The 288358-nt window shown below is 42.2% G+C and overlaps 1 protein-coding gene, 1 long non-coding RNA gene and 2 other non-coding genes across 4 annotated transcripts; 2 read left to right on the top strand and 2 right to left on the bottom strand.

Annotated features, from left to right (window-relative positions):
* Positions 1-71645: 71645 nt before the first annotated feature.
* LOC123331527 lies at positions 71646-209468 on the bottom strand. Its single transcript, XR_006548207.2, has 4 exons — positions 208287-209468; positions 187920-188028; positions 169795-169902; positions 71646-71963 (listed from the first exon to the last, which is right to left on the bottom strand). It is a non-coding gene; the product is annotated as an uncharacterized LOC123331527 (long non-coding RNA).
* TRNAE-UUC lies at positions 109459-109531 on the top strand. Its single transcript has one exon. It is a non-coding gene; the product is annotated as a tRNA-Glu (tRNA).
* On the top strand, positions 185496-186384 carry LOC102401265 (protein FAM72A-like). Its single transcript, XM_044935704.2, has one exon. The coding sequence runs from the start codon at positions 185723-185725 to the stop codon at positions 186170-186172; it is 450 nt and encodes a 149-aa protein (XP_044791639.1). The 5' UTR covers positions 185496-185722; the 3' UTR covers positions 186173-186384.
* A 4702-nt stretch (positions 209469-214170) lies between the features above and the next one.
* Positions 214171-214243, bottom strand: TRNAG-CCC. The gene has a single exon. It is a non-coding gene; the product is annotated as a tRNA-Gly (tRNA).
* Between the last annotated feature and the right edge of the window lie 74115 nt (positions 214244-288358).

The following is a 288358-nucleotide window of genomic DNA, read 5'->3' as shown; positions in this document are numbered from 1 at the left end:
CACTAAAGCCTTTGACTGTGTGGATCACAACAAACTGTGGAAAATCTTTAAAGAGATGGGAATACCAGACCACCTAACCTGCCTCTTGAGAAAACTGTATGCAGGTCAAGAAGCAACAGTTAGAACCAGACAGGGAACAGCAAACTGGATCCAAATTGGGAAAGGAGTACGTCAAGGCTGTATATTGTCATCTTGCTTATTTTACTTATATGCAGTGTACCTCATACAAAATGCTGGACTGGATGAAGCACAAGCTGGAATCAAGATTTCCAGGAGAAATATCAACAACCTCAGATATGCAGATGATACTACTCTAATGGCAGAAACTGAAGAGGAACTAAAGAGCCTCTTGATGAGGGTGAAAGAGGAGAGTGAAAAACCTGGTTTAAAAAACTCAGCATTAAAAAAAATGAAGATCATGGCATCCGGTCCCATCACTTCATGGCAAATAGATGGGGGAAAAGTGGAAACAGTGACTGATTTTATTGTCTTTGGCTCCAAAATCACTGTGGTTGGTGACTGCAGCCATGAAATTTTTAAAAGACTCTTGATCCTTGTAAGGAAAGCTTGCTTCCAAGCTTCTTTGGAAGGAAAGCTATGGCAAAGTTGCTGCTGCTAAGTCGCTTCAGTCGTGTCCGACTCTGTGTGACCCCATAGATGGTAGCCCATCAGGCTCCTCCATCCCTGGGATTCTCCAGACAAGAATACTGGAGTGGGTTGCCATTTCCTTCTCCATGGCAAACCTAGACAGCATGTTAAAAAGCAGAGATATCACTTTGCCAACAAAGGTCCATATAGTCAAAGCTATACACATGTGAGAGTTGGACTGTACAGAAGGTTGAGTGCCAAAGTATTGATGCTCTCAAATTGTGGCGCTGGAGAAGACTCTTAAGAGTCCCTTATACTGCAAGGAGATCAAACCAGTCCATCCTAAAGGAAATAAACCCTGAATATTCATTGGAAGGTCTGATGCTGAAGATGATGCTCCAAATTTTTGGCCACCTGATGCAAAAAGCTGACTTGTTGCAGAAGACTCTTATCCTGGGATATATGAAGGCAGGAGGAGAAGAGGGTGACAGGGAGTGAGATGGTTAGATAGTATCACCAACTCAACGGACCTAAGTTTGAGCAAACACTGTGAGATAGTGAAGGACAGGGAAACTGGTGTGCTGCAGTCCATGGGATCTCAAAGAGTCAGACATGACCCAGTGATTGAACAACAACAACAGATAGATATGTCTGACTTGGTTGAATTATTAAAATCTGCTCAATCACTTTGTAATTAGGAAAAAACATCCAAAGATCCAAACCACAGATTGTGAGAAGTAGAGATTCTTAGTTAGCCATTTGCCAACTCCAAAGTCATGACCATGAAATGCATCCAAATTAAACTGCCAGGAATAAACCCCAAACATTTCTAATACCATTTCTATATAACTTTGATTTTTAAGGCTTTTTCTTTTTTTAAATATGTAGTGGCAGATTTACCCTCTTAATAATATTCACTGTGAAAGTGAAAGTCACTCAGTCATGTCTTAGTCTCTGCAACGCCATGGACTATACTGTTCATGGAATTCTCCAGGCCAGAATACTGAAATGGGTAGCCATTCCCTTCTCCAAAGGATCTCCCCAACCCAGGGATTGGACCCAGGTCTCTCATGTTGCAGGTGGATTCTTTACCAGCTGAGCCACTAGGGAAGCCCAAGAACACTAGAGTGGGTAGCCTATCCTGTCTCCAGTGGATCTTCCTGACCCAGGAATCAGTCTGGGGGTCTCCTGTATTACAGGCAGATTCTTTACTAGCTGAGCTACCAGGAAAGCCAAACAGTCACTGTAATTGAATATTAAAATGAGTTTTTATTTCCTCAAGCATGTTTATGGGGCTTATGCTTATGCTGGGCTTTAGAAGGAAGCAGCCCCTGATAACCCTCCTCCTTGGAAATAAATCCAGAAATGATACATGGGGACTTCCCTGGTGGTCCAGTGATTAAGAATCTGCCTGCCAATACAGGGGACACAGGTTTGATCTCTGGTCAGGAAACTAAGATCCCACAGGCCATGGGGCAACTAAGCCTGCATGCCACAACTAGAGAAGCCCATGTGCCACAGTGAGGACCCAACACAACCAAAAAAAAGAAATGATACAGGACATTCATCTAATCACCAATAGTTTAAGTAATGGAGTCAGGTTGACCGAGGTTAAAATTCTGTTTCTGTTTCTTACGAGTTAGCAAATAATTTGGGGTAGTTACCTAAACTTTTTGAGTTCTGATCTCCTTTACTATGAGCTTCCCAGATATCTCAGCAGTAAAAAAAATCCACCTGCAATGCAGGAGCCTCTGGAGATGTGGGTTCGATCTCTGGGTTGGAAAGATCCCATAGTGGAGGGCATGATAATCTATTCCAGTATTCTTACCTGGAGAATCCTATGGACAGAGGAGCCTGGCGGGCGACAGTCTATGCGGTCACAAAGAGTCAGACACGACTGAAACGACTTAGCACACACGTACTCCTTCTCTATAATGGAGCCAAGGAGGATGATTGTATCCTTTCTAGTTTTTATGAGATTAAGAGGATAATAAACACTCAAAAAATGTCCTTTCTGTTTCCCTTTCCCTGCAACGTCCCAGGCTCTCTCTGGATATTCATATTCTGTTTGTTGATGAGACCCATTGGAGCAGAGACCATGTCTGCTTTTTCCATCTTTGTATCCCAGCCACAGTGTACAGCACCTGATAGTACTCAATACATATCTTTGGAATGAATGAATGTTTGAGTAAAGATCAGCTTCCTAAAGAACATGAGGAAACCTGGCTTTTCACCTGTTGCTTCTTCCGGCCCTCTTCCTGACTCCATTTCACTGAACTCCTGAATTTACAGCCATCTGAACAGTATCCTAACAGTAGGTATTTTGCAATGAAGATGCTGGCTAGTGAGCACTTTCTCTCTCCCCATCTGCCTCTATTCCTGTGCTACTGATAGCTTTATGGATTTTTGCCCCCATAGGATGAATGGCAGATCTTAACTGAGAACATCTTCTGCAGTGACCCTGGTGGCATAAAGTTATTTTAAACCTGGAATATCTCATCTGTTTAGCAGGCAAAGATGAACTCCTCAGGGCCTCCTAGAACAATATCATAGGCTGGCTGTTCAAGGAACACTGGGTAAATGAGTTTCTCCTCCATCCCAAAATGTGTCAGACAAGCTCAGCAAGAACAGGTGACATTGCCTAGGTGGAATGGGAAAGGTCAGTTCACACTTGGCACTGGAAGTCCATGTGAGTGAGTGAGTGAAGTTGCTCAGTCGTGTCCGACTCTTTGCGACCCCATGAACTGTAGCCATTTCCTTCTCCAGGAGATCTTCCCGACCCAGGGATTGAACTCAGGTCTCTCTCTGAGCCACCAGGTCTCTCTCTGAGCCACCAGGGAAGTGGATCCAAAGACTGCAGCAAAATTAGAAAGGAAGTAATTTGGCTTTATCAACTATCCTATTCCACCTTGTTTTCTGGCTTTGGCCTTCATCAATTCCTCAAATATCTAGAGCTCCCCAACACTGAAATTTCCTTTCATTGCCTTATATCTCATTCCCACAGTGTCCTAGCTTTCCTTTTTCTAATATGATTGTTTAAATCCACATTTACATGTTAGTTAATGAACTAAAGACCTAACTACCTTGAATAACAAATTGCTTTTTAAAAAAATATTTCCCAGTGGGCGTTCCAAAGAATTTGTGTTTATTATTCCTCATCATTCTATCCCCTGAAACTGGCATAGTGCCAGGTATCTAATATGTTCTTCATGAATATGCATCTATAAAATAATAGAATATTCTGTGACTAAACGGGCTTAAATTAGTTTTGACTTAAATTAGGTTTGACTGCGAAAGAGACTCAAAATATCAGTGGCATAAACTAAGCCATGTTTATTTCTCTCTCCTTTAAATGTCTAGAGGTTGACCAGTTCAAAGTTGACATGCAAGTTCTGATTCATAAGAAAACAGAGCCAATAAAGAAACTATGGCAAGCCCAACACTTTTGGAAGTTGTAAGCACTGTATAACTACACACTACAAGCAAAGGCTGCTACTAAGTCGCTTCAGTCATGTCCGACTGTGTGCAACCCCATGGACGGCAGCCCACCAGGCTCCTCCATCCCTGGGATTCTCCAGGCAAGAACACTGGAGTGAGTTGCCATTTCCTTCTCCAATGCATGAAAGTGAAAAGTGAAAGGGAAGTCGCTCAGTCGTGTCTGACTCTTCGCGACCCCATAGACTGCAGCCTACAAGGCTCCTCCGTCCATGGGATTTTCCAGGCAAGAGTACTGGAGTGGGGTGCCATCACCTTCTCCGACAAGCAAAGGACAGGTCCTTTAATCAGACAGGATCCAACCATGCCCTCAAATTTACTATATGTATGAAATTTGGCAAGTGATTATATTTTCTGGGTCTGTTTTCTTAGCTGGAAGAAGAAGGGGGAGAAGCAGAAGGATAAGAAAAAGAAGTGAAGGGAGAGGAGAAGAGAAAGAGGAACAGGGAAGGGGAGAAGAGAGAAGGGGAAGGAGAAGGGGAGGAGAAAGAAGGGGAGAAGGAGGAGGGGAAAAGGGAAGAAAGAGAAAGGGGAGGAAAAGAAGAACCACAACAGCTCCTGGGGAACACAGAAACATCATGGGTGAAGAAAAAGATCCACGTCCCACAACTTCCTAGGAAAAACTGAAACCTCTCTGGCTGGCCATCTCTCTGACTTGTACCTCCTCAACCACATACCTTCTCTCCACCATTGCCTCTTTCCTACCATGGTTCAGAATATCTAACAATCATTGAATCCATATCTCTAGAGCTGGGAAGTGAAACTCGCTCAGTTGTACCTGACTCTTTGCGACCTGAATTCTCCAGGCCAGAATACTGGAGTGGATAGCCATTCCCTTCTCCAGGGGATCTTCCTAACCAAGGGATCAAACCCAGGTGTCCTGCACTGTGGGCAGATTCTTTACAAGCTGAGCCACAAGGGAAGCCCAAGAATACTGGAGTGGGTAGCCTATCTCTGCTCCAGGGAATCTGCCTGACCCAGGAATCAGTCCGGGGTCTCCTGCATTGCAGGCAGATTCTTTACCAGCTGAGCTAAAAATCAACCAACCAAAGTAAGGGCTTAGGGAGGGGCTCTCCTTAATGTTTTCATCACTTCTAGAAAGGCATCCTTATAAGGTTTTTAGACTCTACATGCCAAGAATAAGACTTGGCACATAGTAGGTGACCAATATATTTGAGTTTTCCTCTCTTTCATTCCTCAATAGTAGTATTTATTAATTTTTTTTAACTCTGTTAAAGTTATATCTTCAGATTTAAATCCAGGATAATCCAAAATCTACTCATTTTATTCTCAAGAGTATGAATTCTTGATCTTCTATAATAGCTTTAAATGAATATAGGACATTTCTAATTCCTTTGCATTTAGCAGTGAAGTTATTTTAATATCATATTTTAATTATAGATCTCAGGAGTAGGCAGTTTGTCTGGAGCCCATGGATCCAGATGCTTGAAATAATAATATTTTTAGTTCCATATACCCAGGTTTTCTTCTGAGAAGGCAATGGCACCCCACTCCAGTACTCTTGCCTGGAAAATCCCGTGGATGGAGGAGCCTGGTGGGCTACAGTCCATGGGGTCGCTAAGGGTCAGACACGACTGAGCAACTTCACTTTCACTTTTCACTTTCATGCATTGGAGAAGGAAATGGCAACCCACCCCAGTGTTCTTCCCTGGAGAATCCCAAGGCAGGGGAGCCTGGTGGGCTGCCGTCTATGGGGTCGCACAGAGTCGGACACGACTGAAGCGACTTAGCAGCAGCAGCAGCAATGGGGGAGTGGAGAGGATGGGCAAAGGGGTAAATCAGAAACACTGAGAGTTTTCGTTCTATTATGTTTATTGACAACAACCCTCTAGGAGTTCTTTTCTCTGATTATAATCTGGAGATTATGATCTGCTCACAACTCTTCAGCATCCTGGAAATCCCTTTCATTAACCTGGAAATTCCTTTTGTCTCTTTCCTAAGTTGGAGACTTTGTTTCCTGAATTCTATATATTTTTTCTTTTTTTAAATTGGAAAATAGTTGACATTAAAAGCTATACATATTTAATGTACACAACTTGATGGTTTGGGGGTAGATATACACTATAGGGCTTCCTTGGTGGCTATAAGGGTAAAGAATCCACTTGCAATGCAGGAGACCCAGGTTTGATCCCTGGGTCAGAAAGATACCCTAGAGAAAGAAATCTACCTACTCCAGTATTCTTGCCTGGAGAATTCCATGGACAGAGGAGCCTGGCAGACTGCAGTACGTAGGGTCCCAAAGAGTCAGACTCAACTGAGCAACTAACACCTCACTTCACACACACTTATGAAACCATCACTATCATCAAGGCCATAAACATATTCATGACCTCCCAAAGTTTCCTCTCACCCTTTTATTATATTATTATCACAGTTCTTATTTGTGCAAAGAACACTGAACATAGATCTACTCTCATGGCAAATTTTAAGTGTACCACGCAGCATTGTTAGCTATCGTATAACACCTTGTCTGTAGACCTCCAGAACTTATCTTGCATAATCGAAAATGTGAACCCTTTCATATCCTCATTTTCCCTCTCCTCAGCCATAGGCAACTACCACTCTACTGTTTGTTTCTATGAGCTTGACTATTTTTGATCCCACATATAGGTGAGACCATACAGTATTTGTCTCAGTTCAGTTCAGTTCAGTCTCTCAGTCATATCCAACTATTTGTGACCCCATGGACTGCAGCACACCAGGCTTTCCTGTCCATCACCAACTCCCAGAGCTTACTCAAACTCATGTCCATCGAGTCAGTGATGCCATCCAACCATCTCATCCTCTGTCATCTCCTTCTCCTCCTGCCTTCAAACTTTCCCAGCATCAGAGTCTTTTCCAATGAATCAGTTCTTCACATCAGATGGCCAAAATATTGGAGTTTCAGCTTCAGCATCAGTTCTTCCAATGAATATTCAGGACTGATTTCCTTTAGGAGGGACTGGGTGGATCTCCTTGCAGTCCAAGGGACTCTCAAGAGTCTTCTCCAGCACCACAGTTCAAAAGCATCAATTCTTCGGCACTCAGATTTCTTTATAGTCCAACTCTTACATCGATACATGACTCCTGGAAAAGGAGTCATAGCTTTGACTAGACAGACCTTTGTTGGCAAAGTAACATCTCTGCTTTTTAATATGCTATCTAGGTTGGTCATAGCTTTTCTTCCAAGGAACAAACATCTTAATTTCATGGATGCAGCCACCATCTGCAGTGATTTTGGAGCCCCCAAAAATAAAGTGACTCACTGTTTCCATTGTTTCCCCATCTATTTGCCATGAAGTGATGGGACCAGATGCCATGATCTTCGTTTTCTGAATGTTGAGTTTTAAGCCAGCTTTTTCACTCTCCTCTTTCACTTTCTTCAAGAGGCTCTTTAATTCTTCTTTGCTTTCTGCTGTAAGGGTGGTGTAATCTGCATTTCTGAGGTTATTGATATTTCCCCCAGCAATCTTGATTCCTGCTTGTGCTTCATCCAGCCTGGCATTTTGCATTATGTACTCTGCATACAAGTTAAATAAGCAGGATGACAATATACAGCCTTGATGTACTCCTTTTCCTATTTGGAACCAGTCTGTTGTTCCATGCCAGTTCTAACTGTTGCTTCTTGACCTGCATACAGATTTCTCAGGAGGCAGGTCAGGTGGTCTGGTATTTCCATCTCTTTCAGAATTTTCTAGTTTGTTGTGATCCACACAAAGGCTTTGGCATAGTCATTAAAGCAAAAGTAGATGTTTCTCTGGGACTCTCTTGCTTTTCGATGATCCAGTGGATGTTGACAATTTGATCTCTGGTTCCTCTGCCTTTTCTAAATCCAGCTTGAACATCTGAAGTTCATGATTCACGTACTGTTGTAGCCTGGCTTGGAGAATTTTGAGCATTACTTTTCTAGCATGTGAGGTGAGTGCAATTGTGTGGTAGTTCTTTGGCATTGCCTTTCTTTGGGATTGGAATGAAAACTGACCTTTTCCAGTCCTGTGGACACTGCTGAGTTTTCCAAATTTGCTGGCATATTGAGTGCAGCACTTTAACCACATCATCTTTTAGCATTTGAAGTAGCTCAACTGGAATTCCATCGCCTACACTAGCTTTGTTCAGAGTGATGCTTCCTAAGGCCCACTTGACTTTGCATTCCAGGAAGTCTGGCTCTAGGTCAGTGATCACACCATTGTGATTATCTGGGTCATGAAGATCTTTTTTGTACAGTTCTTCTGTGTATTCTTGCCACCTCTTCTTAATATCTTCTGCTTCTGTTAGGTCCATACCATTTCTGTCCTTTATTGAGCCCATCTTCGCATGAAATGTTCCCTTGGTATCTCTCATTTTCTTGAAGAGATCTCTAGTCTTTCCATTCTATTATTTTCCTTTATTTCTTTGCACTGATCACTGAGGAAGGCTTTTTTATCTCTTCTAGCTATTCTTTGGAACTCTCCATTCTAATGTGTATACCTTTCTTTTTCTCCTTTGCCTTTAGCTTCTCTTCTTTTCTCAGCTATTTGTAAGGCCTCCTCAGACAACCATTTTGCCTTTCTTTTTCTTGGGGATGTTCTTGATCACTGCCTCCTGTACAATGTCACGAATCTTTGTCCATAGTTCCTCAGACACTCTGTCTGTCAGATCTAATCCCATGAATCTATTCATCACTTCCACTGTATAATTGTAAGGGATTTGATTTAGGTCATACCTGAATAGTCTAGTGGTTTTCCCTACTTTCTTCAATTTAAGTCTGAATTTTCCAATAAGGAGTTCATGATCTGTGCCACAATCATTATCTATGTTTGGCTTATTTCATTTAGCATAATATCCTCAAACTTCATCCATGCTGTTGCAAATGGCAGGAATTTCTTCTTTTTTAAGAGTTCAGTAATATTCCATTAAATTCATATGCCACATTTTCTTTATCCATCCAACAGTCAATGGACATTTAGATTGTTTCCATATTTGGGCTATTGTGAATAATAGTGCAATGAACATGACAGCACAGATATCTCTTCAAGGCACTGATTTCATTTCCTTTGGATAAATGTCCAGCAGTTGAATGGCACATCTTTTTATTTGGGTTCCTCCCTTGTTTTAGGAGAGCACATTTTCAGTACTTTTCAAGAAAGGAAACTTCAAAGATTAATTTAATGAGATCTTATCTGTCTGAAGTTTTCTTTTTTCCGTCATCCAACTTGATGGACCATTTGTCCAAGTGTGAAATTTTAGATTGGAAATAATTTTTCTCTCAAAATGCTGAATGCACCCTTTCTATTGTGTTCTAAATCCCAGTGTTTATTTAGACTGCAGTGTTACTCTTGAAAAGCTCAATGCCATTCCAAGTCCACATTCTTTAGGGCATTTTTAAAATCTTGGGAAAGTTTTATGTCCATCTTTTTTTTTTAATCACTGCTGCTCTAAAATTCACAGGGAGGTATTTTAGTATGTAGAATTTTTATTCACATTGTGTGGATGCCCAATAACACTTCTTTTAATTCATGTCATGGAGGTCTGATAGTTTAATCATTTCCTTCCTTCCATTTTCTGTTTTATTTTCTTGGCCAGCAATATTTCTGTCTTTGTCTTTTCTATCTTTTTGTTATTCCTAAAATTTTGAGTCATTAACTTAACATTATCTTTAAATTCTTATATTAAAATTTGGCAAATATCCCTCCATCTTTTAAATTCCAATATTTCTTTCTTGTTCTTTTCTGTACCTTTTCTAAAGCATCCTGTTCTTTCATAATGCAATGGTTATAGTCTACTATCTCTCTGAAGGTACTAATGGTTGGACAATATTTCCCCTGCATTCCTTTATTTAGGCCATTGTATTTCATAGTGGAGGCTTTCCTTAAGTGTCTAAAGATCAGAAGATTTTACTCATTCATTGTAAATCCAATATGGAATTGGATTTTGTGGTCTGGACACTATTTCCCCTGCATTCCTTTATTTAGGTCATTGCATTTCATAGTAGAGGCTTTCCTTAAGTGTCTAAAGATCAGAAGATTTTACTTATTCATTGTAAATCCAATATGGAATTGGATTTTATTTAATAACAAAACACTAAAATGCTGGTTGAGGACGATGGGTAGTTCTATCTTCATAGATAGAACTTGTCAATTTGTGGGCTTCACTCTAGGAGTAATGACCTAACTATTTTTCTGGGTGCACCTAAACACCAGTATGTCTATACAAGGCTGTATATTGTTACCCTGCTTATTTAACTTCTATGAATTTCATATATCATGTAAAATTCCAGGCTGGATAAATCACAAGCTGGAATCAAGGCTGCAAGGAGAAATATCAACAACCTCAGATATGCAGATGATACCACTTTAATGGCAAAAAGTGAAGAGGAGCTAAAGAGCCTCTTGAAGAGGGTCAAAGAAGAGATTTAAAACGCTGGTTGAAACTCATCATTCAAAAACCTAAGATCACAGCATCTGATCCCATCACTTCATGGGAAATAGATGGGGAAAGAATGGAAACAATAGCAGATTTTATTTTCTTGGGCTCCAATATCACTGCAGACGGTGACTGCAGCCATGAAATTAAAAGACACTTGCTCCTTGGAAGAAAAGCTATGGCAAACCTAGACAGAGTATTAAAAAGCAAAGACATCACTTTGTCCACAATGGTCTGTATAGGCATAGCTATGGTTTTTCCAGTAGTCATGTATGGATGTGAGAGTTGAACCATAAAGGAGGCTGAGAGGCAAAGAATTGATGCTTTCGAGCTATGGTGCTGGAGAAGATTTTTGAGAGTCCCTTGGACAGCAAGGAGATCAAACCAATCAATCCTAAATTTGAATATTCATTGGAAGGACTGATGCTGAAGCTGAAGCTCCAATACTTTGGCTACCTGATGCAAAGAGCCAACTTATTGGAAAAGACCCTGATGCTGGGAAAGATGGAAGGAAAAAGGAGAAGAGGGCAGAAGAGGATGAGATGGTTAGATAGCAATACTGACTCAATGGACATGAATCTGAGAGAACTCCAGGAGACAGAAGAGGACAGAGGAGCCTGGCGTGCTGCAGTCCATGGAGCCACAAAGACAACTTAGCAACAGAACAACAATAACAACAACAAATTTACTATCTTTTCAGGTAGCAAATATTCCCAGAGGTAACTTCATTGTCCTAGTTGGATGGTCTAGGTTTGGCTGACAACATTCTGGGATCTAAGAGGAAAAAGAGAACTCAGAGTCTCACCATTTAGTATGTAGATATTTTCTCAATGCCATATCTTTAGTAGAGTCAGTTCAGTTCAGTTCAGTCGCTCAGTCGTGTCTGACTCTTTGTGACCCCATGAATTGCAGCAATTTTGTTTGAATCTGGTATCCTAATCAAGCTGGAATCAAGATTGCTGGGAGAAATATCAATAACCTCAGATATGCAGATGACACCACCCTTATGGCAGAAAGTGAAGAAGAACTAAAGAGCTTCTTGATGAAAGTGAAAGAGGAGAATGAAAAAGTTGGCTTAAAGTTCAACATTCAGAAAACTAAGATCATGGCATCCAGTCCCATCACTTCATGGCAAATAGATGGGGAATCAGTGGAAACACTGACTTTATTTTTCTGGGCTCCAAGATCACTGCAGATTGTGACTGCAGCCATGAAATTAAAAGACGCTTACTCCTTGGAAGGAAAGTTATGACCAACCTAGACAGCATATTAAAAAGCAGAGACATTACTTTGCCAACAAAAGTCCATCTAGTCAAGGCTATGGTTTTTCCAGTGGTCATGTATGGATGTGAGAGTTGGACTGTAAAGAAAGCTGAGCACCAAAGAATTGATGCTTTTGAACTGTGGTGTTGGAGAAGACTCCTGAGAGTCCCTTGGACTGCAAGGAGATCCAACCAGTCCATCCTAAAGGAGATCAGTCCTGGGTGTTCATTGGAAGGACTGATGTTGAAGCTGAAACTCCAATACTTTGGCCACCTGATGCGAAGAGCTGATTCACTGGAAAAGACCCTGATGCTGGGAAAGATTGAGGGCAGGAGGAGAAGGGGATGACAGAGGATGAGATAGTCACCGACTCAATGGACATGGATTAGGGTGGGCTCTGGGAGTTGGTGATGGACAGGGAGGCCTGGCGTGCTGCAGTCCATGAAGTCACAAAGAGTCGGACACGACTGAGTGACTGAACTGAACTCAGCTAATTCTAGAGATCCTCTGGTTGTATCTTCCTGGAGTATAAACTTGCAATCTTCTGCCAAGGAAGAAGACATGTAGTAAAATGATTTCTAGGTTTGCAGTGAGGGAGCAGCTCCCATGGTTTCACTTCTCATTATAAAAACTTTCAACCAGTCTTTATGTTCTCAATCCTTCCTCATGCCTTTTTTGAATCTTTCTGGGCCTCAGCAAATATAGCTCCTCGTTTTTAGCCTTCTCCCTCTTCTCGCTGGTACCTAACTTTCAACTTTCTCAGTCTGCCAGGTAGGTATCCTTTGCTCATCTTTTATCAACAATCAAAAGTATACTGAAATTTCTTGCCTATTATTATGTCCTCTGTTTCATTGTGTAGCTTTTAAAAAATTTTTTACTTTTTATCATTTTGTTGGTGTTTTAGGGGATTTCAGGAGGGCCAGCATGAAGAGATGTGTTCAATCCACCACGCTGAACTCAAGTTTCCTGAGATTTACTTCAAAATAATAGACATCACTACTATCTACTGAGGATCCTGAACCAAAGTAACACTGCTGCTGCTGCTGCTGCTAAGTCACTTCAGTCATATCCGACTGTACGACCCCATAGACAGCAGCCCACCAGGCTCCCCCATCCCTGGGATTCCCCAGGCAAGAACACTGGAGTGGGTTGCCATTTCCTTCTCCAAAAATAAGACTGCTGCTAAGTTCTAAAGTACCATGACAAAAATACCAGAAAGAATGTATACAATAATAAAAACAAAGATTCTGCATAATAATTTATTACTCAAAATATGCATTTCTAGTAAATGATCTCATTTAATATTTACAGAATTTCTGAAAGACACATTTTAATTTTATTACCACTTTTACTGTTGTTCAGTTACTCATTTGTAACTCTGACTCTTTGCAACCTCATGAATTGCAGCACAGCAGGCTTCCCTTTCCTTGACTATCTCCCAGAGTTTGCTCAAACTCATATCCATTGAGTCAATGATTCCATCCAACCATCTCATCCTCTGTCACCCCCTTCTCCTCCTACCCTCAATTTTTCCCAGCATTAGGGTCACTTCCAATTTACAGGTAAATATAATGAAACTTCAGAAATGTTAAACAGCTGCTCAGGATATGACAGTCAGTAAAATGTGGAAGCTGATTTTGGACTTTCTACCTCCCAATGCTGTGCTGTTTCCACATCACCCAGTGGGAAATTTCCTAAAGTAAAAAACCTAAATTCCCCATCTTGAGGAAGGCATGGTGTGAGTTTTAGGATTAAGAATTCTTGGATGATTTACCAAAGCTAAAACCCCCCTGAGAGCTCTCATTGGTGTTCTCCATGGCTCTGACCCTTCATTCCTGACTAGTACCCTGTACTGTAGGATTCATCTCTGAAAATCCCTTCTTTTTATCTCTATACTTCTTCAACTCAGACTTTTTAAGTCAACCTGCGGTCCAGTTGCCTTTTGCCCTTATTTTTTATCCACTCTATTTTATACCCACGCTATTGGAGTCTAGAAGGTGTTGTAGGAAGAGAAAAGGGACCCTAATCCCAATTGCACCATTAACTAAATGACATCAAAGAGGTTTTTAGTTCTCAATCTCCTCATCTTTAACAGGGGGTGGAGATGAAAATGGGTTAAATAATTTCTAAGATTTCTTCCAGGAATAACTATGTGTGTTTCTACCACTTAAATAATTGAGTTGTCTTTACTATAATGAATTAAGGACCAAAGAAGTCATGCATACCTTTTTATATGCATAATGATTCCCTTTGAGGCCAACAGCTGTTTTTCTCAAATAAGTGAACAAATCCAGAGGCAAGAATTGTCTTTTTTTGTTGTTGTTCAAGAAATATTAGGAGTCAGATCCATCAAATAAATTGTGATAGTTCAAAATGCCCAAGACAAAGAATATACACTTCTTTCTTACTATTCCCATGCATGCAAAGCCACTTTCCCTCATAACTCATCTGGTAAAGAATCTGCCTAAAATGCAGGAGACCCCAGTTCAATTCCTGGGTCAGGAAGATCCCCTGGAGAAGGAAATGGCTACCCACTCCAGTATTCTGGCCTGGAGAATCCTATGGACTGTATAGTCAATGGGGTCACAAAGAGTCAGACCCAACTGGGTGACTTTCACTGGACTGTAGCCCACCAGGCTCCTCGCTCTATGGGATTCTCCAGGCAAGAATACTGGAGTGGATTGCCATGCCCTCCTTCAGGGAATCTTCCTGACCCAGGGATAAAACTCATGTCTCTTATGTCTCCTGCATTGGCAGACTGGTTCTTTACCACTAGCACCACCTGGGAAGCCCATTTTTACCATAGAACCCCGTAAGTTATATTATAAGTTTTATAGAGTCCTGTCTTGCTGTCCACTGCCTAACAGAGTTTCTGGTATATTGTTATGCCAAACTAATATAATAGCTCTTTGATGAACTCTATTAATACTTAATCTGTGCTGTAATTGTTTTCCAGGTCTACCTCTTACATTAGCTGTAAACTCTTGAAGAAGAGTCTGTATGGATATTTTCATAAATTGAATGTCTAACATAATAGCTGATAGATTAAAGGTTTTCAATAAATACTTGCTAAACTTGTATGGATCAATATCTGGATCAATTCATTGTCTTAGAGATAATCACCACTCTCCTGGAAGTTAACATTACACCCAAAGTGTGAAACACAAAATTCCCTGGACATGGCCTACTTTAGCTTGTGACTCTTTCTAGCTGGTTACAGTAAGAATGCTATTAATGCTTGGCAGAGTTTATGGGTCTCACTAAGAAATAGAGGAAAACAACAGAATGGGAAAGACTAGGGATCTCTTCAAGAAAATCAGAGATACCAAAGGTACATTTCATGCAAAGATGAGCTCGATAAAGGACAGAAATGGTATGGACCTAACAGAAGCAGAAAATATTAAGAAGAGATGGCAAGAATACACAGAAGAACTGTACAAAAAAGATCTTCATGACCCAGATAATCACAATGGTGTGATCACTGACCTAGAGCCAGACATCCTGGAATGTGAAGTCAAGTGGGCCTTAGAAAGCATCACTACGAACAAAGCTAGTGGAGGTGATGGAATTCCAGTTGAACTATTTCAAATCCTGAAAGATGATGCTGTGAAAGTGCTGCACTCAATATGCCAGCAAATTTGGGAAACTCAGCAGTGGCCACAGGACTGGAAAAGGTCAGTTTTCATTCCAATCCCAAAGAAAGGCAATGCCAAAGAATGCTCAAACTACTGCACAATTGCACTCATCTCACACGCTAGTAAAGTAATGCTCAAAATTCTCCAAACCGGGCTTCAGCAATATGTGAACCGTGAACTTCCTGATGTTCAAGCTGGTTTTAGAAAAGGCAGAGGAACCAGAGATCAAATTGTCAACATCCGTTGGATCATAGAAAAAGCAAGAGAGTTCCAGAAAAACATCTATTTCTGCTTTATTGGCTACGCCAAAGCCTTTGACTGTGTGGATCACAATAAACTGTGGAAAATTCTGAAACAGATTGGGAATACCAGACCACCTGATCTGACTCTTGAGAAATTTGTATGCAGGTCAAGAAGCAACAGTTAGAACTGGACATGGAACAACAGACTGGTTCCAAATAGGAAAAGGAGTTCGTCAAGGCTATATATTGTCACCCTGTTTATTTAACTTATATGCAGAGTACATCATGAGAAATGCTGGACGGGAAGAAACACAAACTGGAATCAAGATTGCTGGGAGAAATATCAATAACCTCAGATATGCAGATGACACCACCCTTATGGCAGAAAGTGAAGAGGAACTCAAAAGCCTCTTGATGAAAGTGAAAATGGAGAGTGAAAAAGTTGGCTTAAAGCTCAACATTCAGAAAACGAAGATCATGGCATCCGGTCCCACCACTTCATGGGAAATAGATGCAGAAACAGTGGAAACAGTGTCAGACTTTATTTTTCTGGGCTCCAAAATCACTACAGATAGTGACTGCAGCCATGAAATTAAAAGACACTTACTCCTTGGAAGGAAAGTTATGACCAACCTAGATAGCATATTCAAAAGCAGAGACATTACTTTGCCAACAAAGGTTCGTCTAGTCAAGGCTATGGTTTTTCCTGTGGTCATGTATGGCTGTGCGAGTTGGACTGTGAAGAAGGCTGAGCGCCAAAGAATTGATGCTTTTGAACTGTGGTGTTGGAGAAGACTCTTGAGAGTCCCTTGGACTGCAAGGAGATCCAACCAGTCCATTCTGAAGGAGATCAGCCCTGGGATTTCTTTGGAAGGAATGATGCTAAAGCTGAAACTCCAGTACTTTGGCCACCTCATGGGAAGAGTTGACTCATTGGAAAAGACTCTGATGCTGGGAGAGATTGGGGGCAGGAGGAGAAGGGGACGACAGAGGATGAGATGGCTGGATGGCATCACTGACTCGATGGATGTGAGTCTGAGTGAACTCCGGGAGTTGGTGATGGACAGGGAGGCCTGGCATGCTGCGATTCATGGGGTCGCAGAGTCGGACATGACTGAGCGACTGATCTGATCTGATCTGAAGAATCATTCAGCATCTGTCATGTATAACTTAGAACCCATTACTTCCCTAAGAACATGCAACAAATGGAGACTTGAAGCTCAGTAGGATACTGAGGTTGCAATTTCCATGCCCTTTTCAGAGTCACTATAGGAACAGTAGCTTGGCTTTAGCTCACTTATCCTGAAATCCAGGTTCACACCAGAGATCTGAGCAGGATATGAAAAGTACATTTTAGGCTTATCTGGTGGCTCAGTGATAAAGAATCTGCCTGCCAGTGCAGGAGACATGGGTCCAATCTAGGAAAATCCCACATGCCACAGAGCAACTAAGCTCACACACCACAACTATTGAGGCTGGCTCTAGAACCCAGGAGCTGCAACTCCTGAGGCCCACATGCCTTAAAGCCCATGCTCCACAACAAGAGAAGCCACCACAATGAGAAGCCCATACATTGCAACTAGAGAGTAGCTCCTGCTCACCACAACTAGAGAAAAAGCCTGTGCAGCAAAAAGACCCAGCACAGCCCAAAATAAGTAAATAAAATTATTTTAAGAAAAATAAAAATGTAGTTTGTGTTGGGCAGACCCTAATACTGATGTCAAGCATTTCTCTTTCAAATTTATCAACATGCATTTTCTCTCTCTCACTTATAAAGAAATGAACTGCAAAAGCACCATCCAAAGATGAAAAAATTACCTAAAGGATAGACTTGAGTTTTCCACTGCAAAAGAAAAATGATGCCATAAAAATCTAATATTTCTCATTATAAAATAGTCAGACATTACACATTTCATGAAAGTCCTTATTTCACCTTCCTGTTTTGAAAGACATTTTTACTAGGTATAGAATTCATAGCTGACAGGTTTTTTTTTTTTTTTTTTGATCCTTTGAAGTTGTTCCACTGTCTCCCTGCATTGTGTCTAAGAAATCGGCTGTCATGCTTACCATTGTTCCTCTGTATATGATGTGTGCTTTTTCTCTGACTGCTTTAAGATTTTCTTTTCATCCCTGGTTTTAAGCAATTTTATATGACATACTTTGGATAAGTTTTTGTCATCTTTCTTGTCCTTGCTGTTTGTTGAGCTCCTTGGAGCTACAAGGTTTAAACTTCACATCAAATTTTAAATTTTTTCAGCCACTATCTCCTAATTTTTTTTTTGCCACCCATTTTTCCACACTGCAATTATAAACATATTGAGCTCCTTAAAGTTTTCCCACATATCATTCATGCTGTTTATTTTTTTCCCCAGTATTTTTCCTATGTATTTTATTTCAAGTGCAGTGAAGTGAAGTGAAGTCACTCAGTGGTGTCTGACTCTTTGTGACCGCATGGACTATAGCCTGCCAGGCTCCTCCATCCATGGGATTTTCCAGGTAAGAATACTGGAGTGGGTTGCCATTTCCTTCTCATCATTATCTCTTCAAGTTCACTAATCTTTTCCTCTGAAACATCTAATCTGCTATTAATACCACCCAGTATATTACTTTTTAATCTCAGACATCATAGTATTAATTTTTAGAAGCTCAATTTTTTTTTAATATATCTTTCATTTCTCTAATAAACATGGGAGAGGGAGGAAGTACTAACTGTGTTACCTACAACAGATGTAACCACTGCAACTATTACAAAACAACCAACCAGGTGTCCAAATGGAAAGAAGGATACACAGCAACTTCAATGAAGAACTTGCATAAGGATACTTCATATTTATACTGAAATCTTTCTCTTTGTTGAAATCATGACATCTTAGGTAAAGAATGGTGTTTCCTCTCACACCACAGTATTTCTCAAACTTTCTCAGTGATTAGAATATCTTGGAGTATTTGTTAAAACAGATTCCTATGCTTCAAATGAGTCTTCAATTCAGTTCAGTTCAGTCGTTCAGTCATGTCCAACTCTTTGCGACCCCATGAATCACAGCACGCCAGGCCTCCCTGTCCATCACCAACTCCCGGAGTTCACTCAGACTCACGTCCATCGAGTCTGTGATGCCATCCAGCCATCTCATCCTCTGTCGTCCCCTTCTCCTCCTGCCCCCAATCTCTCCCAGCATCAGAGTCTTTTCCAGTGAGTCAACTCTTCGCATGAGGTGGCCAAAGTACTGGAGTTTCAGCTTTAGCATCATTCCTTCCAAAGAAATCCCAGGGCTGATCTTCAGAATGGACTGGTTGGATCTCCTTGCAGTCCAAGAGACTCTCAAGAGTCTTCTCCAACACCACAGTTCAAAAGCATCAATTCTTCGGTGCTCAGCTTTCTTCACAGTCCAACTCTCACACCCATACATTCAGTTCAGTTCAGTACTGAATCAGTATTTCCTGGGGAAGAAATTGGGTAATCTCTGGACTTAATAAGTACTCTCATCATCATGGAAGTTTGAGAAACAGTATGTATGGATATGCAAGACTAGACACCTCTAAATTGTTTCTTTCATAGAACCCGATCAGGAACTAGGATTTCTGAACAAAATAAACAGGAGTGTAAACTAGGTTACAACTACACACTCTAGAAAGGCTTCCTATGCCCATAATTACCTAAAGTTAAAGAAAAAATCTTTCTCTTTTCAATCATGGTTTTAACTTTGAAAGCTGTAGTTAATTAAGTACAAGTGCCGATTACTTTTGCTAGTACAGTGGACTGTTGACATTTATCTTTCTTGATTCTAACAATTTATGAGTGGCTCTGAACATCTATCATTTGAAATGACCCATTTGTGAGTTTAAGGGACAACTGTTAGAACATCATGCCTCTGTAAATTGTAAATAGTGAGTGGACTTAGTTGACCACCACACACTGTTTTCCATTGGTAATCAAGATACAATAATTCCTGTGAGTTAAACAAAAAAGTTATTCCCCCCACCCAGTCCCTTCTCCCAAGAAATGCAACTGTTAATGCTGGTTTAGAAGCAATTAGAAGAGATTAAGGGAATAATAACTTCTGGGCTTCTGTGGTGGCTCAGTGGTAAAGAATCCACCTGCCAGTGCAGGAGATGTGGGTTCAATCCCCAGTCAGGTAAGATCCCTAATGCCCATGGAGCAACTAAGCTTGAGCACCTGAACCATTGAGCTTGTGCTCTAGATCCTGGGAACCACAACTACTGAAGCCTGCGCACCCTAGAGCCTGTGCCCCACAACAAGAGAAGCCACCACTGAGCTACCAATGAGTAGCCCCTATACCACAATGAAGAGTAGCCCCTGCTCACTGAAACTAGAGAAAAGCCCAAGCAGCAGCAAAGACCCAGCACAGCCAAAAATAAACAAATAAATAGAAATTGTTTTTTAAAATTTAACAAAAAATAATATAAATAAGTTTTATGGGAAAAAACCAACATGGTGGAATTTGAAAATGTGGGTCATTTATAAATTAATGTCTAGGGTGATATTCCCTTGGATGGGAGACTTTATCATAATTATATTTTAAAATATTATAGAATGAGAAACTTCTAAGTGCAACTAGGCAATTAAAAAAATCATTTTTATGTACCACAGCTTTCTTATCCATTCATCTGCTGATGGACATCTAGGTTGCTTCCATGTCCTGGCTATTATAAACAGTGCTGCGATGAACATTGGGGTACACATGTCTCTTTCCCTTCTGGTTTCCTCAGTGTGTATGCCCAGCAGTGGGATTGCTGGATCATAGGGCATTGAAACATGTAAAATATCATGTATGAAACGAGTTGCCAGTCCAGGTTCGATGCACGATACTGGATGCTTGGGGCTGGTGCACTGGGACGACCCAGAGGGATGGAATGGGGAGGGAGGAGGGAGGAGGGTTCAGGATGGGGAACACATGTATACCTGTGGCAGATTCATTTTGATATTTGGCAAAACTAATACAATTAAGTAAAGTTTAAAAATAAAATAAAATTTTAAAAAAATCATTTTTTATTGATTTTAAATCACTGCTTTGTTTACCCTTTTTTCCCCTTAGAATTCATTAGAATAATTTGTTCAACTGAACCAGGACTTCTGCACATCAAGACTAAGGTATTCTCATAAACAAACATAGCTGCAGTCCTTCTCAGGTGTCATCATTCTCAGGTGTCCAGAAACTCTTTTTTCTGCCAGAGGCTTTCATTTTCCAACTGAGAACACTGCTAGAATACCAGTGACATTCAAAAACTCTTCCTAAGTGATGAAATCTCTCTTGGATTTCTCATTAAAAATTTACACAAGTAAATGACCTTGGGCAAGTCATTTCACTTCTCTAAGATACAGTGTTTTATCCATAAAAGAATGGGAAGAAGGGAGAAAAGAAATGGACTAGAACACAGTTACTAAAGTAGGGCACTTATTTTATATTTATATTTAAAAGCACTAAAGCCAGAGTGAAATACCTTGTATTTTAATACTAGATCTGCCATTCACTGTCTAAGAATCTTTAGGAAATTTCCTTAATCTTTCTAAGCCTCTCTTTCCTTTAAAAGAGATCATCCTAGTGTCTGCAAGACAAGATTGTTGTAAAGAATTAAATGAGTTAATTGGTGTAAAACAATTAGCATAATACCTAGACCATGATTAGTCTTCAATCACTGTTACCTCTTATATTAACATATGAGAATGAACTGCAGTACTAATAAAGGTAGTAACGGTGGAAGTAGCAAGCTGTTGAGAGTTTAGCTAAACTACTTCACAGTATGGCTGCCTTGGTATCCATTCTATCTGGTTAAGTGGTCTGAAGGGACCTTCAAGTGACACTAGCCATCTCAGGGAAGCACATGCCCTAGATAGCAATCTGCAGAGCCACAAGCAAATGTAAGTTGCTGATATGCCTTCTCCAATGTCCTAATGTTTACCCCTTTGATAACACCCCCATATGTGCATACTCAGTTGCTCAGTCATGTCTGACTCTTTGTGACTCCATGGATCTGTAGCCCACCAGGCTCCTCTGTCCATGAAATTTCCCAGGCAAGAATAATAGAGTGGGTTGCCATTTCCTTCTCCAGGGGATCTTTCCCACCGAGGGATCAAATCTGCATCTCTTCCATCTTCTACATTGGTAGGCAGGTTCTTTACCACTGCTTCACCTGGGAAACCCCAACACCCCATGGTGCTTACCAAAATCCTTCTCTTTTGGTTTATATTGACCAAATATGCCCTTACCCCAAAAGAGCAGTTCTTCTTTTTGTGTACCTCATTTTTTGAGGTGCATCTCATTGTTCTCCATTAGAGACCAAGAAGAGCTCCTGAGATATAAACTGTGGTACAGGTAGTCATTTAAGTTTGTTGATTTGGAGCTTTTGCTCCTTAATTTCTTACCAGCTCTGTCTGTTAATACAATTTACAGCCATTTAAAAAATGAAACTATAATCTCTAGCAGGTAGATTAATAGACAGCAAATCATTTAGTCTGGTGCTTATGCAAATGTTTTTGTCTTCCTCTGGACAGAGTGACAAGGAGGGCGGGTGGTGAGAGAAAGCTTGTTTTGATGATAATTCGACTGACTCTGTAGATCATCATAGTCCTCAAACCTGACTCACAAATTTAAAAATTGAAATCATAAATCACCCAAATCCAGGGCAATCATCCCCTCCTTGCTTTCTTCCTTTGCTCATTATACAAAGGTGTTTTTGCAGCATGACAATCACCATCCAGTATCCAGAAACCCTGTGATGGGTTCCTTTGGAAATCTTCCAGGAAAAGATTATCTCCTTGTGGTAAAAAGAAAAAAAAAATTCAACAATTCTACTCTGACTGTGACTTCCAGGACCATGCTACCCTGGTTTGCAATAAAGATATGGATGTGCTGACTTTGAGGCAGGAGAAATGTGGCTTCCAGGCTAAGCATTTAAAAGGGGCCTCCTGTTTATATTTCTTGAGGCAGGGGATAAATAAGCTCTAGGTTATTAGACATTTATAGCTAGTCTCTTGTTTATACTTTGAGATGGAAATAACAACAGAAACAGGGTAAATATCTGGACTTTGTCTCCTGTGGACACTTGGCGATGACACTAATGGCAAGGGCAGAGAGGGGATAACGTTGTTTGTGTAAAAGATCAAGAGGCCACATATTTCCCATCTTTGGGGCCAAGAAGACCTTCACTGCACATGCACAGAAACGCTTCTTAGAGGTCAAAAAGGGAGGGGATGCCAGGCCATAATAAAGTGTCCTAACTCCCCCAAAGGCCCTTGAACTGAAATCCATCTTTGCTGAAGGATGCGAACACATGTAGAAATGGTCTTGAAGCAAATCAGCCATGGGGTCAAAGCAAAACAATTGGCCAGAGGAAAGCAAAGACCTGGAAGACTGCTAGCTTATGAATGATTTAAACTTCCCCAAAGACATAAATGGCTCTCCAAGCTCACCCATGAGTCTGTCCACATGGACACCTTACTTTCATCTCTACCTTCCATCTCCTTGTCAGATTTTTTTTTTTTCAAGGCAGAAAAGAACTGGGTTCCAGATTCTAGCCACAGGACCTCATGGTTTAATGGTTAGGACTTGGTGCTCTCACCGCCTTTGCCATGGCTTTATACCCCATCAGGGAACTAAGGTTTTGCTTCAAGCTGCTGTTTATTGCAAGCTACTGCTCTCTGCTGTGTGTCTGGAATCAGCTTCACTGAGCAACTCTCTACTGCTTTTACCTGCATTTTTAAGAGGAAAAAATAAGCAGGTTTGTAGCATATTTTCCAAAGTGTCAGTTAATTATATCACCTGCCTGGTTCAAATTGTTCTTTCACTAAAGAATTAAAGGGATGGAGAGAGAATAGCAGATTTGGAGCTAGACTACCTGCATCCACAAACTGCCTGTAGATGCTTATTAACTGTGTGACCTTAAGCAAAGTGATTAACCTTTTAAAATGGAAATGCCCTTGCTAGGTGCCACATTTCATCCATCAGCAACTCCCATCCTTCTTAATTTCTCCAAAATACATCTCGACTCTATTTCCTTTTTCCTATCTTCACAACCACCACTCTGGTGCAGCCCTCCATCGCCTCTTTACTGGATTCTCTCAGCAGTTTCCACTCTGGTCTCCCACTTCCTCTCCTGAACTTATAAGATCCAATTTCTACACAAAGTGATCTTATAATCCTGCACCCAGTTCCAATGTGTAGGGGGTTTTCACCATCATACCACCAATCAGTTCTCCAACACCAGCTGAATATACTACAATTCAACTCAATTCTGACACTATCTACCTGAATACAGTGTCAGATCCCACAGGTTAAGGACTCACTCTTACAAGACTGACTCCCCACCCCGAGAGGTCAATCAGTAGTTCAGGTTGTTCCCTCACCTTCTGGTCAAATGATTATACAGACTGGCAGTTCCCACGACTTCCTCCTTGGGTTGATTAATTTTCTAAAGCAGCTCACAGAACTCTGAGAAGCATGTTACGGGATATAACTCAGGAACAGCCAGATGGAGGAGATGCCTAAGGCAAAGTATGTGGGAAGGAGCACAGTTTCCAAGCCCTCTCCAGGGGACACTCACCCCAAAATGCCAATGTGTCCTGTAAATTATAAGCTCTCTAAACCCGGTCTTTTTGGGTTTTTATGGAAGCTTCATTTCATAGACACAGTTGATTAAATCATTGGCTATTAGTAATTGAACTCCATCTCCAACTCCAGTTGAACTCCTCTCCATTCCCCAGAGGTCTGGGAGGGACTGAAAGCTCCAACTCTCTAATCCTCTGGTTGGTTTCAGTGAGGACTAGTCATCACCCTTAGGTTCAGTCCAAATGTCTTCTCACTAACATAACAAAAGATAGCTTGCTCTCTCTCACCCCTTAGTAAATTTCAATGGTTTTAGGAGTTCTGCTGCTGCTAAGTTGCTTCAGTCGTGTCCGACTCTGTGCGACCCCATAGACGGCAGCCCACCAGGCTCCCCCGTCCCTGGGATTCTCCAGGCAAGAACACTGGAGTGGGTTGCCATTTCCTTCTCCAATGCATGAAAGTGAAAAGTGAAAGTGAAGTCGCTCAGTTGTGTCCGACTCTTAGCGACCCCATGGACTGCAGCCTACCAGGCTCCTCCATCCATGGGATTTTCCAGGCAAGAGTACTGGAGTGGGGTGCCATTGCCTTCTCCTTAGGAGCTCTGTACCTCCCAAAATGGGATGAAGACTAAATACATATTTCTTATTATGTATCACAATATCACAGATCTTAAAACAAATCAGATCATATTTCTCCCCTGAATAAAATTACTTTTAGCTACTCATCTCCAAAACATCTTACCATGATTTCTGAGTCTCTGCTTCATCTGGCCCCTGCCTACCTCTCAGACTTCATTTTCTCCTTCCTTCTGCTTCCATCATACCAGTATCCTCTCTGTTCATCAAAAACAGAAGCACAAGTCTTTTTGACCTCCATGCCTTTGAACCAGTTGGTGGGTCTGCATGGAATGCTTTCTCTAGATCTTAGGTGACTGTTCCTTTCTATCCCCCACACTACTCAGGATAAATGTTGTTCTACACTATTTACAATAGCCAGGGCATGGAAACAACATAAGTGTCCATCAACAGGTGAATGATAAAGATGTGGCAAATATGTATAATGGAGTATTACTCAGCCATAAAAAGGAATGAAATTAGGTCATTTGTACAGAGATGTGGATGGAGCTAGGGTCTATTATGCAGAGTGAAGTAAGTCAGAAGGAGAAAAACAAATATTGTATATTAATGCATGTATGTGGAATCTAGAAGAATGAAGCTATTTGCAGAGAAGAAATGGTGATGCAGATGTAGAGAATGGATGTGTGGAGAACATGGGGGGCAAGTAGGGGAGGGTGGGATGAATTTGGAGATTCAGACTGACATATATACGCTACCATGTGTCAAATGGATAGCAAGTGGGAAGCCGCTGTATAGCACAAGGAGCTCAGTTTGGTGCTCTGTGATGTCCTAGATGGATGGGATAAGGAGGAGCCATGGAATGGTAGGGCGGTCCAAGAGGGAGGGGATATGTGTATACATATGGCTGATTCACTACTTCGTACAGCAGAAACTAACACAATATTGTAAAGCTTCAATAAATTCTAAATACTTCAATAAAAATAAACAATGTCACCTGTGCATAGTATTTTTTCATATCAATCTGTTGATTCCTCTCACGGAATTTATCACAAATTTTAAATATCTGTTTATTGTTGTCTGACTCTCCCACTAAACATACATGTCATAGGGGCAGGGATCAAGCACGTGTTAGTTACAGATGTATCTACTATGTAGCTTACTAGGCAGGGTCCTAAATTGCCCCCAAGATTCTTGTTCTCTGGGATGCAAGACCTGTATAATTCCTTCCCGTGAATCTAGGTAGGTCCTAAGACTATGATGAGCCATCACTCTCATAGGAAGGTTACATATATGGGAATGAGGATGACACTTTGTAGAGACAATAAAAATCCCTAATCAGTAGTTAATCAAAAGGGAGATCATCCCAGGTAGACTGACCTTCAATCAAGCAAGTCCTTAAATGATGTCAGAGAGATGAGAACCAGCAGTAGTTTCTTGTCTAGTGTCTAAGAGGTCAGCTTCCACCTGATAAGAGAAGAAGACCATGTAGCAAGGATTCGAGGTTGGCCTCTGGAGGCTGAAAGTGATCCCCAGGTAACAGCTAACAAAGAGGACTTCAGCCATACAACCATAAAAAAAAAAAAAAAAAAAAAAATGAGTTCTGTCATCAATTAGTAAACTTGGAAGAGCACAGCAAGCATCAGATGAGATTGAAACCCCGGGGGACACCTAGATTTCAGCTAGATGAGACTCTAAGCGGAGGATAGAGCTAAGCCCAGATCACTGATCCACAGAAAGTGTGAAATAACAAGCGTGTTTGTTTAAGCCACTAAGTTTGTGGTAACGTATGAAGTAGCTGCAGAAAGCTGATACCAATAGCAAAGTTTGCCTGGCACACAGCAGGCCTGCAGTCATTACTACTGAATGAATGAATATCCAATTTTGCTTTTAAATGCTTCATGAAATTAGAGGGTATATTTAGACATGGCAAAGAAAGAAAATATGAGGAAATGAGCATGGGGAGGGGAAGATGTAAAAGGAAAGGAAGAAATCAAACATGGACAAATGCTCCATTGTTATTCCAAGGATGAGTGCTGTCCTGACATCTGAGCATATATATAACCCATGATTTATCTGCCCCAATGTCCAGGATTGTTTGGAGAAGGAAATGATGGGGAAGTAGACATTGAAAGATGGATTTTTGCTCACTGTAAATTGAAGAGGATTGTATTCCAAAGAACTAAACAGAAGAGATTCAATAATTCTAATCAAGGGTAGAAAAAAGGCAAATCTCATTCCTGGGATTTCCAGAAAGTCAAACAAAACAGAAACCCTCAAGTCAATACACAAAGCAGAAGCATCTCAGAGGGTTTCTGTTTGTTTTGTTTTGTTTCTTCCTCTTTCCCAGAGGAAAGGAAACCTATTATCCACACCTTAATTACAGCAGCAAGCAGTACCTCCTAAGACGTACCAAGCTGCTCACAGAGGTCTCACAGTGTCCCAGACTGTGTGACTGGAAGGGGAACAGCAGCAAGGTTGGGAGACATTGATTTCTCTCCCAGGCTCTGTACTCCTGGGCTGTGAGACCAACAAGTCCCTGCACTTCTGGATCCCAGAAGTGGTAAAAGGGGAACAATAATTCATGCTATCCATCATCACTCAGGGATTAGCATGAGGGTCACATAAATACAGAGATGGTGTCTGGAGCTGTGCAAATGTGCAACTTATCAAAAGCCAGCCACATAGAGGAATCAGTAAACTGTTTACTGGCAGAGATCTTGTCTTCCTTTTTTTTTTTTTTTTTTTTTTTGTCTTCTGCTCAGCAGCCAATAAAGAGCTCTGGACCTGAGAAATCATCAATCTTCCAAGGCTATTGTTGAAGGACTGAATCCAGCAGTCCTCCCAGGGGTTTCACACATTAAGAAGATGCACAGCAGCTATTGTTTTACCAACAAGGCACTGGGATCCATAGGCCATTTTCTAGACTAGATTGGTTTCTATTTCTGATGCTAAATTTGACTTGTTATGTACACAACAAATATTGCTGAGCACTTTCTCAATGTCTGGCTGTACACATTAGGCAAAGCATAGCCAATGAAACAAATCCCTCACCTTCATGAAGGTTGCAGTGTCCTCTAAAGATAATCTTTGCCTACCACACTCCTCCTCAGCTTAAACCCACCTACACACACCTTTGAATCTTTTAATCATACCACTGTGTTGAGACACTTTTTTCATGAGGACTTCCCTCAGTCTCCCAGCTGGAAGTTGCCCTTAAAATATCCATGCACACAAATCAAGGCAGGAGCTCATCATGAGGTATCTTGCTATATGTACTTCTCTACTTCAAGCAGCTTTAAGGTAAAGATGGCACTTTGATCTTCTTGGTATCACACACACCTTTGTACATCTTACCCAAAGGTCATGACTGCCCATCAATGTTAGTGGTTCTCAATTCCATGTGTCTCATATAATTTGCGTTTGAGATAGATAGACAGATGTATCTACATAGAGATATTAAGTTTACAAATACTTTTACTTTTAAAAGTACCTACAAGAGTCAAATTCATAGAGTCAGAAAGTACACTCATAGATATCAGGGGCCAGGGATAAGGGAAGGGTAGGGGGTGAGGAAGGAAAGGGTAGAGTGTGGGGTGGGGGGATGGGGACTTAGTGAGTTTAACGGAGACAGAGTTTCAGCTTAGAGAAGTGAAACATTCATGAGATTATGGATGATGGTGAAAGTTGCACAAAATAGTGTGAATGTACTTAGTGCCCCTGAAATGTACACTGAAATATGGTTAAAATAGTATGCTTTATATATGTGACTTTAAAAAAAAAAAAAGTAAATTGCAACATATTTAGGGTTATTCTTATAATCGTAGTACCCTGACTCAAGTCTCTTTGAGTGCTTTCTTGAATGGGAGGGCAAGAGATGGAGTTATCACTTGGGAACTAGTAATCATGTGTGACTTGAAGACATCCATGGGAGTCTGTCACAGACATGATCGTTACCCAGGATTTGAATTGTATAATCAAACAAACAAAATAAACACATATGGAGAATTGATTTTCAAGACACTTTAAAAAGATTTTATAAGTAATACAAGGATATATGTATATGTGTGTGTGTTACATATATATATAGTAAAATAAGTAGAGAGTAAAAATCTCCTCCTTCTAAACTGACTGTCCATAGCTAACTACTACTAATAAGTTTGCACATGGCCTTCCGGATTTTCTACTATACAGTAAGTCCCCTACATATGAACAAGTTCTATTCCAAGAGCAAGTTCATTAGTCCAATTTGTTCGTAAGTCCAACAAAGTTAGCCTAGGTACCCAACTAACACAATCAGCTATACAGTGTTGTACTGTAATAGATTTATGATACTTTTTAAATAATATATTAAAAACAAACACACAAAAATAAAGAAAATATTTTTAATCTTACGATACAGTATCTTGAAAAGTACAGTACAACAGCTGGCATACAGCAGCTGGCATCGAGTGAAGAGGCAAGAAGAGTTACTGACTGTAGGAGGGAGAGGAAGTGCAAGATGGTAGAGGAGAAGGATCCTCATCCTTAGGAGATGGAGGGAGAGCTGCAGTCATTCCTGACATTGATAGAATGCATGTTTGCATCTTTGCAAGTTCACAACTTGATGGCTTGTACGTAGGAGATTTACTATACCCTTATATTCATTGTTATATTCCATTGCTGAGTCACACTTTAAAGTTCTGCCCAAGTCTATATAAGGCCAACAGTATTCCACTGTATGGATAAACTATCATTTATTCATCCAATCCTCTTTGGCTGGATACTTAGGCTGTTTCCAAGCTTTTATTAACACAAACAAGGCTGTAATGAACATTCTAATACGCAGGGTTTGTGAAACAATGTGACAATTTTTGGAGGGCAGATTCCTTAAGTTGTCACTTGACAATATCTAAATTTGAAGTGTACCTCCTTTTTGACCTGATAATACAACTTTGGGGCTAATTTTAAACAGATTGTCATCTCAGCATTGTGTAGTGCTCCCTCTCTGCAACCCCTATTCTTCTACAATAGCTTTAAAAGCATTGAAGACGCAGAAGAAAAGTGTTTAGGTGATGCTTTCAGGAGGCATAGTGATATCTATTGCATTCAGTGACCAGGAACAGGGGCAATCATTGGATCTACCAAAGACAGATAATCAAAGTTCAGTGATTAGACTTCCCTGGTGGTCCAGTGGTTAAGAATCCACCTGCCAATGCAGGGGACAGGGGTTTGATTCCTAGCCTGGAAAGATCCCATGTGCTGTTGGGCAACTAACCCAGTGCACCACAACTACTGAAACCCACACTCCATAGCCATGCTCCACAACAAGAGAAGCCACTGCAATGAGAAGCCTGTGCACCACAACTAGAGAGTGGCCTCTCTTTGCTGCTTGAAAGAGAAAGCCCATGTGTGGCAATGAAGACCCAGTGCAGCCAAAAATAAATAAGCCTCAATGATTATACATAGCAGCCCATCATACACAGGTTTTCTGAGAAGTCTGATGTAGGGACACTTCACTAGTTTGACAGATTTGGAGTCTGCTTGTCTGAAAGTCAGAAATTGATATATAAACAGTATGAGACTGGGCAGTCTCTTATTGGTCCTCTTCCACTGTCCACCATCTTCATCTCAGACCCAGCCAGTGACACATTTGGATCTGATCCACCATATTCTTCAAACCTTTTGGATTACGTTCTCCTTACAGGCTCCAAGTGGGCTATAAACATGGAAAGAGAATACAGGCAGACAAATCTTTCATTTCCTGTCATTCAAAGGCCTCCAAGTTGGGCAGAATTCAAAGAACTTCCCCAGTTTCTCCATCCCTGCTACAAGTGCAGGAAACAGTTCTTCCGAACAGATCTGTGTTCATTAAACCACTCACTAAAAGTGACTCTATAAAATACAATGGAAGGCTTCTGTTAAGCCAAGATATTCTTAGAACACTACTTGGTTGAGCTTAGAGAGGTAATGATCAACAAAATTGTCATCAGTTTTCAGCATGAGGCAATAGATAAAGGAGGCTCCTATTGCATCAGAATCTGCTGGCCTACCAAGAGAGTCAAGATAAGGAATTTGCAGAGTTGAAATTCCTGCTGCAATATAAAGCCACCCATGGGGTCTAGCTCAATGGTTATAGACTGAGTACTTTCAAATCTGCCATATGATGCTGAATCAGTTCAAGGAAGACTCTTTAATTCCCAAGCATGGATGCTCCAAATCAAAATAGAGAAATAGACAAATCCCACACTCAACTCCTAACTTCTCACTGGGGTTGACTCTGAGTGGCAGCTCATATGGGAAAATAAATTGACTCATCAAACTACTAGGGGAAAAACAACAGTCTACAATGTCAAACTGACCCATAACCATCTTTCCCACCACTTCCACCAAGATGGTAGTCTAGTCTAATGTGAGTACAAAATAGATAATATATTAACCTTCATCCACTGCAGCTAAGCAGTGAAGAGGGAGGTTTAATAGTGTTACACAGGAAGTGGCACAGTGGGGAATCCTTTTCAGCTGGGACACACTGAAAATTATCTTTCCTGCCTACAAAGAATAGAAATGAAAATCCCTCCTTCCACCAAAATTCAAAAAGAATACAGAGGCAGCAGTAGGTGAGACACAGAATATTCCATAGAAATAGAGAAGTTATTTCTGGATAATTGGCAGCAGACAAATTGCAGAGCACATGGGAGGAAGGATCTCCATAGCAACGCAGTTGATGATGGCTCCATATTTAAACTAAATGTTGAAGCTTTACACTTTCAGAGACTGAGGATTTCCTGTAATTTCTGGTAATAAGTTTTCTCTAACTCAGGGAAGCAAGCGTTCCAGCAGAGGACTGCATAAAGCAAGAAGAACATGAGATATGCAGAAAATAATTCATGGATCTTAGAGGTTCTATAGAAGAAAAAATCCGGACCAAATGAGAATGGAGTCACTGACTTAAGCTTTCAGGAATTCCTAGTTAGGACCAACTAAATATGAATTACAAGTTTTATTGTACAGTGTTTTTAATTTCTTATATATGATTATATTTGTGTTAAGTGTACAATAAAATTATACATATATTCTGTAGCACCGTTTATTTACTTTCAGTGAGTACTGCTTTTCCTTTATAGAGGTTTGTGCTATAGAGGGATAGGACCCATCTCATTCAAGATTTGGTGTCTGTGGTAGGCTCACATTGATAGCACCCCTGTTGGAATTCTTTATAAGACAAAGCTTAGACTATCTGTGAGTGGACAACATTCTCCTTCCATCACAAAAGTACATCAGGGACAACCTTATTCTTCATGTTTATTTTGACCTACTCTCCACTGTTTGAAAATATGATTGTGAAATTGAGGCATAATAGTCATCTTGACGCCCCATCGGTTCATCTCCCATTCGTTTCTCTTGAAAGACCGAAGAAATCGAAAGTTGGCTATTGTGACCTCCAGGAATCCATTCTAATGCCACGTGTGACACTGCCTGCTCCTTTGTCCCAATGGCCATGGCACTGCTACTAATCAATGCTTAGTTAAACAAGTTAGGTTAGTTAAGGATCCGATAAAACGAACTCTATCTTTTAGTGCACAGTCTTAAACTTTTACTATTCCCCCAAGTACTAACAGTTTTAACAAGAGAAGAAAGTCATTAGCCAAAGAAATTCAGACATCAGTAAACTGTTAGGGTCTTTTTGGTCAATATAAATGGATATTACAGGCATTCGGACAGTTAAATAGCAATGATTTCAAAAATCTTACCCTGTTCTTATGCTTAATTTTCTACCACCTGATAAAACAATGGAAACTACCCCTAACACAAGAAAGAAAATTCTTAAAGCATTTATTATTTTTTGTATCATTTGACCCAGAATTTCCACTACTGGTTATTCATACTAAGTCATCCAAAATATGAAAGGATTTTTAGCATTGTTAATCACAGTGCCATTTTAATAGCTAAAAATTGGAAATAATCTAAATGTCCAGTAATAGGAGAGTGATTAAGTAAATTATGATACATTCATTTATGATGAGATAATACTTTAAAATATTAATCTTTGTGCTTTCTTTTCTGTGCTCCATTATACATGACCCTTCTCCTAGTTAATCAGAGGCATTCAAAGGAAATTGGGATTGTTATCATGAGAATGGAGGGAAAGAAACAAGCCATATCCAGTCTAACTTCCAAAAAAAGCCTTGATAATCACATAGAATGGTCTTCGGGGAAAGTTGACTGATGAAGTTTATGCAACAATAATTGTCTGGAAGGAAAAGGGTAGGCAATCATGCCTCTCATCTTTGTTCCTGGTTGGGCAAAGGGATAAGACATGCTCTTGGAGGGTGGATGTTGCCTAAGACTAGGAAAGGAGGGATGGACACCAGGGGATCACATGAAGAGATGGCAGCATTATGAAACTGCCCCAATAACCCCATTAGAGGAAGCTCATATTAGGGCTGATGCTGAGAGTCCAGTGATCAGTCCTTGGTGTTCTCATAAGGGTCTTCCCACAGTAGCTACCTGCCAATCTCCAATAGTATTCTGGCAAAAGAATTACCACGTATGCCCTTGAGTCTTTGAAGATCTCCAAACTACACCATGTGGACTAACACCTTTCAGGACATTCATGAGCCCTGCAACTGTAGAATCCTCTATGTACAGAGACCAGTGGGAAGATACCAAGGAAAGCTCTAACACTAACAGAGTGGGCCTGGAGGATACTGAAATCCATCAACCCCTTTACATACACAATGATAATAGCAACAACTGCCAATGAATACCTGCTAAGCACAATTTATAAGTATCAAATTCCAACCATCCTTTCTGTGAGGTAGATACTCTTATTAGCCCATTTTACAGATGAGGAAACCAAAGGGAAGAAATGGTCAGTTTCTTGCTCATGACCACACAGCTAATAAGTGGTGGATTTGGGATTCAAACTTAAGATAGTGTGGCCCTGGAGCCTAGGATCCTAATGAAAATGGTGTACAACTTCCCATGGACTGCCATTAAAAATAATGTTTCTAGATGTATGCAAACCAAATTATTATACTATATATGTTAAACTTATACAGTGCTGTATGTCAATTATACCTCAATAAAACTGGGGGGAAAAGAAGCTAAAGAAAAAGAAAATAATGTTTCTACCAAGTTTATAACAACACAGAGGAAGTTTGTTCTTATCTTGAGTGAATTGACCAGAATTCAATAATATGCTACAATGTGATATACATAGAAAAAAGCAAACACCAAAACATTAATAAATGACTATGGACAGTAGGAGAATTATGAGCTATTTCTTGCTTATTTTTCTGTATTGCAAATTTTCTCTATAATGAGCATGCATTATATTCAAACTTGAAGAAGAGACTCACTTTTAGTACTTCTAGAACTTTTCTAGCATGCACATCCACACACACACACATTTTTGAGTTATAAACTCCAATTCTTTGAAGATATCATATATTTTGGCAATAGTCAGAGAAGCCACGGGGCACATTTCAAACCAGAGGAATACAAAAGTACTTTAACACTCTGCAGAAAAAGCAGAGAATAGCAATTATGCTAAATTTATCTTCTCCGTGACTTTGATAGGAAGGACAGGGTCACCAATAATGGAGATGAGGTCAGCAAGAGTTGTCACATCCAAGCAGCTGTAACATCTGTCTACATTCTTATAGCTTGGGATGGTCTTGATAAACCAACATTCACAAACAGAACAGACGGAATTCAGCCTCAAAGTTTCCATTTTCACTCTTTATGTGATGTCTTTGGATAAATGCATATGCATGGTTTTCACTTGGATAAACTTGTCAATCATGTCCTTTATGGATTGTGCTTTTTAGGCCTTGTTTAAGAAATCTTCCCATATCTTAAGTTCATGAAAATAACCACAAACATTCTCTTCTGAAAAGCTTTCTAGGGAATTCTGTGGTGGATCCAGTGGTTAGGACTCCACATTTTCACTGCCGAGGGTGCAGGTTCAGTCCTGGTCGGGGAACGAAGATCCTGCAGGCCATGCAGGATCAACAAAAGTAAATAAATAAATAAATAATTTTTCTAGTTTTCCCTTGTACATTTGGATGTTTAATAAATTTGTTATTCATATTTGTGTACAATGTGAGGTAGGGGTCCAATCACATGTGTTTCCATATAAATAACAAATGTCTCAGCAACATTAATGAAAACATCCTCTTTTTCTTCACTGATATGCAAAATCACTTCTATCCTGTGGGCTCTTCATTTTGTTCTATTGATCTCTTTGTCTATAGCTATGCCAATATCATGCTGATTTTGTTACTGTAGACTTACAATAAGTTTTGAGTTATGAAGGCAGCATTAAAACTTGAAAAGAAGTGTCATGCTGAGAACTGCATAGTGAATTCAATATGGAACTCCAGTATCCAAGAATTACACAAAAAAATACCCCCAAACAAAACTGGTGGATATTTGTGCCCCATTGTTAGAGATGGTTTGTCTTGTGTTTATTTGTAGTTTTTACCCCTATCCTCCCCCTACCATGCAAATGTGCAACTAATATGGATTCATGGATTTGCCATATACCAGATTCACTGGGATAAAAATAGAAAATGAGAGAACTGAAGATGAACAGCACTCTTGGGTGAAATAACAAAGTTGAGTTACTATCAGGGCTTCTAGCTGACATTGTCCAAGGCACGAGAGAATTCCTGGCAGTGTTAACATCTCGATGTTCAGAATTCTGATAGGTTTGATTAGACTAATTTAGGCATGTGGAGAAATTACTTTATCACCAGTATTATGGAGACTGCCAAGCCACTCTCAAGGCTGGCATGCTCTGAATTTGGCACCATAGCAGATAAAATATCTCCCTGGATCATCTTCTTGTTGCTATTCACCAAGCAACACGACATGCCCCTGCTTCTAATAGAGCCTAGAATGGTCTATTAATTTAAGAAATGGACAGCCCAAGTTATTTTTCAAACATGTACTTTCACGTCCAAGTTGTATTCAAATAAGGCTTGAGTGAACAATGAACAACCAACATCTTGTAGACCCTGCGGTTGGTGCTTTTCCCGGGTATACTTGACTTCCATATGGTAACACCACGTCACTCCTAATTCCATAGTCGAAACATTTTGACTATTTCCATGAATAGTCAAAACATTTTCTCTTATCAAAGTTCACCCCTACATGACCAAGAGGCAATGCACAACCACAGCAGCGGGTAAATTAAGCTCCTGGAGACTCACTAGGCAATGACCTAAGAACAAAGAGGTCATACATGAGCTCACTGTGCCTTCTTTACCTCTTTCGCTTTGAAATATTTGAGTATTTCCTTAGTTTTGTTCTGGGAAATTTTCTGGAAAGAGCTGGTTAGGCCTTAAAAACAATTGTTTATTTCTTTTTTTTTAAGGGTTTTTAAATTCTTATTTATTATTTTCATCTATTTATTTTATTTTTTTTAATTGAAGTATAGTTGATTCACAATATGGTTAATTTCAGATGTACAGCATAGTACTTCAGTATTTTGTAGATTATTTTGCATTATAGATAATTACAAAATATAGGGTAAAATTCCCTATGCTATACATTAAATTTTTGTTGCTCATCTTTTTTTTTTTAATTTTATTTTATTTTTAGACTTTACATAATTGTATTAGTTTTGCCAAATATCAAAATGAATCTACCACAGGTATACATGTGTTCCCCATCCTGAACCCTCCTCCCTCCTCCCTCCCCATTCCATCCCTCTGGGTCGTCCCAGTGCACCAGCCCCAAGAATCCAGTATCGTGCCTTTTTAATGTATAGTAGTAGTATGTATTGGAGAAGGCAATGGCACCCAACTCCAGTACTCTTGCCTGGAAAATCCCATGGATGGAAGGGCCTGGTAGGCTGTAGTCCATGGGGTTGCTAGGAGTCGGATACGACTGAGCGACTTCACTTTCACTTTTCACGTTCATGCATTGGAGAAGGAAATGGCAGCCCACTCCAGTGTTCTTGCCTGGAGAATCCCAGGGACAGGGGAGCCTGGTGGGCTGCCGTCTATGGGGTCGCACAGAGTCGGACACGACTGAAGTGACTTAACATAGCATAGCATAGTAGTATGTATTTGTTAATTCCATACTCCTAATTTGTCCCTCCTTCTCTCCTCTCCCACTTGATAAACATAAATTTGTTTTCCATATCTGTATCTTTCTGTTTTGTATATAGATCTATTTGTATTAATTTTCAGATTCCACACACAGGTGATACAGAATTTGGCTTTGTCTAACACTTTTTACTAAGCACAATATTCTCTAAGTCTACCTAAATAAAGAGGTTAAGAATTTGCGAACTCAAACATACTCATCACAACTTATCTCTCACAAAATATTCACATGGGGGAATTTAGTATGGATTATTCAATTATTCATACAAAATATAAATATGAAGCAGATTTATTCACTACCCTATAATGAACTGGTCTGGGCCTCTCTCCAGAAAACTTGCTCGTGGAGGTGATGTTCAGAGCCTCAGACCCATCCATCACACTTACTACTTATCCAGCTAGCCATCTGGTCTACAGAGAAAAGGATAAGAATGTTCTAACAAGCATCTAGGCGAATTGACCACTATTCTCATTTCCGTCATTACCTTCTGTTCAGTTCAGTGCAGTGCAGTCACTCAGTCGTGTCCAGCTCTTTGCGACCCCATGGACAGCAGCACACCAGGATTCCCTGTCCATCACCAACTCCCAGAACTTGCTCAAATTCATGTCAGTTATGCCATCCAACCATCTCATCCTCTGTCATCCCCCTATCCTCCTGCCTTCAATCTTTCCCAGCATCAGGGTCTTTTCCAATAAGTCAGTTCTTTGCATCAGGTGGCCAAAGTATTGGAGTTTCAGCTTCAGCATCAGTCTTTCCAATGAATATTCTGGATTGATTTCCTTTAGGATGGACTGCTTGGATCTCCTTGTTGTCCAAGGGACACTCAAGACTTCTCCAACACCACAGTTCAAAAGCATCAATTCTTTGGTGCTCAGTTTTCTTTATAGTCCAGCTCTCACATCCATACATGACTCCTGGAAAAACTGTCACTTTAACTAGATGGACCTTTGCTGGCAAAGTAATGTCTCTGCTTTTTAATATGCTGTCTAGGTTGGTCATAACTTTTCTTTCATAGAGCAAGCATCTTTTAATTTCATGGCTGCAATCACCATCTGCAGTGATTTTGGAGCCCCCCAAAAAAATAAAGTCTGACACTGTTTCCATTGTTTCCCCATCTATTTGCCATGAAGTGATGGGACTGGATGCCATGATCTTAGTTTTCTTTTTTTTTTTTTTTTTTTTTTTTATTTTTAAACTTTACATAATTGTATTAGTTTTGCCAAATGTTGAGTTTTAAGCCAACTTTTTCACTCTCCTCTTTCACTTTCAACAAGAGGCTCCTTAGTTCTTTTTTGCTTTCTGCCATAAGGGTGGTGCCATCTGCATAGCTGAGGTTATTGATATTTCTCCTGGCAATCTTGATGCCAGTTTGTGCTTCATCCAGCCTGGCATTTCGCATGATGTACTCTGCATAGATGTTAAATAAGCAGGGTGACAATATACAGCTTTGACGTGCTCCTCTCCCGATTTGGAACCAGTCTGTTGTTCTATATCTGGCTCTAATTGTTGCTTCTTGACCTGCATACAGATTTCTCAGGAGGCAGGTCAGGTGGTCTGGTATGCCCATCTCTTGAAGAACTTTCCACAGTTTGTTGTGATTCACACAGTCAAAGGCTTTGGTGTAGTCAATAAAGCAGAAGTAGATGTTTTTCTGGAACTCTCTTGCTCTTATGATGATCCAACAGATGGCTATTTGATCTCTCATTCCTTTGCCTTTTCTAAATCCAACTTGAACATCTGGAATTTCACGGTTCACATACTGTTAAGTTAGCAAGTCTCAAACTTTGGTCAAGGTTTAATTTTAAGTCAGTCTGAAACTTTGTTATAATAACAGTCAGAAAAGCAACAGCAGGAGCAGCATAAACAGCAACAATAATAATGGTTGATATATACCTATATTCTTTCTTCTGTTAATTTATCCAATGCATGGATTTGTGTTGTTGACTTCCATATCTATACTTCTAACCATGAGTTCTCCCTGGAGGTCCAGACATGATCAAAAGCTCCCAACATAACTATTTAGATGTCAACAAGCATCTCTAACATATTTAAAATCCAATATCTTCTCTCCCTCAAAAACCTGTGGCTCCTTTAGCTTTCTTCATCTGTGTAAATTATACCATCAACTTTAAGAGCAAAAGTCTAGAAGTCATACTTGATGCCTCTTTTTCCCTCATTCTTCTCATCAGTAGCTCTGTGGATGATTCTTCCAAAACATATTAGGAGTCAACCCACTTCTGTTTCCTTTTCTCCCACCCAAGCTCCAGTTCTCATAATTTCTAGCTTGGATCACCAGCAATAAGTACTTAACTGGTCTTTGTCCTAATCTTAGGACTTTACCATATTCTTACAGAGCAGCCAGGATGACCTATTTCAAACAAAACTTATATATTTTCAAACAAAACCTATTCTTATCTTAAAACACTGTGATTGTTTTCAAATACAATTAGAATAAACCCCCAAACCTTCACTTTGGCCTGCAAGATCTTCCAACAGGAGTCCCTGTGTTCCTCTCTGTACTTAGCACCTTCCCGCCCCCTCACCATGCTCCAACCACACTTGCTTTCTCTCTTTCTCAAATACTCTAATCTCAGCCTCATCTCGATGCTTTTGTCCTTGCTGTTCCCTCTTGCTGCAATGTTCTTCCTCCAGATCACACAACTATCTTCCTGTCCTTTCAGATTTCATTTCAAATAGTATCTTTTGAGAAAAACTCTAACTTTTTGTGCAAGTCAGGATCCAACAAAGAAAGCAGAAACCTTTCTTTGTATTTAACCCAGAAGGAAGTTTTTAAGTTAATTTGTACTGGCATATAGTTGATTTACAATGTTGTGTTAGTTTTTGCTGTGCAATAAAGTGAATCAGTTATATATATACATATATCCACTCTTTTTATAGATTCTGTTCCCACATAGGTAATTGCAGAATTATATAATAACTCTGTATATTATAAGAGTATATTAAGTAGAGTTCTCTGTGATATAACAGGTTATCAGTTACCTATTTTATGTATAGTTGTGTGTATATGTCAATTCCAATCTCCCAATTTATCCCTACCCTGCTTTCTCCCTTGGTAACCATAAGTTGGTTTTCTACATCTGTGACTCTATGTCTAATACAGAAGGAATTTAATATAGACAATTAATGATACATGGGATGGATAACCATTGAAGACAAACAAGGAATTACAAGACAAAGATCTGCAACAGCAGGAAAACTAAGTCCACCCAAGCCCAGAAAGCCAAAGGAAGAAACTGCATTACCAGAGCCCATGAGCCAAGATCACCAAGTGGAGGCTGGAAGAAGCTTCAGTAAGACCTGCCCAGCAGAAGCCAGAGTCACAAGAGAAATGCAACCACACAAGGTCATCATAGAGAGGTGGGGAGAAATACCATGGTTTCTCCCTTCTCCATCCCTCAAATCTCCTAACAGTGCCTCCATTGATGAAGTCCATCTGGAACCCCAAAGCCACAGGAGTTTGGGAAATATATCCGACAGCCCCATGACCATACAGATCACAACAGGGAAATGGAAAAGATGGATCTGAGGTCAAACAGCACAAAGTCAGTGCATGAGCCCATTTCATCTTCCAATCTCTCCCCTCCCATTCAGTTTTGATCACCGTGTCCTATATAGTTATATTCATAGTAGTCACTACTATCTACTGGTGGTTTATTCATAAGTCATGTCCAACTCGCATGATCCTACGGACTGGAGCCTGCCAGGCTCCTCTGTCCATGGAATCTAGACTTATCTTGATTATTTCTTTATTCATTTTTACAAATTAGGATGTAAGCATCATACTCCTTGGGCTTCCCTCGTAGCTCAATCGGTAAAGAATCCACCGGCAATGTAGGAGACATGGGTTCCATTCCTGGGTTGGGAAGATCCCCTGGAGAAGGAAATGGCAACCCACTCCAGTATTCTTACCTGGAGAACCCATGGACAGAGGAGCCTGGCTGGCTACAGTCCATGAAGTTCAAGAGTCAGACACAAATTAACAACTAAACCACCACCATCATACTCCTTGTTTCTGTATACATCTCTGGTACCTTGAGTAATTCCCAACTCATGAAAAGCACTCATTAAATATCTATTTGAAATATACTGAATGAGGGATTGCTATGTCCAATGCACTGTGCCAAGGGCTTTACATGAACTAACTCGCCAAATCCTTAAAACAACTTCACAATTCTTTTATTCATAAGGAATCTGAGGCTTAGGGGGAGCATTGTGAAGCATTACATCTTCACAATTACTGGATGGATTCCAGCAGCCGGTAGGCTGTCAACGGTACAAACTGCAAATTAGAAATGACTATCCATATATATAATCCATCAAGGTGTCATTGTGCCAACTTAAAAATGCAGTTTTGCTAATAATGAATAGTTTATTCAACACCTTCACTGAGCAGTGTTGGATAAAGTAGTTGGCATTGCTCATCACTTCTGTTTCTTCCAAAAAGAAAGTGAAAGAAAACAAACCTATGTCACTGTCAATTTCAAGGTACCAAACACCTGACCTTAACTTTCTGATCCTCAGAAAACAAAGAGTTTATACAAGACTTACAATAGTACTTTTATCTTAAGCTGGACACTTATAAAATATTGTGTCTGATTGCTGTCCTGTGCTGTGCTTTGTCACTCAGTCACATCTGACTCTTTGCAAGCCCCTGGACTGTAGCCTGCCAGGCTCCTCTGTCCATGGGATTCTACAGGCAAGAATACTGGAGTGGGTTGCCATGTCCTCTTCCAGGGGATCGAACCCAGGTTTCCTGCATTGCAGGCAGATTATTTAATATGAGACAACTTTAAATATAGCTCTGAGGGTTAGCTGTCTCTTGGTGAGATATGTTTATCTGAGCAACAAGCAGACATCTAAGCTCTATCTGCATGACTTCTTAAAGAATCAAACAGAAATCACAGAACTGCATTAAATTTGGGTCAAATGCTTTACATATGGCATTTGGCCATAGAGCATCAGTCCTTTGGAAAGAATGAGACAGAGATCCCAGGGAGGTTCCGCCTGGGGAAACACCAGCAGCTCTAGCCCACTCCGGCGCCATGTTAGAGACTGCAGTGTGTGAATCATGGCTAAACAGGCTGCCTCGGGGGAGAAGCCAAGATTCTGTCCTTAGCTTTCAAAGCAGCTCTTCATCTTGTACGAATGTCAGCTGTTCACTTTGCAAACACAACTGGGCAGGAATATTTCCAGATCTTTGACTCCATTAAGCAGTGACTTAGATATGATGATTAAATCTCTAAAGACAAAGATACAGGGGAAAAGCACCATCACCATTGCCTTTGAGCTATATCTAGATCAGGCTGGTTTATTTTTAAGCCATGGAATTTTATTAGGCTTTACATTAAATCAATAAAGAAAGTCTGGACCAAAGTTCAGAGGCCTTTGGATGTAGTCATAATGGATTCCTTGGAAACCTATGAAATAAGCTCTGAAATTGACTTGGGATTTCTGCCATTTTCAGATGAAATGACAAGAGTTTCAGCCAAGATCCTCTGGCCATAATGAACTGATTGAATATCCATCACTGATTAGACTTCACAGGATCATACAGGAAAAAACATGGTTCCGTCTCTGAATGTGGGTATTTCCAGGTCCTTTGATTGGTTTTTTGGATTATGTCTCTCACAGGACATGAGATCCCATGTATTAGTTTTAGTTACTTACCTTCTACTCTGTTCCAAGTATTTGAAGTGGCTTAGAGACATATACACAGTACAGTTAAATAGGAATATTTAGTGAAAAAATCAAGGTCAATATACTATGGTACAATACAATACTCTACAGCCATCAAAAATGATGATGCAGCTCTCTGTGTTTCAATATACAATACTCTGTAAGTTTCATTGCTAAAAGAAGAGAACAAGGTGCAGAAGACTAAGCATGCCATGCTGTAAATTGGTTTACAGAAAGTAAAAGAAAATGCATAAGACATAGAAAACAAACCTATGGTTACCAAAGGGAAGAGGATGGGGGAAGGATAAACTAGGCATTGGGGATTACTAGATACACTGTATATGGGGGCTTCCCTGTGGCTCAGACAGTAAAGAATCTGCTTTCAATGCAGGAGACCCATGTTCGATCCCTAGGTGGGGAAGATCCCCTGAAGAAGGCAATGGCTACCCACTGCAGTATTCTTGCCTGGAGGATTGCATGGACAGAGGGACCTAGAGGGCTACGGTCCATAGGGTCACAAAAATTCAGACACGACTGAGTGACTAACATGCACACATACTACTATATACAAAATAGATAACCAACAAGGATCTACTGCATACTAATGGGAAACTACAATGTAAAAGAATGTGAAATAAATATACATATATATATATATAATAAATATATATATGGGGGGGGGGTCCTCTGGTGAAAGGCACAGCAACCCACTCCAGTATTCTTGCCTGGAGAATCCCATGGACAGAAGACCCTGGCAGGTTGCAGTCCATAAGGTCACAGAGAGTCGGACACAACTGAAGCGACCTAGCACACACACATGCATACACGTAACTGAATCACTTTGCTGGACACCAGAAACTAATACAACATTGTAAATCAACTATACTTCAATAACTAAAAATACATGGAGACTACTTTTGAAAGCATATACAAGAAATTCATAACAGTGGCTGCCTCTGGGGAAGAAAATTGGAGACATTTTTAAAAGGAATGAAATAGTGCCATTTGCAGAGACATGGATAGACCTAGAGACTGTCATACGGAATGAAGTAAATCAGAAAGAGAAAAACAAATATCACATAATACCACTTGTATATGGAATCTAGAAAAATGGTATGGATGAACTTCTTTGCAACACAGAAATAAAGTTACAGATACAGAACACAAACTTATGGACACCAAAAGGGGGAAGGTGGGTGGTGGGATGAATTGAAAGACTGGGATTAACATATATACACTATTGACATTATGTTTAAAATAGATAAATCTAATGAGAATCTACTGCATAGCACAGAAAACTCTACGTAGAGCTCTGTGGTGACCTAAATGGGAAGGAAACCTTAAAAAGAGGGGATATATGTATACATATAACTGATTCACTTTGCTTTACAGTAGAAACTAATGCAACATTGTAAAACAACTATACTCCAATAAAACTTTTAAACAATAAAAAGTAAATAAAGCACTCGTGGTGGGCACTTTTGATGCCCCACGCAGACCTGTTTTCACAGGCCATGTCCCACAGCTGCTAGGAATGCTGATTGATGATGACACAGTCGATCCCTGCTGGCTCCCTGGCCTCAAGCAGGGATCAATTCTGATACAATGCTTGCTCCAGAGATTTCCTTGAGATTAGGCTGAAGCTAGACTCCATTTGGGACCCATCTTCGATAAACTCTTTTCCCTTCCCTTTTATTCTCTTTCTTCTGAAAGCACTCTTCGAATAAGTCATTTGCACAAGAATCTCTGAAATGGCTTTATTTCTGGAGAATTTAGCCAAAGACAGTATGATAGAAAAATCAGGCTGTACAAAATACCAAGAATATAAATTCATGTATATGTTGTGTTCACATTAGAGGCAACGATGAATTTTTTCTTTGAAAATAGATATGTCCCCACTCTTAAAAACCTTTCATGGGACTTTCCTGGTCCAGTGGTGAAGAATCTGCCTTTCAATGGAGAGGACGTGGGTTCAGTCCCTAGTCGGGGACCTAAGATACCACATGCCCCAGGGCAACCAAGCACAAGAGCCACAACTACTGAGCCTGCGTGCAGCAACTAGAGAGAAGCCTTGAGCTGCAGGAAGATCCCTTGTGCTGCAACTAAGACCTAAGACAGCCAAATAAATAAATAGATGTTTTTAATGTTAAAAAAAAAATAAAATGTAAGGTGTTAAGGTTAACTATTTAAAAAAAAAAAAAAAAAAACCGTTCATGATTTTCCTTTGTTCTCCAGATAAAGACTTAATTCCTTAGCAAGTTTGACAAGAGACCCTGCACAGCCTGGCTTCTGCACACCCCATCAACCTCAGCTTCACATGGCGCTCCTTGTTCTTTCCACTCCAGCCACACTGGACTAATTTTGAGTTTATTCTCCTCCCCACACCCCCTTCTGCAGTAGGACCTCTACTCATGCTTTTCCCTGGAATGTTCTTCCCCCATTCTTTGCCCAATTGACTTCTACTCCTTCTTCTGACATCCCCTCCAACATTACTTTGACCAGAACAAATACTGCTATACCAAGTCCTCATAATTCCAAGGTTTATTTTCCTTTTTTAAAAATTTCTTGTTCTGGCTGTGCGGGGTCTTCATGTTGATGTGGGCTGGCAGCAAGTGGGGGCTGCTCTTCCTTGAGTGCATGGGCTTCTCCTTGAGGGGGCTTCTCTTGCTATAGAGCACAAGTCCTAGTCTTCAGCAGTTGCAGTTAAAGGGCTCTAGAGCACAGGCTCAGCAGCCCTGTGCACAGGCATAGTTGCCCCACAACATGTGGGGTCTTCCCTAGTCAGGGATTGAATCCATGTAACCTGCATGGGCAGATGGACTCTTTACCACTGGACCACAGACTTATTTTCTATAGTATATCTGAAAATTGCAATTGTGAGAACTTTCTGGGAGGGATTGGGGGCAGGAGGAGAAGGGGACGATAGAGGATGAGATGGCTGAATGGCATCACTGACTCAATGGACGTGAGTCTGGGTGAACTCCGGGAGTTGGTGATGGACAGGGAGGCCTGGCGTGCTGCTATTCATGGGGTCACAAAGAGTCGGACACGACTGAGCGACTGAACTGAACTGAACTGATTTGTATAATTCTTTCATTAACTTCTGCCTAAATATTAGAAGTCCCTGTAGAAGCTAATAAGGCTTGATTTCACTCATTCCCCTCTATCTAGAGCCTGGGACAGTGTTTTCCACATTGCAAGTGCTTGATAAATGTATGCTGGATAAACAGATCTTGGTTAAAATGAACCTGACAAGCTGGAATTCAATGCTAAATTTCACTCTGGCCTGCTTAAAAATCCAAACAAAAAAGGAAAAACAAACAGTTCTTTAATTTTCACTATCTATAGACAAAATAAAGCACATCAGTTATTCATGAGACAGCTCATCTATGGTACTGAAACCAGAGAAAATGTTTCACACTATGTGCTCATTGAACAATGATTTGCACAGAAACATCTTCAAAACCATCCCACAATTGATGAAATAATTAATTTAAGCTGGTTGTTTTCTTCATTCACTCAGAACATATTTACTAAGCACCTATTATGTTCCAGGCACTGTATTATACCCTGGGGAGTAGAAACAATGGTAAATAAAAGAGATAAAAATTCCTGCTTTCATGGAGCTTAGCTTCTCATGAGAGATTCAGACGAAGTATCACAAAACACAGGAATAAATGCAAGTACTATGAAACAGTACTAAAATACAATGATACATGATTTAACCTTGACTTTAGATTGGAAGGTTGAATTGGTTTGCCCTGAGCAAAAAGACAAAGGTGTTGCCAGAATGTACAACCAATGAAACTGCCCCATGGAATAAAGTTGTTTTGGTAACTTAGAACCACTGTGGCTAAAATGAGGATGGGGAAGAGGTAGTCTAGTGGAAGAAGAGGCTGAGGAGATAGACAAGAGTCAGACAATGGACCAATTTCTCTTAAGATCAATGAGGAGACACTGAAGGACTCTCACCAAGTGGATGAGACAATGCAGAGAACATCATGTGAAATGCTGAGTTGGATGAAGCACAAGCTGGAATCAAGATTGCCGGGAGAAATATCAATAACCTCAGATACACAGATGATACCACCCTTATGGCAGAGAGTGAAGAAGAATGAAAGAGCCTCTTGATGAAAGTGAAAGAAGAGAGTGAAAAAGTTGGCTTAAAACTCATCATTCAAAAAACTAAGATTATGGCATTTGGTCCCATCACTTCATGGCAAATAGATGGGGAAACAATGGAAACAGTGACAGACTTTATATTTTGGGGGGCTCCAAAATCACTACAGATGGTGACTGCAGCCATAAAATTAAAAGATGCTTGCTCCTTGGAAGAAAAGCTATAACCAACCTAGACAGCATATTAAAAAGCAGAGACATTACTTTGTCAACAAAGGTCTGTCTAGTCAAGGCTATGATTTTTCCAGTGGTCATGTATGGATGTTGGAGTTGGACTATAAAGAAAGCTGAGGGCTGAAGAACTGATGCTTTTGAACTGCGGTTTTGGAGAAGACTCTTGAGGGTCCCTTGGACTGCAAGGAGATCAAACCAGTCAGTCCTAAGGAAATAAGTCCTGAATATTCTTTGGAAGGACTGATGCTGAAGCTGAAACTCCAATACTTTAGCCACCTGATGTGAAAAACTGACTCTTTGGAAAAGATCCTGATGCTGGGAAAGATTGAAGGTAGGAGAAGAAGGAGATGACAGAGGATGAGATGGCTGGATGGTATCACTGACTTGATGGACATGAGTTTGAGCAAGCTCTGGGAGTTGGTAATGGGCAGGCAAGCCTGTTGTGCTGCAGTTCATGGGGTTGCAAAGAGCTGGACACGACTGCGCAACTGAACTGAACTGAGACAATCAGACTTTTGTTTTGAAAAAATCACTTGGCATCCAAGGGAGAACAAATTATATGGAATCCCCTAGGTGGCTCAGTGGTAAAGAATCCATCTGCCAGTAGGGGAGAAACCAGTTCCATCCCTGGGGGGGGAAGATTTGCTGGAGTAGGAAATGACAACCCACTCTAGTATTTTTGTCTGGGAAATCCCATGAACATAAGAGCCTGGTGGGCTACAGTCCTTGGGGTGCAAAGGAATCCGACATGACTTAGCGACTAAACAGCAACAACAGAAAATACGGGAAGATCAATGGGCTGGAAGTTAAGGTTAGGTATTGTAATAACCCAGATGATAAATGAAGGCATTTTTTCCTATAGTATTGACAGGAATATGGAAAGAAAGGAACATATTAATATTTGATGAATTTGGATACCATAGAGCCAAAACAATTTTCCCCAAAGGCAAAAGAATGTGTACCAAGCACACATTTCTCTGATAAATTGGATTCAATACATTTTAGAGAATCTAAAAACTGGGTTGGTAATACTTTTAAAAAGTTCAGTTCAGGTCAGTTCAGTCGCTCAGTCATGTCCAACTCTATGACCCCATGAACTGCGCAGCATGCCAGGCCTCCCTGTCTACCACCAACTCCTGGAGTTCACCCAAACCCATGTCCATCGAGTCGGTGATGCCATCCAACCATCTCATCCTCTGTCGTCCCCTTCTCCTCCTGCCCTCAATCTTTCCCAGCAGCAGGGTCTTTTCAAATGAGTCAGCTCTTCGCATCAGGTGGCCAAAGTATTGGAGTTTTAGCTTCAACATCAGTCCTTTCAATGAACACCCAGGACTGATCTCCTTTAGGATGGGACTGGTTGGATCTCCTTGCAGTCCAAGGGACTCTCAAGAGTCTTCTCCAACACCACAATTCAAAAGCATCAATTCTTCAGTGTTCAGCTTTCTTTATAGTCCAACTCTCACATCCATACATGACCACTGGAAAAACCATAGCCTTGACTAGATGGATCTTTGTTGGCAAAGTAATGTCTCTGTTTTTTAATATGCTGTCTAGGTTGGTCATAACTTTCTTTCCAAGGAGTAAATGTCTTTTAATTTCATGGCTGCAATCATCATCTGCAGTGATTTGGGAGCCCAGAAAAATAAAGTCAGTCACTGTTCTCACTGTTTCCCCATCTATTTGCCATGAAGTGATGGGACTGGATGCATGATCTTAGTTTTCTGAATGTTGAGCTTTAAGCCAACTTTTTCACTCTCTTCTTTCACTTTCATCAAGACACTCTTTAGTTCTTCTTCACTTTCTGCCATAAGGATGGTGTCATCTGTATATCTGAGGTTATTGATATTTCTCCCAGCAATCTTGATTCCAGCTTGTGCTTCCTTCAGCCCAGCATTTCTCATGATGTACTCTGCATATAAGTTAAATAAGCAGGGTGACAATATACAGCCTTAATGTACTCCTTTTCCTGTTTGGAACCAGTCTGTTGTTCCATGTCCAGTTCTAACTGTTGCTTCCTGACCTGCATACAGGTTTCTCAAGAGGCAGGTCAGGTGGTCTGGTATTCCCATCTCTTTCAGAATTTTCCATAGCTTATTGTGATTCAGCCAGTCAAAGGCTTTGGTATAGTTAATAAAGCAGAAATAGATGTTTTTCTGGAACTCTCTTGCTTTTTCCATGATCCAGAGGATGTTGGCAACTTGATCTCTGGTTCCTCTGCCTTTTCTAAAACCAGCTTGAACATCTGGAAGTTCATGGTTCACGTATTGCTGAAGCCTGGCTTGGAGAATTTTGAGCATTACTTTACTAGCGTGTGAGATGAGTGCAATTGTGTGGTAGTTTGAGCATTCTTTGGCATTGCCTTTCTTTGGGATTGGAATGAAAACTGACCTTTTCCAGTCCTGTGGCCACTGCTGAGTTTTCCAAATTTGCTGGCATATTGAGTGCAGCACTTTCACAACGTCATCTTTCAGGATTTGAAATAGCTCAACTGGTATTCTATCACCTCCACTAGCTTTGTTCATAGTGATGCTTCCTAAAGCCCACTTGAAAGTGTCTCTTCAAAAAAATAAGTGCCTCATGATTGAGGAGGTCTAGGGTTCAATTTTAAACTATCCACCAAGAACTGAGATATTGACATTCACAGAGTCAATGGTGACATACAGAGGTTCTCACTGTACTGGAAATAAATGATTAACATCCTCCTACAAAAGTCAAAAATCTTGCTGTATATATTTCTTTTATTTATATAAAGTTAGGGCTGTATATGCAGGAGTAACTATATATTAGCTATTCCAAAAATATAAAGATATATCTCTGTTATTGTTGTTGTTGCTGTTGTTGTTTTGGTATCTTTGTAAATTGCTCAGATTAAAAGAACATCTTAAGGTGTCGTTCAATTCAGTTCTGTCACTCTTTCGTGTCTGACTCTGCGACCCCATGGACTGCAGCATGCCAGGCTACCCTGTGCATCACCAAAGGTGTTGTTACAGAGACATGCAAGTCAGGTAGAATCATTGACATCCACTGTCAAAGTGACCTTTTCATCTAAGTCTATTCTTTGCACCATATTATCCAAACTAGTATAATTCCTGTTAGAGTGTGCCTCACTTTACATGGCAGGAAGTTTTAAAGCTAGCTTTAAAAAAAAAAAAAGGAACATGGTATGTAAAATATTAGTCTGATCAATTGGTAAGATCAAGGGTTTAGAAGAGCAAGTTCATATATTCAATTCCTGTGTGGGCCAATTAGCTCCAATTCAGAAGATAGGATTTTCAGCTTGAAGGAATTTCAGAGGTAATTTTGTACAAACATAAAATTTTACAGATGAGAAAACTGAGACCCAAGGGGATAAATTCTCCAAATTCATCAAGGAGTGCAGTGACAGAGCTTCTTATAAAACCCAGCAAAACCAGGCCACTTGCCCCCCACAACCCCTTCAAAATAATCACATAACTTTGCTCTTACATGAATACAAATTAGTCCTCTTATGCTGAGTAGCCAACTGATAAATGTGCTTTATGTTTATGGTTTATTTGAAAATACAGATACTCAGACTAAGTTTAAGAAAAGGAGGATTTTTACTATAGTAGCAGGTGAGTAATATATTCAAACAAAGAGAAGAGAAATTGATCTCACGGAAATGCTACAACTAGGGCATCACAAGAGAGCTCAGCAGCAGAGGTCCCAGAATTGGTTCCCTAGGAATTACCACTGGATTTTTCCATTTCTGGTTCACAGACCAAAACTAAAATTTTAGCAGACAATGCTGCTTCCAAATGTAATGGTCCAGTTTGTATCAGACCAAAAGTTCCAAAAAGAATAACTTTAAATGAAATTTTTTTCCTTATAAAAAAACTTTATTTGGCATGATTAGTCATAATTACTTGCTCATAGTGGTTACATTCTCTGTGTAGATTTAGTTTTTATTTTGATTTAAGTATCACACCTGGTTTCCTAACTGTTAGAAGAAGAAACTGGAGCACGCAGTGAATATAGTCTGAGGCCTTTTGCTCTTCTCAGTGTTTGGTGATTATGTTTGTTTATTTCTTTATTTTTGTTACGATATTTGAAATCCGTGGTGACTGGGCATTTGTCTTGGTGATTTCTAGAAATTTCAGGAACTTTGATTATTTCATTGATTCTGCTTCGAAGGACTTATTTGCTAGCTGATCAATTGGATACTGGAATTCTCACAAATAAGTTAATATGACACACTCTTAATTTGTGACTCAGAAAGTATGTGAGCTCTGCCAATCTTGGTGGAGCCATATGATAGAGTTCTAGAAACTGTGTAAGAGTTCTCGGTTTACCCCCGTGTACTCTGAACCCTTCACTCACTTCTCTTATGTGCTGGAATTTTTCTGTGTGAAAAGGAATCTTACATTTTAATCTGCTCCATGAACTGTTTCTTACTTAGGAAATACTTTCCACATTGCTTATTTTTTTTGTTGTTGTTTTTGTTTTTGTTTTTGTTTAATTTTATTTTATTTTTAAACTTTACATAATTGTATTAGTTTTGCCAAATATCAAAATGAATCCGCCACAGGTATACATGTGTTCCCCATCCTGAACCCTCCTCCCTCCTCCCTCCCCATTCCATCCCTCTGGGTCATCCCAGTGCACCAGCCCCAAGCATCCAGTATCGTGCATCGAACCTAGACTGGCAACTCGTTTCATACATGATATTTTACATGTTTCAATGCCATTCTCCCAAATCTTCCCACCCTCTCCCTCTCTCTCAGAGTCCATAAGACTGTTCTATACATCAGTGTCTCTTTTGCTGTCTCGTACACAGGGTTATTGTTACCATCTTTCTAAATGAAATTTTTAAAAAGATGTTCAAAGTCACTGAAAATCCACCAAGGTGGCCAGGATCTGAGGAAAGCCTGGTATTCTGTACAAAGTTTCCCCTTGAAACCTTTGCCAATTTGGAAACAAAGGTGAGAAGCTAGGGAGAAAGTGGTGACTAAAGGGTTAAAAAGAATGAGCAGCTCCTTCAAAAGTCTCAAGTGGTTGGGTAAAAGTAAGATCCATGGCTACCAAAGTAGACATAACTTGAGGGGCCAAGGTCATGGAGAAGATGGAAGTAAGCTTTACATTTATCTTCTGCATTTCCCTTTTAGCAACATACAGATTTCTAACCAGGGACTGAGAAGCTGAGAAGCCAAAGACAAAATACAAACTAAAATCCCAAAAAGCAAAGCAGGGTTTATAGTAGTTTCACAATGATGGTGAGACAAAAATTGGAGTTCAGGACTAACCAAAAATAAGAGGTTTTGGTAAACATCACAAGGTTTTGATTTGGGGCCCTTAAAGTGTTCTGTCGTAAAGTTAAGGACAGAATGAATATATACCATCCCTTATAAACACTAATTCAGTTTTGTATTAGACAGAATTGCATATTAGATAAAGTTATCTGCCTTTACATTAACTGTCTTCCAAAATCTAAAGCATGTCCTTTCTAGAAGATGAAAAACATCATCCATAGTTTCTATACTGTTTCATTCATTTATCTGGCACATCAAGAGATGAGACAAAGTGAAAACCAGGCTTTTAGATCATCAGAGACCTTAAAGTGATTTTAATATACTCGAGAAAATAGCAAAATGGAGGATTTAACCAGAGAACTGTAATCTGCATAAATCAAATGGAAGCTCTAGAGCTGAAAAAATACAGAAAATGAAAGAGTTTTTGATATGTCAATAGGTATTCTAACATTAGATTAGACACAACAGAGAATTAGTCTATCTAAAGATACATCAGTGGAACATATTAAGAATGGAGCACACAGAAAAAGAAATTTATGGGAAATTCATTTTTTAAAAAACACAAAAGATACAAGAGACTTCTTGATATACTCTAATATTTATGTAATTGGATGCCCAATAGGGGAGGTGAGAGAGACTGGTTGGAGGTGGGAGAATGGGAGAAGTAACTTTTGAAAAGAATTTTCCAAAAATGCTTAAAACATCAAAACACAGTTTCAGGAAACTATGAATCTCAAGCAGGGATTTTATATATATATAGATAGATAGAGAAAGAGAGAGAGACACCTAAACACATCAAAATAAAACATCTAAAATCCAACAATAATGATAAAGTTTGAAAGCAGAAAAAGGAAAAAGAAGCATTTACCTTCAAAAGAGCAATAAGAATAATGGATGACTTCTCAGTAGTAAGAATGGTATCCAGAAAACAATGGAAAAATATCTTTAAGGTACTAAAAATAAGTTTCCATTGATAAGATTCTGTTTGGACTTTCTTTGACCAAATGCCCATCCCTGTGAAACATTCAGCATTATGGAATACGATTCCTCAAAGGAAACAGGACTGTAATGAATAGAAGGGATAGGGAAGAGATGAGCAAGGAAAGCTGAAACAAGAATTATCTATGCACTGCTTTAACCCTCATGACAGCTTTTTGTGGCAGACAGAGAAATAGTTTGCACAAGGTCATACAGTGAGCTGTCAAAAATGAAACTCAAGTCCAGTCTAACTTTCAGTCCCATGATTTTCACCTATATTCCTTGCAGAATGCCTTGTATAAGAAGGAAGTTGGCAGTCAGGTCATTAGAGTCAAACCTGGTAGTCCTGGGACGGTCAGTGCTGCAGTTTAATCACCCAGCTTTCCAAAGGGGAATCGTTTTAGCTCTCCAGGAAAAGAGCAATCATTCTTAGAGATAACAATCAACATTTCATAAAGAAGTAGAAGTTTCACACATATGTAAAATGCATAGTTTATCTATTTCCCAGCTAATGTGCAAAAATTATGCTTCTCATCAGGGATCTAACTCAAGGCAAGGGACTCATGACTATCCTGCTTATAAACAAAACAGAGGCAACACATACATCAGCTGAATAACCCAAGTAAATTAAATTCACTCCCATGAGAGAAAAATGATAATAAATAGTGCAGCTATAATGAGCTCATTCATCCAATTCAGTGGACAAACACACAAAGGAATGGATAGAGATGTGTAGCTGATGAAATTGCTTAAACTATCAGTATTTTTGGTGAATTACACCCATGGCGAGATGATATAAATACTCAGCTAAGGGCTTCTCCTGGAATTTTGCCAATGTTCACTCTTCTTCTTTAATGATTAACAAGTCACAGAGGGGTTATTTTCCCAACCTTCCAAATCAGATCTAATGAACATACATTAAAAGAGGATAGCACTTCAGAAATACTATACAGGTCCTTCAGCATAAACTTCAAGCCTACTTGTCTGGCAGAAGTGACTCATTTAGTTCCTGAGTGGTGTTTTCTTATTTTGAGCATCCATTTCACCATCCAAAAACACCCTGTCAGATCAGTCTTAGACACTGCCTATTAAAATGTTAAGCTTCACCTGATAAAATATAATTATAGCATTCCTGACATTTTTACATAGCACACACATACTTCAAGCCAATTTTGCTGGAGTTAAGATTTTTCCTCTAGATGTGAGAATGCACGATGAAGCTATAAGGAAATATCATTACATCAAGCTCTAACATAGTTGAGAACATGGGTCCAAAATAAATAAGAAAACCAAACCAGAAGACGTATAAAGGGAATAAATGGGCAAAAATGGTGGCAAAGGCCAATAAAAGACGGGGAGAGCTCATCAAATCATGCAATCAAAGATTTTAAATGGCATCCAAAAAAAGGTTTCTTAAAGATTTGTTAATTGGTAACTTCGAGTTTATCAGGCAATGATTTTTCACCTGAAAAGTTTTTTTTCATTACCAATATTCAGATCCCATTGTAGACCATTTGAGTCAGAATTTCTAGAGCTGGAATCCAGGTGTCAATATTTTTGGAAAGCTATACTCCCCTAGTTATTCTAGTATGTGACCATTATCAATAATCATTACATACTTAGTATTTGAGAGTGGTTAGATTATTCAGTCAGCATGCTTATACATCTCCCTTAAGTCTGCATCTGAACCTAGCTATATCACAGGCAACAAAGTCCTTTAGGGAAAGTGGGGTATAATATAAAGAGATGTCCATAAGTTCTTTGATACTCCTCCATTAAAATGATAGGGCCTGGGACTTGCATGATGGTCCACTGATTAAGAACCCATCTTGCAATGCAGGGTTCACAGGTTCGATCTCTAGTGGAGGAACTAAGATCCCACATGCCTCAGGGCAACTAAGCTTGTGCCCCACAACTATCAAAGCCTGCACTCTGGAGCCCACACACCACAACTAGAGAATCCATGCACCACAATAAAAGGTCCTGCATGATGCAACAAAGATCCTACATGCCGCAATTAAGACCCGACACAGCCAAATAAATAAATAAAGGATAGGACCTAATTCCCCTTCCTTTGTGTGTGGGCTAGACTTAGTGACTGATTTCTAAGGAACAGAATGTGGCAGAAATCACAGTATGTAACACCAAGATCAGGCCATAAAAGACATGGCAGCTTCCTCTTTGCTCTTGTAGATCACTCACTCTGGGGGAAGGCAGTTGCCATGCTGTAAGGACGCTCAAGCTAACCTGTAAAGAGGTCATGGGGCACGTGACCAAGGCCCCCTGCCAACAGCAGTGCACGAACCATCCCCCCCAACCCAGTCAAGCCTTCAGATCAGCACAGCCTCGGTCAATATCTTGACTTCAATCTCATAAAAGGCCCTGAGTCAGTGCCAGACAGCTAAGATGTTCCTGAATTCCTAGCCCATGTAAATTGTGAGATTATAAATGTTCAGTGTTTTAAGTCAAGTTTGGGGTTAATTTTCTACATAGAAACTGATATAGGAGGCCAGTCTTCAAATACAGACACCATATAATTAGAATTGCCCATCAGTCTGTCACTAAGGCATAGCTTTTTTTTTTTTTAAGGCATAGCTTTATACCTGACATTTAGTAAACATTCAATAAATATTTGTGGAATAAGTGAAAGACTGATAGATTCATCACCTCTCACTTTTGAAAAATAGAAATGTTTCCCCTTTTCTAATGCAGCACAGAGTACTAGAAGTCTTATCTATCTTGAAATAATCATGAAGATTTCAGTCTACATGGAGCCTAAAGTTTAAAAGAATTAGGCTCCAAGTGAACAGAAATGTGTCCCATTACTAGAAACAGCATATATTATGTCCTGCTTCAGCTCACCAGAAAATGCCTTCTTGTTATTTTTGCCCCTTTGGGAAATCTTCAATGCTGTGAATATCATTGCCTTGGTTTTTCACTTTGTAAATCAATGTGACTTTTCTTGACTCTAAAAAGTCTTAATCCAATATTAAACAATCCAATTTCCCTAAACCACTAATTATCCACATTTTGTCAGTAATGCTGCATTCTTCATTTCCCCCATTGTAATCAGCTTTTCTCTTCCCATCAAGTCTTTGGAGAATACTCCTCTCATCCACTGCTCCAGAGGCACATGTCTTCTTACTTGCCCCTTCCTTGGATGGAGCTGTTTTCCTCTTTCCCCAGAAGGAAGCAGCTAGGCATTCTAAAGCTGTAGTTCCTGAATCTTAAGAAATTCACTAAAAATGTAGTACCTGAGCCTTCCTTTCAGAGGTCCTAATGTTGCAGAATCAAGGAAGGGATCCAAATCCATATTTTTTAAAGATCCCAAATAATTGAAGAAACCATTGCATTTACCTGTCCTTGTGCTCTTGTTACCTTAAAAGGGATGCACTTGCCAAAAAATTAATCCCTATTTTTGGCTAATGTTAACATAACTTGCATGGATAGGGTTTATTCTCTCCTGGGCCTGGAACATTCCAAAGATAATTTAACAAATGGGGAACAGGGTGCATTTGCTAATGTAACTCAAGGTGAATAATAAAAAAAAAAAAAGAAAGAAATTCTTTTAACATAATGTCAAGTATGCGAGCCAGGAGGAAGGCTATTATGGCAGCTGAATTGTCTAGGACTGTCATTGCTCTACCCAACCTGGTCCAAAGTCACCATCAACCTTCAACCCAGAATCGCATCTCTGCACTTATTCGGTGGAACCAAATGTGACTGAGCAACTGACATCCTATTTTTAAATACAGAATAGAAGAGGCAGGATGGTGAGGTGAGGAGAGGGAGGAGTGTAAGATCCTGAAGAAGAAAGAGCTAAAAGCGAGGAGTTAGGTTCTATAGTAACCATGAAGATAAAGCACTTGAATGCATGTGAGATTTCATCCCTGTTGAGATTCTAGTGACAAACCGGGCAGAAAGGAGGATCTGCTTCCCACGCACACCTGTTGTCAGTGGCCTCTGTATAGTTGGAAATAGAACTTGACCTGAAAAAGGTTTTTGTGGGTTTGGTTTGTGTGTGTGTGTTTTACATTCTTCTGGACTATATATGTATAACTGGTAAATATGAAGACTATTTAATAACGCACCATCACTCCCTTCCACTCTTAAAGGCTTTGGTTATAGGGTTTTATGAACCTTATACTGCTAAGAGGGAATCCCTGGTGACTTAGTGGTAAAGAATCCACCTGCAATGCAGGAGACATGGGTTTGATCCCTGGGTTGGGAAGATCCCCCAGAGAAGGAAATGGTTACCCACTCCAGTATTCTTGCCTGGGGAATTCCATGAACAGAGGAGCCTGGCAGGTTATAGTCTGCAGGGTCACAAGAATCAGTCATGACTTAGCAACTAAATCACCACCATAGGACAAAGAGCAATGAATTATCTATCATTATTAAAGATAAGTAGCAATTTCGAAAAACTCAAAAGGGAAGAAGGATTGAAGATATTCATAACTTACTATTTTCAATCTGATAACTGTCTCCAGGAGCAACAACTTGCTCTAAACTGGCCAAGAGACATGAAATCAGCTACACATCTCAAAGATCGACCAGCCCACAAACATGTGTTCCCAACCTGCCCACGTCCAAGAAGTTGCCCCCATATAAAAATGAATAATGCCAAGAGCACGTCCTTCTAAATTCACATTTGTCCCGGGCAAGGGAGAGATGGGGATTGTTTTCTAGGAGAATTCAGGTTGTGTGCATCTTAGAGAGGAGACCATGATTTTCCCTTGTCATGACTGCAGATAGGGCGCCCTGGGCAGCCCATGTGGGTTGCATCCTCTACCGACTGCTGGCAGGAAATTGACTACTCTAATGTGACTGGCACACGGACTTGCAGCCTCCACTCCAGGAGGCAGATCAAGTTGACTTTTAAGAAATATGCTTGCTGTCTCTGACTGTGTTTGTTTTGCTGGCAGGCTCACAGAATGCCAAGGCTCCTGAGGAGTTGCAGTCTGGATGGCTGGCCAGCATGGTTCTGCCAGAGGCCAGGCTGGCCGAGCTAAAAGAAGCATGTTTCCTTCCATGGTGGGCTGTTCTCTTGACCTCTCACCCCCTCTGCTCCCCATCCAGAATCAACCTTGGTACTGCTTCATTTGGGAGCCCACCGGGCTCTTGGCTCCTCATGTGGAGTTGAAGAACTGGGGAATGGGAAGAGATTTTAGTCTCCTTCAAAAATCAACAGCAAAATGATCTTGGATTGGAAAAATGTGGTATAACTGACACGAAATGTGACAACAGGTAAAAAAGCTTAATATGGACTGAATATTATATCATTATTCTGTATCAGTATTAAATTTCCTGATTTCAATCATTTGCTGCAGTCATGTAAGAGAATGTCCTTATTAAGAAATACACATGATATCTTATGGGGCAGAGGGTTTTGAAGTCAGCAACTTACTTTCAAGTGTTCAGCAGAATTATAATAATTCAAAGAGAGAAAGAGGAGAGAAGAATAAAGCATTGGAATACTCTTTTTTAAAAAAATAAATAGTAAATATCATCATTTCCAGAAGTTTAAAAAATTTTTTATTCAGATTAGCAAGCATATGAAGGAATCATTCAAGGAAAGGAAAACGTCCCCTCTCGTGATCAGGATGATGTATATATGGGTATATATATATATATGTCACAATCCACTGAATGTATACTTATCATGTGTATATTTGATTGCAGAGGATGAGATGGCTGGATGGCATCGCTGATACATTGGACATGAATTTGGGCAGACTTCAGGAGATGGTGAGGGACAGGGAGGCCTGATGTGCTGCAGTCCATAGGGTCACAAAGAGTCAGACACGACTGGGCAACTGAACAACAACTTATATTGCAATAAAACTGACTTAAAAAAATGTAGAACTTAAGCCTAATAAATAAAATAGGTTTTTAAAAAAAGAATCATTCAGGGACTTCCCTGGTGGGCCAATGGTAAGAATCTGCTTGCCAAACAGGGCACACGGGTTCCATCCCTGGTTCGGAAAGATTGCACATGCCGAGGAGTAATTAAGCCACAGCTTAGTCAACCACAGTTTCTGAGCCCTTGGGCCACAACTCGAGAGTAATCCCCACTTGCTGCAACTAGAGAATGCCCGCACACAGCAACAAAGACTAAGCACAGCCAAAACTAAACAAATAAATATTTTTTTAAATGTACCATTCATCTTCCAGTCCTGGGAAAGATGAAGAAACATAGCCCACTCTATCTCTTCTTTGCCAAGAAGGCCTGGGACAGCATCTGAGGACTCGGAAAAGGAAACTAGCATGCTGACTGGAAAGAAGAAAAAGAGGAGGAAGGAGAAAAAGAAAGAAAAATTATAATTCAAAGCAAGACCACTCTAGCAGTGAATTTCTTGGATTTTTTTTTCCCACCACTATCTGCAGCCTGAACCCAGAGGCATGCAAAATTCAAAAAGTAGTCACTAGGCGCAGACACTAAGAGCTTCAAGGGAGTCCTCATTCTAATCTAAGAAGTGAGAAAGAGGGCACCTAGAAGGTCCCAGGAGAGAAGTAATTTCCCATTTTTATGCTCTTTCCCTTCTCTTCTGCCCCAGCCCCCAAGCCATCCGAGGAGAGCAGGGGCAACGGTGGAGGCGGCTGCCATTGGACAAGTACCTAAAACTCCGATGGAGGGAAGAGCATATCCATTGCTTTCTACTATCTTTCCCTTCCACCTCCTGGTCCCAGAGTCAGATACAGTCAAGGGAAGTGCATGGAAGACAGGAAATATTTCCGATATCCAGAACAGGAAGAGGAGACAGGGGCTGTGAGTGTTACAGAATCCACAGAGAGGAGAATCCATAAGACCGTTTCCCTCGCTTAGTCCCACAAAGCCAGGCAGGTGTTAAAAGCCTCCGTTTTGTTTCCCAAGGGCAATGCCCTGTGATCTTCAAGTTTGTGTGCTTTTCCCCAAACCCGCAGAGTCTGACAGGCTCTCTGCTCGTTCGTGCTCACTGTCTGCAAGGGTTCACGCGCACTGTCCATGCACACACACAGGGATCCGACCATGGAGAGGCGGGTCAGTTTAGGGGTCCATATATGACAGCCCTAGCAGCTTATGGACAACCTCCCTGCTGGAGTCCAGGGAAGAACTTAATAGGATCTTCCTCCCTTTGATGCTCGCTGAGTCCTGGTTGCTAAGCTCCCTGCCTCTCTCCATCCCTCAGTCCTGTAGCTCGCTTCACTGGGGAGACACAGAAGCCAGCCTCTTGAGCAACCATCCCACATGACTGGGGAAGCCATGCCCTCATTCACACGCTCTCGCTTTTCCCCGACTGAAGGGGGTCTCTCTGGCACTGAGCTGTGTCATCAGGGAGCAGAGGATGACATGGGTAAAGTGAAGCTGTTCTTATCCCTTCAACATGGTCTATTCTTCAGCTTTTTGCTCCAAGGATGTGCTGGACCCTTTCCACTGGACTTCCAATTCCTTACAAAGGCACCCTTGTCTGTGAGCAATTGTCAAAATCGATGTTCCATGGGAGGGGGGATGATGTGGGAAGCTCCTATCCAGCCATCTTGCAGATGTCACTTTTTTTCATCATACTTTCATTTACGTTTGGGACTTTCCATATTTAAAAGCTTTTGAAAGAAATTAAAGGGAGCCTTCAAGTTAAAATGGAGCTAGGACGGACTTCCCTGGTGGTCCAGTGGCCAAGTCTCCTTGCTCCCAATGCAGGGGGTGCCGGGTTCCATCCCTGCTCAGAGAAGTAGATCCCACATGCCACAACTAAGTAAATAAATAAATACTTGCAAAATATTTATTTGGCATGCACAGCCAAGTAAATAAATAATTTTATTTTAAATGGAGCTGCTGCTGCTGCTGCTAAGTCGCTTCAGTCGTGTCCGACTCTGTGCGACCCCATAGACAGCAGCCCACCAGGCTCCCCCGTCCCTGGGATTCTCCAGGCAAGAACACTGGAGTGAGTTGCCATTTCCTTCTCCGATGAGTGAAAGTGAAAAGTGAAAGTGAAGTCACTAGTCGTGCCCAACTCTTCGCGACCCCATGGACTGCAGCCTACCAGGCTCCTCTGTCCATGGATTTTCCAGGCAAGAGTACTGGAGTGGGGTGCCATTGTCTTCTCTGTAAACGGAGCTAGTAGTTACCAAAAAGATCTTCACAACCTATTTTGCTTGAAACATGAAACCCTGATCCAGAAAGACTGGTCCTGTTCTGCTAACCCCCTCGGTGACAACAAATTCATATTTTTTAAACACCCCCAGGCTGAGGATTTTACATCAAGTTATTCTCAGAGAGCAAGGAGCAGTCATCAAAACGCATGGCAGTCATAGTTCATCGTCCTGTCATTTTGGGAGATGGGGGTGGTTTTCCCCTTTGTTGTGCCTGCCATGGGGGAGAGGAGAACTTGTAGCCACGATCTTGTTCAGTTGCTCAGTTGTGTCTGACTCTTTGTGACCCCATGGACTGCAGTACACCAGGCACCCCTGTCCTTCACCATCTCCCCAGAATTTGCTCAAATTCATAACCATGATCTACAAGTGAATAATTTGACTCCTCCCATGGGGTCACAGGTCAAGTGATGGCCGTGGTGAAGGGATAGGATCTATTCACAGGGAACAGAGGGTTTTGCCAGGCCAAATCAGTGGTTTGAAAAACAGTAGAACAAGTTCAGCTTAGATATCTCCTTGGCCCTAGGAGAACCCTTTTAAGAAATGAAATCCATTTGCTACCCTGCTCCACTTCAATTAAATCCCATCGCACTAAAATATCTCAAAAGTCCACGTCAGAGGCCCTCGCTGAGAATCTCTGGAGTCTGCTGATTTTCCTCGGTGCTCATTTTAAGCATCTCTTTCATTAGCATCAGGCAGAGTGTCCTGTTGTGGTTGCTGACACTGACGCCCCCAGGGGAACTGGGCATGTCTTTCCTGATACTGCCCAATAATTCTCACTCTTGCACTTATGGTAGCTTTCTTCTTCAATTAGCAATGTAAATGTGATTGCCTGGGCTTGGTAATAAACTTTTCATGGAAACATGGGCAAAGCAACATCCCCTGGGAGGCAAATCTGTCTGCTTGAGTCCAGCTGGAGGAGGAGGGCATGGATTAGAACAATGTCACAGGGTGATTGGTACCAGCTTCAGAGAGGACTGTCAAGCTAGTGAAAGTGAAAGTGTTAGTCACTCAGTTGTGTCTGACTCTCTGCAACCCCATAGACTGTAGCCCCCCAGGCACCTCTGTCCTTGGAATTCTCCAGGCAAGAATACTGGAGTGGGATGCCGTTCCGTTCTCCAGGGGATAGTCCCAACCCAGGGATCAAACCTGGGTCTCCCACATTGCAGGCAGATTCTTTACCATCTGAGCCACCAGAGAAGCCCAAGGAATCTTATTAAATGAGTAGACTACTGCCCAGTGTTCTATGTCTCAGAGTTCTGTTTACGCACGTGGAGAGCTCAGTCCAACACTGATTGGAAATTATTTTTACCTTCTCCTGTCCTACCAACCTTCCCTCTGGAGTCAGAAGGGCAAGGAATAACTTGACTTCTAAGAAAGAGCCACTTACACATACACAAAGTCCTAAGTTGGTGATTGAAGAAACACTTTTTAACACTGACAATTTGGGAAACTGTGCATGTGGCGGGACAGAGAGTATATGGGAAATTTCTGTGCCTTCTGCTCATTTGCTGTGAACCTAAAATTGCTCTAAACAATAAAGTCTATTAGAAGAAGAAAAAAAAAAAACATCATTTGGAGAAAAGGTTGCCAGTGATGCAGGGGAAGCAGAACCAGACGGCTTCTCACTGTTGCTTTCTTTGCTTATGTGTTTTCTTCTGTTTTGGTTGTGTCATCATGGCCAGGACTGTATTACTGCAGCAGGAGCCTCCTCTGAAAACACACCCACTGCTCTAACAAAGTGACTTGCCTACCTGATTTCTCCGCTCGTGACTTTACCTCTCCTTTCACTTACTTTATTCCAGCTGTAGATCTTAGCACATGCTGTTCCACCTGCCTGGAACACTATTCCCTCCTTCCATCTGGTTAATTCCCAGACATCCTTCATGTCTCTGCATGGAAACCCCATCTGCACAGAGGGCTCCCTGGCCCTTCAGTGTGGTTTGGTCTCCCTACTATATGTTCTCTTAACTCCAGACACTTTCCCTTCCTGGAGGGTGGCATGGTGATCATCGCATAGGCATGTGAGTTTTTTCCAAGCTTCTCTTCCATTATTGGCTTCTGAGCTATTTACAGGGCTTCCCTGGTGACTCAGCAGGCAATGCAGGAGATGCAATGAAGGAAATGCAAGTTTGATCCTTGGGTTGGGAAGATGCCCTGGAGAAGGAAATGGCAACCCACTCCAGTATTCTTACCTGGAGAATTCCATGGACAGAGGAGCGTGGCAGGCTACAATCCATGGGGTCACAAAAGAGTCAGATGTGAGTTAGCGACTAAACAACAGCAACAAAAGCTACTTACGATTGGAAGCCACATCTGTCTTGTTCAGTGACTAGCACATCATGTTTATTATTATAAATTATTAAGTATTGCCGAATGAATTTGATGGAAATAGGCAAGGAGATAAAGGCATAGAGAGACAGACATAGGAGAAAAGGCATTTCAGCACAATGATACATGATGAGAAGGGTTTCAAACAAGCAGTGAGCCTGATGGTTTAAATACAGTAAGTCCCCTACATACGAATGAGTTCCATTCTGAGTGTGGGTTTGTAAGTCCAATTTGTTCGAAAGTCCAATAAAGTTAGCCTACATATCCAACTAACTCAGTTCTCTATATATTAGTACTGTACTGATATGGGTTTATAATACTTTTCCCACAAATAATACATAAACAAATAAACACAAAATTAAGGAAAACATTTTTAATCTTACAGTACAGTATCATGAAAAGTACAGTAGTACCAGCTACCACTGCTGATTTTCCACTTGCTTCCAGACATCCTGGGCTTGAAATAAAGATACTGTACTCTGTACTCTATACAGTACTGTAAAGGACACAAAAACTACCACTTGTAGAGGGTGCACGTACATGTTAGTGGACACCAGACGGATGAACTAGCTTATGTGATTGGACATGTGGACGCAAGTTTGCATCTTTGAAAGTTCGCAACTTGAAGGTTCTTATGTAACAGACTTCTTGTAATAGGATTACTACAGACTCCCCCACCTTTTGCTCCCTCTCACTGCCACTAAAAACATAAGAACTTTTTACCATTGATCTCCTTGGGTTCCTACAGTCCACTGGATCAGTTGACCAGCCATTAATCTCCCATCATCTTATTGACAAGGTGATTGAGGTTCAGCAAGTTTCCATGACCTGCTCAAGGTCATTCAATCCATAAAAGGCAGCACCCACATTTGAACCCAGAGGGTGGGAGACATCTACTGCCGCAGCACAAACGTTCCCTTCTCCTGGCCCAGTCTCCTCCATCCTATCCCCAGAGGAAAGAGCTCAGTAACCGTTCTTTATCACTTCTCCACCCGCTCCTTCAGAGGAGAGATTTTTGCCACTGAAGAAGCTGTTAAAATTAGGAGGAACAACATGATTTGCAGGTGCTGTAAATAAAGATGAGACTGCTCTGGTCCCAAAGGCAATTTGACTTTAATTGCAGCCAGAACAGATCAGCGACTGAGAGGTGACTCAGACATGATGCTAGGGTGCAGGGAGGGAGTGATAAAGTGTAATAAAGTTTATTTTTCCTTTCTTCTCTGCAAATAATGTCATTAAAAGCTGGTTTGCACCACTGACCTAAAATGATAGTACTTTGAAGTGCAAAGGGGCTTTCACACCATGGCACTCAAACTGGCCATCAAAAAAAAAAAAAAATGCAGACATTTACAAGATCAGCCACAACACACTTGAGCCTACACTGAGTCACCTGCAGCTGCAATGTTTCCAAGAACACAAGAGACAGAAGCCAACATATCATTCAAGTGAAACACTTTTAACAACACCTTCTCTGTGCCAGGGGGCTTCCCAGGTGGCTCAGTGGTAAAGAATCCACCTGCAATGCAGAAGATATGACTTCACCCCCTGGTTCAGGAAGATGCCCTGGAGAAGGGAATGGCAACACTTTCCCTTCTGGTATTCTTCCCTGGGAAATCCCATGGACAGAAGAGCCTGGAGGGCTATAGTCCATGAGGTGGCAAAAGAGTTGGACACGACTTAGTTACTAAACAGCAACAACATGTATATACATGTATGTATATATGGATATACACTCAGAAAATAAAGGCAGGTCCAAAGAAGCCCAACATCAAGGACTTCTGTCCTCAGAATTCATGGCTTGTCTTGTATTCTCTTCAGTTCCCAGCAGGCTTGGTCAAAGTCTCCACTTCAACCTCAGAAGCCCTCATCCTCTGCAGCACTTACTACACTTTTCTCCTAAACTAACGGGCCTGCAGGGTTTGCTGACCCTCTATCTGACCCTCCCAGTGGGCTCCTTATGAGGCTTCAGGGTTCAAGGCAATGAAGAAGCAGAGTCAACACTAGAAGCTACACCCACTGTCAACAGCCTCCAGGAGCTCCTCACATCAGACCAGCAAAGCCATCTTTACTGAGCAGTTACTCTCTGCCTGATACTCTGCTAGAAATTATCCGTTTTATAGATGAATGAATTGAGGCCCAGCAAGGTTCAGTCCTTGCCCCAGATAACACAGCATTTAGGGTCAGAGCTGAGACTCAGAGTCATGTCTGATTCCAAAGGCTCGAAACCTTTGCTGATCCAAGTGTGGTTCATGTGCCAGCAGCATCCTCATCACCTGGGAACCTATAAGAAATGCAGAATCTCAGGTCCATTCAGACCCATTGAATCAGAATCTGAATTTTCATGGGGTCCTCAGGTAACCAACTAGAAACCCAGTTTACAGTTTAAGAAACACTAGTCTCAACTGAGTTGAACACTGAAATCACTTGGAGAGCTTTAAAAAAATCTGGATATTCAAATTGCCCGCCAGACCCACCAAACCAGATGCTCTGGGGGTAGAATCCAGATAATAGTCATTTTTAAAGCACCCCAAGTGATTCTAATGCAAAAACTTGCTCTAAATTAATCTTTCAAAAATTCCTTTATAAAACAATCATACATCAGTCCCACAGCTACGAAAATCACCAGGCACTTAGGAACCTGCACTTTAACAAAAGTCCTGGCTCGATTTTAGCGTTTTGCAAGTTTGAGAAGCACTGGCCTAATGACTAGGATAAATGACAGCTCAATATCTATAGGATGAATTTTTTTAAATATATTTTATTGTAAAGTAAGGGGGTGGCAGAGGATGAGATGGTTAGATAGCATCAAGTCAATGGATATGAATTTGCGCTGCTGCTGCTAAGTCACTTCACACGACTCTGTGTGATCCCATAGATGGCAGCCCACCAGGCTCCCCAGTCCCTGGGATTCTCCAGGCAAGAATACTGGAGTGGGTTGCCATTTCCATCTCCAATGCATGAAAGTGAAAAGTGAAAGTAAAGTCGCTCAGTCATGTCTGACTCTTGGCGACCCCATGTATTGCAGCCCACCAGGCTCCTCCATCCATGGGATTTTCCAGGCAAGAGTACTGGAGTGGGGTGCCATTGCCTTCTCCGATGAATTTGAGCAAACTCTGGGAAATACTGAAGGACAGGGGAGGCTGATGCTGCAGTCCATGGGGTTGGAAAGAGTAGGACATAACTTAGCAACTGAACCACAATAATAACCTGTATACAGAAAATTGTACAAAGGCACAGCTTAGTAAATACTTATAAAGTGAGTATCTTTGTCACAACTGACACCAAAGTGAAGAACTAGAATAAGGATAACAACCCCAAAGCACCCCTGGGTCCCACTCTATCAATGCCTCTCCCTGCCCTCTATCTTAACTTTCAACACTACCTTAACTTTTATGATCATTTATTTCCTTGACCTTTTTTCCTTTGTATGTAGACCTAAACAATATATTCACTTTCCTCTGGGTTCGATTCTATATGAATGGGCTTATAGCATATGTTCTCTCTTGTGTATTGTTTCACTATTCTTGTAAAGAATCTTGTATGTCAGAATCATTCATTTTAATTTCTGTAGAATATTCTAATGTATAAATACACCACATTATAAAAACATACCATTACGTTGATGGCTATTTAATCTTGTTCATATCTGGGCTGTTACACACAATGCTGTTCTGAGCTTTCCTCAAGCACAAATGCAGGCAACTCTCCAGAGTAAATACTGAAGACTTCACTTGCTGGGTTATTGAATCTGCATATTACCAATTTTGTTGGATCACGCCAAATACTCCCACCAAAAGTGTTAAAAAGCTCTAGAGGCCCCAAATGCCTGTCCATCTGATGACACTCCCTCTTGTCCACGTCCTCACAGCAATGCTCAGATGACAAAAGAGCAATTAGGTGGCAGATTTGTCTGTCTTGACGTCAAAGACTCTGTTTCTTCCCCAGCCCTGCAAGGAAAAGCTGAATGCTGAGCAGTGGAAATTACAGGAGTTGTTTAATGGTGAACCTGCTCCAGGTTAAGCTGGATGGCAATCATTCCCTCTAGGCTTCCACTGATGACTCTGTAAATGGAGAACATTTATCACAGGCAGAGGCATGTGGAATGACAAGGCGCTTGTGCTATAATGATTTTCCTTCCTGTTTATCACAAAGAAGATGATCAATCCAGGCAGATGCACTGGAGGGGGGCCTCTGGCAGAGCGTTTGCCAACAGAGGGAGCAGATCAGACCAGCTGCACACAGGTCTGGCCAGTGGATGGCTCCCCCTTCAAGTAGGCCTGGTTATCTGCTCACATCCCAGTCTCAAACACAGAAAAGAAAAAACAACCTCTCTTTTGCCTCATTCATTCATTCATTCAACCTGGGGCTTGAGAGCCCACCAAGTATGAGAGATTCAACACTGAACAGGCAGACATGCTCCTGCTTTCCAAGACATTCCATTCTACTAAGAAAATAAGTGAAGCCACAGGGCACCCAAGGGCCCGTGTTTATTGAGCACCTATGCTGTGCCAGGTGCTCCAGATTCAGAGATCAGTATATGGTCACTGTCTACAAGAAGCTTACCATCTAATTGACTTCTCTGCACAATGCCTGGAATTGGTGACAGATCTAAGTGCAAAGTATCAAACAGAAACATCAAGATCAGACTCCGGACTCAGATATGCTACTCCATTCACAAGGATCAGTATCTAATTCTCTCTAGCAGGGGAGCAGAGGCTGAGAGGATGGGACACATTACCACAAGTTTCGATGGTAAATTTGGGGAACGTGTTAAATCAGGGGCATACGAGAAGTTTTCAAGCAGCAAAGCTTAATCAGCCAAGAAAAGGTTGTCCTGCTTGATTTCCAGTAGAGATAAAGCAAATGAAGGTGCTATACATTCTTGAACTTCTATCCAAAATAATCAAAACAATACAAAACATTCATTAAACCTATTCACACGTGTTGCCTCATTTAATCCCCATAACGACTCAGACAGGGAGGCATTAGAACCATGATTTCACAAATAAGGACACCTAGGCCATGAGTGGTTACTTTTCCAATGTCACACAGCCAGTAATTTGCAAAAATCACAATTTGGACCCAGTTCTACTTGTCTCTAAAATCCTATTAGCACTGTCTCAAATATCTCTGGCTGAATGATACATAATGTGGTAGTTTGTTTGAAATCCCTTTGACCATTTCCCCAAAGACTAAAGCTGTCCTTACTCTGGTCTTGCTTGGCTAACTTCCATCTCGTTCACCAAAAACTTCCCCTTCAATGACCCTGATATGCCATGTTCTTTATGTGATCTGGATGATCTGGACTCCAAGGATGAAGGATATATGCCCTTGCACACTCATGTGTCAGTGTCTGTGTGTGCTGGCAGGGGGTCAGCATGAAGCCGGGTATGGGACCCCCAGGAGGGGATCAACTTAGGACAGCCCCTAAGTTCCTCCCATATTATTTTCTTAACATTTTTTCTTTCAGATAATTCACTGTTTAGATGTAAACAATTTAGGAACAGATTAAATCACTACCATAAATACTACTAGTACCACTCACCATCCATTCTACTAACAGTAAAAATTTTTTAAATGAGACAAAAACAATATTGAATTATTTCTCGCTACTGTTGCCTTCTAAACACAAAGAGCCTGTGTCTTGTTCTCACTTTATTAAAAAGGAAGATTAGCAAGTGTTGGAGAGGTGTTAAATCAGATTAACACCATCCTGAGGTTCTTCATTTGACATAATTGGGATTAAAGAAAATTGGAATAGAAATAAAGTTTCACTGTGTGATTCAGTATTTCTTAATGCTGTTTCTGTTTAATACTTAGAGTAAAATATATGTCAAGTAGCACCACATTGTGGGCTTCCCAGGTAACTCAGCTGATGAAGAATCTGCCTGCAATGCAGGAGACCCTGGTTCAATTCCTGGGTCAGGAAGATCTACTGGAGAAAGAATAGGCTACCCACTCCAGTATTCTTGGGCTTCCCTGGTGGCTTAGCTGGTAAATAATCCGCCTAAAATGAGGGAGACCTGGGTTTGATCCCTAGGATGGGATGATCCCCTGGAGAAGGGAATGGTTACTCACTCCAGTATTCTGGCCTGGAGAATTCCATAGACTGTAGAGTTCACGGGGTTGCAAAGAGTTGGACTTTCACTAACTCACTCAGCACTACATTGCCCATCCTGGAAAATGTTGCCTTAAAGTAGATAGATAAGAAGAAAATATGGAGATGCTAATAATCATAATAACGGTTACCATATATTGGAATATTTTCTACTATATACTACATGTATGCATATAATACATACGTTGGAGTGTTGCCAACAAAGGTCCATATAGTCAGAGGTATGGTTTTTCCAGTAATTATATACAAATGTGAGAGCTGGACCATAAAGAAGGCTGAGTGCCAAAGAACTGATGCTTTCAAACTGTGGTGCTGGAGAAGACTCTTGGGAGTCCCTTGGACAGCAAGGAGAACAAACCAGTCAATCCCAAAAGAAATCAACCCTGGATATTCATTTAAAGGGCTAATGCTGAAGCTGAAGTTTCAATATTTTGGCCACCTGATGGGAAGAATTGACTCATTGGAAAAGACCCTGATTCTGGGAAAGATTGAAGGCAGGAGGAGAAGTGGATGACAGAGGATGAAATGGTTGGATGGCATAACTGACTGGATGGACATGAGATTGAGCAACCTCCAGGAGTTGGTGATATATGCATATGTATGTATATATATAATGTATATGTATATATAATGTCTATATACTGTATATTTAATTGAATACTGTACTTTGCTGTACAGTAGAAATTAATGCAACATTATAAATCGGCTATACCTTAATAAAATAATTTTTTCTATAAAAGCAAAAGAAAAAAAATACCCTCAATTAATCTCTGGTGATTGAAGTCACCAGAGATTAGGTCACTAGGACTTACCTCTTATTAGGTCACTTACCTCTGGGCAGTTACCTCTAAGGTTGATAGGAGTTACCTCTGGAGAGGGGAATTGACAGGAAAGGGGTGCAGAGGAAGTTTCTGCAGTGAAGGAAATAAACTCTATCTTGATCTGAAGATAAAGATTATATCTACTAATACAAGGTGCTCAGACACTTATGTGTATATATATACACATATATACAAAACTTAACCAAGCTATACACTTAAGATTTGTGCATTTTATTCTATCTAAATTATACCTCAATAAAGTATCAGGGGAAAAGTCTGTAGCTCTATACACAAGCCAACATGCCTCCAATTAGAACTCTTAAGCAAGTTGACAAGCTTTCTTAGAATTCCACTGCATACTGGAGTCGAAGAATGCCCCACTGTGCCTGGGTGGCTTTCATTGCTTCAAATCATAGTCTTGGGCCTCTTTCTTAATTACATCTTTCCTCCCAAGACATTCTAATACACTTGTGGTCAGAGGTTCTGTCTCATCTGTCCATCTTAAGTGTGTCTTCCACTGAGACTCACACACAGTGAGTGAAGTTAAAGTCGCTCAATCATGTTCGACTCTCTGCAACCCCATGAACTATACAGTCCATGGAATTCTCCAGGCCAGATTACTGGAGCAGGTAGCCTTTCCCTTCTCCAGGGGATCTTCCCAACCCAGCAATGGAACCCAGGTCTCCTGCATTGCAGGTGGATTCTTTACCAGCTGAGCCACAAGGGAAGCCCAAGAATATTGGAGTGGATAGCCTATCCCTTCTCCAGCAGATCTTCCCTACCCAGGAATCGAACCTGGGTCCCCTGCATTGCAGGTGGATTCTTTACCAGCTGAGCCACAAGGGAAGCCCAAGAATATTGGAGTAGATAGCCTATCCCTTCTCCAGCAGATCTTCCCTACCCAGGAATCGAACCTGGGTCCCCTGCATTGCAGGTGGATTCTTTACCAGCTGAGCTATGAGGCCCTAGTTCTCATAAACAGTGGCTGGATTGAATGTTCATGTTTTCATGTGCTAGTTAAATAAATATGTCATGATAGTTTAATAAAGAGTTAAAATCAGATTTAAAATTGACAAATGCAGCTTTATTCTCATTTATTTTCAAATACGACCTCCTACCCCTCATGACTGAAATTCAAGCCAACACAGTTGGAAGGAAAGAAAAGGAGGACAAGTCAAGCTTCATCTAAACAATCCTCTAATTTTGCATGAATAGCTCCTAATGGAAGAATTACTTAAAGTTCAGTTTGTAATTATTATACTTTGGAAGATGAAAACAGAAGAACAAAAGTCAAGCTTTATTATTAATTATAAGTCCAATGGCAATTAAAAAAGGGGGGAAGTTACAATGCTATATCGGCCACTGTCCGTAAAGCTTCAGTTCCAGATGCTAATGAACTTTGTCCCTAAAAAAGAAAAAAAAAACTGAGCCAATAAAATATTGGTCATTGAGCTTACAATGAGTGGTCTCAGGAGTGATTAAGCTTGTACAAAATAACTCCTAGTTCACAAGTAACGACCCTGGGGGCACAGGCAGATGAGAAGAATGGATTCTGATGGGCAGAGTCTTGTTCTTAGATGGAACCACAAGAATGCTGCTCTTTCTTTTACTGATAGTTCTTTAAAATCCAAATTGATTCAAAGTATTTTATTCTTTTCATTGCAATGGTGAATAGAGTTATTTCCTGAATTTCTCTTTTTTTATAATTATTTTATTTTTTTAAATTTTATTTTATTTAACTTTACAATATTGTATTGGTTTTGCCATATATCAAAATGAATCTGCCACAGATATACATGTGTTCCCCATCCTGGACCCTCCTCCCTCCTCCCTCCCCATACCATCCCTCTGGGTCATCCCAGTGCACCAGCCCCAAGCATCCTGTATCCTGCATCGAACCTGGACTGGTGACTCGTTTCATATATGATATTATATATATTTCAATGCCATTCTCCCAAATCATCCCACCCTCTCCCTCTCTCACAGAGTCCAAAAGACTGTTCTATACATCTGTGTCTCTTTTGCTGTCTCACATACAGGGTTATCGTTACCATCTTTCTAAATCCCATATATATGTGTTAGTATACTGTATTGGTGTTTTTCTTTCTGGCTTACTACTCTCTGTATAACAGGCTCCAGTTTCATCCACCTCATTAGAAATGATTCAAATCTATTCTTTTTAATGGCTGAGTAATACTCCATTGTGTATATGTACCACAGCTTTCTTATCCATTCATCTGCTGATGGACATCTAGGTTGCTTCCATGTCCTGGCTATTATAAACAGTGCTGTAATGAACATTGGGGTACACGTGGCTCTTTAAATTCTGGCTTCCTCAGTGTGTATGCCCAGCAGTGGGATTGCTGGATCATAAGGCAGTTCTATTTCCAGTTTTTTAAGGAATCTCCACACTGTTCTCCATAGTGGCTGTACTAGTTTGCATTCCCACCAACAGTGTAAGAGGGTTCCCTTTTCTCCACACCCTCTCCAGGATTTATTGCTTGCAGAATTTTGGATCACAGCCATTCTGACTGGCGTGAAATGGTACCTCATAGTGGTTTTGATTTGCATTTCTCTGATAATGAGTGATATTGAGCATCTTTTCATGTGTTTGTTAGCCATCTGTATGTCTTCTTTGGAGAAATGTCTATTTAGTTCTTTGGCCCATTTTTTGATTGGGTCATTTATTTTTCTGGAATTGAACTGTAGGAGTTGCTTGTATATTTTTGAGATTAGTTGTTTGTCAGTTGCTTCATTTGCTATTATTTTCTCCCATTCTGAAGGGTGTCTTTTCACCTTGCTTAGAGTTTCCTTTGTTGTGCAGAAGCTTTTAAGTTTAATTAGGTCCCATTTGTTTATTTTTGCTTTTTTTTTTTAATTTTTTTTTATTTTTAAACTTTACATAACTGTATTAGTTTTGCCAAATATCAAAATGAATCCGCCACAGGTATACATGTGTATTTCCAATATTCTGGGAGGTGGGTCATAGAGGATCCTGCTGTGATGTATGCCGGAGAGTGTTTTGCCTATGATCTCCTCTAGGAGTTTTATAGTTTCTGGTCTTACATTTAGATCTTTAATCCAGTTTGAGTTTATTTTTGTGTATGGTGTTAGAAAGTGTTCTAGTTTCATTCTTTTACAAGTGGTTGACCAGTTTTCCCAGCACCACTTGTTAAAGAGATTGTCTTTAATCCATTGTATATTCTTGCCTCCTTTGTCAAAGATAAGGTGTCCATAGGTGTGTGGATTTATCTCTGGGCTTTCTATTTTGTTCCATTGATCTATATTTCTGTCTTTGTGCCAGTACCATACTGTCTTGATGACTGTGGCTTTGTAGTAGAGCCTGAAGTCAGGCAGGTTGATTCCTCCAGTTCCATTCTTCTTTCTCAAGATAGCTTTGGCTATTTGAGGCTTTTTGTATTTCCATACAAATTGCGAAATTATTTGTTCTAGCTCTGTGAAGAATACTGTTGGTAGCTTGATAGGGATTGCATTGAATCTATAAATTGCTTTGGGTAGTATACTAATTTTCACTATATTGATTCTTCTGATCCATGAACATGGTATATTTCTCCATCTATTAGTGTCCTCTTTGATTTCTTTCACCAGTATTTTTATAGTTTTCTATATATAGGTCTTTAGTTTCTTTAGGTAGATATATTACTAAGTATTTTATTCTTTTCATTGCAATGGTGAATGGAATTGTTTCCTTAATTTCTCTTTCTATTTTCTCATTATTAGTGTATAGGAATGCAAGGGATTTCTGTGTGTTGATTTTATATCCTGAAACTTTTCTATATTCATTGATTAGTTCTAGTAATTTTCTTGTGGAGTCTTTAGGGTTTTCTATGTAGAGGATCATGTCATCTGCAAACAGTGAGAGTTTTACTTCTTCTTTTCCAATCTGGATTCCTTTTATTTCTTTTTCTGCTCTGATTGCTATGGCCAAAACTTCCAAAACTATGTTGAATAGTAGTGGTGAAAGTGGGCACCCTTGTCTTGTTCCTGACTTTAGAGGAAATCCTTTCAATTTTTCACCATTGAGGATAATGTTCACTGTGGGTATGTCATATATAGCTTTTATTATATTGAGGTATGTTCCTTTTATTCCTGCTTTCTGGAGAGTTTTTTTTCATAAATGGATGTTGAATTTTGTCAAAGGCGTCTATTGAGATAATCATATGGCTTTTATTCTTCAATTTGTTAATGTAGTGTATTATATTGATTGATTTGCAGATATTGAAGAATCCTTGCATCCCTGGGATAAAGCCCACATGGTCATGGTGTATGATCTTTTTAATGTGTTGTTGGATTCTGATTGCTAGAATTTTGTTAAGGATTTTTGCATCTAAGTTCATCAGTGATATTGGCCTGTAGTTTTCTTTTTTGTGTGGCATCTTTGTCAGGTTTTGGTGTTAGGGTGATGGTGGCCTCATAGAATGAGTTTGGAAGTTTACCTTCCTCTGCAATTTTCTGGAAGAGTTTGAGTAGGATAGATGTTAGCTCTTCTTTAAATTTTTGGTAGAATTCAGCTGTGAAGCTGTCTGGACCTGGGCTTTTGTTTGCTGGAAGATTTCTGATTACAGTTTCAATTTCTGTGCTTGTGATGGGTCTGTTAAGATTTTCTATTTCCTCCTGTTTCAGTTTTGGAAAGTTGTACTTTTCTAAGAAATACTTAGGAATATATCTACCTAAAGAAACTGAAGACCTATATATAGAAAACTATAAAACACTGGTGAAAAAAATCAAAGAGGATACTAAGAGATGGAGAAATATACCGTGTTCATGGATCAGAAGAATCAATATAGTGAAAATGAGTATACTACCCAAAGCAATCTATAGATTCTATGCAATCCCTGTCAAGCTACCAACGGTATTTTTCACAGAGCTAGAACAAATAATTTCACAATTTGTATGGAAATACAAAAAACCTCGAATAGCCAAAGCTATCTTGAGAAAGAAGAATGGAACTGGAGGAATCAACCTGCCTGACTTCAGGCTCTACTACAAAGCCACAGTCATCAAGACAGTATGGTACTGGCATAAAGACAAATATAGATCAATGGAACAAAATAGAAAGCCCAGAGATAAATCCACACACCTATGGACACCTTATCTTTGACAAAGGAGGCAAGAATATACAATAGATTAAAGACACTCTCTTTAACAAGTGGTGCTGGGAAATCTGGTCAACCACTTGTAAAAGAATGAAACTAGAACACTTTCTAACACCATACACAAAAATAAACTCAAACTGGATTAAAGATCTAAATGTAAGACCAGAAACTATAAAACTCCTAGAGGAGAACATAGGCAAAACACTCTCCGGCATACATCACAGCAGGATCCTCTATGACCCACCTCCCAGAATATTGGAAATAAAAGCAAAAATAAACAAATGGGACCTAATTAAACTTAAAAGCTTCTGCACAACAAAGGAAACTCTAAGCAAGGTGAAAAGACACCCTTCAGAATGGGAGAAAATAATAGCAAATGAAGCAACTGACAAACAACTAATCTCAAAAATATACAAGCAACTCCTACAGCTCAATTCCAGAAAAATAAATGACCCAATCAAAAAAAATAGGCCAAAGAATGAAACTGACATTTCTCCAAAGAAGACATACAGATGGCTAACAAACACATGAAAAGATGCTCAACATCACTCATTATCAGAGAAATGCAAATCAAAACCACTATGAGGTACCATTTCATGCCAGTCAAAATGGCTGTGATCCAAAATTCTGCAAGCAATAAATCCTGGAGAGGGTGTGGAGAAAAGGGAACCCTCTTACACTGTTGGTGGGAATGCAAACTAGTACAGCCACTATGGAGAACAGTGTGGAGATTCCTTAAAAAACTGGAAATAGAACTGCCTTATGATCCAGCAATCCCACTGCTGGGCATACACACTGAGGAAGCCAGAATTTAAAGAGCCACGTGTACCCCAATGTTCATTACAGCACTGTTTATAATAGCCAGGACATGGAAGCAACCTAGATGTCCATCAGCAGATGAATGGATAAGAAAGCTGTGGTACATATACACAATGGAGTATTACTCAGCCATTAAAAAGAATAGATTTGAATCATTTCTAATGAGGTGGATGAAACTGGAGCCTGTTATACAAAGAGTAGTAAGCCAGAAAGAAAAACACCAATACAGTATACTAACACATATATATGGAATTTAGAAAGATGGTAACGATAACCCTGTATGTGAGACAGCAAAAGAGACACAGATATATAGAACAGTCTTTTGGACTCTGTGAGAGAGGAAGAGGGTGGGATGATTTGGGAGAATGGCATTGAAACATGTATAATATCATATAAGAAACAAATCGCCAGTCCAGGTTCGATGCAGGATACAGGATGCTTGGGGCTGGTGCACTGGGATGACCCAGAGGGATGGTACAGGGAGGGCGGTGGGAGGGGGTTTCAGGATGGGGAACACGTGTACACCCGTGGCAGATTCATGTTGATGTATGGCAAAACCAATACAATATTGTAAAGAAATTAGCCTCCAATTAAAATAAATAAATTTAAATTAAAAAATAAAAATAAAAGTAATATTAAAAAAATTGTTTCTAGATGGCTTGGTTCTCCCTTTGGGGGAAGATATCGGAAAATGGGATCCTTGCAGTAGACAAAGCCATGGTCCTATATGATTCTCTTTCATCTCAAGGAAGGAAGAAAACTGAGGTGGCAGGGGAGACCAAGGGCAAAGAAGGAGGTACAATGGAAATTAAGTACCACATCATCCTTCTTTGACTATGCCTTCTTAACCCTTACACGCAACATATTTGTCTATTTTCCTTTTTAAAAGAGCACGGTGTCAGAGCCAAGTTATTAATTGGACTACCAAGGAAGCCCAAGTTAATAACAGCTATTGTTTACTGAGTATGGGCTTCGCAGGAGACACCAGGAGTAAAGAACCCACCTGCCAATGCAAGAGATGCAAGAGACATCACCTCAATCCCTGGGTCGGGAAGATCCCCTGGAGTGGGAAGTGGCAACCCACTCCAGTATTCTTGCCTAGAAAATTCCATGGACCAAGGAGCCTGGCAGGCCACAGTCTATGGAGTCACAAAGTGTCAGACACAACAAGCACACACTCACACACAATCACACATTAAGTACGGACTACGTGCCATGTCCTGTCATCATACCAAGCAATGTACAGAATCCTATGTAATCTTTATGAGATAGGTATTATCCCCATTTCATAGGTAAGAAAACCAATAGGCTCAAATAAGTTTATTGATAATGGCCAATAGGGCTTCCTCATGGCTCAGATGGTAAAGAATCTGCTTGCAATGTGAGAGACATGGTTTCAATCCCTTGGACAGGAAGATTCCCTAGAGAAGGGAATGGCAACCCACTCCAGTATTCTTGCCTGGAGAATTCCATAGACAAAGGAGCCTGGTGGGCTGTAGTCCATGGGTCACAAAGAGTCAGACACAGAGACTAACACTTTCACTTTTCGCATGGCCAGTAAATCATAGAGCTGAGATATAACCCAGTCCACCTGACTTCAAAGCACAAATAAGTTTGGAAAGACTGCAATCTCTCAGATTACTGTAGGAACCAATAAGGATTTCTATTATATAGAAAATTCATGGAAAGCCTATTCAAGACCAAACAATGACCTTTCCCTAACAACTTAAAAGAAATGATGACAATAATTCCTGGGGTGAGTGTTACTGTTGGAAAACACAACCAAAGGGAAACATCTCACAGGCTTATCAGACCAATTTCAAAAGTTAAGCTTCTCAGAATCCACTGGACAACCAAAGGAAGACAATGCTCACAACATCTTTAGAGCTCATCATTCAATTTTCAGAGCATTTATGGCAAATCACTGTAACATTTTCCCCTGGAATTGTTCAGATTTCCTGATTTGTAGTCTGAGCACCAGACTCTATGAGGCCAGAAAAAAAAATCACAAAGTGAATCTATATCATCTTCTCTTACTTGAAAACAAATGAAAACCTCTGTGCTACAAAGATTTTCCTTTTCCTCTTCCTGGGGAATCTGACAGTATCTACAATATTCATTTCATTACATACTTGCAAGTGTTCCATAGGGATAATCACTCAGGGCACCTTGGGTTAACACAATGTTATTATATAGAAATACATATAATTTTTTTCTAAGTGTTTTCTGGCCACCTGAGCTAGGGTGATGCTGCTCTTGTCATGGCCTCTTTGACTGCAACCTAATCTCTCCATCTTGCAAGAGACTAATAACTATTCGGTATGAATATCCCTAGTAAAAGGTGAAGTTCAAACACATGTCAAATGTGTTCACTGCATACCAGATAAGCATTTGTGCTTGTTCTTAGTCAAAGGTTCAGTGAAAGAGAAGACAAAACACGGGGCTAAAAAAAAAAAAAAAAAAAAAAAAAAGCCATCTGCTGTGGACTAAGTGTTTATGTCTCAAAATTCATATGTTAAGGCTTAATCCCCCAGTTCCCAAAGTGATAGAATTTGGAAGTGTGGCCTTTGAGAGGTAATTAAGTTTCAATGAGGTCATGGGGGTGGAGGCCCCAAGATGAGATTTATGGCATGATAGCACTTCATTGGGAGAAGGAAATGGCAACCCACTCCAGTATTCTTGTCTGGAAAATCCCCATGGACAGAGAAGTCTGGCAGGCTACAGTCCATGGGGTCACAAAGAGTCAGACACGACTGAGCAACTAAGCAGGGGGCTTCCCTGGTGGCTCAGACAATAAAGAATCTGCCAGCAGTTTGGAAGGCCAGGGTTCCATCCCTGGGTCAGGAAGATTCCCTGGAAAAGGGAATGGCTACCCACTCCAGTATTCTTGCCTGGAGAATTTCATGGACAGAGGAGCCTGGCAGGCTGTAGTCCATGTGGTCACAAAGAGTAAGACATGACTGAGCATGCACACACACACACACACACACACACACACACACACACACACAGGAATATTATTAAGAAGCCATAAAAAAGACTGAGCTACTAACTTTCACTTTCAGGAGGATGAAGAGCCCAGAAGTCTCCCAAGTTTGTAAGAACACAGTGAGAAGGTCGTCTATGAACGAGGAAGTGGACTCTCACCAGACACTGGTATTTGCTGGTACCTTGATCTTGGACTTTCAGCCTCCAGAATTGTGAGAAATAAATGTTTACTATTTCAGCCACCTAATTGATGGTATCTTTATTATAGCAGCCTGAGCTGCTAAAGACTCCATCATGTAAGCAGAGTAGTGAGTATTACATAACATAGAATTTCAGAGTCAGTGTGGTCAGGTTTCAGTCTCTGCCCACCTCCCTTTCTGAAGACCCACCATTAAGAATGTTATTTAACTTTAGAAGAGTAAAAATGAATACTAATCAAACTTCTACAACACACCAAATGTTCTTCCAGTTCTCAAAGCAACTCAGCAAAGGGTCAGTCAGTCAGTCAGTTCAGTCACTCAGTCGTGTCCGACTCTTTGTTACCCCGTGAATCGCAGCACACCAGGCCTCCCTGTCCATCACCAACTCCAGGAGTTCACTCAGACTCAAGTCCATCGAGTCAGTGATGCCATCCAGCCATCTCATCCTCTGTCGTCCCCTTCTCCTCCTGCCCCCAATCCCTCCCAGCATCAGAGTCTTTTCCAATGAGTCAACTCTTCACATCAGGTGGCCAAAGTACTGGAGTTTCAGCTTTAGCATCATTCCTCCCAAAGAAATCCCAGGGCTGATCTCCTTCAAAATGGACTGATTGGACCTCCTTGCAGTCCAAGGGACTCTCAAGAGTCTTCTCCAACACCACAGTTCAAAAGCATCAATTCTTCAGTGCTCAGCTTTCTTCACCGTCCAACTCTCACATCCATACATGACCACTGGAAAAACCATAGCCTTGACTAGACGGACCTTTGTTGGCAAAGTAATGTCTCTGCTTTTGAATATGCTATCTAAGTTGGTCATAACTTTCCTTCCAAGGAGTAAGCATCTTTTAATTTCATGGCTGCAGTCACCATCTACAGTGATTTTGGAGCCCCCCAAAATAAAGTCTGACACTATTTCCACTGTTTCCCCATCTATTTCCCATGAAGTGATGGGACCAGATGCTATGATCTTCGTTTTCTGAATGTTGAGCTTTAAGCCAACTTTTTCACTCTCCTCTTTCACTTTCATCAAGAGGCTCTTTAGTTCCTCTTCATTTTCTGCCATAAGGGTGGTGTCCTCTGCATATCTGAGGTTATTGTTATCTCTCCCGGCAATCTTGATTCCAGCTTGTGTTTCTTCCAGTCCAGCGTTTCTCATGATGTACTCTGCATATAAGTTAAATAAGCAGGGTGACAATATACAGCCTTGATGTACTCCTTTTCCTATTTGCAACCAGTCTGTTGTTCCATGTCCAGTTCTAACTGTTGCTTCCTGACCTGCATATAGGTTTCTCAAGAGGCAGGTCAGGTGGTCTGGTATTCCCATCTCTTTCAGAATTTTCCACAGTTTATTGTGATCCACACAGTCAAAGGCTTTGGCATAGTCAATAAAGCAGAAATAGATGTTTTTCTGGAACTCTCTTGCTTTTTCCATGATCCAGCAGATGTTGGCAATTTGGTCTCTGGTTCCTCTGCCTTTTCTAAAACCAGCTTGAACATCTGGAAGTTCACGGTTCACGTATTGCTGAAGCCTGGCTTGGGTACTTAACTTCTAATTCCCACTTTGCACATGAGGAAGTTAAAATGATCTGATTTGCTCAGAGTTACATGGCTAGTAAACAGCTGAACCAGGATTTGAACAAATAACCTAAATTCCTGCATGGTCCCTGTAAACATGCTGTTCTCGTTGGGTTGTGTACTATTAGAATGTTTTCAGTAATGTTCACACTAAAATAAATGAGTAAAAGTCCTTTTATTTTTCCAGAAAAAATAAATAAAATCCTTCATGGTGGCACAGAAAAACTGAAGATAGAAATAAAGACAACTCCTGTACATAATTTCCCAGGGACCCTGAATGAATGCCCTATAGTAGCACAGGGTGAAATTCAGACATCTAAAAGTTGGCCTCACCCACTAGCATGACTATGTAAAAATAAATAAATAAATAAATACAGGGACTTCCCTTGTGGTCCAGTGGTTAAGACTCCATGCTTTCAATGCAGGGGATACAGGTTCTATCCCTGGTCGAGGAACTAAGATCCCACATGCTAAGTGATGCAGCCAAAAGAGTTAAGGAAATTAAAATTAAAAAAAAAAAAAAAAAAAACAAGTGTAGGGACAGATGTAGAGAAATTGGAACTCTTGTGCACTGCTGTTTGAACTTTGGAAAACAGCACGGTGGTTCCTCAAAAATTAGAAAAAGAGATACCACTTAATTTAGCAAGTCTGCTTCTAACTATAAACCCAAAAGAATTAAAAGCAGAATCTCAAAGAAATACTTTGAGAGTATTTGAGAAATACTCTATACCACATTCATAGCAAAATGATTCACAATAGCTAAAACGTGGAAGCAAGCCAAGTGCTCATCTACCAATGAGTTAATAAGCAAAGTGTGGTCTATACAAGCAGTGGAATATTACTCAGCCTTTAAAAGGAAGGAAATTCTGACACATGCTACAACATGGATGAACCTTGAGGACATCATGCTAACTGAAACAAGTCACTTCCAAAAGGACAAATAATGTTAAGATTTGATTTATATGAGGTCCCTAGAGTGACTGAAATCATAGAGACAAGATATTTTTGTGTTGTGATAGCCAGAAGCTAGGGGAAGGGGAGGGTGGAGAGTTATTATTCAACAAGTACAGATATTCAGTTTCATAAGATGAAAAGAGTTCTGAATATGGAAGGTGGTGATGGTTGCACAACACTATGAATGTACTTAATACCATGGTACACTTAGAAGTGTTGTAATAAGTTTTGTGTTATGTACATTTTGCCATGGGCTTCCCAGGTGATACTACTGGTAAAGAACCTGCCTGCCAGTGCAGGAGACATAAGAGATGGGGCTCAATCCCTTGGTATGGAAGAATCCCTGGAGACAGGCATGACTACCCACTCCAGTATTCTTGCCTGGAGATCCCCATGGACAGAGGAGCCTGGCAGGCTACAATCCATAGGGTCACAGAGAGACAGACACAACTGAAGCGACTGAACATAAGCACGTATTTTGCCACAATTAAAGAAATTCATAAAAAGAATTGGTTTAAGAGACTTCCATGGTGGTCCAGTGGCTAAGATTTCAAACACACAGTGTGGCAGCCCAGGTTCAGTCCCTGGTCAGGGAACTAGATCCCACATGCCACAGCTAAGATGGAAAATCTCAAGTGCTGCAGACAAGATCTGGTACAGTAAACTAAATAATGAATAATTTTCAAAATGAATTGGTTCTGATTTCAACCAAGAACTCTAATTAGTAGAGACTGGCACCAGGTAGATAGTCTACTTTTGACTCCAGCCCTTCGCACTGAGGCTGCCACCTAATGAATAAATCATGAAGTCATCCAGGACTCTTTCCTTTCCCATCAGTCCTCTCATCCTGGCAGCCACCATGGCATCTGTTCTTCTTCTCACAGATTTTTCAGATCATTTTCTGCTCTAAGTTATCACATCTCCTTAGTTTACACCCCTATTGACTCTTGGGTGGCTCACCTCTCATGTCTCATTTCCTCCAAGCCATCTTCCCAACTGTAGCCAGAAAGACCTTTACAAAGACCTAGAGCAATCTTTTCTCTACTTATACATCTCTTGAGTGTATGCTCAGTCATGAATGGCTCTTTGCAGCCTTGGACCATAGCCCACCAGGTTCCTCTGTCCATGAATTTCCCAGGCAAGAATACTGGAGCGTGTTGCCATTTCCTACCCCAGGGGATCTTCCCGACCTGGGGATCAAACCCATGTCTCCTGCATTTCCTGCATTAGCAGGTGGATTCTTTACCACTAGCATCACTTGGGAAGCCCACACATCCCTTAAAAGGCTACTGTCAAGAATTTTAAAAATCCAAGTTTCTTGTCCTAGCATTAAAAGTACAATTTCACTCTTCTTCTGTTTTCAAATTCATTGCACACCACCTCTGTCCTCTAGATAATGTTTCAGAGACCCTGAGATGGGTATAGTTCTCTCCAGGCCTATGTCATTACACACACACACACACACACACACCACACCCTTTCACTTGTCCAGAATGTTCTTCATCTTTTTTGCATTTGGAGAATTCCTATTCCTTCTTACATTGCAGCATAAATGTCACCTCCAGAAATCCTGTCTTGCCAAAGTTGATCATTCCCTTTCCTATGCTACTTCCAGAACACGTGTGAACTTAACTTCTTGGCACAGTGCCCAATGCATCATAAGCACTCAGTAAGTTGTTGGCATTTTGTGATTATTATTATTACTATTTTCTAGAATGTTTAACTTGTTTACTGGATTACCTCTACTGCAAGCCTCTGAGTATTTTAAAAATAGCAACTGATTAGTATTACTTATCTCCAAGTCCATCATCTCAGGCTAAAACCCAGTGCAGAGGAGGTATAGCAAGAAAAGAAGGTTCCGAGCAGCTCTTATTTGGGACTTCCCTGGCCATCCAGTGGTTAAGAATCTGCCTTGCTATACAGGGGATGCAGGTTCAAGCCCTCATCAGGGACCTGAGATTCCCATATGCTGCAAGCCAACTATCCCCAGACACCACTGCTACTGAAGCCCATGCACAATTAGAGAGTCTGTGCACTGAAGCAAAAAATCTAACAGAAGGCAATGAATATCCTGTGCCACAGCTAAGACCTGATGCAGCCAAATAAATAAATAACATTTTTTTTAAAAAGAACAGCTCTTGATTCAATCTCTTCTTCATCCTCAAGAGAAGGAACTACTAATATCATTATATTCCAGGCTCCAGGACAATGATTGAGCCATGGGTCCAGTGGACAGCATCACTCTTTCTCTGCCTGGTCTATCCAAGCAGCCATATTGTACAGGTCAGCCAATGAGGCCATATTGAGCCCTTTCCTTTCATCCTTATGCACATCCTAGGACTTGCCCAGCATCTGTCCAATTGCTATAGTAGGATCTAGGGGGTTAGAAGTTAATAGAGGTCCCAATAGATTCTTATGTAAGGCCACATTCTTCAGGCCACTCTAGCAATGTATTTTGAAACAATGGCTCTCAATAGAATCTTAGCCAAGTAATAAAATGGTGCCTTGTTTCCTGTTGGCTATAATTTCATGTGAATATTCCACTCCAGAAGTCTTATGAAGAGTGACAGTTCTGCTGTAGGGAATAATTTCCCAGAATGTCTTTATTTTATATGTTCTAACAGTACCTTGGTTGTCCCTGGTGGCTCAGTAGTAAAGAATCTGCCTGCCAAGGCAGGAGACACAGGTTCAATCCCTGGGTCAGGAAGATCCCCTGGAGAAGGAAATGGCAACCTATTCTAGTATCCTTGCCTGGAAAATCCTATGGACAGAAGAAGCCTGGAGGGTTCCAGTCCATGAGGTCACAAGAGTCAGATATGACTTAGTGACTAAACAACAACAAACAGTACCTTGGTCCCATCCTTAATTCAAAGGCAAGAAACCCAATGAATGTCTATTAATTTGAATTTACTGAGAAGCAAAGTGTTAATGGACCCCAGGCAGTAGTAAAACACTCCCCCAGAACTGCACACTCTGAAGGCTTATCCTGTGTACCATTTGCACAGCAAGAGAACACATACCCAATTTCTGTCTGAGCAAAGTTTACTACCTAGACTTGAAGCTTTCTACTCTTAAGTCTACAGAAGATTTCAGAGGCTTAATCCTTAAGAGTAACACTATATCAGGAATATAAAGGCAACATGCGTATAAACTTAATGACAAACATATAATCAATGTTTCATAATGTTTTTAGAATAAGAGAATACATAACATTTACAATCTGTGATTTCTTTTCCAGGCTTCATAAATAAACAATGACTCTTTTTTCCCTTGTGTTCAACTGATTTATAGACAGATCTTTAAGTAAAGCATTCTCATTCATTACTAATGCACTGCTTAATGCACATGCATATGCTATAAGTGAATATAGCTCAAGAATGATCATTTAACATATTAATAAAGCATCAATGTAATTTAAAGCGACAACCTTCTCACTTAACACAAATAATCTCTGGATAAGAAACCAGGAGAAGTAAGCATGAAAGACCAATACCCAAAGGATGTGTATGTATAGTTGCTTCAGTCATATCCAACTGTTTGTGACCCTATGGACTGTAGCCAACCAGGCTCCTTCACCCAGGGGTTCTTGAGGCACAAACACTGGAGTGGGCTGCTGCCATGTACTTCTCCAGGGGATCTTCCTAACTCAGGGATAGAACCCATGTCTCTTACATCTCCTGCATTGGCAGGAAGGTTCTTTACCACTAGCTCCACCCCCAGAAACCCCCATTCGTCACAAGGGAACCAGCAAAAATTAACAAAGCACCAGTCACTAGAGGCAGATTGTCAGAGTCACTGCTGCACATCCTGGGAACAACCAAGCCCCTCATTCCTCCCAGTGGCAGGGAGAATAAGCTTTGTTTTCCCATCACAAAAGCCAGAATCATCAATACAGCCAGGGTACAGAACCTTCCCAGGGAAGGCTTTTGCAGGCTATGATTTCAAGCCTGACACGATGACCCATTGTACAATCTTATGGGAAATTAGATGGGAGCTCTTTGCTGAGAACAGAATTAACCCTTGTCATTTAATATTTCATGCCATCCTGGCAGCTCCCTAACAAGAACAAATGGCTATAGCCGAAATGAATCTTATTTATCCTGAGTGGGATTTCATGATAAGGATGGCAGAGCAGCGTGTATCCTGAAACATAACAGACCCGCAGTGGTTAGTGAGGTATCATTGTATTTGTCATGCAGTGGGAAAAAAAAAAATTAACGTCCACATTTTGGAAACACAGGAAAAAGAGCTATTGTCCCAGCTTAAAATGGAGAATTAAACTGGGGAAAATAACTCCCCCCTTTTTTTCCCTAGAGGGCAGGGTCTAGTAAGAGGGGGAAAGTGAATTACTTTAGGGAAGATGTGCTTTTTTAAGGTAGGATGGCTAGTTTCCTGGGTTTTTGATTTCTGTAACCCTGCTTCTTTTGCTGTTCTCCACCAAAAGAACATCTGTTTTATGAGCTGGGCTTTGCCAGCTCTTCCTCCTCATTTTTCAGATGATGAACTGCCTCTGCATTGTGATTTATGAACCTCAGAGATCCCATGGTGAGCTTGTCTGGCTAGAGAATGCAGCACTTCTGTTTTCTGTTTCAGTTGGCAAAAATTCTGGTCATGTAAGGCTCTAGATAAAGCAGAATGAAGTGAGCTCCAGTTGGATGGGAAATGGGGCAGAGAAGGGGATGCCTGCTGAAAGATGTGAATTGTGACATAAATGGCTAGCTGACAACCAAAGACTGGGTCTTCCCTTGCCAAGTGTGGAATTACTGCTGGGGACTTTCTGCCCAGCCAAAGAATACTTATCCCAGCATTCTTTGCAGCTAGGTGGGTGTCATGTGACTTGTTCTCACCAGTGGAATGTGAGTAGAAGTTACATCCATTCCCTCCAGTACAAAGTGAGTGAGAAGCCCATATGCTTTCTCCACCTACTTTTTCTCCATCAGCCAACAGAGAGAGGAGTCTGAGGCCCAAGAAGAGGGCAGAGCTATGAGATAGAAGGAGCCTGGGTCCCTGAGTGACTTCACGGAATGCTGTCCATTGACAAAGGTGATGAAAAATAAGCAAGAAATAAGAGAGTGAAACCACTGAGATTTCAGGGACTCTATGTGACAGATGCTAATATTATTTTGATTAATACACAAATCTAACCACTTTGGTAGAAAGGAGATGAAAACTGGAAGGCCAGATTATGATCCTGGCTTGGTTGTTTGGTAATTCAGAGCAAAACTTATGTGTTTCACACCTCTCATATCACCATCTTCTTTTCCCTCCTGTGACAAGCAAGAAAGATGGGAGAAAGGGAGAGACAAAGAAAGAAAGGAATGAGGAAGGAAAGGAGACATGAAGGAGGGAAGGGAGGAGATAAAGAAGGAAGGGTAATTGAGTAGGACCCATAGGGGAGCAGAACCCCCCATATCCTCTGCTTTAGCTCTTCTCTGGAGTCCCTAGATATAACAGTATCTTATGCATGTTTCCTGAATTGTTTTACAGATGCTAAAAAGCCCTCACCAAGTGGGAGATGCTATTTGATGGCCATGAACATATAGCCCCAGGCCTATTGAAGATTGATCATTGGCACCATCCTGACCTCACCATCAACCAATCAGAGAATTGTGCACAAACTGATCAAAGACCCTGGGATGCCCCTCCCTCATCTGGCCTTTAAAAATGCTTTGCTGAAACCCATCGAGGAGTTTGGGCTTTTTGAGTATTAGCTGTCCTGGACTCCTTATCTGGTGCCTTTAAATAAATGCTGCATTTACCTTCATGACAACCTGGTGTGAGTAGATTGATTGGCTTTACTGAGTACACCTGCGCATACCCTTTGATTTGGTAATGGAAGGAAGGAAGAAATGTAGGTTAGTTCTTTTAGCAAGCAACTCCACAAGAATCTCCAGTGACTTCCCACCAAACTGGGAAGTGGGTCAGATTCAAAATTCCAAGTTCTATGTTAAATCCTGATCCTACCAAGAAACTCCTTTTATGATGGACAAAAATAGAAAGCTCCCTAGGTCTAACTGAATGCCAGATGCTGTGGACTGATACAAAGGGCATGCTGGATAGACAAAGAGAATACCCCTACCACTGAAGCCAGAGCATGCCAATCAATGGAGACACACAAGCCAGAGGGAAGGAATATTACCCCATGAAGGAAATGATGATTTCCAAAGTAGGCCAAGACATCAGTACCTACATCCCAGGACAATGAATTCCAATATGATGTCCAGTAAGATATTGACAATCTCCACGTGGAAACTCCAGATTGAATAGCTCCTTCAATTTCTTAACTGCCATGCTCAGCCTGTACTGAAATGACACCATCATATAGTTAGAAAAGGACTCCTTAGCTGTCAGATGGTTTCACCTCTACCAGGAAACTCCAAAGTGCCACCTTTCCTAAAAGGAAGCAAATTGCGAATGCTTAGACATTTGAGGGCTCAGTTATCACGCTGGCCCCTGCAATTAGGAAATGACATCCACTAATTGGGTAATTGTGTACCTAAGTGCCTGATTTGTGGGCAAATTGAAGGCATGATATATGCAAATCTTCATGTAAAATTGTTGTCCCATTAAACCTAATAGTCACTAGATGTCAATCACAAGGGCGCCAATCATACCCACCTCTTCCTGAGTGAATCCTTTTAGTCAAAGTGTTTCTTGATAGTTGAATCTCACTAATGAAATTATATGAAATAATAATGTATAGTTTCTATGACATCTAGTCATATATATGAATCATGTCTTTTTCCTGGAGAAAATGAGAGTCATCTGAGCTATGTATTCTTCAGATCAGATCAGATCAGTCGCTCAGTCCAGTGGTTAATTCTGCCTTCCTCAGTTCTTCCTCCTTGGAAGAAAAGCTATGGCAAATCTAGACAGTGTATTAAAAAGCAGAGACATCATTTTGCTGACACAAGTCCATATAGTCAAAGCAACAGTTTTTCCAGTAGTCATGTAAGGATGTTAGAGTTAAGCCATAAAGAAGGCTGATAACCAAAGAACTGATGTTTTCCAACTATGGTGCTTGTGAAGACTCTTGAGAGTCCCTTGGACAGCAAGGAGATCAAATCAGTCAATCCTACCCAGTCAAGGAAATCAACCCTGAATATTCATTGGAAGGACTGATGCTGAAGCTGAAGTTGTAATACTTTAGCCACCTGATGTGAAGAGCCAACATATTGGAAAAGAACCTGATGCTGGGAAAGACTGAAAGCAGAAGGGGACAACAGAGGATGAGATGGTTGGATGGCATCACCAACCAATGGACATGAGTCTGAGCAAATTCTGGGAGATGGTGAAGAGCAGGGAAGCTTGGAGTGCTGCAGTCCATGGGTCGCAAAGAGTCAGACATGACAGTGACTGAACAACAACAGTTCTTATTGCTGAAGAAGGGGGAGATAGTCCCTGGAAAAAGAACACCTAGCAGGAGTTAAGCACATTTAAAATGTTCAAAGATTCTCTTGATGGTTCTCAATAGCTACCACAGGTCAGGTCCTATGCTAAGCATTTGATACACGTCATCTCATTCAATCCTAGAACACCCTTAAGGAGTAGATACCCCTGTTAGCCTCATTTTACAGATGAGGAAACTGAGGTGCTGGGATGTTAAGAGACTTGCTCAAGGTCACAGAGCAACCCAGTGGCAGAGTCAGGATCTGAACCCACCTCCTTTTCTCCTACCTCCCACCTCCAACCCATTCTCAAGCAGTATGGGTTCCATTTCCTCCATTTCTTTCAAATCAGTTTATAGTCTCCACCTCCACTGTAGCTGTCCTGGCCTCCATCATTCATCAGCTGTTTTCAAGTTCACCTCTCCTGTCCCACAGTACAGTCAGGGTGATCTTTTTATAATACAAATCTGACCATGTCACTCTTCTTCCTACAACATTATTGCCCTCATGATGAAATTCAGATTCCTTTACACAGCAAGCAAATCGTACCATGAGTCTTCTCACAGAACCTTGGGGTCATGCTACTCTATTCTTCAACAAGGCTGTCATCCCTGGCAAGAGACTGGAATGGTCTTGTCAACATCTCTGGGGACCCCATAATGCCAATGCAGAGATCATCATCACTGCACAGACCCTATCCACCCTTATGGGGCTTTTTTCCACTTTGATTCCTAGATACCACATCTTGTTTCCCCCTTCCTTATGGGCTGCTCCTTCTCGCTAACCCAGGATCCTGTTCTTGAATCTCTTCCTTTCTCTACTTACATATATCCCCACCCCATGACTCCATCCAGCACCATGGCTTTAAATCCCAGCTGGTGGCTCAATGGTAAAGAATCCACCTGAAATTTAGATGTGAGTTCAATCCCTGGGTCAGGAAGATCCCCTGGAGAAGGAGATGGCAACCCACTCACTATTCTTGTCTTGGAAATTCAATGGACAGAGAAGCCTAGTGGGCTATAGTCCATGAGGTCACAAAAGAGTTGGACATGACTTAATCACTAAACAACAAACAACACAATCAGGACTTTAAAATGCAATTCTCTGGCCCCAATTTCAATCCTAGCCTTTGGACTCAAATTTCCAGTTACCTAGTTAAGTCCCAAATAGGGTGTCTAACAGACCTCTCAGACTTGGCCAGAAGCTACTGATCCCCTCACTTGCCCCTAAACCTGTCCTTCCTTCAGTTGTCTATCACTCAGGAAATGTCAACTCCATCATTTCTGTTGTTCAAGAGACATCTTTGCCTCCCCTGTTTCTCTCAAGTCCCACCTAAAATACATCTGTTAGTCCTGTTGGTTCTACCTTCAAAGTGTATATACAAGGGACTTCCCTGGTAGTCTAGTGATTAGGACTCCACGCTTCCACTTCAGGGGCCCCAAGTTTAACCCTGGTTAGGGAACTAAGATCCCACAAGCCACAGGACACAGCCAATACATATATCTTTATATAGAGATATATGGGCTTCCCAGGTAGTGCTAGTGGTAAGGAACTGCCTGCCAATGAAGGAGACATGAGAAACTTGGGCTCAATCCCTGGGTCAGAAATATGCCCTGGAGGTGGGCATGGCAACCCACTCCAGTATTCTTGCCTGGACAATCACATAGACAGAGGAGCCTGGGAGGCTACAGTCCATGGGGTCACAAAGAGTCAGACACAACTGAAGCAACTTAGCACACACACAAATGCATATAGATATATACATCTGAAATCTGACCTCTCTTCACTTCTGCCACAAGCACTGAGGTCCAAGCCACCATGCTTTCTCACCTGCAGTAGTGACATAATCTCTGTCTCTCTGTTTCCACCCTTCCTCCCACCATCTAGTCTCAGATTTACAGAGAGAGCTCTCCAAAACATACATGTGGTCACTCCCCCTGCTAACACCCTTCTCCCCTCACCCTAGTGGTTTTTCTTCACACTTAGAGGAATGCTAAATCTGCTCCAACCTCAGCTCTTTCCTTCCACTCTCTATACTTGCACACAAAATTATAATTGTATGTTAGCCAACCTCCTCACCATGCATATTTTATATCTTAGTTACTCTAATGTAACTGTATCCTACAATGCATCAGATTTCTCTTTGGGTCAATATTATCCATTAAATGACAATCACCACAGTTACCATTTACTGAGCACTTCTTGTGTGCACACCATTTTTCTCACTTGGTCCACTGGATTCTAGTACTTAGAAAAATGAAGCCAGATCTGCAATGTCTCCACAGGACTCAGCATAACACTCAGGTTTATCATCCTTTGGCCAAATGTGATATCTCTGGTTAAATCCTGTGTTCACAGTGAATAAAAGCAGCCACAGCCACTGCTTTATTGATTTCTGTCTCACTTGGCACTGCTATCCCCCAGACTCCTGAGGATGTACTGGCCCTACCACATGACCTTTAGCAGAAACCAAAGCCCAGTTACCAGGTGGTGATGAACAGAAGCTGTGTCACTGAAGCTCCATGCTGCTCTACATCTGGATTTCAAGCCAAGTCATTCAGATGGGAATGGAGTTTCTACAATGACTTGAATTCACTACAAAGGACCAGGCAAGTCCATTCCCTTTAATTGTGGAATAAAGGATGTGTGCCAAGCTCCCCTTTACTTCTTTACAAACAGAGATCATATTTTGTCCATGGTAGCTGACAAATACCTTTCCCAGACTCCCTTGCAGCTATGAATGAGCATGTGACCTAGTTCCAGCCAATAAGATGGAAGAGGAAATTTAGTGGGTGGGACTTCTGGAAAAGCCATTCTTTTCCTGATAAAATGGAATAGACTCAACCACTCTTTCCTTTCCCTTTTCTTCTGGGCTGGAAGGAAGACATAGAACACATCTGGACATAAAACAGCCATCTTGTATCCATTTTGACAAAGATAAATGCAAAGATGGCTGGCAAAGAATAGAAACCAGAGAGAGTCCAGGTCCCTTGATAGCATCTCTGAGTCACCACATTAGCACTGGACTTCCTAACCATCTTCAAACTTTTCATTACATGAGTAAAATGCACTTTTCTCCTTATGTCAGCCCTTAGTTTTTAGGTATTGTTTCATGAAGCTGAATATAAATATTATCTGATATTTACTATTATTATCCCTCTTAACCATCTATTTCTCTGAAGCATCTTAACAGGCAAAGAATATGAAAGTTAATATCATCTTCTTCAATGAGCCTGCCACCCCCACAAATGAGTGGGTTTGCATGGAATTAGCACAGGATTTCCTTGGGTCCTGTGTTCAACAGATATTTACCAAGTTCCTACTATAGGCAAGTGCTGTTGAAGGATCAAGTCTTCTGTGATGAACAAAATTCTCCAGTAGATAGAAACCAAGCAGGGCCCTGAAGCACTCCTGGGAACAAAAGCCTTTCTGTGTCCCCCATTTCTGTCTCTTGCTTATAGGAAATAGGCTTAATTCAGCTTCCATAACCTTCCCTAAATTCTAAAGGACAGGTTTAAGCAGTTGGTAATCAGGGAAGGAGCTTCCCAGGTGGTTCAGAGGTAAAGACTCCACCTACCAATACAGGAGATGCCAGAGACGCTCAACCCCTAGGTCGGGAAGATCACCTAGAGGAGAAAATGGGAACCCACTCCAGTATTCTTGCTTGGGAATTCTCATGGACATAGGAGCCTGGTGGGATATAGTCCATGGGGTCGCAAAGAGTTGGATGACTGAGCAACTGAGCACACACACACACACAGTATGATCACGGAAGGGAGGGGACACAGAGACAAGGGAGGAGCAGTCAAAAGAAACCAAGGATACGTATTACTATATCACTGGGCTATGTTGCAGATACTGAAACCCCCACCAGGTGGGAGAAGTTGACTGTAGGCTTCCCACAAGCATATAGACCCCAGACCTTTTGGAAGCAGGTGGTTGATGATGTTGACTCCCAATTATCTCACCACCAACTAGTCAGAAGAATGCCCTCCTTGAACCATTCCTGTAAAACTCCTCACTACCACCTCTAGGTTGGCATGCAGTTTTGAGGGCACTAGCCCGCTGTGGGTTTGCCTGGCATAGCAATAATATTAGCTATTCTTTTCTACTTCACCCAAAACTCTATCGCTGGGATTTAATTTAGTGTCAGGGTACAGAGGCTGGATTCAGCTTCAGGACCCTTGCTGCTGCTGTGGCTTAGTTGTTCAGTCATGCCTGACTCTTTGCAGCGTTATGGACTGTAACCCACAAGGCATCTCTGTCCATGGGCTTTCTAAGGCAAGAATACTAGAGTGGATGCCATTTCCATCTCCAGGGGATCTTTCCAACCCAGGGATCAAACTGCATCTGCTGCTTGGCAGGTGAATTCTTTACCACTGAGCCACCTGGGAAGCCCCTCAGGCCCCTTATCTCCATGCTAAGATAGTCTATAATCCTCTGCTCTGCAGCCTCTTTTATGTCACATGTTCTTATTCCTCCTCCTTCCACAGTGAACACCTATCCACAGCTGGAAAGAGTGGAACTCTATACTGAGGTCATAGGACAATATCTCCAGCATTAGCCAAGCTCCATGGCAACTATTGTCAGGAGCCATCCTCTTTGTCATGAGCCATCATATTCCTAACCAGCCAGCTCCCATCTCTATATTAAGAAACATATGCATCATATAGAATCCTGAATAATGACCTAATGCCACCCCTCTCCATAGAAATTTTCTTTGTCATTAGGCTATAAAAATTGGCCACAAGCCCACAAAAGGGGTCCACTCTCTCTTGAGCCAGCCCAATGTTCTAACAGCCTCTCCCACTTTAATAAGCTCTATTCTCCTCTCATTCTGCCTCGTGTCTGGAAATTCTTTTCCAACCCATGCACAGACAATGAGAGAGAGTTCAGGCCAGTTTTCTTTATAACACTGTTCAAGTTTTTCATGCAATCTCTTATACTTCTCCAAAGTCAAAGAGGGAGAAAGATGAGGCTAATTGTGATATTCGTAAAGTCTCTGGCTGTACAGAGGTCAGATTAGATGTTTTCTAAAGTTCTTTAAGGATATAAAATTCTGAATTCTACATAATCCTGTCCCTTCTCCAACTGCCCTTCACCTTCCATCTACAGGCAAACTTCTGATTAAAGAAAAATTTTAGGCGTTATAGAAATGCCACATTGCCTTTGAATCTATATGTGAGGCCAAGATTAGTTTGGTCACCTTCAGGTGCTAAATCCTCTTCAACCTCTGTCAATCAATTCCCAAGAGAATAGAACATAAATGCCATTTTTTGAACAAGGGCAAGTGTTTGAGGACTTCTGAATAATTGAAATAAAATGCAACATTGGTGCAAAAGACCCTATCTCTCTCTCTCTTGCTGTCTCTTGCTCTCCCTCTCTCTCTCTCCAGAAAAAAATAAAAATACATATCCTAGTCGCAGAAATTTTTCTATGAATTGTATCTCTGATAGCCTGGAGATATGCCTAAGTGTGAAACATCAGTCAAGAAATCATTTCAATCAAGTCCCCATGTCTGGTTATAGATACTCCGAGAAAATGGAGACAGATAAACCCTCAGCATGGGAGGTTTCTCTCCTCCCCCAGGGAAGTCTTTGAGGAAGAAGCAAGAAAATCTCTACAAGCACTGCAACAGGATTTCTCCACATCAACACTATTGACATTTAGGGATGGACAGTTTGTTGCAGGGGCCATCCTGTGCTTTGGGGGATGTTTAGTAGTGCCTAGCCTCCTCCCACTAGGTGCCAGTAGCAACCTCACCATGACCAACACCCAGTCATAACAAATGAAAATGTATCTGTGTGTGTGGACTCAGTTGTGTCCAGCTCTTTTGGGACCCCATGGACTATAATCCGTCAGGCTCCTGTATCCATGGAATTCTCCAGGCAAGAATACTGGAGTGGGTTGCCATTTCCTACTCCAGGGGATCTTCCTGATTCAGGGATCGAATATGTGTCTCTTGTGTCTCCTGTATTGGCAGGTGGATTCTTTATCACTGAGCCACCAGGGAAGCCTAAAAATGTCTCCAAACATTGCCAAATATCCCCAAGTGACAAATTGGCCCACAAATTGGCAGTGAGAACCACTGCCCTACACCGGGACGACTTCAGCTCTACTGATCTCCTTTAGGGTGTTTCAACTTAAAGGAAAGCACACAACATAAGAATTGCAAGTGTAAGTTTTATTCAGAGTCTTACTGAGATAGCCACTCAAGTAGCTTTGAGGAAACTGCTCCAAAGAGGCAGAGGAGAAGCAGCTTCTGTACGATTTTTGGGTAGGGGACACATGGGGTCAAGTATACATCTTGGTAAGTATACTGCCAATGCCAAAGAACAGATAGTTCAAGTTAATGATTTTAGCACTTTCCCCATGTATGGGAAGATGCAAGAATTGGAGGTCCTTGAAATTCATCCTGAGGGCTGCATCTAACTGTCTAAGCACCTGTTTAGCCAAAGCATAGAGTGCCCCAATCTATTTTTCATCCTGAGTTCCTCTCAGGGTACACTCTAGGTGGGCAAGTGCAGTGGGTTTCCACTTAACCCCTGAAGAACTGGGCGATGAGCAATGCTCTGTCTTAGCCATCTTTAGCATCCACAACCATAAGGTACCATGTACTCCTGTATCACACCTCACTAACACCCACCACTGCTTTCCACTTGTGGAGCAAAATCAGCTCAGCCCTTGCCACTCACAGAAAAATAATGTACATGCAATTGCATCATTTTAGAGACAAAAATGCATGCACTTGCAGTTATTTTTTTAAATACATAAATTTATTTTTGGCTATGCTGGGTCTTTGTTGCTGTGAGCAGGCTTTCTCTAGTTGCCGTGAGCAGGGGCTCCTCTTCACTGCTGTGCACAGGCTTCTCATTGCCATGGCTTCTCCTGTTGCAGAGCACCAGCCCTAGGCACGAGGACTCCAGTAGTTGTGGGGCACGGGCTTTGTTGCTCCACAGCATGTGGAATCTGCCTGGACCAGGGACTGAACCCATATCCCCTGCATTAAACACTAGACCACCAGGGAAGCCCCTGCCTGCATTTATGTTTAAGAATAAACATATGTTATATTAAGAATAATTCCTTAGGATAAGGGACTGTTTTGACTGCTCCTCTCTTGTCTCTTAAGTCATCCATGCTCCTTCTAAGAAGCTGCACTTTTCTGATTTCTTCCTAGTTCACGGCAGCTCTCTCTCCATCTTCTTAGCCAACTCTTCCTCTTCCTCTTCTCCTTACCTATGAAGTTCCTCAGGTCACAGACTCAAGATCTCATCTTTTCTCTATATATACCCATGGCTTTAAATCTATCTTTATCCTGAAGAAACTCCAACATTTGGTACCTGGCCTAGACCTCCACTCTGAATTCCAGACCTGTGTATTCAACCACTTACTTGACATCTTCGCTCGGATGTCTTCCCATATATCACACTTAAATCTAAGAAAAGTTTCTTGCTGTTTCTCTCTCAAATTTTTTTACATCTGCTCTTTCTCCATTTAAGAAAATGCCACCAACATCCCCAAAGTTATCTAACTCAGAACCCTAGGAATCACCTCTAAGTGTCGTCTCTTCTTTCCCTCCATGCAATCTAATTATCAGTAATCCCAACTCCTTCTATCTCTCTGCTGATGCTATTGCCTCAGACTTGGGTCAGGCCCAGCACTGAACCCCAGAAAGCATTGTTTACATTATTGTGCAGGTGAAAGGTACCCCCTAGAGCTGTGCAAAAACCAACTTGCTGCTTCTGCTGCTGCTAAGTCACTTCAGTTGTGTCCGACTCTGTGCAACCCCATAGACAGCAGCCCACAAGGCTTGCCCATCCCTGGGATTCTCCAGGCAAGAACACTAGAGTAGGTTGCCATTGCCTTCTCCAAGAACCAACTTACAGGACCATAAACATGAGTCCTCTTTCCCTCATCCAAGCTACCATCATCTCTCACCAGAATAAATGCAACAACTTCCTAACACATATCCCTGCTTCCACTCTATACCTAACAGCCCTTTCTCCACCCAGTGAAAAAGAGTGAGCTCATAAAAACTGAACAGCAGATCATATCACTCTCCAACTTAAAAGCTCTCAAGAGTTTCCCATTGCTCTTCATAAAAAGTCCAAAGCCCTCTTTATGAACCCAAGACTTGCCCAGTCTGGATCTTCAAAATGTCTGCAGTTTTATTTCTTCACCCCTTTGTCCCATCCTAGCACATTTTCTTTCAGTTCCCCAAATACAGCAAATTATGTCCGACCCCAGGACCCTTGCCCATGCCGCCCTCATTAACTGCAATACTCCTCCAAATTCCCACCCTCAATATTCTTCACATGACTGAATCCTTCCCATTTCTCAGTCACAGTGTTAGGTTGAGCTGACCCACCATTATAAATTAAGTGCTTCCCTTTTTTATCCTTCATCAGAGCACAACATTCTCCCCAGAACACTGTATATTTTATCCATATAATATTGTCTGTTTTATTTGCTCATGACTGTATTCCCAGCACTTAGTACAGTCCCAGGGTCATATCGGCACTTCTTAAGTTAATGAATTCATGACACCCACTATCAGGAGATAACCATTGTTAATACTTCAATGCATGCCATTTCTAGACCTTAACCATATTTAACTTTAATAATCTTGTTTCTCCATTAACTCTAGGACTAAGGATCCAATAAAGTGATAATGATAATAATACATGGACACTTAAACAGTAGATGATTCAGGTGTCAGTTAAAATGTCATCTCCATAAAGAGAAGCTCTCAGTCACACCAATCAAAGGAAACCCTGTCCTCAATCACTACAACATCACCTTGTTTTAGTTGCTTGGCGGCATCATCACTGGCTGAATCATCTTTTGTTTATTTTTGCTTACCTGTCTTCCCTAACTAGGATGTCAGCTCCACAAAGGCAGGGAGCAAGTTTTTTTTTTTTATTTAATGCTGAATACTCAGTGCCTCAACCGACCCCAGCTAATAGCAGGAACACAATAAATGCTTGCTGAATAATGAATGAATGTCAGAAGTTTCTCTGCACAGAAAGTAATCTGAGACAGGTAAGGAGGAGATTATAATAATAATGAGGAGGAGCCTGTTAACGGCACTTGCATTTCAAGGCCATCACCAGCCACACAAAGGCACTGACATGCTCAAGATGGGCTCTGTCCAAAGCTGTCCTGTGCACTTGGCTCCAGCCTTGCAGAAAGCAGAGTGACATTTTTACTGACACAGGATGAAGGCTTGGCCGTTCCGGTCTGGAAATGGGGCTCCGTGTCTCATCTGTCGAGGACAGCAGCATCAACTTCCTACATTTGCTAATCAGAATGACAGAAAACTTCAGCCAGAGTCAGTGTGTTGACGCTGTGGGACCGGGACCACATGACTTACAAATGAAGGAGCTGCCGAGGGAAGCAGCAGGGCCAGAGAAAGAAGCCAAGATTGTCTGTCTTGAATCAGAGTTAGGGCAGAGAAGTGGAATAGAGGCCAGGAAACACAAATGTCCATAATACAGTAAGTTTGGGATTTTTCTTTTTCTTATTCTAATCCTTTGTGGTATGGCTCATTTCACCAGCCTAAGCAGAGGTTTAAAAAAAGTGATGCTTCATTGTCTCAGCTGATGATGCTGCAAACAAGACGTCAGAGAGTCCTGGGCTGAGTCCAGCACACAGCTATGTTCTGTTTGGTGTGCACAGGATCTTTGAAAAGGTTGAATAGTTTGTCAAAATTTCTAAATTGGAAAGCTTTATTTAAAACCCTCATTCTTGGCTTCTCTTGAAAATGTAGGAGGTCCAGCAGCTCCAAACGCATGTTCCCATATGCCAACATCTGCTGGACCTTGAATAGGCACTGTGAGCTTTGGATAGTTTATGTGTCTCCAGGTCCCTCATGTCCTACCTGGCTCCCTTCACTCCCTCATAACACCTTGCCTCCCACCCCTGAAGGCATTTTATCCCTGCTTCTCAAAAGGAAAGAATTCTGATTCTTCTGTCCTCAGATTCTCAAAGATGTTCATCCTATTGGCCCCCAAAGAAATGGCTTTGACCTCTAACTCTGACCTTCCTTTGCTTCTCCCTACAGGGTGAGACAATGGCACTCCACTCCAGTACTCTTGCCTGGAAAATCCCATGGACAGAGGAGCCTGGTAGGCTCCAGTCCATAGGGTTGCTAAGAGTCGGAAGCGACTAAACGACTTCACTTTGACTTTTCACTTTCATGCATTGGAGAAGGAAATGGCAACCCGCTCCAGTGTTCTTGCCTGGAGAATCCCAGGGACAGTGGAACCTGATGGGCTGCTGTCTATGGGGTCGCACAGAGTCGAACACGACTGAAGCGACTTAGCAGCAGCAGCACAGGGTGAGACTAACTAATCTGATTGGTGGGTGAGGTTCCGGAGGATTTGCTTTCCACTGGGAGACTCAGTTTGTCTCAAAAGCAAGGAAAGGTGGTCCACCCACTCTCTTGTTCAATAGATCTCAATCTCTGAGGTGAGAAAGCCAGGACTCCTCTCTGTTTCCTAGCAGTCAGCACTTCCCGGAGTCCTCTCTGGCCCTTTCCTGTAAAAACCTTGAGATGTTAAATCTATCAGTGACCCTCCATGGAGTGTGAATTTTAAAATTCCATTGAGTGAGAAATTGCAAAACTGGGTGAGATTTTTCAAAATCTATTTTGTTCCCTATTGCTAAAAGTAGATGGATGGTTTAAGACCTAGATATTGGGAAAGGTAGGGAGAGACATCAGATCCACTCTGTTCTCCAGTCTGCTTTTACCAGACTTCCATGCTTTGGAATTTAATGGATCTTAGTGATAAATAAGAGACTTTATTTTTCCACCAAACTCCTTATGAATGTTCCTTTCTCTTAGAACTAGGACTGCAGCAGAAGGCAATAATCAGAATCTCTATCCTCTAATATGTCTCAAGATAGAGTATTTAGTGAAGCTTGGAGGCTTCCCAAAGCCACTCATAAACATAGTGTATCTTCCTGAGCATTCACTTTACTCAAAGATCTGGAAAGTGTTTACTTTAATTTCTGGGCTTTTAGAAGATTTTATCACAGGCATATCCAAGCACAATTATCAAAATACCATTTTCCCAAGTTGACCAATCTCATGGAATTTTTCACATTTAAAATTATGAAGCATGTCACTTATATGTGGAACTTTTATATGGAAGCAACTGAATAATTATGTGCCTTCGGTTGTTGGGGTATAATCGAAAGATGCATTAAAGTCAACGGGGTCTATAGGGGAAGTAAAGATTATGATAACATCGCTGAGTTTCAACACGGCCAGTGGTGATATAAAGGAGTTGATGTGCTTGAGCAAGATTTCCTGAGTGAGTCTGAATATCCCTGCACACCTAGAATTTTAATGAGGATTTCACTATATGTACCAGTTTTTCTACCATTTGATTATATAGAAAATCCACAGCTCTTTTGCAATTCAAGTTCTTGACATAAATTTGCTTAATGTTTGATCTCCTCAACTGACATCTATTTCCCACAATAGTGATCAACTGATAACACAAATATACCAAAACGTATTCATTGTCTGTTTGATTGATTTTTAATGTCACTCTTCATGTACATTTTTCACAGAATAGTAACTTACAAATTATATTGTCAGATTGGAACATGGCTTAGGATTTAAAAACCAGAAGCTTGAAGACTAAGCATGAAATTAGGAACAAAAACACAATGATGAGGGAAATTTAAAATAACCTGGAATCATCTCTTTCCACAAGGGACTGACAGCAAAAACAAAGATAAGCCTCCCCAACAAAACTCCAGAACTGGTGGTAGTTTACAATTATAAACTTAATATGGACTGTAGGCAAATGCCTACTTAAAATGAGGGTTTTGATAAATATCCATGATGCCTAGATTTTGGTCTCTACATACCATCTCTGCTAAAAGGAACCCAGGATTTTTGCAGAAATAGCTGACTTGAGCATAAAACATACACGATAAGCCTGGAAAACTTTATGCCAGAAAGAAAGAAATCTACTAGAATTTCATGGAGTCAAGAGAATTCAGAGCCTAGCCCAGCCTGATGGGGCTCCTATGGACCCAAGATGCTTTATTCACAGAAAAGGATACTATATGCCAGTTATTTATCCTTTCTGTCCCAGCTCTTTGTCCACCCTTCTACACTTGTATGTTATCCTAGTTGGAACTCTGCACACTAAATTTCACAGACTCCTTTGAGGGACTGGCTTCCTGTTAGGAACTCCTGGTGGAAGATTCTAGAGGAGGAAGGAAAAACAGAATGTCTCTGTTTTACTTCTCCTATCAGTATTATTCCAGCTGCAGTGGTTAGCTCCAATCTCTAGCTTCTTTAAATGCTCACAATTCCAGCTTCTGGCTGACTTGAAACCCTTGTGGCTTCCCTGATAGCTCAGTTGGTAAAGAATCTGTCTGCAATGCAGGAGACCCTGGTTTGATTCCTGGGTTGGGAAGATCTGCTGGAGAAGGGACAGGCTATCCATCCCAGTTCTTGGGCTTCTCTTGTGGCTCAGCTGGTAAAGAATCCACCTGCAATGTGGGACACCTGTATTTGATTCCTGGGTTGGGAAAATCCCCTGGGGAAAGGAAAGGCTACCCACTCCACTATTCTGGTCATGGAAAATTCCATGGACTGTATAGTTAGTTCATTAGTTCAGCCGCTCAGTCATGCCCGACTCTTTGTGACCCCATGAACTGCTGCACGCCAGGCCTCCCTGCCCATCACCAACTCCCAGAGTTCACTCAAACTCACATCCATCGAGTCGGTGATGCCATCCAGCCATCTCATCCTCTGTTGGCCCCTTCTCCTCCTGCTCCCAATCCCTCCCAGCATCAGAGTCTTTTCCAATGAGTCAACTCTTCACATCAGGTGGCCAAAGTATTGGAGTTTCAGCTTTAGCATCATTCCTTCCTAAGAACACCCAGGGCTGATCTCCTTTAGAATGGACTGGTTGGATCTCCTTGCAGTCCAAGGGACTCTCAAGAGTCTTCTCCAACACCACAGTTCAAAAGCATCAGTTCTTCGGTGCACAGCTTTTTTCACAGTCCAACTCTCACATCCATACATGACCACAGGAAAAACCATAGCCTTGACTAGACGGACCTTTGTTGGCAAAGTAATGTCTCTGCTTTTGAATATGCTATCTAGGTTGGTCATAACTTTCCAATTTCATGGCTGCAATCACCATCTGCAGTGATTTAGGAGCCCAGAAAAATAAAGTCTGACACTGTTTCCACTGTTTCCCCATCTATTACCCATGAAGTGATGGGACCAGATGCCATGATCTTCGTTTTCTGAATGTTGAGCTTTAAGCCAACTTTTTCACTCTCCTCTTTCACTTTCATCAAGAGGCTTTTGAGTTCCTCCTCACTTACTGCCATGAGGGTGGTGTCCTCTGCATATCTGAGGTTATTGATATTTCTCCCGGCAATCTTGATTCCAGCTTGTGTTTCTTCCAGTCCAGCGTTTCTCATGATGTACTCTGCATATAAGTTAAATAAGCAGGGTGACAATATACAGCCTTGATGAACTCCTTTTCCTATTTGGAACCAGTCTGTTGTTCCATGTCCAGTTCTAACTGTTGCTTCCTGACCTGCATATAGGTTTCTCAAGAGGCAGATCAGGTGGTCTGGTATTCCCATCTCTTTCAGAATTTTCCACAGTTTATTGGGATTCACACAGTCAATAAAGCAGAAATAGATATTTTTCTGGAACTCTCTTGATTTTTCCATGATCCAGCAGATGTTAGCAATTTGATCTCTGGTTCCTCTGCCTTTTCTAAAACCAGCTTGAACATATGGAAGTTCACAGTTCATGTATTGCTGAAGCCTGGCTTGGAGAATTTTGAGCATTACTTTACTAGCGTGTGAGATGAGTGCAATTGTGTGGTAGTCTGAGCATTCTTTGGCATTGCCTTTCTTTGGGATTGGAATGAACACTGACCTTTTCCAGTCCTGTGGCCACTGCTGAGTTTTCCAAATTTGCTGGCATATTGAGTGCAGCACTTTCACAGCATCAGCTTTCAGGATTTAAAATAGCTCAACTGGAATTCCATCACCTCCACTAGCTTTCTTCATAGTGATACTTTCTAAGGCCCACTTGACTTCACATGCCAGGATGTCTGGCTCTAGGTCAGTGATCACACCATCGTGATTATCTGGGTCATGAAGATCTTTTTTGTACAGTTCTGTGTATTCTTGCCACCTCGTCTTAATATCTTCTGCTTCTGTTAGGTCCATACCATTTCTGTCCTTTATCGAGCCCATCTTTGCATGAAATGTCCCCTTGGTATCTTTAATTTTCTTGAAGAGATCTCTAGTCTTTCCCATTCTGTTGTTTTTCTCTATTTCTTTGCATTGATCGCTGAGGAAGGCTTTATTATCTCTTCTTGCTATTCTTTGCAACTCTGCATTCAGATGCTTATATCTTTCCTTTTCTTCTTTGTTTTTCACTTTTCTTCTTTTCACAGCTATTTGTAAGGCCTCCCCAGACAGCCATTTTGCTTTTTTTGCATTTCTTTTCCATGGGGATGGTCTTGATCCCTGTCTCCTGTACAATGTCAGGAACCTCTGTCCATAGTTCTTCAGGCACTCTATCAGATCTAGTCCCTCAAATCTATTTCTCACTTCCACTGTATAATCATAAGGGATTTGATTTAGGTCATACCTGAATAGTCTAGTGGTTTTCTCTACTTTATTCAATTTAAGTCTGAATTTGGCAATAAGGAGTTCATGATCTGAGCCACGGTCAGCTCCTGGTCTTGTTTTTGCGGGCTGTATAGAGCTTCTCCATCTTTGGCTTCAAAGGATATAATCAATCTGATTTTGGTGTTGAACATCTGGTGATGTCCATGTGTAGAGTCTTCTCTTGTGTTGTTGGAAGAGGGTGTTTGCTATGACCAGTGTGTTCTCTTAGCAAAACTCTATTAGCCTTTGCCCTGCTTCATTCCATATTCCAAGGCCAAATTTGCCTGTTACTCCAGGTGTTTCTTGACTTCCTACTTTTGCATTCCAGTCCCCTATAATGAAAAGGACATCTTTTTTGCGTGTTAGTTCTAAACGGTCTTGTAAGTCTTCATAGAACTGTTCAACTTCAGCTTCTTCAGCATTACTGGTTGGGGCATAGGCTTGGATCACTGTGATATTGAATGGTTTGCCTTGGAAACAAACAAAGATCATTCTGTTGTTTTTGAGATTGCATCCAAGTACTGCATTTCAGACTCTCTTGTTGACCATGATGGCTACTCCATTTCTTCTAAGGGATTCCTGCCCATAGTAGTAGATATAATGGTCATCTGACTTAAATTCACCCATTCCAGTCCATTTCAGTTTGCTGATTCCTAGAATGAATCGTAGAATGAACATAGAATTTTGACGTTCACTCTTGCCATCTCCTGTTTGGCCACTTCCAATTTGCCTTGATTCATGGACATAACATTCCAGGTTCCTATGCAATATTGCTCTTTACAGCATGGGACCTTGCTTCTATCACCAGTCACATCCACAACTGGGTATTGTTTTTGCTTTGGCTCCATCACTTCATTCTTTCTGGAGTTATTTCTCCACTGATCTCCAGTAGCATATTGGGCACCTTCAGTATCCTATCATTTTGCCTTTTCATACTGTTCATAGGGTTATCAAGGCAAGAATACTGAAGTGGTTTGCCATTCCCTTCTCCAGTGGATCACATTCTGTCAGACCTCTCCACCATGACCCGCCCGTCTTGGGTGGCCCCACAGGGCATGGCTTAGTTTCATTGAGTTAGACAAGGCTGCGGTCCGTGTGATTAGATTGTCTAGTTTTCTGTGATTATTATTTCAGTGTGTCTGCCCTCTGATGCCCTCTCGCAACACCTACCATCTTACTTGGGTTTTTCTTACCTTGGATGTGGGGTATCTCTTCACGGCTGCTCCAGCAAAGCTCAGCTGCTGCTCCTTACCTTGGACGAGGGGGTATCTCCTTACTGCCACCCCTCCTGACCTTGAATGTGGAGTAGCTCCTCTCAGCCCTCCTGTGCCTGTGCAGCCACTGCTCCTTGGACATGGGGTTGCTCCTCTGAGCCGCCACCCCCAAATATCAATAATCTCAGAAACGGAGATGATACCACCCTTATGGCAGAAGGCAAAGAAGAACTAAAGAGCTTCTTGATGAAAGTGAAAGAGTAGAGTGAAAAAGTTGGCTTAAAGCTCAACATTCAGAAAATGAAGATCATGGCATCCAGTCCCCTCACTTCATGGGAAACAGATGGGGAAACAATGGAAACAGACTTTATTTTTTGGGACTCTAAAATCACTGCAGATGGTGACTGCAGCCATGAAATTAAAGGATGCTTGCTCCTTGGAAGAAAAGCTATGACTAACCTAGATAGATTTTTAAAAAGCAGAGACATTACTTTGCCAACAAAGGTCCATCTAGTCAAAGCTATGGTTTTTCCAGTGGTCATGTATGGATGTGAGAATTGGACTGTGAAGAAAGCTGAGCGCTGAAGAATTTATGCTTTTGAACTGTGGTGTTGGAGAAGACTCTTGAGAGTCCCTTGGACTGCAAGGAGATCCAAGCAGTCAATCCTAAAGGAAATCAGTCCTGAATAATCATTTCTCATGATATACTCTGCATGTAAGTTTAATAAGCAGGGTGACAATATACAGCCTTGACGTATTCCTTTTCCTATTTGGAACCAGTCGTTGTTCCATGTCCAGTTCTAACTGTTGCTTCTTGACCTGCATACAGGTTTCTCAGGAGGCAGGTCAGGTGGTCTAGTATTCCCTTTAAGAATTTTCCACAGTTTATTGTGATCCACACAGTCAAAGGCTTTGGCGTAATCAATAAAGCAAAAGTAGATTTTTTCTAGAACTCTCTTGCTTTTTCAATGATCCAGTGGATGTTGGCAATTTGATCTCTGGTTCTTCTGCCTTTCCTAAGTCCAGCTTGAACATCTGGAAGTTCATGGTTCATGTACTGTTGAAACCTGGCTTGGAGAATTTTGAGCATTACTTTGCCAGCATGTAAGATGAGTGCAGTTGTGCAGTAGTTTGAACATTCTTTGGCATTGCCTTTCTTTGGGATTGGAATGAAAACTGTTAACTATTAGTTATTAACTATTAACTAATGGCCACCTCATGCAAAGAGTTGACTCATTGGAAAAGGCCTTGATGCTGGGAGGGATTGGGGGCAGGAGGAGAAGGGGACAGCAGAGGATGAGATGGCTGGATGGCATCACCAACTCGATGGACATGAGTTTGAGTGAACTCCAGGAGTTGTTGATGGACAGGGAGGCCTGGTGTGCTGCAATTCATGGGGTCGCAAAGAGTCAGACATGACTGAGCAACTGACCTGAACTGAACTGAATAGTTTTAATTAACAATTAATTAAAATAGTTAACTATATTAACTTTCAATTTACATCATTCTTGATTATAAAATAACCTAAAGGAAAATGTCCACATTTTTACATGTTACTATATATTTTTATTAAACATGATAGCCCATAAGAGAAAAAAAAGTTTGCATTTTGGCAAAAAAAAGCCTTCATTTTCTCTAATTGTTCACCTTGAAGACATCAGGTCCAGCTGCATCATTCACCAATAGCACTGTCCTAAGCAGCCTTCCTCTTGGTTTTCTCATTGTTTAGTGGGATGATAAAAAGCGACATCATTTGAAGCGGTTTTAGTACTAGCTTTTTAATAAAACTTTCAAGGAGACACCTTGAAAGCTTATTCGATTACACAGCTATCTACTCAGGGAAGATGTTGGTTAGCACTTCCAAGCTCATGACTAAATTGCTATGTTCCTTCTAGGAGATTAGAAAGACATTAAGATAAGGTAAAATCTGGAAAAGGTGAGCTAATTCCTTGTTCAATGTCAAGCAGGGACTTACGGAGTTGTTTTGCTTAGCTCTTTTGTTTTGTTTTCAAGCCTGAACACTTTTGGCAACAAGTGCAAAGCCAAACAAGGGAACATCTTCATCACTTGTGAGAAGGGACCACAGGGAAAGTGGTACTTAAGAGCTGGAGGAAGAGGGTTTGACGTGGAGACTATGAGTTGTCTGTGACTCTTGGTTCATTTATACTTGATAAAAATTACAACTTTAGTAGTCTAAAAAGGCATCAGTAATGCCATGTGTAAAACAACCAGCTAGTGGGAACCTACTTTATAGAGTAGGGAGCTCAGCTTGGTGCCCTATGGTGACCTCGAGCAGTGGGATGGGGGGCAGGTCCACGAAGAAGGGCATATATTTAATATGTATACATATACCTGATTCACTCCATTGTACAGCAGAAACTAACACAACATTGTAAAGCAATTATACTCCAATAAAAATAAATTTTAAAAAACTTTTTAAAGGCATCAGCAGGACTTCTCTGCTGGTCCAGGGGTAAAAGAATCTGCCTCCCAATGTAAGGGACATCAGTTCAATCCCTGCTCCAAGAAGATTCCACATGCCTCAGAGCAGCTAAGCCCATGTGCCACAACTACTGAGCCTGTGCTCCACAACAAGAGAAGCCACCGCAATGAGAAGCCCGTGCTCTGCAACAATGAGTAGCCCCAGCTCGCTGCAATAAAAGAAAGCCCATGCAGAGCAATGAAGACACAACAGACACTAATTATTAATCAAAAAAATTTAATACCTTATTTTAAAAAGGCATCAGCAGCCTTCTTTGCTGCAAAAGTCCTGTGATGAGTATTCCCTGGGACAGCACTGTGGTTCAGACCTTTCCATGGACTCTGTGACCCAAGAAGTAGGATATCTCTAGAGGATTCACTTTTCAAAATTGCCACCAGAGCCTGGCTGCGTTGCTCCACTTCTCTGGCAGCTTCCAAGGGCTTCTCACTTCTATGCCCAACCTGACAAGCCTCACTCCTCAGTGAATAAAACATTCTGTTTCTGTCCACACATCCTGAACTATTAAGTCAAGGCAAAAAAAGACACAGGGCCTGGGTACTAAATATTTTTCCAGTCTCTTCTCTCTTCAAATCAGCTAATTAAACAAGACAATGGTCTTAAAGATTCATCAAACTGATCATAAAAATTTCAAAGTCTTCATATTGTGCTTTAAAGAAAATCCAGGTCTGTGACCATTGACTGGGGGTCCCTGAAGATCTGATCCTGACTGAGTCTTGTCTCACCCTCCATGGTCCAGCTACTCTGCTGCCTCTTCATTCCTGGGAGAGATGAGCTCTTTCCCAGCATGGATTCCTGACACATCCTCTGCCCTCTGTTCCAAAATCTCTTCCCCCATTCTTTGCAAGCTGCTTTCTGCCTGCCTCCATCAAATCCCTGAAGAAAATCCACGTCCTCAGGAAGTACTCTCTGACCACGCTATCAAAAATTGTTCCATGCTGCATTCTGTCATGGCATCATGTACTTTCCAGAACACTACTCACAGTTTATAATTATACACCTAGGACATTATTGGATGAATGTCCATCTTTACAGTTAGATGGCAACCATGACTGTCAACCTAGGGACTGGCAGACTTTTTCTGTAAGAGGCAAATAGTAAATATTTTCAACTTTGTGGACCATACAGTCTCTGTCACAACTACTCAACTCTACCATCATAGTGTGAAAACATTCATGGATAATTTGTTAGTTAATGAGTGTGACTATGTGTGCTCAGTTGCTCAGTCATGTCTGACTCTTTGTGACCCTTTGGACTGTAGCCTGCCAGGTTCCTCTGTCCATGGGATTTTTTCAGGCAAGAATATTGGAGTGGGTGACCATTTCCTCCTCCAGGACATCTTCCTGACCCAAGAACTGAACCTGTGTCCTTTGTGTCTCCTGCATTGCAGGAGGATTCTTTACTGCTGAGCCATCCAGGAAGCCCATATGAGTGTAGTTGTGTTCTAATAAAATTTATTTATAAGACCTGGGAATTCCCTGGTGGTCCAGTGGTAAAGACTCGGTGTTTTCACTGCCATGGGCCCAGGTTTGATCCCTGGTCAGGGAACTAAGATTCCACAAGCCACACCACAAAGCCAAAAAAAAGAAAAAACGTATTTACAAGATTTAAAAGATCTGTCCACTGGCCAGTGTTCTGATCCCTAGTCTAGCCTATTGTTATAACCTCAGTGTCATGTACATGTGCTAACATGTAGAAAGTGAACCAAACAGTCATTGGATGGATGAATAAATGAATGTTTAGGCTAATGTTTGGATGAGCTTGGGCTTCAGAGTTAGAATTCACTCTCCATACTGGATTCAGAGTTCTTGCTCTAGTCAATTTTCTTCCCTTCTCTTCTTCAACACTTCCCAGCCAGACTTTCATTTATGGTTTGACAAGTCATTCTCCCTCCTTGAGCTTCACTAAATCTAATCTCAGAGTTATTCTTTTGCTGTACAGTAATGTCTATGATTCACCTTTCATTGACTTGGATGGAACATGATCGTTTGCTCATATCACTTCTACTCCACTGTTCCCAGCAGTTAGCCACAGAACATTTTTTCCAGGAAAAATAGAGAAGATAAGGAACGACTGTGAATTCTGTATATGACAACTGGTACATCCTTTTGGGGATGGCAAGTTGCCAGCATCCATTAAAACTGTAAATGTGCTTTTCAGCCTAGCCATTCTTAGGACTTTTCCCATAATGCCCTTGCACCTGTATCATGAGTCTGGGATCTGATATAGTATGAGACACAAGGTAGACCTCCTCTGTGATTGGCTAATTATTTATACAGACTCCCAGTGATACCCCTATTGTTTCACTCTCAGTTGACTTCTGTTCTCTGCTACATCTAAGGCAGGCTTATATAGAACTCTTGTAAGAACGGTTGTGGTAGTCCTTTGTGGTAGGCAGCTTCTGCCATGGACCCCAAGGTCCCCACTTCCTAGACGCTGATCTCCTGGTATTCATGCCCTTGTATAATTCCCTCCTCTCAAGTGTACACTAAAGAATAGAATATGGCTGATGTGACAGGATGTCACTTTCAAACTCCATTACAAAATACTTTTACTCCTCTCTCTCTGGCTCGTCTGATGAACCCTGATAAAGCCAGCTGCTATGTCGTGATGTATGCACTATGGAAGGGGCCATCCTGCAAGGAACTGAAGTGGCTTCTAGCCAACAGCCAGAACTAAAGCCCCCAGTCCAGCAGCACACAAGGAACTCAATGCTGCCAACAGCTAGAGGAGTGATCTGGGAACTGGATCATCTCCCACTTGAGTCCCAAGATGACACCTTCTCCACCCAACACCTTGACTGCAGCCTTGTCAGAGAATCCAAGCCAAACGACTCTGCTAAGCCATACTCAAATTTCTGACCTATAGAAATTGGGATATAATGAATGTCTTGTTGGTTTTTTTAAAAAGTCTTTTCAAGCTGTTTGTCTTCTGCTTTTGCACCAAACCTCCAGTCATTCATTTGTTCTTTGACTCATTCAGACAAATACTTACTGGGCCCACGGGGCTTCCCTGGTGGCTCAGTGATAAAGAATCTACTTGCCAATGTAGGAAACATGGGTTTGATGCCTGGATCTGGAAGATCCCCTGGAGAAGGAAATGGCAACCCACTCCAGTATTTTTGCCTGGGAAATCCCATGGACAGAGGAGCCTTGTGGGCAACAGACCATGGTGTCACAGAGTCGGACATGACTGAGTGACTAAACAACAAAAATTACAGGACCCATAATGTACAAAACGTATTAACCATCGTATCTCACTGAATCTGTGTACATTTGCTCTGATTTCCTTTCTAACTGATCTGAGCACTCCTCTTACATTCACACATTATGCTCAGTGTTTGCTCTTTGAAGTCATTGTGTTGGGAGAATTGTTTTGCAGGTAACGAATACATCCTTTCTACTGAGCTGCCAGCCAGGCATACTTGTCTGGGGTCTTGATGCCTCCAGTTGCATTGCAAGCAAGTAGACCTGGTTTCTACTTACTGACATTCAAGGAATTCTCTGGTCTAGAGGTAGAGAGAACCCCACTCTCTCTTTGCATGGCTAATACATTTTCCCTATGCCTATGTATCTCCTTCTCCCTTCCTTGAAACTCCTCCACAAGTCCTCTAAATGCTGTGAGGGTTAGAATTTGAAAACAAGAGCCCATGGTTGTATTTCTCATACTTCACTATGGCATATGCTGCTCCCTGCCTCACTTCACAGCCGAGAACCACATGGAGCTGGATTGTGCCTTGATCCATACCCCAGCCTCCAGCTCAGCCTCGCCACCATGCTGAGAATATTACTCAGCTGATTTCATTTGGTCCTCACAGCCAGCCTATGGGGCCCCACATCACCTCCATTCTATTTGAGAAACCTGAAGCCAGTAACTGGTGGAAAAGTGAAAGTGTTCGTCCCTCAGTCATGTCCAACTCTTTGCGACCCCATGGACTGTAGCCCTCCAGACTCCTCTGTCTAGGGAATTCTCTAGGTGAGAATACTGGAGTGAGTTGCCATTCCCTTCTTTAGGGGATCTTCTCAGCCCTGGGATCAAACCTGAGTCTCCTGCATTGCAGGCAGATTGTTTACCATCTGAACCACTAGGAGTGGGTCAGTAAGTGGTGGAGCTAAGATTCCAACCCAGTCTATTGATGGTCAAGGTCTCCATACCTATCCACCAAGCTACATTCAACCAGGGCTTGGGACAAAATCAAAACAAACAAACAAGCTATGACTGAAAACCAAAGGGACAGCTCTTGGAGGAAAAGCACCAAAGGCTTCAATGTTAGGACAGAGATGACCCCCTCCTTCCACTTTCAGGCCTGTAAGTTTGGAAATACATTTTTGACTTCTGAGTCCTTATAGCTGCTTCCTAGACATTTCCACCTTAAACCTAATCTCAAACAGACAAGGAACCTGCGTCATCGGTGCTGAATGTGCCCTCATGTGCATCCCAGAACGGAGACGGTCACGGCCCACAAAGCAGATCCCTCTAATGCTATGTGACTCGGGGCTGGGGGATTTGTCCGTCAGATCGGTCCCTCGTTGTCCCTCTTTGCCTCCCTTGTCAAAGCCATTTGACAGCCATGGCAGCCCAGAGATTCTCTTTCTCTTTGAATTTGTCTCCTTCATGCTTTGCATCCTGCAGCCCTGCCCTCATTGGCTGTCGGTTCCATTCGGCCCCTCAGCTGCACTCTGAAAGGGTTTTACTTCTTACGTTTGTCTTAGCTGAGGTTCTCGTTACTGGACTCTCTCTCATTGGCACTTAAGAGTTTATCATATTTCCCGTTCTGCCGCCTTTCCTCCTACCATCCATCTTACTCCAGCACTCCACATCCTCCGTCACCTTCCCCACTCCTGACTCTCTCAAGTTTACCCTTCATGGTTGTCTTCTTCCTAACACGTGTCATGTACTTTGGGTCTTTTCAGAAAGGCACAATTTTTCTTCTTTTATTTGGGATTTTTGACCGCCCTCAACAATGTGCTTCATTCTTTTCCTTTCTTCCCCATTTCCCCAAAGTTCTCATTCCCAGTGTTCTTGTGAAATGTCTTTTCTACTCCCTGCGTCTCTGCAGTTTTCCTTGAATCACAACATACGTGATGAGGCAAGCTAACCATGCCCTTGAAACTACAGGAAATCTCAAAAAGAAGACTGTGCCTTCAGTTCAGCTCCTAAAACCCCATGTGCTTCGGGAAAAAGGGTGGAAGCAGCCTCCCAGGAAGTGTCTTCATCTACAGTGGGGTCACCTCTCCCTAAACTCAGTGGGAACTGTGCTTCCAAACAGAAAAGAAAAGTACCCAAGATCTCTTTTGCCAAAAGTCCTCAGAATGTCTCCAATCCTGCTACTTGGTGAGGTTCCATTAGAACAGTGGTCCCTAACCCTTCTGGCTCCAGGGACCAGTTTCATGGAAGACAATTTTTCCATGGAAAAATTTTTGGGATGATTCTGATTTTGGGATGATTCAAGTACATTATGTTATTTATTGTGCATTTTATTTCTATTTGGTGGCAATCTCAGGTTGGAACCCGCCTACCAATGCAGGAGACACAAGAAATGAGGGTTCAATCCCTGGGTCAGAAGATCCCCTGGAGGAGGAAATGGCAGCCTACTCCAATATTCTTGCCTGGAGAATCCCATGGACAGAGGAGCCAGGTGGGCTACAGTCCATGGGGTCACAGAGAGTCAGACACAATGGACTGACTAAGCAGTAGCAGCAGAATATTCCACATTTCCTTTAGGGTTCGAGCTCTCACTCCTGTGATGACCTTACGCTGAACTGACAGGAGGCGGAGCTCAGGCAGTAATGTGAAAGATGGGGAGCAGCTGTAAATACAGATTAAGCTTTGCTCACTCACGGGCCTGCCACTCACCTCCTGCTGTGCAAGCCAGTTTCTGGTCCAGGGGTTGAGGACCCCTGCCTGCAGCTGATGAAGCATGAAGACTGCAGATTTGGGGCTATAAGAAACTAGAAGGCCAGCAGAAGGAGCACTCTCCCTGCCACATGTAAGAGCAGAGCTCTGCACCAAGAGATGTGAATGGGCTGGGGCAGAAAGGGACGTTCTCCTCCCTGCAGACCTGAACAGTGCTCAGTCATGCCCCACTCTTACGACCCCATGGAGTATAGTCTGCCAGGCTCCTCTGTTCATGGGATTCTCCAGGCAAGAATACTGGAGTAGGTGGCCATTTCCTTCTCCAGGGGATCTTCCCAGCCCAGGGATGGAACCTGGATCTCCTGCACTTCTTGCAGACTCTTTGCCATCTAAGCCACTGGTGGTACCAATCTCTTACCCTAGGGTTGATGGCCTCTTCTTGTGAGAGCAACTTGAGAGGATAGGGTCTCAGCATTCTGGCTGGAACGCTGGCTCTACCAGAAACTGCTGCTTTGTCTTGATGACCTCCAAGATTCTCACATGTACAACAGGAATGATGATAGATTATGGGAGGAAATGAGATCACTGTTATCAAGCAGAGTGCCTGGAACATCTAAGGTATGTATACATAAAAAACCAACTTGCTTCACCAGGAATGTGGCAAAAAATAAAGATAAAAATGTTGTCCATCATCAACATAATGATAGTATTGATAATAATAACATCTATTGAGTGTGTACTGCCAGTGTTCTAAGCACTTGACATGGATCAACTCATTTTATGTTTGCAACAGTGCTACTAGGTACATAGTTTCTATAGCTCCACTTTATAGGTGAGGAAACTGAAGCACAGAACAAGCATAATAACTTGCACATGGCAACACAGCTGCTATGTGAACGCGTCAGGAGGCAAGAAAGCTATCTGATCTGACAGCCATCACTCTTAGACACTGCTATGTGCCTTTGTCCTCTTCCAGCCAGAAGTGGCCCTCACTTTGGCAAGACCTCATGCAAACATTGGCAAGCTGCCATTTTTGTCTTTTCACATTACTTGATCCCAATGTTCTGCCAGTGTCAGAAGTTTTCTCCCTGTCAAAGGCACATTACCAACAATTATAAGCCTATTATCAGGAATGCCCTTTATACGTGGAATCAAAAAAGAAATGATACAAATGAACTTCTTTACAAAACAGAAACAGACTCACAGACTTTAGAGAACAAACTTATAGTTGTTGGGGATGGATGAATGGAATGAAGGGATGGTTAGGGAGTTTGGGATGGACATGTACACACTGCTATCTTTAAAAATGGATAAACAACAAGGACCTACTGTAGAGCACATGGAACTCTGCTCATTGTTATGTGGCAGCTTGGATGAGAGGGGAGCTTGGTGGAGAATGGATACATGTTTATGTATGGGTGAGTTCCATTGCTGCCCACCTGAAATTATCACAACATTATTAATTCAGTTCAGTTCAGTCACTCAGTTAAGTCCGATTCTTTGCGACCCCATGGACTGCAGCATGCAAGGATTCCCTGTCCTTCACCAATTCCCAGAGCTTACTTAAACTCATGTCCATTGAGTCAGTGATGCCATCCAACTATCTCATCCATGTCATACCCTTCTCCTCCGGCCTTCAATCTTTCCCAGCATCAGGGTCTTTTCCAATGAGTTGGTTCTTCACATCAGATGCCCAAAGTATTGGAGTTTCAGCTTCAGCATCAGTCTTTCCAATGAATATTCAGGACTGACTTCCTTTAGGATTGACTGCTTGGATCTCCTTTCAGTCCAAGGGACTCTCAAGAGTCCTCTCCAACACCACAGTTCAAAAGCATCAATTCTTCGGCACTCAGCTTTCTTTATAGTCCAACTCTCACATCCATACATGACCACTGGAAAAACCATAGCTTTGACTAGATGGACCTTTGTTGACAAAGTAATGTCTCTGCTTTTTAATAGGCTGTCTAGGTTGGTCATAGCTTTTCTTCCAAGGAGCAAGCATCTTTTCATTTCATAGCTGCAGTCACCATCTGCAGTGATTTTGGAGCCCAAAAACACAAAGTTTGTCACTGTTTCCATTGTTTCCCCATCTATTTGCCATGATGTGATGGAAATGGATGCCGTGATCTTAGTTTTCTGAATGTTGAGTTTTAAGCCAACTTTTTCACTTTCATCAAGAGGCTCTTTAGTTCTTCTTCATGTTCTGCCATAGGGTGGTATCATCTGCATATCTAAGGTTATTGATATTTCTCCCAGCAATCTTGATTCCAGCTTGTGCTTCATCCAGCCAGGCATTTCACATGATGTACTCTGCATAGAAGTTAAATAAGGAGGGTGACAAAGTACAGCCTTGATGTACTCTTCTCCTGATTTGGAATCAGTCTGTTGTTCCATATCCAGTTCTAACTGTTGCTTCTTGACCTGCATGCAGATTTCTCAAGAGTCATGTCAGGTGGTCTGGTATTCCCATCTCTTTAAGAATTTTCCACAGTTTCTTGTGATCCACACAATCAAAGGCTTTGGCATAGTCAATAAAGCAGAAGTAGATGTTTTTCTGGAACTCTCTTGTTTTTTTGATGATCCAACGGATGTTGGCAATTTGATCTCTGGTTCCTCTGCCTTTCTTAAATCCAGCTTGAACATCTGGAAGTTCACAGTTCACGTACTGTTGAAGCCTGGCTTGGAGAATTTTGAGCATTACTGTGTTATTTTTGTTATTGTTCATTGATGTAGTTAAGTGATATTGTTTTTTAAAAAAAATCCCATGAGTTAATAATAAAGTCTATTATCAAATTATTATTAACTCATGGGATTTTTAAAAAACAATATTGCTTAACCACATCAATGAATAATAACAATACTAATAGTAGTATTAGTATACTACTATACAGAGTGAAGTAAGCCAGAAAGAAAAATACCAATACAGTATACTAATGCATATATATGGAATTTAGAAAGATGGTAACAATAACCCTGTGTACAAGACAGCAAAAGAGACACTGATGTATAGAACAGTCTTATGGACTCTGTTGGAGAGGGAGAGGGTGGGAAGATTTGGGAGAATGGCATGGAAACATGTGTAATATCATGTATGAAACGAGTTGCCAGTCCAGGTTCAATGCACGACACTGGATGCTTGGGGCTGGTGCACTTGGGACGACCCAGAGGGATGGTGTGGGGAGGGAGGAGGGAGGAGGGTTCAGGATGGGGAACACATGTATACCTGTGGCGGATTCGTTTTGATGTTTGGCAAAACTAATACAGTGTTTCAGGTTTAAAAATAAAATAAAATAAAAAATAAATAAATAAAAAAATAAAAAATAGTCAATGGAAGTTTAAGAGCAAAAATAAATAAATAAACAGAATGGAAAAAACTTAAAAAAACAAACAAACAAACAAAAATAATAATAATAACAATACTAATAATCAGATCACTCCTTCCCACTGAAGCTGGACAAAGTCTCAGAGTCACTCGCAAGCAAATCCTTCAGGCATCCTTTGCCAATAAACCTAGTTGTAGTCTGTTTCATAAATAGCCTCTCAGTTTGCCTTCAGATAGAGCTGCCTTGGACTTCATTTCTCTTTGGAGAACCTTCCTCCTTCCTCAAGACCCCTTCCCATTTCCTGCATACCGCCAGTCATTCTTCAGCCTCCTGCCTAGTCAAGGGTCCCTGTGCATGCTCCCTCCTGGACATCAGCCCTAGCTATCAACTTTGCATTGGAGCTTGCCGTCTATCTCTGTGAGGATTAAATCATGTGCTGCAGCAGCTACTGACCTTCAACACCCTCTGAAAGGAGTTCAAGGTGGAGAGCAGAAATGAGGCACTCTGTGCTCTGAGGAAAACTGGCAAGGCAGGTCTTCAGACAGATATTTTCAGGAGCTTATTTTATGAGCCCAGCTCTTGTTTCTCCCCATATCTAGAAAAGCACTGAAATCCTTCATGATGATGACTGTTCCTCATGAATAGCAAAGCTTGGTGAGACTAGTAGAAACCCTTTGGAAAAATATATGCTTGATTGCATGTATCCCCTCTTCACCAAAATCACATACATGCTGACCATCCCCCTACCTCTTTGGAGCAGTTTCTCAGAGCTATCTGAGATGCTGTTTCCCAGGCTTTAGTCCTCATTTTGCCCCCAAATCAATCTTAACTAGAAACTCTCACATTGTGCTTTTTTTTTTAAAGGTTTTCCTTTAAAATGTATTTATTTTAACTGGAGGATAATTATTTTACAATATTTTGGTGGGTTTTGCCATACATCAACATGAGTCAGCCATGGGTGCACATCTGTCCCCCCATCCTGAACCCCCCTCCTACCTCTCTCCCCAACCCATCCCCCTGGGTTGTTCCAGAGACCAGCTTTGAATGCCCTGCTTCATGCATCAAACTTTCCCTGGTCATCTGGTCATCTAGTTTACATATGGTAATATACATATTTCAATGCTATTCTCTCATATCATCCCACCTTCACCTTCTCCCACAGAGTCCAAAAGTCTGTTCTTTTCATCTATGTCTCTTTTTCTGCCTTGCATATAGATAGGATCATTGCCATCATCTTTCTAAATTCCATATATATGTGTTAATATACTGTATTGTAAGTCATCATTGTGTGACTTTGAGCAAGTTAAATAAGCTTTCCGTGCCCCTATTTGTATACTGGAGATAGTCAAAGTACCTACCCCCGTAGAGTTAATAATGATGATTAAATAAGACATATATGTAGAGTATTCAATGTAACATCTGACACATAGTGAGTTTTCCATACATGCCTCTTAAATGCTATCTTTATGCTGGATTGCTCCTTGCCCTCCCTTTTGCCTTAATCAAAACTTACCTACCCTGAGTACTATTCTCTATACTGCCAACTATTGAGTTTATCAAATACTTAAATTAAGTTTAAAACAAATTGTCATTCTGGGGGCTTCCCTGGCAGTCCAGCTGTCAAAGAAGGGGGCCTGGGTTCAATCCCTGGTCAGGGAACTAAATCCTACATGTACCAATGAAGATCAAAGATCTTATATGTCACAAATAAGACCCAGCATAGCCAAAAAAAAAAAAAAAACAACAACAAACCCCACTAATGATACTGCCTCGGTCATATCTTTTCTTTTAAATACAACTTTGATAGCTTCAATTTTTGAGAGTCATGAGGATAGGCATTGTGGTTGCTCACACAGAGTGGAAATCTTTGTGAAAGTAAAAGATTTGAGATTGCCCCAAACACACTCCTTCAATAATCATTTACTCTACCTCAACTAGAATGTATTTTATTATATATATTTCCTATTGCTGTGTAACAAATTATCACAAACCTACCAACTAAAAGAGATACATTTACCATCTCACCATTTCTGTGGCTCAGACATTTAGGCACAGCTTGGTCTCTTCCTGTGGGTCTCACAAGGCGTCAATAAGGGTGTCAGGGGACAGCAGGGAGGGAGGGGCCTGTGTTCTCACCTTTTTTGTGGGGAGGGGGGCTGCACTGGGTCTTAGCTGCAGCACACAGGATCGTTCATTGTGGCATGCAGGCTTTTCTCTAGTTGTGTCCCACGGGCTCCAGAGCATATGAGCTCAGTAGTCATGACACATGGGCTTAGTTGCTCTATGGCATGTAGGATCTTAGTTTCCTGGCAAAAGATTGAACCTGCACCCCTGCATTGAAAGGTGGATTCTTAACCTCTGGACAATAAGGAAAGTCCTCGTGTTCTCATCTTGAATGTGGATTCAGGAAGGAACTTCTTCCAAACTCATTTTGATTGTTGGCAAATTCACCTTCATGTTGCTGATTGACTACAGGTCCTGGTTTCTTGTTGGCTATAGGGGCTGTCCTCAAATCCCAGACACCAGTACCATTCCCTGACACATGCCACTCTCAACAGACAGTTCCAACAAGGCTGTTTATTTCTGCAAGGCCAATGGGACAGCCTCTCTTGCACACATGTGGAGTTTTGTACAAGGTTACAAGACAAAAATCTCTGAATAAATAAATAACAATCGTTGCCATATGCCTCTGGATCTAAACTGGCCAGTTCCCTGACCCCATATTAGGTGAAATACCCACCCTATTATTTACCCTATAGCATCGTAACAAATCACCTAATGTCACCCTTCTAGTAGGAATTTTCTCTGTCTTGAGGCTATAAAAATTGGTCACTAGCCTGCAAAAGGGTTTGGCTCTCCCTTGAGCCAGTCCACTGTTCTAACAGAGTCTCGCACTCTAATAAACTTTATTCTTCTCTCATTCTGCCTCGTGTCTGGAAATTCTTTTCCAATCTGCACACAGACGAGGACATCTCTCTCTGGTCTAAGACCCAGACAACATCTCCTCTGCCAATTCGATTGGTTAGAAATAAGTCTCAAGTCTCACTAATGCCAGCAGATGGAGATTGTGGGGGTAGCTTAGAATTTGCCCTGGCACAGTGATGGATGGAAATGAAGAGCTGGGGAGGAACACAGACCTTCTGTATTTTCCCTCTCACCCCATTCAACTCTCCTCCATTTTTCCCCCTGTCTCTATTCCATTTCAGTGTTTCCATGTAACTGACCAAAATAAAAGTCTTTACTCTCTCTCTGGTACAAGACTTACTTTACATGTACACTCCTTGTTCTCCTTGGGATCCATGGGTTACTTATCAATGTAAGCAAAGGTATATTACTTTCCTACAGTTGTTGTCACAACAATTACCACAAAGGCAGTGGTTTAAAGTAACATGCATTTATGTTCTTACAGTTCTCAAAGTTGGAATTCCAAAAAGCAAGGGTTTGTTTTTTTGTTTGTTTGTTTGTTTTAGTATTTATTTGACTGTGCTGAGTCTTAGTTGCATCTCATGAAACCTTTAGTTATGGCATTGGGGATCCTTAGTTGCAGCATGCAAACTCTTAGTTGTGGAATGTGGGATCTAGTTCCCCAATCAGGGATTGAACCTGGGCCCCGTCCATCAGGAGCATGGACTATTAGCCACTGGACCACCAGGGAAGTCCCTCCAAAAGCAATTTGACCAGAGTGGAATTAAAATATCAACAGGGCTGTGCTCCCTGCACAGATTGGAAGTTTTTTTCAGCTGCCTTTTCTAGCTTCTAGACCTGCACTCTTTGCATTCTTCAACACTCATCCCCTTCCTCCATCTTCAAAGCCAGCAGCTTAGCATCTTTAAAACTCTCTCAGCTGAGGTTGCCCAAATAGTCTTCTCTGCAGTCAAATCTGCCTCCTGCCACAGAGGGATTTCTAAACCTTTCTCTGAATCTCTAGAGAAAGAAGAGTGGCTGTGATGCAGAATGGTATCACTTCACTCTAAAACACCTGTAGTGTAGAGAAGGGAAAGCCTGGTCCGTCATCACACCCAATTGAAAAGGTCTTCTGGACCAGTTCCCATAGAATCAGTTCAGTCACTCAGTCATGTCCTACTCTTTGTGACCCCATGAACCGCAGCAGGCCAGGCCTCCCTGTCCATCACCAACTCCCAAAGTCCACCCAAACCCATGTCCATTGAGTCGGTGATGCCATGCAACTATCTCATCCTCTGTCGTCCCCTTCTCTTCCTGCCCTCAATCTTTCCCAGCATCAGGATCTTTTCAAATGAGTCAGCTCTTTGCATCAGGTGGCCAAAGTATTGAAGTTTCAGCTTCAACATTGGTCCTTCCAATGAACACCCATGGGATAGAGCTGTGCTTTAAGAGCAACACAGGATGCCAGGGACAGAATCAGAACATTATAGAGCTAAAAGAGCCCTTGTGTGTGCATGCACACTAAGTCACTTCAGTCATGTCCAACTCTTTGTGAACATATGAACTGTAGCCCACCAGGCTCCTCTGTCCATGGGATTCTCCAGGCAAGAATACTGGAGTGGGTTGCCATGCCCTCCTCCAGGGAATCTTCCTGACCCAGGAATTGAACCCACATCTCCTGCATTGCAGGTGGATTTTTTATCGCTGAGCCATAGGGAAAGCCCCAAAAGAGACCACAGAGATCATCAAACTCTGCCTTTCCTCATAAAAAATGAGGAAACTGAGGCTCAGAGGAATGGGGGGGAAACCAGGTTACTTAAGATCAAATGTGTTGTTCAGGGAAGATTTGAGGAAAGAAACCAATCCCAGACTGTCTCCATAATATCACACTGTGCCTTTACTGGGAATATATGGGAGGAATTTAAAGTATCTTCCCCGACTAGGCTGGAAACCCCATGAGGACATAAATGAGGTTTATGGAACAAGTGTTACCAAATCCAAGCTCAGTCTGCTCACTGCCTAGCAGGCCTATAGTCGGGAGAGACTAGGTATTGAAACAAGGAATAACTTTCAGGTATCTGAAAAGATGGCAAACTAATGTCCTAGAGTACCATCTTATCAAGGTCTGGATGCCAATTTCTTTTATAGAATAGAGATGGGGAGGAGGTGAGGAAGGAAAGTAAGAAGGCCATAAGGCTTGCAGAATAGCTCTTGGCTTGGCCAGCTTCAGGGAGGGCATGTCTTAATTTTCTTCCTTTTCTGCAGCCATTCACAGGATCAAAATGTCTCCCTGTGAGCTGAACAAAGGCACTTTAGTTTAACATTCAGGCAGAGGGGCAGGGTTCCCTGAGGCAGGCCATTATGTATGCTGATAGCTATAGATGGGCTTCCCAGATGGCACTAGTGGTAAAGAACCCGCCTGCCAATACAGGAGACAGAAGAGACACAAGTTTAATCCCCAGGTCAGGAAGATCCCCTGGAGGAGGGCATGGCAACCCACTCTGGTATTCTTGCCTGGAGAATCCCATGGACAGAGGAGCTTCGAGGGATACAGCCCATGGGGTTGCAAAGAGTCAGACACGACTGAAGCCGCTTAGCATGCATGTGGGCATACCTATGTCAGCCTCCTTTTGGTGATTATAGTAACAAAGGCCATGGAAAACAAAGGTTAAAGGAAAAGAAACAGATCCAACATGGAATCAGAGTCTGTTCTTCCCCGTTACATGGGCTTATGTTATGCTAAGTTACAGTAAACTTTTCCTGTAAAGGTTCAGAGTAAATATTTCAGACTTTGTGTGCCATGTAATCTCTTATCACAACTGCTCAATTCTGCTGCGACCATCCCCATCTTATGGATGAGGAAACTGAACCTCAGGGAGGTGGTTACCTGCCAGAGGACACGTCATAGGTAAGGTGGGAATCCAGGCCCTGCAGTTCTGGTTCTCTGTTTTTAATCTCTAGGCAAGTGGTCCTCCATCTGGCTGCAATTAGAATGTCTTAGCAGTATCCTATCTCAGATTATTTAAGTCAGAGTCTTTAGGGCTGTACCCTGAGCATCTGTAGGTGTCTTTTAATTACCCCTGCAATCAGAAAATGTAGCCACAATCAAAGACCGCTGCTCTGAGTGGCAATCCTTAATTGTGAGTTTAATACAAAAATGATGAATAGGGTGAGGATGATGGGTAGGAAGAAAGGAAGAGGAACAAGAGGTCAGGACACCCGGTGGCATACTAGAACATCCACTTTTTAAAAAGTCGATAAACAGAAGCTTCAACATTTACAGAACTCATAAAATGGGGAAGATGTGTAATTTGCACTACACAAGGAATTTCCTTTGTGTGTAAAGATTCACTGCAGGGCTCTTTTCTTAAAATGAACAGTATCTCTAGACTCTGTATATGGCTTGGGAGAGGGTCTGGGAAGTAGGGGGCAGAGACTTTAACATTAAAATGTTTGCTGCCACTGCAAGTTGATGACGAGTGAAAACGAAAATCAAGAACATCTCAAATTACAGGGTGGAAATGAGAAAAGGTGTCTTAATCATCCAAATTTGGGACATGTCTCTCCTCTGCATTGCTACCTACACCTGTATGCTCATGACTATTAAAGAAATTAGCAGTGGGGTACAAGGAGAGTCGAATTAACACCCGTCCAAAGGGTCTCCAACATCTGCCTTTAGGCCTTAAATCCTCACCCTCTTCACAAGAAGGCATTTTCCCTCAAATATTCTAAGAATGGAATTAATTGCTCCTGATTCCACCCTGATTCTTGGTGGGGATGGAGTGCGGGTGGGAAATATGAAAATGTGTCATTTCAAATCCCTGAACCTAAATAGATTGGATATGTCTCCTGTTAAGGATGAATTAATGCCTCAGGCCATTAAAATTCTTGTCATTGTGTCAAGTCTTTTATGACTTCTGATTTCACATTTAAGCAGGCAGGGGGAAGAAAGAGGCTAATAGAAGGCCAGGAAGAGCCAGAGACAAAACAAAAGTCTTAGGATTGCAAAATTTAGCACATAAAAGTACAGGATGCCCAGTGAAATTGGAATTTCAAATAAACAATGAATAATATTTTAGAATAAGTATGTTGCAAATATTGCATGAGACATACTTATACTAAGAATTATTCCTTGTCTATCTAAAATTCAAATTTCACTGGAGATCTTGAATTTTAGTTGGCATCTTATATCTTAATACGTCTCCAGCGCAAACCTAATTAATTCCTTGGCCCCAGAGTAAAGGCACACGAATGAGTTCATGTTCATTTGATTACAGTGACCGCACCACTGTGGAGAAAGTCACCAGTGACTCCATTAGCACCATGTCATACATAACAAGAAAAACATGTTGCAGTTCCCCAAATCCCTTGTGTTAAGGACAATAACAGCTGGCATTCGAGAGACTTTGCTTTGTGGTGGTGTATTAGGGGCAGAAAGATGGTGTATCTCCATAGCCAAAAGTGAATCTCCTACTCCAAAAGCCAAGCATGGCTGCAGTGAAAGATTCTCTGTACAGGACTATTATAAGCAGTCTTGGAATCTTCTAGCACTTGCGCCCCACAATTGGCTCTCTCCTGTACATCTTATTTATTATTTCTTTATTTTTGGCTCTGCTGAGGCTTCATTACTGTGTGAGGGCTTTCTCTAGTTGTGGCCAGCAGGGGCTACTCTTTGTTGCAGGGTGTGGGCTTCTCACTGCAGTGGCTTCTCTTGTTGCAGAGCACAGTCTCTAGGACATGCAGGCTTCAGTAGTTGCAGCACTCGGGTTCAGTAGTTGAGGCTTGCAGACTCTAGATCACAGACAGCCCATTGGGCCAAACCTCTGTCAACACAGTCTCGTCAGGGCAATTGGGTGCTGGGTATGATGGGTGACTCTCAGGTAAGCACTTTCTTCTCTTATCCTTAGAAGACAGCTTGGCTTGGTGTTGCACCCAGGTACCTGTCCATGGTTCTGAAAGGGGGACCTTCCTTATGCAACTTCCATAGCTCACACAGATCTCAAGTGTGTCCCAACTTTTCAGCTGCAATATGGGGATAACAGTATGGTGGATTAAAGGATGTGGAAGGCTTGCAAGAGCTCCTGGCATGCAGTATATGCTCAATAAATGTGGGTCCTTAAGCATATGATCAGGATGAGGGAGCTGAAACAGATTAGTCTACAGTTTTCCCCACAGATCCACTGCTTGAATGCTCCATGTCCCGTGGTACTATTTTCCCAAATGGTCCTTCTTAGCAGAGGAACTAGACTCTCCCTTTATTCTCTGTATGAAGAGATGGACTTCACATGATTCTGCCATATTCCAAGATCTTTGCTGAGTCCTCTGTGACTCACTTTGTAGATAAACAGAGGCTGGTGGATAGTGCCTATAAGTGTTATCTTTACATAGAAGAAAATGTGAGGGGAAAATGTCACAGTGCAGTGTTTTTCTCTGCAGCACTTGAGTTTCTCATGGTCTTGTCTTGCTAAGCACAAAGAGCCAACTCCTAAAAGGGATTGTTCCTTTTATCAAGAATGAGAAATATTTCTTTTAAGGGATAGTCAGCCTTTGGAGCAGTCCAGCATCCAAACTGTCTCTCCCATTTCATTGATTCATTCATTCAACTTACATTTACTAAGTGCTACCTATGTGTCAGGCACTGTTCTAGGATTTAGCAATGAATGAGGGAGACCAAAATCCTGCTCCCATGGAACTTGGATCCTAGTGGGAGGTTGCAGAACATAAACATGAGAGATGAAAAAATTATATGCTGGGTGGGAAAGTGATAGGACAAATGAAAGGGAGAAACAGAAAGAGGGCGGAGGATGGGTGGGTGATGGAAAAGATTGCTCTTTCAAAGACTCTCCTTACAGTGGCAAAAAGGATGGGGTGCCTGTCCCTGGTACCTGGAAGTGAGGTTGTTGGCCATGATGAAAGCTCAGGTGGTAGGTACCCATCTCCAGGACCTGACACTGAATAGAGGATGTAAAGATAGCCATCTTCAGAGATATTCACATAGCCGACACTGTCTTTGGAGTACAGTTGCAAAATAAGTATCCAGGGCAACCAAGCTAAGCAGCGAAGAACTGATGCTCTTGAACTGTGGTGTTGGAGAAGACTCTTGAGAGTCCCTTGGACTGCAAGAAGATCCAGCCAGTCCATCCTAAAGGAAATCAGTCCTGAATATTCATTGGAACAACTGATGCTGAAGCTGAAACTCCAATACTTTGGCTACCTGATGCAAAGAACTGACTCATTGGAAAAGACCCTGATGCTGGGAATGATTGAAGGTGGGAGGAGAAGGGGATGACAGAGGATGAGATGGTTGAATGGCATCACCAACTCACTGGACATGAGTTTGAGTAAGCTCTGGGAGTTGGTAATGGACAGGGAGGGGCTGGCACGCTCCAGCCCATGGGGTCACAAAGAGTTGGACATGACTGAGAAACTGAACTGAACTGAACTGAAGGGCAACCACACCAACAGAAATACCCCAGGATGGCTGGTGTTAAGGCCAAGTCAGGCCAGGTCTTGCCTCTTTCGATTTCTATTTGTTTTCCAAACCATAGATCCCTTTTCCATTTCGTATCACCTACATCCATTCCAGGGCTTCCCAGTTGTCACAGTGGTAAAGAACCCATGTGCCAAAGCAGAAGGTGCAAGAGATGCGGGTTTGAACCCTGGGTCAGGAAGAAGCCCAGAAGAAGGAAATGGCAATCCACTGCAGTATTCTTGCCTGGAGAATCCCATGGACAGAGGAGCCTGGTGGGCTACAGTCCAGGGAGTCACAAAGACTCAAACATGACTGAGCTCACATGCGCCCATGCACACACACACACACACACACACACACACACACACCCCATCCATTCTGTCATTTTATTGGCAACCAGAAACTCAGATCAGTATACTTCTACTGGAGGGGAAAAAAAATCATCTAAATGATATGCTCTGGATTTTTAGGTCTATCTCTAGAGTAAAACTTTCAGATCTATGATGAAATAGTCCAGAGAAACATGATCAACCCATGTAACTTGTTTTTCCCAAGAGAATTCTCCAGGGAGGTGACATAGATAGTGAAACGCGTGTCATCACTTGTCATTTGTTTGGGGCAAGGGGTAGAGTGGAGTAAGGACAAGCATATTGCCAAACTGCAATGGTTCAGGCACAAAGAGAAACCAGACAGAAAACCAGGAGACCTGCTAGGATGTTTTAAGCTCCCACCCACAGCAATGGATTATCTTAGATAGACTGATGACAATGTAATGGTTTTGTGTAGTTTTTCCCCACTGAAGAACCAAGATTATGCATTTCCCCTCTGCCAAATACACAAAGAAAGCAGGACACCAACATGGGCTATACGCATTGGAGAACAGAGTCAATTTTCTTCCCATCATGGGACCTCTCAGCAGGTAAATATTGATTACATTTTCCTTGTGCCTGAAGCCATTATTTTTGATACCACAGCCTGCTTCCAGATAGGAATTGTCCCCCCTCGTCTCCATGGGAATATCAGACAGAGTGAGGAGGAAATTTTTCCCTAAAGAAGGCTGGCAGAGAGGCATCTTCCAATTATGAGTATTTAATTTACATCCTTAGTTCTGGCGTCTTTGGGAAATGACAGCCCAAGTTTATTCTTCATCTGATGACATACAGTTCAGGAAAACAGAGAACAAGGCTTGACCCAGAAGGTAGGAGAGGGCCAGAAACTAGTTGACTGTGAGGAGGTGTGCCAGAGTCGTGCTGCTCTTGGTTCTCCTATGAATTGTTGTTGGAGCCTTGGGGATCCATTGGGTAGCAGAGGAGTCAGGGGTGAAAAGATGGCAGGTGTGTTACCCTGGACTAGGCAGAGGCTGGTGATTAATACTTCAGCCCCAGGCATGGTGTCATTGCTATTGCTGGCATGCCAGCAGGTACCCACTGTCAAATCCTGCCTTAAGCAAAAATGCATCACAAATGCAACACCCACAAGATTTCCTCACACTGTCCACAGAGGTCCTTCCCTGACACCAGCTCTGTACTCATGAGTGGAAAAGAGGAACAAATATTGAGTGACTTGGCCCCATGCTCATTACTAAAACCTCCAGCCAGAGAGCCCGAGTGCTGGTGGCAGAACTGCACAGAAGCAAAATTGTCCTGGAAGGAGCGTCCCTGCCTTTGGCTGGGTTTCCCCCAAGAAGAAGGTCCTCAGAGAAGACTTACACGTAAATTGTTTGTTGGGGAAGTGATCTCAGAAAAGCCCAACAGGGTAGTAAAGAAGAGAGGAAGCATCCAGTACAGACTGTGTTGTGCAAAAGATTCTTGCTTCAGGCGATGGGAGTGCAGACCCACTGGGAGGCCCAGGAGAGAACTGGGGAGCAGGCACCTTGGGATGATTCCATAGCATGGGACTGTCAGGCTGCTGCATTTACCCACAAGCTCCCCAGCTGCCATTGGGTGGCTTCTAGGGACTTTAACTCCTTAGCAATTCCAAGCTAAAGTAAAGGGATGTGGTGAATTCGTGTACTGGGAGAATGCCTTGCAAAAATTATCTATATACATGTGAACCCTCAAGTAGTAGTCTACTATGGCCAAAAGAATGCTAATTTATACTGTGGAATGAGAAAGGGCCTCTGTGAGCTACTTAAAGGTTCTCGTCTAGTCTTTTCATCTGTCATATATGTCAGCAATGCCTTCCCCTCACACTTCATAGGGTTATCATGAATGTGACTATGTCACTGCACCTCCAGGCCTTGCTAAAACCACCCAGGTGGCACAGTGGTAAAGAATCCACCTACCAATGCAAAGACCCAAGTGATGCAGATTCAATCTTTGGGTCAGGAAGATCCCCGAGAGGAAACAGCAACCCACTCCAGTATTCTTGCCTGGAAAATCCCACATACAGGGGATCCTGGCAGGCTGCAGTCCATGAGGATACAGAATCAGATGTGACTGAGCAACTGAGCACAATGCAACAACACAGTTGCCAATATCTCTTATGATGAAAACCAAAATCCCTTATGTGGTCCACAAGGCCCTGTATGGTCCAGGTCTCCTTCCATCTACATTCCCTCCCCTATTGCCCACTTCTTGAACCTCCTTTCATGTTCTCCCTATAATGCTTAATTTTGGAGGTCAAACTGACTGGGCCACAGGATGCCCAGACATTTAGTCAAACATTATTCTGGATGTGTCTGTACAGATATTTGGGGACAAAATTAATTTTTCAATTAGTAGACTAAATAAAGCAGATTGCCCTCCCTGAGGTGAGTGGGCCTCATCTAATCAGTTGAAGGCCTCAAGAAAGCAAAAGGGCTGAAGAAAGTGAAAGTGTTAGACGCTCACTCCTGTCTGACTCTTTGTGACCCCATGGACTGTAGCCCAGCAGGCTCACCTGTCCAAGGAACTCTCTAGGCAAGAATACTGCAGTGGGTAGGCAATTCCTTCTCCAGGGGATATTCCTGATCCAGGAATCAAACTTGGATCTCCTGCATTGCAAGCAGATTCTTTATTGTCCAAACCACCAGGGAAGCCCCGAAAAGTGCTGACTCTCCCACAAATAAGATCAAACACTTCCTGCCTGAATGGCTTCAGCTAGGACATAGGTCTTACAATTTTTCTTTTCATTTTTTTCCTCTGCCTTTAGACTTAAAATGAAACATTGGCTCTCCTGGGTTTCTAGCTTCCTGACTACAATCTGGGGACTTTCCAGTTGCCATAATCGCATGAGCCACTTCCTTATAATAAACCTCAGAATCCTAAATGATATACCCTCCCCCTTTATTCTTTGTGCTCAAGCTGCCACTTTGAAGGTCCTTTACTCCCTACCAAGTGTTCCTTACACTTGAGAGTTCCTCCATCACAATGTTTGCCATCACCACCCCCTCTTTGCCTTGCTAACTTATATCCATCCTAGAGTCCTCAGTGCGAATACTACAGCTCCAGAGAAGCCTTACAGGATGATGTAATTGTAGGGTAAAAACTGCCATACTTCCTGTATGCATCAGTACATTCTTCTCAAAGGACAGAATAGTGAATGCATGGAACTATAGACTGTTTCCAAATTGGGAAAGAAGTACTTAAAGGCTGTATATTGTCACTCTGCTTACTTAACTTCTATGCAGAGTACATCATGCAAAATGCCAGGCTGGATGAAGCACAAGCTGGAATTAAGATTTCCGGGAGAAATAATAATCTCAGGTTCACAGATGACACCACCCTTATGCGAGAAAGTGAAGAAGAACTAAAGAGGCTCTTGATGAAAATTTAAGAGGAGAATGAAAAAGTTGGCTTAAAACTCAACATACAGAAAACTATCATGGCATCTGGTCCCATCACTTCATGGCAAATAGATGGGGAAATAACAGAAACAGTGAGAGACTTTATTTGGGGGTGCTCCAAAATCACTGCAGATGGTGACTGCAGCCATGAAATTAAAACATGCTTGCTCCTTGGAAGAAAAGCTATGGCCAGCCTAGACAGAATATTAAAAAAGCAGAGACATTACTTTGCCAACAAAGTACTTTGCCATCTAGTCAAAGCTATGGTTTTACCAGTAGTCATGTATGGATGTGAGAGTTGGACTATAAAGAAAGCTGAGCCCTGAAGAATTGATGCGTTTTTTTTTCCCCCAGATGTTCAAGCTGGATTTATTTATTTATTTTTAATATAAATTTATTTATTTTAATTGGAGGTTAATTACTTTACAATATTGTATTGGTTTTGCCATACATCAACATGAATCCGCTATGGGTGTACTTGTGTTCCCCATCCTGAAGCCCCCTCCCTCCTCCTTCCCCATACCATTCCTCTGGGTCGTCCCAGTGCACCAGCCCCAAGCATGCCGTATCATACATAGAACCTGGACTGGCGATTCGTTTCATATATGATATTATAGATGTTTCAATGCCATTCTCTCAAATCATCCCACCCTCTCCCTTTCCCACAGAGTCCAAAAGACTGTTCTATATATCTGTGTCTCTTTTGCTGTCTCGCATACAGGGTTATCATTACCATCTTTCTAAATTCCATATATATGCGTTAGTATACTGTATTGGTGGTGTTCTTTCTGGCTTACTTCACTCTGTATAATAGGCTCCAGTTTCATCCACCTCGTTAGAACTGATTCAAATGTATTCTTTTTAATGGCTGAGTAATACTCCATTGTGTATATGTACCACAGCTTTCTTATCCATTCATCTGCTGATGGACATCTAGGTTGCTTCCATGTCCTGGCTATTATAAACAGTGCTGTGATGAACACTGGGGTACACGTGTCTCTTTCAATTCTGGTTTCCTCAGTGTGAATGCCCAGCAGTGGGATTGCTGGATCATAAGGCAGTTCTATTTCCAGTTTTTTAAGGAATCTCCACACTGTTCTCCATAGTGGCTGTACTAGTTGCATTCCCACCAACAGTGTAAGAGGGTTCCCTTTTCTCCACACCCTCTCCAGCATTTATTGCTTGTAGACTTTTGGATCGCAGCCATACTGACTGGCGTGAAATGGTACCTCATTGTAATTTTGATTTGCATTTCTCTGATAATGAGTGATGTTGAGCATTTTTTCATGTGTTTGTTAGCCATCTGTATGTCTTCTTTGGAGAAATGTCTGTTTAGTTCTTTGGTCCATTTTATGATTGGGTCGTTTATTTTTCTGGAATTGACCTGTAGGAGTTGCTTGTATATTTTTGAGATTAGTTGTTTGTCAGTTGCTTCATTTGCTAGTATTTTCTCCCATTCTGAAGGCTGTCTTTTCACCTTGCTTAGAGTTTCCTTTGTTGTGCAGAAGCTTTTAAGTTTAATTAGGCCCCATTTGTTTATTTTTGCTTTTATTTCCAATATTCTGGGAGGTGGGTCATAGAGGATCCTGCTGTGATTTATGTCAAAGAGTGTTTTGCCTATGTTCTCCTCTAGGAATTTTATAGTTTCTGGTCTTACGTTTAGATCTTTAACCCATTTTGAGTTTATTTTTGTGTATGGTGTTAGAAAGTGTTCTAGTTTCATTCTTTTACAAGTGGTTGACCAGTTTTCCCAGCACCACTTGTTAAAGAGTTTGTCTTTAATCCATTGTATATTCTTGCCTCCTTTGTCAAAGATAAGGTGTCCATAGGTGCGTGGATTTATCTCTGGGCTTTCTATTTTTTTCCATTGATCTATATTTCTGTCTTTGTGCCAGTACCATACTGTCTTGATGACTGTGACTTTGTAGTAGAGCCTGAAGTCAGGTAGGTTGATTCCTCCAGTTCCATTCTTCTTTCTCAAGATTGCTTTGGCTATTCAAGGTTTTTTGTATTTCCATACAAATTGTGAAATTATTTGTTCTAGCTCTGTGAAGAATACCATTGGTAGCTTGATAGGGATTGCATTGAATCTATAGATTGCTTTGGGTAGTATACTAATTTTCACTATATTGATTCTTCCAATCCATGAACATGTTATATTTCTCCATCTATTAGTGTCCTCTTTGATTTTTTTCACCAGTGTTTTATAGTTTTCTATATATAGGTCTTTAGTTTCTTTAGGTAGATATATTCCTAAGTATTTTATTCTTTTCGTTGCAATGGTGAATGGAATTGTTTCCTTAATTTCTCTTTCTATTTTCTCATTATTAGTGTATAGGAATGCAAGGGATTTCTGTGTGTTGATTTTATATCCTGCAACTTTACTATATTCATTGATTAGCTCTAGTAATTTTCTGGTGGAGCCTTTAGGGTTTTCTATGTAGAGGATCATGTCATCTGCAAACAGTGAGAGTTTTACTTCTTCTTTTCCAATTTGGATTCCTTTTATTTCTTTTTATGCTCTGATTGCTGTGGCCAAAACTTCCAAAACTATGTTGAATAGTAGTGGTGAAACTGGGCACCCTTGTCTTGTTCCTGACTTTGGATTGATGCTTTTGAACTGTGGTGTTGGAGAAGACTCTTGAGAGTCCCTTGGACTGCAAGGAGATCCTAAAGGAAATCAGTCCTGAATATTCACTGGAAGGACTGATGCTAAAGCTGAAGCTCCAATACTTTGGCCACTTGATGCGAAGGACTGATTCATTGGAAAAGACTCTGATGCTGGGAAAGATTGAAGACAGGAGGAAAGGGGACAATAGAGAGGATGAGATGGTTGGATATCATCACCAACTCGATGGACATGAGTTTGAGCATGCTCTGGGAGTTGGTGATGGACAGAGAATCCTGGCTGCAGTCCATGGGGTCTCAAAGAGTTGGACAGGACTGAGTGACTGAACTGAACTGAACTGAAAGAGAGCCCAGCCTGGTGCTGTGTGATGACCTAGGGAGGTGGGATAGGAAGGCAGAGGGAGGCTCAGACAGAGAGGATATTCATATATAATTATGATTAATTCTCACTGTTGTACAGCACAAACCAGCATAACACTATGAAGCAATTATCCTCCAATTATTTTTTTTTAAAGGCACACTTTTTGACCCAACAATCTATACTTAAGAATCTGTTCTAAGCAAATGTTTCAGATTCATAATGAAAAATTAAGGTTGTTTCTTTCAGAATGGTTATACAGCAAAAATGGAGAGAGGAAGGGAGGGACGGAAGGAAATAAGGAAATAAAAGCAGCCAGGAAGGAAAATATTTACATTATATTTTATTATGTGCTTAGTCACTCAGTCATGTCCAACTCTTTGAGACCCCATGGACTATATCCCACCAGGCTCCTCTGTGCGTGGGGATTCTCCAGGCAAGAATACTGGAGTGGGTAGCCATGCCTTCCTCCAGGGGATCTTCCAAACCCAGGGATTGAACCCAGGTCTCCCACATTGCAGGCAGATTCTTTACCATCTGAGCCACCAGGGAACCCCCATATTATATTATAAATATCTATAATATACATTATATTGTTAAAGGCTGAATAGTATTCCATTGGAGAGAGATAGATGGATAGATGGACAGATAGATAGATAGACATGAGTTTGAACAAACTCTGGGAGACAGTGAAGGACAGGAAAGCCTGGCTTGCTGTAGTCCATGGGATCTCAAGAGTCAGACACAACTGAGTGACTGAAAAACAATAAATGGTGTACTATTAGGGCTTGAAAAATGATAACACCAAGCTATAATTCTAGACATGTAAAAGGGCTCATGATACATCACAAATTTGAAACACAGGTCACATGTTCAATATTCTTATGTCCTATAGGCACGTTCAGGGGCATCTCAAAGATTTCGGGTGCATGTGAGAGAGAGAGTTGGGGTAGGGGTGGAACATGACTGCATGAAGGACCACAAAATATTTGAAAATATGTAAAACTAGCTTCCTCCCCATCCCCTCCTCCTTTCCTTCTGTGTCATCTAAGTTTTCTACATTCAGCTTAATAAAAGAACTCAATTCTAGGGGAAAAGCAGTAACTTTGACATACCTAGCCATCAAACAAAGTGGCCTTTTAATACTCTATATTGAGGGGAAAGAATATGATCCCCAGGCTAGATCCCAGAGAAGCAGAGCCTCTTGAGTCAGGAGAACTTGGCACCTGGTTCTTTCTCTTCCATTTTCCTCCTCTTTGACTCCTATCTTCGCCTGGATGACTCCTCCCATCCCCCCGTCCTCTCCCTACACACAACTCCATGAAACTCCAAGTTCTCCTTATATCAGAAAGAAAGCACAGAGATCAAGCTCCAAATTAAGAGGTTCTCCCTCTTCCCCCACCCATTGTTAACCTTTCGAGGTTACAGTTCATTTGAGGTACCATAGCCCCGTTTCATCTGCCCCACTGTTGGAGCTGTCCTGAGGAACCAAAAGGAGGGCCCAGAACAGTCAGAACCAAAAAGAGATAAGCATATGTTTGTGTGAGCTGAAAAATTGTCCTATATGGAACAGAGTCAAAATAAATCAATAAAAGCAGTTTCAGACATGCGCTGCAGAGAAAAACTGTTAATTACTGGTATTACCATTGATATCTATTCATTTGAGACTTTTGTTCAGCAAAGGCAACTGCCTGGCCTGGTTACATAACCAAAATCAAGAGAATTTACAAAGAAAGAGGGGCGGGGGTGGGGGGGTGGGGGGGGGTAGTGTTTCCAACTTAAACTCAAACAAAAGGATTGAAGGGAAATGAGACGAGTGATATTTTCTGGGGATTTACTGAGACAAATCAGCTCAGAGAAGAATACAAACCTGCCCAGATTCATCCCAATATCACCCGTTCTCACACAGTTGTCTTCTCTGCTAAATTTCCAGTTTGAAAGAGCCCAGACAGAGACCCTTTCAAGAGCATTCTCCACAATCAAAAGGTTTCTTCCCGATCAAAAGGGATTTTTGTTCTTAGTTGAATCCTTTGGAAATATATATAAGACCACAGAGCTTCATGGTTAACAGTGAGAATTCCGGAGTCCCACAGACCTGTGTTCAAGACCCGCTTCTGCCCCATCATAGCTTCAGTGATACTGGCAGGTAACCAAAGGTTTCAGAGCATCTCTCCTCATACTTAAAATGGACATAATACTAATCCCTACCTCACAGAGACACGTAAGTCAAAATCAGTGTGAAGCAATCTATCAGTGTCTCACTGGGGAAGAGAAATCACTTGAGTATTTTAAACAGCAGGGATTTAAGGCTGGGAGTTAGGTGTTCAGGTGACAAAAACCAAGATTCCAAATGGAACAATGTGGAAATCCTACTTTAATACATATAGTCCTGACTATCAGAATCACTGCAGATGGTGACTGCAGCAATGAAATTAAGATGCTTACTCCTTGAATGGAAACCTATGACAAACCTAGACAGCATATTAAAAAGCAGAGACATCACTTTGCTGACAAAGGTCTGTCTACTTAAAGCAATGGTTTTTCCAGTAGTCATATGCAGATGTGAGAGTTGGACCATGGGTGCAACTATAGCTGATTCTTATTGATGTCTCACGGAAAACAATATTCTGTAAAACAATTATCCTTCAATTAAATATAAATAATTTTTTTCTAAAAGAAGGCTGAGCACTGAATGGTGGTGCTGAAGAAGACTCTTGAGAGTCCCTTGGACAGCAAGGAGATCAAAACAGCCAATCCTAAAGGAAATCAACCCTGAGCATTCATCAGAAGGACAAACACTGAAGCTGCAGTTCCAGTGTTTTGGCCACCTGATGCAAAAAGCCAACTTACTGGAAAAGACCCTGATGCTAGTAAAGACTGAAGGCAAAAGGAGAAGGGGCAGCAAAGGATGAGATGTCAGATAGCATCTAACCATCTAACCAACTCAATGAACATGAATTTAAGCACACTCTGGAAGATAGTGGAGGACAGAGAGGGCTGGTGTGCTACAGTCTGTGGTGTTGCAAAGAGTCAGACACGACTTAGCAAGTGAACAGGAGAAATACAAGTCCTGACTTAACAATAGCTTGACTTCAATTTTTTTACTTTATGATGGTGTGAAAAATGGGACCCATTCAGTAGAAATCATACATCACACTTTGGATTCTGATCTTTTCCCAGGCTAGCCCTAGGCAGTGTGGCCCTCTGATGGTGCTGGGCAGCTGCCAAGAGCATCTCTTAGTCATGTGGTCACCAGGTAAACCGCCAACACTCAACGTTCTGTACCCAGACAACCTTTCTGCTTTTCACTTTGTGTCATAGTCAATAAATGACAAGAGATATCCAACACTGTGTTATAAAATAGGCTTCGTGTTAAGTGATTTTGCCCCCCTGTAGGCTAATGGAAATGTCCTGAGCTCATTTAAGGTAGGCTAGGCTCAGCTAAGATGTTAAGCAGGTCAGGTGTATTAAATGCATTTTCAACTTACAGTGTTTTCAACTTATGATGGATTTATCTGGACGTAACTCCATCATAAGTCAAGGTTATTAACACATACATGTGGAATCTAGAAATATGGCACAGATGAACCTATTTCCAAGACAGAAATAGAGATGTGGACATAAAGAACAGATATGTGGCCCCAGGGGCGGGGACGGCGAGGGGGCAGTGAATTGGGAGATTAGAGTTGACGTATACAATACCATGTGTAACATAAATAGCTAGTGGGAAGCTGCTATAAAGCACAGGAAGCTGAGCTTGGGGTTCTGTGATGACCTAGAGGGGTGGGGTGAGGAGGTGGGGTGTGCTGGGCAGAAGGTCCAAGAGGGAGGGGATATCTGTATGAAAATGGCTTATTTGCTTTATTGTACAGCAGAAACTAACACAACCTTGTAATGCGATAATATTCTAATAATTTTTTTAATTTTTTAAAGGTCTAGATTGATACAGAAAAAAATCTATGATAAAGCAAATATCAAAATTTTACATAAAAAATAAAACTCCTAGAGGAGAACATAGGCAAAACACTCTCTGACATACATCACAGCAGGATCCTCTATGACCCACCTCCCAGAATATTGGAAATAAAAGCAAAAATAAACAAATGGGACCTAATTAACCTTAAAAGCTTCTGCACATCAAAGGAAACTATTAGCAAGGTGAAAAGACAGCCTTCAGAATGGGAGAAGATAATAGCAAATGAAGCAACTGACAAACAACTAATCTCAAGAATATACAAGCAACTCCTACAGCTCAACTCCAGAAAAATAAATGACCCAATCAAAAAATGGGCCAAAGAACTAAATAGACATTTCTCCAAAGAAGACATACAGATGGCTAACAAACACATGAAAAGATGCTCAACATCACTCATTATCAGAGAAATGCAAATCAAAACCACTATGAGGTACCATTTCACACCAGTCAGAATGGCTGCGATCCAAAAGTCTACAAGTAATAAATGCTGGAGAGGGTGTGGAGAAAAGGGAACCCTCTTACACTGTTGGTGGGAATGCAAACTAGTACAGCCACTATGGAGAACAGTGTGGAGATTCCTTAAAAAACTGGAAATAGAACTGCCTTATGATCCAGCAATCCCACTGCTGGGCATACACACTGAAGAAACCAGAAGGGAAAGAGACACGTGTACCCCAATGTTCATCGCAGCACTGTTTATAATAGCCAGGACATGGAAGCAACCTAGATGTCCATCAGCAGATGAATGGATAAGAAAGCTGTGGTACATATACACAATGGAGTATTACTCAGCCATTAAAAAGAATACATTTGAATCAGTTCTAATGAGGTGAATGAAACTGGAGCCTATTATACAGACTGAAGTAAGCCAGAAAGAAAAACACCAATACAGTATACTAACGCATATATATGGAATTTAGAAAGATAGTAACAATAACCCTGTCTACGAGACAGCAAAAGAGACACTAAAGTATAGAACAGTCTTATGGACTCTGTGGGAGAGGGAGAGGGTGGGAAGATTTGGGAGAATGGCATTGAAACATGTAAAATATCATGTATGAAACGAGTTGCCAGTCCAGGTTCAATGCACGATACTGGATGCTTGGGGCTGGTGCACTGGGATGACCCAGAGGGATGGAATGGGGAGGGAGGAGGGAGGAGGGTTCAGGATGGGGAACACATGTATACCTGTGGCAGATTCATTTTGATATTTGGCGAAACTAATACAATTATGTAAAGTTTAAAAATAAAATAAAATGAAAAAAAAAATTTTTACATAAAGACAGAATCTGATCCCATATCAGCCTCACTTGTTTCATCCTAGTCTTGGTCCTGCCAAAGATGAATACACAGCAAGAATCTACTACAACTCCGAGGATGAGGCACCAAGGAAGATCGGGTGTCACTGAAGTGCAGCACAAAAGGGCTCTCTCCCAAAGGATCTGGGCCCACAGAGGAGACACCGCTGCTGCAGAGATGCCATGCAAGGCAAAAGAAGTGAGAAATATTGAGTTTGCCAGTTTGTTCATTCCGGTTTTTCTGTACCACCTTATGGGAAATCCAAACAACAATTTTGGCCAACCCAAAACAAGGCTTATCCCTTCCTCTTGCCTGCCTGTCTCCCATCACCACCTCCCATTGGCCAAACTCAGCTGTAACTCTGCTGACATGGGAGTCTGGGAACCATGGTGTGCAGACGGAGGATAAAGGATGGATTTGAGGCCAAATAAGCCCAGGGTGGCCCAGGAGCCTCCTTTGGTTCTTCTCCCAGCAAAGGGCTCAGAAATGTTAGGACAGGGTCTCCCTGAACCTGATTTCTGGAAATTAGGAAGGAAAATGGGCTTATGTATTTGAAACTGCCATAAAGACAATGACAGACACTGGTGTCTGGCAACATATTCTGAAGATTTTGTGGTATCTATGTCATTTCCTATGTGATAATTCATATTATAATGCAGGCACATCTCTAGACATAATGGGTAATGACAGGGACAAAAACAAGACCACTCACACCCTCTGGGGTGTTCATGAAGTTACCAAATCAGAACTGCCCCCAAACTGAGCCCCTTCCAGGAAACTGGAGAGACACAAAAAGAGAGGGCGCACCAGCAGCATACAGACTTCTCAGATGCTGGTTCTTAGACCCTTCAGCTTTCAGAGGGAGGTGGTGACCAGCAGGAAGTGGGAGCGAAAGGGAATTGGCCAACTAGGGCAGAACTTCCCATTTGGCAGTTGTGCTAGTCAGGAAGGTGGGATTGGAGGTCAAACAGGTTGAAACCTCGATTCTTCCCTCAAATGCAATATGTGACCTTGGGCAAGTGGCTGAGCCTCCCTCAGCCTCCATGTATCAGTAGAATGAGGGTAATCACAGAACATGGCTCAAATAAATGACTGCTGTGTCGAGAGAATGAAATGATGTCGGTGACAGCAATACAAGCTCAAAGCAAATACTCACTAACTGGTAACTGTTACTGTCTTCATCGTTAGGGTTATCATTGAGTTAAAGACAGGGATGGAGGTCCCACCGCAGAAGGTAATACAATAGTTCAGTGACCTCTAGGATACGTAGAACAGTATGTTCAGTGATTTATGCCAAGTTCAATGATATCAGTTCAGTTCAGTCGCTTAGTCATGTCGGACTCTTTGCGACCCCATGGACTGCAGCACAACAGGCCTCCTTGTCCATCACCAACTCCCTGAGTTCACCCAAACTCATGTTCATTGAGTCGGTGATGCTATCCAATCATCTCATCCTCTGTCATCCCCTTCTCCTCCTGCCTTCAATCTTTCCCAGCATCAGGGTCTTTTCCAATAAAAGTCAGCTCTTCACATGAAGTGGCCAAAATATTGGAGCTTCAGCTTCAACATCAGTCCCTCCAAAGAACACCCAGGACTGATCTCCTTTAGCATGGACTGGTTGGATCTCCTTGCAGTCCAAGGGACTCTCAAGAGTCTTCTCCAACACCACACTTCAAAAGCATCAATTCTTCGGCACTCAGCTTTCTTTATAGTCCAACTCTCACATCCATACATGACCACTGGAAAAACCATAGCCTTGACTAGATGGACCTTTGTTGGCAAAGTAATGTTTCTGCTTTTTAATATGTTTCTAGGTTGGTCACAACTTTCCTTCCAAGGAATAAGCATCTTTTAATTTCATGGCTGCAGGCAACATCTGCAGTGATTTTTCAGCCCTCCAAAATAAAGTCACTCATTGTTTCCACTGTTTCCTCTATTTGCATGAAGTGATGGCACCAGATGCCATGATCTTAGTTTTCTGAATGTTGAGTTTTAAGCCAACTTTTTCACTCTCCTCTTTCACTTTCATCAGGAGGCTCTTTAGTTCTTCTTCACTTTCTGCCATAAAGGTGGTGTCATCTGCATATCTGAGGTTATCGGTATTTCTCCCGCCAATCTTGATTCCAGCTTGTGCTTCCTCCAGCCCAGCATTTCTCATGATGTACTCTGCATATAAGTTAAATAAGCAGGGTGACAACATATAGCCTTGAAGTACTCCTGTCCTGATTTGGAACCAGTCTTTTGTTCCATTTCCAGTTCTAACTGTTGCTTCCTGACCTCCATACAGGTTTCTCAAGAGTCAGGACAGGTGGTCTGGTATTCCCATCTCTTTCAGAATTTTCCACAGTTTATTGGGATCCACACAGTCAAAGGCTTTGGCATAGTCAATAAAGCAGAAATAGATGTTTTTCTGGAACTCTTTTGCTTTTTCCATGATCCAGCAGATGTTGGCAATTTGATCTCTGGTTCCTCTGCCTCTTCTAAAACCAGCTTGAACATCTGGAAGTTCACTGTTCACATATTGCTGAAGCCTGGCTTGGAGAATTGTGAGCATTACTTTACCAGTGTGTGAGATGAGTGCAATTGTGTGGCAGTTTGAGCATTCTTTGGTATTGCCTTTCTTTGGGACTGGAATGTAAACTGACCTTTTCCAGTCCTGTGGCCACTGCTGAGTTTTCCAAATGTGCTGGCATATTGAGTGCAGCACTTTCAGAGCATCGTCTTTTAGGATTTGAAAGAGCTGAACTGGAATCCCATCACTTCCACTAGCTTTGTTCGTAGTGATGCTTTCTAAGGCCCACTTGACTTCACATTCCAGGATGTCGGGCTCTAGGTGAGTGATCACATCATCGTGATTATCTGGGTCGTGAAGATCTTTTTTGTACAGTTCTTCTGTGTATTCTTGCCACCTCTTCTTAATATCTTCTGCTTCTCTTAGGTCCCTACAATTTCTGTCCTTTATCGACCCCATCTTTGCATGAAATGTTCCCTTAGTATCTCTAATTTTCTTGAAGAGATCTCTAGTCTTTCCCATTCTATTGTTTTCCTCTATTTCTTTGCACTGATCGCTGAGGAAGGCTGTCTTATCTCTCATTGCTATTCTTTGGAACTCTGCCTTCAAATGGGTATATCATTCCTTATCTCCTTTCCTTTTGCTTCTCTTCTTTTCATAGCTATTTGTAAGGCCTCCTCAGACAGTCATTTTGATTTTTTGCATTTCTTTTTCTTGGAGGATGGTTCAACGGTATAGTGGGTTTCATAAACAGGGAAGGGTTTCAGTTTCTCTCAGGTAGTATTACTCAGACATAGATGTAGACACAGGTATTGGTATAGATGTAGGTGAAGATATAGGTGTCAAGTAGATATAGGTGTAGGTTATAGGTAGATATACATATGGCTATAGTTTATATAATAAAATGCATACTTTAAGGAATCATGTTAAGTGTTCAACAAAACTAGATCTAAAATCAGTTATTTGTTACTCTCACACACAATTATGACCAATGTTCTCTTCAAATTCAGCATTCATTGAGAAAACACTAGTGTCGGGCACCATAATATGCATTACAGGTGAGGGATACAAACAAGAATAAGACATGGTTGCTACTCTCAATAGCCCCCTAATCTTTGTGGGAAACAGATATTTACAAAATATTTCACCCTATGACAGTGAGTGACTAAGTTCAACTTTGAATTTCTCCTGGAAGAAGCAGCATTTGAGCTGGTCTTATTCAATATGCTAATGAAAAGAGAAAAATGGAGCCTAGGATTCAAAGAGCATGTCACCTTCCTTTCTGTGGGGAGAATGGAGCTGTCTGGCCCTGAAAACACTCTCCTTCCACTTGTGTTAAGAGTGTTATCAGCCTTTTTCTCTCAGCAGGACGTAGGTGCCTACAAAGCTATCACTAACTAATGTTTTCAAGGTTTGACCATGGCGTAGCATGCCTTGGTCCTTCTTCCTTTATGTGGTCGAATAATATTCCATTATATGGAATTTTTATCCATTTTATTTATTCATTCTTCTGTTGATGGACATTTGAGTTGTTTTCCCCTTTGCGCTATTATGAATAAAGCTGCTATGAAATTCATATATAAGCTTTGGTTTGAACACCTGTTTTTAATTGTTTTTGGTATTTTTCTGGGAATAGAATTGATGAGTCATGTTGTCATTCTATGTATAACTTTTTGAGCAGCCATCTGATACATTCTTAACCACCAGAAGAATAGAGTTTCTCCTTCCAGAAAGATCCATAAAAGTACTGGAATCAAGTCTTATTGGCCCACATTGGGTCCCGTGTCCATCCCTGAAACAATCAGGGTGGGCAGGAACAAGGAAAACCATGACTGATGAAGGTATATCTACCTCTGCAGAAAAGAAAGCTCTCTACCCAAGCCACATGGACTGAGATGGGGGAATAGGTGGTTTTATTTCAAAGGAAAATCAGAAGAGTGTTAAGTAGTGAAGAGGAGGGGAAAGATACTGGAAGACGAAAAGAAGTGTCTACCACCTCACAAAGGAAGCAACAAAATAACTGCTTTTGATTGTAATGTGGGAATGTGTCATGGATATTTCTTAAGCACTTCATATACATCAGGCACTACCCCAAATGTTTCACCCAGAGAATAAGTAACCCCATGGCACAGATGAGGAAAATGAGGCTCAGAAAATTTAACTTGCCAAAGATCCACTGTTAGAAAGTGGGTGAGCTGGAATTTGAATCTCTCCCATGCCAAAGCTCCTGTCCTTCCCTATATACCTTGCTGGTACTTCACTGGGTAGAAGGCATCAGGCATGAAATAATCTGGATGACCTCTTGGTAAAGGATGAATATCTTAATATTCACCACACTAGGGGCCAAAGTCTGCATCTTCATGTGCACAAATATACTTACACACATTTCCCAGTGGTTTGAGAATGAACATGACCCTCTCTCTCCCATCACACAACACAGAAAGCCAAGTAAAACATGGTCTTCTTTTTCCTCCTTAAAATTAAAGACAATGTATCTTAACAACTAATGGATCTCTTAAAAATGGACACAATTCCACTTGGGAACACTCTTCACTGCACAATGGAGTTTCTGATCTCTTCAAAGAAAGTGGAAATTAAATTTCATCACCAAGCCTTTTCAGGTCCATCAGAAGAGAAACTTTAGCTGTTAAGCCATATTCTTTCTCTTATACATCAAAACATTTTTTTCCCTGAAGCATTTAATTTCACTCAATCCCAAAGAATTGTTTTTCTGAAATGGCAGGGATCTTTCTGTACTCTGGTTAAGATCTCTTTCCTCTTGTTAACATGGTACCCTGTCTCCCTCCTCTGTCTGAGCTGGGAACAGAAGAAACCTTTACAATGATAGCCTCATAATTGGATTGCATTTTTTCTGCACATTACATCTCAGGGGATCATTGTCATTTGTCTCCTGCAAATGACAATCCAGCTTCTCTGGGTCCCCTGGATGCTTGGGGAGAAATGCTACAGCACAGCTTGTCTCTAATGATGCTTTATAATTATAGCAGAAATCCAGGGCTAATAGAGCTGTCTGGCTAAAGAGGTGCATGAGCCCTTCTGTATCCACACCAGCACCCAGCAGCTTGAAAGCATATCTGATGCTTTTTCATTCTGCTCGTATTTTGTGTACATACATACAATTAAGACTCAAGTCTGGTCATTCACGAATATGAGTCTCCAGGGGGGAAAAAAAAGTCAGCCTGTTTATTCCCCACTAGACATTTTATAGCTCCCCACATCTGTACTTTTTTTTTTTTCTGTGCTCTTTACCTTTTTCTGAAATACCCCCTCCTTATCTACACTCAGACAAATACATCCCTCCATTGTCTCCTGAGATCACTGCAGCTTACAATGATTTCACCCTCCAGTGGCATTTGACTGTACCTTCCAGTCAGCAATTAATCATGAACTTCCTGGTGACATTGCCTGTATTCTGCAGCTCAACTCCTTTAAACTGTTCACATTTACTGTCAGGACCCTGGCTTTAGTTTTAATATTATCCTGAATTAAAGGAAAATGGATGGTTAGAGGACACACCAATGGATTAAGAGGGCTGAGAATTCTCCCATTCCCGTACACTCATCACACCTCCTCCTCCTCCTCCTCTATGTTCTATACATCAATGGACATCAATATAGACATCAAGAGTTCTTGAGGATGTTGAGAATGAATCTATGAATTCTGAGGTGCTGAGCCAAGCAACAAGTGAGTGAAGATCAATTAATAATAAAAATAGTGGATAGGAGACATCAACCTTGTTTGAAGATAAAGGCTTTACCTGACTTAGACAAACTATAACCTCCTTTCTAGGTGGCTGTCCATGGTTCTGAAATGTCTATTGCCATGGACAACTTACCCCTATCATCATCTTGACCCCTCAGCTCCCTAACTGCAGTTACTGTTGAACCCTCACTTAGCCTGACTTTAGGCTGAGTCAGGCTGACTTCAGGCTAAATTGTCTTCTGAACTATCTGTGTCCCAGATCAACAGTCCTGGGGAGCGATGGTAGTTTAAAGAATAGACTCTAGAGTCAGATTGCTTGTCTTTGAAGCTCAGATCCAATCCACCATATAAAGGAAGCTATTTGCCATCACTTGTCAATTTGGAACAGTAGTACATGTACTTCATGGGGTTGCTGAGATAATTAAATGAGAAATTCTCTACAGAAAGTTGAGCAGAATCCCTGACACAAAATAAGTTCTCAACCTTTTATTGTGATGGTTATGTCTTAGCTCTTTAGCTACATGTAAGGTATTAAAAGAAAAGAACTGAATCTTTTCCTTCATGATACCCTCTAGTGGCTACAAAGTAATAGAATGGGTAGAAGCCTTGAAATAATTCAGACTAAGTCTGAATCTGGTTCCACAAAATACTAGCTACATGATATTAAGCAATTTACTTAACCCTCCTTACTTTAGCCTCCTTTTCCTAATTTACAAAGTGGAGTAAATTATATCTATTTTTTCAGAGATGCAAATATTCTAGAGGATGTACATAGATAGCTAGATTAAATGTATGTGAAATAAATAGTGATCATTGTGTTTATGGCTACACACTTGAGAAGACTACAAATGATTTTATTGTTTCTGCTCAACTATCAACAATAGTCTGTGGTAGTCAGGAGTGTATACTGAGGAAAAACAGTAAGGGTTTAATGCTTTCTCCTGGGAGGCCCATTTCTCTGAGAAGCTTCTATGACATTTTTTTGTATGGTGGATCAATTATTTAAGTCAGTTAAAGCTTTGGTCATCAACTCAGTTTTTTTTTTTTTTAACAAAGAAAGGACTGCCATGTAGAGAACTTCTGATGTTACCTCTGCATCATTAACCTGGCTGTGTAACATGGGTAACATAGGTCTAAATGGGACTTAAGAAAGACTATAAATGATTTTGTATCAGAAAAGACTACTTTTCTAATTGTGGATCAGGTGCCATCACTGTATTCAATGCCCAGCATATTGAAATGAAGTACTCTAGTTCATTAACATAGTTTTGGAGAAAATCTGGAGACCCTCAAAAATGCCTTCATAAATTACAACTCCTAGAATCATTCCTGTACAGAGAAACCATTCTCAAGATACCTTCCTTAGGAGACAGTCCTTTGGAGGGTGAAGGAACCTCCAAGGGAGGTTAATTTGTCACTGCACTTCACAGCACCAGCTGTGTTTTAACTGGAACCTGATGGAAAATGATAAGAAAAATCAAGACAAAATGTCATCTCTCCTTTGTAGACTATCTGCCAAGTGCAGAAACTTCTGATTCAATACACAATGTTATTTTACCAACTAGGGAACACCCCCTCCATTTAACAAGATTGATCTAAAGAAAAATAGACTTCAGAAATGTTTTTAAAGAGGTAAGGTTTCAGACAGAGTTGCTTCTGGTCATTCTGCTCTCCTAAAAAAATCACTCTTTCCCTTGGCCTGTGGGAAGCATGACACTGTTGTCTGCCCAGTCTGTTTAGCCCTCAGAGTCTTTGCCCTGCCCATAAGTAGAACTTACCAACCTAAGGCTTCAAATGCCTGATAGACCAGGGAATTAAAGCTTACCATATCAGGAGGTTGTCCCCCGAAATATCTTCTGCTACTTTCACTACTCTGAGAGTAGCTGCAATGCTCTAAAAGCTCTTTTCAGAAGGCAATATTAGGCATGCCATCTACTAATATGTCACCAAATATCAGAACTTATTTCTAAATTCCACAGTGGTTTGGGGAGAAGCAGAAGCCAAAGAACATGGAAGGGAGCACAGTAATGGGGTTAAGAGTACAGACGCGGGTTCACAGCCCATCACCACCACATCTTGACTGAGTAACTTACCTCAGCCTCCTCCTCTGTAAAATAGGAATACTAATATCACCTGCCTTACAGAGTTTAATGGGCACTAAACTATATAATCCACATATAAAGTGACAGGCTCCTCTGTCCATGAGATTTTCCAGGCAAGAATACTGGAGTCGGTAGCCATTCCCTTCTCCAAGGGATCTTCCTGACCCAGGGACTGAACTGGGTCTCCCGCATTGCAGGCACATTCTTTACCATCTGAGCCACCAGGGAAACCCCATAAAGTGCTTAACCCACTGCTAAGCATGGTAAATGGTAAACAGGCAATAAATTGTTTATAGAACATTTGTGAGTGCATGATATGCCTGACCTCATTGATTATGTCAACCTATGAAGCAGACATTGCATCCCTCTCCCAGTTTGTCACCAAGAACATTAAGACTTAGAAAGGAATAGGAATTTGCTTTGGATTCTGCTGCTAAGAATTGGCAAAGCCATGATTCAAACCTAGATCAGTCTGACCCAGACAGTCTTAGCTAATTTAATCAACTTTGATGCAGAAGACCCAAGCCCTTGGCAATCTCTGACCCCAGTTATACACACCTCACCAAGGCATAGATTCAGTCCAACAGTGAGCCAAAGGGACAATTGCTCTGATTTCCAAATTGTAGAATGAAAACAATTATTAATATTTTATATAATGGCACCCATACAACTAAGTCACCAAAGGGCACAAGTGCAAAGCTCAACCCATTCAGCAAAGATGCCTCCAGGTTCCTAAAGGTACAAATGTAAAATTGTGTATTTTGTAAAATCAAGATCCCAGGGGACAGGGCTTGTCAGAGGACAAGTTCACGTCCCCTTCTTTGTACAGCTCCCAAAAAGGGGACAAGGAGAGGTGAATTTATACTTACTGAGCATTTCCTTAGTGTCAGGCCTTGTGGCAGATGTGATACAGATTTTATCACATCATCCACCAAGTAACACTAAGACATAAGGATTATCAGCTCCTTGTCACCAATGAGTAAACTGAGAATCAGAGAGGTGAAGTGATTTTACCCAAGGTCACTCAGAAGAAAAACCAGCATTAAAATATAGGTTTGATTAGTTATCTGCCCCAAGGACTGTAGCCCACCAGGCTCCTCTGTCCAATATCCAGGCCAGAATACTGGAGTGGATAGCCATTCCCTTTTCCAGGGGAATCTTCCCAACCCAAGGATCAAACCCAGGTCTTATGCATTGCAGGCAGATTCTTTACTATCTGAACCACCAGGGAAGTCCAAGAATACTAGAGTGGGTAGTCTGTCCCTTCTCCAGCATATCTTCCTGACCCAGGAATTGAACCGGGTCTCCTGCATTGCAGGCAGATTCTTTACCAGCTGAGCTACCAAGGAAGCCCTATCTGTTATATATATAGTATCAATAGTGTAAACTTACTGTACAGAATAGGGAACTCAACAATGCACTGAGGTGACCTGAATGGGAAAGAAGTCCTAAAGGGAGGGGATTTATGTATATATATGGGTGATTCATTTTACTCTACAGCAGAAACTAACACAGGCTTCCCTGGTGGCTCAGATGGCAAAGAATCTGCCTGCAGTGCAGGAGACCTGGGTTCTGTCCCAGGTCAGGAAGATCCCCTGGAGAAGGGAATGGCAATCCACTCCAGTATTCTTACCTGGAGAATTCCATGGACAGAGGAGCCTGGCGGGCTATAGTCCATGGGGTCACAAAGAGTCAGACATGACTGAGTGACTAAGCACAGCACAGCACACAGAAACTAATACAACATCGTAAAGCAACTATACTTCAATAAAAATTAATTGAAAATTAAATTTTTAAAAATCCAAAAAAAATATACATGTGTCTAAACCAAGTATCATCTCAGGGACACCATTCACAGCCTGTGATGTGACTGCACCCCTGCAGACTTCCTGAATACTCCCTCTATTGTACCCCACTGGACTTTCCCAGAGCCAGCATTCTTTAAAATTAAATTCACTAGTCAATGGCATTGGTGCCATCACGGAGACCTGGATGGATCTGAAGTCTCAGAAACAAAAACCCTTTCCTAGAAACACTGCCTTTGCTTCATGTGTCCTGACTCGAGTTAACAATTCTGAATAAAGTAAAAGCTTTCTTTTTAAATCCTTATTAAGCAATCCATTTCTCTCTGTAACTCCTGTGTTCTCCCTCTTTCTGAGTCTTGCCTAAGTATTAATCCTCTTTCCCTGTGATCTCTATACCCTTCGAAAGTACAGCACTCTGAACATGAGGTTCAATTATTGAAAGGGGGTGGACTATGTAAAAATTTATACCTGAGGATTTGCCATCTAAAGGACAGAAAGATACCACCTAGTAGAACAATGCCTTTTGCAAGAGCTATAGGATTATAGCAAAATTGCATGCCAGGGGAAGATATCAGCACTTTTTGAAAAAGTCTGCTTTATGGATTATTAAGTTACCTCTAAAATTTTGCCCTGGGATAAAACCTGGCTTTCAAAATACTGTTTTTAAGTTGTACAGCATTTAAGGGCACCAATCCGTCCTTCCTAGCATTCATCACCACACTAAAATCCTTTCCTTTTTTAATTAAAGTAACTATACTTCTCATATAATGCTGAGGTGACCTCTTCTACATTGGGAGTTTGCAAGCACACCTGTAGAAAAAAAAATTTAAATTAGCAACCATATGGACTTTTGTAGGATGTAGAAAGCTGGAAGGAGCTTCACTCCCATCCTAACAACAAGAAAAAGACAGGAAAAACTTCAAAACCATGATGTTTCTTCAACGCATCTAAAAGTTGGGGTCACTGGGAAGCAAGTAGCTTGAACTTTACAGAAAGGCACCTCCAAGGATCATCTGTGCAAAGTATGGAATGCAGAGACACCAGGCATGTGAGTAAGATTAACTCAGATACTTTTTTTTTAATTTTCTGGAGGCCAAGTGTGGGCTCAGTTTAGTTCAGTCACTAAATCATGTCCAACTGTTCGCAGTCCCATGGACTGCAGCACACCAGGCTTCCCTGTCCATCACCAATACCCAGAGCTTGCTCAAACTCATGTCCATCGAGTCGGTGATGCCATCCAACCATCTCGTCCTCTGTCATCCCCTTCTCCTTCCACCTTCAATCTTTCCCAGCATCAGAGTCTTTTCCAATGAGTCGGCTGTTCCCATCAGGTGGCCAAAGTATTGGAGGTTCAGCTTCAGCATCAGTCCTTCCAGTGAATATTCAGGACTGATTTCCTTTAGGATTGACTGGTTGGATCTCCTTGCAGTCCAAGGGACTCTCAAGAATCTTCACCAACACCACAGTTCAAAAGCATCAATTCTTTGGCACTCAGCCCAACTCTCACATTCATACATGACTACTGGAAAAACCATAGCTTTGACTAGATGGACCTTTGTTGGCAAAGTAATGTCTCTGCTTTTCACTATACTGTCTAGGTTGGTCACAGCTTTTTTACCAAGGAGCAAGCATCTTTTCATTTCATAGCTGCACTCACTATCTGCAGTGATTTTGGAGCCCAAGAAAATAAAGTCTCTCACTGTTTCCATTGTTTCCCTATCTATCTGCCATGAAGTGATGGGATCAGATGCCATGATCTTTGTTTTCTGAATGTTGAGTTTTAAGCCAGCCTTTTTACTCTTTAACTTTTATCAAAAGGCTCTTCAATTCCTCTTCTGCTTTCTGCCATAAGGGTGGTGTCATCTGCATATCTGAGATTATTGGTATTTCCCCCTGCAATCTTGATTCTACTGTGTGCTTCATCCAGCCTGACACTTCGCATGATGTACTCTGCATAGAAGTTAAATAAGTAGGGAGACAATATACAGCCTTGATGTACTCCTTTCCCAATTTGGAACCAGTCTGTTGTTCCATGTTCGGTTCTAACTGTTGCTTCTTGACCTGCATACAGATTTTTCAGGAGGCAGGTCAGGTGGTCTGGTATTCCCATCTCTTTTAGAATTTTCCACAGTTTGTTGTGATCCATACTGTCAAAGGCTTTGGCGAGGTCAATAAAGCAGAAGTAGATGTTTTTCTGGAGCTCGCTTGTTTTTTCAATGATCCAATGGATGTTGGCCATTTGATCTCTGGTTCCTCTGCCTTTTCTAAATCCAGCTTGAACATCTGGAAGTTCTTGGTTCATGTACTGTTGAAGTCTTGCTTGAAGAATTTTGAGCATTACTTTGCTAGTGTGTGAGACGAGTGCAATTGTGCAGTAGTTTGAACATTCTTTGGCATTGCGTTTCCTTGGGATTGGAATGAAAATTGACCTTTTCCAGTCCTATGGGGCTAGCATATGATTAGTGAATCCCTGAGAGTCACAGGCACGAGGGAAGCTTGTACACATCCGCAAGCTCTTCTCCACTGACCATTAGAGGGTGCTTGAGAGAAAGACCAAATAAAGGGTGAGATACTGAAAAGGTCTTCCTTGATGGTATAGCTCTATTGTGCTGCTAGAGTAAATGCAAAAGCCTTCACTGAGATCCTTCTGCCCAACAGAATGTAAACCTCAAGATGAAGACTTCTCTTGTGAGCCACTGGTTAAGAATCTGCCTTCCAATGCAGAGGATATGGGTTTGATCCCTGGTAGGGGAACTAAGATCCTACCAGTCTCCAGGCAACTAAGCTTGCACCACTCCTATTGAACTGGAGTGCCACAACTACAGAGAAGCCCATGTGCCACAAAGAAATATCCTGGGTGCTGCAACTAAGACCCAATGCAGCCAAACAAATATTTAAGAAAAAAATCCTCAAGATGATGGAAAGTGAAAGCGAAGTCGCTCAGTTGTGTCCGACTCTTTGCAACCCCAAGGACTGTAGCCCACCGGGCTCCTCCATCCATGGAATTTTATAGGCAAGAGTACTGGAGTGGGTTGCCATTTCCTTTTCCACAAGATGATGGAAGCAGAGCAGCAAATCCAAGGCCACAGGTAGAGACCTGCTGCAGCAGGAGAAAAGGCAAAAGTATCTTCTGCCCCTGAGGCAGGGGCATGAAACAAGTCATGTGACACTAGAGGGATCTGTTTACCATGGTCACAAGGATCCTGAATGTATACACAAATAACAAAAGAGTTTCTAAATATCTGAAGGAAAAACTGATAAGTCTGAAAGGAGAAATGGATAAATGCAAAAATACACGTGGTGCTTCACGTTGCTGCTGTTCAGTCACTAAGTCGTGTCCCACTCTTTGAGACCCTATGGACTGTAGCACGCGAGGCTGTCTGTCCTCCACTGCTCCCAGAGTTTTCAAATTCATGTCTCAGAGCTACTTGATAGGAAAAGCAGGAAGAAATCAAGTATGGATGTAGTAGTTTTGGACAAGACTATCAACAACCCGATCTAATTTGACATTCATAAAACATTCTACCCAACAACAGAATATGCATTTTTAAGTACACATGGAACATTCCCCAGAATAGACCACAGTTTTTCTACAAACAGGTCTACACAGGTTCTTCTGGGAAATAGGAAAGAAGGAAAGACTTTTCAACTCATGCATTGGGCAGCCATCATACTATACCAAATCAGACAAAGAAATTAGAAAAAAAGAAAGAAAAAAACTCTAAAAACTGCACTGTCCAATAGGGCTTTCTGCTTTGGTAGCAATATCTGCACTATCCAATATGATAGCCCTGAGCCGCACAGGGCTATTGAACACATGAAATAGAACTAGTGTAACTTAGGAAATAAATGTTTGGCTTTATGTAAGAATTTAATCTATTTATATTTAAATTTATATAGCCCAGTGTCTAGGAATCACTGCACTGTGTAGTGCGGCTCTGGACCAATGTCCACAGTGAATACAGATGCAAATATCCTCAAAAAATAGCAAACAAGATCTAGCAGTGGTAGAATGATAAAAATAAAAAAAATTGGGAATGAATGGATGAATGAGGTATCCCAGGAATATGATCTTGGGAATGCAAAGTTAGTTCAACCTTCAAAAATCAATCTGTGGGACTTCCCTGGTGGCACAGTGGATACGAGTCCACCTGCCAATGCAGGGGACATGAGTTCAATCCCTGGTCCAGGCAGACTCACATGCTGCAGAGCAACTAAACCTGGGCACCACAACTCCTGAGCCCCTGTGCCCTAGAGAAACGGTCAAAGGTTTCAACAGTACCCTCCCCCAAAGAAGTTACACAGGTAGCAAATAAGCTTATAAAGATACTCAACTTCATTTTCATTACATAAATTCAAATTAAAGACACAATGAAATCATAAAATGAACCCATTAGAATGGCTTTATTAAAAAAAAAAAAAACCTAATGTGTTTGCTTTTGTTAGAAATGCTAAATGGTACAGACATAGGAAAACAACTTTGCAATTTCTTGTAAAGTTAAGTATATACCTACAAAACCCAAAGGTCCCACTCCTAGATATTATCCAAGAGAAATAAAAGGTTATGTTCACACAAAACCTATACATAAGATTTTCTAGTGGCTTTACTTATGATTGCTGAAAATTGAAAGCAACCAAATTAAAGGAGACTCAAAAGGCTATAACCATTTTAATGGTACACTGGAAAGGGCAAAACTATAGGCACGGAAAATAGACCAGAGTTTGCTAGGGATTGAGTGTGTGGCAGGTGGGGGCATGGTAAGCGAAGACTTGATTATAAATGAGCATGAAGGAAGTTTGGGGAGTGGGGAAATCTGTATCTTGTTTGAGTGTGGTTTATGTGTCAAATGTGTTCATCAGTACATATAGAACTAGTCACCAAAAATTAAGCTCCAATAATCCTGACAATAATAACAGCAATAAACAAAAACACTCTATGCTCAAGTGCCTAGGTTATACCCCAGATCCATATCATCAGAATCTCTAAGATGGTACTTGGACATCAATATTTTTTAAACTTCCCAGGTACAGCCAAGTTTGACAACCACTGACCTAAAAAGGACTGAGATTTAAGATACTGAACAGGTTAAATGGCTGTTCTGTGCTTATTTGCTTATAAACATCTCTTCAGTAAATGTCCCCAGGTGTGGAAGAGAAAAAAATTAACCAATCATGTAGATAGCACCTAAATATATGGTTGTTCTGATTTTCCTTTCCCATGGAAAATTTCTGCAACTGAGACCATGCATAGCCTTAACTGATAAAGTGAACTGGCCCCCAAAAGAATAAAATGTACCATCCAGGAAGGCAGCACGGCCATTCTCTCAAACATCCCATCTTTCCAAGTAGTAAACAAAGACCATCGCCCTTTGGAATGACATAAACCTTTGAACTGAAACCTCAAATTAGGACTTCCTTTGTGGTACAGTGGGTAAGAGTCCACCTGCCAATGCAGGGGAGACAGGTTCGATCCCTGGTTCGGGAAGATTTCACATGCCACTGAGCAAATAAACCCATGTACCACACAGGTTTACTGCACATGCATGCTACAACTACTGAAGCCTGTGTACCAAGAGTCCGTGCTTCACAAAAGAAGCCACTGCAATGAGAAGCCCCTGCACCTCAACTAGAGATACCCCCCATTCACCACAACTAGAGAAGGCCGGTGCAGCAACGAATACCCACCACGGCCAAAAACTAAATACATCTTTAAAATAAAAGCCAAATGGAACTTTGATCCCTTCTCTCCCCCAAATGACTTCTGTGACATTTCTTTTATCTTGCATTAAAGACCTTAGCTATAGTACATTTGTCTTTGTAGCTCAGTCGGTAAAGAATCTGCCTGCAACACAGGAGACCCAGGTTCAATCCCTGGATTGGGAAGATCCCCTGGAGAAGGAAGTGGCAACCTACTCCAGTATCCTTGCCTGGAAAATCTCAAGGACACAGGAGCCTCGTGGGCTGCGGTCCATGGGGTTGCAAAGAGTCGGGCACGACTGAGCGACTAACACTTACTTACAGCACATTTGTCTTTATCTCTTATGCAAAAAAGGAATTCAGTATGGTTTTCCTGTTTGTTGGCTTGGTGATTTTCAGAGGCCCCAAACTCAGACTAGAATATAACAGGACAGGGGTTGTAGTTCTTAGATTGAGGTCTCCAGACACAGGGTTTAATGAATACAAGGGATTCATTAAAGAGATGTTCCCAGAAGAAAAAAAAAAAGAGAGAGAGAGAGAGGAAGGGCAGGGAAAGGCAGGAGAGAGACTTCAGTAAGTGCGGAAACCCAGGCAGAGGCCCACAGAGGGGGCTTAGGCCTGGTGTCACTGGGCCTCCAGTCTTTGGTGTAAGGCTGCCTTCTGGACTCATAGATAGCCCTGTACCTCCCTTTCCAGGCTCCCTAAGCCAAGAGCATGGGTCCCTCCAAGGGATCAGCAGATGTGAGCTGCAGGAAGTGAGAGCAAACTAAAGCTGGGGTCATGCAAAAATGGGATCCTAGTTGGCAGAGCACCAACCTCATTTCTCACCCCCATTTACTGAGCACCCACTCTGAACCCAGGGTCCTGCTAGGCTCTCTACATCCCCAAAAGAGCTGTATTATTACTCCCATGTTCTTGTTTAACACTGACAACTACTCTATAAGGTAACTACTGCTAATTCCATTTAGAAATATTAGAAAGCTAAGGCTCAGAGAGGTTCAGCATCTTTCTCAAGATCACACAGCTGCTAGCTGGAGGGCTGAGATTCGAACCAGGGTCTGCTGGCCTCTGCCAAGTTTGCTGCTGCTGTTCTCCCTTTATGTGCCTGTCTGTCTCTTCTCTGGCACATTCCCTGCATTAGGTACTGAGGACCTTCCTGCCGCCGATGCCTATAGCCATAATTCCATAAGTAATATCCCCTATTTTTACTCGTTATTGTCCACACTCTGGACCCCTATCAAAACTTACCATCCTGGGGACTTCCTTCAATGGCTAAGACTCCACACTCGTAATGCAGGAGGCCCGGGTTCAAATCGCTGGTCAGGGAACTAGATCTCATGTGCTGCAACTAAGACCCATGCAGCCAAATTATATTTAAAAAAAGAAGAAAGAAAAACTCCTACCATCCTGGATCCCAGAACAGGTTCTATCAATGCCTTGCTCCCTGCTGGTTGCCAGTTGAAAAAGACTTCATTGAGAAAATTCCAGCCAGGAATGCATAAAGGGGATAGGAAGGTAGAACTTTGTCTTAGCCCAAATGAATGGATTTCCTCCAGTCTCAAGAATACAAATTGGAACCTCGGTAGAAATCAGCATATAAGAGGACCCTGCTGCTGCTGCTGCTGCTGCTAAGTTGCTTCAGTCATGTCCAACTCTGTGTGACCCCATAGACGGCAGCCCACCAGGCTCCCCCATCCCTGGGATTCTCCAGGCAAGAACGCTAGAGTGGGTTGCCATTTCCTTCTCCAATGCAGGAAAGTGAAAAGTGAAAGTGAAGTCGCTCAGTCATGTCCGACTCTTCGCGACCCCATGGGCTGCAGCCTACCAGGCTGCTCCGTCCATGGGAGTTTCCAGGCAAGAGTACTGGAGTGGGGTGCCATTGCCTTCTCCCTGATTGGACCACAAACAACAGACAAGGAGGGCTTCCCTGGAGGCTCAGTAGTAAAGAATCTGCCTGCCAATGCAGGAGACATGGGTACAATCCCTGGGCAGGAAGATCCCCTGGAGAAGGAAATGGCAACTCACTCCAGTATTCTTGCCTGGGAAATCCCATGGAGAGAGGGAGCTGGCAGGCCATGGTCCATAGCATCGCAAAGAGTCAAACACAACTTAGCAACCAAAAACAACAGACAAGGGAGTGAAGGTGCTCTCTGAAAGATCTTTTACAGACCATCCAAGGGGTCTCCCTCTAAATGTGGCATCTCCTTGCCCCACTCCTCAGAGTTTCCTCTCACTCTCTCAGGCCCCTGGACACAGCCAGAAGGAAGTTCTCTAAATTCTCCATCTAAGTCCCTCACGTCCTCCCTGGATGATAAACCCTAAACAATAAACGGAGCAGATCAAATGAGCAAGCAGTTTTCACCACACCTCACTTGCAAGCAGCAGAGAATCTTCCACTAGATGTGGCCACGGGTTAGAAACTTCAGGAGTTTCCTATGAAAGCTGCCATGTACATAGAGGGCATGGAGAGATGGAAGAAGGAGGCAGCTACTCCAGACTGGCAGCGGGCAGGTTTACTAACAAGCCAGGGAACCTAGGAAGTGTGTCTTGGGTCCTGCAAGACAAGTAGATCTCAGCATCCAGGCACCAGAATCTCAACAGTTTATAGAGGACTTTACAGGGCTTAGTCTTATATCCAGTATATCCCATCCAGATGGTCAGAACAACACGCTACTCTCTCAAAGCCATATCCTTGAACCAACTCCCGGTGTGAGAATAGTGGGCAGAATGTACATTTCAAGGACGGGGACGGGTGAGCAGCCTCTGATTACCCTCCTGCTAGAGAATCGACCAGCAGTAACGTCTTCTCCATGACCTTCTCCAACAAGAGCATCGGGAACCGAAAAAGCTAATACAATTACTTAAGATGAGGTCATTAGGGTAGGTCCTTAGCCAGTGCAGCTGGTGATCTTGTGCATATAAGGATACCTGTGTATATAAGTAGACCTTGTGTATATAAGGTGACATGTGCTGGGGAAGAGCCTCCAAGAGCCTGTCTTCAGAGTGGCTACAAAATAGCCATTGTAAGAACAAAACGGCCTCTTGTGAGATTGTGTTCATTGGTGTCCAACTCTTTGAGACCCTTTGGACTGTAGCCTGCCAGGCTTCTGTTCCTGGAATTTTCCAAGCAAGAATACTGGAGTGGGTTGCCATTTCCTACTCAGGGGGATCTTCTCAACCCAGGGATCTAACCCATGTCACTTGGGTCGCCTGCATTGGCAGGCAGATTCTTTACCTCTGTGCCCCCTGGGAAGCTCCTGTTGTGAGATTACAAACACTAATAAAAAGTCTGAGGATAGATTACTCAGCCATTAAAAAGAATACATTTGAATCAGTTCTAATGAGGTGGATGAAACTGGAGCCTATTATACAGAGTGAAGTAAGCCAGAAGGAAAAACACCAATACAGTATACTAATGCATATATATGGAATTTAGAAAGATGGTAACAATAACCCTGTGTACGAGACAGCAAAAGAGACACTGATGTATAGAACGGTCTTATGGACTCTGTGGGAGAGGGAGAGGGTGGGAAGATTTGGGAGAATGGCATTGAAACATGTAAAATATCATGTATGAAACGAGTTGCCAGTCCAGGTTCGATGCACGATACTGGATGCTTGGGGCTAGTGCACTGGGACGACCCAGAGGGATGGAATGGGGAGGGAGGAGGGAGGAGGGTTCAGGATGGGGAACACATGTATACCTGTGGCGGATTCATTTTGATAGTTGGCAAAACTAATACAATTATGTAAAGTTTAAAAATAAAATAAAATTAAAAAAAAAAAGTTAGAAACAATTAAATGCCCATCAGTGGGAGTCTGGGTTAAATAAATCATTGCCTATCTGCACAATGGTAAACTTCACAGTCATTATAAATTATGCTTATCAATATGAAAAGATACACATAATTACTAAATGAAAATAAGAATCATCAAAAATAAAAAGGTTAAAATCAAAAAAAAAAAAAAGTCTGAGGATACGTAAGCAGATAAAAATGACCAGCAGCCATTGAACATTTCCTGTGTGCCATGGGCTTCTTTGTTTCTTATATTATGGATCCTCTTTTATTTGTTTTGGCTTCCCTGGTGGCTCAGAGGTTAAAGCATCTGCCTGCAATGCGGGAGACCTGGGTTCAATCCCTGGGTCGGGAAGATCCCCTGGAGAAGGAAATGGCAACCGACTCCAATATTCTTGTCTGAAGAATCCCATGGACGGAGGAGCATGGGGGCTACAGTCCACGGGGTCGCAAAGAGTCGGACATGACTGAGAGACTTCACTTTCACTTTCACTTTTATTTGTATATCATCTTCAACGTCTCACATCCTTATAAAATGGCTATCTTGTAATCCATACTCTATACAAGTGGGAAGCAAAGTTCAGAAAAGTCGAGGAACTTGCCCCAAAACACACAGCATACAGAAATTTTAGTCAGAAATTGTATCTGGTTCTGTCAGGCTCTAGACACTCTTAACTTTTATTATAAAGTTAAGTTCAGAATGAATGGCACAATGGTTAAGCACCCAGCCTCTGAAATCAAACTGTCTTTCAACCTCTGCTATGCCGTTTACTGGCTATGTAACTGCATTTGTTTGCCGGGGCAGCTACAACAAAGTACACAAATAAGGTTGATTAAACAGAAATTGGGATTCCCAGGTGGCACTAGTGGTAAAGAACCCACCTGCCAATGCAGGAGATACAAGAGATGTGAGTTCAATCCCTGGGTCGGGAAGATCCCCTGGCATAGGGAATGGCAACCCACTCTAGGATTCTTGCCTGGAAAATTCCGAGGACAGAGGAGCCTGGTGGGCTACAGTCCACAAAGAGTAGGGCACAACTGAGTGACAGAAATTATCATGTCACAGTTCTGAAGTTTTAAAATCAACATGTGACGGACAAATTGGTCTCTTCTAGGGGCTGTATCGGAGAAGGCAATGGCACCCCACTCCAGTACTCTTGCCTGGAAACTCCCATGGACGGAGGAGCCTGGTAGGCTGCAGTCCATGGGGTCGCGAAGAGTCAGACAAGACTGAGCGACTTTACTTCTACTTTTCACTTTCCTGCATTGGAGAAGGAAATGGCAACCCACTCCAGTGTTCTTGCTTGGAGAATCCCAGGGACGGGGGAGCCTGGTGGGCTGCCGTCTATGGGGTTGCACGGAGTCGGACACGACTGAAGCAACTTAGCAGCAGCAGCAGCAGCAGCAGCAGCAGGGGCTGTATCAGAGAAATCTGTTCCACATGTTCTGCAGTTTCTCATGATATCCTGGCAATCTTTGGCATTCCTTGGCTAACTGAAACATCACGTTGATCTCTGCTTTCATCTTCACATGGAGATCTCCCTGCATGTATCTCGAGGTCTAAATTTCTTCCTCTTATAAGAATACCAGTCATATTGAATCAGGATCCACTCTAATAACCTCATAATAATTGTATCTGCAAAATCCCTATTTCTGAATAGCATCACATTCTGTGGTCCTGGATTCTAAGACTTCAACATATGAATTGGGTGGAGGCACAATTCAACCCATAAGAGCGACTATTGACAATGAATTTTTCTCTCTGCTTTTGCTCCTATGTCAAAGTTACTGTTACAGGGTTTGGAGGATAAAAGAGCTGACACATACGAAATATCTATAATAGGGGCCAGGAAACAATCACCCAAGGGCCAAAGACAGCCTGCCACCTGTTCTTGCATTGCCAGCAAGCTAAGAATATGTTCTATATTTTTAAAGACTTAGGGGAAATGAGAAGATTTCATGACACACGAAAAATGAAATTTGAATTTCAGTGTCCAGAAATAAAGTTTTATTGGCACTCAGCCACACCCATTCATTTACATACTGTCCTTGGTTATTTTTACCCTACCAGAACCCAGTTAAGTAGTTGCAGTTCCTACAGAGACCATATGGGCACAAAGCCTAAAATATCTACTGCTTGGCCCTTTATAGAAAACATTTGCCAACTACCAATCTAGAAGATTACCTAGGATGTGGTAAGAACTATATTAATATTACTTATTACTATGTTTTCCCTTCTCTTTTGCCTTGGTAAGTCATCTGCCTCTGCCATCTTTTTGGTAGCAATGAGAATTCTCAGCCCACATGATGAAAGGGGGCTCCCGATCCACAGCCCCCCCACCCCCACCCACCCTCCGAGGGCTCACTTCTCATGGAATCTTCTCCTGCACTGGCTGATTTCAACCACCAGGGCTCATCAGCTGCTCCCCTGGCTGAATCAATCAAGTCCAGGCTAGTAAGCTCACTTCTCTCCCTCCTGTCTCAGCAATTTTCTTTCCCCCCCACTGCACAAGTTCCCAACAGCTTCACTGGGTCCAAAGGTGAGCACTTCCAAACCTTAAATTATTTACATCTGAGCAACACAGGGCTTTCTCTCCCTCTCAATCATGTCAGCCATTGGCACCTCCTCCTTCCTCACTGCCTTCCTCCTTCTGACACATTGTGCGAAATATGCATCTTTAAAAAAGAAGTGTGAGCACTTTTCCCCACCATTTCTTCAGTGGCCAAAAAACAAGTAAAATAAAGCCTCATTTTAGTTCCATGGCTCATCTAGGTTACCTGGGAGGAAGAGGGCAGAGGAAGACACAGGTAGACCAGCCAGAGGTCTGAGTGGTGTGTGTGTGTGGGGGGAGGGGGAGAGAAGGAATGTATTTCCTGCTGAGTCAGCACAACTGGAGAGCTTGGAGAAAAATGTGCAGCTCAGACCGGGAGAAAAAAAACATTTTTTCTTGCCAGATCTGAAAAGTGGAGAGTTTAATTGCCCTGGAGACCACAATTGTTTTGGCTTAACACGTTCACGGCTTTGTATTAGATGGCATTTTTGTTCTCTCAATTGCTTTTTCTTTTCAGAATTGTAGGATTTAGGAATAAAACCGAGTTAGAGGCAGATTAAAGTCTTTAACTCTTAATTAAAGGTTTTTATTCAGCCATTCACATCCAGCCTCGGGATTTTTCATTTCAGTTGCCGTTGAGGAGAAATGAGGAATTCTAAAAATAAGTCAGTGGCATGCACAGTCCCTCTGGGGTCAGAGCAATTGTTCCCGAGGACACAGCTGCTGTTGGTGTAACTGTTCTGCTAGTCAGGCTAAAGTCATTCTGGGATGGGGCCATGGCCCTGCTGGAAATCTGAGGGGAGAAAACTCTCTCCAAAGAGGACCCTGGAATCGTTCACAATAGTTCACATGTCCTAGAAAATTCTCTCTGCAACTCCTACTTTCTCTTAATCCCAACAATCCTGCAGTTGCCCCCTCTCACTCAACATCAACTCCAGCTTCAATTGCTGAGACCAAGACCTTCACATTATCTCTGACACCTCTCCTTCTCTCAAACCACACATCCAATCTGTTGACAAATCCTACCAGTTCTATCCAGGACTAGGTCCATAATTTGTGGGGCTCGGGATCAAATGAAAATGGAGGGCCCCATCCAAAGATTAAGAATTCCAAGATGATGAGACAGAGCATGAAACCAAGCAGGGATCCTTCTGAATAAAGGATCCTGTGTGACACCACAGATCACATGGCCATGATGCTGGCCCTGGTTCTAACTGCAAACACATCTCAAATCTGACTACTCATATACTATAAAATTGAATGGAAGTGAAAGTTAGTTGCAGAGTTGTGTCTATATCTTTGTTACCCTGTGGACTATTGCCCGCCAGGCTCCTCAGTCCATGGAATTTTCCAGGCAAGAGTACTGGAGTGAGTTGCCATTTCCTTCACCAGGGGATCTTCCCCACCGAGGGATTGAACCTGGGTCTCCTGCATGGCAGGCAGATTCTTTACCAACTGACACTAGAAAAGCCCAGAAAATTGAATACAATGATACATATAAAAAAAAAAAAAAAAAAAAAGAATACCCTAGGACAAAGTGGAGTTTATTCCAGGAATCCCAGACTTGTTCAATACTTAAAAGTCATTCAAGGAACTTCCTTGGTGGTACAGTGGCTAAGACTGTGTTCTAATGCAGGAGGCCTGGGTTCGATCCCCAGTCAGGGAACTAGATCACATGTGCTGCAACCAAGAATTCATATGCCACAACTAAAGATTTCGCATGCCGCAACGAATGTCAAAGATCCTACATGCCACAACTAAGACCTGGTACAGCCAAATAAATAAAAGGTCAAGTAAATATTCTTTAAAAAATCATTCAGTGTAAGCCATCATATTAACAGACCAAAGAAGAAAATCCATGTGATCATTTCAAAGTGAGATAATAAATGTATGTGAGCTTGTGCGTGCCACTTGTTAAGTCGTGTCCAACTCTGCAATCCCATGGACTGTAGCCCACCAGGTTCCTCTGTCCATGAAATTTTCTAGGCAAGAATACTGGAGTGGGTTGCCATTTCCTCCTCCAGGGGATCTTTCTAACACAGGGATTGAACCCATGTCTCCTGCATCTCCCGCACTGGCAAGCAGATTCTTTACCACTGAGCCACCTGGGAAACCCAATAAATGTATGCTGTTTTAAAAAAAGTCTGACCATCTCCACTGCTGATCACCTGGCCTGAGTTCTCCATTTGGCCCATCAGGCAATTCAGAGGACAGCAGCCAGAACACATTGGAAGATGTCCCTTCTCTGCTCAAAACCCACCCACCACTAGCTCTTCACTTGGCCAGAGTAAAAGCCAAAGTCTTCACAATGGCTGACGAGTCTGTTCACATCCCCCAGGGCTACCCAGGCTCCCCTTGTTCATTTTGTTTCAACTACACAGCATTTCTGACTGTCCTCAAAACAAGTCAGGCCTGTTCCTTCCTTGTGACATTGACCTAGCCCTCCCCGCTGCCTGGCATCTTTGACCGCAGCTGCACACTCTCTACACTCTTCCTTCCATCTTCCAGGTCTTATTCATTCAGGGAATATTTATTGAGTATTAATGATGTGCCAGATACTGTTCTAAGCACAAGTAGTTGGACTTAACATTTCTCTGCTCTTCACTGAAGTAACGCATCTTTTCATAAACTAACTGGCTATTTTATAATTATTTTGCTGAGTATTTGTGGGTTGTTTTTTTTTCAGTGGGTCAATTCAATCTCTTTTAAACAACTTTATTGAGATATCTTTTTAAATTGTATATATTTAAAATGTACTTGATTTTTTTTTCAAACTGATGTTTTGACATATACAACTGACCCTTGAACAACAGGGGTTTGAACTGCACAGGTCCACTTCTACTTGAGTTTTTTTCAATAAAAATATTGGAAAATTTTTTGGAGATTTGTGGCAGATTTTTTTAAACTTGCAGACAAACTGTGTAGCCTAGAAATATTGAAAAATTTTAAGAAAAAGTTAGGTATGTTATGAATGCATGCTAGTCTATTTATCACTACCACAAAATATATACAAAGCTATTATAAAAAGTCAAAATTTATTTAAAAACTTAGGCACACAAACATATACCATACATGGCACCATCAATTACACTAGGCTTACACTGCCGCTTCTTTGTTATCAATGCATGAATTATTATACCTGTAAATAAACATGAATTTCTTCTTCATATTACCTTTTTATGTTTGAAGTTTATCGTTAGTGTTGCAGTGAAAAGGATAAAGTGTTTCAGTGAAAAGGAAAAAAGAGGAATGAGTTTTTGTTTTCTTTCTTGGGAACAAAGAAGATAACAGTGAGCAGGCCTGATCACTCCTAGTTTTTACTTTAACTATTCCTCTTTGGAGGGAATGATGCTGAAGCTGAAACTCCAGTACTTTGGCCACCTCATGCGAAGAGTTGACTCATTGGAAAAGACTCTGGTGCTGGGAGGGATTGGGGGCAGGAGGAGAAGGGGACGACAGAGGAGGAGATGGCTGGATGGCATCACTGACTCGATGGACGTGAATCTGAGTGAACTCTGGGAGTTGGTGATGGACAGGGAGGCCTGGCGTGCTGCGATTCATGGGGTCACAAAGAGTCGGACACGACTGAGCGACTGATCTGATCTGATCTGAATCTATAGTCTGTAACAACATTTGCTTTTCTTCCCCCTAACTCTGCATGAACTACATTTTGCCCCTATTATCTTTTCCCTCTCTCTCTCTGAATCCTAGAGGCTCAGTCATGTCTGACTCTTTGCTTGTCTGACTGTAGCTTGCCAGGCTCCTCTGTCCATGGAATTCTCCAGGCAAGAATACTGAAGTAGGGAGACATTCCCTTCTCAAGGGGATCTCCAGGGATCTTCCCCAACCCAGGGATTGAACTCAGGTCTCTCACATTGCAGGCAGATGCTTTACCATTTGAGCCACAGAGAAGCCCCTATTATCCTTTGACTCTATACCAATTGCATTCTTTGTCTGGGGCTCACCTTTACAGCACTGGCGTCGCAGACCAGCCCTTGTAGCTCTTCTCTTTTTGCATTACAGAAACAAGGCCTCAGTAAAATACACGAAAGACAATGGATCCAACTATTGGGCTATGGGACTACGAGACCCAATTACCAGGCTACCTGATGGCAACCTATGACTGTTTTTGAAACAATGCAAGAGGAAGAATACAAGATGCTTCCATCTTTGTTTTTCATCATCTGCCCTTGACTGTGAGCCTTCCTGTTAGTTAAACCCATAGACTCACCATGGAAGTGGGGCACAGTTCTTGTGGCATGAGTCTACAGTGTTCTTCCACTCCACCAGCTAAGGATCAAAGCCAGTTCTCTATTTTCTCCAAACTCTGTCTCTGTACTTTTTTATTTGGCTTCGGTGGACACAGAAAGCCAAGATTTTGGTCATAATATTAGTAGTACATATAACATATACCATGTTTTGTATCATATAAGACTGTGTTGTACATTGTTGTCATTCAGTCGCCCAGTCATGTCCTACTCTTCGTGACCCCATGGACTGCAGCATGTCAGGCCTCCCTGTCCCTCACCATCACCTGGAGTTTGCCCAAATTCATGTCCATTGCATTGGTGATGCCATTCAGCTATCTCATCCTCTGTCATACTCTTCTTCTCCTCCCTTCAATCTTTCCCAGCATCAGGGTCCTATCTGATGAGTCCGTTGTTCGTATAAAGAGACCAAAGTATTGGAGCTTCAGCTTCAGCATCAGTCTTTCCAATGAGTATTCAATGTTGATTTCTTTTAAGACTGACTGGTTTAATCCCCTTGCTGTCCAAGAGACTCTCAAGAGTCTTCTCCAGCACCACCATTTGAAAGCATCAATTCTTCAGTGCTCTGCCTTCTTTGTGGTCCAGCTCTCACAACTGTACATAACTAGTGGAAAGACCATAGCCTTGACAATTCATTTTGTAAACAGATGGTGTAAACTTACAGTATCAACAAATATACTATAGTACTGTGCATATATTTTCTATTCCTTATGATTTTCTTAATATTTTATTTTCTCTAGCTTGTGTTATTGTAGGAATACAGTATATAATGGGCTTCCCTGGTGGCTCAGATGGTAAAGAACCTGTCTGCAATGCAGAAGACCCAGGTTCGATCCCTGGGTCAGGAAGATCCCCTGGAGAAGGAAATGGCAACCCACTCCAGTATTCTTGCCTGGAGAATTCCATGGACAGAGGAGCCCACTGGGTTGCAAACAGTCAGACACAACTGAGCAACTAACATTAACACACACACAGAGTATATAATATATAAATCATATAAAATATGTGTTAATCAACAATTTATGTTATTAGTAAAGCTTCCAGTCAATAATAGGCTGTTAGTAGGTAAGTTTTGGGACGGTCTAAAGTTAAATGTAGATTTTCTACTGGGCAGGGATTGGGTGCCCCTAACCCTTTCCAGGTGGCTCAGATGGTAAACAATCTGCCTGCAATGTGGGAGACCTGGGTTTCATCCGTGGGTTGGGAAGATACCCTGGAGAAGGGCATGGCAATCCACTTCAGTGTTCTTGCCTGGAGAATCCCCATGGACAGAGGAGCCTGGCAGGCTACAGTCCATGTGGTCACAAAAAGTCAGACACAACTGAGAGATTATGCATGGCACACAGCGGCCCTCAGTTCAGTTCAGTTCAGTCGCTCAGTCGTGTCCGACTCTTTGCGTCCCCATGAATCGCAGCATGCCAGGCCTCCCTGTCCATCACCAACTCCCGGAGTTCACCCAGACTCACGTCCATCGAGTCAGTGATGCCATCCAGCCATCTCACCCTCTGTCGTCCCCTTCTCCTCCTGCCCCCAATCCCTCCCAGCATCAGAGTCTTTTCCAATGAGTTAACTCTTCGCATCAGGTGGCCAAAGTACTGGAGTTTCAGCTTTAGCATCATTCCCTCCAAAGAAATCCCAGGGCTGATCTCCTTCAGAATGGACTGGTTGGATCTCCTTGCAGTCCAAGGGACTCTCAAGAGTCTTCTCCAACACCACAGTTCAAAAGCATCAATTCTTCGGCGCTCAGCCTTCTTCACAGTCCAACTCTCACATCCATACATGACCACAGGAAAAACCATAGCCTTGACTAGACGAACCTTTGTTGGCAAAGTAATGTCTCTGCTTTTGAATATGCTATCTAGGTTGGTCATAACTTTCCTTCCAAGGAGTAAGCGTCTTTTAATTTCATGGCTGCAGTCACCACCTGCAGTGATTTTGGAGCCCAAAAAAATAAAGTCTGACACTGTTTCCACTGTTTCCCCATCTATTTCCCATGAACTGATGGGACCGGATGCCATGATCTTCGTTTTCTGAATGTTGAGCTTTAAGCCAACTTTTTCACTCTCCACTTTCACTTTTAGTTCCTCTTCACTTTCTGCCATAAGGGTGGTGTCATCTGCATATTGAGGTTTTGATATTTCTCCTGGCAATCTTGATTCCAGCTTGTGCTTCTTCCAGTCCAGCGTTTCTCATGATGTACTCTGCATATAAGTTAAATAAGCAGAGTGACAATATACAGCCTTGATGTACTCCTTTTCCTATTTGGAACCAGTCTGTTGTTCCATGTCCAGTTGTAACTGTTGCTTCCTGATCTGCATACAAATTTATCAAGAGGCAGATCAGGTGGTCTGGTATTCCCATCTTTTTCAGAATTTTCCACAGTTTATTGTGATCCACACAGTAACAAACACCCTCTTCCAACAACACAAGAGAAGACTCTATACATGGACATCACCAGATGGTCAACACCAAAATCAGATTGATTATATTCTTTGCAGCCAAAGATGGAGAAGCTCTATACAGTCAGCAAAAACAAGACCAGGAGCTGACTGTGGCTCAGATCATGAACTCCTTATCGCCAAATTCAGACTTAAATTGAAGAAAGTAGGGAAAACCACTAGACCATTCAGGTATGACCTAAATCAAATCCCTTATGATTATACAGTGGAAGTGAGAAATAGATTTAAGGGCCTAGATCTGATAGATAGAGTGCCTGATGAACTATGGAATGAGGTTTGTGACATTGTACAGGAGACAGGAATCAAGACCATCCTCATGGAAAAGAAATGCAAAAAAGCAAAAAAGGCTGTCTGGGGAGGCCTGACAAATAGCTGTGAAAAGAAGAGAAGCGAAAAGCAAAGGAGAAAAGGAAAGATATAAGCATCTGAATGCAGAGTTCCAAAGAATAGCAAGAAGAGATAAGAAAGCCTTCTTCAGTGATCAATGCAGAGAAATAGAGGAAAAAAACAGAATGGGAAAGACTAGAGATCTCTTCAAGAAAATTAGAGATACTAAGGGAACATTTCATGCAAAGATGGGCTAAAGGACAGAAATGGTATGGACCTAACAGAAGCAGAAGATATTAAGACGAGGTGGCAAGAATATACAGAAGAACTGTACAAAAAAGATCTTCACGACCCAGATAATCACGATGGTGTGATCACTGACCTAGAGCCAGACATCCTGGAATGTGAAGTCAAGTGGGCCTTAGAAAGCATCACTACGAACAAAGCTAGTGGAGGTGATGGAATTCTAGTTCAGCTCTTTCAAATCCTGAAATATGATGCTGTGAAAGTGCTGCACTCAATATGCCAGCAAATTTGGAAAACTCAGCAGTGGCCACAGGACTGGAAAAGGTCAGTGTTCATTACAATCCCAAAGAAAGGCAATGCCAAAGAATGCTCAAACTACTGCACAATTGCACTCATCTCACATGCTAGTAAAGTAATGCTCAAAATTCTCCAAGCCATGCTTCAGCAATTTGTGAACCGTGAACTTCCAGATGTTCAAGCTGGTTTTAGAAAAGGCAGAGGAACCAGAGATCAAATTGCCAACATCTGCTGGATCATGGAAAAAGCAAGAGAGTTCCAGAAAAACATCTATTTCTGCTTTATTGACTATGCCAAAGCCTTTGACTGTGCGGATCACACAGCAGCCCTAAAGGGTACATTAGCTACACTGTGGATACATACATACACTTCTTGTAATATATACATCGCAATCAAGCTAATTAACATACTCTTTACTTCTAATAGTTACCAAGAGTGTGTGCCTCACGTTCAGGCTTGAGCTCAAGCAAAAGTTTTAATATTTATTCTCTTTGCAAAGCTCAAGAATTCAATATGGTATTGTTAACCATGGTCACCATGCTGTGAGATTATATCTCTTTTTCATTTTTTTCTTCACTTTCCTGTAAGGCTTTGGAGATCTTCCTGACCAGGAATCAAACTCTTGCCCTCTGCAGAAGAAGCATGCAGTCCTAACCACTGGATCACCAGGGAAGTCCCTGAGATTACATCTCTAGAATATATCCATCCTACATAACTGAAAATGTGTACCCTTTAACCAAAATCTCTCCATTTACTTCACATCCTCCACCCCCACACTGATAACCCCCATTCTACTTTACTTCTGAGCTTGCCTATTTTCTGATCCTACATATAAGTGAGACCATGCCATATTTCTCTATGGAAATTTATCTGTTTTAGGTAAACTTACTTATTACCTACTCCATGCCAGGCATGACTTCAACCAATCTGTAAAAGAGGCACTTGACTGTCAAAGTTTTGTAAGTTGGGAAACTGATTACATGATTTACCCATGGTCACACACTCATTTTTCTACTGGGTAATTGATCTTTATCACAATGATTAATAGAATCTCTTTACATATGATGGCTATTATCCATTTGTGTGTTACATATTCTACTAGCTGCATAATACAGGAGAGACTCACCATGTTGCCTTAGTCCTTGTCACATGCTTTCTATCCACTGAGCTACATATACTAAGTAGCAAGAGCATTTTATTTAATTTTGTGTCTTAGTTATCTATTACTGGGAAACAAACTGTCTCTCCCTTCAAAAAAGTCTGACAGATTAAAATCACAAACATGCTATCTCACACATATTCTAAGGGTCTGGGGTTTAGGAGCAGCTTAGCTGGGTGGTTCTGCCGCAGGGTTTCTTACTAGATTGCAGTAAAGCTGTCAGCCAAGGCTACAATCATCAGAAAACTCGATTTGGGTGGAAAATCCACTTCTAAGCTCACTCACATATTCATTGGCAGGCCGCAGTGTTTCACTGACTTTTGGCCAGAGGCATTGTAGTCTTGTTTCAGTGAAAAGGAAAAAAAGAGGAATGAGTTTTTCTCTTCCCCTTTCCTGCGAATGAAGAAGATAAACAACAGTGAGTGGGTCTGAACATTCCTAGTTTTTTACTTTAACTGCTCCTACTCTATGTGTCTGTAACTTTGCTCTTCTGCCCCCTAACTCTGCAGGAGCTATAATTCACATTTTTTTCTTTGACTCAATGCTAAATACATCCCCTATCTGATGTTTACGCCTACAACACCCTTCCCCTTGTAGTTACACATCAGAAAGAAGGCTGCAGAGCCACAGAACTGCCAGACTCAATCACTGGGTTACTGGTGCCATTTTATGACTGTCTTTGAAACAACCCAAGAAAAAGAAATCAAGATCCTACCACCTTCGTTTCCCACCACCGACTCCTGACTGCAAGCCCGTGCTTTATATAAGCCCCTAGACTCCTCAAGTGTGGCGGGGGTGGGGAGCGCACAGTTCCTGAGGCGCGAGCCTACTGTCTTCCCCTCTCCGCCAGCTGAGGATTAAAGCACCTATTTCCCCCGAACTCTGTCTTCATATTTTTCATTTGGCTTCGGTGGGCAGAGAAGGCCAAGATTTTGGCTGGCAACAGTCTCACCATGTGGGCTGCTCCAGAAGACTGCTCACAGCATGGAAACTGGCTTTCCTGCCAGCGGATGATCCAAGAGCAAGTGAAAGAACGTCAAGATGGAAGCCACAACCTTTCACAATCTAGTATCAGAAATGCCATCCTTCACTTTCGCTATACAGGGGCCTCCCACACGGCTCAGTGGTAAAGAATCTGCCCGCCAATACAGGAGCTGCAGGAGTCATGAGTTCAATCCCCGGGTCAGGAAGAGCCCCTGGAGGAGGAAATGGCAGCCCACTGTAGTATTCTTGCCTGGAGAATCCATGGACAAAGAAGCCTGGCGGGCTATGGTCCATGGGGTCACAGAGAGTTGGACGTGACTGAAGCGACTTAGCATGCATGCATGCACACAAAGAGTGGGTCTGTGTCCCAGTTGCATGGAAACCTAGAGAACAGGTGCCTACCATTTTCAGTCTCTGTACAAGGAGGCAGGTTATGCCTCATCATTTGGAAGGGCCCCCCAAATATTAGGACCTCAGATACTGAGCAGCCGAAAAGTATGGCAAATACTAACTACACAGAAAGAGCTTGGTCAGAAAACCCAAGGGGGCTCTTAATCTCCTTAGTGGTATGAATCACTTCAGCAATTTGGTGAAGCATATAGACCTTCTCAGTGTAATAATTTTAAGTGAATAAAACAGAATACATTGGATTCCAAAAGAAACAAATTACATTGAAATATAGTTATCGAAATATTAAAACAAACTTGTGATATAGCAATATATATGCAATGAGCATTGTTCTTTATTAGCATATTAAGGAAAAAAAGTCTAACAGTAGGCTTAACAACTATTGTAATTTCAAAGAAGCAATGAGCCTAAAGAATATTTGAAGATTCTGCAACAATTATAATGAGATATGAAAATACCTATGGCTCCCAATGGCGACCAAGTCACAGGAAGTGTTAATTCCACTGTGGTTTGTGGTTTGTGGCCTACAATCATAACCAAAGAAATACTAAATATTAGTGAGAGATCAGCGAAAAAAACCTTTTTTCCATTCCAGACTGACTAATTGTTTATATTCTATCCACAGACCTGTAGGGAATAGGGTTGCCATCTCTGGCTAAGAACTCCTGAAATGTATGACAAATATTCCAACCTGCCAAGCCCTCTAGTTACAGGATAAAAAAGCAGGAGTGCTCAAAATGACCAATAAAGTAAGTTGAAATTGATCATGATGGTGAGTTTCCATACAGTCCTCTGGTTTGTAAATAGGTATTGTGTGTTTCGGAGAAGGCAATGGCAAGCCACTCCAGTACTCTTGCCTAGAAAAATCCCATGGATGGAGGAGCCTGGTAGGCTGCAGTCCATTGGGTCGCTACGAGTCCTACGCGACTGAGCGACTTCACTTTCACTTTTCACTTTCACGCAATAGAGAAGGAAATGGCAACCCACTCCAGTGTTCTTGCCTGGAGAATCCCAGGGATGGGGGAGCCTGGTGGGCTGCTGTCTATGGGGTCACACAGAGTCAGACACGACTGAAGCAACAGCAGCACCAGCAGCAGCATTGTGTGTTTGTGTGTGCATGTACATGTGTACATACATGTGTGTGTTTTCATGTTATAATACAGTCCTATATTTACAGACAGAGTTTCCCTTGTGGCTCAAAGGTAAAGAACTTGCATGCCAATGCAGGAGATGCAAGTTTATAGTCCCTGGGTCTGGAAGACCTCCTGGAGAGGGAAATGGCAACCCACTCCAGTATTCTTGCCTGGAGAATCCCACGGACAGAGAAACCTGGCTGGCTACAGTCCATAGGGTTGCAAAGAGTTGGCCGTGACTTAGCAACCGAGCACACATATTTACAGACGTAGAAAGATGGCATGATAAATTATTAAAAGGAAAAAGCACATTACAGAACGACATGTAATGATAATAGCTAGCATTTATTGAAGCACTTGCTACAGGCCAGAAAGTACAATAAGCACTTTACATATATCATCTTATTGAATCCTTTCACCAACACTTGGCCACAGCTATTTTTATTAACACATTTTATAGATGAGTAAAATAAAATGTGGGGAAATGAAATATCTTGCCTAAAGTCACAGAGCTGGCATTCAACTCCTGAGCTTGGGCTCATATCTGCTCTGAGGATCCAATGTTTGTAAGTAACTGTTTAAAATTCTGCATGGGGTTTCCCTGCTGGCTCAGTGGTAAAGAACCCACCTTTCAATGCAGCAGACACAGGTTCAATCCCTTGGTCAGGAAGATCCCCTGGAGAAGGGAAAGGCTACCCACTCCAGTATTCTTGCCTGAAGTATTCCATGGACAGAGGAGCCTGGTGGGCTACAGTCCATAGGAACACAAAGAGTCAGACATGACTGAGCAAGTAACACTTTCACTTTCACGTAAGTATGTGCCCATGGATATATACTTTGGAAGAGATAGCTGAGGGTATTATAAATACCAAACCCCGATCTGTCTTTACCTCTGAGGTCAGGGAATGGGGAGAAGGCAGAGATGGGCTAGACCTTCTTATTCTTTTTGAAAAATCTAAACAGACTGAAGACAAAATGGATAAACAAGAACTCCATGTATTAGCCTGGGTGTCCCTAGTCTCTCAGTCGTGTCTGACTCTTTGCGGCCCAAGGACTGTAGCCCACCAGGCTCCTCTGTTCATGGAATTCTCCAGGCAAGAATATTGGGGTGGGTTGCCATTTCCTCTTCCAGTGGATCTTCCCAACCCAGGGATCAAACCTGTGCCTCTTACATCTCGTGGATTGGCAGATGGATTCTTGACTACTAGGGCCACCTGGGATGAACCATCAACCTGAGTGAATCTCACAAATAGCATTGAGCAAAAGAGAGTGTGCAGAGTCTGATATGGTGTGAAAATGTGAAAAACAAAATGATATATTATTTAGTTACACATATATAGTTAGAAAAAATATGGCAAAGTGCATGGAGTTAATAAATATATACCACATTTGGGGCAGGGGAGGGATGGATCAGGGAAAGGAACACATGGTTTTGAGCATATTGATGATGCTTTATTTTTTAGGCAGTGTGTTGGGCACCAGCTATTCCTTATATTATTATGCACACTATTATGTTTTACTTCATAATAATTTTAATTGAGAATCATTACTAATAAGAAGTGCTTATTGTGATCAACCATTCATCTTTAGCTTTGATACTGTTTGAATTTTTACAATGTCATTTTTAAATTTAAAACAAGCTAATTTGCTTCATTACTGGAGTATAATGCTTTACAATGTTGTGTTAGTTTCTGCTGTATGAAGAAGTGAATCAGTTATACGTATACATATATCCCTTCCCTCTTCCACCTCCCAACCCAACCCCATCCCACCCATCTAGGTCACCTCAGAGTAATGAACTGAGCCGCCTGTGCTTTATAGCAGGTTCCCACTTGTTCAGTCGCTCAATCATGTCCTACTCTTTTCAGCCCCATGGACTGCAGCACACCAGGCTTCCTTGTCCTTCAGCATCTCCTGGAGTCTGCTCAAACTCATGTCCATTGAGTCGGTGATGCCATCCAACCACCTCATCCTCTGTCATCCTCCTCCTCCTGCCTCCAATCTTTCTCAGCATCAGGGTCTTTGCCAGTCAGTTGGCTCTTCGCATCAGGGGGGCAAAGTATTGGAGCTTCAGCTTCAGCATCAGTCCTTTCAATGACTATTCCAGGTTGATTTCCTTTAGGATTGACTGGTTTGATCTCCTTGCTGTCCAAGAAACTCTCAAGAGTCTTCTCCAGCAGCACAGTTCGAAAGTACCCATTCTTCAGCACTCAGCCTTCTTTATGGTTCCCACTGTCTATCTCTTTTACACAAGGTAGTGTATGTGTGTTATATTTGAAATGTATAAAAGAAAAAGAAGATATGAGAGGGCACGATAGTTGGTTATGCTTGAGAAGAAGGAAGTAGTTTATTGGGAAGGGACACACAAGGGCTTCTGGACGTCAGAAATGTTCTTTTTCACTAGCCAGGTAATGGTTTAACAAATGTTTGCTTTGTGATATTTCATTAAGCTGTGCGTGTGGTTTTTTTTTTTACCCTTATCTGAATGTGTGTTATATATCATAATATAAATGTATTAAGGTCTTAATAAATAAACAAAAAGCAGAAGGGACAGCTAAGTCATTTGAAAAAGAATTTCAGTCTCTTGCTTTCAGCTGGGACCACACCATCACCAGTCCACTCAGCAGGTTACACACCCACTCCATAGGCTACAGGCACCAGGTTAAACTATGGGTCATTCAGGACATTTTAAATCAGATCTCTGAGCACACCCCAGCCTCCAGCATCCTCAGTGGGGTGACTTTTGTCAAATGGCTGTCTGCATCACAGGAGCCCAGAAAAACACTGCCATATGGCAAAGCTCTTAAGTGGGGAAGCCTGAGGCACTGAGAGAGAAAATGAGAATCCAAGAACCACTTAAGAGCTATCCATTTTTTGTTTTGGGAGGGATTTGGGGTGGGGGTGTTCTGGAAGCCACAGCAAGGTTGGCTCCCTGTTTCCTTTAGTGATGTATACACCAGCCTCTCAACAGGAAAGGAGAGGACTTCTCAAGACCCCAGGACACTTGCTCTTATAAGTGAAAAAAGAAAGAGAAAACTGAAATGAAGAAGAAGGAGACATGATCTGTATTAATTTCCTATGGCCGCTGCAACAAATCACCCATACTCAGTGGCTTCAGTTCAGTTCAGTTCAGTCGCTCAGTCGTGTCCGACTCTTTGCGACCCCATGGACTGCAGCACCCCAGGCCTCCCTGTCCTTCAGTATCCTATCATTTTGCCTTTTCACACTGTTCATGGGGTTCTCAAGGCAAGAATACTGAAGTGGTTTGCCATTCCCGTCTCCAGTGGACCACATTCTGTCAGACCTCTCCACCATGACCCGCCCGTCTTGGGTAGCCCCACAGGGCATGACTTAGTTTCATTGAGTTAGACAAAGCTGTGGTCCTGGTGTGATTAGATTGACTAGTTTTCTGTGATTATGGTTTCAGTGTATGTTACCATTCTGAAGGTCAGAAATCCAAAATGTATCTCACTGGGCTAAAACCAAGGTGTCAGCAGGCCCTATTCTTTTCTGGGGGCTCTAAAATAAAATCTGTTTTCTTGCTTTTTTGAACTTGAAGAAAATTCCTATATTCTTTGGCCAACGATCCTCTTCCATCTTCCAAGTTAGTAATGGCTGGTCAGTAATTTCTCATTACATCTGCTCTCTCTCTGAGTGTGAATTTCAGCTTCCCTCTTTTTGGGGCTTCCTTGGTGGCTCAGATGTCTGGTCAGGAGTCTGCCTGCAATGCAGGATACACAGGTTGGATCCCTGGGTCGGGAAGATCCCCTGGAGAAGGAAATGGCAACCCACTCCAGTATTCTTGCCTGGAGAATTCCATGGACAGAGGAGCCTGGCGGGCTACAGTCCATGGGGTCACCAAGAGTCGGACACGACTGAGCAACTAACACACACCTTCCACATGTCAAGGTCCTTATGATTACATCGGGCCCACTTGCATAATCTAGGGTCATCTCTCTGTTTTATTAATAAATCAGTTAGTCAGGGGCTCCCCTGGTGGTCCAGTGGTTAAGAATCCACTTTCCAATATAGAGGACACAGGTTTGATCCTTGGTCAAGGAACTAAGATTACCACATGCAGTGGGGCAACTAAGCCCACGTGCTACACCTACAGAGAAGCCCGCATGCTGCAAGTAAGACTCCCAGCTAAGACTTGACATAGCCAAAAAATAGATATATTTTTTAAATAAAAATAAATCTGTTAATTAGTCACCTTTATGCCATCTGCTACCTTAATTCTCAGTTGCCATGTACTGTAACATAATCACAGGTTCTGGTAATTGGGATGTGGAGATCTTTGGGGGGGGGGACATTATTCTGTCAACCATCCCACTCCTGATCCATGTCTGTGCTGTCTGCCTCCCCATTGGCTCCGTAAGTGCTGGAAGCTTTTACCCCACACTGTTGTCTTCCCAGCATCTAGAACAGCACTAGTCTCAGAGCAAGTTCCCAACAAGTGTTTATTTGAAGATGTTAAACATCTTCTGAGTATCCATGCAGTGACTAAGAGCAATTAATCTCACGAAAACTTTCTCATATAACATGAAGTGTTAGTCACTCAGTCGAGTCTGACTCTGCGTCCCCTGGAATTCTCCAGGCAAGAATACTAGAGTGGGTAGCCATTCCCTTCTCCAGGGGATCCTCCTGACCCAGGGATAGATCTCAGGTCTCTGTCATTGCAAGCAGATTCTTTACCATCTGAGCCTTCAAGGAAGCCCATAATATAACATAAATGTGCTTGTATGTGAATGCACATGGATCTGATAAAAGTCAGAGGAACAACCAGTGGACGGGAGGAAAGAGAAATTTCCTGTGGAAACTTTAGAGCCTTCAACAACCAACTTTCAAGTTGATTTAGCACTTATGGGGGCATTAGCCTAGGGTAGAAGAAGAAGAAGGCAATGGCATCCCACTCCAGTACTCTTGCCTGGAAAATGCCATGGACGGAGGAGCCTGGTGGGCTGCAGTCCATGGGGTCGCTAAGAGTAGGACACGACTGAGCAACTTCACTTTCACTTTTCACTTTCATGCATTGGAGAAGGAAATGGCAACCCACTCCAGTGTTCTTGCCTGGAGAATCCCAGGGACGGGGGAGCCTGGTGGGCTACCGTCTATGGGGTTGCACAGAGTCGGACACGACTGAAGCAACTTAGCAGTAGCAGTAGCCTAGGATAGACACTGTACCTAGGAAAATAAGGGAGACTTTTTCTTTTTTGGCTGTGCTGGGTCTTCGTCACTCTGCAGGATTTTCATTGCGATGGCTTCTCCTGTAGCAGAGCCCGGGCTCTCTTCGGGCTTCAGTAGCTGCAGCTCCCAGGCTCTAGAGCACAGGCTCAACAGTTGTGTGCACAGGCTTATTTGCCCCTCAGCTTGTGGAATCTTCCTAGACCAGGGATTGAACTCGTGTCCCCTGCATTGGCAGGCAGATTCTCTACCACTGAACTGCCAGGGAAGCCCAATAAGGGAGACTTACGTAACTTGGAAGAAGTAAGGAGTCCAGACATTAAATAATTAGAAAGTTTAGAACTCAAATATGTTTTATAGGGTTGGTCCTCCTAGGTCCCTATAATGCTAATCTTTGGGACACAAGCAAGATATCACAAAATAGAAAATTTACCTCTCCTTCACATCTTCTGTAATCATTTTTCTTTTTTTTTTTAACTTGGTAGCAATTGTTTTATTTTTTTAGATTTATTTAATTGAAATATAGTTGATTTATAATTTCTGCTGTACAGCAAATTGACTCCGTTATACATATATATACATTCTTTTTTATATTCTTTTCCACTGTGGTTTATCTCAGGACACTGAACGTAGTTCCCTGTGCTATACAGTCGGGCCTTGTTGTTTGTTTATCCTATATAATATAGTTTGTATTTCTGCAGTCCTTCTTAATAGAGAAAACAAAATCTGCTTGGGATTGCTCTGTCTTTAACAGCCCAACACTTGCTGATCTTTTTTTTTAATTGAAGTGTAGTTGATTTTCAGTACTGTGATAGTTTCCGGTGTTCGGCATAGTGATTCGGCATTCCTGCATACTCCTGTTCAGCAAAGACAGAGCAGGCTCCACCTCGCTGTGCTGTTTGTGGCCAAACAGCACAGGTGGCTCCAGATGGCTGGTTTGAGGAGCCTTGGGGCCAAGTCCCTCTTTTCACACTGGAAGAAACACAGAACTGGTCTCCTGAACCTCATGTCCTGAATCCTCCTCCCGCGTCCACCTCTTATGTGAAAGGGTCTCCAAGAAGTAACAGGAGAAAAAAACAGGCCATCACTCAAAGGATGAGAGAAGAGGGAGGGTAAAGAGGCCAGATGGTAGCTGTTTCCTCTCTGGCCAGGTTGCTGAGCACCAGGTCTTGGAGGGAAGATGGAAGAATGTGAAGGAGCAGAAGGGAAAATGAAGCAGTCAAACGCCCCCCGCTGTCAGGGAAGCCTGCTCGGTTCTGGATGCACCCAACGGCAGTGGGAATATTCTTGATGCCAGGAGGGAGGTGGAGCTGAGCCAGGAAGCAGCTTGGGGTGAGCCAGGAGCTGGGGCACAGGACTTGAACTTGAGGAGGGGGTCCTGGAGCAACTGTGAGCCAATCACATCCATCAGAAGTTTTCTCCTGCACTCCCCACCCCACCCAAGCTCCAAGAAAGCCAGCCCTTGCCCCTCCTCCAGCCAAGCCAGCCTCCTGGCACACATGCAGAGAGCTCTGCCAAAATTACCTTTCCAGGAAAACGCTTCCACCTTCTGAAAAGGATTCTGAGAAAATACTGTACACAACAGTGTATTTCAAACTTGTTTTGTAGCAGACGAATCTTTCTGTCAGTGAACAAACAGGTTCACCAGTTAATGGTCTGGCAAGCAGAGTTTCTAAAAAATATTTGACTAGAATACAACAAGTACTCAAAAATGTATTACCAAAATAAATGCATATATAGACAAATAAAATTAGAATTTCTCTGATTAAAGTTGGGGGCGGGGTAAGGCTGGTAGGTGGCAGAACTCCAGCTCCTTGCCCCACCCCAACTCTGTCATCTCTTGTAAGCAGCTAATTATAGATTAAAAAATGCTGAAACCATGCATCCTGCTCCCTTCCCTGCCATGCTGGAAGAGGTGCAGTTCCTCAGGTTTTGAGGGGGGCCTAAAGACTCTCATATTTGAAGAATTAATGACAACAAATGATAGGAAAATAGAATTAAAGTGTTCCTTACACAGGAAAATCCTGACTAGATGTCAGACATGCAAAATCAAAATTGGCTGGCTGTTTTGTCTGGTTGAGCTTTGGCATCCACCCATACTTGATCCATGTAGTGGTTGTCTTCTGCTGTGTAACAAGCCACTCCAAAACTTAGAGATTCAAAACAGTGATTATGTATTTCTTTCACCATTCCAGGGGTCAGCAGTTTGAACTGGGTTCAGCTGGGAGGTTCTTCTGACCTCGGTTGCCTTAGCTAAGGTTCCTGTGAATATCTGTGATCAGCTGATGGTTAGGTGGGGCTGCCTGGGGATGGCTTCACTCATATGACTGGTGGGTGGCTGGCTGTCACAGAGGCAACAGGGGTCTCTGACCATGTGTTCCTCATCCTCCACTAAGCTGTCCTGGGTTTGTCCCATGGTGGTGGATGGTTCTCAAAACATTGAGAAGAAGCTGCAAGGAGGTGACTTTCTATTGGTCAAGACAAAGCACATGGATGTCTCTGATTCAAAGGATAGATTAGTAGGTTCCACTGCTTGATGACAGAAGCATACGGCCAGTTTTGCAATCTACTACAGAGACATAGAGGAACTTGCCAGAAGTGCTGGGAAGGAGGAGAGTTTATTTTGAAAGACCCAGTTGCTCAGTGGGTGAATGATTCAACTGTTATCCATGGATTTGCAGCCACAAGGTCCAAGAGACTATGAAACAGGGTTCCCAAGCGTCCCTGCCCACCCAGCACACCACACCCCACATGAAGCACAGGGCACTCTGTCTCATTTGCTTCCTGCCACCACCATCCCCAAGAATAAGAAGCAACCCCATTCTTTCACCAAAGCCTGGACCAGGCCCGCAGGACTCTAGTCTTCCCTCAACTTCCCCCACTCACAACACAGGCCCTCATCCAACTCTATATTCTGGCTTTTCTGGCAATGCCCTTTGTCCCTACCTTCTACTCGTCAGCCCTACACATATAGACCAAAGGAAAGGCTAAGAAAACTGACTACAGTGGGAAGGCATTCATGACGCAGTCTATGATGTGGAGTAGATTGTGCATACAGTGATGCCCACAGTCCTAAATTCAATTCCCCAGCTATACCACTTCTTACCTGAATGACTTGGGCAAGTTACTCAACTTCCCTGATCCTCACTCTCTTTAACATGGAGCTACCTTACTCAATTATAAATAATATAAAACATAAATAATGTAGAGAGTGCTTAGCATATGCCAGCAACAGTTCTAAGAGCTTTGCACATATTTTAACCGACATAACAACTCTATGATGTGGGGATCTATTTTTATCCTTACTTTATAGAAGAGAGTGAGATTCCCTAGAAGCTCAGTGCCCTGGTCATGGCCACACAGCCATTAAGGTCAAAGCCAGGATTTAAACCTAGATAGTCTGGCTTCCGGAGAAGGCAATGGCAACCCACTCCAGTACTCTTGCCTAGAAAATCCCATGGACGGAGGAGCAAAGGAAATGGCAATCCACTCCAGTATTCTTGCCTGGAGAATCCCAGGGACGGGGGAGCCTGGTGGGCTGCAGTCTATGGGGTCACAGAGTCGGACACAACTGAAGCGACTTAGCAGCAGCAACAGTCTGGCTTCCAAGTGTGTGTTCTAGCCACTAGATTTAATTCTTTCATGCATGTAGGTTTTGTTGCAATGTGAGTTCCATTTACCCATTAGTAGTGATGGTTATGTTGGGGAAAATTGTGAGATGAAGCCCATGATCAGCGTGAAGAAAGTGTGCTGAGATAGCCCAGCAATGCCTCCCAAGGCACAAGGCTAAGGAGGAGTAGTATGGTTCCAGCACAAAGTTTGTATCTGCCTTATCTTCACTGTGCTGCCTCCAGATACTATCTGACTCTAAAAAGAACCCCCACTCCAGGTTGCATAAAACAAACACCTACACAGAATCTCTACCCAGGAATTCACAGTGCATATTTTCACAGTGAACTCACTCCCCCGTCCTCTCTGCCCCCTTGACTTCTATGTTACTCACATTTGGGTTCCCATGCCAACACCCCTGGTTTCCGTAGTCTGCTCTCACGGTGGATTAACAACCCACAATACCAATTGGGAGAATGGACATGTGACCAAACACACCTCACTGGTTTTCAGAAGGTGGTCCCATGCAGCTCTCTGACAACTGTCGATCGCAAAGAACCAATGCTTAGAGGTTGTGAGGAAAGTATTTTGAAACCAACAAGGAATTTCTCTGACATCTTAAATGTTATCTTTAAAATGCCTATGACATTTGCATGTCACTTTACATTACATCTGTGTTACTTTAATATAAGCCTAACAGTTTTTTAATTACTTTTCATCAGGAACAAATGATGCTCCAAGGTGACAGGTCTTATTATCTTATGGCTTGCTGTTCTGCCAGGAAGCTGGCCTCATTCCTTCTGCTCTAGACAAACCTTAACCTGCAAATCATGATGTAGTGAAAAGATCATAAAATGAATGAGCCCTACAGACCTTACATCCCGCTCACTGGCTGGATGACCTTGGGCAAATTCCTCTACTATGTGAGCCTCAGTTTCCTTATATGAAAAATGGGGATATTGTAAGAATTAAGGAAAATACTTTTGCAAAGGTCCTAAACCTAAAAAGTATTTAATAAATACTGCTTCCATTCCCCTCTTTTCATACCTTTAGGTTATTTCAAGTTTTGTCTACAAATTTTTGCTTATGTCAGGGTACCCCACTGACAATCTAAAGTGGCAAAGGAGTCAGAAATCTCTCACTGCCCCGCCCCTTTTCCTCTCTTCCTGCCATTTTTTTGGTTCCTCCAGGATAACACATTTTGGATTCAACCAGTTAGGGGAGGAGGAAGCCTCTCTTTGTATCTACCAGTTTAGAAAAGCTGAAAATCTTCAAGCTGCAATCTAGTAAAAACTAGATTCTACTTGTTAATTTAACTAACCTTCAACCCTAGGTACTGTGTATTTATGTGTGGTTGGCTTTTTTTCCCCAATAATGAAAACATGTGTTTTAATCCAATCATTTCTAATTTTTTGGAAAAACAAGTAATATGTGAAAATATTTATTTTTAAACCTAATAGAATTAAAGAATTTCAAATGAAGAATAATTCTTCTCTATGTCTGCTTCCCCACCTATCCTATCCCTTAGTCTTCTCCTCAAGGCAACCAAGAGTATTAAATTCCTACACAGCTTACCAGAAATATTCTGTTTATATAAAAGCAGCAAAATAGAAATTAACATTGTTTTAGATAGGTGTAGATATAGATATAGGTAAGAATATATATATATACATATGGATTTATAGATTCATTTTATATGAATGGAAGTATATATAAATGCAGAGCTCTTCATAATATATCACAAAGGTTACTTCATTTCAGTATGTGTAGATCTGTTTCCTTCTTTTAACAATTGCATTATTATCATATGTATTATTATTCCATTATTTGGATGAACCATAGTTTTTTTCCCACTAGTTTTCTACTGATGGACAGTTTGTATTTAATATTTGCCTGTTATGTTATATCAGTATACCCGCGTATGGATGTTTATGCAAAGATTTTTTTTTTACAGTTTATATTTACAATGTAGGATGATTTGGTATAGCCCCCTGTGTTAACATATACAATAAGAATTTAGTAGAGCAAAAACACTCTCCTAACTAGACAGTTCTTATGAATTGTATTTTCCTGGCAATGGTCCAGATTCAAAGAGCACAGAATGTTGGTACATTCCAGAAGGCTACTGACTGCAAATATTACCTAAAGAAACACCTCTGTCAGTAGTAGATGAAAAGAAAATGACCTTCCCCAATCCTCTCCCCACCATCCCTCAAGGAGCCAAACTTCATTGCCACAGCCCTAGAATGTCCATTACTATTTATGACAAGCAAAATATTTGCTTGCAAGGCGCTTGGAGCATCTTAATTTTTTTGAAGTCATATACCTATTAGAGAAAGGACTTCGCAGGTGACACAGTGGTAAAGAATGCACCTGGCAATGCAGGAGATGTAGGCTCGATTCCTGGGCCGGGAAAATTCCCTGGAGTAAGAAATGGCAACCTGCTCCAGTATTCTTGCTTGGGAAATTCCATGGACAGAGGAGGGGTGGGCTACAGACAATGGAATCTCAAAGCGTCAGACACAACTGAATGACTGAGCACATGCACCCACACACCTGTTAGAGAAACTTATAATAAGAGTTCAGGACTCTTGCTGTTCCCCAGCCCCTCCAAAAAAAAGGAACATACAACTGATTTGGGTTCTCCAGTTTACACACATTACCTCTCAGACATGCAAATAAAGTGCAGTTTATTACTGATACGGTACTTCTCATCACTGACTATGGAGCAGCCCCACTGACTATGGAGCGGGAATAAAAGAAAAAAAAATAAAGTTCAGTCCAGTGACTTCCCTGGTGGTCCAGTGGCTAAGACTTGCACTCTCAGGGCAAGGGGCCCAGGTTCGATCCCTGGTCAGGGAACTAGATCCCACATGCTGCAACTTAAATCCAGTGCAGCCAAATAAATAATTATTTTAAAAATTTAGTAAAAACTAAATTTTAGTCCAGTTGGATGCAACAATTTAAATCATTTCTTCAAGTAATGTGCAGCCTCTCAAGTTGCTCATCTTGCACCCACAGGAGACCTCTGAGGCTCTGCCTGGGCTCTGTCTGCTACTCCTCTTACCTCCTCTAGAATACAAATCCCACAAAAGAAGAAAAAAATTCTTTTAACTGTTTTAATCACTGTTCAATCCACAGTACCTAAAATGATACCTAAAACATACACATAAATATGCCTCAAACACTAAATGTATTTCTTGAACTGATCAGTGAATGGCTTTTGTCTTGTGGATCCATGCTAGATCATTACTTCTCTTTCTAGTTACTTAAAAATTGTGTTTCCAAACCCAATCTGAAATTTACCTAGAAACTTACCAGTAAGTTCTACAGTCACTAGTTCTAAGAACAGAGAAGGAAATGGCAACCCACTCCAGTGTTCTTGCCTGGAGAATCCTGTGGACAGAGGAGCCTGGTGGGCTGCCGTCTATGGGGTCACACAAAGTCAGACATGACTGAAGCGACTTAGCAGCAGCAGCAGCAGCCATTCTAAGAATGCATCTCTTTTTTTATCTTAAAAAATAAAGGCCAGAGAGAGGATACTAAGTGAAGAAAATCAGACAAAGACAAATATCATATGATATCACTTATAACTGTAATCTAAAAAAAAAAAGATACAAATGAACTTATATAAAAACACACACAGAAAGAAATAGTCTCAGACTATTGTTACCAAAGGGAAATGTAGCGGGGGTGGTGGGGTGGGCAGGGGATGTTCGGGGGAGGGCAATAAATGATGAGTTTGGAACTATCACCTATACACCACTATATATATAACATAGATAATCAACAGGAACCCACTGTATAGCACAGGGGGATGTACTCAATATTCTGTAATAATTCATATGGAAAAGGAAAGTGAAAAAGAATAGACAGATGTGCCTGTGAAAAAGAATGGATAATTAGTCACTTAGGGTACACCTGAAACTAACACAACCCTGTAAATCAACTATATTCCAATATAAAACAAAAATTAAAATCCTAAAAAAAATTTAAAAAAAAACAGACCAGAGAATTCACCTCAAGCAGAATTGCACGAAGCTTTTTATTTAATTAAGAAACCAAGGAGAGCGGAAGAGCGAGCAAAAAGCGACGTGTGCGGTGGCAGAGACCCCCCCAACGCCGACCGAACCCGCAAAGAGACCTCTGCCCCGCCCTGCCGACAGCCCCCCGCACTCTGGAGCGGCCGCTCGGGAAAGACGAGGGATCGGCGGGAGCCGTCAGGGAAAGCTGAGGGGAGGGAGACGCAGGAGGAACGACGCGAGACCCCGCACGCTGAAGCCTGGGGGCTGTGCCAGGAAAGAAGTGAAGCCGGGGTCTCGCGAACTGGCAGAGAGGAGGAGGGTGGCGGGAGGGTTAAGGGATACCCACACTCGCCTGTGGGGAAAACTGAGGGGGTTTCTGAATCCTGAGGAGAGGAGAAAGATTTCCACAGAGGAGACGTGGGTAGGGAACCTTAGCCCCGTATCCGAGAGAGAGAGGAATCGGAGCGCTCCGAGCGAGGGGGCTTGAGTAGGAACCTGTAGGTAAAATCCTGTCGGCGAGAAGCTAAGGGAATTGCAAAAGGAACTAAAGAACAGAAGATCCTTCAAATAGGACAGGAAAACTGTAGAGAAGTTCCCCGAGGCACCTTGCAGTTTGCCTGCCCCTCACTTCAAACTCCTCTCCCTTCCCCCCGAAAGTTAAAGAGAAAGGCAAGATTGTTGCTTCACTGTTCCTACTCAATAAATATTACTTTTACCCTTGAACGGGGAAACAAAAAAGAACTCATATCCTTCTCAATTTTCGGGCTTAGAAAAGCTCGAGGCCTCACAATTTGCTTTGTAGCCTGGGGGAATCAAACTAGGGAGGGTATTGATACTCCAAAACCCCACACCTCATCCTTCCGAGACGCCATGTCTACCAGCAGCTGTAGTTTCAAGGACCGGCGCGTGTCCATCCTGTGTTGCAAATTCTGTAAACAAGTGCTCAGCTCTAGGGGAATGAAGGCTGTTTTGCTGGCTGACACTGAAATAGACCTTTTCTCTACAGACATCCCTCCTACCAATGCAGTGGACTTCATTGGAAGATGCTATTTCACTGAAATCTGCAAATGTAAACTGAAGGACATCGCATGTTTAAAATGTGGGAACATTGTTGGTTATCACGTGATTGTTCCATGTTGTTCCTGCCTTCTTTCCTGCAACAACGGACACTTCTGGATGTTTCACAGCCAGGCAGTTTATGGTATTAACAGACTAGACTCTACTGGTGTAAATTTCCTAGTTTGGGGCAACTTGCCAGAGGTAGAAGAGAATACAGATGAAGACGTGTTAGATATCTCAGCGGAGGAGTGTATTAGATGACTACAATTATGATATGTTCAATATGTAATATTATAACTTTTTCTTTTGTAAAAAATATATTAATGGACCAATTTAAAAATTGTTAGTAAGGATTTGTCAATGATTTCTTTTTTCAGAAGACAAAAATGGAGCATTTGTTGATTTATTTATTTGTTGTCTCAAATTAATTACCTGAGTTTATTGAACCAATGTAGTTCTTTTCTTCTACATCTGCTTCTACTTCTACCCTTTGTCTCTCCACCCCTCTTCCCAGGACAGATGTATTCTTAAATTCAAGTAGAAGAAGCTTTTACATGTTGTTCCGCTATCTTCCAATCTGGGCGAGTTTTTCTTACAGTTAGATGCAAGATGCCATTAATTTTACATTCCTGAATAAGGGACATTAAATACCCACACGTTTACCACCATGCTTATATCCATGCATAGTCCATGCATATAAGCATGTATACGTATTTGAAGCACAGCTGGGAAGTAAAGCTTAGCAGAGAATTTTTAAAAATAAAAATTTGGTTTCCATGGGTACTGGTTATCGCGTGTTATATTGGCGATAACTATGTTAATATGGAGCAAGACTGTGAATCAGCAGATAAAACTCTAAAATGTATGGAGAAATCCTCTTGATTCCTCAGCATGATGCTGGATAAATGAATTTGTCAGAAGATTTTCAATATGTACTGTTTACTAATATTATTTATTTACATTCTTATAAAGGCATGTGGATATTGTATTGTGAAAGCCTTTTAACCTCCATCTTTAAGTTATCCCATTCTCTAGAGCTTTCTCTGTAAATAGAAAATTTTAGATTAGTTGTCTGGGTCCCAACACTTAAATAGAAAACAAAATTAAAGAAGTGGTTTGCTGAAGCCATTGTACATTATAAAGGTTTTTTAAATTTTGTTTTGTTTAACTGTATTCAGAGGCACACAGGAATAGGAAAATGGGATAGTGCTGGTATCTTGTTTTATGAACTGCTAAAATCAGTCTGTCACCTTAACTTATATTTCAACCAAAGGCATTTTGTCAGTAGTGATACCGAAACAGACCAAGTTATGATTTTGTAAATAAAGTTTTGTTCTAAAAAAAAAAAGAAACCAAGCCAATTTCCATCGAAGTTCAAGTTCACAGCTGACTTCATAAACTAAGATTCTACTGAATCTTGTTCCTGGAAGATTTCCCTGTCTGCATTAGCATGGACTGTCTTGATCCAATCATGCAGCCCTATTTGGGCTTCCTTTGCTAACCTTGCAATATCACTGTAAATACCCTACTGGTACTGGAAATACCCCACCAGTCACCTGGCTGAATCCTGTCGATTTGTGGACATGAAAACCAAGGCTCAGAGATAAGAAGCCCAAAGCTAAACAGCCAACAACTACAAAAGCCTTGACTCGATTCCCCCAAAGACAACAAACTCTCCGAGAACAAGCAATGTGTCTTATTTATCTTTCCACTTCCATTACCCAGAAGACTGCCCAGCACACGGTGGTACTCAACAATGCTCACTAAATGAGTAAATGCCTCTGCAGTCTATTTCTAGATGACTAACCATCACAGTTTGTTTCCACCAGTTTTCTACTGATGTACAAAAACACATTGTATTTCATATTTTCCTATTATGTTATATCAATATACTTGCATAAGGATCTTTATGCAAAGATTTTTTTACAGCTTATATTTACAGTGTAGAATGGTTTGGTATGGCCCCTGTGTTAACATACACAATAAGAATGTAGTAGAGCAAAATCACCTTCATAACTGGAACAATTCTTGTGTGTTGCATTTTCCTGGCAGTGGTCCTGGTTCAAACAGCACAGAATGTTGGTACATTCCGCAAGTCTGATGAGTGCAAATATTACCTAAAGAAACACCTCTGTCAGTAGTGAATGAAAAATATATAATCTCTCCCAGTCTTCTCCCCACCACCCCCAAAGGAGCCAAACTTGATTGCCACAGCCCCAGCACACCTATTACCTTCCCTCAGATGAAATTGCAGAATGATTTAACAAATTTTTTTTCCTTCCAGTTTTATTGAGATATAATTGACATAGAACATTTTATAAGTTTAAAGCACATAGCATGGTGATTTGTTTTACATACATCCTGAAATGATTATCACAATAAGTTTAGTGAACATCATCTCCTATAGATGCAAAATGAAAGAAACAGAAAAAAATTGTGTGTGATGAGAACTCTGAGGATTTACTCTCTTAACTTTTATATCGCTTCTCCACCTTTTGGCTAAGATCAAGTATAGTATATAATATACAGCTGTATTAATTACAGTGTATTCATCATGTTACATGTTCCATTCCTAGGACTTTTTTACCTTATAATTGGACATATACAGTATCTTCTGACTGCCTTCATCCAATTCCCCTACCCCAATATCCCTGTCTTGGGTAACCACAAATTTGAACTTTTTTTCGGTGTGTTTGCTTGTATGTTTTCATCAGCCTGTGATTTAACAGATTTCTTATCTCACCTGCTGGAAGCCAGTAGCTCCCAGACATATCTGTGCTCACACAGTTCCGGGACCGTTTCTGGGAGAGAAACTCAGCTCTGGTTTTCGGTAGAAGCCAATCAAGGGTTCAGGAATTTTCCAAAATTGAACAGCAGTCCAAACAGCACTCACTGATAATAAGTCTGTTCATCTCCAAGCTGAATTTGCTCCCAAGTTTCTGATTAGAACCTGGATGTTCCAGACTGACCTAGAGTCTAGCGCTGTTTGGCAACCCATAATTAACAGGTTGCTGTTCAATAGAGAGGAAACGCACAGATGAGAAGCTGGGGGAACTTTGGCCAGAAAAATCATTTAAGAAATGTACTTGCTGTTCCCTCCGTCCTCATGTCCCAAACCCTTCCCTGGCTGGCTGCCTGTCATCACTCTCCACTCAGAAGGCATCACTCATAGACCTCTTTCCTGGTTACTTTGGTTACTTCAAATGCACAGACTTTGATCCAGAAATTCCATTTAAGTATATTTATACTAAGGAATTAACAGTATGAGTATCAGAAAGAATAATTGTACAAAAACATAAACTCTAGCTTCTTAAAAAGTTTAAAAATTTTGCAAATAGCCTAAAATTTCTACGGTTGATTAAATAAAGTATGATACTATGGAATACCATATACATTTTTATGTAGTTTGTGTGGAAATATATTTATTGATACAGAAGATGTCAATTTAGTTAAGTTGACAAAAAAAAAAAAAAAAACAGTTAAAAAACCAACAAGCAAGAAAGCAAAGAGATCATTTTAGATAGAAATCAGCATAGAATGTTGCCCTCCTTTGCCTGCCTCTATCAGTCATACCACTCCACTTTATTTTCTTCATAATGCTAATTTCACTTGCTTCCCAAGTGGCCCTAGTGATAAAGATGGTAAAGAACCCACCTGCCAATGCAGGAGATATAAGAACTTGAGTTTGACCCCTGGGTCGGGAATATCCCCTGGAGGAGGAAATGGCAACTCACTGCAGTATTCTTGCCTGGGAAATTCCACGAACAGAGGAGCCTGGTGGGCTACAGTCCATGGGTTTGCAAAGAGTCGAACGTGACTGAGCACACACGCAGGGCAGATCAAACACTCTCGAAGATGCACGCAGGGATGTCGTGTGTGTGTGTGTGTGTGTGTGTGTGTGTGTGTGTGTCCCAGGAGAGGGGAACTGGAAAGTCCTGCTCTCTATGACATAGAAATAAAAAATTCCTGATGGCTCGCTCTCACACCAAGTTATTAACACCTATGGCTCAACCATTCATCACAGACCTCCTTTCCCATTTTAGGCAAGACATCCTCAAAATGTCCTGGCCTCTGCCAACAGCACCCCAGACACTTCCAAGCACTCAGAACTAGAGAAGAAATGCCAGGTTTTGGTTAAATGAGTTACACCACATACAAGCAATAAAGCATTCAGTGCTGAAAACCTACTGAGATGTTTAAGTAAATCTTTTGCAATCCAAAAGGCAGTTTAGGATTTTTTAGAACCTAAAATCATGGGAAGAAATCTGATTTTGGATCTGAAGAGATACAGGCAATCAGGCGGACTCGAAGGAGGTCTCTTCATTGAACAGAAGAGTTGCTCCTTGCGATAGTCTCAAGCTGGATTCAACTGCCACCTTCCAGAAAAACAGAGCAAATGCGTAGTATATTTTAAATTCTAGTTGTTTACCAAGTTTTTTAAAAGGCATGCATAGGAAAATTACTAAAAGGAAACAATTATTCACCACATTTTTAACTGGGCCTATCTTTTGGTCAGGATTTCTACTTTCTCCCTAATGTACTTTTTTATATTTTCCAAATTTTCTACAATAGGCATGTATTTACTGTCATAAACTTTTTACAAAGATTGGCTTTGCATTTATGTACTCATCGTTTATTTGTTGGCTGCACTGGCTGTTCACTGCTACACATGGGCTTCCTCTAGTCATGGCAAGCGGAGGCTACCTTCTAGCTGTGGAGCGTGGGCTTCTCATCGCAGTGGCTTCTCTCATTGCGGAGCCTGGGCTCTAGAGTGCGCAAGCTCCGTAGTTGTGGCACATAGAGTTAGTTGCCCTGTGGCATGTGGGATCTTCTTGGACCAGAGATCAACCCTATGTCCCATGCATTGGCAGAGGAATTTTTAACCGCTGGACCACAAGGGAAGTTCTGGTTTTCTGTTTTAAATTTCATTTGTTTGAACTTTCTCCTTATTTTTCATCAACATTTCTGAATTTACTATACACTGAACCTACTATGTACTGTCTCTGAGTCAGCAAGCTGTAGTCCTGGAGCCACTGCCACCTTTCACAAATAAAGTTTTATTGAAACACATCCATGTCCCTTTGTCTACTCATTGCATATGGCTGCTTTTGCTCTACAAGAGTAGGGTTGAATAACTGCAACTGTCAACAACAACAAAAAGCAGAAGGCTGCAAATAACAAAAGACTTTATTTGGGGTCTCAAGAATAGCAATTCTGGAGATAGAATTGAGTAAAACTGAAAGAGTACTCTGAAGAAGAGGAAGAGTCAAGGGCTTCTATAAAAGCAACAGTCATGAGGTTACCTCTGACACAAGAAGGAAATATTGATCCTTAAGGGATGGCTGTCACTGGTCATTTTCAGTTCAGTTCAGTTCAGCTCAGTCGCTCAGTCGAGTCTGACTCTTTGCGACCAGGGTCTGATAAATATCTTCAGTTTCTAGAACATTATGCAAATATTCTGGATGCCTGTATTAAGATGATAAGTGTTCAGGATTTCACTGCTGGTCCAGTGGTTAAGTATTCACCCGCCAATACAGGGGACACATGTTTGATTTCTGCTCTGGAAAGATTCCACATGCTGTGGGGCAACAAAGCCCATGCACCATAACCACTGAGCCTGCACTCTAGAGCCTGTGCTCGGCAACAAGAGGAACCACTGCAATGAGAAGCCTGCACACTGCTACTAGACAGCAGCCCCCACTCACCACACCTAGAGAAAGCCCTCACACAGCAACAAAGACCCAATGCAGCCAATTATAAGTAAATACGTTTTTTTTTTAAAAGATAACTGGTCAAAAGGTCAGATTTCATCCATAAGCCCCACTTCCTCAATGGCCTCCTAGCTCCATTTTAGCAATACTGACTCCATTTTTATTTTCCTTTCACACGACAGAGGCCACATGGCCCACAAAGTCTGTAACACTTGATATCTGCTTCCTTCCAGAAAAAGTGTGCTGACTTCTATGCTACAGGAGAAGTGCTATAAGTTAAGGTAACAGAAATCAACAGTGAGTAAAACCAAAAAAGATACATCCCCAGGGTCATGGAATTGGTCATTTTTTTTTGCCTATGACTGCAAGGATACTCATATTCTTAAAAACAGTTGCCCTGTGGCTACAGGAATTAACCCAGGTTATGGTTTTTACAGCTTTATTCTTCGTGGTTAGAGCAGATTCTTGATGGTTCTGAGATGAAGAGAGCCAAAGTTTTGTTTTCCCTGTTAACAATGGAAATGAGAATGTTAACCTGGGCTCCCCCACCCCTCAAGAGTACCTGGCATATGGTTAAGGTCTCGAGAAACTTTAGCTATTATTATCAGTATCATCCAAGGGCTCCCAAACATACCCCCCATCCTGTGCCTGGGACTCAGACTGCATCCCAGCTTTAACAAACCAGTGTCTCCTATGTCAAGCCAGCAGAAGTCGTAGGTCCAGAGAATCTAATGCACTTCTCTTTCTATACCTAAAATGGCTTATTGGAGGGAATTTAGATGTACGGTGCATGGAAGGCACACAATTGGCTCCTAAATGCAAGCATCACCTTCTTGGGATACTAAATATATCCCATAATGCATAATAAAGTAATGAGTTTCCAAACACAGTTGGGTAAACAAGCTCCTGAGGGGATGCAACGACCACCATTTGCCTTCTGTGGTCCCCATCTCCTTGGAAACATCCTAATAGGCTTAACAAAAGCACAGAAGATTCTTAGAAAATCTGCTGTTCACCCTGCAACAGGGATGCACTTAACTATTCAATTAAAGAGGCACACACTGGATTGGCCATGTTAACCTGCCAGGCAGGCAGAAACACATCAGAAACAGGTGAGGAGAGAAGCAGGGCTTGGCGCCCCCTCTGCAAAGGGAACTCTGCAGGAAAATGCTCTAATTAGATGCTTGGAGTCTGTTCAGTATTCAATAGGATCTCTCCCAGTCTGTCTCCTTTATTCAATTAAGAAAGTGATAGGAACTTTCCATTTTCCTTATGATTTAAAAGAATGATAAATGATCAGGTAGAGGTGGGGGATTTTTTAGGCACATTTCTAAAAGAAACTTCTGCAGAATTGAATCATGTCTGCTTCTGGGAAACTCATCAATTCAATTTGGCAATTCAAATTGTCTCCCCCACACAGCACACCTTCTGTCGGCACTAATATCCATCACAAAATAAATCATTCAGAGCTGGGAGGGATGCGCTGAGTTTTCAAACTAAACAAAACACTAATTATTATTATTATAAAGCTCATTTAGTCAAGAAAGAGAGAGTAGACATGATTCAAGTAAATGTTCAGAGGAGTGACAAAAAAAAAAAGAAAAAAAATGCAGGCAGCAACTTATGGGGATATATATAGTGAGCATCTCCACTTGCACACGGGGCTCTGAGGACCATTTTTTCTACCATTTTCTGATTCAAGCAGGTCTAATATGCCTGAGTCTAGTATGACTGAATTTATTTTTCATATGAAGTATTCTCTACTATTCAGGGTCTAACTACCCAAGATTTTTGCTTTACCTTTTAATTTTGAATCATTCTGAGATGTGGAATGAAGAAGAGGAGGTGAAATCCTATGAGCTTTGGGGGCTGGAGTGAGATGTTTCACCTCAAACTAGAGCATCGTTCGTAGGACCCCAGAGTCTGAGTTTAAAATCTGGCTCATCGAATGAATGACCTTGTGTGAGTTACCTAACTTCTGATGGCTCAGCTTCCTCATTTTGCCATACAGTTATAGTAACAATATTTCCTCATGGAGTTATTGTGAGGATGAACAATGTATGTTAAATACTTATCATGGTAAAACAGTAAGTGCACAAAACTCTTAGCTGCCATGACCACCACCATCATCATTGTCATCGTCATTTGGCAGCCCAATTTTGAAGTAAATGCTTCAATTCTCTGATAACATCATATCTAACTGGTTGGCCAGACTTTGTCTGAAAGCCTCCGAGGACAGCAAGCTCACTAGCTGAGTCTCTGCATATCTGTCTGTGGTCCTTAGAACGTTCCTTCACATGTGCAACTGAAATTTCTCCCGCCATGGCTTCTGATCCTTGGTTTTAAGTCTATCCCATGGGAGTCTTAAAGGACAGGGATAATCCCTCTTGTAGTTTGTATTAGTGAAGTTCTGGTGTCACTGTACATAACAAAAACCACTCTAGGTAGCTTTAGCCTTAAAGGAAATTGACTGGAAAGATGTTGGGTATCTGATCAGATCAAGAAGGAGAAGGGGAAGGAGCTGAAAGAACAAGAGGAGGAAGAAGATGGGATGGTGGGGAAGAGAATCAGGCTTAGGGAAAGGAGAAATTGGGACAGGTTCAGGACTAATCTCATCAGGAAAAATCACAAAACCATCAATAAAGGACAGAAATGGTATGGACCAAGAAGCAGCAGAAGATATTAAAAAGAGGTGGCAAGAATACACAGAAGAACTATACAAAAAAAATCTTCACAACCCAGATAATCACGATGGTGGGATCACTCACCTAGAGCCAGACATCCTGGAATGTGAAGTCAAGTGGGCCTTAGGAAGCATCACTACAAACAAAGCTACTGGAGGTAATGGAATTCCAGCTGAGCTATTTCAGATCCTGAAAGATGATGCTGTGAAAGTACTCCACTCAATATGCCAGCAAATTCAGAAAACTCAGCAGTGGCCACAGGAGTGTAAAACGTCAGTTTTCATTTCAATTGCCAAGAAAGGCAATACCAAAAAATGTGCAAACTACTGCACAATTGCACTCATCTCACATGCTTGCCAAGTAATGCTCAAAATTCTCCAAGCAAGACTTCAACAATACATGAACCATGAACTTCCAGATGTTCAAGCTGGATTTAGAAAAGCCAGAGGAACCAGAGATCAAATTGCCAACATCCCTTGGATCATCGAAAAAGCAAGAGAGTTCCAGAAAAACATCTACTTCTGCTTTATTGATTATGCCAAAGTCTTTGACTGTGTGGATCACAATAAACTGTGGAAAATTCTGAAACAGATGGGAATACCAGACCACCTGACCTGCCTCCTGAGAAATCTGTATGCAGGTCAGGAAGCAACAGTTAGAACTGGACATGGAACAGACTGGTTCCCAATCAACAAAGAAGTATGTCAAGGCTGTCTTGTCATCCTGCTTATTTAACTTATATGCAGAGTACATCATGAGAAATGCTGGGCTGGATGAAGCGCAAGTTGGAATCAAGATTGCCGGGAGAAATATCAATAACCTCAGATATGCAGATGACACCACCCTTATGGAATAAAGCAAAGAACTAAAAAGCCTCTTGATGAAAGTGAAAGAGGAGACTGAAAAAGTTGGCTTAAAACTCAACATTCAAAAAACTAAGATCATCTGGTCCCATCACTTCATGGCAAATAGATGGGGAAACAATGGAAAAAGTGACAGACTTTATTTCTTGGGACTCCAAAATCACTGCAGATGGTGACTGCAACCATGCTTGCTCCTTGGAAGAAAAGTTATGACCAACCTAGATAGCATATTAAAAAGCAGACACATTACTTTGCCAACAAAGGTCCACCTAGTCAAGGCTATGGTTATTTCCAGTAGTCATGTATGGATGTGAGAGTTGAACTATAAAGAAAGTTGAGCACCGAAAAATTGATGCTTTTGAATTGTGGTGTTGGAAAAGACTCTTTTGAGAGTCCCTTGGACTTCAAGGAGATCCAACCAGTCCATCCTAAAAGAAATCAGTCCTGAATATTCATTGAAAGGACTGATGCTGAAGCTGAAGTTGAAACTCCAATACTTTAGCCATCTTATGTGAAGAACTGACTCATTTGAAAAGACTCTGATGCTGGGAAAGACTGAAGGTGGGTGGAGATGGGGATGACAGAGGATGAGATGGCTGGATGGCATCACCGACTCAATGGACATGGGTTTGAGTAAACTCCAGGAGTTGGTGATGGACAGGGTAGCCTAGCGTGCTGCAGTCCATGGGGTCGCAAAGAGTCGGACACGACTGAGTAACTGAACTGAACTGATCATCTCCAGCACCACCATTAACAAGCCTTACCCACAGCTCCAAGAATGTGACTGGCTCAGCCTGAGTCAGGGTTCGCTCCTCCCAGATTAATCAACTCTGGTGAGAGGAGTGGAGTCACCTAGGGAGATCTTGATGCTGAGAGCCCACCTGTGTATTGGGGAGTGGAAAAGCATCCCACAGAAGGACACTGTCATCAACTGAGCAGCCTCCCAGCCACCATACTATGAGGAAGCCCTCACCATGAGAATCAATCATGGCACAGTCCTTAGATATTTGAAGAAGCTACTTTCTAGGATAGATATCCTTCAGTTCTTTCCACTACTGAGATGGAATTAATTATAAATCTAAACTGATTGTGTAACTGTTTATTTACTTTTCTCACTAGAACTCTAAACTTCATTAAGACAGAGCACCATGTTTAAGTTACTTGCTGACAGGTACCACCCCTTAGCCAGGGACTTGGACCACGATGGGTATGCAAATGATTGCTGAATTAGCTAATTGATTTATAAATGCATTAATTAAATTAGAATTTTGAGATCCTTGTGGTTACTCACTTCCAAATGTGGCTATATCGCTCTCAGTCAATTCACACTTACGGTGAAAAAAAATACCAGCATCAGAAGGCTTTTTGCATGAAATAGGAAGGAAAGTAAAATAACTCACAAGTCTTATTTTCAATCAGTTGGGATTTTATTTTCCCATATGCTCTGGTTATTCTTGCCTAACACACTCCAAAACATGGTGGCTTGAAACAACAGTAGTTATTGACTTGGCTCATGAAATTGGACAGGGTGTGATGAGCTAGCTGGTCTCTGTTCCACACACCAGCAGCTGGAGTAGCTTGTCTGGGGGCTGAAGAATCCCCTTCCAAGATGGCTGGCAAGTTGACACTGGCTCTCAGCTGGAAGCTCAGCTAAGGACGTGGACCAGGACTTCAGTTCCTCTCAAAGCATATCTCTCTATATCCATGCTTGGGCATGCTCACAGCATGGGGGCTGGATTCCAAGAGTGAGCATCCCAAGAGAGAAAGCCAGAGAACTCTATGGAGTTTTTATGATGCAACCTCCAAACTTACATGGTACCACTTCTGCCATATGCTATTGGTCAACGCATTCCAAAAGGTCGACTCGTTTCAGGAGGAAAGGACATAGACTTCACCATACTGTGAGAGAAGGGTGAAGGCCACACTGAAAAAACAGAATATGGAATGGGAGATATTGCTGTGGCCAACTTTGGAGAATGCAATCTCTCCCACCACCTCTTCTCTTTGGCATAGGCAATCAAAATGAGTTTCAGCTTTGCAAGTTTAAACACCGCTGCCCAGTCCTCTACTCAGTCATCAATTTTTTTGTCATCTATGCTGGGCTTAAGATTAAGTTCTGGAAGTACAGAGATAAATGAGAAGACTCTCTTCCCCTGGGGAGTTCACAGATGGGTAAAGATGAATAATGAAGATCCAATGTGATGTGTGATTCAGCCGAAGTATATAACAAGGCAATGTTGACAGAGAAAGAAATGATTGATTTTTCCTGGAATGAAAGCTAGTTTACCAAACACTTTTCTTTAGTGGACATGGGTCCTGTCATGCTGCTAGGTTACCATTTCCAGAATTAATATGTATTCCCCTGGAAGAGCCAGGAAGGCAGCTATATGCTCACCATTCTACCACCAAAGAAAGCCTGTAGAGCTTTCTAGAAGAGCATGTAGACAGCCAGATCACCCAAGCTGATTGGGAACCACACCAACCAGAACCAAAAAGAACTAGTCTCCTTGCTATCAAAAGCAGTAGTAACTGGGACTGTTTTCTTAGACTTAGTAGGAGCCTTGAAATTTTTCACAGGAGCAAGAACTCCAGAAAACAAATAGTGATAATGATCATGATAATAATAATAATAATTTTTAAAAATAGACTGTTTTTCAATACATTTTTAGATTTATAGAAAATTTTAGAATACAACACAAAGAATTCCCCTACACCGAGCCCAGGGTCCTGTATTATCAATACCTTAGATTACTTTGGTGAAAAGTGAAGTGAAAGTGTCAGTCTGTCAGTCATGTATGACCCTTTGCACCCCATGGACTGTAGCCCACCAGGCTCCTCTGTCCATGGAATTTTCCAGGCAAGAATACTAGAGCGGGTAGCCATTCCCTTTTCCAGGGCATCTTCCCAACCCAGGGACCAAATCCACATTTCCTGCAGCAGGCAGATTCTTTACCATATGAGCCACCAAGGAAGCCCGAGATTACTCATTAACTCATAATAGATTACTGGTAATCTATTATAGTTAATGAGCCAATGGATGCAAAGTTATTAACTAATGCCCATGGTTTGTTCATATTTTCTTTATTTTTACCTAGTGTTCTTTTTGTGTTCCAGAATCCATTCAGGATCACATCACAGTTAGCTGACATCCCTGTAGGATCCGCTTGGCTACAACAGTTTATCAGACATTCCTTGTTCCTGATAACCTTGACATTTTTGAGAAATACTGGTCACGTATCTTGTAGGATTCCCTGCCCTGGGATTTGTCTGATGTTTTTCTCATGATTATGCTGAGGTTATGGGGTTTGGAGAAGGAGACCACAGAGATAAATCGCCATTTTTATCACACCATATCAAGGGCACCTAGTATCAACATGATTCATGGCTGTTGATTTTAACCTTGATCACTGGCTGAGATCATTTGACATTTGTCAAAATGTCTGCACTGTGAATTACTCTTTTATTCTCCCCCTCCCCTTTATACTGTCCTATTTGGAAGGAAGCCCCCACTTAAGGGAGTGGCCAGCTATGAGACTCATCCTTGAACATGACGTGCTGTGTGCATGCTAAGTCGCTTCAGTTGTGTCTGACTCTTTGCAACCACATGGACCATATTCCATCAGGCTCCTCTGTCCATGGGATTCTCCAGGCAAGAACACTAGAGTGGGTTGCCATTCCCTTCTCCAGGGGATCTTCCCAACTCAGGGACCCAGGGATCAAACAAGAGTCTCTTACATCTCCTGCACTTGCAGATGGGTTCTTTACCACTGGCACCACCTGGGAAGACCCTTGAGGATGATATGTCTACATAAATTATTTGGAATTCTTCTGTTCAAGAAATCTATCTCTTTTCCCCACTTGTGTATGTGTTTAAATATTTCTTTGATAGTATGGACTCATGGATATTTATTTGTATTAATGTTTCTGTTGCTTGAAATGTTCCAGCTTTGCCATCGTGAGCTCTTTCTGTCAGCCCTCTTGTCCTTTTGACATACACCCCGTCATAGCAGTGTAATAACAACTTTTCTTAATTGAAGTATAGTTGATTTACAATATTGTGTTGGTTTCAGATGCACAGCAAAGTGATTCAGTTTTACATATTTTATCCAGATTATTTTCCATTATAAGTTAATCAAGATACTAAATATAATTCCCTGTGTTATACAGCAAATTCTTGCTGCTTATCTTTTTTTTTTATCTGTACTGGATCTTTGTTACAGTGTGAGAGTTCTCTTTATGGCGTAGAGGCTTAGTTGCCCCATGGTATGTGGGATATTAGCTCCCCAAGGAGTTAGTCGCTCAGTCATGTCTGACTCTCCAACCCCATGGACTATAGCCTGCCAGGCTTCTCTGTCCATGGGATTCTCCAGGCAAGAATATTGGAGTGGGTTGCCATTCTCTTCTCCAGGGGATCTTCCCAACCTGAGCGATCGAACCCAAGTCTTCCACATTATAGGCAGATTCTGTCTGAGCCACCAGGGAAGCTCTAGTTCCACAACCAGGGTTCAAACTCAAGTGCCCGACACTGGAAAGTGGATTCTCTACCTCTGGCCCACGAGGCAAGTCCTAAGAAGGACTTTTTTGTGTATGTGTACAAGCACTAGGACAGACAGCGTATGTTATTCTAACTTAATCATTCAAATAAGCCTATGTTGTAAGTGTTCCCATTTACAGGTAAGGAAACATATGCGGAGGGGTTGAGTAGATTATCCAAGACCACAAAGCTCATAAATGGTAGAGCGAGGATGAGAATCTATGCTGGCCAGCTCCAGATCCTCCACTTCTTAAAAAAGTTGAGTGTTAAAAGGAGTACACCCTCATGTTATTCCCCAACTTGTTGAAACACAGGCACTGGTGTTATATATCAGTATGTTAAAAAGAAACAGAGACAGCTGAAAGAACTTCTGGTGACCGCAATCAGTGGCAGCCACTTTTCTGTGTCTTTTGGCTTCATGCCTCACCCCACCACCTTCCATCTGCAATCAGGAGGGAAAGCTGGCTAGAGAAAACCACCCACATTGGAAGTGTTACCAACCAAATGTGCTGCCCCCTTGCAGGAAGCTGTGGAAAGACGTGATGGACATCTCAGCAGTGATGGATGCTCTAGCTGACATTTCCGACATCTGAAGGGGTGGTATTTGCAGGTGTGAGTGAGTCTTCTCGGAGTCCCTTAAATTAGATTTCAGGAGCCCACTCCACCCACTGAGGAGCAAGCCCTCAGCTCCACACCCACTTCCTAAGCATGGAGCTAAACTCCCTTCATCTTCCCCTCCAACCCCATGAGATGCCAAAACAGCTTCATGAGAGTCTGCTGGGAACTGCTAGTCATTTTTACATTGGGTTGGATAAAGCCTAGAGCAGAAGAAAAACATAGACCCAGGTCCCCTTTCAAAAGCCCCACGGTCACCTGAGACCCAGATCCAAAGGCAGAATTCAGTGTCACAGTGCCTTGTGCCCAGAACACGTGACTCTCAGGCAGGCTGGCTCCTGCTTCCCCATAATGGAATTATAATGTGAAACATTGACTCCTTTCTCTCTGGGGTTCGGCACCAGTCGCCTTGCCTCCCCAAATCACAGGCTCCATTCTTTCAGAGCTAACAGCTTACTTTTTGTTGGTTAGAAGACAGCAGTACCTTGCACACTAAAACTCAATTTTAGCAATTTCTCTGCTTCCTCTGAGAAAGGGGGGGAAATTCTCAGTATGAGGGCAGCCTTTATCAGTTTCTGTTTTGGAAGATGACAACACTATCCTTTAGATTTCTTGAGGAAATAGAGCAGAGCCAAAGTCATCGGTGGCACTCAGCTGGAGTCAGAGACCTTGTTCATAAAGCCTAAAGAACTTCAAAAACTTTCAAGGACAATACCTAGTGTAATACGCTCATTGACATCCAAAGAGCCCAAGAAAACTAGGCCACGGGTATAATGAGAGGCAAAAATACTGATAAATGGAAGGGGAGACGAGGCAGAGTGTCCCTGTGAGCTTTGGCTTCCTACTTTAAGAAATAAAATTGGATGGGAGAAGAGGCTTTCAGAAGACGTCAAAACTGCCTCACAGCTCTGGCGGGAGCTAACTTTGTTTTCTAAATTTAAAGACATTGCAGCTTCTATAATTTGTCTCCAATGAAGCTATGCCTTTTTTTTTTTTTTTTTTTTGAGTCCTGGTTTGGTTGCTAACTCACTATAGGACACGTTACCCTCTTTGAGAATATTCAGTTTATTCATTTGTAAAATAGGGACACTGCATATTATTATGGAAAGACTTTTACCAGAAAGGTTTTCTTTATCAGGCACTTTGACAGGATATACATTAAGATGCCTGGGGCTGTTTCTGTCCTCCAGAAGCTTAATTATATAGCAAAGAATGTGAAATTCAGTGGCACACACAATAACAAATAGTCTGGAATACGAACTTCCCAGGTGGCGCTGGTGGTAAAGAACCCACCTGCCAATGCAGGAGATGCAATAGATGTGGGTTCCATCCCTGGGTTGGGAAGATCCCCTGGAGAAGGAAGTGGCAACCCACTCCAGTATTCTTGCCTGGAGAATCACATGGACAGAGGAGTCTGGCAGGCTACATACCCCATGGGGTCACAAAGAGTTGGATACAACTGAGCACACACACATACACACACACACACACACAAGTCCCAGAGCTACCAGCAACTCACTAAGTTCTCACCTCTCCCTGACTATTCTGTTTTCCAGAAAATAGCAGTTAATTCACTCTAAGGTGGCTATTCTCATCCAAGGACATTTCCCTCTGGATTATGTCAAGGCCACAGGTCAAAGTTAAAAAGGATCTTGACCCTCTGCTAGGCTCTTCTCAGCAACCTTCCCGCTTTGGACTGTCACCCATTAGCATGATCATAACAGTGACCCAAGGAGAAAGAAGGGAGACAAATCAAGATGAGCTATTTTCTCCTGGAAACAGCTATACTCAAGGATCTCATTAATTCATCTATTCATTAATTCGCTCAACAAATGTTTACTGAGCTGTGCTAGCTTGTCAAGTACACCTTCAGTACCCTGAAGCAATAAGGGAAGACTTTCTGGAGGAGGTGATATGGAGGCTAAGGCCACCAAGAACAAGTAGGAACTGACTAGGTGAAACGGCAAGGAGTGTGATGGAAGGATTCAGGAAAGAAAAGAGTGAGTACAAAGCTGTGGAGGTGGGGGAGAGTATATTCCATTGCATTCCTGATCGTGGTGTGGGGGGCGGGGGTGTAGAAGGGAGAAGGGCACCACTGAAAATCAAGGCTGTAAAGATCAGTTTGGATGTACTATAGGAGCTGATGGAAAGCCACATATAGGCTTTCAGGAGAGAAACAGCAGAGTCAGATTTGCATTTAGGAAGCGTTCTGTGGCTATGGTAGTTTGTTTGTTGTTTAGTCCCTAAATTGTGTCTGACTCTTTTGTGTCTCCATGGACTGCAGCCCACCAGGCTCCTCTGTCCATGGGATTTCCCAGACAAGAACACTGGAGTGGGTTGCCTGTTTCCATCTCCAGGGGATCTTCTTAATCCAGGGATTAAATCCAAGTCTCCTGCATTGCAGGAGGATTGAGCCAGTGGGGAAACATGGTGGAGTTTAGATAGAGAAATAAAATTGAAGAATGCCTTAGAAATCTCTATTATCATGAAGTCAACCATCACTTGTGGAACGCATTCTCCTGCATCCTTAGAACAAGCAGGTGGAAGAGGTGTAGCAGGTACTCTCACTTTATAGATGAAGGAATAGAGCTCCGATACGGAGTTTCCCAACCTTTATTATTATTTTGGACCAGGTGAGTCTTTGTTATGGGGGCAGCCCTGTGCCTCACAGGATGCTTCACAACATCCCTACCCTTTACTCATGAGGTGCCAGCAGAACCCTCCTGCCAAAAGTGACCCAAAAAATGTCTTCAAACGTTGCCAGATGTCTCCTGGGAGGCACAGTCACCACTGGTTGAAAACCACTCTTCTAAAAAGCTCAAACCAGACTCCCCTGGTGGATCAGTGGAAAAGAATCTGCGTGCCAATGCAAGAGACATGGGTTTGAACCCTGATCCAGGAAGATTCCACGTGCTACGGAGCAAGAAAGCCTGTGCACAATATTGAGCCTGTGCTCTAGAACCTGGGAGCTCAACTACTGAACCCACATGCCCTGTAGTCCAAGCTCCGCAACAAGAGAAGCCACGGCAATGAGAAGCCCGCGCACGGCAATAGAGTAGCTCCTGCTCGCCGCAACAAGAGAAACGCCCGCACAGCAACGCTCAGCACAGCCAAAGATACATAAATAAAATTTTTTTTTTAAGTCTTGAAGACGTTTTTAAAATTAAATAAATAAAAGCCACACAAGCAAGGATACTTCTGTCGCCATGATCTCTCTTCTTTCGACTCCAGCACGCACAGCCTCATCCCTCACAGCCTTGGCCAACCGTATCACATGCATCAGTTTGCCTCTAAATGACGTTTGCACTGGGAATCTTAAGAACAGATGTCACTTTCCCCCGTCATTTCGGTTTTCTTTTACATTAAAACGAGGATTTTTTTTTTCCTTCTGAGCTAAAAATTGTTAGCACGCTGGAAGCGAAGAGATTTCTCTCATCACATGTGCATTTTCTATTTCCTTCCAAACAGCACCGACACCAAAAGTGAGGATGATTCTCACAATATTAGAGTCCATTTCTGCCCAGTTCCAAGAGTATTTGCCCCTGTCTGGGGTTGCCACCATTTCATATGGTGATTTGAAGTTTCCCTTATAAATGTGCATTTAAAGTAAAACCCATTGTTCTCATGGATCTGCATCAGAAGGTTTGCCTTGTGATTAAATCTGCAGATTTTTTACAAATTGGAATTTCACAGAGTGGTACTGGCAGCAATAGCATGATGGAGCCAATTTCCTCTGTTCCTCTTTATGTGGAAGCGTGGTGGCTGGGAAGACTGTCTTTCCCACACTCAAATTGCCCTGCCAGACAAAGGAAGTTTTCAGAAGAATCCTGAGCATGTAATTTTATTACCTTAGCACCATCTTAATGTAATTCATGTAATTTCTTCTGCAGGAGAAAAGTTATTTTCCTAAATGCCTGGTAAAATGAGAACTGATGGATTTTTGACTTCCACCAACTCCCTATGTAGAATTTTCTGCTCAAAGAAGAAACAAGGAGAGGTGCTCGGCTCATAAAGCCTCACCTGGGACCAGAGTGGGTCTGCAAGGCTGTTCAAGCTTGCTGATTTCTAATAACTCTGTAGGTGCTTCCCAAGTGGCTCAGTGGTAAAGAATCTGCATGCCAATGCAGGAGACTTGGGTTCAACCCCTGGGTCAGGATGATCCCCTAGAGAAGGGAATGACTAGCTACTCCAGTATTCTTGTCTGGAGAATCCCATGGACAGAGGAGCCTGGCGGGCTACAATCCATGGAGTCACAAAGAGTTGGACGTGACTTAGCGACTAAACAACTACAAATGACTCTATAACTCAGTATCTCAAAAACTGCCACCTTAACAAAGGCCCACCAAGGTTCTCAACCTCTGCACTCTTGCTCTTTGGGGTCAGATAATGCTTTGTTTGGGGGCTGGTCCTTCCATTGTCGGATGTTTGGCAGAATCCCTAGTCTCCACTCATTTGACGCCAGCTTCACACCAGTTGTGACAACTGGAAATATTTTCGATTCATTGTCACAGGTGAGAGTCAGTGAATTTTGCCTTTTTGTTCTAGGACCTCTCTGGCCTATTCCTGAGACCCACCTAAGTGGTAGAGAGGAGGAAGCTGCATTCCTCCTCTGTGCTGAAAATTAATTCATGAGCAATCAAGAGTTGCCAGTGGATGACCCAAGAGAGATACAAAAGTAGATATACTGGGTGTCCAACACAATTACATCCTGTGACTTCTCCCCAATACCTAAGGGCCCATCTGCACAGTAGGATGCTAGAGTTGGACATTCCTTTCTGCTATTATTTAACACTCTATTAAATAAATATTTTATTATTTATTTAATACTCTATCATGTGCCAGGCACTGTTCTAAGTGCTTCAGAAAAGCAACCCATTTGATCTTTACAACAATCTTATCCTTTCATACTGTTCATGGGGTTCTCAAGGCAAGAATACTGAAGTGGTTTGCCATTCCCTTCTCCAGTGGACTATGTTTTGTCCACTAGTCAATCCCAAAGGAAATAAATCCTGAATATTCATTTGAAGGGCTGATGCTAAAGCTGAAGCTCCAATACTTAGGCCACCTGATGCGAAGAGCTGACTCATTGCAAAAGACCCTGATGCTGGGAAAGACTGAAGGCAGAAGAGGATGACAAAGGATGGGATGATTGGATGGCATCACCAACTCAATGGACATGAGTTTGAGCAAACTCCAGTAGATGGTGAAGGACAAGGAAGCCTGGCACGCTGCAGTCCATGGGGTCAAAAGAGTCAGACACAGCTTATCGACTGAACAACAACAACAACAACCTTACCAGGGAGGTACATATTAGAGGCACAGGGACAGTCAGTGTAGGTTAGCAGGTAGCAAATGAGACTTCCCTGGTGGCTCAGATGGTAAAGAAACTGCCTGCAATGCAGAAGACCTGGGTTCAATCCATGGGTCAGGAAGATCCACCTAGAGAAGGGAATGGCAGCCCACTCCAGTATTCTTGCCTGGAGAATCCCATGGACAGAGGAGCCTGGCGAGCTACAGTCCATGGGGTCAAAAAGAGTCGGACATGACAACTGAGCTATTAAGCACACAGTACACAAACCAGACTTGAGACTAAGGCATCTGATCCCTTGTCTGGGGTCTGATCTGTAGATTCTGATGAGTATACTATGCATGAGAGAAAGGGACTTAAATTGGGACTCAGACTTCTCCCAAGCTCGTTTCTGGCTCTGTCACTTACTGGCTGGTGAACTCAGTCACGTTCCATGGTGTGTCTAAACCAAATGACCTCCCATCTGTAATACCATCACATGGGATTAGGGCTTCAACACACAAATGGAGGCGGGGGGGATACAATTCAGGTCACAGCAAATTCCTTATCCAAACAGTTGCCAGCAGGATCATTTAAAAACCTAAGTCAGACAACATCCCTCCCCTGATTATAATTCTTTAGTGGGGACTCATTACACTTCGGCTTCCTGGTGGCTCAGTTCGTAAAGAACCTGACAATGCAAGAGACCATCTGCAGTGCAGGAGACAAAGGTTTGATCCCTGGGTTGGAAAGATCCCCTGGAGAAGGGAATGGCAACCCACTCTAGTATCTGTCCATGGACAGAGGAGCCTGGAGGGCTACAGTCCATGGGGTTGCAAAGAGTTGGACATGACTTAGCGACTAAACCACCTCCACATCACACTTAGAGAATAGCAGCTGGATCCCAAACCATGACCTACAACATTCCAAATGATCTAGCCCCTGCCCATCCCTTAGACCTCAGTGCCCACTGCTCTCCCCATTATCCAGCCACTCTGGAATTTCATCTGTTTCTGGCACATACCAACTTTTTTCTGGCCTCCGGCATTTTGCACTTAACTTTTCTCTCTGCCTGGGACACCCTTCCCAAAACTGTTCAAATGGCTGGCTCCTCCTTGCTACTGAGGTCTAAGTTCTGATATCAACTCTGTAGAAGGGCCTTCTAGGCCACTCAAAAGTCACCCTTGATAGACCTATGGACATGGGGGGAGAGGATGAGGGAGAAGGGGAGATGTATGGAGAGAGTAACACGGAAATTTACAATACCATATGTAAAACATAAAGCCAATGGGAATTTGCTGTATGACTCAGGGAACTCAAACAGGGGCTCTGTGACAGGCTGAAGGGTGGGATGGGGAGGGAGATGGGAGGGAGGTTTGGGAGGGAGGGGATATATGTATACCTGTGGCTGATTCATGTTGATGTTTGACAGAAAACAACAAAATTCTGTAAAGCAATTATCCTTCAATCAAAAAATTTAAAAATAATAATAAATGTAATTGGAAGAATGAAAAAAAACGTCACCCTTGATACTTCCCTGTGGTTAAAACTCTGCACTTCCACAGCAGGGGTCACAGGTTTGAGCCCACTTGCTGCATGGCTCAGTCAAAAACAAACAAACAAACAACTCACCCCTGCTCACAGTCAGTCTTTGCATTCTAGCTGCTTTATTGTCCCAAAAACTCTTTTGGGTTTCTGAAATGATGCCTCCTCCTCCTACCGGAGAAGGAGCCCTCTGAGAGCAGAGCCCCTGCCTGTCACATCTGTCATCAGATCCCCAGCACCTGCCACCAAGTCCTGCACATCACAGGAGCTCCTTGAACAACCAACACACGAGAAAAGGAAGACAAGGAGGCCCTTTATTTCAGGCACAGACCTCTCCCTTGACACCATCTCTCTTTAACAGCTCCCTCTAAGGGAAGCAGCTCATGAAAAATATATAGAGAATTATGTCCTGCTGTCACCTGATGTGCAGCTCAGGAATGAAGTGGAATCAGACTAGAAAATTGCATCACAGGCAAACCCATGCTGCAAGGTCCTATTAAAACCTAGGAGAACTGACTGCTTCTCTTGTCTCCCAGCACCAGATCATGAAGGAAAAGAGAAAAGCAAGACACTTTATAATGGCTTATCATGGGGATGGGGAATGGGTGTCGATTCTCTCCCTTACTGTGTAAATCTCTTCCATCTTTCTATCATGCTTGTTACTTCTCACTGGTTGCTCACATGGTTAAGAATCTGCTTACAATGCAGGAAAGCAGGGTTCAATTCCTGGGTCGGGAAGATCCCCTGGAGAAGGAAATGGCAACCCACTCTAGCATTCTTGCCTGGAGAATTCCATGGACAGAGGAGCCTGGCAGGCTACAGCCCATGGGGTCGCAAAGAGTCAGACATGACTGAGCAACTAACACTTTCACTTTTCACTTTGAATAACAAGAAATAACAAGAAGTTATTTAAAAGTTCACTTTAAATAACATAAATAAAAGATAACACAAAATAGCATAAATAAAAGTTCACTTTAAATAACAAGAAGAAATAGATAAAAGAGGAGAAATTCAAATTGTATCTATTCTAAGGGGCTCAGACACATGCAGTGATGAACTCCTTGCTGCTCAGGTGCCCACAGTGATTCCTTTGCTATATCCCAACCTCGACAGAGAAAAAAGTGAATTTTCCTCACCTTCATCCAGCTGCAGGGCTCATCCTAACAGCTTCGAGCCAGCTGGACAAATAAGAACTTGGTGTTCCCTCTTCTCACGTCGTGTACGTCAGAGGTCCATAACTGCCAGCTCCTAAGCCTGCACAGAGCTCACAGATGTGTCTTGTTTGACCTGTAGTATTATTTTTATTAGGATTAGTTGCCAACATTTAAAAGTAAGGAGATTTTCATCTTATTTTTTTAAAATCTGCATTTCCAACATCTCTAGAAAATCAGTCTGATATTAGGCTCACATTTCCACCATGCAAAAACTCTGCTGAAAAATGACTGCCCACTGTGTCATTCTAGAACTTTCTGTCTCATCATAGTATGCATTCAGGCTATTTCCCTCATTATATTACCTGGACCTCATAATTTTATTGTCCATTATATTGTCCATTATTTTGTGCATTATATTGTCTGGACCTCGTAGGTATTGAGTTTGCAACTGCTGTTGTACACACACACACACACACACACACACACACACACACACTCTCACTCACTCACTCACTAACTCAGTAGTGAAGTTATTAGAACTTTTTTGGCTATTCAATGACATTTCACTGCCTTGAGTGGAGATGATCTTAAAAGATAGCTCTCTTGAGTCAAATGGGATGACCCAGAATTCTAAATTCCTCCTTTGCCATTATCTCTGAGCTTCCATGCAGAGAATAAATCCTAAATGGTCTCCTCTCCCACAGGAGCAGCATTTGCTGTGATGAATATGAAAATAGTGTTCTCATGTAAATAGAGACAAAGGAGGGCAGTAATCTGATGTTGAAGACACTCAGTGTGGAAGAGATTGCTAACTGTTCACCAAAATTCATTTCTTCTTCCCTGTCTCTCCTGTGGTTTCATGTGATCATGTGATTGGTTCTTGAGAACAAGTGCAGTTGGACACTGATGATGACAGAGATAACAGAAAGGCACAAGCGGGGATCTTGGGTCCTTATATCAACACATGGAAACTAGCCATCCAATAGGAAGAAACGTCCAACTTGGACTAGTCTATGAGAAGAAATCACCTTGTGTTGGAGCCAATCGTTTTGAGGGCTGTTTGATGCATTAGCTCTGTCTATCCCAATACACCCTATAAGCTTCCAAGAAAAATGTAATTAAAAATTAAAACTAAATGCTCATACAGAGACACTTTCAGTTCAGTTCAGTTCAGTTCAGTTCAGTCGCTCAGTCGTGTCCAACTCTTTGCGACCCCATGAATCGCAGCACGCCAGGCCTCCCTGTCCATCACCAACTCCCAGAGTTCACTGAGACTCATGTCCATCGAGTCAGTGATGCCATCCAGCCATCTCATCCTCTGTTGTCCCCTTCTCCTCCTGCCCCCAATCCTTCCCAGCATCAGAGTCTTTTCCAATGAGTCAACTCTTTGCATGAGGTGGCCAAAGTACTGGAGTTTCAGCTGTAACATCATTCCTTCCAAAGAAATCACAGGGCTGATCTCCTTCAGAATGGACTGGTTGGATCTCCTTGCAGTCCAAGGGACTCTCAAGAGTCTGCTCCAATACCACAGTTCAAAAGCATCAATTCTTCGGCACTCAGCTTTCTTCACAGTCCAACTCTCACATCCATACATGACCACTGGAAAAACCATAGCCTTGACTAGATGGACCTTTGTTGGCAAAGTAATGTCTCTGCTTTTCAATATGCTATCTAGGTTGGTCATAACTTTTCTTCCAAGGAGTAAGCATCTTTTAATTTCATGGCTGCAGTCACCATCTGCAGTGATTTTGGAGCCACAAAAAATAAAGTCTGACACTGTTTCCACTGTTTCCCCATCTATTTCCCATGAGGTGATGGGACCAGATGCCATGATCTTCGTTTTCTGAATGTTGAGCTTTAAGCCAACTTTTTCACTCTCCTCTTTCACCTTCATCAAGAGGCTTTTTAGTAGCTATTATTTTTTTGCTAATTCATTTTTATTTTTTTTTAATTCTCATTGATGTATAGTTGCTTTACAATGTTGTGTTAGTTTCTACGGTACAGCAAAGTAAAGTACAGCCATATGTATACATATGGTACAGCAAAGTACAGCCATATGTATACATGTGAAAATGAAAGTGTTTGTCACTAAGTCGTGTCCAACTCTTTGCAACCCCTTGAACTATAGCCTGCCAGGCTCCTCTGTCTATGGAATTCCCTAGGCAAGAATACCAGAGCGGGTTCCCATTCCCTTCTCTAGGGAATCTTCTCGACACAGAGATCAAACCCATGTCTCCTGCATTGCAGGCAGATTCTTTACTGTCTGAGCCACCAGGGAAGCCAAAGACAGTGCAGCATAAAGAGGCAGCCGAAGCAAATGAAAAGGAATCTCATTCTTTACTTGGGTCTCCCTAAGAACATTAAACAGGAATCAACTCATAAACCTCAGCCAGACTTCTCGAAACACCATTTCCTCTTCTCAGACTTCTCTCAGATCAAAACATCTCCAGGTCCTCTCTCTCACCAGCCTCCAAGAAAACCCTCCCCAACCTCCATATTATAAAAATTATCTCTTCCTCCCACCTCTCCCCGTTGTCTTCCTACTCTTTATATCGCCTCTGTGATTTCCTTTCCCCCTGACAACTTGCTGCTTCAAGCAAGAAGCCTCTCCTGCCACCAACAATCCTGTCTGTCTCTTTACCCAACCTTTTCACCCTGAAGAGCCTGGAGGTAACCAGACTAAGAAACACTCAACTCTGTTTAACATGAGGATGGAAGGAGGCAGGTGAGAAAAACTGGGAGCATTAACACATTTTAAAAAGTTCTTGTCAGACTTCCCTGGCAGTGCAGTGGTTGAGACTCCGAGTTTCCAGTGCAAGGAGCATAGGTTCCATCCCCGGTTGGGGAACTAAGATTCCACATGCCATACAGCCAATTAAAAAAAAAAAAGTTCTTGTCCCCATCACATACACGCTCTTTTCCCTCTAGCTGGAATTCCTGATTTTATTTTGCCCACTCATCATTTCATCCTTCAAAATTTACCTCAATGTCCCTTTTCCCTCTCCTCTTTACTCATACCAATGTTGGTCATCAGCTCCCAGCTTTGCTTCCATAGCACTCTGATGGTTCTGCCATTAAAGCATTTTTCACAGAGTGCATGAGAGTGTACATACCTGTCTCCTCTACCTTGGGAGCTCCTCAAGGAATGGGGCCACATCCTCTGCACCTTGGTACACTCAGAGCCCTGTGCAGTGCCTGGGACAGGGTAAGCCCTCAGTGGACATTTGTGGAATGAATTAATGGGAAATGCTTGAAAGCCCACATTCAGAGCTTTGCCTCTTTAACTGAGGTTTTGAATTTGGTAAAATGTGGATACTCCTGTAAAGCAATATATTAAAGCTTCATTCATTTTTACCCTAGTATCAGGAAAAAGAAAGGGAAAGTGTTAGTCTCTCAGTCGTGTCCAACTCCTTGTGACACCATGGACTGTATCCCACCAGGCTCTTCTGTCCATAGAATTGTCCAGGCAAGAATACTGAAGTGGATTGCCATTCCTTTCTCCAGGGGATCTTCCCGACCCAGGGATCAAACCCAGGTCTCCTGCACTGCAAGCGGATTCTTTACCATCCAAGCCACCAAAGCCGATATGGAAGTTTTTGAGAGTCCCTTGGACTGCAAGGAGATCAAACCAGTCAATCCCAAAGGAAATCAACCCTGAATATCCATTAGAAGGACTGATGCTGAAGCTCCAATACATTGGCCACCTGATGCGAAGAGCCGACTCATTGGAAAAGACCCTGATGCCGGGAGATTGAAGACAAGAGGAGAAGGGGACAACAGAGGATGAGATGGGTGGATGGCATTACTGACTCAGGGACATGAATTTGAACAAACTCAAGGAGATAGTGAAGGACAGAGAAACCTTGCACACTGCAGTCCACAGGGTCGCAGAGAGTTGGACATGACTTGGCGACTGAACAACAATGAGGAAAAGGAGAGACCAGGAGGCCACTGAACATCTAAAGAAAAAGTTGAATAAATTAGAGGAAGATGAAGACCCCGCAGACAAATTTTTTTCCTTACAGTTTTGTCCAGAGTCCAAAATGTGGGACTTCTTTACTGATGACTCAGGAATTCTGGAATTTCCAGGACTTTATTAGATGAAGAAAGACACAAATGAATCACAGACACAAAAGTAGCTAAGGACTACACATAAACCATTAACTAGTCAACGTGGTAAATACCATCTTTGAATCAGACAGGTATGGGTCCATATTCTGGCCTCACTATCTTTGTGGTCTTTAGAAAGTCTCTTGGTCTTGGTTTCCTCATCTGTATAATGGGAATAGTAATTTACATACCTGAAATGGTTTGGGGACAGAATACATTAGTTAATGAATGGAAGATGCTTAGCACAATATCTGGCACATAATAAGACTCAATAAATCTTATCTTTTTTTGTTGTTTAGTTGCTAAGTTGTGTCTGACTCTAGTGCAACCCTGTGGACTGCAGCCTCCCAGGCTCCTCTGCTCACAGGATTCTCCAGGCAAGAATAATGGAATGAGTTGCCATTTCCTTCTCCAGGGCATCTTCCTGACCCAGGGATCAAATCAGGAGTCTCCTACATTGGCAGATAAATTCTTAACCACTGAGTCACCTACCATATCATCTTTTTAAAATGACCTCCAGACTTTTCTAATGGTGCAGTTGATAGGAATCCACCTGCTAATACAGGGGACACAGGTTTGATCCCTGGTCCAGGAAGACTCCATAGGCTATGGAGCAACCAAGCCCATGTGCCATGACTACTGAGGCCACTTGGTACAACTACTGAAACTCAGGCACTCCAGCTGCAACTACGGAAACTCAGATGCCCTAGAGTTGCACACCACAACTTCTGAGCCTGTGTGCTCCAGCTACTGAATCCTGGGTGCCTAGAGCCTTTGGTTCTCACCAAGAGAGAAGTCTCCACAATAAGAAGTTCACACACCAAAACGAAAAGTAGCCCCTGCTCACCACAACTAGAGAAAGCCTGCACATAGCAATGAAAACCCAGTGCAACCAAATAGAAATAAAATAAATACATACATAAAAATAAAATAGAAAAACTTTAAAAAATAAATAAATAAATATGACCTCTACTCCCCCAAGAGCCCAAATGTCTTTGTCATAGGCAGGCTAATATAGAGTTCTTCGAATAGATGTCAAAGCAACAGGTAGTGCTAGTACATGTAAGAGATGGACTGAAAGAATAGTAAACACGAGAAGGCAATAGATACGGAGGGGAAGTCAAAGACTACAGACACGGAAATCAAAGATCCACAGGCACACACATCTGCTTGCTTTCTCCATAACATATCAGCCTCTGCCATTACCAGTCACTGAACTAAGCCACCTGCTATGAATCATCGGGAGAAAAATACCACATCATACTTCCAGAATTTGAGTGGAAAGTACTACAGACTCAAAGGAAAAACATATGGTACCATGGAGGGAAAAAAATGTTTTGAATGACTCTAAGAAGCAGGACTAATCAGATAAAGGAGACGCAGTCACAAACACAAAGTAGTTTCAGAAAGAGCAATCTCCCCTAAATAAAGAAACATTAAATAGACAACTCCCTGGGTTCCAGGAGCCCTGAAAAACCCTCATGCACAGACAGCATCTTGTACCAAGCTTCCATGGGGAGGGGCTGCCTAGCTGATTTCTGTTCTCCCTCCAACCTGTTTTTGGGTGGGCTTGACCATCCTCAGAGGAAGCAGTAGGCAGGAAAAACAATCAAAGTACCAAGTCATCAAAAGAGGTAACAGCCTATATTAACCATGCATTCTTTTTCAAATGGTGGCCTCTTCAGTTTTTTAATATTTATTTTTTTTCTTATTTATTTGGCTATATCGGGTCTTAGTTGCCACACTTGGCATCTAGTTCCCTGACCAGGGATTGAACCTGGGCCTCCTCCATTGGGAGTGTGGAGTCTTAGCCACTGGACTACCAGGGAAGTCTTTAAACATGTATTTTTATTTTCTGTTTTTTGATGATTAATATAGGAGGCCATGCTCACCTGAAAGGATTACCTCTCCCAAAGTTATCCAGGTCTCAGAGGATGCAAACAATGGTGAGTGCCTCTTTCATGTGCAAACCCTCCAATCAAGATCCCATACCATGAAACACCATTTTTATGGAGCTCTCAGGTTCCAGGCTACCATCGCCCTGCCCTCATTACACCTAACCGAGATACCAAATAACTAGGGACAGCCTTCACACCCCAGAACCTGCTGGAATTATTCAAACTAGCCATTCCCAAGCCTGCTCACCTTGCCTGACCCTTTCCTTCTTGCAGAAGTCCCAGTGAAGGATCTACCCATGCTTCCCCCTCAATCCTTCTGCCTCCTGACCAACTCTGGTGGTTGCCTGTGTGGCCTGTCATATCATGTTCCCTTCCATCGGGATCTCTGAGTACAACAAGCTGTCTCTTCAATGGCAGTGTCTCCTGATGTGTTGATCTTGCCATATGCAAATAATAATAAAACCTACATTTTAAAATGCAACCTAAGCTGGCACAGAGTTCCTTCCATGCAAGAGTAGCCAGTGGTAAAGAATCCACCTTCCAATGCTGAGAATGTGGGTTCGATCCATGATCAGGGAAATAAAGATCCCACATGCCAAAGGGCAACTAAGCCTGAGAGCTGCAACTACTGAACCCACACATTCTGGAGCCCAACTAAAGAGCCCACGTGATGCAACTAGAGAGAACCCTGTGCATCACAATGGAAGACCCCACATGCTGCAACTAAGACTAGATGTACCAAATAAATAAATTTAAAAAAGAGAGTAGCCACCATATGAAACAAGCTGAGTCATAAAACATCAGTTCATTTACACTGACAATGACCATGGGGAATTCTCTTTATTTTCTGCCCAAGCCTATCTTCTCAAAGTCCTCTCAACTTGGTCTTCTTTGTCCTCTCAGCTTATCCCCAATCCCACTAGTGAAGTATCCCTCTGAGGAGGTGACACTTGAGTGGAGAAGTGAAATAAAGCAAGAGGGTCAGCCATGTGTGCATATGAGGAAAAAGCATTCCAGGCAAAAGGCTCAGCAAGGGTGAGCTCCTTGAGACTGGAACATACGTATGAAAGTGAAAGTGAAGTCACTCAGTCATGTCCGACTCTTTGCAAACCCATGGACTGTACCCTGCCAGGCTCCTGCATCCATGGGATTTTCCAGGCAAGAATACTGGAGTGGGTTGCCATTTCCTTCTCCAGGGGATCTTCCTTTCCCAGGGATGGAATGCTCATCTTGTGCATTGCAGCAGACTCTACCATCGGAGCCACCAGGGAATCCTGGAATATATATATAACTGACTCCTTATCACAGACATGACCCAGCAAAATGGCTTTGAGGTTCATTATGCTCAGTGAGAGAAGCCAGACACAGTCACATATTGAATGATTCTGTTTATGGGAAACGTCCAGAATAGGCAAATCCATAGAGACAGAATGGAGTAGGAAATGGCAACTTACTCCAGTGTTCTTGCTTGGAGAATACCATAGACAGAGGAGCCTGGCGGGGTGCAGTCCATAGGGTCTCAAAAGTTGGACATGACTGATTTCCTCAGTGTGTATGCCCAGCAGTGGGATTGCTGGATCATAAGGCAGTTCTATTTCCAGTTTTTTAAGGAATCTCCACACTGTTCTCCATAGTGGCTGTACTAGTTTGCATTCCCACCAACAGTGTAAGAGGGTTCCCTTTTCTCCACACCCTCTCCAGCATTTATTGCTTGTAGACTTTTGGATCGCAGCCATTCTGACTGGTGTGAAATGGTACCTCATAGTGGTTTTGATTTGCATTTCTCTGATAATGAGTGAGGTTGAGCATCTTTTCATGTGTTTGTTAGCCATCTGTATGTCTTCTTTGGAGAAATGTCTATTTAGTTCTTTGGCCCATTTTTTGATTGGGTCATTTATTTTTCTGGAGTTGAGCTGTAGGACTTGCTTGTATATTTTTGAGATTAGTTGTTTGTCGGTTGCTTCATTTGCTATTAATTTCTCCCATTCTGAAGGCTGTCTTTTCACCTTGCTAATAGTTTCCTTTGATGTGCAGAAGCTTTTAAGGTTAATTAGGTCCCATTTGTTTATTTTTGCTTTTATTTCCAACATTCTGGGAGGTGGGTCATAGAGGATCCTGCTGTGATGTATGTCAGAGAGTGTTTTGAAGCACACACACATAAAGACAGAAAGCAGATCAGTGGTTGCCAGGGCCTGGTTGGGGAGGAGGGTGTCTGCTTAGTGGGCACAGGGTTTCCTTTTGGGGTGATGAAAATATCTAAGAACTAGATAAAAGTGGTGGCTTCAATAGCATCGCAGATGAACTAAATGCCACTGAATTGCAAACTTTAAAATGGTTAATAGCAATGTTATGTTGTATGAATTTTACCTCATTTTTTTTAAGAAGCTACCTCTCTATTTTCTCTCACCCTTCTTTCCATATCAGACTCCCCACCCGTCAAAGGTGTCTACCTTTTCTTAGCCTTAGTGCTTTTTTTCTTTGTTTTCCCCTTCCATCACCCCTCTTGGACCCATGTTCAAGCATGAATAACTCTCATAAGCACCAACTCACTCAGAAGACCAAGCCAAGGGGGCGGTCCTAAGATGGCGGAGGAATAGGACAGAGAGACCACTTTCTCCCCCACAAATTCATCAAAAGAACATTTAAATGCTGAGTAAATTCCACAAAACAACTTCTGAATGCTGGCAGAGGACATCAGGCACCCAGAAAAGCAGCCCATTGTCTTCGAAAGGAGGTAGGAAAAAATATAAAAGACAAAAAGAGAGACAAAAGAGGGAGGGACGGAGCTCCAGCCCAGGAAGGGAGTCTTAAAAAGAGAGAAGTTTCCAAACACCAGGAAACACTCTCACTACCGAGTCTGTGGCGAGCTTTGGAAGCACAGAGGGCAACATAACTGGGAGGAAAAATAAATAAATAATTAAAACCCACAGATTACGTGTGGTAACTCCCCCAGCGGAGAAGCAGCGCAGATGCCTGCACCCACCACTAGCAAGCGGGGGCTGGGCAGGGAGGTGCAGGCTGCATTGCTTAGAGTAAGGATCGGACCTGAATGCCCCGAGGGTAATCAGAGCAAACTGATTTGGGCTAGCAAACCAGACTGTGGGATAGCTACCACGTGAAAAGCCCTAAGATACCGCCAGGCCCGCACACAGAACAAAGGACTGACTAGAGCTACGCAAAAAGCCGTAACCTAGACACCGTCAGGCCCACTCACAGAACAAAGGACTGAGCAGAGCTAGCTGGCTACAGACCATCCCCCTCCGGTGACAGGCAGCCAGAGCCGGAAGGGGGCAATCGCGGCCCCAGAGAGACATTATCTACCACACTGCAAGCAGGCTTCTTTGCTAACTAAGACTTCTTGGGATTCTGGACGGTCAATATCCTCCTGAGAAGGTGCGCTGGTTGTACACCCAGAAAACTGAGCAGCAGGGATGGGGGAGGTGATAAGTCGCAGCAACCACGCTCGCCAAACACCTCATCACCTGAGCTGCTCGGACCTGGGAAGGGCACAATACACAGGCCCAACCGAGTCTGCGCCTCTGAGGACTACCCGAGTGCCTGAACCTGAGCGGCTTAGACCTGGGAGGTGCATGCAGCCCAGGGCCGGCCTCGGATTGTTCCCGGTGGAGCAACCTAGAGCCTGAGCAGTGTGGACAGGGAGGGCACACGCACCGTGAGCGGGGGCAGGCCCACTGTGGCTGAGACACTGCGAGCACACGCCAGTGTTATTTGTTTGCAGTGTCCCTCCCTCCCCACAGCGCGACTGAACAAGTGAGCCTAAAAATATGTCCACCACCGCCCTCTTGTGTCAGGGCGGAAATCAGACACTGAAGAGACCAGCAAACAGAAGAAGCTAAAACAGAGGGAACCGCCTTGGAAGTGACAGGTGCAATAGATTAAAACCCTGTAGTTAGTACCGACTACATAGGAAGGGGCCTATAGATCTTGAGAAATATAAGCCAGACCAAGGAACTATCTGAAAATGAACTGACCCCACACTGCCCACAACAACACCAGAGCAAGTCCTAGATATATTTTTACTATTTTTACTATCATTCTTTACTTTTTTTAATTTTTTTTAATTTTTAAGTCCTCTATTACTCCTTTAATTTTCATTTTTATAACCTACTATTACTTTGCAAAAAAAGAGAGAGAGAGAGAGAGACCTTATTTTTTAAAGTAAACTTCATATGTATTTTTTTTAAATAATTTTTGTGACTTTTTTTTCTTTTCTTTAATATTGTATTTTTGAAAATCCAACCTCTAATCTAAGTTTTAATCTTTGCTTTTTGGTATTTGTTATCAATTTTGTACCTTTAAGAACATAATCTTCAGTACCCATTTTTACTTGGGAGCGAGATTACTCGCTTGACTGCTCTCTCCCCCTTTGGACTCTCCTTTTTCTCCAACATGTCGCCTGTATCTCCTCCCTCCCCCTTCTCTTCTCTACCCAACTCAGTGAATCTCTTTGTGTGTTCCAGATGGTGGAGAACACTTAGGGAACTGTTTACTGGCTGGATTTGTCTCTCTCCTTTTGATTCCCTCCTTTATTCTCCTGGCCACCTCTGTCTCCTTCCTCCCTCTTCTCTTCTCTTTATAACTCCATGAATATCTCTGAGCGGTCCAGACTGTGGAGCCCACATAAGGAAGTGATTACTGGCTAGCTTGCTCTCTCCTCTTTTGATTCCACCTCATCTCATTAGGCTCACTTCTAACTCCCTCCTCCCTCTTCCCTTCTCCATGTAACTCTGTGAACCTCTCTGGGTGTCCCTCACTGTGGAGAAACTTTTCATCTTTAACCTAGATGTTTTATCAATGGTGCTGTATAGATGGAGAAGTCTTGAGGCTACTTTAAAAATAAGACTGAAAACCAGAAGCAGGAGGCTTAAGTCCAAATCCTGAGAACACCAGAGAACTCCTGACTCCAGGGAACATTAATCGACAGGAGCTCATCAAATGCCTCCATATCTACACTGAAACCAAGCACCACCCAAGGGCCAACAAGCTCCAGAGCAAGACATACCATGCAAATTCTCCAGCAACACAGGAACATAACCCTGAGCCTCAATACACAGGCTGCCCAGAGTCACTCCAAACCCACTGACATCTCATAACTCATTACTGGACACTTCACTGCACTCCAGAGAGAAGAAGTCCAGCTCCACCAGAACACCGACACAAGCTTCCCTAAGGAAACCTTGACAAGCCACCCGTACAACCCAACCCACAGCGAGGAATCTCCACAATAAAGAGAACTCCACAAACTGCCAGAATACAGAAAGGTCACCCCAAACACAGAAATATAAACAAGATGAAGAGACAGAGGAATACCCAGCAGGTAAAGGAACAGGATAAATGCCCACCAAAACAAACAAGAGATTCCCTATCTCTTCCTGATAAAGAATTCCGAATAATGATAGTGAAAATGATCCAAAATCTTGAAAACAAAATGGAATAACAGATTGAGAAGATGCAAGAAAGGTTTAGCAAGGACATAGAAGAAGAAAAAAAGAGTCAATATATAATGAATAATGCAATAAATGAGATTAAAAAAAAAAACACTCTGGAGGGAACATATAGTAGAATAACAGAGGCAGAAGATAGGATTACTGAATTAGAAGATAGAATGGTAGAAATAAATGAATCAGAGAGGAAAAAAGAAAAATGGATTAAAAGAAATGAGGACAATCTCAGAGACCTCCGGGACAATGTTAAACACCCCAACATTCGAATTATAGGTGTCCCAGAAGAAGACAAAAAGAAAGACCATGAGAAAATACCTGAGGAGATAATAGTTGAAATCTTCCCTACAATGTGGAAGGAAATAATCACCCAAGTCCAAGAAACCCAGAGAGTCCCAAACAGGATAAACCCAAGGAAAAACACCCTAAGACACATATTAATCAAATTAACAAAGATCAAACACAAAGAACAAATATTAAAAGCAGCAAGGGAAAAACAGCAAATAACACACAAGGGGATTCCCATAAGGATAACAGCTAATCTTTCAACAGAAACTCTTCAGGCCAGGAGGGAATGGCAGGACATACTTAAAGTGATGAAAGAAAATAATCTACAGCCCAGATTACTGTACCCAGCAAGGATCTCATTCAAATATTAAGGAGAAATCAAAAGCTTTACAGACAAGCAAAAGCTGAGAGAATTCAGCACCACCAAACCAGCTCTCCAACAAATGCTAAAGGATCTTCTCTAGACAGGGAACACAAAAAGCATTTATAAACTCGAACCCAAAACAATAAAGTAAATGGCAATGGGATCATACTTATCAATAATTACCTTAAACGTAAATGGGTCGAATGCCCCAACCAAAAGACAAAGACTGGCTGAATGGATACAAAAACAAAACCTCTATATATGTTCTCTACATATATAGAGATCCACCTCGAAACAAGGGACACATACAGACTGAAAGTGAAGGACTGGAAAAAGATATTCCATGCAAATAGAGACCAAAAGAAAGCAGGAGTAGGAATACTCATATCAGATAAAATAGACTTTAAAACAAAGGCTGTGAAAAGAGACAAAGAAGGACACTACATAATGATCAAAGGATCAATCCAAGAAGAAGACATAACAATTATAAATATATATGCACCCAACATAGGAGCACTGCAATATGTAAGACAAATGCTAACAAGTATGAAAGGGGAAATTAACAATAACACAATAATAGTGGGAGACTTTAATATCCCACTCACACCTATGGATAGATCAACTAAACAGAAAATTAACAAGGAAACACAAACTTTAAATGATACAGTAGACCAGTTAGACCTAATTGATATCTATAGGACATTTCACCCCAAAACAATTAATTTCACCTTTTTCTCAAGCACACATGGAACCTTCTCCAGGATAGATCACATCCTGGGCCATAAATCTAGCCTTGGTAAATTCAAAAAAAAAAAATTGAAATCATTCCAAGCATCTTTTCTGACAACAATGCAGTAAGATTAGATCTCAATTACAGGAGAAAAACTATTAAAAATTCCAACATATAAAGGCTGAACAACATGCTGCTGAATAACCAACAAATCACAGAAGAAATAAAAAAAGAAATTGAAATATGCATAGAAATGAATGAAAATGAAAACACAACAACCCAAAACCTGTGGGACACTGTAAAAGCAGTGCTAAGGGGAAGGTTCGTAGCAATACAGGCATACCTCAAGAAACAAGAGAAAAGTCAAATAAATAACCTAACTCTACACCTAAAGCAACTAGAAAAGGAAGAAATGAAGAACCCCAGGGTTAGTAGAAGGAAAGAAATCTTAAAAATTAGGGCGGAAATAAATGCAAAAGAAACAAAAGATACCATAGTAAAAATCAACAAAGCCAAAAGCTGGTTCTTTGAGAGGATAAATAAAATTGACAAACCATTAGCCAGACTCATCAAGAAACAAAGGGAGAAAAATCAAATCAATAAAATTAGAAATGAAAATGGAGAGCTCACAACAGACAATGCAGAAATACAAAGGATCATAAGAGACTACTATAAACTATTATAGGTCAATAAAATGGACAACTTGGAAGAAATGGACAAATTCTTAGAAAAGTACAACTTTCCAAAACTGAGCCAGGAAGAAATAGAAAATCTTAACAGACCTATCACAAGCACGGAAATTGAAACTGAATCAGAAATCTTCCAGCAAACAAAAGCCCAGGTCCAGACAGCTTGACAGATGAATTCTACCAAAAATTTAGAGAAGAGCTAACACCTATCCTACTCAAACTTTTCAAAAAAATTGCAGAAGAAGGTAAACTTCCAAACTCATTCTATGAGGCCACCATCATCCTAATACCAAAACCTAACAAAGATGCCACAAAAAAAAGAAAACTACAGGCCAATATCACTGATGAACATACATGCAAAAATCCTTAACAAAATTCTAGCAATCAGAATCCAACAACACATTAAAAAGATCATACACCATGACCAAGTGGGCTTTATCCCAGGGATGCAAGGATTCTTCAATATCCATAAATCAATGTAATACACCACATAAACAAATTGAAAAATAAAAGCCATATGATTATCTCAATAGATGCAGAGAAAGCCTTTCACAAAATACAACATCCATTTATGATTAAAAAAAAAAAAAAAAACTCTCCAGAAAGCAGGAATAGAAGGAACATACCTCAACATAATAAAAGCTATATATGACAAACCCACAGCAAACATTATCCTCAATGGTGAAAAATTGAAAGTATTTTCCCTAAAGTCAGGAACAAGACAAGGGTGCCCACTTTCACCACTATTATTCAACATAGTTTTGGAAGTTTTGGCCACACCAATCAGAGCAGAAAAAGAAATAAAAGGAATCCAAATTGGAAAAGAAGAAGTAAAACTCTCACTGTTTGCAGATGACATGATCTTCTACATAGAAAACCCTAAAGACTCCATCAGAAAATTACTAGAGCTAATCAATGAATATAATACAGTTGCAGGATATAAAATCAACACACAGAAATCCCTTGCATTCCTATACACTAATAATGAGAAAATAGAAAGAGAAATTAAGGAAACAATTCCATTCACCATTGCAATGAAAAGAATAAAATACTTAGGAATATATCTACCTAAAGAAACAAAAAACCTATATATAGAAAACTATAAAACACTGGTGAAAGAAATCAAAGAGGACACTAATGGAGAAATATACCATGTTCATGGATCAGAAGAATTAATATAGTGAAAATGAGTATACTACCCAAAGCAATCTATGGATTCAATGCAGTCCCTATCAAGCTACCAACGGTATTTTTCACAGAGCTAGAACAAATAAATTCACAATTTGTATGAAAATACAAAAAACCTCGAATAGCAAAAACAATCTTGAGAAAGAAGAACGGAACTGGAGGAATCAACCTGCCTAACTTTAGGCTCTACTACAAAGCCACAGTCATCAAGACAGTATGGTACTGGGACAAAGACAGAAATATAGATCAATGGAACAAAATAGAAAGCCCAGAGATAAATCCACGCACCTATGGACACCTCATGCGAAGAGTTGACTCATTGGAAAAGACTCTGATGATGGGAGGGATTGGGGGCAGATGGAGAAGGGGACAACAGAGGATGAGAGGGCTGGATGGCATCACTGACTCAATGGATCTGAGTCTGAGTGAACTCTGGGAGTTGGTGATGGACAGGGAGGCCTGGAGTGCTGCGATTCATGGGGTTGCAAAGAATCGGACACGACTGAGCAACTGAACTGAACTGAAGTGAACTGATGGACACCTTATCTTTGACAAAGGAGGCAAGAATATACAATGGAGAAAAGACAATCTCTTTAACAAGTGGTGCTGGGAAAACTGGTCAAGCACTTGTAAAACAATGAAACTAGACCACTTTCTAACACCATACACAAAAATAAACTCAAAATGGATTAAAAATCTAAATGTAAGACCAGAAACTATAATACTCCTAGAGGAGAACATAGGCAAAACACTCTCTTACATAAATCACAGCATGGGCCAGCATGGGCCAAAGAAACAGACATTTCTCCAAAGAAGACATACAGATGGCTAACAAACACATGATAAGATGCTCAACAACACTCATTATCAGAGAAATGCAAATCAAAACCACTATGAGGTACCATTTCACCCCAGTCAGAATGGCTGTGATCCAAAAGTCTACAAGCAATAAATGCTGGAGAGGGTGTGGAGAAAAGGGAACCCTCTTACACTGTTGGTGGGAATGCAACTAGTACAGCCACTATGGAGAACAGTGTGGAGATTCCTTTAAAAACTAGAAATAGAACTGCCTTATGATCCAGCAATCCCACTGCTGGGCATATGCACCGAGGAAACCAGAATTGAAAGACACGTGTACCCCAATGTTCATCGCAGCATTGTTTATAATAGCCAGGACATGGAAGCAACCTAGATGTCCATCAGCAGACGAATGGATAAGAAAGCAGTGGTACATATACACAATGGAGTATTACTCAGCCATTAAAAGAATACATTTGAATCAGTTCTAATGAGGTGGATGAAACTGGAGCCAATTATACAGAGTGGAGTAAGCCAGAAAGAAAAACACCAATACAGTATACTAACGCATATATATGGAATTTAGAAAGATGGTAATGATAACCCTGTATGCGAGACAGCAAAACAGACACAGATGTATAGAACAGTCTTTTGGACTCTGTAGGAGACGGAGAGGGTGGGATGATTTGGGAGAATGGCATTGAAATATATATAATATCATATATGAAATGAATCGCCAGTCTAGGTTCGATGCATGACACAGGATGCTTGGGGTTGGTGCACTGGGATGACCCAGAGGGATGGTATGGGGAGGGAGGTGGGATGGGGGTTCAGGATGGGAACCACGTGTACACCCATGGTGGATTCATGTTGATGTATGGCAAAACCAAACAATATTGTAAAGTAATTAGCCTCCAATTAAAAAAAAATAAATTTATATTAAAAAAAAAAAAAAAGACCAAGCCAAGACCTTCCACAAAGAAGAACCAGTGTTTAGAGCTTCCCAGGCAGGCAAACAGAATGGTCATCTTGAGCATCTCAGTAGCCATATCTAAAAGCACAGCAAATACACCATTTGTCCTTTACCCTTTCTGTTTCTCCTTTCTGCTCCTTGAGGAAAGTTCGTTATTAAGAGGCTCATATCACCTCATGCCCACTTTTCTGTTTCTTCCAGCACTTATCTAATTTCATCCTCTTATCTGAACCTTTTATTGGAAGTCTCTTTCCTATTTCCCTCTCTTCTGCACTTAGATCCTTCATGCTTGGGTCAAAAGAATTTTTAACAGAACCATTTATCATGTTAATGCTCTGCTCTGAAACATTAGATGGCTCCCCACTGCTAATGCAATAAAGTTCAAATTCAAATAGGAAGTTTCATTGCCAAGATGGAAGATGCCAAAATCCATTCTTCTGGCTCTAGCCCCATTCATAATGGAACACCCTCTGTCAGGAAGCATTCTTTCAAGTTTCTGTTTCATTGCTTATGCATCCTCTTCCAGAAATACCTGTTCATTCTTCCCTTTCCAGCTATAAAATCTGCCTTATCTTTCCAGGCCCACGCCTGCCACCTATTTGGGGACATCTTTTCTCTTTTTATTTGGCCATGCCATGCTGCATGTGGGATCTTAAGTAAAGGATCCCTGACCAGGGATCAAATTCACACTCCTTGCATTGGGAGCACAGAGTCTTAACTACTAGACAATCAGAAAAGTCCCTTTGGGAACATCTTTGCTGACTCTCATGCTCAGAGTTAGCCTCCCCCTTCGATCAGTATTTTCAGTAGTATTAGTTGGGCTGATGTGCCCATGGTAAGAACATCTCAGGCAGACTAGGAATGCCTTGAAAATGGAGACTTTGCCTTTGGTTAGTAACCCAATGACTGGCATACATGTGCCAAGACATTGGTTTGTTGAAATAAACTGGTTTAAAAATTCTCAAGGACACCAAAAGGATTTTGAGCAATGTGTCCTGGACTTCCTGAGCCTCCTAACTTCCACAAAAATGAGATCTGCAGCACAGTCCTTGGGAACTAATTAAGTATTGGGACACTTCTATGCTCAGGCACAGGCATCCATGCACTTCAGAAACATTCCCACAGAACAGTGCCATCAGCCCAAGTTCTCCTTTCTTAACTCATTAATATTTGACTTCTCTGGATCTCAGATGTCTCCAATATTTTAATAACAGAATCTTATTACATGCTCAGGGGTTTTTAAAAGAAACAGACACAATTTTCATAAAAGTTTCATGAATCTGACTCAATATATGAATATATTTCAATCCATAAGTATTAATAGTAGTTAAAATTTATGGCACACTTACTTAGTGCCAAACATAATCTCATTTAATCCTGACCACAGACGTAAGGAGGTTCAGAGAAGTTAAGTGTTTGCCCAAAGTCACCAGAGTCTGACTCAGCCAACACATTTTGCCAGTTTCCAAAGTTGACTGTCTCATCATTTTTTTATTAACAGCTACTTACCTATGGAGCCTTTACTACATTTAAGATAGCTTGCTTATTCTCATAAATGCCAGGAAATCAAGGCTTCCCTCCTTCCCCAGAGCAACCTTCAAATAGTGACTAATTCTACTCCTTGGATAGAATATCTCAAAGGCTGTAGTATACACTGATTCCCAAAGCTACCCAATGGGATTAAGCTCTAATGATCCATCTGAACAATACACCCTTTACTGGCTACTCTACTTTCCTTTTACTTTCTATTTTTACATGGGAAGTGAAGTGAAAAGTAAAAGTGTTAGTTGCATCCAAACTCTTTGCAATCCCTTAGACTGTAGCCCTCCAGGCTCCTCTGTCCATGGAATTCTCCAGGCAAGAATACTGGAGTGGATAGCTATCCCCTTTCTCCAGAAGATCTTCCTAATCCAGGGATCAAACCCAGGTCACCTATATTGCAGGCAAATTCTTTACTGTCTCAGCCACCAGGGAAGCCCTGTTATATGGGATCACCTCCCAAATAAAGTTGTTGTTGTTCAGTCACTAAGTAGTGTCCGACTCTTCGTGATCCCATGGACTGCAGCATGCCAGGCATCCCTGTCCTTCACTATCTCCCGGAGTTTGCTCCAACTCCTGTCCATTGAGTCAGTGATGTCATTCAACCATCTCATCCTCTGTCACCCCCTTCTCCTCTTGCCCTCAGTCTTTCCCAGCATCAGAGTCTCAAATCCTTGTCTTGAGGCCTGCCTCTGGGAGAACGCAAACCAATATATTGTTCTGCATCAGGGTTAGCAAACTCTTCATGTAAGGGGTCAGACAGTAAATATTGCTAACCAAGCTGTTCTATCACAACTACTCAACTCTGCCATGGTCGTGCAGTATTGCAGAGACAATATGTAAAGGAATAAGTGCGGTTGTGTTTCCATAAAACTTTATTCATAGACATTGAAATTTGAGTTTCACATAACTTTCACATATTGTGAAATATTGACTATAACCAGAAGGGATTTTCCTGGTGGCCCAGGGGTTAAGACTCTGTGTTCCCAATGCAGGAGGTCACCCAGAACATGACTTAACAACTAAACAATAACAACATCCCTTTAGTGATTAACTTGTAGCAAAAGCTACAAGTTAGTTTTTTAGAATACAAAGGTTAAAGTAAAAATAACGGGTCCAATATGAAGTCAGATTTGTTCTTCCCTATTATACCATCATTGCTGCCATTTTCCAGATGAGGAAAACAGAAGTTTAGGAAGGTTAAGTGGCTTTAAGACAACACACAAATTCCAACGAATAAGCATGGTGCACAGTGCCCAGAATGGTCCTTTGGAATCTCTATTCAAAAGTTGTCAGCACCCCTATCATTTTGGAAAATCAAGTGACACCTTCTCCAGGGCTTCCTGAGTCAGTACCTTCCTGTCTGCACACCTAGGCTTTGGCAGAGCAGCATGGTGACTCAGTGTGAAGTAGTGGTGGCAGCTGCCCCCAGATGCCAGCCAAAAACAGCTCGCTGAAACACTTCTTGGAAACAGCTGCTCCTCCTCCTTTGCTAAGAAACCATGCAGTGTCACAGCAGGACAAGGGAACCTGAGAAGATCCAAGGGTCGGCTGAGTGACACCTTGGAGACAGGACAGCTGGAGCCAGTCTCCACTTACCTGCCGTTCTGTGGGCATGAGATCGACCATTTCTCTATAGTGTTTGTATATGTATCTAGATACACCTGTAAGTGTGATTAAGAACATAGTACATCACACACCTGGGGCTAAACAGAACTCGGCTTAGACAAACTTAAAAGCTCAAAGCATGCATGCCAAGCCCTAAGCTTACTCGATATAATACAACAGAAGCTCTTCCTCATTCCGTCCAGTCTGCCCAATGTCCCCAGGGAGTAATACTATTAGATGGGCTTACACAGCCCTTACCTCGTGCCAGGCGCTGGACTAAGACTTTACATACGATACTCTGTTTAATCCTCACAGAAATCCTCTGAGGTAGATGCTATTGGAAACCCCATTTTACAGATGAAGAATCTGAGGGTTCACGTAATTTTCTCAAGTCACACAGCCCATGAGTGGCAGTTCAAACAGACTGATTCTGGCATCCACACTCTAAACCACAGGTTGGTCAACTTTTTCTGAAAAGGACCAGATAGTGAATATTTTAGGTTTTGCAGGACACATATGGCCTCTGTCACAAATTATTATTACTTTTTTTACAGTTCTTTTACAATGTAAAACTCATTCTTAGCTTTAAAATTATTCAAAAACAGCTGTCTCTGAGCCATTACTCCATGGTGCAGAGGTTTGAAAAACTGACCCCAATTCTCCACACCCACCCAATCCACCTGCACCCTTTGCCAATGACTGTAGAGCCCACCCACTCTCACCTTGGGCTTGACCATGTGACTTGCTTTAGCCAATGGGATGTAGACAAGTATGACACATGCACACAGAGGGTTAAGAAGCATTTGCACATCTGTCACTCTTGCATCTTTCCTGCCATCACCACAAGAACATGCCCATGTTGCCCTGCAGGTGGGTGAGTCAAATGGAGCAGAACATGGTTGACAATCCCCTCAGGAGCAGCCAGTCTAAACTAGCCAATCCCTAGGCAACCCCCAGCTTCCTTGTGAAAGATCTCAGCCAAGTTCAGTAGAGCTGCTTACCCCACTTGCAGCTGAGCACAGAGCATGAGCAAGCCAGCTGAGATCAGTCAACCCTGAACCTTAGGAGCTAAATAAATGTGTATTATTGTATGTCATTGAGTTTTGTGATTGTTTCTTGGGCAGCATTGTACTTCCAATAAATAACTGACACATACAATATTAATAAAGCCTTTGGGTTGCTGTCAACTGAATCCCAAATGAGGTAAAAGAAGAAAGACACAGCATTCTTGCAAGTTTCCTAGAATGACCAGTGGAAATCAAAGGCTAAAACAATCCCTCTTCTTCCATACTATCTCCAGTCACATAGCCACCAGCAGTATTGAGTTTTGTATTTTGGGTAAGAGAAACTAACAGACTCCCCTCCTTCTGGTTCAAGTAAAGATTCTCAGGGGAAGGCAGTCATTGGTTCTGGAAGGTGGGGTACCATGATTTGCTGAACTGGAGTCAAGAGACTACATGGGCTCATATTGAAACATGGATTCTCCTGCTATTGTACCATCCACAATGTACAAGACAGAACGGGTGATTTGTAGCAAATTATGTTGTGTGTCCTCCCCACAGTGGACACTCTACTGCACTACAGAGGTGCCTACAGTAAGGTTGAGACTGTGAACTCTGGAGCCATACAGTTTTGCTTCAAATCTGGCTCTATCATTTACTCACCAACAAGTACTTTAATGTCTCTGAACCTCAGTTTTCCCACCTGAAAAGTGATGCTAATAATACCATCTACATTACAGAGTACTTTTCTAATGCTTATGAAGATAAAAATGAGTTTTATTTGTAAAATGCTTAGAACAATGCCTGCTATGGAGCAATGATCATCCTTTCTGAGGGGCAATTGCACACCAAGGAAATATGTATAAGAACCCACTAACGGGGACTTCCCTGAGGTCCAGGGGTTAAGACTTTGCCTTCTAAGGCAAGGAGCCCTGGTTCAATCCCTGGTTGGGGAGCTAAGACACCACATGCCTCAGGACCAAAATACCAAAACATAAAACAGAAATATTTTGTAACAAATTTAATAAAGACTTTAAGAATGGTCCACATCACCCCCCCCCAAAAAAAAAAATCCTAAGAGAAGGAAACCACTGCTCTCCTGTCCGAAGATGGCAGAAACCCACAAATTCACCTAAAGATCATTTGAATGCTGAGCAGCTTCCACAAAACAGCTTCTGAATGCTGGAAGAGGATACCAGGCACCCAGAAAGGCAGCCCATTCTCTTCAAAAGGAGGTAGGACAAAATATAAAAGACAAAAAATGAGACAAAAGAGTTAGGGACGGAGACCTGTCCTGGGGAGGGAGTCATGAAGGAGAAGTTTCCAAATAGTAGGAAACCCTCTCACAGGTGGGTCTGTGGGAAGTTCTGGAATCTCAGAGGGCAACATAACCGGGAGGAATAAACACACACACACACACACACACACACACCAAATAGGCGCCTAACCACAACTGCCAGTGCAGAAGTAGCCCAGATGCTCACAACCGCCACCAGTGAGCAGCAGCTGGACAAGGAGGCATGGGTGGCATAATCGGTGCTTAGAGTAAGGACCAGGAATGCCCTGGGGACAATTTGACGGAGCTAAAGTGAGATAGCAACCCAAATTGTGGGATTACCAGAGAGAAAAAAAAAAGAGAACTTTCCCGCAAAAGTCTCTAATGCGCAGCCTGGCCTGCTCATAGAACAAAGGATTGAAACACCAAAGGAGAGCTAGCACACAGGGCCCTCCTGCCGCTGGAGCCAGAGAGGCAGGTGGGCAACAGCCAGAGGGAAGGCAAGGGGCTGCTGCAATCTCTACCCGAAAGACTGGCATCCTCCACCAAACTGTGAGCAGGCTCCCAGTTGCTAACCACGTCTTCCTGGGATCCTGGACGGTTGACATCTGCCAGGAAGGCTGCAGCCTGAGATCAGCTCCCTAGAGGAGACACACGACACACCTGCGCTCTCGCGGTGCACCCAGGGAAACCGAGCTGCCGGACTGGGGAGGTGATTAAGACACACGGCCGACATGGGACAGTGCGCTTGCCAAACACCTGGTTGTCTGAGCTGCTCGGACCTGGGAAGGGCACAGAACACATGCCCAACTGATTGTGTGTGCCCTTGCAGAATACCTGAGAACCTGAACCTGAGCAGCTTAGACCTGGGAAGTCCACGAAACGCAGGGTCTGCTTTGGACAGTGCCCTGCAGAGTACCCTGGAGCCTGAGCAGTGTAGACCCAGGAAGCACACACTGCCTTGAACTGGGGCAAACCCAGTGTGGTCCATACACTGCGAGCACTCCCCACACACGCCACGATATTTGTTTGCAGTGTCCCTCCCTCCCCACAACACAACTGAACAAGTGAGCCTAAATAACTGATCATCTTTGCCCCCTTGTGTCAGGGCAGAAATTAGACACTGAAGAGCCTTGCAAAAAGAGGAAGCCAAAATAAACAAAGAGGGAACCGCTCTGGAAGTGACAGGTGCAACAGATTAAAACCCTGTAGTTAACATTGACTGAGCATTGGTGGGGCCTATAGACCTTGAGAACAAGTACAAGCTGGAACAAGGAACTATCTGAAACTGAACTGATGCCACACTGCCCACAACAGATCCAATGAAATTCCTAGATATATTTTTACTATTATCACTTTTTAATTTCTTTTTTAAATTTAAGTTCTTTATTATTCCTTTAATTTTCATTTTTATAACCTACTGCTGCCGCTGCTGCTGCTAAGTCGCTTCAGTCGTGTCCGACTCTGTGCGACCCCAGAGACGGCAGCCCACCAGGCTCCCCCGTCCCTGGGATTCTCCAGGCAAGAACACTGGAGTGGGTTGCCATTTCCTTCTCCAATGTATGAAAGTGAAAAGTGAAAGTGAAGTTGCTCAGTCATGTCCGACTCTTAGCGACCCCATGGACTGCAGCCAACCAGGCTCCTCCGTCCATGGGATTTTCCAGGCAAGAGTACTGGAGTGGATTGCCATTGCCTTCTCCGTTTATAATCTACTATTACCTTGCAAAAAAAAAAAAAAAAAAAGACCCTATTTTTAAGGCAAACTTCATATATATATTTTTATAATTTTTGTGATTGATTTTGCTTTTTATTTTTAATATTGTTTTTTGAGAGTCTAAACTCTACTCTAGATTTCTAATATTTGCTTTTTGATATTTGTTATCAATTTTGTACCTTTGAGAATCTAATCTTCAGTATCCATTTTCACTTAGGGGTGTGATTACTGGCTTGATTGCTCTCTCCCCTTTTGACTCTCCCTTTTCTCCCCCTAGTCACCTCTATCTCCTCCCTCCCCCTTCTCTTCTCTCCTTAACTCTGTGAATCTCTCTCCTCCCTCCCCCTTCTCTTCTCTCCTTAACTCTGTGAATCTCTCTGGGTGTTCCAGGCTGTGGAGAACACTCAGGGAACTGATTACTAGCTAGATTGCTCTTTCCCCTTTTGACTCCCCCTCTTCTCCTCCTGGTCACCTCTATCTCCCTCCTCCCTCTTCTCTTCTCCATGTAACTCTGTGAACCTCTCTGGGTGTCCCTCGCTGTGGAGAATTGTTTCACCATTAACCTAGATGTTTTATCATCTTTGCTGTATGGATGGAGAAGTCTTGAGGCTATTGTAAGAATAAGACAGAAAGCCAGAGACAGGAGACTTAACTCTAGAACTTGAGAACATGAGAGAACTCCTGAGTCCAGGGAACATTAATAGAAAAGAGCTCACCCAAAAGCCTCCATACCTACACTGAAACCAAGCTCCACCCAAGAGCCAACAAGTTCCAGAGCAAGACATACCATGTTAATTCTCCAGCAAAGCAGGAACACAGCCGTGAGCATTAAAAGACAGGCTGTCCAAAGCCATGCCAAACCCACAGACACCCCAGAACTCACCACTGGACACATCATTGCACTTCAGAGAGAAGAGATCCACCAGAACACAGACACAAGCTCCCCTAACCAGGAAACCTTGACAAGCCACTAGTCCAACCCCACTCACAGGGAGCAGGCTCCACAATAAAAAGGAACCATGAACTTTCAGCCTACAGAAAGGCCACCCCAAACACAGCAATCTAAACAAAATTAAAAGGCAGAGAAATATTATCAGGTAAAGGAACATGATAAATGCCCACCAAACCAAACCAAAGAGGAAGAGATAGGGAGTCTACCTGAAAAAGAAATCAGAATAATGATAGTACAGATGATCCAAAATCTTGAAAACAAAATGGAGTTACAGATAAATAGACTAGAGACAAGGATTGAGAAGATGCAAGAATGTTTAATAAGGACCTAGAAGAAATAAAGAAGAGTCCATCAATAATAAATAATGCAATAAATGAGATCAAAAGCACTCTGGAGGGAACCAACAGTAGAATAACTGAGGAATAAGATAGGATAAGTGAGGTGGAAGATAGAAAATGGTGGAAATAAATGAAGCAGAATGGAAAAAAGAATTAAAAGAAATGAGGACAACCTCAGAGACTCTGGCACAATGTTAAATACCTCAACATTCAAATCATAGGAGCCCCAGAAGAATGAGACAAAAAGAAAGGGCATGAGAGGAGATAATAGTTGAAAGCTTTCCTAAAATGTGGAAGGAAACAGCTACCGAAGTCCAAGAAACCTAGAGAGCCTCAGACAGGATAAACCCAAGGCAAAACACCCCAAGACACATATTAATCAAACTAATGAAGATCAAACACAAAGAACAAATATTAAAAGCAGCAAGGTAAAAGGAACAAATAACACACAAGGGGATCCCCATAAGGATAGGATAACAGCTGACCTTTCAATAGAAACTCTTCAGGACAGAAGGGAATGGCAAGACATACTTAAAGTCATGAAAGAGAAAAACCTACAACCCAGATTACTGTACCCAGCAAGGATCTCATTCAAATATGAAGGAGAAATCAAAAGCTTTACAGACAAGCAAAAGCTGAGCGAATTCAGCACCACCAAACCAGCTCTGGAGAAGGCAGTGGCACCCCACTCCAGTACTCTTGCCTGGAAAATCCCATGGACGGAGGAGCCTGGTAGACTGCAGTCCATAGGGTTGCTAAGAGTCAGACATGACTGAGCGACTTCACTTTCACTTTTCACTTTCATGCATTGGAGAAGGAAATGGTAACCCACTCTAGTATTCTTGCCTGGAGAATCCCAGGGATGGGGGAGCCTGGTGGGCTGCCATCTCTGGGGTCGCACAGAGTCGGACACGACTGAAGCAACTTAGCAGAAGCAGCAGCAGCAGCAAACCAGCTCTTCAACAAATGCTTAAGGATCTCCTCTAGACAGGAAACACAGAAAAGGTTTATAAACTTGAACCCAAAACAACAAAGTAAATGGCAATGGGATCATACTCATCAATAATTACCTTAAATGTAAATTGGTTGAATGCCCCAACCAAAAAGCAAAGACTGGCCAAATGGATACAAAAACAAGACCCCTATATATGCTGTCTACAAGAGATCCACCTCAAACCAAGGGACACATACATACTGAAAGTGATGGGCAGGAAAAAGATATTTCATGCAAATGGAGACCAAAAGAAAGCAGGAGTAGCAATACTCATGGCAGATAAAATAGACTTTGAAATAAAGACTGTGAAAAGAGACAAAGAAGGACACTACATAATAATCAAAGGATCAATCCAAGAAGAAGATATAACAATTATAAATATATATGCACCCAACAGTTATAAATATATATGCAACTCAATCCCTTACCTCAATACGTAAGGCAATGCTAACAAGTATGAAAGGGGAAATTAACTGTAACACAATAATAGTGGGAGACTTGAACACCCCCACTCAAACCTATGGATAGATCAACCAAACAGAAAATTAGCAAGGAAACACAAACTTTAAATGATACAATGGACCAGTAACACCTATCTATAGGATATCTATAGGACATATCACCCCAAAACAATGAATTTCACCTTTTTCTCAAGTGTACATGGAACATTCTCCAGGATAGATCACATCCTGGGCCATAAATCTAGCCTTGGCAAGTTCAAAAAATTCAAATCATTTAAAGCATCTTTTCTGATCACAATGCAGTAATATTAAATGTCAACAACAGGGAAAAAAACTATTAAAAATACAAACATATGGAGGCTAAACAACACGCTTCTGAATAACCAACAAATTACAGAAGAAATCAAAAAGGAAGTCAAAATATGCCTGGAAACAAAAGAAAATGAAAACACAACAACCAAAAACCTGTGCAATTTAGTAAAAGCAGTGCTAAGGGGAAGGTTCATAGCAATACAAGCTTACCTCAAGAAACAAGAGAAAAATCAAATAAATAACCTAACTTTACACCTAAAGAAACTAGAAAAAGAAGAAATGAAGAACTCCAGGGTTAGTAGAAGGAAAGAAATCTTAAAAATTAGAGCAGAAATAAATGAAAAAGAAACAAAGGAGAATATAGCAAAAATCAACAAAACTAAAAGCTGGTTCTTTGAGAAGAAAAATAAAATAGACAAACCATTAGCCAGACTCATCAAGAAAAAAAGGGAGAAGAATCAAATCAACAAAATTAAAAATGAAAATGGAGAAATCACAACAGACAACACAGAAATACAAAGGATCATAAAGAGACTACTATCAGCAACTATATGCCCATACAATGGACAACTAGGAAGAAATGGAGGAATTCTTAGAAAGATATAACCTTCCAAAACTGAACCAGGAAGAAATAGAAAATCTTAACAGACCCATCACAAACACAGAAATCGAAACAGTAATCAAAAATCTGCCAACAAACAAAAGCCCATGACCAGATGGTTTCACAGGTAAATTCTATCCAAAATTTAGAGAAGAGCTAACACTTATCCTACTCAAACTCTTTCAGAAAACTGCTGAGGAAGATAAACTTCCAAACTCATTCTATGAGGCCACCATCACCCCAACACAAAAGCCAGACAAAGATGCCACACAAAAAAGAAAACTACAGGACAATATCACTGACGAAAACAGATGCAAAAATCCTCAACAAAATTCTAGCAAACAGAATCCAACAACATATTAAAAATATCATACATCATGACCAAGTGGGGTTTATCCCAGGGATACAAGTATTCTTCAATATTCACAAATTGATCAATGTAATATACCACATTAACAAATTGAAAGATAAAAACCATATGATTATCTCAATAGATGCAGAGAAAGCCTTTCACAAAATTCAATATCCATTTATGATAAAAAAAAAAAACCTCCAGAAAGTAGGCATAGAAGGAACATACCTGAACATAATAAAAGCCATATATGATAAACCCACAGCAAACATTATCCTCAATGGTGAAAAATTAAAAGCATTTCCCCTAAAGTCAGGAACAAGACAAGGGTGCCCACTCTCACCACTACTATTCAACACAGTTTTGGAAGTTTTAGCCACAGCAATCAGAGAAGAAAAAGAAATAAAAAGAATCCAGATTGGAAAATAAGTAAAACTCTCACTGTTTGCAGATGACATGATCCTCTACATAGAAAACCCTAAAGACACCACCAGAAAATTACTAGAGCTAATCAATGAATATAGTAAAGATATAAAATTAATACACAGAAATCCCATGCATTCCTATACACTAACAATGAGAAAACAGAAAGAGAAATTAAGGAAACAATCTCATTCACCATTGCGATGAAAAGAATAAAATACTTAGGAATAAATCTATCTAAAGAAACAAAAGACCTATATATAGAAAACTATAAAACACTGATGAAAGAAATCAAAGATGATACAAATAGATGGAGAAATATACCATGTTCGTGGATTAGAAGAATCAATATAGTGAAAATGAGTATACTACCCAAAAGCTGCTAAGTCACTTCAGTTGTGTCCGACTCTGTGTGACCCCATAGATGGCAGCCCACCAGGCTCCCCCATCACTGGGATTCTCCCGGCAAGAACACTGGAGTGGGTTGCCATTTCCTTCTCCACCCAAAGCAATCTATAGATTCAATGCAATCCCTGTCAAGCTACCAGCGGTACTTTTCACAGAACTAGAACAAATAATTTTATACTTTGTGTGGAAATACAGAAAACCTCAAATCGCCAAAGCAATCTTGAGAAAGAAGAATGGAACTGGAGGAATCAACCTGCCTGACTTCAGGCTCTACTACAAAGCCACAGTCATCAAGATAGTATGGTACTGGCACAAAGACAGAAATATAGATCAATGGAACAAAATAGAAAGCCCAGAGATAAATCCATGGCCCTATGGACACCTTATCTTTGACAAAGGAGGCAAAAATATACAATGGAGAAAAGACAATCTCTTTAACAAGTGGTGGGCAGAAAACTGGTCAACTACCTGTAAAAGAATGAACCTAGAACACTTTCTAACACCATATACAAAAATAAACTCAAAGTGGATTAAAGATCTAAATATAAGACCAGAAACTATAAAACTCCTAGAGGAAAACATAGGCAAAACACTCTCTCCCTGACCCAGAGGGATGGTACGGGGAGGGAGCTGGGAGGAGGGTTCAAGATGGGGAACACGTGTATACCCATGGTGGATTCATGTTGATGTACGGCAAAACCAATACAATATTGTAAAGTAATTAACCTCCAATTAAAATAAATAAATTTAAATTAAAAAAAAACACTCTCTGACATAAATCACAGCAAGATCCTCTATCACCCACCTCCCAGAGTAATGGAAATAAAAGCAAAAATTAAAAAATGGGACCTAATCAAACTTAAAAGCTTTTGCACAATGTAAGAAACTATAAGCAAGGTGAAAAGACAGCCCTCAGAATGGGAGAAAATAATAGCAAATGAAACAACTGACAAAGAATCAATCTCAAAAATATACAAGCAGCTCATGCAGCTCAATACCAGAAAAATAAATGACTCAATCAAAAAATGGGCCAAAGAACTAAACAGACATTTCTCCAAAGAAGACATACAGATGGCTAACAAACACATGAAAAGATGCTCAACATCACTCATTTTCAGAGAAATGCAAACCAAAACCACAATGAGGTACCATCTCACACCGCCGGTCAGAAGAGCTGCAATCAAAAAGTCTACAAACAATAAATTCTGGGGAGGGTATGGAGAAAAGGGAACACTCTTACACTGTTGGTGGAAATGCAAACTAGTACAGCCACTATGGAGAACAGTGTGGAGATTTCTTAAAAAACTGGAAATAGAACTGCTCTACAACCCAGCAATTCCACTTCTGGGCATATACACCAAGGAAACCAGAATTAAAACAGACACATGTACCCCAATATTCATCATAGCACTGTTTACAATAGCTAGGACATGGAAGCAACCTAGATGTCCATAGGCAGGCAAATGGATAAGAAAGTCATGGTACATATACACAATGGAATATTACTCAGCTATTGAACTCATTTGAATCAGTTCTAATGAGGTGGATGAAACTGGAGCTTATTATACATAATGAAGTAAGTCAGAAAGAAAAACACCAATACAGTATATTAACATATATATATGGAATTTAGAAAGATGGTAATGATGAGCCGATACACGAGACAGAAATAAACAACAAACTTTTGGACTCTGTGGAAGAAGGCAAGGGTAGGATGATTTGAGAGAATAGCATTGAAACATGTATATTACCATATGTGAAACAGATGACCAGTCCAAGTTCAACGTATGAAACAGCACACTCAAAGCAGGTGCACTGGGACAACCCAAAGGGATGGGATGGGGAAGTGGGAGGGGGGTTTAGGATGGGGGATACATGTACACCCATGGCTGGTTTATGTCAATGTATGGCAAAAACCACCACAATATTGTAAAGTAATTCGCCTCCAATTAAAATAAATTAATTAATTAAAAAAATTTTAAAGGAATCCACTAACCAATATAGATAGATAGATACTAAGTGGCAACAGAGAAGAATGGTGAAATCATTTAAAGTCAAGTTAGGGTATTAATCAAGTTAGAGTATTAATCAAGAGGAAAAATGATCAGCTGCCTTAAATGCTTATATTCTGCCTAGGGCTATAATTCTTATATCTCACACATTTGCTTTAGGAGAGAAACTGGCATCTTCAAGGCTCCCCAACAGAAAAGTTGTTGGCTTATTGACACTTGAATAGTTCTCTGAGCCCCAGGAAGCTTCCAGAAGGCTCATAAGTGTCCACCTAAGTACAGAGGTGCTGCAGGCAAAGCAAACTCTGTAATTTGACTTCTCATTACTCATTCCTTCCTTTTTCCATGAAAACAGAACCTCAATTTAGATTAACCTCTGTGTCCAGCCTCAATCAATGGATTGGGATTGACTTAAACCAATCACAACAATTCTATTTCCAAACTTCCCAGCCTCCTTAGCACATGAGGAATCCCATGAAACACAATTTTGGTTGTTGAGACATAAGAAAGCTCTGCTGTAAGGATTTCTAGAATCTGAGCAAGCTTTAACTTTATTGGTGAAAAGTTGAAAATGCAGTTGACATGACCTTTTCTTCCATTACCTGGCTTTGGATTAAAAAAAAAAAAAAAGGATGGCTGGAGAAGCAGCAGCTGCTTTGTGACCATAAGGAAAAGACCAAGAGGAATATAGAGATATCTGCCACACAATGCTGCAACCACTGAAACAACACCAGCAATTACCTACCTGAATTTTCATTACAGGAGAAAAATACAGTCTGAAAAAATATTCTGAAACTCATGAGAATGCAGTCCAGGTGGAAACAGTGGAGCACAAACTTAAACGATGCTGTTCCTCAAAAGGCTAATACAGATACATTTGGGATAAAAAGCTGCTTCCTCAGTTCCCATCTTGGAACATATCATATACTAAGTACTTAGTACAATGTACTGAAAACTCCTGCATTTTACATGTTATGGGGAGAGACTGCCTCTCCTTGCTCTGGGGTCCAAATACAGACTCAAGGAGAAGGAACTCACTAGTTCAAGGGGATATCATATTGTGATTGTCCCATATGATTTGGACAATCACTCTCTGAAGCCACTGAAGCAGGTGGCTTAGTTACACAGCTGCTCCTACTACCATCATATGGCTAAGGAGGAGGGGTGGTTCTTAGCAAAAGATGCTGGTGTGTCTTAGACTGAAGTGTGTCCCAGTGTGAGTCCCCTACAGCGAGGAAATCCCTGTGCTGGAGGTTAATATAATTAAATTAAAATTAAAGTTGTTCAGTCGTGTCCGACTCTTTGAGACCCCATGGACTGTAAACCACCAGGCTCCTCTTTCCCTGGAATTCTCCAGGCAAGAATACTGGAGTGAGTAGTCATTCCCTTTTCCAGGGCATCTTCCTGACCCAGGGATTGAACCCTGGGTCTCCTGCATTGCAGGCAGATCCATTATTGTCTAAGCCACCAGGGAAGCCTCATGCTAGAGATTATAGGACATTAAAGACTCTGAAAAGTCCTGCAGTAAACGTATAAACAGTTTTTGCTTAAACTTAATGTCTCCCAAATTCACAGTATCATAACCCTCTTTTCCTTTTTCCCCCGTTGTCTTAAAAATTAGCTTAACATTCCATATCAAACCATGAATTTCATGATTTTCAAAATCCACTTTGGGAAACTAACCTAAAACAAAGCCATTTTCTTTACTGTCTCATTAAAGCGGTATCTTCATACTGGAATTGATGCTAATTTCTTAAAGCACAGTCTTCTCCAGGAAGCAGGATAGAGATAAAAATAGTCAAAGGTGGCCCAAGATGAGACTTCAAAAATGGGTCAGTTCGAACTTTCACTGTATACATAAGGAAATAGATGATCCAGCCAGGGAAGAGCTGACTCAATGGCCAATGGCTCTAGCTATTGGTAGAACACAGAGCAACCTCTCTATGGCATGAACATCAATGCTTGGAGGGCTTCCCTGTTACAGAAGACAATCCTAAAGCATCAGCTTTCACATACAGAGGTGGCCCCACCATGGAGGAGGACCCCAACTGAACACATGGCAAGGAAAGTTCCAGAATGTGATTCAGGATAATCCAAGTTCTCACATTTCCTCACTGCTAGTCAGTAAACGTTAAAAATGTTTTCAAGGGACTTCCCTGGTGGTCCAGTGGTTAAGAATCTGCCTTCCAGTGCAGGGGACACAGGTTCAATTCCTGGTCTGGGAAGATCCCACATGCAACTAAGCCCATGCACTGCAACTACTGAAGCCTACACACTCAAGAGCCTATGCTCTGCAACAAGAGAAGCCACTGCAAAGAGAACCCCACATGTCACAACCTGAGACTAGCCCCTGCTCACTGCAACTAGAGAAAACCCATGGGCAGCAACAAAGACCCAGTGCAGTCAAAAATAAAATAAATAAATAAATAATTTTAAAAAATATATCAGGGCAGATTGCTGCTGCTAAGTCGCTTCAGTCGTGTTCAACTCTGTGCGACCCCATGGACTGCAGCTACCAGGCTTCTCCATCCATGGGATTCTCCAGGCAAGAATACTGGAGTGGGTTGCCATTTCCTTCTCCAATGCATGAAAGTGAAAAGTGAAAGTGAAGTCGCTCAGTCGTGTCTGACTCTTAGCGACCCCATGGACTGCAGCTCACCAGGCTCCTCCATCCATGGGATTTTCCAGGCAAGAGTACTGGAGTGGGGTGCCATTGCCTTCTCCCATCAGGGCAGATAACCTGGCAATAAATTCATGTTTCTGCCACTTACTAGCTGTGTGACCTTGCAGAAGCCACTTAATCTCTCTTTGCTTCAGTCTTCTCATCAGATACGTGGGTATGGAAGGTGTGGAGTGTCTCCACTTGGTAGACCAGTTGTGAAGGATTAATTTACATAAAACTAATCAACTGCTTACAACTATGCCTCGTACATGAAGTAAATGATGAAAAATGTTTAATTATATGATTCCATGTATAAAAAATGTCCAGAACAGGCAAATCTTTAGAGATAGAATATAGATGAGTGGTAGCCAGGAGGTGGGGTGAGGAGAGACTGGGGAGATTGTTAAAGGGTAAGAAAATGTCCTAAAATTCACAGTGGTGATGGCTGCACATCTCCGTGAATAGACTAAAAAGCCACTGAATTGTGAACTTTAAAGGACTGAATTGTATGGCTGATGAATTATATATCAATAAAAATGTTAAATAAGAAATAAGTATGTACTTTTTTAATGGAGGAGCCACATCAGAGTTTAGAACTTTGTACTTAGTAGGTAGTCAGTATTATGAAACTGAATATACTCTGTTATCTTGTCTCTAAGATGTATATTTTTCCTTCACGTTCTAACTCTTCTGAAATTGGGATGTGTCATGTAGTTGATATGCATATTTAATGTCATTTACTGTGCCCTCCAAAAAAGCTGCTCCTAAATTAATAGCTTGTCTTTCCATCAGTGGCATCCTGGAATCAAGAAATACAGTAATACAAGATCAAGCAACATTGTATCTTAATAAGCTGGGGGAAGGCATGTGGTAGCAGGTGCAGTCATCCAAACATTCAGTTCAGTTCAGTCGCTCAGCTGTGTCTGACTCTTTTCGACCTTATGGACTGCAGCACGTCATGACTCCTTGTCCATCACCAACTCCCAGAGCTTACTCAGACTCATGTCCATCGAGTCAGTGATGCCATCCAACCATCTCATCCTCTGTCATCCCCTTCTCCTCCCACCTTCAATCTTTCCCAGCATCAGAGTCTTTTCCAGTGAGTCAGTTCTTCACATAAGGTGGCCAGGGTATTGGAGTTTCAGCTTCAGCATCAGTCCTTTCAATGAATATTCAGGACTGATTTCCTTTACAATGGACTGGCTGGATATCCTTGCAGTCCAAGGGACTCTCAAGAGGCTTCTCCAACACCACAGTTCAAAAGCATCAATTCTTCAGCACTCAGTTGTCTTTTTTTTTAATTAAATTTATTTATTTTAATTACAGGCTAATTACTTTATAATATTGTATGGGTTTTGCCATACATCAACATGAATCCGCCACAGGTGTACACGTGTTCCCAATCCTGAACCCCCCTCCCACCTCCCTCGCCATACCATCCCTCTGGGTCATCCCTGTGTACCAGCCCCAAGCTTCCTGTATCCTGCATCAAACCTGGACTGGCGATTCATTTCTTATATGATATTATATATGTTTCAATGCCATTCTCCCAAATCATCCTCCCCCTCCCTCTCCCACAGAGTCAGTTGTCTTTATAGTCCAACTCTCACATCCATACATGACCACTGGAAAAACCATAGCTTTGACTAGACAGACCTTTGTTGGCAAAGTAATATCTCTGCTTTTTAATATGCTGTCTCAGTTGGTCATAGCTTTTCTTCCAAGGAGCAAGCATATTTTAATTTCATGGCTGCGGTCACCATCTGCAGTGATTTTGCAGCCCCCAAAAATAAAGTCTCTCACTGTTTCCATTGTTTCCCCATCTATTTGCTGTGAAGTGATGGGACCAGATGCCATGATCCAAACATTAACTGACCATTATTATATGCCAGACTTCAGAAAGCATTACCATTTACACTTTCCTCATCTGAGAAGTCTTGTTCAAAATGTTTATCCACAAGCTTTTGATAAAGAAGAGTGGCAACTGACTCAGCTTTCATGGCCTTTCAGATTCTTGTTGAGGACTTTCCAGGTGGCTCAGGGGTTAAAAATCCACCTGCCAAGGCAGGAGACATGGGTTTGATTGCTGGTCCAGGAAGATCCCACATGCCGCAGGGCAACTAAGCCCATGTACCACAACTATTGATCCTGTGCTCTGGAGCCCACAAGCCTCAACTACTGTACTCAGAGTTGAGCCTGTACTCAGCAACAAAAGAAGCACTGCAACATGAGAGTAGCCCCTGCTCACTGCAACTAGAGAAAGCCCACACACAGCAATGAAGACTTGGTGCAGCCAAAAATAAAGATTTTTTTTTTTTAATCCTTGTTGAGTACTGTCCGCAGGCCATGTTTCATACCTGGGTTGTAGTAGTTGCTACCTGTCCAACCCCAGGTATTCTTGGTCTACCTCTGAGTTTGCCCATAGCCCCTGCCTGTGGCTGGCTTCCCACTTCAGGTACCTGCCTCTTTCTGGTTTTTTGCCTCAGAGCTTCTTCAGGGAGCTTGCCCAGCACACACAGGGAAGGGAGAAGGGCCAGGGATCCAATGGCCTGGGAGAAATCTTCAGTCAATGAAGCTACATCCCAGCCTCTCAGCCCAGATAACTCAGGAGGTGTGTTGCACATGTTTTCTCAGAGGATCCCCAAGGGGATGGAGCACCAGTTGCCCAAGAACCTGCTCATGAATGAAACTTTACTGGATTATCTCCTTTCCCTCTCTTTCCACCCTCCCCTCCTTCAATGTGATTCATGGGGTCTATTTCCCCAGGTAAGCTGCCTGCTTGGGTCCTTGTCTTGGGGTTGGCTTTTGAGGAAATACAAGCTGAGGTTGGGGGCTTCCCAGGTGGCACCAGTAGTAAAGAACTCACCTGCCAATGCAAGAGATGTAAGAGATGTGGGTTCAATCCCTGGGTCGGGAAGATCCCCTGGAGGAGGGCATGGCAACCCACTCCAGTATTCTTGCCTGGAGAATCCCATAGACAGAGGAGCCTGGTGGGCTACATCCCATCTTAGGGTCGCAAAGAGTTGGACAAGTGACTTAGCACACACGCATGCAAGCTAAGGCTGATGCTTTGAAGACCACTGAAAACTTCAAACAGATCTTTTTACATGTATTTATTTGTATTTCACCTCACCTTCCAGGGGATTCATGGTGACCGAGCACTGAATTGCAATCAGTAGAAATGATGAATTCATAAATAATAAGGAACTGAGACCATGAAATTAAGAAATAAGTAGTATATTATTCAGACCAGGCTGCCATGACAAAAGAGCACAGAGTAGATGGCTTAGACTATAGGAATGCATTTCTCATCGTCCTGGAGGCTGGAAGTCCCAGATCGGGGTCTGGTGGTGTTCCATTTCTGATGAGAGCTCTCCTCCTGGCTGGCAAATGACTGTCTTCTCACCATGTACTCACATGGCCTTTCCTCTGCAGCTACACAGACAGTGAGTGACCTCTGGTGTCTCTTCCTCCTCTGATGAGGACACCACTCCTTTTAGATGGGGTCCTGCCCTACCATATGTGGTGTGTGCTAAGTCGCTTCAGTCGTGCATAATTTAAGCTTATTTGCATCCCTTAGACCCCACCTCAAGATACACTCACACTGAGGGTTAAGGCTTCAACATACTTCAGTTCAGTTCAGTTTAGTCACTCAGTCGTGTCCAACTCTTTGCAACCCCGTGAATTGCAGCACGTCAGGCCTCCCTGTCCATCACCAACTCCCGGAGTTCACTCAAATGCATGTCCATCGAGTCAGTGATGCCATCCAGCCATCTCATCCTCTGTCGTCCCCTTCTCCTCCTGCCCCCAATCCCTCCCAGCATCAGTCTTTTCCAATGAGTCAGCTCTTTGCATGAGGTAGCCAAGAGTTTCAGCTTTAGCATCAGTCCTTCCAATGAACACCCAGGACTGATCTCCTTTAGAATGGTCTGGTTGGATCTCCTTGCAGTCCAAGGGACTCTCAAGAGTCTTCTCCAACACCACCATTCAAAAGCATCAATTCTTCGGCACTCAGCCTTCTTCACAGTCCAACTCTCACATCCATACATGACCACAGGAAAAACCATAACCTTGACTAGATGGATCTTTGTTGGCAAACTAATGTCTCTGCTTTTGAATATGCTATCTAGGTTGGTCATAACTTTCCTTCCAAGGAGTAAGCGTCTTTTAATTTCATGGCTGCAATCACCATCTGCAGTGATTTGGGAGCCCCAAAAAATAAAGTCTGACACTGTTTCCACTGTTTCCCCATCTGTTTGCAATGAAGTGATGGGACCAGATGCCATGATCTTAATTTTCTGAATGTTGAGCTTTAAGCCAACTTTTTCACTCTCCTCTTTCACTTTCATCAAGAGGCTCTTTAGTTCCTCTTCACTTTCTGCCATAAGGGTGGTGTCATCTGCATATCTGAGGTTATTGATAGTTCTCCCAGCAATCTTGATTCCAGCTTGTGCTTCCTCCAGTCCAGAGTTTCTCATGATCTACTCTGCATAGAAGTTAAATAAGCAGGGTGACAATATACAGCCTTGACCGACTCCTTTTCCTATTTGGAACCAGTCTGTTCCATGTCCCGTTCTAACTGTTGCTTCCTGACCTGCATATAGGTTTCTCAAGAGGCAGGTCATGTGGTCTGGTATTCCCATCTCTTTCAGAACTTTCCACAGTTTATTGTGATCCACACAGTCAAAGGCTTTGGCATAGTCAATAAAGCAGAAATAGATGTTTTTCTGGAACTCTCTTGCTTTTTCCATGATCCAGCGGATGTTGGCAATTTGATCTCTGGTTCCTCTGCCTTTTCTAAAACCAGTTTGAACATCTGGAAGTTCACAGTTCATGTATTGCTGAAGCCTGGCTTGGAGAATTTTGAGCATTACTTTACTAGCGTGTGAGATGAGTGGATTTGTGCAGCAGTGTGAGCATTCTTTGGCATTGCCTTTCTTTGGGATTGGAATGAAAACTGACCTTTTCCAGTCCTGTGGCCACTGCTGAGTTTTCCAAATTTGCTGGCATATTGAGTGCAGCACTTTCACAGCATCCTCTTTCAGGATTTGAAATAGCTCAACTGGAATTCCGTCACCTCCACTAGCTTTGTTCATAGTGATGCTTTCTAAGGTCCACTTGACTTCACATTCCAGGATGTCTGACTTTACGTGAGTGATCACACCATCGTGATTATCTGGGTCATAAAGATCTTTTTTGTACAGTTCTTCTGTATATTCTTGGCACCTCGACTTAATATCTTCTGCTTCTGTTAGGTCCATACCATTTCTGTCCTTTATCGAGCCCATCTTTGCATGAAATTGTTCCCTTGGTATCTCTAATTTTCTTGACGAGATCTCTAGTTTTTCCCGTTCTGTTGTTTTCCTCTATTTCTTTGCATTGATCGCTGAGGAAGGCTTTCTTATCTCTCCTTGCTATTCTTTGGAACTCTGCATTCAGATGTTTATATCTTTCCTTTTCTCCTTTGCCTTTAGCTTCTCTTCTTTTCATAGCTATTTGTAAGGCCTCTTCAGACAACCATTTTGCTTTTTTGCATTTCTTTTCCATGGGGATGGTATTGATTTCATTCTCCTATACAATGTCACGAAATTCCGTCCATAGTTCATCAGGTACTCTATCAGATCTAGTCCCTTAAATCCATTTCTCACTTCCACTGTACAATCATAAGGGATTTGATTTAGGTCATACTTGAATGGTCTAGTGGTTTTCCCTACTTTCTTCAATTTAAGTCTGAATTTGACAATAAGGAGCTCATGATCTGAGCCACAGTCAGCTCCCAGTCTTGTTTTTGCTGACTGTATAGAGCTTCTCCATCTTTGGCTGCAAAGAATATAATCAATCTGATTTTGGTGTTGACCATCTGGTGATGTCTATGTGTAAAATCTTCTCTTGTGTTGTTGGAAGAGGGTGTTTGCTATGACCAGCGTGTTCTCTTGGCAAAACTCTATTAGCCTTAGCCCTGCTTCTTTCCGTATTCCAAGGCCAAATTAATAGTGCAAAATTCAGTCCACAGCAGGTGGCAACTAATAGATTGTATTTAATTCTTTGTGTATTTTCCTCCACAGACACATCTAAGTGTTCCCATAGCCTCCGGTCTGGCATGAGTGAGTGCAGGAGTGTATGTTCATCAAGCTGAGCTGAATGGGGACAACACATATGTACTAGCCACCAAGAGTATATGTGGCTTTCTGAATACAAGAAAGCTTGGCAGTCAAAACTAAAAAGGGAAGCACAGGGACTTCCTTGGTTGTCCAGTGGCTAAGACTCTGCACTCCTGATGCAGGGGTCCTGAGTTTGATCCCTGGTCAGGGAATTAGATCCCACAGGCCGCAACTAAGAGTTCTCATGCTACAGCTAAAGATCCCACATGCTGAAACTAATGATCTTGCATGCCACAACTAAAACCTGTCATAGTCAAATAAATAAATAAAAAGGGAGACATAGGGAGGAGCTCAAACAATGCCATTGGAACCGTGCATCCCTCCATATTTCATGTCTGCATCCCCCTTGTGCTGGTTCCATTTACAGACAGGTAGCTCCCTCCAGCAACAAGATGGCTTCTGGAAATACTAGTCTTAAATTCTCAGAGCTCCAGTTTCAACAGGAAAGAGAAAGCGTGCCTCTTCTCTGGCTGCACAAGCCAAAAAGTCTTAATTGGATCATAGTGACCTCACTGGCTTCACTTGGGTCATGTGACAATACCCAGTGTTTCAAAGGATAAGAGTCTGATTGGCCAGGCTTGGGCCACATGCTCATCTCTGAAGGAAGTGAGGGGGAATAGGGAGGGACATGGAGATGATCATGGTGAAGTCATATCCACCAGAAACACATGGACTAAAAGTGGGGGAGACATGGTAACTGAGAGGAAATTGAGGATACAATTATCAGAGAAACTGTGTATACTGGATTCTGGGCAGGAAATGACCAGTACTTCATAACTTCCAGTTAATATCAACTATTCCTTCATATTCTGTCTAATGTTAGGGATGAGGAAGGTCATAAATCCAATCATTCAAATAAATTCATTTTATATTTTAAAAATAAAAGTTCTTTTCATGACTCCAAAATCACAGCTATGAATCAAGCATCAAGAAATGGATTTTTCATGGAGACATTGAAGAAGGCAATGGCAACCCACTCCAGTGCTCTTGCCTGGAAAATCCCATGGACAGAGGAGCCTGGTAGGCTGCAGTCCATGGGGTCGTTAAGAATCGGACATGACTGAGTGACTTCACTTTCACTTTTCACTTTCATGCATTGGAGAAGGAAATGGCAACCCACTCCAGTGTTCTTGCCTTGAGAATCCCAGGGACAGGGGAGCCTGCTGGGCTGCCATCTCTGGGGTTGCACAGAGTCAGACACGACTGAAGCAACTTAGCAGCAGCAGCACGGAGACATAGATTATATTCCTTCTGCAAAAAAAAAAAAAAAAAAAAACAAGTGTATCTAAAAAAGATAATCTATTTTAAAAGATTTAGATATTTCAAAGCTTGACTGGGCAGTAAACCTCAAATACCAGTGAGTTTCATTACTGCATACAGCCTCCAAAGACTCATAAAAAGATTCATCATTGTTTTGAAGACTGGAACCAGCTTATTAGGTTTACTAACCATACAAGCAATAGGCAGGCAGTGAGTGTACTAACATTCAGAGACATCCATTGTCACTCAATCAGACTCTCACCCACCAATAGAACAAAGGGTAAAAAAAAAAAAAAGCTGAAACCAAGGAAGAACTCCCTCAGCTTCTCAGCTTCCAAGAGCTAAATTTTTGAGCTTTCTTGGTTCAAAGTTTTCACAATCTCTTCTAAAGAAACCAGCCCAGCTGATATGCTATACTGTGCTCAGTCACGTCCAACTCTTTGAGACCCCATAGACTATAGCCCACTAGGCTCCTCTGTCCATGGGATTTCCCAGGCAGAAATACTGGAGTGGGTTGCCATCTCCTCCTCCAGGGGATCCCCCCGACCCAGGGATCGAACTCGCATCTCCTGTGTCTCCTGCATCGCAGAGAGATTCTTTACCTCCTGAGCCATCAGGGAAGCCCAGCCCAGCTGATACACTACTGTCAGTGCAGCCATGGATTTCTCCCAATACACTCAGCAATTTAATCTATATTCCCTGCAATAGGGAGGAATTTGCAGAACCATTCATAGCTGCATTCTCAGGATATAGTAGCTATCTGTTGCTAAAATAATGCTGTGTAACAAACTCCCCCCAGACTCAGTGTCTTCACAGGATACTTATTTCAGCTCATGATTCTACTTGGCTCAGTGGTTCTCCCTTCTGGTCTTGGCTAGATGTCAGCTAGGAAGACTGTGAGATTCAGTTCTACTCCATGCATCTCTCATCCTCACCCTGAGACCAGTTGGCAAGCCTGGGAATGTCCTTGTCATAGCAGTGGCAGAGGGCAAGAACAGACAGCACCAATCAGGAAGGATTTGCTTGCCTCTACTAGTCACATTTTCTGACACTGTATTCCCCAGTGAAGTCACGTGGTGGTCCAGAGCCAAAGCGGGAGGGCTCTATAAAGTCACATGACATGGCTCTTGGGCAGGGTACCGTTTTGACAAACTACCAAAGGAGACAACCATGAAGATGATAACAAAGGTGGTCTTGGGTCTAATTAGCTGGTATTTAGGCAAGAAAAAGTAGCAGAATTTATTTTCCAGTGTCACTATTTTTTTTTTTACTTTTCATTAAATAGCTTCTATTTAGAGGGAGGATGGAAACAGAAGCCTCCTGTATTCTTATCAAATAAGAAAGATCCAGATACCCAAAGAAATAAAGGAAAAAGGGAAGACTTCAATATTAAATAAGGAAAATCATAGCTTCTGCCACCACCCCAGGAGATAAGAGGTGCCAGGAGGTGTCACCTGCATAAATAACCAACAATAAGGATTTACTTCCCTGGTGGCTCAGACGGTAAAGCATCTGCCTGCAATGTGGGAGACCTGGGTTCGATCCCTGGGTCAGGAAGATACAGTGGAGAAGGAAATGGCAACCCACTCCAGTATTCTTGCCTGGAAAATCCCATGGATGGAGCCTGGTAGGCTACAGTCCATGGGATCGCAAAGAGTCGGACACAACTGAGCCACTTCACTTCACTTCACTTCACACTTTTTGCCAAGATATCTTCAAGGTGACCCCAGGCAGGGACTTCAGGCTCCAGGGAGGAAGAGGGAGTGTTCCAGTGAGGCGTTCAAAAGGAGAGGTTGCCATTTACTTTCACAAGTGGTTGAAACCCCCAGAGCCAAACCTAAAATTAGAAAATTAAAACTAAGAGAATTCAAGCAGGACCATTTTCATCAAAAGCACCAAGCATATGGGCCATGCTGTCAAGTGGAGACCGTCAAACTGAAAAGTGTATATGAATCTGGGAGATTAGACAGATCAGCTGGAAAAGGAGGCAAGTGCCTTTTGAAGGCCCAGATCGGAGATTCGATTTTGTCCCTGGCAGGAAGGCTGCCCTCCACTTCTGTCCGGCCCTTTGAGACAGCCATTTGCCTTAGAACATTTGGTGTCGCCCCTGGAAAACTTTCTACAGAGAAAAAAATAATAATAAAAGTCCCCCAGGATATTACTCAATAGAAGGCTCTTTTTGAAAGTGTCTGTAACAGCCTGTTGTGTGTTTTAATGAGTTGAAACGTGTGCCTCCATTGGCTGGGATGTTAAAGAAAGCCTCTGTCTGCCTGTTCCCTCTGGCCCCTATTAGTTCCTGTTTGATTCTGCATATTCATAAAATGCTCGGCAGGACACATCACAGTTCAAACAAGGCTTTAAGCTTTGCTGACTTGAATAAGCCTCTCCCTCTCCACTCGGCAGCTAATCCACTGAGTTCATAAGACACACTGGGCATTTTAAGCTGTGGGTTGGCAGAACAAGGTACAGATTTCACAGGCTAGTAACATCCTTTCTTGGAGAACCAGTGGGGAAAGGGGGTCCCAAGATGGGCTCTGCCCACTTCTGTTTAGCATGGTGACTAGGAGTCTTCACCCATCTCAGTTTGTAAAATAGTTTACATTTTCATAAAAGTCTGAAAGTGTTCATCACTCAGTCATGTCCAACTCTTTGTGACCCCATGGACTGAAGTCCTCCAGGCTCCTCTGTGGAATTCTCTAGGAAAGAATACTGGAGTGGGTAGACATTCCCTTCTCCAGGGGATCTTCCTGACCGAGGGATCAAAGCTGGGTCTCCCACACTGTAGGCAGATTCTTTACTGTTTGAGCCACCAGGTTTACTTTGCCTCTTCTTCTTATCCTTTGGAAATTCTATTAAGCAAGAAGCCAGTTGTAATGTCCAAAAAAAGAAAGGAATAATGAAGAAAAATGTCTGCCGGTAATCTATTAATACAAAGTTTCCTTTCCTGGTTCTTGACATCACCTATTTCCCTCTAAGCTCATTGTCACCATCTAAGTTCAAGGCCACCTTGACGTTTCATTTGGTTTGGAGGACCAGCCTCCTCCCTGATATCTCTGCTTCCCTCATGGCTTCTGTGTCCTCTCTTCCATGTGGTCAGAGTGACTTTTCTAGAGCACAATACTGTCTCTTCACTTATTCAGTATTTGACGCATTAATACTTATTGGGCATCTGCTGGGTATCAGGCAACCTGTGAGGCTCTAGGGAGATAACATAGCTGAGAGACTAGTGGGGGCTTCCCAGGTGGCGCTAGTGGTAAAGAACGCACCTGCCAACGCAGGAGACGTAAGAGGCACGGGTACAGTCTCTGGGTTGGGGAGATCCCCTGGAGGAGAGCATGATGATTCACTCCAGTATTCTTGCCTGGAGAATCCCATGGACAAAGGAGTGTGCCTGGCTACAGTCCATGGGGTCACACAGAGTCAGACATGACTGAAGCGATTTAGCACACATGCAGTCAGTTTTGTCATAGAGCTACACAAATAAAGGTGAAACTACAAGTGTGGAGCTGCCATGAGGTTAACGGTGTGGGTCCTGGGAGCACATAAGACAAGGCAGTAAGAGATCAGGGAAGGCTTCTCTGAGGAGGTGACCGTTGACAGCCATCTGGAAGACTTTCGAAAGTTAACTAGATGCAAGATTGGCTTGAGACAGGAGACAAGAAAACAGCTTTCTAGCAAAGAGGACAAGCTTGAACAAAAGATAGGAGGGAGCATGGCAAACTCTTGAGAAGCCAAACCTGTTCATCTCCTGCTCAATTTGATTTTTAAGAAAAAGACAAAGGTCCCAACCCTGAACTCAAGGCCCTGCAAGATCTATTCCCTGATTGCTCCATCTTCTTCCAATTCTACCTTCTAACCAATGCCTACACCCAACCCCCAAATCCACCTGTGGGACTTTTTAGAGGGAAAAGGAAAGAATCTCATTTGTAGAGCAACTAGCCAGACATAGGGCTAGATACTTGCTGTCTATCCACACACACATGTACACACACACACACATACCACCACTACCACCATTCTTATGAGGTTGATGCTGGTGCTGCTCCCATTTCACAGGACAGGAAGTTGGCGTTAGGTATGAAAAAGCCAAGACAAAGACCATAGTGACCAGGAGGTGGAGCTGGGACTCCAAGCCCAGTGATCTGACACCAGAGCCCAACTAATGGGTTATACTACTTCTGTCCAATGTGCTAGAGGTTGGGAAGAGATGGCTGAGGTCTTGGGAAGGGCAACAGGGAAGCCCAATATGGCTCCTCTCTCAAACCACATCCATTTGATTGCTAGTGACCATATAGAACATACTGTTGAATGGGCCATGAAGCCACAGCCAGGCTCCCAGGACAGCCCCTTGTGACTGATTAGCAACGTCTGCCAGGAGCATAGGACAGGGAATTTTTCATCACTGGACCAGCTGAATAAATACTCTGGGTTCTGCCCTCTAATCCATGTTTGGGAAGTGTGGACCAAGGTTCCTTCTCCATAAGACATTTGTGGGCCTTCTCCACCAGGCTGCTCTGTCCATGGAAATCTCCAGGCAAGAATACTGGAGTGGGTTGCCATTCCTTCCCCCAGAGGAATTTCCCCACCCAGGGATCGAAACCAGGTTTCCTGCATTGCAGGCAGATTCTTTACCATCCAAGCCACCAGGAAAGTAGGCCTTCTCCAGGTCTCTTTTTGAGATCCCAACTCAACTGCAAGTAGAATTAGAATTGCAGCTGAAATCAAGTTAGCTTATTCTCCCCCTAACTTCTTCCCACCAGGCTTTTCTTCCCAGTGAAACTGAGCAGGACACGGTGGGACTCCTGGGCATATGCCTTTCTGAGTCTCCCATTTGTTGATTACAGGAAAGGAGGCCTCACTCAGCCTCCATGACCTTCCCTGATTTCCAATGGACAGGTTCAAACAAATGCTAATTACGAAAGAGCGGGGATGCAGCGGCTTCCCAGAGGCTCAGGGGTAAAGAATCCACCTGCCAATGCAGGAGACTCAAAACATGAGGGTTCCATCCCTGGGAAAAGAAAAACCCCTGGAGAAGGAAATGGCAACCCACTCCAGTATTCTTGCCTGGGAAATCCCATGGACAGAGGAGCCTGGCAGGCTACAGTCCATGAGGTCACAAAAGACTCAGACATGACTTAACAACTCAAAAAACAAGAGGTTGCAAAGACAAGGAAGGAACGGTCAACAAACAATAGTGTAGCCTTGGGGCAGGGTCCTGGTTCCCCCTCAAGGGATACACACACAATGTCTTTGAGCTGTTTTGCAGATACTGAAACCCCTACCAGATGGGAGAAGTTAACTACATGCTGCCCAAAAGCACACAGAGCCCAGACCGGTTGGAAGCAGATGGTTGATGATGCTGACTCCCAATCAACGACCAACCAATCAGAAGAATGTTTATGACCCGAAGACATCCTCTTGTCTGTAAAACTCCTCACTGCCCACTCAGAGTAAAGACACAGTTTTGAGGGCATGAAGCTGCTGTGCCCTCCTTTGCCTGGCAAAGCAATAAAGCTATTCTTTTCTACTTAACTCCAAACTCTGTCTCCAAGAACTAACTTGGTATCAGGGTACAGAGGCCAGATTTGGCTTCACCAGGACTCCCAAAGCCCTAAATTTCAGTTCAGTTCAGTTGCTCAGTCTTGTCCAATTCTTTGTGATCCCATGAACTGCAACATGCCAGGCTTCCCTGTTGTCCATCACCAACTCCCAAAGCTTGCTTAAACTCAAGTCCATTGAGTTGGTGATGCCATCCAACCATCTCATCCTCTGTCGTCCCCTTCTCCTCCTGCCTTCAATCTTTCCCAGCATCAGGGTCTTTTCCAATGAGTCAGTTCTTCACATCAGATGGCCACAGTATTGGAGTTTCAGCTTCAGCATCAGTCCTTCCAATGAATATTCAGGGCTGATTTCCTTTAGAATGGACTGGTTGGACCTCCTTGCAGTCCAAGGGACTCTCAAGAGTCTTCTCCAACCACAGTTCAAAAGCATCAATTTGTCAGTGCTCAGCTTTCTTTATAGTCCAACTCTCATATCCATACATGACTCCTGGAAAAACCGTAGCTTTGACTAGACAGACTTTTGTCAGCAAAGTAATGTCTCTGCTTTTTAATATGCTGTCTAGGTTGTTCATAGCTTTTCTTCCAAGGAGCAAGCATCTTTTAATTTCATGGCTGTAGTCACCATCTGCAGTGATTTTGGAACCCAAAAAAATAAAGTCTATTACCATTTCCATTGTTTCCCCATCTATTTGCCATGAAGTGATGGAACCAGATGCCATGATCTTAGCTTTTTGAATGTTGAGTTTTAAGCCAACTTTTTCACTCTCCTCTTGCACTTTCATCAAGAGGCTCTTTAGTTCTTCTTCACTTTCTGCCATAAGGGTGGTGTCATCTGCATATCTGAGGTTATTGATATTTCTCCCGGCAATCTTGATTCCAGCTTGTGCTTCATCCAGCCCAGCATTTCGCATAATGTACTCTACATATAAGTAAATAAGCAGGGTGACAATATACAGCCTTGATGTACTCCTTTCCCAATTTGGAAATTGGGTTTTTCCCTGACTTTCAGGAGAACCAAACCCATCTCTCCCCACCATGCATGAAAAGCGCTAGCTAGTCGGCTTCATCTTCTTTTCCACCAACACAAATCAAACACAGGAAAGCAAGAACCTCAAGGGAGGAGATATATGTATGTGTATGTGTGTATATGTATGACTGATTCGTTTTGCTGTACATTAGAAACTAACATGGGTTTCCCTGGTGGCTCAGTGGTAAAGAATCTACCTGCAATTCAGGAGACACAGGTTTGATCCCTGGGTCATGCAGATCCCCTGGAGGAGGAAATGGCAACCCACTCCATTTTCTTGCCTGGAGAATCCCAAGGACAGAGGAGCCTGGTGGGCTACAGCCCATATGATCACAAAGAGTCAGACATGACTGAATGATTAACACTCTCTGTGTCCAAGAGACCAGATAAATGTGTTGTTCCTCTTCACCACCCAGAACTCCCTAAACTTGGAGTTTTCTTGATGAACTATAAATATGCATGCCCCTTTCATCCCCACCACTCTTCCGCTCATAAAATGCCCATTTTATGAAGAACACTTTTGATGACTGGAAATGCATTCAGCTGTGTCTGCTCTTTTTTAAAGGCAGTCTTTAAAATCATCTCTGGGTCTAATTATCTTTTACAGGGAGACTAATATTTCACCCCATATCTCTGTATCTTTGGGGTTTAGCAGCCATTTCCCTTGCCTGTGATAATCTAGCTGCATTACCAAACTCAGCAGGAGGATGGGGGCTTCACAGGACCCTGTGGAGCTTTCTGTGATGCAGACAGAGAAGAAAATGGCTGGGTCCTTACCAAGCTTTCTTGAAGCCTTCCTTGCCATTGGAGATAGATAGTCTGGCTCATTTGCATTCCCTTTTCCCAACCCTTCCATTTTAAAGATGATTCTACATTAAATAGAAAACAATGGTTGCTTTTTTTTTTTTTTCTGCTTTGTTTTGAAAGGCTGATGGGATAGAAGTTTAGGGAGTCTAAATGTCCTAGATTTCAATCCTGGCTGCATCCTTTTTTCAATGCCTGACTGCAAGTGCCACAATCTCTCTGTCTTCAGTTTTCTCATCTGTAATATGAAATTAAGGGGCAGTAGCTCCCTAGGGGGTTGTTATGGAGGTGAAATGAGCTGATATTTGTGCTCAGAACAGGGCTAGAACGTGGTGAGCAGTACATAAGTGTTTGTTAAATCAAGTTAATGGTTTAGTCAAAAAATCTGTGCCCTGACTCCTCCCTGCCAACCAGATTAACAGCTAACCATGTCTCAGAATGGTGTACAGATGAGTGAGGGCAGAAGAACCCAAGAAAGGCAACTGCCACAGATTTTCCAAAAAAGGTGCGAGCTTCTGCCCCATTGCAGCAAACAAACAGGATCTCAGGAAACCCTCAGGTTTTTCTTTTCCTTTCTTCCCCTCCATCCCCACCATATCATGCACCATGTCTAAGACACTTTAACTGTCAGTATTTTTGTTGTTCAGTCTCTAAGTGGTGTTTGACTCTTTGCAACCCCATGAACTGCAGCATATATGCCATGTTGCCCTGTCCTTCATGATCTTCTGGAGTTTGCTCAAACTCATGTCCATTAAGCCAGTGATGCCTTCCAACCATCTTATCCTCTGCCACCCCCTTCTCCTCCCACCCTCAATCTTTCCTAGCATCAGGGGAAAGTTTTATTTTCCAGTGAGTTGGCTCTTCACATCAGGTGACCAAAGTATTGGAGCTTCACCATCAGTCCTTCCAATGTATAATCAGGGTTGATTTCCTTTAGAATTGACTGGTTTGATCTCCTTGCTGTACAAAGGACTCTCAAGAGTCTTCTCCAGAACCACAATTTGAAATCATCAATTCTTCAATGTTCATCCTTCTTTGTGGTCCAACTCTCACATTTGTAGATGACTACTGGAAAAAACATAGCTTTGACTATATGTACCTTTGTTGGCAAAGTGATGTCTCTGCTTTTTAATATGTTGTCTAGATTTCTTATAGCGTTTCTTCCAAGGAGCAAGTGTCTTTAAAAGGGTTTGTTTTTCTTTTTTAATGAAAGTATAATTTTATGGTTTCTCTTGAAAAAAACAATCAGAAGGTCTCCCTTGCTGGGCTCCTCCCCACACAGCAGCCTGTGATGGACCGCAGGCCTCTGTGGTTCTCTGCAGCTCCTCCCCACCTGCCTCACTCACTTGCCTCACTGGCCGGGCCCTGGTAGTCATTTGAGGTTAACACCCCAACTGTAGACCTTGGGTGTGATTCTACAAGAAGGAGGCACCCAAAGTTCAGAAACACATGGATGGATATGAACAAGTCACTTCCTGTTTCTGGCCTGGGCATCTTACCAAATGTCCCCAGGATGGGGGGCAAATCTCCTACTGGTGTGAACCACTGACTTGGAGGTAATCAGGGTCTATTACTGGAAAAAGAAGAGTATTGATATCCTTTGATATTTTGAACATTTTAAAAGGAAACACTGCCTTCAGGCCTCTACCTCTTACCCTACCCCAACTCTAGGTATGGATCACCAGGGAAAAGAAAAGGGAGGGGGTCAGAGGTTTATAATGGACAGGTGCCACCTATTACCAGTGTAGCTCACTTTGAGACCCAATGTACTGAATGCCAAGTCATGATGTCATCAGCCAGATTTGGTAGTAACTGAACATCTCAGTTCAATTCAGCTCAGTCACTCAGCCGTGTCCGATTCTTTGCAGCCCCATGGACTGCAGCACACTAGACCTCCCTGTCCCTCACCAACTCCCAAAGCTTGCTCAAACTCAAGTCCATCAAGTCAGTGATGCCATCCAACTATCTCATCCTCCATTGTCCCCTTCTCCTCCTGCCCTCAATCTTTGCCAGCATCAGGGTCTTTTCCAATGAGTCAGTTCTTCTCATCAGGTGGCCAAAGTATTGGAGTTTCAGCTTCAGCATCAGTCCTTCCAATGAATATTCAGGACTGATTTCCTTTAGGATGGACTGGTTGGATCTCCTTGCAGTCCAAGGGACTCTCAAGAGTTTTCTCCAACACCACAGTTCAAAAGCATCAGTTCTTCAGTGCTCAGCTTTCTTTATGGCCCAACTCTCACATTCATACACAACTACTGGAAAAACCATAGCTTTGACTATATGAACCTCTGTCGGTAAAGTAATCTCTGTTTTTTAATACACTGTCTAGGTTGGTCACAGCTTTTCTTCCAAGGAGCAGGCGTCTTTTAATTTCTGCTCCAGAGCTCCTGCCCCTGTGGCACCACTGCTGATCTGTGCCTCCTCAGCAGATACTCAAACACTCAAAGGCAGGACTGGCTCAGTCTCTGTGGATTCTCTGGGTCCTGGTGCACACAAGGTTTTGTTTGAGCCCTGTGAGTGTCTCAGGAGGGTATGGGCTTTGATTCTAAATGTGATTTCCCCCCTGTCTTGTTGGGGATTCTCCTTTCCCCTTGGACATGGGGTATCTTTTTTTGGTGGGATCCAACATTCTCCTGTCGATGGTTGTTCAGCAGCATGTTGCATTCTTGGAGTTCTCACAGAAGATGAGCACAGATCCTTCTACTCCATCTTGTTTGTTAGAACCAAACATCAAAGGAGGATAATAGAGGTGGACCAGCCATGTCTATCAGACTGTGGCCCACTGCTCCACACCTACACCGTGTGGCAGTTGAAAGAAACAAGCAGTTGCAGGCTGAAAGGCTTCAGGTTCTCCCTGCCTGAATGACTCTCCCTTACACCTTCTAAGTCCCTCAATTCTCTTGCCCAGTCCATGGAGAGATAAGGGTAGAGCCCCTAAAATAGATACCAAATTTCCTGCTAATCTCTCATGGGTGCTAAATTCCTGCTAACACTCTCATCCATTCTGATTTTAAGTTAAAAAATGAAACAATATACCCATATTTGCACTCTCTATTGGGGATAAAAATCACCCCAGTTAATAAAAGCTTTGGAGTGAATTGGCAGGCACTGCAGGTTGTAGAAGAAAGAGCCCTCTCTCCTGGCAGTCAGGAGCCCCAGCTCTGCCACTTATTAGCCATGGGGTCTTGGAAGAATTGGGGCTTTCCAGGTGGCACAGTGGTAAAGAATCCACCTGCCAATGCAGGAGATTTGGGTTCAATCTCTGGGTCAGGAAGATCCCATGGAGTAGGAAATGGCAACTGACTCCAGTATTCTTGCCTGGGAAATTCCATGGACAGAGGAACCTGGTGGGCTGCAGTCAATGGGGTCACAGAGTCAAACATGACTGAGCAAGCACATGCACAACACTTGGGAGAATTATTTCACTTCCCAATATCTCAGTGAACCCTGCATCCATGCCCTCTGCTCAAAAACTGTAGCTCTGATCTAATTCTGTATCATCTGGAGCTTTGTGTCTTGGTCTTTCCTATTTCATTTAACATGCCTGTGATTTTCACACTAAGAATGATTATTTCTAACATACAGATGGCAAATAGGCACATGAAAAGATGTTCTACATTGCTAATTACTAGAGAAATGCAAATTAAAACAACTTTAAGATACCACCTCATATCAGTCAAAGTAGCCATTATGAAAAAATCTGCAAATAAATGTTGAAGAGCATGTGGAGAAAAGGGAACTCTCCTACACTGTTGGTGGGAATGTAAATTGGTATACCCACTATGGAAAACTGAATGGAGGTTGCTCAGAAACTAAAAATAGAGTTGCCATATGATCCAGCAATCCCACTCCCAGGCATATATCCAAACAAAACTATAATTTGAAAAGATACATGCATCTCAATATTCATAGCAGTACTACTTCCAATAGCCAACACATGGAAACCTAAATGTCCATGGACAAATGAATGGATAAGGAAGATGTGGTACATATATACAGTGGAATACTACTCAGTCATAAAAAAGAATGAAATAATGCCATTAACAGCTACATGGATAGACCTAGAGATTATCACACTAGGTGAAGTAAATCAGAAAGAGAAAGACAAATTGGAGAAGGCAATGGCAACCCACTTCAGTACTTTTGCCTGGAAAATCCCATGGACGGAGGAGCCTAGTAGGCTGCACTCCATGGGGTCGCTAGGAGTCAGACACGACTGAGTGACTTCTCTTTCACTTTTCACTTTCATGCATTGGAGAAGGAAATGGCAACCCACTCCAGTGTTCTTGCCTGGACAGTCCCAGGGACGGGGGTGCCTGGTGGGCTGCCATCTCTGGGGCCACACAGAGTCAGACACGACTGACGCGACTTAGCAGCAGCATATGTAGAATCTAAAATGTGACACCAGTAAACTTATCTATGAAACAGAAACAGACTCACAAAACTAGAGAATAGAATAGATTCAGATTTGTGGTTGCTGGGCAGTAGGGGTGGTGGGGGTTGGATTGGGAGCTGGGATTAGCACATGCAAACTACTATATGTAGAATGGATAAACAACAAGGTCCTGTTGTATGGCACAGGGGACCATATTCAATATTCTATAATAAATCATAGTGGAAAAAAATCAAAAATAAAATTTTAAAAAATGATTACTTCTAAATACAGTTGGCCTTCCTTGTCCATGGATATAGAACCAGGAGATATAAAGGGTACACTGTATTTCACTGTCTTATATAAGGAACTTGAGCACCTGTGGATTTTGATATCTGATGGGGATCCTGAAAAAAATCCCCTCGTAGATACAGAAGGACAACTGTAAATAAAAGTCAGGAAAAAGAGATAAGGCCAGCTGCTCAAGTGTCAAAAGATGCCTTGATAGCACAAAAAGATGGACAATGAACCCCAAATATTAAAGTTCATCTACAGTTCACTGCTGCAAGTTGTGATGGCTGAATCAGGATTGGAGTTTAAGTTTAAATCAATAAACAACACATTGGAGATAGTTTAACAGGGCACCTGAGCCTTCATTGTTTTGTAGGAATAGAAACAGGACTTTTATGGCTGAAAGAGCAACTGAAAGGTCATATAGGAAGCATGGAAAACTCATGGCTCTTGTCTCACTTCTCCCCTTCTTGCAGCCATGGCAGACATGACTAATCGATCAGTGTTCAGCCTCAGAATTCTTAACTCACAACTTTTGGCAGCCATCAGTAATGGACTTGAATTGTAATCTATTGTGTGTCCCTCATTCTAGGACCACTCTCCTGTTTTACAGGTCAGAACTTTGAGTCCCTTCAGATTAGACACAAGGGCCAAGGTCACAGAACATAGCAAAATCAGAACTAGAATTCTAACCCTCTTATTTTCTATTACTCTTAATGCCATGCCACTCTAAACTTTAATAGAACATGATTTAAAGATTTCCTTTTTAAATCTAAAAATCAGATTTGCCTGGTGATCCCGTGGCTAAGACTCTGCACTCCCAATGCAGGGGGCCTGGGTTTGATCCCTTGTCAGGGTACTAGATCTCATATGCCTCAACTAAGACCTGGTGCAGCCAAATAAATCAACAATTTTTTTAAGAGCTAGAATCTAGAATTAAAAATCAAGTTTATCTTGTTGCTCTAAAACAAAATCAAAGAAAACTGTTACAAATGAAATATAAGACTAGCAGACCGCTCTGAACATCAGTTTCCTTTGCTCTTCATCAAAAAGGGTTTCTCAAATGCCTTTCTTGTTTAATTACAGCAGCTGTAGAGAAGAAACTTGAGTATTACAAGAAAAAAAATGACAAAAATTAGGTCCTAGATGGACATTTTCAGGACTAGAAAGCCCATGATGTGTAGTTATCAATTTAGAAAACAGTATAAAGTCCCACAAAAAGTTATCATCAAGCACTTCAAGCTCCTTTGCACAAGAGCTGTCTAACCCACCTTTCTACAGAAATTGTCCTGGTATCCAACATAGAGAACATGCTCAAAAATAAACCTCAGATGGAAATTAGCACCTGGGTCCATATTAATATGAGTTAATACTGACCTATAAAACAACATGAAAATTTGCTCAGGTGTTACTACCCATTATTGCTTATGTCATTGTCCCTAGAATCTACAAGTGGTGTCTGATCCTAAAAAGCTCTTATCTCATGAAGGTGTTTGTAATAGGAAAGTGAACAGTCAGGACTTCCCAGCAGTCCAGTGGTTAAGACTGTACTTTCAATGTAGGGAATGCAGGTTCAATCCCTGGTCAGGGAACTAAGATCCCACATACCATGCAGCCCAGTCAAAAAACAACAACATAGTACTTAGTGGTGAGATATAGCACCACACTATACTTTCTGGATGGGAGAAGGCAATGGCACCCCACTCCAGTACTCTTGCCTGGAAAATCCCATGGACAGAGGAGCCTGGTGGGCTGCAGTCCATGGAGTCATGAAGAGTTGGACAAGGCTGAGCAACTTCACTTTCACTTTCCACTTTCATGCATTGGAGAAGGAAATGGCAACCCACTCCAGTGTTCTTGCCTGGAGAATCCCATGGACGGAGGAGCCTGGTAGGCTACAGTCCATGGGGTCGCACAGAGTCGGACACGACTGAAGCGACTTAGCAGCAGCAGCAGCATACTTTCTGGATACTATTTTGACCCATAGAAAGAGTGAAGATGTATGATCCAGAAGTCACCCAGGCTTAGGACAAATGTTTCCTGAAGAAGGCTAAGAGGAACAGTGGACCTATGGCAGAAGAGAGACCTCCAAGGAGGGAAAAAAGTGAACAGTGGGAACCAGAAGACAAAGGAAGGACAGAGAGAGATATAATCAAAGCCAGAGAGTATTGTTTATGACCCTAGAGCTGAGAGAGGCCCTGAAAGAGACAATTAAAGAATTCTCAGGGTGGGGAGGGAGGACTATAAATTAGGAGCTTGAGATTAACAGATACACACAACTATATATAAGATACATGAACAACAAGGACCTGCTGTATAGCACATGGAACTATATTCAGTATCTTTTAACAACCTTAATATATACTTTCTTTTTCAGATTATTTTCCATAAAGTTTCAGGTGTATAGCAAACTGAATTACTTCTCTATACACCTGAAACTAACACAGCTTTGTAAATCAACTATACTTCAATTAAAACAAAAAAGAATTCTGATGGTCTGTTACATAATGCAGAGCACTTAGAAACTGGAGGCTGGAAGATCAGGTAAAGAATATGGCAAAACTCCCTATGAGAGTTGATAAAGTCTGAACTTATAATCCAGTGGCAGGGAGAAAAGCTGTCGGTGGGGATGCTCATATGAAAGTTATCACTGAGGCAGAATCAACAGGACATGCAGACAGGAGTGGCGGGAGAGTGAGTCGTTGAATAAGACTGCTGGAGATGGCAACTTCATGCACCCGATTGTTCGGCCATCAGATCTGCAGCCAGCTGTGGTCTTGTTGGTGGGTGGCTGCCCCCATCATGTTAGTGCAGCCTGCAAACTCCAGTTGGTTGAGTGACAACCCTGGTGCCTTAGCAACTGTGCCTCCATTACTGCTGCACTGTTTTTTTGTTTTATTTTGTTTTTGTGTCTTTAACAGAGTTACAGATTGCAGGGGAGGGTTAAAAAAGCCACTTCCCATCTCATGTGAGGGTTTCTTTGGATCTATTTCCCAAAGACCAGCCTGCTGTAGGTAATCTACACTGCCCAGAAGAGCAAATTTCCAACTTTTGGAAAGTGCTGATATCACACAGCTCCTCCTCCCTCATCTGAGTTCCTCCTTCAATCTGAGGACATCAGCCATCAAGAGTTGGAAAAATTGGGAGGGGGGCACAGGGCTGACCAGATGTCCTTCAAAATGAGATCAATTAAATTAGTTTACTGAAATTACCCTTTTTCACATCCCTAATCAAACCTCATCACTGCTTTATCCAAGCTGGGGAACCAAGCTGCAAAATGTTGGTGCAGAAGTGAGAGTCCCAGTTAGGAAAAGATGAGGACATCAGGAAGGCAGGAAGACCTCTCTGAGCCTTAGATTTCACACCTGAAATTGGGTCTAATAATTAATCTATCTCCAGGGTTACTGAAAGGATAACATGGATTAGTGGGTCTACAAGACACTCTGAAAATAGAGTTGCATTGTTACCCAGTCACCAGCCCCTGATGTTCCTCCAGCCCTCCAGCTTCTCAGTTCACTCTTCTTTACAATATTCTTAGAGAATGGCTGAAACTCCCATCTCACTTTTTGTGTCAGACTTGATGACCACCACCCCACCTCCCTGTCTCCAGTGGTTCTGAGGATTTCATGGACCTGGGGATAAGTTCACTTGGTTGCACCTTGTCAAGTTTCTCTGCTTCTATTGTTGTTCAGTTGCTAAGTTGTGTCCAACTCTTTGTGACCCCATGGACTGCAGCACACAAGGCTTCCCTGTCCTTCACCACCTCTCAGAGTTTGCTCAAACTCATGTCCATTGACCAACCATCTTGTCCTCTGTTGTCTCTCTCTCCTCCTGCCTTCAATCTTTCCCAGTATCAGGGTCTTTTCCCGTGAGTGAGCTCTTCGCATCAGGTGGCCCAAGTACTGGAGCTTCAGCTTCAGCATCAGTCCTTCCAATGAATATTCAGGATTGATTTCCTTTAGGATTGACTAGCTTGATAATCTTGCTGTCCAAGGGACTCTCAAGAGTCTTCTCCAGCACCACAGTTCAAAGGCATCAATTTTTCAGTGCTCAGCCTTCTTTACGGTCCAACTTTCACATTCATACATGACTACTGGAAAAACCATAGCTTTGACTAGACAGGTCTTTGTTGGCAAAGTGATGTCTCTGATTTTTAAAATGCTGTCTAGGTTTCTCTGCTTCTGTAGAGTAGGAAGATTCTGAAAATTTCCTCCTGCGATATCCATGCTGTTTCTAAACATCTTCAGATTACATGGAACTCATCCTCAGTGTTTTCATTATTTCCCCCAAAGAACCCCAAACAGGAGAACAGGAAGTGTGTTGCAGATATTCATTGATGGTTTGGGGTGAGAGAGGGGAATTACAGCACAAAACTTGCCAAGTGACAAGTCAGACATCACTGTCCTGATGATAATGGACCATTCTGCACCTCAGGAAATTTCTCTCTGGCCATGTCCCCTGGAAGCCCTAGCTCACCACAGTTCATCTAATCAGGCATCTCCTTCCTTAGACCTTCCCCACATCTCCCTTCTGTTCTGCTTCTGGACCCCATGCCCTTTCTCTATGGGCTGCTGGAAATGCAAGATTCTGTTGCCTCGAACTTCTAATACACAGTACTGAGAAGTCCAGTATCTCCTGTTTCACTATCATTCATCCAGGCTTTGCTGGGGGTGGGGGTAGTAGCCCATATTGAAATCAAAATGGCCACCAAGTCATTTTTCTAAACAACAGAACCTTCGAATTCCTGAGTTAATTATGGTATTTCTCTAGAAAGCTGAAAACCAATAGCTGAATAGCAATAATATTCCTTCCTGCTCTATTGCACTGACATCAACATTAATGAAATATTTTCCTTGATGTCATCTCCTGCCAAAGGTCCTCACTCTACTTGCCTAGAACGACATTATAGCAAAGTGGGAAAATTCACAAGGATAGAATTTCTAGGGTGTATCCCTTCTTTGTCACATGAGGCAGCTGGGGCTCAGAAAGGGAGTATGACTTGCCCCAGGCTGCTCAGCAATTTAGCATTACAACTGGGACCAGAATCCAGGCCTGTGACATCCAGCTTAGTATCCCCTCCACCTCTCCAGGTGTTTCCACACTTGAACACACATCAGACTCACCTGGAACAGGTGTGCCCTCAGAGATTCTGACTCAATGAGTATATATAGATGAGAGTGTTCCATCTGCAAGTAATGGAAACTTCAATTCATGGGACAGACTTTCCGGGTGGTCCAGAGGCTAAGTTTCTATGCTCCCAATGCAGAGGGCCCAGGTTCTAATCCCTGGTCAGGGAACTAGATCCCATATGCCGCAACTAAGACCTGGCACAGCCAAATAATATATTTTTTTTTTAAGTAAAGAAACATCAGGTCAAACAATAAAGAGTTTATTATCTCAGGTAACATGAAAGTTGGCAGAGAGATCAAGAGCTTCAAAGGCAGGTGGATCCAGCCACTCAGCAATGTTATGAAGAAGCCAGGTTCTTTCGAGCTCTTCTCCCTGTCCTCTCCAGCACTGGCTTCATCCTCAGCTGGTCACAAATGGCCACAGTAGCAGTTCTAGGTAGATGCTCAGAATCAACAATATTCAGAGGAAACAGACAAGTTCTGTCTCCCCAGATCTTTTTCTTAGGAAAGAGGAAACTTTCTGAAGCTTTTGAAAGGCTTTCTTTTACCGAGTGAGAGCATAGAACCAAATTGGGTCAAATGCCTGTTCCCAAAGCAATCACCGGGAGGAAAATAGCAATTCCTTGAGAGCTGTTCAATTATACCAAAATTAGTTTCTCTAGAGTTTGATGGGAGCATGGGGGAGGTGTGTACAACTGAACCACAAAATCTTGATTCTTTAGGAAAGAGAAGCATGTAGGAACAGAGCTGAGATGGATGCTAGAATAACAGGTAAGACCTCCCCCAGGTCTAGGCTAGGATCCCAAGGATGTGCCTTCTAGAAGCTTCCAGGTGGTTCTAAAGTACATGGTTCATAAACCACAGTCCATAGCACACTGCATATATAATCAGTCACTCACATTTACACCTTCACTCCGAACTAGAAATTCCAGAAGCCACCCCAGGCTGAGAAGGGAATTTTTGAAGTCCCAGAATCTTTAGCATATGTCAAATTAACTCTTAGGGGCGTTTCAGTTTCTTACAATAACCTTCTCTCCCAGTTTCCTTCTCAGAATTCCAGCTCCAGGACGACTACAAAGCTGTTTCCTACTTCTCACTGACAAACAGTCCTTATCACAAAACAATCCTGCCTTGTTTACTTGCCCAAATTCTGCCTCCCTTCTTGTAAATTACTTCAGTTCTATCTTGGCCGCATGAAAAGGAAGACCCTTCATGACAATGCTAGTGGTCCCTGAAGCAAACACCACTATATTGTTTTCTGAGTTACAGGAGAAATGCTTTTGGATCCCCAAGGCCAAGAAGGAAGAAATGCCCTTCAGGAGAATATCAGGTTTCCACAAGCTAAGAGATCCCAAGCATCTTCCCAGGCCGGGTCACAGTCCCTTTCTTTATCACATTTAGCACTATATTTTAAACTTACCTGATTATTTGGTTGTCTAGATTTGGGGCTCAGTGAGGGCAAGGTCCCTATCTTTCTCCACACTCCCCCAACCCCAGCCTTAAAGCAGCTGTGCCTTCTTCCCAGGACACTCTCTCCCTCCCCAAGTTTCTATCACCTGGCCATTTCCAAGACACCTTATAGTGCTTAGTTTTCTGAATGTTGAGCTTTAAGCCAACTTTTTCACTGGAGAGTGAAAAAGTGAAAGTGAAGGAGGAGCCTTAACTTTCATCAAGAAGCTTTTCAGAAAACTAAGATCATGGCATCTGGTCCCATCACTTCATGGGAAATAGATGGGGAAACAATGGAAACAGTGTCAGACTTTATTTTTTGGGGCTCCAAAATCACTGCAGATGGTGACTGTAGACATGAAATTAAAAGACGCTTACTCCTTGGAAGGAAAGTTATGACCAACCTAGATAGCATATTAAAAAGCAGAGACATTACTTTGCCAACAAAGGTCCATCCAGTCAAGGCTATGGTTTTTCCAGTAGTCATGTATGGATGTGAGAGTTGGACGGTGAAGAAAGCTGAGTGCTGAAGAATTGATGCTTTTGAACTGTGGTGTTGGAGAAGACTCTTGAGAGTCCCTTGGACTGCAAGAAGATCCAACCAGTCCATCCTAAAGGAGATCAAGTCCTGGTGTTCATTGGAAGGACGGCTGTTGAAGCTGAAACTCCAATACTTTGGCCACCTCATGTGAAGAGTTGACTCATTGGAAAAGACCCTAATGCTGGGAAGGATTGGGGGCAGGAGAAGGGGACGACAGAGGATGAGATGGCTGGATGGCATCACCAACTCGATGGACCTGAGTTTGGGTAGACTCCGGGAGTTGGTGATGGACAGGGAGGCCTGGCGTCCTGCGATTCTTGGGGTCACAAAGAGTCAGACACAACTGAGCAACTGAACTGAACTTATAGTGCTTACTTGGAGTTGGCTTCCTCCAAGAAGGCTTCTTGGACCTCCAAAGACTGATGTGTCCAACATATTTTGTATTTAACACTTACCTCACTCTACTGTAGTTTCCTGGCTCCCTGCGCCCCTCCCAGAGGCATTTGGATTTAAACTCAATCCAATCCTCGATATACAGTGTTAATTTCTCCTGCTTCTCTCTGCCTCAGGTCCCCACTTATACCTAGGGCTTGTATTTCAGCCCCTGAGGAAGCTAACGCAATATGTTGCAAAGATTTTAGGCACTGGGACTTTTAGCATGTACCCTCATGCTCCTTGGGCATCTCTGTTGGCTCAGATGGTAACAAATCCATCTGCAATGTGGGAGACCTGGGTTCGATCCCTGGGTTGGGAAGATCCCCTGGAGAAGTGAATGTCTACCCACTCCAATATTCTGGCCTGAAGAATTCCATGGACAGAGGAGCCTGGCAAGCTATAGTCCACGGGGTCGCAAAGAGTCAGACACAACTTGCACTTTTCACTTCTCTTGCTCCTTATAAATCAGGACAGCACTGATATTGGGCTTGACTCCTGAGTTTTACTTCCATGCTGAGAACTCTCCTAGGGCATTCAGAAGTCTCTAGAAATGCCACATTCTTTTCTCATTTCAACCCCCGAAAAGGCTATTATGTATAGCACTTTTTTGGATGACCCAGAGGGATGGTGTGGGGAGGGAGGTGGGAGTGGGGTTCAGGATTGGGAATACGTGTACACCCGTGGTGATTTCATGTTGATGTATGGCAAAACCAATACAATATTGTAAAGTAATTAGCCTCCAATTAAAATAAATTTAAAAATAAATTAATTTTTAAAAAAATTTTTAATAAAAAAAGAGAGAGATGTTTAAATGAGCAATAAATTATATGTGTGGATCAAGACATTACTACAGGGATTTTCATAGCCACATTCTCTACAATAAACATCAAAATCAGCCTAAATGTCCACCAAAAGGGAACTAGTTAAATATTGTCCATTTTAACCACCCAGTGGAATTTTAAGAAGCTATTAAAATTGATGAGAATATTTCTAAATTTGTTGACCCAGAAAGAGGACCATGGCATAATGTTGAGTGAAAAAGCAGGTTACAGAATAAGAGAACAAGTGTGATGTGATCTCATTTGCATAGAAGTGTGTGTGAGTGTATGAGTTTGTGTGTGTGTGTGTGTAAGTGTGTGAGAGAGAGAGAAAAGGGGAGAGAGAATGTGTGTTTGGCAATATCCGGGAAGAATATTTATCAAAATGTTAACAATGCTTATTATCTGGGTAGTAGATTTTGAAAGGTTTTTCTCTTTCTTCTTTCATATATATATATATATATATATATATATATAACTGTACTGTGTGAATTTTGTTTTCATAATGAGCATATATGGTTTTTACAGCGGAGGAGGGTTCATTCCTGATGCTTTCAACTTTCAAGGAAAGCCTTGAACAGGGGCAGGTGCCACAGTGAAAGGACCTCCCCCTCTGTGCATTCCTGGGGGGAAAAGAGAATGAGAGGTCATGAGTCGACTATAAATGAACTTGGCTTCTTTTTTTAAACTTTTTGTGTCTGCAACCTAGAGTCACTCTCTCCGCTCAAAAGAATCTGATTCTAAAGACCCCCTCCCAGGCCCCAGTGGGAGTATGTGCCCCAATTTTCCACTCCTTGGATGCTTCTTTGCCCACAGAGAGCAGGGATTTTCAATCACATCTAGAAACTTCTGGGAAGATCTATAGTTAATTGAGCAATTGCCCCATGAATGCTCCACAAGAAGAAATGGTCCTCCTCCCTGAAATCTACACAGTGGCGGACACACTCCTTTGAAAATCTTCAGAAAGCATCTCTAATCCTGCCGCCCATATGGAAATTTTGGTTTAGAACCATCAGTCTCCTCCAACCCGGGTCTTACAGATACAGCTCAGAGCCCACCCACCACCATCCCTAACCCTCTAAGCACTAGAGGAAGGTGATGGACACAAGAGAAAGGAATGAAAATGTCCTTTAAGAGGTATTCGGGGGCTGCAGTCATTGGCACTGAAAATATTCACTTGTACTTCATGGAGTTCTGCCCAGGGCTCCTGCAGGGTTTGCCCTGAAAATGCCGCTAATAAGCCTGGCCGGGGGAACAGAGAAGCCCTGTAAGGAATGATCAGTACGCAGGGTCTGGAGAGGTGAACTCTGTTCTGGGGGAACATGTCAAAGGCACAGAATGAAACCACTTAGAAGGAGGCAAGGTGCACTGCCCAAACCTGACTTTGGCAAAACCTTGGCTCTTTCAAGTTGAGAATATATGAACCGGGGTTAATTGTGCGGGCCAAGGGTGCTGGCACCCCTTCATTCAGACCATCAGCAGCTCCTCTTGGCCTGGTTTTTTGAAATAGATTCAAACCTGTTTAGGCAAGGTTCAACAGAGAAGCAAAATCAGCAGGATAGACAGTGGGTTGTTAAAACTGTTTAAACTTGTCTGTTCATAGGATGGTCTGGAGGGGGCGAAGTGGCATGGGAGGAACAGGAGAGGCTTACAGAAGAACAAAGCTCATTATACCAGCCTGACTTCCAAAACCCTAGTTCTCAGTCCACAGATTCAACCAATGCAGGCAGAACCGAACTGCACTTGGTTGAATTCTCAGATGCAGAACCCAAGGATAGGGAGGACCAATTCGTATAAAGGACTTGAGCATCCTTGGATTCTGGTATCCTTCGGAGATCCGAGAACAAACCTTCTGCGGATACTGAGGGATGACTGTATGCACAGGTTTTGAGAGGGGGGTCACTGTACATAACATAGGGTCATAGAGGGAAACTGAACTGATCAGGAAGCATAAGATAAGAGACAGGAGAATGTTTAGGCCATGGCGATTGCTGGGGTTTCTGGGGGGAAAGCAAGGCAAAATGGTGAAAACAGCTTAGGACTGGCTACTTTGAATCATTTCTGCTGGCTCTGGAGTGGTCTTCAGTGGCCTGGTACTGGTTCTGGGATGATAAGGCAGAGGAATACTGTCTCCTGAGGTGTGAGAGCCATAGAGAGAGTGGTTCTGGATTGCTTAGTTTGCATATATGCTTTCCACGGGGCCCTTTGTCATCCCTAAGAATTGGCTAGCCTGGGAGAGGCAATCTCTCCTTAGTCGGAAATAAAGGGTTTTTAAGATGTCAAACCATACAAAAATTTAAAATATATACAATGTAGACAGATACCTGCATCTAGACATATACATGTATATATATATATATATGTGTGTGTGTCACTAGGATACGGTCACTAGTTCCAAGATTAAGAAACCCTGATCTGATATTCAGAACCATATCTGGAAGCTGACTGCTGAAGCAGGGCAAATGTCAAGAGGGCAAGCAAGTCAAGTATCAGAGTGTTAGCCGTATATTAAATATTACATCATGAGGTGTGTGTTAAAAGAATACATCAAAGTTACTGGCAATCAGGGACTTGCCTGTTGGTCCAATGGCTAAGACTCTGTACTCCCAATCCAGGGGGACTGGGTTCGATCCCCATTCAGGGAAGTAGATCCCACATGCTGCAACTAAAACAACAATTTGACAATTGTCATCATGCCCTTTTCGGCCCTACCTTTTAACAGGTAACTTCACTTCTAGGAATGGATCCTAAAGAAAAAAATCAGGGAAGCAAAAACTCAAAGCAACTTAAATGCCCAACAATTAGGCAGTATTAACCAACAGCCATGAAATTAAAAGATGCTTACTCCTTGGAAGGAAAGTTATGACCAACCTAGATAGCATATTGAAAAGCAGAGACATTACTATGCCAACAAAGGTCCATCTAGTCAAGACTATGGTTTTTCCAGTGGTCATGTATGGATGTGAGAGTTGGACTGTGAAGAAAGCTGAGTGCTGAAGAATTGATGCTTTTGAACTATGGTGTTGGAGAAGACTCTTGACAGTCCCTTGGACTGCAAGGAGATCCAACCAGTCCATCCTACCGGACATCAGTCCTGGGTGTTCACTGGAAGGACGGATGCTGAAGCTGAAACTCCAATACTTTGGCCACCTCATGTGAAGAGTTGACTCATTGGAAGAGACTCTGATGCTGGGAGGGATTGGGGGCAGGAGGAGAAGGGGACGACAGAGGACGAGATGGCCGGATGGCATCACCGACTCAATGGACATGAGTTTGGGTAAACTCTGGGAGTTAGTGATGGACAGGGAGGCCTGGAGTGCTGTGATTCATGAGGTCGCAAAGAGTCAGACGCGACTGAGCGACTGAACTGAAGTGAACCAACTAGAATATGAGCCCATTTTTTAAAATTGCACTTTTTTTTATTGCTTTTCCCTGTAACTGGCTCTGTTTCACCTCTGTATCCAGTCATAACATCCAGTCTACATGATGCCAACACCAAGCCAATTCAGCCATAATCAAAACACCAGTTAACCAGCCAGTTGCTTTCTGTATATGACACCAAACAATCCACTGGACTAACTTCTTGCCTGGAATGATGGACAAGACCCGATGTTTTGGCATTACATAAACTGAACCCATTTTAAATAATGTTTACAGTAAGCATTTAATGACATGGAGAGATGATTACAAATCAAGCTAAGAGAAAAAAATTTAGGATTAAATTAAACATGCAACATGATTTCAACTATCTATTACAATGTCTTCTCTGAAAATATTGAAAAATTACCTATGGTCACCTTTATGCTTGGCCAAACTTCCTTAATATTTTTATAAAACCAAAATGGTCTGTATTGGCTAGTACATTTTCTATCACAATGAACCAAACTCAAAGTGCCTTAATAATGGGAATCAATTGACTAATGTAAGTGAAAATCCAAGACAGAGAGTGAGTTGCAGGCTAGGGATAATCAGTCCCAGCAATAAAATCACCAAAAATCTGGCTTTTATTTATTTCAGGGGCTCTGCTTTCCAAGCATTGGCTTTATCGTCTGGCTCCAAGCAGCCTTTCCACCCTTCTCTAAACACACATACAGACACACACACAGACCCAGACACACACACACACACCCGAGTTGGCTTTCTCAAGATAGCAAAATGAGAGCACCTGTTCCAGACTTAACAAACCCACACACAAAATAAAAGGGAGGGTCTACTGACTATGCTAGCCCAAGTCTGAGGATTCACTTTTCCCGCTGGCCTGAACTATATGATGTGCCCACCACTCACCCAGTCACTGTGGCCAGTGGTATGTCAACTACAAATTGGCACTTGCCAAGGGTGCTTGCCATCTACCTCTACAAGGATTAAATCATGTGCTGTTGCAGCTGGTGGCCTTCAACACCTCCAGAAGGAGTTCAGGATGGAGAGGAGAAATGAGGCACTCTGTGCTCTGGGAAAAACTGGCAGGACAGGTCTTAAGATAGTTAGATATCCTTAGGAGTTGATTTTATGAGCCCAATTCTTGTATCTCCTCACATCTAGAAGAGCACTAAAATCCCTGGTGATGATTGTTTCTCGTGACAGCAGAAGCTTCATGAGACCAACAGAAATTTTCTACAAACAAAATATGTGTTTGATTGCATGTACTCCCCCTTCACCCAAATCACATATATACCATCCTTCCCCCTACTTCTGTGGAGCAGTTTCTCAAAGTTATCTGAGGTGCTGTCTCCCAGGCTATAGTCCTCCTTTTGCCCCAAATAAAGCTTAACTTGCAGCTCTCACATTATGCATTTTTTTAAGACAGGTATGTGACTAGCTAATTAGCTTACTCTGAGTAGAGTTTGAAATGGAGACAACTGCATCTAAATCACACGGCTGAGAGTGTAGAGGGAGAATTCCCCCAAGGAGAGTCAAAGTACTTGCTGTTGTAGGACAAATGGATGCTGAAGAAGCAGCCACGCAAATGTCTTTGGAGCATCTGTTGACAGGGAAGAACTGTCTGGCCATGGACGACATTTCCCAGCCAGCCTTGTGTCTACGGTGGGCTCTATAACTGGTTCTCATTAAGAGAATGAAAACCAAAGTGGAAGTGAAGGACCCAAGGCCCTAGAGGAGGAAGGAAGACAAGACAGGAAGAGGCTGCTCCTCAGTTTACCACGTGAAAAGCTACCTGTCCTCCCGTCAAGTGCAACTGAGCGGGACCCCATGGGCCTTCCTGGGACAGGCCTTCCCCTACATCCTCTGCTTTAGCTCCTCTCCAAAATGCCTTTGTTGTTGTTCAGTTGCTCAGTCATGTCTGACTCTTTGTGACCCCATAGACTGCAGCACGCCAGACTTCCCTGTCCCCCCTCACCATTTCCCGGAGCTTGCTCAAACTCATCTCCATTGAGTCAATGATGCCATCCAACCATCTCATCCTCTGTCATCCACTTCTCCTCCTGCCTTCAATCTTTCCCATCATCAGAGTCTTTTTCTAATAAGTCAGTTCTTCGCATCAGGTGGCCAAATTATTAGAGCTTCAACTTCAGCATCAATTCTTTCAATGAATATTCAGGATTGATTTCCTTTAGGAGTGACTGGTTTGATCTCCTATCAGTCCAAGGGACTCTGAAATACCTAGAGAATAGTATTTGATGTACATTTCCTGAGTTGTTTTCAGATGTAAAAACCTCCACCTCTTCAACAAATAAAAGATGTTAACTACTTCACAATCAAGAGGACACAGCCCCAGGCCTCCTGGAGCCTGATGACTGATAACTTTAACCCCTGTGACCCTACCCTGCTATCTCACCATCAGTCAGAGAATTGTGCACAATTCTGATCACATACCCTGCAAATCCCCCTCCTTCATCTGGCTTTTAAAAGTGCTTTGCCGAAACCCTTCAGGGTGCTTGGGCCTTGCATGACCTTGCAACAAACTTTTCTCTGCTTCAATCTCTGACACTTGAGTTTGTGTGGTCTCACTGTGAATGGGGCAAAAGAATTTGCGTTAACATAGAACGCCCACATTCGACTGCCATGTAAGCTAGAAGTTTTTAATAAACCATCAATATTTGTAGGGTTTTTATTATAACAGCAAGCATCACCCTAATGAATACATGCCTTAGAGGTGTGTATTACTCTCCTGGGTTACTGGACCCAATTCTGTGTGTGTGCACATGCGTATGCATGCATGTGCGTTGTGTGCACGCACTCGCACATGTGCGTAGGCTTCTCCACATGAACAAGCAATTCTCAGACACCACCAAGGTGTTCAAGAATTCAACTCAACTCAATTCTAACACTGTCTATTCCAGAGATAGAATCAGATTCCACCAGTAAAGGGCTCAGTCCCACAAGACCACCCTCTACCTCAGACACCAATCCTAAGCCCAGCTACTTGTGCTTCTGCTGCTGCTGCTGCTGCTAAGTCGCTTCAGTCGTGTCCAACTCTGCGGGACCCCAGAGACAGCAGCCCACCAGGCTCCCCCGTCCATGGGATTTTCCAGGCAAGAGTACTGGAGTGGGGTGCCATCGCCTTCTCCGACTTGTGCTTCTGACTAACTGGCTATACATCAGACATTCCCATGACCCCCGTCCTCATGTTCGAATAATTCGCTAGGGCGACTCACAGAACTCAGAGAAATATTTAACGTACTAGATTGTTAAGGAACCACAAATGGAAACCACTCACTCCAATCAGACACAGTAGTAACCCTTTGTATGAGTTGTCTCTCAACAGGAGGTCCTGATAAAGAACACAGTGCAGACAAGCTGCTGCCAGACCAGAAGAACTCGGGAGGAGCCAAAGCAGAAGGAGATGTCAGCCTATAATATGTCCTCCCAGAAGCTCTGGCGCTGGAACTCATCTTGACTGAGTCTGCAGCGAGGGCGGCCCTGAGTCGGACCAAATATGGGAACAAACAAGATGATTGGCCAGAGACAACCGGGAAACTAACCCTATCACCACAAACCCTGAGATTGCAAGCCACGCCACCTGGGCTCACTGGCCTTGCTGCTGTCCGTACCAGTACCCTTTTCAATAAAGTCTTTTGCTTTATCAGTATGTATCTCTCCTTGGACAATTCATTTCCAAGTACTAGATGTGGTGATCCAAGGATGAAAGAGCAGATAAAACCAAGGAGGGTCTTGGGATGCAGAAATGGAAAAACCAGACTTTATCGTCCTTCCCTCCCCCATGTTGTCACTATTAACAGATTTCAGGTCCTCCTGAGCAGTATAACCTGTCTCCCCTCCTACCCCATAGGGAGAAGGCATTTGCCTTCCTCTTCCCCCACGCAGTATATGTGCCTCATCCAATCAGCAAATGACCCGGAAGACCCCTATCCCACTCCTTGTGCCCTCGGTATAAAAGTGAACTAAGGACCCCTGTTCAACATCGGTTCTCCCTTGAGCTGGCCCACTGTTCTAACAGCGTCTCCCATTCTAGTAAACTTTATTTCCCTCTTATTCTGTCTCATGTCTAGAAATTCTTTTCCAACCTGCACCCGGACCACGACATTAGACAAGGAGCCACTCTTCGAAACTGAAAGAGGTCCTGACTCCCCTTCTCCCACCCCTACCCCGTAACTACCAACTTATTATGAAAAGATATAACTCAGGAACTGCCAGGCAGAAGAGAGTCCTAAGGCGAGGCCTGGGGAAAAGACGCAGAGCTTCCGTGTCCTCCCCAGGCACACTCTTCTCCTAGCGCCTCCAGGGGTCCACTAACCTAGAAGCTCTCCAACCCCTGTCCTTTCAGGGTTTTTCAAAGGCTTCATCACTGGGCTTCCCTGATGGTTCAGAAGTAAAGAATCTGTATGCCAAAGCAGGGGACGAGAGTTCCATCCCTGGTCCGGGGAGGTCCCCGCAGAAGAAAATGGCAACCCACTCCAGTATTCTTGCCTGGAGAACCCTATGGAACCTGGTGTGCCACAGTCCATGGGGTTGCAAAGAGTCAGACATGACTTAGGAACTGAACAGCAGGAGCAGAAGGCTTCATTACCTAGACACAGTTGTTTAAATCATTGGCCTCTGGTGATTTAGCCTCCAGCTCCTCACACCACACTTCCCCTCCTCGGAGGTAGGGACTGAAAGTTCCAACCCTCTAGTCACAGGACTGGCTCCCTAGACAAGCAGCCCCCATCCTTAGGTGGGGGTCCAAAAGTCACTTCATTAACATAGCAAAGACACCTAAATCCTCTCCAAACTTGGGAAACTCCAAGTGTTTTGGGAGCTGAACCAGGAACTCTGGAAGAAGGCCAAATATATATGAGAAATATATCTTGGTCATCTGAAAGACCATATATGTATTTTTTATTAATCACAATATTGCAATTACTTTTTACATAAATAATAATAGTTTTTAAATATGGATCATGTTTGGGAGGGGAAAAAAAAATCATGTACTTTTTCTCCTTAATTTGTGTGTGCATGATTGGAAACAATGAAACAAGTCATGATTATTAATATGGAAGCTAGAATAAAGCCATGAAACTTCTAATAGAGCCTAGTATTAAATACAGGACATCTACACATTTAGAGGTTTCCCTGGTAGTTCCGTTCAGTTCAGTTCAGTCACTCAGTTGTGTTCAATTCTCTGCGACCCCATGGGCTGCAGCACACTAGGCCTCCCTGTCCATCACCAACTCCTGGAGTTTACTCAAACTCATGTCCATTGAGTCATTGATGTCATCCAGCCATCTCATCCTCTGCCGTCCCCATCTCCTCCCTCCTTCAACCTTTCCCAGAATCAGGGTCTTTTCAAATGAGTCAGCTCTTTGCATCACGGGGCCCAGCTTCAACATCAGTCCTTCCAATGAATATTCAGCACTGATTTCCTTTAGGAAGCTTCTCTGGTAGATCAGCAGTAAAGAATCTGCCTGCAATGCAGGAGATGCAGGAGACATGGGTTCAATCCCTGGGTTGGGAAGATCCTCTAGAGGAAGGCATAGCAACCCTCTCCAGTATCCTTGCCAGGAAAATCCAACGGACAGAGGAGCCTGGTGGGCTACAGTCCATAGAATCACAGAGTCAGACACAACTGAAGTGACTGAGCATGCATGCACTAGCACATTCATTTTCAGGGAGGGGAGATTTCCATTAGCCTTGTCTGAAGACTAATTCTCAAATCACAGAAATCTATGAACATCCAAGAGGTTAAAGGTGATCTGAATTATAAACAAAATACTTAACCTCCTGACTGAGAGACTTACCTAAAAAAATTATGCCTCCATTTTTTTAAATGGCTGTATTCCTGGGTCTTTTATTTCTTCATTCTTTCTTTAAAAAATATTTCATTTATTTATTTGGCTGTGCCAGGTCTTAGCTATGGGATCTAGTGGGATCTAGTTCCCTGACCAGAGCCCCTGCATTGGAGCATGGGGTCTTAGCCTCTGAACCACCACCAGGGAAGTCCCTCTTTTTTTTTCTTGTATCGGTAACTACATAGTGAACGCCCCCCCTCCCCACCATGTGTTGAGTTGGGTTAGATACAAGGTATATAGTAGAGAATGAGTTCCAGTTCTTTCTCTCAGAGTTTACAGGTTTGGGATTTGGGTGGACTAACTAACAGGCAATTACCAAAAAGAGAGAGAGAGAGACTGCTAAGACTGGATGACTTGAAAACACATAGGAAGAAAATTTGTAGCAGAAACTTAATCCTCAACAAATGGTCCATGCTCACCCCTACGTTTCCCAACTCCCTCTGTAGTCAGGATGGGGCCATGTGACTAGTTCTGACCAACAGAGTGAGAGGAACACGGATCACTTCCAAGCTGAGGCCGTGAAGAGGCTGTCTGCCTCAGGGAGCTTGGAGGTCATGTGGTCCAGACGCCCTGGCACAAAACAGAAGCCTGACTGGGATCAGGCAGGCAGAAAGGCAGCTGTCAAGAGTGGTCCCAGTGCAGGAAACAGTATCTGGTGAGATTTGGGGACGGTTGCTTACAACCAGAATTTGGGTTCCAAAGATCCATTTTTTTAAATGTTTATGATTCATTTACCTTGGAGTTTTAGAAAATTTCTTCATATCCATTTCTTCACATTTGATGACAAAATTTCTAATTTTTCATGTGAAGCTTCTAGGCTTATTATTCCCCATTTTCTCCTTCAAGTAGCTAACAACCAGTGAGTAAATCCACAAAAATCCAGTTGAGCTGCTGTTTAAACAAACATTTGATGGAAATGCTCTACAAAGAGACCTGGCCTGTGAGCTCTCCTGAAAGTCTGCAGTTTTGTGTATTAGCATTCCAAAACTCCCACTTTTGCAACATAAGCTTTTTCCTTAACTTTCCACTGTGCTGGAAATGGCCTGCTTTAAACTGCTTAGTGATACTGGCTGCTTCAGCCTATCCACTCCATCCCCCAGAGCCTGCTTCCTATAATGCATTACAGCAAAGCCCTCTCTAACAAGGCACCAGAGTTCTTTCAGAGCATCTCCCTCAAGAGGCCCAGTGGCTTCCTGGTCCACAGATCAGCAGTTTAAATGGGTGGAGCCTTAGTCTGGGCTAGGGCCAATTGAATTTCCAATTTTATTATTATTTTTTTAAACTCAGAGACCCTTTCTGAAAGAAGGATTCCAAACAGTGATAAATGAAACAAGAGGGAAGACTGGTTTACAGCAGGTACATGAGCAGAAATTCAAGTCCCAGTTCTCAAGAAAAATATTTTCAACTCCAATTGCCAGAGCAAGGGGATCCATCTCACCGTCGACTATTTCAATAAAAAGGGGGAGCAGGGGCTCTGGGCTGCCATTTGGAGCCCAAATGATACACAGAATCAAACAGCAGAGAAGCTGGGATGTTCTGCAGTTCTGAAAGCAGCTATAGATACAAAGAAGGCTACTTAGTAGTGTGATATAAGGGAGAGGGCACCGGCATTAGAGTGAGACAGATCTGAGTTCAAATCCTGGTCCCCCTCTTCCTTCAGTTTCCTTTTCTGACAAATGGGGTGGCACCATCTATATTGCATTGTTGTGGTGAGGGTTAGGAGATAACAAGTTGGCGTGTTGATGCGGCTGCCAGGAAGCCCCTAGAAGCTACACACTCATTAGCTCATTTGATCTGCACTATGAAGCTGGTACAATCAATACCCCCATTTTGCAGAAGCAAAAATTCAACCCGAGTGTCAAGGGGCTTGTCCAGGACCATAGGAGGAATGCAGATGGGCCTCAAATTCATGCAGCCTGGACCCCAAGTCCATGTGCTCAGCTGTCCGGTATGTAGTTAAAGGTTCAAATTAACAGGAATTAGTTACGGTGTCATGTCTTAGGTTAATAGTGAATCGTCTGTAAAGCCCCACAATAACAGCTTTACAGAGAGCTCATCAGGTCCCATGACAACCTGGTTACAGGATGATGACTACTCTGTTTCACAGGTGAGGAAACAGAGGGGATCAAAGACACAGCACTGACCGCTGTGCTCAGTGTCTCCCCAGGATAAGAATTGAAGGCTAAACCCAAACAACTCGGCAGAACACACTTGTTACCACTTTCTTCTGGTCCATCAGAAGCTTGGGTTATGTCTTCCCTTGAATGTCTTCCCTTGAGTGTTCTGGGGTCAGATTCCTGTGGGCAGCCCCCAGCTTCACATCCATGCCATGGTGGGGCTGAGCCGTGAGCTTCACTTCCCTGAGCCAACGTGTCAAGTGAGGACCCTCAACTCCACCTCTTGGGACTGATGTAAGGGGGGTGCTTCATTACATGCTTGGCACAAAAGAAACATGTCACAACAGCCAGCCAATACTGATCATTCCAGGCCAGATTATGGAGCAAGCAAATAAGTCCCACTTCTTTCCAGTCCCATCTTGTTTTGGACCAAAAATGACCCCAGCCTGCTGAATCTTACCTTCCTCTCTAGACCTGACTGCAGTGTCTTTTGATATGATCTATTTCCAAACACGAACTTGATCCCCAAAGAATTTGCTAGCTTCAGGGAGGGCTTCCCAGGTGGCACTAGTGGTAAAAGATCTGCCTGCCAATGTAGGAGACACAAGAGAAATGAGTTTGATCCCTGGGTCAGGAAGATCCCCTGTAGTAGGCACCCTACTCCAATATTCTTGCCTGGAAAATTTCATGGGCAGAGGAAGCTGGTAGTCTACTGCCCATGAGGCTGCAAAGAGTCAGTCGGACATGACAGCAACTGAGCACACCCAGCCCCAGGGACTTAGAAATAAATGAGCTGGAGATTCTTGTGGCAGTTCTAAAAGTGTCTTCCAAGTGATGACAAAAATGGGATAAAACATAGAATCCCAAAGTGAGGCCTTGAAGAAGCCAGTGCTTATGGAATGGTTTGTTTGAATTTTTTAATAACATCCCAGAAGTTCCATTAAGTGACAGTCCTGTGTATTAGTCAGGACAGGCTAGGTGCAGTACCAAGCAACCCCCAAAATCTCATTGACTTAACAAAAATTTATTTCTTGCCCATGCTACATGTAATGATTATGGAGAGTGGGGGAAGGAGACTGAGCATCATAGTGACCAAGGAACTCAGGCCAGAGGAGGCTTTATCCCAACATGATTCACACAATCATTATGACTGTGGGAGGGATGTACTGAGGAGACCACTGGCTTAGAGGACCACGAGCCAGACCCATGGCCCTTTGGCTTGCATTTTATTGGTCAAAACAAGTCACACTGAACATCAGGGAATCAGTGAAGTGAGATGCTATCATGGAAATATTTGGGGAGCAGCACCAATGATTGCTACCCTTCACTTTCACTGGCTGTCGTTTAGTCATTTCAATTGTGTCTGACTCTTTTGTGACCCCATGGACTGTAACCCACCAGGATCCTCTGTCCGTGGGATTTCCCAGGCAAGAATACTGGAGTGGGTTGCCGTTTCCTTCACCAGGGGATTTTCCTGACCCAGGGATCAAACATTGACATCCTGCATTGACAGGTAGATTCTTTACCACTGAACCACCTGGGAAAGCCTCACTTCCACTTACTCATTATTTTATTTGACAGATATGTTCAGAGCACCTCCCATGCGCCAGGCACTGGAGAAACAACAGAGATACAACAGACAGACAATATTCCTGCCTTTCCAAAGCTCTCACTGTAGCGTACTGCTTAGTGGGTTTCCCAGGTAAAAAGGGGAGTCAAAGTGCTGATGTAGCATGAGTGAGAAGGGAACTTGTGCTGTCATGTCACCTCTATTTGATTTTGGAATAACAATAAGAGCTAACACTTGCTGAGCACTTACTGGGGATGGGGCGCTGTGCTCTGCACTTCACATATGCTATCTGACTTCATCCTCAAAATATTCCTATCAGGGAGATAACCATCTCCATCTTACACTCGAGGCAATGGAGGCTCAGAGAGGTTACGTGACTCAGTTTAGGTTGCACAGCTAGCAAGTGAGGAGCTGAGGTTTGCAGCAGCCTGACAGGCCCAGAAGAGGCAAGTTACTAGAGATGGAAAGTAGGATGGTGGTCGCTAAGGGGCTGAGGAGTGGTGGGGGAGGGGAAGACACTGCTTAATAGGTACAGGGTTTTCTTTAATAGGTGATGGAATTGTTTTGGATCTAGAAAGGGACGGTGGTGGCACAACATTGTGAAATGTATTAAATTCCACTAAATTGTTTGTTTTAAAATAGCTAATCTTATGTTATGTGAATTTCACCTCAATCAATTGTTTTACATATTAATTTTTATGCATGCCCTACAATACAACAATTCCACTTCTGGATACATTCCTTTAAAATGAAACAAAAGTATAAGGGTATTCATTGAAACACATTTATAATAGCAAAATCTATCAGAAAAGTACAAATGCTCAAGATGAAGGAATTGGCCAAATAAAATGTGATTAAGCCATACAATTCTTAAAATTGCACACAGTACTTGAAAATAATGAACACAATGGAGTATTACCCAGCCATTAAAAAGAATACATTTGCCAGAAGGGAAAGAGACACGAGTACCCCAATGTTCATTGCAGCACTGTTTATAATAGCCAGGACATGGAAGCAACCTAGATGTCCATCAGCAGATGAATGGATAAGAAAGCTGTGGTACATATACACAATGGAGTATTATTCAGCCATTAAAAAGAATACATTTGAATCAGTTCTAATGAGGTGGATGAAACCGGAGCCTATTATACAGAGTGAAGTAAGCCAGAAAGAAAAACACCAATACAGTATACTAACGCATATATATGGAATTTAGAAAGATGGTAACAATAACCCTGTGTACGAGACAGCAAAAGAGACACTGATGTATAGAACAGTCTTATGGACTCTGTGGGAGAGGGAGAGGGTGGGAAGATTTGGGAGAATGACATTGAAACATGTAAAATATCATGTATGAAATGAGCTGCCAGTCCAGGTTCGATGCACGATACTGGATGCTTGGGGCTGGTGCACTGGGATGACCCAGAGGGATGGAATGGGGAGGGAGGAGGGAGGAGGGTTCAGGATGGGGAACACATGTATACCTGTGGCGGATTCATTTTGATATTTGGCAAAACTAATACAGTTATGTAAAGTTTAAAAATAAAATAAAATTAAAAAAAAAAAAAGAATACATTTGAATCAGTTCTAATGAGGTGGATGAAACTGGACCCTATTATACAGAGTGAAGCAAGCCAGAAAGAAAAACACCAACACAGTATACTAACGCATATATATGGAATTTAGAAAGATGGTAACGATAACCCTGTATGTGAGACAGCAAAAGAGACACTGATGTATAGAACAGTCTTTTGGACTCTGTGGGAGAGGAAGAGGTGGGGATGATTTGGGAGAATGGCATTGAAACATGTATAATATCATATATGAAACAAGTCGCCAGTCCAGGTTCGATGCACGATGCTGGATGCTTGGGGCTGGTGCACTGGGACAACCCAGAGGGATGGTATGGAGAGGGAGGAGGGAGGAGGGTTCAGGATGGGGAACACATGTATACCTGTGGTGGATTCATTTTGATATATGGCAAAACCAATACAATATTGTAAAGTTAAAAAATAAAATAAGTAAAAAAAAAAAAGAAAATAATGAACTGGATCTCTGTTATCACATGGAGAAATCTTAAAAACATATTGAGTGAGAAAAGTTGCAGAGCCACACACACACACACACACACAGTGATTCCATTCATAAAATTATTTAAATCCATTCAGGTATATCTTAGGTGCAAGCGTGCATGCTAAGTCACTTCAGTTATGTTTGACTCTTTGCGACCCTCTAGACTGCAGCCCACCAGGCTCCTCTGTCCATGGGATTCTCCAGACAAGAATACTGGAATGGATTGCCGTGCCCTTCTCCAAGGGATCTTTCTGACCCAGGAACTGAATACAGGTCCCTTACATCTCCTGCATTGGCAGGCGGGTTCTTTACCACTAGCACCACCTGGGATAACACATATCTTATGTTGCTGTTCAGTCTCCCAGTCGTGTCCAACTCTTCGCGACCCCATGGACTGCAGCACGCCAGGCCTCCCTGTCCCTCACAATCTCCCAAAGTTTGCCCAAGTTCATGTCCATTTCATCGGTGATGCCATCCAGGCATCTCATCCTCAGTACTGCATAGGAACCTGGAATGTTAGTGCCATATCTTATGTATCAACCACCAATTTTTTAAACCTTGGGTAGACCACTCAAGCTTTACCAACTTCATGAAAGTGATTTCTTCCTATAAGGGGAGAATAAGGAGGAAAGTGAGGGTCTTAGTTTGGGTTCTTCCAAAAACAGAGCCTAAAACAAGATATTGGGCACAAGCAGTTTTGGGGGTGTCAATTGAAGGAAGCACTGTAAGGATGTGGCTGCTAAGTCGCTTCAGTCGTGTCCGACTCTGTGCGATCCCATAGACGGCAGCCCACCAGGCTCCCCCGTCCCTGGGATTCTCCAGGCAAAAACACTGGAGTGGGCTTCCATTTCCTTCTCCAATGCATGAAAGTGAAAAGTGGAAGTGAAGTCGCTCGGTCGTGTCCGACTCTTAGGGACCCCATGGACTGCAGCCTACCAGGCTCCTCCGTCCATGGGATTTTCCAGGCCAGAGTACTGGAGTGGGGTGCCATTGCTGAAGGCCAAAAAGCCAACGTGGTGTGTATCAAGCGAGAGGGTTACAACTGTAGGCAACTGGGACTCAGTCTCACTGGGGAGCCTCTGAAAAGCCACAGAGAAAACATGCCTCAGACATGATTCGCCAAGGGCCAAGAAATCCAAGATATTTATTCTCCAACTTCCATCTCAGTGATGAGGCTTGGCCTCCAGGAATGACAACTCTGGTCCCTTTGCAATTGCCCTGTGGGCAGGCTGTGCAAGCTCCCTACCACTGAGGGGAGCCCTCCTCCACAGAGGATGAAGGATGCAAGCTTTTGAGATGGCAGTTAGGATGCACAGGGACTGTCTACCCTAGCTGCAAGGGGACTCAGAGACTGGCTTCAGGGATACGGCAGGGGGCATTAGTCATGTGGGCTACAGGGAAATAACTTTGTCAGCAGTGTTTTATATTTTAAATACCTAGTGGGTTGCCATGATCGAACCAATGTCTCCTGCATTGCAGGCAGATTCTTTACCATCTGAGCCACCAGGGCAGCCCTAAGATAAATATGATAACATATCCAGTACATTTCAGTCACTCAGTCTTGTCCAACTTTTTGCGACCCCATGGACTGCAGCACACCAGGCTTCCCTGTTCATCACCAACTCAAACTCAAGTCCATCGAGTCGGTGATGCCATCCAACCATCTCATCTTCTGTTGTCTCCTTCTTCTACTGCTTTCAATCTTTCCCAGCATCAGGGTCTTTTCCAATGAATCAATTCTTTGCATCAAGTGGCCAAAGTATTGGAGCTTCAGCTTCAGCAACAATTCATTCAATGAATATTCAAGATTGATTTCCTTTAGGATAGACTGGTTGGCTCTCCTTGCAGTCCAAGGGACTCTCAAGAGTCTTCTCCAACATGACAGTTCAAAAGCATCAATTCTTTGGCTCTCAGCTTTCTTTATGGTCCAAGTCCCACATCCATATATGACTATTGGAAAAGCTATAGCTTTGATTATACAGACCTTTGTCAGTAAAGCAATGTCTCTGCTTTTTAATATTCTGTCTAGGTTGGTCATAGCTTTTCTTCCAAGGAACAAGTAGTGTCTTTTAATTTCATGGCTGCAGTCACCATCTGCAGTGATTTTGGAGACCCCAAAAATAAAGTCTATTATTGCTTCCAAAGAGTCGGACACGACTGAGCAACTGATTTGATCTGATCTGATCTGATTGTTTCCATTGTTTCCTCATCTATTTGCCATGAAGTGATGGGACTGGATGCCATGATCTTCTTTTTTTGAATGCTGAGTTTTAAGCCAGCTTTTTCACTCTCCTCTTTCACTTTCATCAAGAAGCTGTTTAGTTCTTCTTCACTTTCTGCCATAAGGGTGGTGTCATCTGCATATCTGAGCATATTGATATTTCAACCTGCAATCTTTATTCCAGCTTGTGCTTCATCCAGCCCAGCATTTTGCATGATGTACTCTGTATATAAGTTTAAAAAGCAAGATGAGAATATACCACCTTTGCCAATCTGAAACCAGCCTGTTGTTCCATGTCTGGTTCTAACTGTTGCTTCCTGACCTGCATACAGCTTTCTCAGAAGGCAGGTAAGGTGGTCTGGTATTCCCATGTCTTTCAGAATTTTCTGCAGTTTGTTGTGATCCACACAGTAAAAGGCTTTAGCGTAGTCAATGAAGCAGAAGTAGATGTTCTTCTGAAATTCTCTTGCTTTTTCTGTGATCCAACAGATGTTGACAACTTGATCTCTGGTTCCTCTGCCTTTTCTAAATCCACACTCCCGCTTGAACATCTGGAAGTTCTCAGTTCAAGGATTGCTGAAGCCTTGCTTGGAGAATTTTGAACATTACTTTGCTAGCATGTAAGATGAGTGAAATTGTGCAGTAGTTTGACCATTCTTTGGCATTGCCTTTCTTTGGGATTGGAATGAAAACTGACCTTTTCCAGTTCTGTGGCTACTGCTGAGTTTTCCCAATTTGCTGGCATATTTAGTGCAGCACTTTAACATTTCAAATCATCTTTTAGGATTTGAAATAGCTCAGCTAGAATTCCATTACCTCCACTAGCTTTGTTCACAATGATGCTTTCTAAGGCCCACTTGACTGCACACTCTAGGATGTCTGACTCTAGGTGAGTGATCACACCATCGTGTTAATCTGGGTCATGAAGATCTTTTTTGTATAGTTCTTCTGTGTATTCTTGCCACCTCTTCTTAATATCTTCTGCCTCTGTTAGGTCCATGCTGTTTCTGTCCTTTATTGTATCCATCTTTGCATGAAATGTTCCCTTGGTATCTCTGATTTTCTTGAAGAGCTCTCTAGTCTTTCCCATTCTATTGTTTTCCTCTATTTCTTTGCACTGATCACTGAGGAAGGCTTTCTTATCTCTCCTTGCTATTCTTTGGAACTCTGCATTCAGATAGATATATCTTTCCTTTTCTCCTTCGCCTTTCACTTCTCTTCTTTTCTCAGCTATCTGTAACACCTCCTCAGACAACCATTTTGCCTTTTTTTTTTTCTTCTTCTTGGGGATGGTTTTGATCACCGCCTCCTGTACAATGTTATGAACTTCCATCCATTGTTCTTCAGGTACTCTGTCAGAGCTAATCCCTCGAATCTATTTGTCACTTCCACAGTATAATCATAAGGGACTTGATTTAGGTCATACCTGCTCTAGTGGTTTTCCCTACTGATAAAATATTAATATTTGTTAATTCAATCTGATGGGCATTACATATTCTGTTGGTTTTTTCCCCTGTATTTTTTCTTTAAATTTTGTTAATTGCATTCACAATGTTGTACAATTATCACCACTATTTCCAAAACTCTTTCATCACCCTAAACAGGAACTGTACCCATTAAGAAATAACCCCCATTCCCATGTGCCTCAGTCCTTGGTAACCTCTAACCTACTTTTTGTCTCTATGAATTTGCCTATTCCTTTTGTGTTAGCTTATTTCACTTCACACAATGTTTTTGTCCATGTTGTAGGATGCCATCAGAATGTCATTCCTTTTTATGTTCAAATAATATTCCTTTGTATGCATATACCACGTTTTGCTTATCCAT

The sequence above is a fragment of the Bubalus bubalis genome, chromosome 24, assembly GCF_019923935.1.
Source record: "Bubalus bubalis isolate 160015118507 breed Murrah chromosome 24, NDDB_SH_1, whole genome shotgun sequence".
Taxonomy (NCBI): domain Eukaryota; kingdom Metazoa; phylum Chordata; class Mammalia; order Artiodactyla; family Bovidae; genus Bubalus; species Bubalus bubalis.
This window is presented reverse-complemented; position numbering and strand designations above follow the sequence as displayed.

Excerpts from the sequence above, each read along its gene's own strand:
- LOC102401265 (XM_044935704.2), top strand. The coding sequence starts at position 185,723 with ATGTCTACCAGCAGCTGTAGTTTCAAGGACCGGCGCGTGTCCATCCTG.